Here is a 242,136-nt window from a genome sequence, read left to right as displayed (position 1 = left end):
AAGCTGTCTACTGTGTTTACATTAACACTACAAACAAGACTCCTTTATCAGATTATAAGAGTGGAAAGATTAAGAGTTAGTGTGTGGGTCTTCCAGAAAATGAACTATTTCCTAAGGTCTGACAAGCAGCTTTCTTTTGTAGAGGATACAAAATTACAATATGGTCTCCCTAAAAGTTCAATGATTCTTACGGTTGCAGCATTTTTAATATCCCTTTGGCATCTTTATGGAACAATTTTCTAAAGGGATAATTCTCTACTAAAAAATATTAGACCCTGACCATATTTAACACGCAGAGAAATGCCTTGGACTCGCACACTTGTTAAAAGTTAATAAAGAAATAGTTCATTTTTAAAGCCAGGAGTTTATGGTCTCTGCATCGTCAATTTAATTTAAGCATTGCTGAGACAATCTTTAATCTCCTCCCCATTTGGTAACACCTTATTTATGATGCATTTTCAGTTTTTAATTTGGGGGAAACGTTTGCCCAACAGAGCCAGCAGATGAAAGTGCCGAAAGGAGGTCAAATGGAAACAAAGCCTATTACCCACTGTATTTCAGACAGGACCAGGCACTTAGCCGAAGAGCCACTGGGTTATTAGATTAATTTCAAAAGAGCTTTTACAAGTTGCTTAATTCCGTTTTTTTAAAAACCCATGGACCACAAACTCAAATTTCTCTTCAAATGGGGTTAATTTGACAAATGAGGCATGGACCCAGCGTTGTGGAAAAAGCATTCCACTATAATGAGATCTTGGTCTTTCTTGCAAGACTACACTATTTATGTAAATATGTCTAGAGGCACCTACTATAAGCTTTTAGTTTTCTATGATCTATTAGTTTAGTGTTTATTAAGGAATCCATATGTATAGAATTACTAGGCGTTCAGGAGGAACGCTGTGTAGCAAACGTAAAAATGATCTGTTCGGGAGAAACATAGGAGCGCTTTCAAACCACTGTACTATTCTGTGATTATTTTCCTTGCTTTGAAAGTAAACTGCGTAAGAATAGGATTTATAATAAATGCTACGGGCGTCTTCAGTAGTATCAAGCTAAGGCAATTTGGCAGTCTCCTACCGTGATGTGTGATTTAAAATCCCCCAAATAAAAGCTTTTCGGTATTGATTGTTTTTAATTAAAAATACTCCCAAGTATAAATTGAAGCTGATGCCACCCTCGAAGATTTACCGCCTGGAGTCCTCAGTTCATATGGTTTTCTCGGTGTCGCTCGTGTCTCTGGCAACGAGAACACCTGGTGGAAACAATCGCTGCTCAGCTTTCATCCACGTTTCCAGCTTGGGAGATCTTTCATAACTTCACAGATTACATGAGAAACTTTTCTGTATTAGAAGAACGGGGTTGAGACAATTACCTTTTTAGCTCAGTGTGGCGGGACCATTCGTTGTAGTCAAATGGCAGATACACGCTCCTTGAAACGGCTTCTTTTATTTTTCCTTTATTTTCTTGGAAATATACATTTAAAAAGAATGCAATTTAAAAAGTGATTTCTCACAAAGAGTAAATATGCCTTTTGCAAATCAATTTTTGTAACAAGTTATTTATATGATATTACTTAATAAACTGGTTTTTTTTTCTAACTTGTTTTTTTTTCAATTCTCTCAAACTATTGTTTGTAATCAGAGATCTTTTAAATGTACATACTGATACACTCTTTATCCTTCCAAATCTGCTGTTTTAACCTCTGAGAGAGCTAACTAAAACCAACTTACTGTATGATAATTCGCTTGTAAACAATAGCTTCTCCCAATCAGCGACATGTATCATTGGCACAGTCCTGCAGACGTCTTACTGCTGGGACATCAAGAATTCTACTATTACTTATAAAATTACTGTATTACAAAGAAACTCGTTCACCTTCATGGAAATTGCTTTAGATTAAAAAAGACAGTTCTATGCTTTTGCCCATCCCATATCTCCATCCTTTATTTCACTCATATAAAAACGATTGTATACAGATTTCTGATTTTAAAAAGAAACAGCAAGAGTCACACCAGAGGGGACTAAGAATAAAATCCTTCCAGCATTCTGATACCATGAGTAAATAAAATGTTTTTAGCATATTCAGAAGTATAATATTTTACATGCTTATTCTTTTTTAAGCTGCCTCCTATTTCTACAGAGGCAGTTTCATAATTTTTTAATGGGGAGAATTGAATTCATAGCTTTGCAAAGGAAACTTCCATGTATTCATTCATTTGCTCGATATACAGTAGGCCTGCCACTGTGTGCTATGGAATATTCAACAATAAGCCAAATATATTTTTCCCATCTCTCCAGAAGCTCATGGTCTAGGAGGAAGGGCTGCCATAAATTCATCATTAGGGTACCTACAAGAAGGTGACATGGAGACATCTTCAGAGAGGTATATATGAAAATCTTCATAGGATGGAGAAACTCTTTCTGCCCAGGTAGAGAAGTCAGGGGGAGGTTTAGGAGTTAGTGGGATTGACATCACGGGAGATAAGAAATCAGAAAAAATAACAGGAAAAAGAGAGAAAAGAGAGGGCTGTTTAACCAATGCCATTGATCTCAGCTGAGGTTTCCTGAAGGAAACTGCTGCTGCTGCTAAGTCGCTTCAGTCATGTCCAACTCTGTGTGACCCCATAGACGGCAGCCCACCAGGCTCCTCTGTCCCTGGGATTCTCCAGGCAAGAATACTGGAGTGTGTTGCCATTTCTTTCTCCAGTGCATGCATGCATGCTAAGTTGCTGCAGTCGTGTCCGACTCTGTGTAACGCTATGGACAGCAGCCCACCAGGCTCCTCCGTCCTGGAGTGGGTTGCCATTTCCTTCTCCACCTGAAGAAAACTAGGTTTGGAAAATTCACATGTCACCAGAACACAGAGGATCACAAGTGTCATAGCAGCAGGCTTTTGTTGTTTCTTTACATTTTTGTTTATTGACATTTGGTTTAAAGATGACTTGGTGAGAAACAGAAAACCATGGAAAGGAATGATGCTGTCAGAAATACACTTGTTGAAGGATATGCATGTTGTACAGTAGTCTGCATGGTAGACTAAAGCCAAGCCACCTCCACCCCTCCCCAGCTCTGGGCCAGCCAAAGGCAAGCATAGTCTGCAGTATCTAGGAAAATCTCCTGACCTAACAGTAACATAGGCAGGAAGGGCAATGTGCTTTCTGAAGGAACCAGCTGAGGAAGCAGATTGCTGCAAACATTCAGTGGGACTAAGCCCTAACCCATTGTCTTAGCAAACTACTTCCCATAATGATATTTATAGTAATTTATTCTAGCTGCCACAGTAGACAAACTCCAGCACCTCTAGAAAATGTGTGCCTCACTCTTGTAGCTACATCATCTGGAGCATGCTGCCTCCAAGGTCTAATGTGGTGGGGAAGAGAGCAATCTAGATAATCATATGAGCTGTTCCTAAGGGCGGGGCATACTGTCTTAGACTACTTCTGCTCACGTCTCAATCATATAGCCCCAGACTCACTGGACAGAGGCTGGGAGATGTAGAAAGATGAGCACATGTGAATCTGTCAGCACATTTACATGTATCTGCCACATTTAAAGTCAGTCTCTGTCAAGCTTGCAGTATCTCTCCCAATCTCTGCCCCAGTTATGTTGTTCAGTTCAGTTCAGTTCAGTCGCTCAGTCATGTCCAACTCTTTGCGACCCCATGAATCGCAGCACACCAGCCTCCCCTGTCCATAACCATCTCCCGGAGTTCATTCAAATTCACGTCCATCGAGTAGGTGATGCCATCCCACCATCTCATCCTCTGTCGTCCCCTTCTCCTCCTGTCCCCAATCCCTCCCAGCATCAGTCTTTTCCAATGAGTCAACTCTTCACATGAGGTGGCCAAAGTATTGGAGTTTCAGCTTTAGCATCATTCCTTCCAAAGAACACCCAGGACTGATCTCCTTTAGGATGGACTGGTTGGATCTCCTTGTAGTCGAAGGGACTCTCAAGAGTCTTCTCCAACACCACAGTTCAAAAGCATCAATTCTTTGGCGCTCAGCTTTCTTCACAGTCCAACTCTCGCATCCATACATGACCACTGGAAAAACCATAGCCTTGACGAGACGGACCTTTGTTGGCAAAGTAATGTTGTTATTTAGTCGCAAAGTCATGTCCAACTCTTCCAGACCCCATGGACTGCAGCACACCAGGCTTCCTTGTCCCTCACCATCTCCTGGAGTTTGCCCAAGTTCATATCCATCACATCAGTGATGCCATCCAACCATTTCATCCTCAATCATATCCATAATAATCTTGAGTGTGTTATCAGAAGAGCAGGTAGGAAGTCATTTATAGGGAATTATTTGGCAGTCCAGTGGTTAGGACTCAGTGCTTTCGTTGTCATGGTTCAATCCCTAGTCAGAGAACTAAATCATTTTAAATTCAACCTTCAAGTTGAAAAACCTTGTAAGAGGTGCTTGTCTGCCATCCTTGAGTCTACTGCCCATGGTAGGCATTGATTCATGAATTGATTCATGCATTTCTAGCCTTATGCATCTCTAACAGAAATGCCCCAGCAGCTATCAACAATAGAACAATGTTGACCTATTTGCTATCACAAACCTTAGAAATTAAGCTCTCTAGTAAAAGACTTGCTTTTTTTTTGTTATAGTTCTAAGTTTTTTTTACTACTCACCACTGACATTTAAGAAGAGCTTTCTGGTCTTGAAGTTGTAAAAAATTCAGAAGAATTAAGGAAGCCGAAAGGGCTCAGCTTGTCATTATAATTAGCTCACATCTTTAGTCCATAAATCTGAACAAACAAGCATGTATCTTTTTCAACAATTCAGATGTTAATTTCAGCCTTGTTGATGCATTTCCCTAAAGTGATACTGTGTGCGCATGCTCAGTCATGTCCAACTATTTTGCAACCTCATGGACTGTACCCTGCCAGGCTCCTCTGTCCATGGGATTTTGCAGGCAAGAATACTGGTGTGGGTAGCCATTTCCTTCTCCAGGGGATCTTCCCAACCCAGCAATTGAATCCACATCTCCTGCATTGGCAGGTGGATTCTTTACCAACTGTACCACCTGGGAAGCCTATATAGTGATATTCATGAGCCTTTACATTCATTCTGCAAAAATTATCTGAGACTCTACAATGGGCCAGGCAGGCTTCTCTGGTGGGTCAGATGGTAAAGAATCTGCCTGCAGTGCAGGAGACCTGGGTTTGATCCCTGGGTTGGGAAGACCCCCTGGAGAAGGAAGTGGCTACTCACTCCAGTATTCTTGCCTGGAGAATCCCAGGGACAGGGGAGTCTGGAGGACTACAGCCCATGGGGTCGCAAAGAGTAAGACACAACTGAGCAACTAAGACACAAACACTCACACACAGTGAGCCAGGCATTGATCAAGGTGATAGGAATATAGGAATAAAAAAGACACACACCCTGCTCTGTGCACACCCTTCCTTCAAGGACTGCCATGATTTAATCTCCCATTATTAATCTTGGTTTGCTTGACTAAACATTTCGTATGGAATGACACCTTGATTCTTTAGATCGCTTTTCTGGTCTAATATTCCTGAATTCAACACTTTTCTAAATATGCTATGAATAGATATGGTTCTTTAAAAGAAGTAGATTGTCTCCTACTTCTGTCTATAAAATACTTATTTCTTTTTCAAAATGACTCCCTTGACATATTAGATCATCTTTATTGCTTCCTGAACCATTTAGTCTCAAAAACTTAACTTTTAACAGTGAATGTCTTGTTTGCACATTGGTAAGAAAATGTCTTCTTATAGTCAGTAAAGGATAGGTTTTATTAAAGCTTTTAAGTTTGCCTAGCTGCCTGATAATACTGCCTTACTTTTATGTAGCACTTTAGAAATAACTACTATATATATGACTTAATATAATTCTCACAGAAGCCCTGTACACTAGGCTGTATCATCCCCATTTCACAACAAAGTGGGGCTATTTGTCCTTAGGTCACATCACAGGAATTAGAATTAAACTTAATTCTTTAAACTCAGGCTCTGCAATCACACCACTAAATCATCCATTTCCTCCTTTTTATGGATAGTCCAATCCCATCCATTTGAGATAAATACTTATTGGCAGAAAAGAAAAGGCTTCCTTTTTCCTTTATATAAATTCAGATGAGGCTGGAATTCACTGATGGCTTCAAACTTAGAGACATTCCTCTCTATAACATCAACCCAAATGCTCCACGAAGGAAAAAAGAACTTGAAAAGCAAAATTCTGCCTGCTGACCCAATTACTCAATTGATTCCTACCAAAAAACACCACTGGGTCAGTGTTTCCAAAGAACAATTGTCCCAGTAAATATAAATTCCTCCCAAAGCCGCCAAAACTCTAGTTGTTTATATAAAATCATCTTTACAGTAATGATAATTCACACAATGAAATTGTGGTTAACCTTCTGTAAGGTAGCCATGTCCTTCAGGAGGCGGGAGAGAAGGAAAAGAATTAGGACTTCCTGTTGCAATTCAGATTTCATGAGTTTAGAGGAACAAAGGAGACTTGCTCTATCCAGAAGCATCCATTAAATCCAAGTACCCACCCCAATGGGCTCCCCAGAAGGTGCTACTGGTAAAGAACCTGCCTACCAATATAGGAGACATGAGACATGGGTTTGATCCCTGGGTTAGGAAGATCTCTTGAAGGAGGGCATGACAACCCACTCCAGTATTCTTGCCTAGAGAATCTCATGGACAGAGGAGCCTGATGGACTACAGCCCACGGGGTCCCAAAGAGTCGGACATGACTGAAGTGATTTAGCACACACAGACATACACCCACACCAGTAGCCTGGTGTCTGCTTTATCTCTGGAAAATCCACCTACTCAGTTAGGTGGTATCCATGTACCAGAGTGGTAGCTACAAATCTTTGTTTACAAACTAAAAGTAAAGTACCTTTCATACTTTTCTGTAACTGAACAAGGTAAGACATGACTTAGAGACTAGACAATAACTGAACTTCATCTCTATTTTGAAGATGTTGCTCACTTGATTCCTGTGAGCAACAGAAGCTCAGCTTTTAGTCATTTAGATTTCTTTCCATACTGTAATACTGATACTGCAATAACAGTAATTTTCCATACTGTAATACTGCAGCCAAGTTCTAAGGGGTCAAGGTAACCTTCAAGAGTGGGGGTCAGGAGAAAGATGAGGCATAGTCAAAGCTTAAAGCTCATCTGCTAAGGGAGTTAGGGGGAGTAGATGGATTCCAGAAAAAAATATGATAATTCTCTTAACCCTCCCTGTCTGTTTGCCTACCTATCACAAAATGGGGAAGCTGAAGTTTATTGATCAGAACTGCTTTTTATGTTATTGTCATTTCTTATCCTCAGAAGGTCAGGATCAAAAGCTTAAGAAAGACACCTGATTCTTTCCTGACTTATGGCTTTGGCCAAGGTTCAGAAAGCGCTGAAAGTTACCTCTGAATGTCACTGTGTCAAATTGAATGCTAATTTATAACAGTGTTTTTCCTACGCTTTACTATCACAAGCATTATAAAAAGTATTCATGATAGTATTAAAATATAATAGTATATAAAATTGAGCCAGTCTTCAATGATTTCTGAACATCTCTTATGTGATGAGAACTTTACTACCTGCTTTATTTATAAAATATATTTTTCCTTTATCATAAATCAAGATCATGACTAAGTATTTTCTGATTTGTGAAAACATTATGCAAAAAAATCTTGCAAAGTTACAAAAATCAGATCACAATCAAATAGATGTTTAACAAATAACTTGTATTGAAAAAACAATAACATGATTCAGACTGGTTTCCTTTGGATCCAAAGATCTGTATCTACCTTAAAAGAATTTGGCCAAATGACACCAAGATTCAAATGATATCTCACGTGAGAAAAGGTTGAGGGGCAGATTGATTTTGGCATTAAGACATGAGCTGGGCCCCAGCAGGAATGCTAGAATCTACAACTGTCCCTGGAATTCAGTTGCTCTAAAGTGCAAGTTCACTGGTCCACTCCAGGAATAACCAGAGCTGTTTTATGTACTCCATAGGCTGTAGGCTTTCTGAAGTTTGCATTATATTAAACATTAATGTATACCCACACTAAAAAATTATATTGAGGTATAGTTGATTTACAATGTTATATTAGTTTCAGATGTGTAGCAAAGTAAATCACTTACATGAATTTGAATACATATATCCACTGGGCTTCCCAGATGGCCCAGTGGTAAAGATTCTGCCTGCCAATGCAGGAGACTCCAGAGACGTAGGTTTGGTCCCTGGGTTGAGAAGATCACCTGGAGTAAAAATGGCAACTGCCAGGCTCCCCCGTCCCTGGGATTCTCCAGACAAGAACACTGGAGTGGGTTGCCATTTCCTTCTCCAATGCAGGGAAGTGAAAAGTGAAAGTGAAGTCGCTCAGTCGTGTCCGACTCAGCGACCCCATGGACTGCAGCCTACCAAGCTCCGCTGTCCATGGGATTCTCCAGGTAAGAATACTGGAGTGGACTGCTGTGCCTCCTCCAGGGGATCTTCCCAACCCAGGGATTGAACCCATGTCTCATGTCTCCTGTATTTCCAGTATTCTTGCCTGGAAAATTCCATGGACAGAGGAGCCTGGTGGGCTACAGTCCATGCAGTTGCAGAGTCAGACACAACTTAGTGCCCAGGAGTGTGCACACACACACAATATTCTATTGTATATATTTACCACATCTTCTTTATCCGTTCCTCCTTTGATGGACATTTAATTTCATCCCACACCCTGGGTTTCTCCCATGCCCTAGATATTGCAAATAGACCTGCAATGCAATCCCACTCCTGGGCATATACCCAGGGAAAAATATGGTCCTAAAGGATACATGCAGAGAAGGCAATGGCACCCCACTCCAGTACTCTTGCCTGGAAAATCCCATAGACAGAGGAGCCTGGTAGGCTGCAGTCCATGGGGTCGCTAAGAGTCAGACACGACTGAGCGACTTCACTTTCACTTTTCACTTTCCTGCATTGGAGAAGGAAATGGCAACCCACTCCATTACTCTTGCCTGGAGAATCCCAGGGACAGGGGAGCCTGGTGGGCTGCCGTCTATGGGATCGCACAGAGTCGGACACGACTGAAGCGACTTAGCAGCAGCAGCAAAGGATACATGTACCCCAGTGTTCATTGCAGCACTGTTTGCAATAGCAAAGACATGTAGTTTTGATTTGAATTTCTCTAATAATTAGTAATGTTGAGCATCTTTTCAGGTGTTTCTTGGCCATCTGTATGTCTTCATTGGAGAAATGTCTATTTAGGTTCCTTGCCCATTTTTTTGATTGATTTGTTTGTTTTTAAATTATACCCACACTTAACATTGAAGATGTGACCACCAAGGAAGCCCTTGAAGATGTGAATCAAGTTGCAATTCACTAGTTTACATGACATTGTTATATATACTATTAGACTTTCACTGATTCTATTTTTCCAAATTCCTTCTCTATTTTAAAGCCCCTTTTAACAAAAATTTAGGCTTTTGGGGGCCACAGCTCATCTGAGAGCATAAATAGGCACTGTGTGTACTATGAGTAATGTATTAAAAGATGCCATAGAGAAACTAAAGACAGGACTAGGAATCTGCATTTATAGCAAATTACCCAGTGATTTTTATGCACAGCAGAGTTTGAGACAGAGCAACACTGTTGAGGTAAGAAAAGCAAGGCATGCTCAAGGAACTTTGGGTAAATCTCTTTGACTAGCAGAGTAGGTTCTAAAAAGAGTGAGGATGGATGGAAGTTGTAATAGTTTTGCTCGTGCCTCCCAACTTTCCTTTGCTTATTGACTGCAATGAATGTACTTGTCTAACAAATGATAAAAGGATTAAAACAGGTGTCCTCCCTAGAAAAGTTTGCAAGTTTCCAATTAAAATACCAGAAGTCATTCATACACATTCATTTAAAACCTCAGGTGTAGCTCTTCACTCTTCCATCTTTTTTTTTTTTTTTCAGAACTTTTCTGGCTACTTTCCCTGCATGTGTCAGTCAATAAGTAAATAATTGAAATCCCTATAGAGTCAATTCTCCGGTCTTCCTAAGCATTAGCTTGTATTTCTCTTTTTAAAGTCAGCTGTTATTCTGTGAGCCTCAGCTGGGGAACTCCTCCTCTCCCAGGGCCCAATCCAAGTTCCACTTCAATTAGCTTAATTGGAAGAAGACACAACCAAATTTCCAATTAAAGTTCTAAATGAGCTATTAGAACAGACTATTTTTGTCTTTTCAGAGAAAGCTCTCCTAATAGTCATTTTTTAAAAGGTAAAAATCCTTAACAGAGAAAAGGTGAGCACAGTCAGATCAATTAATGCTGTTAATCATTCTTCCTTGTAAAATGGGGTCTTTTCACTTAGATAATTTGGAAGTAAGCCACTTATTCATCCCTTTATTAATTTTAATTTTAATTTTTATTAAGTCAATATATGTATGTAATCTAGAATGCCTAATATTGATAGTTCTATAAACTTATGGCAAAAACTCCCCACTCAACCCTCCCTCACTTACCCAGAGGTAATACCCTTCAACTCTTTCAGATAGCTGTATTTACTTCCACATTTCTTTGTTGTTGTTGTTCAGTCGCTCAGTTGAGTCTGACTCTTTGCAACCCCATGGACTGCAGCATGCCAGGCTTCCCTGTCCTTCACTATCTCCCAGAGTTTGCTAAAACTCATGTCCACTGAGTCGAAGATGCCATCCAACCATCTCATCCTCTGTCACCGTCTTCTCCTCCTGCCCTCAATCTTACCCAGCATCAGGGTACTTTCCAAAGAGTCAGCTTTTGGCATCAGGTGGCCAAAGTGTTGGAGCTTCACCTTCAGCATCAGTCCTTCCAATTAATATGCAGGGTTGATTTCCTTTAGGATTGACTGGTTGGATCTCCTTGCTGTCCAAGGGACTCTCAAGAGTCTTCTCCAGCACCACAGTTTGAAAACATCAATTTTTGGCACTTAGTTTTCTTTATGGTCCAACTCTCACATCCGTACATGACTATTGGAAAAATCATAGCTTTGATTATACAGACCTTTGTTGGCAAAGTGATGTCTCTGCTTTTTAATATGCTGTCTAGGTTTGTCATAGCCTTTCTTCCAAGGAGCATTTTCTAAACAATGCTTACATTAGGTTGAATCATAACAGCTTCCTATTTTTTAAGGTGAAAAGTGGTTAACATCAGCAATTTCAGATAGTTCAACTTCATACTGCTATTTCTTGGGTTTAAGATTCTGAACATTGTCAATTGGCTTCCCATTTGGAGAGAAAGGATTAGATTTACTACAACACCACCACGTGCACACACATGCAAACACACACACACACACGCTCACTTCTCTCACATCTTTCCCATATAGTTATAGCACAACTAGTGATGAAGAGTTTACCTTATTACTCTACATAAATATTACTCACAGTTGAGCCTGACACTGTACTGTGATTTCACTTCCTTTCTTACTCAACTTTGTTTTTCCCTGAAGTTAGTAATTGCCTCTTTTTAAAATTTGCTTAGCTTTCTATATACCTGTCATAATTCAGCCACAATCTTCCTGATGTGAATTTCAAATTCCTCTCAATCCTGTAAGGTAATCCATCAATTCTCTTTTGCTTAGAGTATCTGTCTAGAAACTGTCGATTTCTCTGATGTCATGAATAGATTTTTTAAAATGTTTTCTTCTATTCCTGATAGTTTATCTCTATTTTTTTTTTCTTTTCTGCTTGCTTCGGTCTTTGTCTTCCACATTAAACATCTTCCTCAAATGTCTATCAATCCTTAGCCATCTGTTCCTAGTTAATAGTGAGGTGCTGAAAAGCTAGTTCAGTGGTAAAATAGCTGCCTGCCAATGGAGGAGATGTGGGTTTGATCCCTGGGTCAGGAAGATCCGTTGGAGAAGGAAATGGTGACCCACTCCAGTATTCTTGCCTGGGAAATCCCAGGGACAGAGAAGCCTGGTGGGCTACAGTCCATGGCCTTGCAAGAGTTGAACACATCTTAGCAACTAAACAACAACTTAAAAGCTGATTAGGTTTAAGTGTCAATTGGTGGTCTTCCCTATTTCATGCTTGAAGGAAACTGATGATTTCACTGGTACACTCAAATGACAGCATTCATGAATATTTGATCTTGAGTCCATCAGTTTCCACTGAGAAGGAGCCTCCAGTTTCTTCCCTGGAAGTCCAGTGCTGGCTGTCAGTATTTAGAAACCTTTCTACAAGGAAGGATCTAGAGGAATTTCAATGTTCAGAATAGAGATTTTCATGTAATTTACCTTTAAGGTACAGCTCTTACCCCTGCCCTCAACTGTACCTCTTGTTCCTGAGCACAGGATCTCTCTGATTAAGCATTTCTAGAGAGTAAACCTCTTACCTTCTGCTGGGATGGAGAAAGAGTAGTGGGGAAAAAAAAAAACAGATGGATGTGCAGAGTAGGAAAGAAGATCTGGAGACTAACTGCTCCTGATGCAGATTTACAGTCAGTCTTCTTCCAGCCACCCCCACCCCTGGCAATCAAGTACCTGGCAGCTCCATGCCTTGACCTTGCCTGAGTGTTGCATTATGAATCAGCTTGCTTCTTATTGCGTTCCCACCCCACGCTAGAAATTAGGCTTCAGTCTCTCCATTCTGCTAAGTAAGTTGCTACTCATTTATCCTCCTTTCACCTTCTAAATTCATCCATCAGTGAATATGAAAAAATATTTATGGTGATAGATGTTTGAGATTACAACTTTAAACATGACAGACACTTGGGGTTTATAGTCTAGCAGAAAAAAAAACACCAAATAATTAAATAAGCTGTTATAATAAAGTGCTATGATAAAAGTATGGAGGGAGGAGGAATGTGGATACAAATCATGTCTTCTGAGAGGAATAAATGGTTATGTTAAACAGTGAAAAATTGTCAGGCATGAGATGAAAGAAAGAACACCCAAACAAAATGAAGAGTCAATGAGAAAACTTAAATGTGGCAGAGACCATAGTCCATTTAGATAACACTAAAAGTTTGGTGTGATTGAAGCATAGTAAAGTGGGATGGGCAGGGGATATGTGTTATTTTTATCCAGTTGCTAAGTCCTTCGCGACCCCATGGAAGGCAGCACACCACATTTCCCTGTCCTTTACTATCTCCCAGAGTTTGCTCAAACTCATGTCCATAGAGTCAGTAATACCGTCCAACTATTTCATCCTTTGTCACCCCTTTCTCCTCCTGCCTTCTATCTTTCCCAGCAAGAGGGTCTTTCTCAGTGAGTTGGCTCTTGGCATCAAGTGGCCAAAGTATTAGAGCTTCAGCTTCAGCATCAGTCCTTCCAATGAATATTCAAGGTTGATTTCCTTCAGATTGACTGGTTTGATCTCCTTGCAGCCCAAGGGACTCTCAAGAATCTTCTTCAGGACCACAGTTGGAAATGACATGGTGAGATATAAAAGAGGAGAGTGTGGACAAGGCGGTGACAAGTTATGTAAGACGTTTTAAAGGGTTGGGGCTTTATTCTAAAATGGAAGCCAGGGACTTCCCTGGTGGTCCAGTGAGTGAGTCTGCCTGCTGATGCAGCATTCATGGGTTCAATCTCTGGTCCAGGAAGATTCCACATGCTGAGGGGCAACTGAGCCCACAAGCCATAATGACTGAAGCCCGTGCACCTAGAGCCCATCTCTGCAACCAGAGAAGCCACTGCAATGGAGAACCTGTGCACTGTAACTAGAGAGTAGCCCCTGCTAACCCCAACTATAGAAAACCCAAGAAGCAACAAAAACCCAGCACTGCTGCTACTGCTAAGTCGCTTCAGTCGTGTCCGACTCTGTGCAACCCCATAGATGGCAGCCCACCCGTCTCCTCTGTCCCTGGGATTCTCCAGGCAAGAACACTGGAGTGGGTTGCCATTTCCTTCTCCAGTGCATGAAAGTGAAAGTGAAGTTGCTCAGTCGTGTCCAACTCTTAGCGACCCCATGGACTGGAGCCTACCAGGCTCCTCCATCCATGGATTTTCCAGGCAAGAGTACTGGAGTGGGGTGCCGTTGCCTTCTCCGAGTCTAATGGTCTCCTTGTTTAATTAATTCTTATCATAGTGAGAACTCTTAGAATTTATTTTTTTGTTTCTTTTTAGTATGTTTGTTTATTCCTTTTTTAATAAAGAGACTTAGAAGCAGAGAGTTGAATAACTTGCACAACATTGTAGAGAGGTGTTTTGAACTCATGTAATTCAACATGGTTTAGAGACTGCGTTTATAAGCAGTATGTTATACTGATGCTCATGCAGGTGAAACTTTCTCAATCTCAGCAAAAACCCAGCACAGCCAAAAATAAATAAAATAAAATGGAAGCCATTGTAAGATTTTAAAAAGGGGGATGACATGATAAGATTTTCTTTTGAAAGATAACTCTGACTCTAACATGGGAAAAGGCTTAGAACAAGATGGAATTACAAGCAAATGAATACAACAGGAGGCTAATTTGGTTACTCAGAAAAAAAAAAAAAAAGGTGAAAATAGCCAGTACTATCACAGTCTGAGCAGTGGTTTTATTTTTATGGCCCCGGATTCATGAGATTTAGAACGATTTTCCCCTTTGACTGGGCCGTGGACCATCCCTACATGTTTCTGGACTGAAGCCTTTATGTAGGTTGATGTGCTATCATAGACAGGGGACAGGAAAAGGAAAGGATTTGAAAGAAAGATAATCTGTTCAGTTTGAGCTTGCTAAATGGGAGGCATTTGTGTGTCACTGAAGAGAAGTCAGGCAGCAGTTGAAATATATGGGTCTGAAGTTTAAGGTGAACAATTTGGGATGTAGATGTAGCTTTGAGAACCAGCAACATATAGATACCAATTTCAGGCATAGGAATGGATGAGATTGTACAGCAAGAGTCTGTAGAGTGTGACGAGGTCAAGACACAACCTACCGGAACACCAGTATTTAAGGAATAAACAAAAATAAAAGCATCTGTGAAGCAGACTGAGAAAGATTTTTCTCAAGAACTAGGAGAAAAGCAGAGGAGTCGTTTCCAATTTAGGGCAAGAGATATAATAAGAATGGAAGGGTTAACAGTACCAAACATTACCCAGAGGTCAACTGAGGTAAGGATTGGAAAGTTTCCAGTGGACACAGAGAAGAGGAAGTAGTGGATCACCTCGACGATAGCAATTTCAGTAGAGATGGGACATTAGCCAAGGTGTAATGGGTAAGAAGGTGAAGTCAGTGAACTTTGCCAACTTTCTGTGGAAGCTAGAAAGTGGTGAGAGAGTATGATGACAAGGATGTGAGGCACTGATAAGATAATAGATTTGGGGTCAGGAGGTTTTGTAGTTTCTGTGGAGAAGCAGGCATAGCTACTTGTGTGAAGAGTAGGAGCGAGATGACTGAAAAGGCTTTCCAGGTATTACAGCACAAAGCTCCAAGTTAGAGCTCAGGACCATGAATTTATAGTAGCTCTAGTCTCTAGCCTGATGTGATTAAAGTTTGAATCATCTCCTTTTCCCCCAAAGCCAGAAAGATGTAATGTGATATAAAGTCATTCACCTTTCCATCACACATTGTAAGATGTGTAGAAAATTTAGGGAAATGATTGTACTGTATTTTATAGAACAGTTCAATGACATATTCAGCAATGTTAAAATTTCAGTCTCTTGATCTAGTTCACAGTTTGGAAGATCATGTTTCTTCATAGAAAAAGCCTTTAAATGATTCTCTTAAACAACTTATTTGATTATTCTTCCTCCCTTAGTTTCAAAGGCTGTTCATCAGATCCTTAGAGAATGAGCAACTTCCTGTTCATGCCAAAAAACAATCCTTCTAATCATGGGATTCTAATGTTGCATCCCATTGACACTTTTTGTTTTAAACTGTATGATTATCTCAGAAAACAGATAACCTCTATAATCAGGTCAGACTCATCTCACTTCACTTGAAATTTTTTTAAGGCCTTGTGCTCATATTATTTATTCTTAATCAAATTTGATCTAGGTCTACTTTCTCCATAGAAAAGTCATTTTAAATTCTTCTTGATTATTGATGAGTAATATATAATGGATCTTTGGAGAGACAAGGTTGTTAAAGGTATGCCTGGTCATGTTACTACTGTACATAAAAACTTTCAACACCATTTACAGTAATCAGTCCTCCTCATTTCTGCTTTGTCGGCAAAGCCCTCTAGGAAATGATATACACATGGTCAATATGGTGTTATACATCCTTGCTATCCATCAATGTATCTGCCACTTTATGTATACAGTAGGCTCCCAATGAATATTTATTGACTACCTGAATGAGTGAGTTTTTATATCATTGAAAAGGAGTTACTCTTTAACATCTATTCTTCAAGAATGTCAAGCTGTGTCTAAAAGCAATCATGTGACAATTGTAATATTTTCCTAAGCTTCTATACCTTAACCTACATGCTTTCACATTCGCTTTCAGATGGCAAGTGCATAAAGCATTTTTTTCATATTTGCAATGATCCCACACAGTCAAGATTCTCAGTGGTGCTATGACACGTTGACCTTGAAATCCACACGTTACAACACTGGATGGTGGCTCAGGAAAATACATCTGTGTGTGTGTGTTGTGTTGTGTTGTTTTAGTGTTGAATATTGTAGCTGGGCTTCTTAATAAGGAGACAAGAGGTTGAATACCTGGGGGACAAATGCTATACATGCACTGAAGGGCTATGCTCATCTCTTCTGAATACTTAATAATGGAGAGGAGACTGGTGCTGAGCAAGCAGGATATTCAGGATATTAGTGTGGACCATGGAAAACTGCTGCACAATCAAAACTGATGGAAAAAGGCTCATTGATCAGCTTTGAAAACATATTTTTTATTTCAAAAACTAGGTAATTTTTCTAAAGATTTGGGATTAAGATTGCTTTCTGAGATTTTGGGCTCCCAGGTGGCTCAGTGGTAAAGAATCTGCCTGCCATTGCAGGAGACGCAGGGTTTGATCCCTGGGTCAGGAAGATCCCCTGGAGTAGAAAATGGCAACCCACTCCAGTATTCTTGCCTGGGAAATCCCATAGACAGAGGAGCCTGGCGGGCTACAGTCCATGGGTTCACAAGGAGTCGACAGGACTTAACCACTAAACAACAATGAGAAAGGAAGCATTGTTTTCTAAATTTGGCTGCTTATGTCTATTGGTCTATTATTGGGGTGAAATGTGACAAAAAGAGATCATTGAAGCAGAGCACCAGAAAGTTTGAGCCAGGGAAAAAAATTTTAATCACTGCTTTAAGACAAAAATGATCATTTCCATGAAACGGATAACCGTTTACATGTAAAAACGATTTTGTTCTGTTTACTCTCGGTATCCCAAACATCGAAGACATTTAATGTGGGTTTTGCTTTAAGCAAACTCTTGTACTAACTTCTTTTTGTTTCAGCATTCCATTTTTCCAATTGTTTCTGAAAGCATTTGTCATGCACCTAGTTCCATGCAAAGTTCTTTGCAAAGTCATGCCAGAGATAAAAAGAGAGCAGGATTCTTATTTATCCTGGAAAAGTTGTTAAATATTTTCATGCTGGGAATGGTTCCGCACTGTTCATTAAAAATGTTTGCATATACCCTCAGCAGTTAGAAGAAAACATTACCTGATTCCTCTAGCTATTTTACCCATAATGGATGCTCTTCTAACTAGTCTGTTATATAGTTTGAGTTGATAAACTCCCAAGGAGAAATTAATAGGCTACATTTCCATTTGCAGAGTTGGATACATTAAAGCATGCTTCTAAGTATTTCAAACTCTTTTACTTTGCACTATCTTGCAAAGAGTGAGAAAAGAAAAAGAAAGGATTACAATAAGCATTTTTCTACTTGTAATAAAATTTAAAATAGTACAAATTCTGAATGTCCTTCATATAAATTAATTTCTTTCAAGAAATCAGAGGGATAATTATTTAAAATTAAGTATGTAAGCATTTTTATTGATGTAAAATAGTATTTGAGGTAGCTAAATGCTTCCCTCATAGCTCTGTTGGTAAAGAATCTGCCTGCAATGCAGGAGACCCTGGTTCTATTCCTGGGTCGGGAAGATCCACTGAGGAAGGGATAGGCTACCCACTCCAGTATTCTTGGGCTTCCATTGTGGCTCAGCTTGTAAAGAATCTGCCTGCAATGCTGGAGACCTGGGTTCAATTCCTGGGTTGGGAAGATACCATGGAGAAGGAAAAGATCTACCCACTCCAGTATTTGGGCCTGGAGAACTCCATGAACTGTATAGAGTTGGACACAACTGAGTGACTTTCACTTTCACTTCAAATGTGTATAATAATCTGATATGTATTTTTTAAATTATTTTCTTGTCTCTATATTTTCTGTGGAGGAAAAATTTGTGTTTCTTTCAGATAATTTTCAAATTTGGAGGAAAAGAGTATACCTTAAGTGTGTTGATAGAGCAGAGTTTTTATTACAACTTTCACATTATTCCATTTGATTAGGCAAAATTAAGTTACAAATGAATCTGCATCAAATATTTTTCTCAAGTACCAAAATAACCTGTAATTAAGGACCATACTTAATTATCAGAGTTCATCGTCCTTTGAGAATGCATGTTATATCTGCAAAAACCAAGTATGATAACAATTCATATGAACAAAAATCCAAGATATAAGACCCTGCATTTAATAATAATGCTAAACCAATATTAGATGGTTTAACATCATTGAATTGCCTATTGGAAGTGAGATATTCACTATAAATAGAAAAAAGATGAAGGACTTTCAAATGTATATAAGCTTGTTGAGAAACAAATGGGTAAACCAATGAGTATTTTGATTGACACCCGTAGAGGCCTGTGACCAGCCTTTAATACCTGAGGATGGTATTCCCACCCCAGCATGATTGGGGTCTCCTGGCCACAGCTGATTAGACAAATTCTTTAGGGCTCCCTGATAGCTTAGTTGGTAAAGAATCTGCCTGCAACGCAGGAGACCCTGGTTCGATTTCTGGGTCGGGAAGATCTGCTGAAGAAGGGATAGGCTACCCACTCCAGTATTCTTGGGCTTCCCTTGTGGCTCAGCTGGTAAAGAATCTGCTTGCAGTGCGGGAGACCTGGGTTTGATCCCTGGGTTGGGAAGATCCCCTGGAGAAGGGAATAGCTACCCACTCCAGTATTCTGGCCTGGAGAATTCCAAAGAGTCAGACAGGACTGAGCAACTTCCACTTCACTTTAGGTAGCTCAAGTTTTGTTTCTATTGCTTATAGAGTTACTTAAATAGTTTGCTTACATTATTTTGCAGAGAGCAAGGAAAGAAAGAATGTTACTTTTGCTTCTGTTAGTCACTCAAACAAAATGTTACTTAGAAAACTATGAAAGTGGTAGTTTGGGGTACAAACAATAGGCAGTGGTCAAACCCCAGAAGACTCTGCTCAAACACCAAGATGCTGGTAGCCCAAGGAAGTCTGTTTTATCATCCCAGCCCCAACACAGAGGAGAAGCTCTGACTTCTGACATGGAGCGGAAGCTGGCTGTGGCTGAGCATCTAAAGCACCGTTAAGTGCAACAAAGACTCTATGCTGCTAGCCACCAAAGCAAAAATAGCTCCATGAGGTTGTTACCTCAGTACAAAGGAAACCAGCCAAGGCCTTTGCACCAAATCTCTTTCCATTCTCTCTGTCAGACACTCAGGGGCAGGTGGAACAAATTCTGGTGCCTGCCACCTCACAATCCATTGCAGTTGTTCAGTCTTTGTGGCCAACTCTTTGTGGCCCCATGGACTGCAGCACGCCAGGCCTCCCCATCCTTCACCATCTCCCGGAACTTGCCCAAGTTCTTGTTCCTTGCATCAGTGATGCCATCCAGCCATCTCATCCTCTGACACTCTCTTCTCCTTCTGCCCTCAATCTTTCCCAGCATCATGGACTTTTCCAGTGAGTCATCTGTTCACATCAGATGACCAAAATACTGGAGCTTCAGCTTCAGCATCAGTCCTTCTGGTGAATATTCAGGATTGATCTCTCTTAAGATTGACTGTTTTGCTCTCCTTGCTGTCCAAGGGACTTTGAGTATTCTTCAGCACCACAGTTCAAAGGATCAATTCTTTGGTGTTCTGCCTCTTTACAGTCCAGCTCTCACAACCATACATGACCACTGGGAAGACCATAGCCTTGACTATATGGACTTCTGTTGGCAGAGTAATGTCTCCGCTTTTCAACATGCTGTCTAGATTTGTCATCACCTTCCTGCCAAGAAGCAATCGTCTGCTGATTTCATGGCTGCGGTCACTGTCCTCAGTGATTCTGGAGCCCATGAAGAGGAAATCTGTCACTACTTTCACCATTTTCCCCTTCTATTTGCCATGCAATAATGGAGCTGGATGCCATGTTCTTAGTTTTTTTAATATTTAGTCTTAAGCCAGCTCTTTCACTCTCCTCCTTCACCCTCATCAAGAGGCTCTTTAGTTCCTCTTTGCTTTCTGCCATTAGAGTGGTATCACAGCCTGCAGATGGCAAATATTTCAGCAGCTGCTGCTGCTGCTGCTGCTAAGTCGCTTCAGTCGTGTCCGACTCTGTGCGACTCCATAGATGGCAGCCCACCAGGCTCCCCCGTCCCTGGGATTCTCCAGGCAAGAGTACTGGAGTGGGGTGCCATTGCCTTCTCCGATTTCAGCAGCAGTGTCAAATAATTGCTTCAGGAAGAAGAACCACTGCTGAAGTGAAAATGCAAGGAATGGCTGTAGCAGCTGACTGCCTTGTCCCATGCTGAGTGCCTGGCTCCATGGCGCTTGTGAGGATATCCTTCAAGGGTAGATGGTCCATTCCATCCATAAAGGTGGGCCATGCCTGGCTGAACTTGAGTTCCTAGCCCTTTCCATCCTCATGGAACCACTTCTCAGGGCAAAAGCAGGCCCCACGTAAACCTGCTCAAGACCATTTCAGCAGCACCCAAAGTCCAGCCTGTCACAGCTCTCTCAGGATTCAGACTAGCACTATGGGAAAAGTCTTGCTGTCCTCCCCTGTCATAGGACATTCATCAGGTCAAGCCTGTAAACCCCAAGGTCTCTACAAACTCAAATTTCAGTAAAAAGAGATAGAAGAGTGATAAGCCCATCTCTCGCAGACAACTCTGAGTTGCCTATGCAAAATGCCTCATTCAGTTCTCGTAAACTAGCCATACCCTAGCTTAAAGATCAAATTACACCTCTGGGCTTAAACTAGACCTTGTCTAATGCAATGCATATCTGCCTGAGCCTGGTCTAAATCCAGAGTCTCTTTACATATTGGGAGAGCAGTAGTCAGAATCTGTCAGTATGAAGGAAAGAAAACCCCTATTAAGGTACCCCATTATCTAATGAACAGGAACCCACAAGAGAAGTGTCTATATCTAACTCACAAAACACCTCCTGGAAAGGGATGAGGAGTTTTAAGGATGAACAGCAATTTTCCAGACAGAATTGGCAGTCGTCTTCAAGCACAAAGTAGTGCAAATATATGCTTCCCTGTAGCAAAGGCAAGCAATTTGGTATGACTAATGCTAATGTGGGAGAAATTTGAGCTAGAAATACTATGCCAGGGAGTCTGGATTTTCTCCTGAAGGCTGTAAGATGTCCTCAAAGGAGTTGAAGAGTGACATAATCAAATTAGGGATTCAGAAACCTCAAAACAAGAGCAATGCAGATAATTGAGTAAAGCCTTAAATTAGGAGGTTGTTGTACTTATCATCAATAAGTAATGAAGGCTAAAAGAGTAGATCTTAAAAGTTCTCATTACATACATACACAAAAACCGATGTGTGAGAATGCGTGGTGATGGATGTTAGCTAGACTTATTGTGATGGTCATTTTGCAAAATACATAAATATCAAATCACTATGTATATAGTTTATGCATCTATATAACATTAGATAGATATATCTCAATAGATAAATTGAGATGGGGAGGCATGGGTAAAAGAGTTAAGACTATATTTTGGTTTAGCCTCTCTTTGCAAAAGCATTGTAATATTGCTTCACTTCTTCCCATTCAGGATTTATCATCCGATTTTTCCCCAGAACATATGAAGTTAGTGACGATGTTCATATATTAGTTTTCCATTGTTGTGGAAAAATTATTACAGACTTAGTGACTTTAAACACCCAATTATTAACTCAGAATTCTATAGTTCAGAAATCTGGCATGGCACACCTACCTTCTCTGCTCAAGGTCTCATAAGGCTGTAATCAGGTGTAAGCTGGGCTGGACTTATATGGAAGCTCTGGTGAAGAACCCACTTCCAAGTTCATTTAGGTTGTTGGCAGAATCTAGTTCCTTGCAGCTGTAGGACTAAAGTCCCCAGTTACTCGCTAGCTGTCAGCCAGGGGCTACTGTCAGCTTCTTGAGAGAGACCACCTGCATTCCTTGCCATATGTTGTTCCTTGCTTAAGGCTCTTTTTTTTTCTTTTTTGGCCATGAGGCATGTATGATCTTAGTTCCCTGACCATGAATCAAACTCTTGCTTCCTACAGTGGAAGCAAGGCATCTAACCACTAGACCACCAGAGAATTCCTGAGTCCTCATTCTTTGAATCTCTGTGACTTTCTCTCCTGCCACTAGCCAGAGAAAACTCGCTTTTAGAGGGTTCATGTAATTAGATCAGGCACACTTAGATACTCTTCCTTTTGCCATATAACATAATATCATGGGAGTGATACAAGAGGACAGTGATCATGAGTACCATCTTAAAATCCTGCTTACAACATCTGAGGATGGAGCTAAAAGAAGTGATTCTCCTCCAAAACCAGGGTAGTATGCAGAGGGATATTAAGATCAGAGTCAAGAGTTGACTATGTGGGAGAAGGCTAGGGTGGAATGATATGAAATAATAGCCTTGAAACATGTATATTACCATATGTAAAATAGATGACCAGTGAAAGTTCGATGTATGAAGCAGGGCACTCAAAGCCGGTGCTCTGGGACAACCCAGAGGGATGGAATGGGGAAGGAGGTGGGAGGGGGATTTCAGGATAGGGGGACGGATGTGCACCCATGGCTGATTCATGTGGATGTATGGCAAAAAACACCACAATATTGTAAAGTAATTACCTTCCAATTAAAATTAATTAATTATTTTTTTTTTAAAAAGAGAGAGTTGAATAAAAAGCCAGGCTCAGACAGCCAAAAGGAGAAGTCCACAGGTCTCCAAAGAGAATGTCCAAAAGCAGAAACTGAAACAATGATATGGACCCAGAGGATTAAGAGCCAGGAATGCAAGAGTTTTATGAATCAAGACAAAATGGAAAAAAGAAACTTTATGTAAAATGGTGACTTGAGCAAAAGTGTATCTAACCTTCTTCCCAGGCCCTTGTTATAGTGACACAATGATTCTGAAAAGAGCAAACAAGCTGTCTCAACATTTGAACTAGGAAAAAATTTCCTCCACAGACATGGCTTCAAAGAGAAAAGATTCAGATGGAACCAGATGAAAATAATAAGAGAAGGTCTTGGGAAATCCCAGCGACATCCTTCGAGTTTGAAGACCGAAGAAAAGAACAAATCCTGGGCCAAGCAGGAAGTGTGTCATAAGAGAACCACAATCATTTAGAAGCAACTGTGCTGTGAGCCCATGAGTGTGCACCAACCTCCCTAGCAGAGAGTTGGATGGTGGTTGGGCTGCATGACAAGATGTGTAGTAAAAACTGGACAGGCACAACTCTATGGCTTGTGCCTAGAGTAAAGGTTGAACCACACGAAAACCAAAATACAGATATTTGGCGCCTGGAAGACAATTAGCAGAGATTCAACATATAGATAAGTGGAATTTCTGAAAAAAACCAGAACAAATGGAACAGAAGCAGGGCTCAAATGGTAGCTAGCATTGGTTGAGAACTTATGATCGTCTGTGTGCTATGCTAAGCAAAGAACATATATTGCCTCTAGTGGTACTCCTTCAGTTGTTCTTGGGAACAATCACAGCCTTGTTGATAACTCATCCAACACTCTGCCTTCACAGTTCTTAACTAGTTCACTTCCCTGAGTTGTCATTACAACTTACCTTGGATGATACCAACATGGCAACCCCTGCTTCCTTTTTGCTCGCATTGGCCTTGATTAGTTGTGGGGTGTTTGGGGCCAGCAAGGGAGAATGGGGGGGTTGCCACATACCTTTAATTTTCAAATGTACTGCGTTACTTTGTTGAGATGTGTCTCTTTTAGACTTCCTCTTGTGGAATTACAGTTTTTAAGCAATGTGAGATACGAGGAGTTCTTTTTGTCTTTCTCGCAACAGATTGTTTACCTCATTTACATTTATTGATCAGATACTATCTTTTGTCTTACTTCTTTATGTATTAAATATTTCCATTGTTTTCTCTATTTTCCTCTGTGATCTGGGGTTCTCTATTTTGTTTTTGTGGGCTTTGTATTTATAATGAATTTTTAGTTTTTAGATTTTTGAATAATTTTATATTTTTGAATAATATATCCAAATAACTTTAAAACTTATTCATCCACCTTAAACAGTATCTACCAACTTCCCCTAAAGAAGATGAGGAAATTATCATACATACCTCTCCTCCCAAATTTACACACCCTCTGCATACATCACTTGGTTATATTGCCATTTTAATTTATTCTGGTGTTATCTTTATGCATTAAAATAACACACTTAAACCTTCATAATTTAAATTACCAACATTTGTTAGAATTTCTTATGCTCCATAAGGAAATAAGCGGAAACAAACACTTCCTCCCATCTCTATTTCCTTCTGACCTCCTGATTATTGTACTGAGATTATTGTTTCTGTGTTGTTGCAATTTATAACCTTTGCATTCTCTTCTAATACCATAATTTCCAGGTGTTTAGTCTTGGTGCTATATCTAAATGGCATCAGTATTCTCATTTTTCTATAATTGAACCCTTTATTTTTAACTCTTATCTTGATTGGCTGGACATCCTAATCAAATAGATTTTTTTTCTCCCCTCCAAAAACTAATGAGTGTCGTGTTGCCTGAGTTCTTCGGTGTGTCAAAATAACCTGTTTGTGTTCTATATGTTTGAATGACATTCAACTAAGTAAAAAAAAAAAAAAATCTCAGAATACACTTTCATTCCCTGAATACATTATAATAATTGCCCCTACAGCTTCTAGCATTTTTACTAAGAAGTTCAATGTTGGCTTGGTTTTCCCTTGGTATAGGGAATTTCTTCATTTTCTGGCTTAGTTTTACTCATTAATTCTATGAGTATCAGTTGAGTGTCTATTATAATAGATACTTTTCTAAATGCTAGGTCCACATCAGGTTCTGTATTCTTGATGTCCAGCAACTTTACCACTATCAGTTGTCCTACGGCAGTGCTTTTTTCCCTTTTACCTTTAAATTATTATGGGGTTCCCATGAATTCAATTCTCTTTTTGTTGAAAAGTGTTTGAAATTTTATTTGCTTCATAATTTAAATCATTTTCTGATGTGTTTTATCCATTTACCCTTTTAAATGTTTTTTTTTTTTCCTCCTGGTCACTCTACTGGCTATTTTTGTTTGTTTGTTTTCTTACTTTTTATATCTTTCAAATATATATACATTAGTCTATGCTAGTTTCTAACTATGATGCATGATTAAATGAGGGCAGTTCCATCTTAGTCAACTCTATGCACGGAGTCTTATCAGCAAGGAATGGGGCAGAGGGAAGGAGAGCCAAAATCACAGAGCCTCGCGGAAGCAGTGTCTTCTTAGAAGACTTTCTCATCAGCTCTGCTGTGCCTTTGCTCCAAGCACACATCTCCTCCCCATCACCTGCATTCCTTCTGGAAGGGAACAGAAAGCCTCGAGGCTTACGGGGAAACCCCATGAGGCTCAAGTTCTCTTGCGGCGACTTGGCATTTATTTTCATTCTCCTTTAGCTGAGCTTGAGCCACTGATCAAAGCTGATTCCATGAACACCATAAAATTCAGGGGTGTGGCAGTTAAGAGGACAGGCTCTCTAACTGACCACTAAAACCAGGATCGTGATTGTACCCTTAGCATAAGGTTACTGTGAGGAGAACCCAACTTGGTGGATATACACCATTTAAAGTAGTGTCTAGAACATTTCCTGCCTGCATGCTAAGTCACTTCACTCATGTCTGACTCTTTGTGACCTTATGTACCAAAGCCCACCAGACTCCTCTGTCCATGGGATTCTCCAGGCAAGAACACTGGAGTGGATTGCCATGTCCTCCTCCAAGGGATCTTCCCAACCCAGGGATCCAACTCGCATCTCTTCTGTCTCCTGCACTGGCAGGCAGGTTCTTTACCACTAGTGCCACCTGGGGAGCCCACCTAGAACACAGTAAGCACTTACACAGCCAGCCATTGCTATTACTGATATTGCTGTCAGTGGTATTGCTGTTTCCATTGTATGCCTCCAGGATGTTTCCTGCAAAGTTAACAGGTTTTTCTCCTTCAAGTCCCACTGGGTCTGCAGTTCCTCAGTGCAGGATGTGGAATGAATGTTTTCTAATAAGGGGTAACTGGTGAAGTGGTTCTGAGCTTTGCCAAGTCTATTGGAAAACTCTACAGTGTGCACGTAGAGTATCAAGTGTGAACCTACTTTTGGCATCCTTCTGGAAATGAGGCCAAATGTCCCTATATTTAGAAGCAATTATTTATGGTTTGGGGTTGTATCTGTCTCCTGGTTTCATTAAAGATGGACTCTTTTTTAGAATTTGTGTTGCTTTCAGTTGATATTAGAGAGTAGAGCTTAACACAATTATCTTTATGCTGCCATCTTCAAGCAGAAGCTCTTAATGTTTTTAAATCCAGGAATATTTTTAAATAAGTGACAGAATGGTTAGCTCCTCTTTTTCTCCACTGAAGCTTAAATATGAAGACATTATAAGAAGGATTTAAGAGTTAATGCAGTTTAAAAGGACAATTTAAACCTTAAAATCAGTTCCTAAGGGAGGTTATTAAATCTTATTCCAATTTTATACTTGTGACTAAATATTTTTTATTTAGAAAATGGCTTTGCATTCCAAATGGGAGTATAGCTATAAAATCTTGGTAAATACATTTCAAGTTGTTATTTAAAGCTTCTGTGAAATTTCATCTGTGTATAAATAGATTTATTTTTACATTTCTGTATAAATATTAATATCTATGTATGTGGCTGTGCATATATATGTGCATATGTATGTATGAATACAGATACTCAAAAGATACATTTCAAATTACATCAATCCAGTTTCAGTCCATTTTACCCAGGACAGAGTTTGGATTTTATGGACTTTACTTCCTTTGAGTCTGTGTCTTACTTCATATATTAAGGAAAGTAAAATAAAGCAGTTGATGGTTCTTCATTATTTTCATGATGGGGATGATGATAATCTCACACTACATTTGTAAATTATCTCATTTCTTTTTCAAACAACCACATGAGAAAAAGCAATCTTTATATCTACTTCACAGATGAGGAAAATTAGGCTTAGGGGACAAGTCACATGCTCTGAATCATCCAACCAGCAAGTTGCAAATTTATCAAGCCAAGCTGGCTCAAAACCTACACTCCTTAATAAATAATGTGTTAGACTACCTCCCCTCTTTCTCCAGTCCTACCTACTTATGTTGCAATACTTACTTTACAAGGGGAAAAAGGTAAATTTCAATTCAGTAATTGTCCAAGGTCACCCAATGCAAAAGAGAAAGAGAAAAGATGCTCCTTTCACTACAGCTCTCAAAAATTGGAAAATTGAGGCTATGTGTCTCAGAATAAAGAGCAATTTATAACATTTTTAAGACCTACTTTCCTATACTAAGGCAGGGCAGGGGGTAAACGCTCTCAAGAATGTTCTTTTCCATCTATGGCCAAATCTTAGAAAAGTATGAATGCATCTCCAAAACAAAGGACCACTAGGCTATTAGACACAAGGGAAAAGAAATTGCTCTGAACAGCAGTGCATATAAACTGAATTTTTGAGGTATAATAAATATGATTCTCCTTGAAGGTGATTTTTTAAAAATTCAGGTTGGTGAAGTAAGTCAAGAGAGACAAATACAGCTCTGCACTTCTATATGCTGAGGTTAATCATAAAATGCATCTTTGCTTTAAAATCCCATGAATGTCACAATAAGAAACCATCCAGAGTCACTTCATAAATGGACCGTTCTGTTTGAAACTTTGACAAATGACTCCTTGGCTTTGCTTCTCTTTGCTGAGGAAGGAAGCAGTGGCCTTCCGGGGCAGCTCCTTAAAGATATTTCTATGAGATTTATGTGGCAAAAAGCACTCTCAAAGGCAAATCGATATATCCAGGTTGAGCATTCTGATATAATCACACTGATCAAGAAAAGTGTTTCATCGCCACAGATCTGTCATTTCTTCCCCTCATTGTGTGGAGAGGCCTAAAGATCACATGTCCCTGAAACAAAGCTCTGAATGACTGTCCTCAGTCATGTAGGATATTAACAGAATTCCATAAAATCAGCCATCACTCCGGCTGCAGAATTTATTTCTCTTGGGAAAACCATTCAAACTCAAACATGGTGGGAGAAGTACATATCAGAGAGCAAAACTAATGAAGAAAGACAGGCCCAAGTTATGGCTGTGAATCTAAATATACATAAAACCATTAACTTTGGATATTTTGCATGTGTCACTTCAGTCACTTCTGACTCTTTGCAACCTTGTGAACTGCAGCCCACCAGGCTCCTCTCCATGGGCTTCTCCAGGCAAGAATACTGCAGTGGGTTGCCATGGCCTCCTCTCCAGGGGATTTTTCCCCACCCAGAGATCAAACCCACATCTCTTACATCCCCTGCATTCACAGGCAGGTTCTTTACCACTAGAGTCACCTGTAAATTCCATAGGATTGTGAAAACGCTGGTCTCATTTCTCCACACTGTTTCTGAGGGGAAGAAGTACAGTCGTCTTGATTACCAGGTGGTCAGGTCCTTACTAGGCTCTGTCTTAAACTCTCTCCAGTTTCCAGAGGCGCACAGTCCAGCAACCCTCCTAATGGGATCCAGTCTCAAGTGTCACTGATCTGCTTTTTCTTTAATGAAACTCAACAGTGCCCTGATTAAAATTTTCCTAGTTCCTGGCATTGAAACAAAAAGAGTGAAGGAAGAGAAAATTTGGTGTAGAATGTCTTTGGGACTTCCCTGGTGGTCCAGTGATTAAGAATCCACCTGCCGATGCAGGGGACAGGGGTTGATCCCTGGTTGGAGACAATTCCGCATGCTGCGGGGCTACTGACTCTGCGTACCACAGCTACTGAAGCTGGGGTCCTGGAGCCTGTGCTCCGCAATGAGAGAAGCCACTGTGATGAGAAACCCATGCAGGGCAACTAGAGAAAGCCCTAGCGCAGCAACTAAGACCCCGCGCAGCCAAAAATAAATAAATAAATATAATTTTTAAAAAGAGAGAGAATTAATTAAGAAAAGAAACAAAAAAGAGAGAGAGAGAGAGAAAAGGAACAGGATAGGGTCTATGGATGAAGTTTGAGAGGATGAATAAACACCCAGTTCTTTCCCTGTTATGGGCTGAATAGTGACCCCTCCTCCTATTCATATGTTGAAGACTTAACCCCAGGACTAAAGAATGTGACTGTATTTGGAGAGAGGGCCTTTAATGAGGGGATTAAGCAAAAACTGGGTCCTTGGAATGGGCCCTAATCTATTATAACTGGGGTGCTCATAGGAAGGAAATTTGGACACAGGCAGCTCTAGAAGGACAATCATGTGAGGACACGGGAAAACAGCCATCTACAAGCCAAGGAGAGAAGCAGAAGAAATTAACCCTGCTGACAACCTGACCTTGGATTATTAGCCTTGAGAACTGTAAGAAAATAAATTTTTATTGGGCAAGCCACCTGGTCATTGATACTTTGTTATAGCAGCACTAGCAAGCTCAAACACTCTCCTCTGGAGCTCTGAACCAACTGATAAATAAGAGATGAGAAACAGAGAGATGGGAGCAAAGGGTCAGCCATATTTTTGATTTGGGAAAGTGACTTTGCATCAGCAGTTAATATAAGATGTGCATTAACAGCAGACCTGGGACTTCCCTGGCTATCCAGTGGTTAAGACTTCCCCTTCCAGTGAGAGGGAGCGGTATGCAAGTTCGATCCCTTGGCAGGGAGCTAAGACCCCACATGCCTCAATGCCAAAAAAAAAAAAAAACCAAAAAACATAAAACAGAAGAAATATTGTAACAAATTCAATAAAGGCTTTAAAAATGGTCCACACCAAAAAAAAAAAAAACAGCAGGCCTTCTCTGGAAACTGTATGTTGGAACCTAGGAGGCACTCTGAGTATAGATAGATCTGAAAGAAAGAGGACCACAGCCAGTCTGGAAGAAAGAGAATGTGAAGGAGTGAGTGATGGGCAGAGAGGTTGGGAGCGTTCTTCCCTAACCTTTCTTCTCTGGGTGCATGCTCAGTCATGTCCCGCTCTTTGTGACCCTACGGACTGTAGCCTCCAGGCTCCTCTGTCCATGGATTCTCCAGGCAAGAATACTAGAGTGGGTTGCCATGTCCTTCTCCAGGGGATCTTCCCAAACCAGGGATCAAACCTGCATCTCTTGTGTCTCCTGCATTGGCAGGCGGATTCTTTACCAGCTGAGCCACCACAGAAGCCCTCTTCTCTGGGTAAGGTCGTGTAATTAATTCCCTCCCTCGATGGAAATGTGAGGAGTGGGAAATGAGCGTCTCCAAGCCCCGACCCCCACCTACCTCATGCTTTATTTTGCCCCGTGCTTCACAAAGCTGAGGGTATCTCTGCTCATCTTCACCTGGAAATGCCACATGCAACTGAAGTGTCCCAAATGAAATCTCACTTCTCACCCTTCAACATGCTCACCTTCCTATAACTCTTTCCTTGAGGAATGACTTCAATGTCTAACCAAGGGCCAGAGCCAGTCTCTGGGGATTATCCAGTTTTCTCTTCTGTCTACTTGTAGCCTCTTGGATTCTTCCTCTTGGTGGTTCACAGACCTGTCTGTCCTGTTCCAGCCCATGGCCTATCCACATGCCATTCTGCACACTGTCATCAGAGTGAATTTTCTAAAACTCCATCTAACCAGAGCACATCAATTCAAATCTTTCAAACTCCTTATGTAAGTGCTAGGAAATCTATCTGATCAGACTACCTCTAGTTTTCTGTCCAAAAGAGCCAGGGGAGCCAGAGTTCAGAGGCCACCAGAAGTCAGGGACCTTGGGTGTTGACAAAGAAGAAAGGGAAGACAGTTCTGCAAGAACTCATGGGGAGCCCCCACTGTCAGTGAAGGACCAGACCCCAGGACTGTCCCCTGTGCCCCACTCACCCGTTCCTCCCCAGGGAAGAGGAAAGACCTACTGGTGAATGAAAGAAACAGATCGGTATGTCCCTCTTCTCTCTGGGACCTGCCTGCCCACAGAGATTGTGCCATTCTCTTAGGACACAGTATAGGTTTTCATTCAGAGGCTCCATCCCTACAGGAGCAATCCTGCCTCTCCCAAATGGATACTAAACCAGTGAGTCTAAATTCTTACTTGGCGGCCATCTAAGGCAGTCAGTCTGAACCTTGCATTAAGTCACTTTCTCCAACGGCTTTATCAGCACTAAAGATACTATTTTGCTTGCCATCCATGTGACTCGAGTTTCAATGCTGAAGCTGCTTAGAGACCCCTATTGTTTGCTCTTGATCCTGCCCCTGGGTAATGGCTCTGTGATGTTAATAGCCACTGAAATGACACAGTTTAAAAAAAAAAAGTCACAGTTAACTATTTAAGCTCATAAAAGAGGTGAATTATAGCAGAGGGGCCCCTTTGCTTCTCAAGCACTTGGGGATCAGTTGCCATGGGGGCACGCAGTCGTTACTGCCCCCTTGTGGAGCTTGCTGCTTTGCAGTACACCTGAGCCTTCGAGGGCTCATCTTCATGAATGATAGTTCCCACTTTCTTACTCATCGCAGTGACATCAGAGCTTCCATCATTACTGCTCCATGTTTAACTCTTTACAATGAATTTATTAGTGGGCTGTGAAGATTCTGGACTTCCCAGGTGGCTCAGTGGTAAATAATCTGCCTGTCAATGTAGGGGATAAAGGAGACTAAAGTCCAATACCTGGGTTGGGAAGATTCCCTGGAGGAGGACATGGCAACTCACTCGAGTATTGTTGCCTGGAGAAACCCATGGACAGAGGAGTCTGGTGGGCTACAGTCCATAGGGTCACAAAGAGTCAGACATGACTGAGCAACTGAGCATGCACACACACGAAGATTCCACCATCTGAAGTCTCTCATGCCCATCATCTCCTTCTACCTCTTAGCTACCAGCTGGCTTCATGACTTTTCTTCTGAACATGACAACAGCCTCCTTACCCATCTCCCTGATTTGTGTCTGTCTGCTGCAATTCTTCCAGCTCATTGAAGACAGATTCATATTTCCAGCAGGCATATTTAGTTACATCCTTCCCCTATTCAAAACCTGTCAATGGCTCCCCATTGGTTTCTAAATTAAATAAGACTCCTGCTGGAATTCAAGGAAAGCCCTTCACAATAAGGCTCCAGTTTTCCTTTTCAGCTCTGTCTCCCAGCATTTTGTGCTGGAGTCGTGCTCCATTCATTAGAGTCCCCGTAAGACAACTCAACAGTTTTCTGCTTCTTGTTTTTACTGCCATGTTCCTACTTCCAAGGATGTCTTTTTGTCCCTCCAAGATCAGCCTTTAAGGATAAGCAGAAATCAGTACACAACTATTCAATGAAATCTTTTCTTATCTCCCCAACTCTGACAGAAGGTTGACCCTTTCTCTTTTTGACACCACAGTATAAGTACTTTGTGCTTTTCTTACTGCATTTATTGTATTTTACTATTGTATTGACTCACCTCTTTCCTTCAACAGGGCTTCCCCAGAGGTGGCTCAGATGTAAAGAATCTGCCTACAATGCGAGAGACCCAGGTTCCATCCCTGGCTCAGGAAGATCCCTTGGAGAAGGGAATGGGCTTCCCACTTCAGTATTATTGCCTGGAGAATTTCATGGACAGAGAAGCCTGGTGAGCTACAGTCCATGGGATCGCAAAGACTTGGACACAACTGAGTGACTAACACTTTCACTTTTTCCTCCAATAGGACACCAATCTTTCTTTGGATGGATGCTCCTTTCCTATTTTCAGCCATGTGATTTGGGTGGAATTTACTCCTCCTTTGTTTTCATAGGAAGAACATAATTCAATCCACTCACTCCATCTCTCCCCCTCCCCCATCCCTGAGTCTTGATATTTTGTTTAGGAATGAAGATATGATCCAGTTAAGACCATGAGGGATAAGAGGTACTTACTGGAGCTTTTACAATAGAAGCTTCCCTTGTCTTCCAAAGACAGTACATTCAAGAAGACATTCTCTCTCAGATGGTGGTTGATGATATGAGGTCTAGAATTACCAAAGCCTTTTTACTCACATGAGGGGAGCCAGCCTGCAGATAAATCTGGCACAAAGAGAGAGGGGACAACTAAAACAATCATGAAGGAAATGTGATATTTGAAACTTCTGTGTGAGACAGCACTTGGAACCAGGCCTAGTTTTAGACTTTTCAGTTAAAGAAGCCCTTTAGGTAATAATGCCACAGTGTATATTTGGGTTGAGTAGATCTTCAAAGTTCTCATCACAAGAAAAAAAATGTTCAATGGATGTTAACTAAACTTACTGTGGTGATCATTTTGCAGTATATATACATATATCAAATCATTTTACATCATATATTTAAAACTAATACAATGTTACATGTCAGTTATATTTCAGTTAAAAATAAAATAAAACAAAACATTCATTCAATCACAAAAAAATGATGACTGCTGATGTCAGCCATTGATGAAGAAAATATATATAAACATAAAAATATTAATCTTGACATGCTATTATGTGTCTATACCACATGTATGAGAATTTAAAAATTCCTAAATTTATTTAAGCCAATCTAAGTTTGGTATTCTGACTCCAGCAACAATTTTTTCTTCTTCATACTAGACATATGGTATCTTCTTTAAAGTTTAAAGTTACTGGAGAGCTCGTAGTAACTTACATTGCAGGCTTATAATAGACATCTTTTAACAAGATTGATTTTTGCAGTGGGAAAAAACGTTCGCATGAATTCACTGAGACAAATTTTTTAAAAGAAAATAGAATAAATATTCATTAAATCATGGCTGAATTGAACGGGATACACTGATACTGACTAAAGGCACATTTTACAAGCAGATTGCTTATGGAAAATAGCTTTCAAAGTCATTTTTTAAATTTCTGGTTGTTTAGGCAAGTAATCAACAGTCTCTTTCTGTTAAACTAGGTACATATACACCTAGTTTTCTCAAAACTCCCAGTATATTAACAACAAAATTATAAGGACTCTGAGGACATATGCTTAACTTCAGAAAAGCCAGTCTTTCATAAAGTTCAAAGTCCCCAAGGGTAATTCCTAAGAGTTCCAAAATTTGTCCTATTCATGGCTCATCTCAGAGGGTGGGCCGAGGTCTCATGCATATGTGGCTCCAAGTAAGAGTTTCACTGTTAACTGAGTCTCGCTCTTATAAAAGCTGGAGTCCCTGTGCCCAGAGTTGGCAAAACTGCAACAGCAGCTCAGGCTGCTGTATCAGTTACTGCCTGCTGTGTAACAAATCACCATCAATGTAGTGTCTTAAAACAACACCACTTTATAAGCCCATAGCTCTATAGTAAGAGGTCTGGCGTGGCATGGTTGTGTTCTGTGCTCAGGTTACCAAAGGCTGACAGCAAAGTGCTGTCTAGGTTGAGTTCTTATCTGGAGACTCTAAGGGAAAATCTGCTCCCAAATCAGGCATATTGTTGCCAGAATTCTGTTCCTTGTGGTTATACATCTTAGGTTCCTGTTTCCTGGTTGGCTGGGACCACTCTCAGCAGCTCAGGGCCACCCATATTCCTTGACATGCAGTCTTCTCCACCCTCCAGCCAACATTTGTGTTTCAAATCCCTCTTGTGCTTTGAATCACTGACTTCCTCTGTCTCTGACCTCTAGACCCAGATTTGAAGGGCTCAGGTGATTAGATCAGGTCAACCCAGGTCACCCTATCCAGTGCCAACTGATTTGAGACCTTAATTACCACTGCAAAAATTCCTCCATAGCAGCATCTAGATGACTGTTTGACTGAATAACTTGAAGAAGGTGTGTGTGCACCAGTAACCAAGAATCTTGGGGTCACCTTGAACTCTGCCTGCCACACCAGTAGAGATAACCAAATGCCAGCCCCTCTTACCAGGATCCATCAGGATCTCTTGGGCAGTAACAACTCCTCTGAACCTCGGGTGTTTCTGCTCATTCTTCACTGGCTTGATCTCTTACTGCCCTTAAACCAGGTTGATATGAAAAATCAAGCTTTACATTCTTTCTCTTCAGATCCTTTCAGTGTCTTAGTCTGCTCAAGCTGCCCTAACAAAACACTGTAAACCGGGAGGTTTGAACAACAGAAATTAATCTTCTCATAGTTCTAGAGGCTGGAAGTCCAAGATCAGGGTACCAGTGTGGGGAGGTTCTGCTGAAACTCTCTTCTTGGCTCTCAGATAGTCACTTCTTGCTGTTTTCTCACATAGTTGAGAGGGAGAGAGAGAGGAAACTTGCTGATGTCTCTTATAAGGACAACAATCACATCATGGGGCTCCACCATCATGACCTCTTCAAAACCTAATTAGCCATCCAGAAACCTCATCTCCAAATGCCACTGCATTGGGGGTTGAGGCTTCAACATGTGAATCTGGGGGCACAACAGTTCAGTTCACAGCAGTACCCCTCCCCCCAAAAAAAAAATGACAGCAAAAATTCCACCCATTACTCAGGGATGATCAGCACTTTAGACACAATGCCATTCCAACTCATAGAGAGCAAAAACAGAAATATCTTCCCACCACTATCACTACCCTATTCCACCACTTCCCATTATTGCCTAGAGACACATTCCCATCTAGGCTGAATGCAGGAAGGTCAGCTTCTCTGGTGGCTCAGTGGTTAAGAATCCACCTGCCAAGCAGGAGACCCAGGTTCAATCCCTGGGTCAGGAAGATCCCCTGGAGAAGGAAATGGCAACCCACTCCAGTATTCTTGCCTGGAGAAGTCCATGGACAGAGGAGCCTGGTGGGCTACAGTTCATGGGGTCGCAGAAGAGTTGGGCACGACTGAGTGAGTGTGTGTGTGTGTGTTAGTCACTCGGTTGTGTTCAACTCTACATGATCTCATGGACTTCCCTGGTGTCTCAGAGGGTAAAGAATCCGCCTGCAATGCAGGAGATTTGGGTTCAATCCCTGGGTTGGGAAGATCCCCTAGAAAATGGCATGGCAGTGCACTCCAGCATTCTTGCCTGGAGAGTCCCCATGGACAGAGGAGCCTGGCTGGCTAAGTTCATGAGATCACAAAGAGTTGGACACGACTGAGTGACTAAGCACTGTGCTCCTTCTACAGGCTCTAGGGGAGAATCCATTTCCCCATTCTCCAGCCTTTTCCAGCTTCTAGAGGCCATCTATGTGATGCTGGTCTAGTGGTCCCTTCCTGTATCACTTTGACCTCTGCTTCCATCATCACATGGCTTCTTTGACCTCCTGGCTCCCTCTTATAAGATCAGATCAGATCAGTCGCTCAGTCGTGTCCAACTCTTTGCGACCCCATGAATCGCAGCATGCCAGGCCCCCCTGTCCATCACCAACTCCCGGAGTTCACTCAGACTGATGTCCGTCGAGTCAGTGATGCCATCCAGCCATCTCATCCTCTGTCGTCCCCTTCTTCTCTTGCCCCCAGTCCCTCCCAGCATCAGAGTCTTTTCCAATGAGTCAACTCTTTGCATGAAGTGGCCAAAGTACTGGAGTTTCAGCTTTAGCATAAGTCCTTCCAAAGAAATCCCAGGGCTGATCTCCTTTAGAATGGACTGGTTGGATCTCCTTGCAGTCCAAGGGACTCTCAAGAGTCTTCTCCAACACCACAGTTCAAAAGCATCAATTCTTTGGCGCTCAGCCTTCTTCACAGTCCAACTCTCACATCCATACATGACCACAGGAAAAACCATAGCCTTGACTAGACGAACCTTTGTTGGCAAAGTAATGTCTCTGCTTTTGAATATGCTATCTAGGTTGGTCATAACTTTCCTTCCAAGGAGCAAGCGTCTTTTAATTTCATGGCTGCAGTCACCATCTGTAGTGATTTTGGAGCCCAGAAAAATAAAGTCTGACACTGTTTCCACTGTTTCCACCGTTTCCCCATCTATTTCCCATGAAGTGATGGGACCGGATGCCATGATCTTTGTTTTCTGAATGTTGAGCTTTAAGCCAACCTTTTCACTCTCCACTTTCACCTTCATCAAGAGGCTTTTTAGTTCCTCTTCACTTTCTGCCATAAGGGTGGTGTCATCTGCATATCTGAGGTTATTGATATTTCTCCCGGCAATCTTGATTCCAGCTTGTGTTTCTTCCAGTCCAGCGTTTCTCATGATGTACTCTGCATATAAGTTAAATAAGCAGGGTGACAATATACAGCCTTGATGTACTCCTTTTCCTATTGCAATTACCCTGGGCCTACCCAGATAATCCAGAATAATCTTCCCATCTCAAGATCCAATCACATCACATCTTCAAAGTCTCTTGTGTCATGTAAAGGTAACATAGTCAAACATTTGGAGGTATAAGACATGGACATCTTTGCGGGGACCATTGTTCTGCCAACCACACTCCATTTCCATTATACAAAAGCATAATGACTTTTGTGTCACAAAGCAGGCTAAATAAATGTGCTATAAGAATTATCCTTTCAGGATAATTATCCTTTCCGGCAAAGACACATCAATTATCAGGCCAACAGTTTCTAGTTAGAGAATATCATCTGCAACCAATTTGAATTGTGTGCGTGTTTGGATGTTTTGCTTTGTGGACCTATACTGAGCAAGAGAAATGAAGAGGTGGTATCGTCTACTAACCTTCAGTCTGTTGTACCTATACTATTTCCATGTCTTTGGAAGCTCTCTCACTTAGCCTTTATTTTTCCCTAAAGGATTTTATCTGTGCTTAAATTTATTTTTTTAAATGCAGTCTGAGTGCCAGATAACCATGAGCCCTAAAATAGTTAAAAATTGATGAAGAAAGTAGTGTAATGTAAATGTGTAATAAGCCTCCATTATATTTCATTTGCAAATTCTATTTATATGTTTTCTAATTGTTTATTAAATGATTGTTTTCATTATCCAATTGATACATTGGTGTCTCTGAGAACATTGTTTGAGAACCTTGACTGAGAACAGAATCCCTCACAACTAATGGAAATATTTTTCATGTGGCAGCTTTTCACTTAACGGCACGAATTTCAGGAAAGAATTCACAGTGATAGAAGAGGGTTAGGTGTATTTCTGTGTAGTTGACTAAACAGCCTAGGGTTGAATTTCAACAAAGGCACCCTCTTGTAGGTATAAAATATGTGTATGTAGTCTGATTTTTTTTACTAAACCTCTTTCTGTATTGTCAGCTGTGAATAAGGCCTCCCCTAGGTGGCCAGACCAATAGCCAGAAAGCCATGGCCAGTTTTCAGGTATTGCATTCTAGGGAAAGCAATCTACCCCCAGTGCTTCCAGAATGCTGTTATTGAGAAAGCAAAATTGCACTGTTAGAGGTCAGAAGCTTCCATTCACCTCTCTGTGGCCACACAAATAGAATTGTTCTTTGATAGATCCATAATATAGTTGTGGAATAGCATGATTATAGCCTTGGTGTCATGGGTCAAAATCAATTTTTTAAAATAAATCTAGTTCATGCTCTGATTTTCAAGAGTTGCTTCAAACAATTTGAGAAATTTTTTCAGGCTTAAAAGCTTGACTAATCCTACTAATTGCTGTTACCAATCAATAAACCAACTTGAATTGATTTGGAATCTAGAACATAGACTTGCCGTGAGAGTGAAGTTGGTAGCATGTTGAAAAGGCTACTTGGTATGCACTGCCTGAAGAATACCTGAACTATTTTTATGTCTTCCGAGGTGCTCTCATGGTTAGTCTCTATTTTTCTCTAAAGACATCTATCTGTACTTGCATTTATTTCTAAACGATCTCTGAGTACAAGATAACTGTAAGTCCTAAAACAGTTGAAAAAGTGGTGAAGAACACAATGTAGGTAGATATTCCTTGGGGGTCCAGTGGTTAGAACTCCACACTTTGACTGCAGGGGGCACAGGTTCCATCTCTGGTCAGGGAACTAGGATCCTGCATGTCACATGGCCAAAAAAGGAACAGTGCAGGGGCAAAGTGTAATTAGCCTCCATTACATTACATTTTATTTGCAAATTCTGTGTTTTACAACTGTTGTTTCATTTTTCAGTCACTCACTCATGTCCAATTCTTTGCGAGCCCATGGACTGCAGGATACCAGGCTTCCCTGTCCTTCAATATCTCCCAGAGTCTGCTCAAACTCATGTCCATTGAATCAATGATGATATCCAACCATCTCATCCTCTGTTGTCCCCTTCTCCTCCGGCCCTCAGTCCTTCCCAGCATCAGGGTCTTTTCCAGTGAGTCGGTTCTTTGTATCTGATGGCCAAAATATTGGAGCTTCAGCTTCAGTATCAGTCCTTCTAATGAATATTCAGGGTTGATTTCCTTTGGGATTGACTGGTTTGAAGCAATTGCTGTTTGTTAACTATTTAATTTTGTTTCCATTATCCAACTGGAATGTTTCTCTCTCTGAGAAAATTGTTTGAGAATGTATTTCTACTCCAGGGTTCCATCAGCCCAAGAGATAATGAAGGTTGTTGGTCACAGTTATTGATACAGAAATCATTCAGACTTAAAAACAAAAAGTGGTCTCAATGTTATTACACAGGGATGATGTGCTAGACAATACTAAAAGGAATTGCAGGCTGTTTCCTAGATCCCTGTCAAGTCATAGCCTTTTGCTCCAGGGACCTTACGTTTTGGCATGGGTCAAATGACCACTGATTTCAGGCATAACCCCCTGTCAGCCCTCTGCCTCTGAGAGGATAAGGGCAAGGTTGGGGGATCAGAGTGTCACAGATTTGCTTGCTTCTGGGGGCTTTAATTGAGCTCTCAAGACCCTAAGGGCTATGTGAGAAGAAGACGATGATTAGTGGCCAAGAGCACAAGCTAAACCCACTCTGTGTGTGTGTGTGTGTGTGTGTGTGTGTGTCTGTGCGCGCGCGTAAGCCTTAAAAGTCATGCCAGTGCATTTCACAAAAAACAATCCAACTGTTACATTCCAATGTTCCACAGCTCCAACTGCTTTGACACCATGTGATCTGTCTCCAAATCACTGTTTGTCCTTCTCTTAGTCTTTTGCCTCTTGAGGGCCATCCTTTTGGTCTGGTGGTTGCTGTATTTGCCCATCATGCTTGCATGCTTAGTCGTTCAGTCGTGTCCAACTCTTTGCAACTCCATGGACTATAGTCCACCAGGCTCTTCTGTCCATGGGATTCTCCAGGCAAGAATACTAGAGTGGGTTGCCATCTCCTCCTCCAGGAGATCTTCCCAACCAGGCATAGAACTTTCGTCTCCTTTGTCTCTTGCATTGGCAGAAGGATTCTTTACCACTGAACCACTTGGGAAGCCCTGTATTTGCCTATTGTTTTTGTTTAGCACTAAGTTGTGGCCGATTCCTTTGGAACTCCATTGACTGTAGCCTGCAAAGCTCCTCTGTCCATGGGATTTCCCAGGTAAGAATATTGGAGTGGGTTGCCATTCACCCATAGAGTCTAGGAATTCCTACAGAATTCTTGCAAAGCCACTTTGCAATGTATGGTAGTCCATATTCTCAGAACACTTGAGTATACTTTCATCTTTACTGTGAATATTCTGTCAGCCTAACATATACTGTGAGTATTATGTTAGCCTACAACATAAAACACAAATGCACTCAGGCTCATAAATAATTTTTTTCTAGTCTATATCACAGTAACACAAGTATGTTGTAAGAAAAAATCAAATAGCAAAGAACAATTTATGATGGAAAGAAAACAGTCTCCTACCTGCCCCTAGTCCCTTTCCGAAGAAAAACCTAACTATTTTTTAATTCTTATATTTGTTACTTTCAAAATACTAAATAACATGAATATGAGATTTGTGGATGTATCAAATTTATATTTAGCCTATTGTCTTCCAGGAATGAAAGATGAGGATTAATTAACTTTTATAACTATGCTCTTTCTTTTTATACTATGTGATGTATTATCATCTTTATTTCTTTGCTTGTTTATCTTTAATTACCTTAAATAATATACTTATGCCTCAATTTCTTATGTAACAGGTTCAATTTTCTAAAGCCATGTTCTTGGTCGTAAAAAGGATTAACTTTATTTTCTCTAACTGAAAGACCCTATTGTGCTAGCTGGCAGAAACTTCAATCATTATTAATTCCATGCAAACTCAGTTATTTTACATTTAAACTCTGTAAGTTCAGATTTAATTCCTCCCTTCCCACTCACAGTTCATGGGAGGGTAGGTCACTTCCGGAGGGTCGCTGTGGAGCTAAAACACTGACAGCAGGTCGGCTTCCACTGGTGATTATAACCTCTGACCTCTTTGGAGAGTCCTTATCTTCGGTCACTGACGTCTGTGCTGGCATCCACTGTACTGATCAAGGCACCACCTGATTTCTGGTTACTAGTCCACACGGTTTGTATCACCCAAGTTTTGATAAAAGCTCCCATCAGATCCACTCACCATCTTTAAAAAAAATTAAAAATATATATATATATATATGTATTTTCCACTTTCTGCTTTAAGGAGAAAGGGGCGGCAGAGGATGAGATGGTTAGATAGCATCCCTGACTCAATGGATGTGAATCTGAGCAAACTCCAGGAAACAGTGAAGGGCTGGGGAGCCTGGCTTGCTGCAGTCCATGGGGTTGCAAAGATTGGACAAGACTCGGTGACTAAACAACAACAATATATTTTTTCAGACATAATTTCTTTCTTTTTTAAAAAATTATTTTTGGCTACACTGGGTCTTCGTTGCGGTGTGCCAGCTCTCTCGAGTTGTGGCACACGGGCTTCTCTTGTTGGGAGCACAGGCTCTAGAACGCATGAGCTCAGCAGTTGTGGTCCATAGGCTTAGTTGCCCCTCAATTGTGGGATCTTAGTTCCCTGACCAGGGATTGAACCCATGTCCTCTGCATTGGAAGGTGAATTCTTAACCACTGAACCACCAGGGAAATCTCTCCACTAGCCATCTTAACCCTGTTGTGGTCCCTTCTCACTCATGGACAGTTTTCTGGTTCTCTTCTATTACTGTGGGTAAAAAGGAAACTCAGCAGTGCTGTCTCGGGCCCCCTCAGCCTTGGCCGGCCCCACTGTAACTCCCAATTTATGGCTAAGGGACCATTCTCTTGAGCATTGAGAGGACTTCTGTAAGGGTAGCTTGCTGCCTCCCAGGAGTTGAATGCAGACAAGCAGGCACTGCTCCCCTCCACTCTTACTTCCTCTTACTCAAACCTGTCTCCTCTCACCCAGGACTGGGGTAGAGGGTGGTGGGCAGAGTACAAGCAACTTCCCAAGTACCTGCTTACTCTCTAAACCTCTAGTCTCCTTCCTCACTTCAGGCACACCCACTTTTAGTCCCTGATACCTTCAGAGATTTTTCCCTTTGTATATGCAAAGGCAATCTTTTAGAATTCAATACTTATTCTTTCTCAAAAATCCCGGCTCTTGCAAGCTGGGTGAAATTTTTGGCTTTCTAGACAGTGAATTTCAAATGCATACTCAGAATCTCAAAAGCCAATAATTTGATTTGTGCATGTGGCTATGTCAGCCATCCACTACTAATAAGTCCAGAACGTCTCAGCCTGATACATGATATTTAATACAGAGAAGAGCTTGGGATTAAAAGCAAAAAATAGTGAGGGTAGGCAGATAATTACCAAATAGTACCATAGACTGGGGTTCCAAAGACAGCATCAGTCAATTTCATTGCACCTAAGGTGAGTCTCGTCAATGGCACCCCACTCCAGTACTCTTGCCTGGAAAATCCCATGGACAGAGGAGCCTGGTAGGCTGCAGTCCGTGGGGTGGACTAAGAGTCGGCACGACTGAGCGACTTCACTTTCACTTTTCACTTTTATACATTGGAGAAGGAAATGGCAACCCACTCCAGTGTTCTTGCCTGGAGAATCCCAGGGACAGGGGAGCCTGGTGGGCTGCTGTCTATGGGGTCACACAGAGTTGGACACGACTGAAGCAACTTAGGAGCAGCAGCAGCTGCAAGGAGAGTCTATTTGCATCTCTGTCTTTCATTTCTGTCTTCCTCTTTCACTCTATTAATCCTTTGCTATTCAGTTTCAAGTGATAAAATACCTGACTTATAATGACTCAAATATACTTGACATAAGTTACTCGAGTACTGACAATTTGAGAGATAGTCAATTCATAAGTGATAAAATTGGATAATAGTGGTATGGAAGACCTAGACTCTGTTCACCCACTGTACCATCCTTAGCATTTGGCTTGTTGTTTCAAGGCTTCAAGATAACTGGTTTCAGGAATCACCTTCATGAACCAGGAGGGAAGAAGTGGAGACAGGAAGAAAGGACTGGGACCAGTTGCATCTGTTTCCTTAATCAATAAAGCAAATGTTTCCCTAGAGTTGGTCTCTCCCTGAACTTCTGTTTATGTCTTATTGGTCAGAGCTATGTCATGTGGCTCCCACAAGCTACGTGGGTGACTGGATAAGTACGTACACTTACAGCCTCTATGGAAAGACAGAGAAGAGTGCAGGAGGTTGGAAATAGAGGTTGTGTAACCCAATTTGTAATGTCCTCCAAAGTCTTCCCTTTGGCTCCTCAACATCCACATACACTAGAGAACACACTCACCGTATCACCAAGGGAAACACCCACAGAATCTCATTCCACTGCTGCACAACCTTGAAGGTCAGAATTTCTGAGTGATGGCTTGTCCTCTGCCGAGTGTAGATGGTTCTCCTTGAAGTCAGGTGGTCTATGCTAAGAAACAATGGAGAAGAAGAAATAGGATAACTGAAAAACAAAAAACAAAACCAGCAAGCTACAAAAATAAAACAGAACAAATACCCACCCATTTGGGAAATGGTAGACTAGGAAGTATAGCGACGTTACTGTTCTACTACACACATCAAACCCCACTTTAGCAAGGTCAGTCTTGGCTCTGCTTTCTATGTGAGTTCTTCTGCCCTTGGTTTTGATCTCTATAAGACTCGCTGCTGACCATTATCTTCAATGGCCTACTAGCGACTGGTCAAGAAGGTGCCCCTCCAGAATGGTTTATGACTTTGCAGGGATGCTGCTAGACAGTCTACAATACACAGAACCACTCCTCACAACCAAAAATTATCTGGTCCAAAATGTCAGTAGTGTGAAAGGTGAGAAACCCTGGCCTAGGCCATTCACAATAGTCTCATTCCCATTTCTAATGATTTTATAGGCATAGGCATGAGACCCAATTTCTGAGATCCAATGTGACTGTAAGGAAGAGCTCCTGGGACATTTATGGGAATGATATTCTCACTAATTATAGTGGCACATGGTAAAAAAAATTTTTTTTAAGCAATCTCCTTCATGTAATACCTACTGCCATCTGTAATCATGAGGAACATACTAAGGATAGTGGACCAAAGATGAAAATCCCAAGTCCTTGATGACAGTGCTGAGCTACTCCATTTAGGAATGCTCCATCTCCAGCCTTTTATTTAGATGAGAAAATATATGTCCTCCTTGTTCAAGTCCATTTTAGCTGGACTTTCTGTTACTTGCAGTTGAATGCATCTCAGCTAATACAGACTATCTCTTGGTCCTTCTTTTCTGTATGGTTGGGTTTTGTCCTATGACTGATGAAGTTCATTCATATTCAAGAGCAGAAACCAGAAAAGCTGGTGTGACCTTCCTCTACTGTTGTGTGTGTGTGTGTGTGTGTGTACTTAGTTGCTCAGTATTGTCCAACTCTTTGTGACCCTATAGACTGTAGCCCACCAGACTCTTCTGTCCATGGAATTTTCCAGGCAAGAATACTGGAGTGGTTGCCATTTCCTACTCCAGGGGATCTTCCTGGCCAACCAACCTGAATCTTCTTTGTCTCCAGTATGAGCAGGCAGATTCACCACTGAGTTACCTGGGAAGCCCCTACTGTTGCGTATGTAGATCTGTATCCCAAAGGCCCTCTCCTTTTTTAAGGGAATTCTGATTGACAAACTTGCTAACATGGATGATGCATGCCAGTTGACTGTTTTAATTTGGAATGGATGAAGGGGCAATCTATGTTAGGCTGTAGGTCTATGACAGGTAGAATAAAGAATGGCCTAATTTAGGCACCAACACAGAGCTGGGACCGTGACTTTTTCTCAAAGTTCATATTTGTTTTAGAAAGCATCCTTCTATTTTTGTTGATTGGTTGATGATTGGTTGGTGGGTAGGTGGACTGGATGATTGGTTGGTTGGTTGGTTGATTGGTAGATTGGTTTGGCTTACAGATAAGTCCTAGGCCTCTTGCTGTTCTGCATACAGAGTCGGGAGACCCAACTGTGCAGTTCTTCCATCAGCTTATCTTTGAGTAGTGCCTTCACGCCTGTTTTATCCCACTGTTTGATGTAGAAAGTGTGAGTCACTCAGTCATGTACAACTCTTTGTGACCCCATGGACTGTAGCCTGCCAAGCTCCTCTGTCCATGGAATTCTCCAGGCAAGAATACTGGAATGGATCCCTTCTCCACCCAGAGATCGAACCCAGATCTCCCACATTGCAGGCAGATTCTTGGCTTCCCTGGTGACTCAGATGGTAAAGAATCTGCCTGTAATGCAGGAGATCAGGGTTCAATCCCTGGATCAAGAAGATCCCCTGGAGAAGGGAATGGCTACCCATTCCAGTATTCTTGCCTGGAGAATTTCATGAACAGAGAAACCTGGTGGACTACAGTCCCTGGGATCACAAAGAGTCAGACACAACTGAGCAACTAACACTTTCATTTGATGTAGAGTCTACAGTCTCTGCAAGGTTGTTGCCTCCCACTGGCACCTCTGTTTTCCACAGCATGTTGTAGCCTTTATTCCCTCGACACACTTTCATTCTTTGTCTGTCTCCCAGAAACTCATTGAAATTTCTGACCCATTGGTGACACACCTTTCCTTGCCCTTATCTTGGTCTTGTCACTATGGGTTAACTACTTCTATATATCTTTTTCCACAATGGTTTTGGAGAAATGTCAAAAGGCAGATGTGTGCTCAATCTTTCTTCTTAAAACTGAAGTGCATACTTGACAATATATCCTGATGCACCCTGCATTGTCTATGTCCAATGATGACTATGATCTTTTAATTTGTTTGAAGTAGTCAGCCTATCAATCCTAGTATTTCATTAATTTTTAATCCAGCTGCATAGTTTGGTGCCTGCCTGTGAAATAATATATGGATCTGCAGAGGAGGAACAGAGTTGAAGTAGTCTATGGAGCTTATAAATCCAGCCCTTGTGACTGGAACAGAGTTTGACAAATGGGTCTCATGGAAACTTTCTCTTTCATTAGCAATGTTACTACGGCAACATGAACATTGGGTCTGATCTTAGGAGAAGCTAATCTCTAAATTTGAATTCCCATGACACTCAGATGATACAGGAGATGTAAGAAATTTTCTGAATAATTATTTTTAAAGTCTCTAGAACTATAATCTTGTTCCAATTTCCAACCTCCATTTCACAAGTTTACCTAAGAAAGAATCTGAAGGTTGGATGATGACCATGGAGCAGAGAGGTCAGAGAATGCCAGAGATAATGTGGCAAAACTCCATGAGAGATCTGAGCAGAGTAACAAAGGGGTGGGATCCAGAATCAAGGTGAATTGTTTTATTTCCTGCTCGAGTGAAGTACTAGTTTGTGCTTCTTCCAGCCCTGCGTTTCTCATGATGTACTCTGCATATAAGTTAAATAAGCAGGGTGACAATAGACAGCCTTGACGTACTCCTTTTCCTATTTGGAACCAGTCTGTTGTTCCATGTCCAGTTCTAACTGTTGCTTCCTGACCTGCATATAGGCTTCTCAAGAGGCAGGTCAGGTGGTCTGGTATGCCCATCTCTTTCAGAATTTTCCACTGTATATTGTGATCCACGCAGTCAAAGGCATTGGCATAGTCAATAAAGCAGAAATAGATGTTTTTCTGGAACTCTCTTGCTTTTTTGATGATCCAGAGAATGTTCGCAATTTGATCTCTGATTCTTCTGCCTTTTCTAAAACCAGCTTGAACATCAGGAAGTTCACGTTTCACATATTGCTGAAGCCTGGCTTGGAGAATTTTGAGCATTACTTTACTAGCATGTGAGATGAGTGCAATTGTGTGGTAGTTTGAGCATTCTTTGGCATTGCCTTTCTTTGGGATTGGAATGAAAACTGACCTTTTCCAGTCCTGTGGCCACTGCTGAGTTTTCCAAATTTGCTGGCATACTGAGTGCAGCACTTTCACAGCATCATCTTTCAGGATTTGAAAGATCTCAACTGGAATTCCTTCACCTCCACTAGCTTTGTTTATAGTGATGCTTTCTAAGGCCCACTTGACTTCATATTCCAGGATGTCTGGCTCTAGGTGAGTGATCACACCATCGCGATTATCTGGGTCGTGAAGATCTTTTTTGTACAGTTCTTCTGTGTATTCTTGCCACCTCTTCTTAATATCTTCTGCTTCTGTTAGGTCCATACCATTTCTGTCCTTTATTGAGCCCATCTTTGCATGAAATGTTCCCTTGGTATCTCTAATTTTCTTGAAGAGATCTCTAGTCTTTCCCATTCTATTGTTTTCCTCTATTTCTTTGCATTGATCGCTGAGGAGGGCTTTCTTATCTCTCCTTGCTATACTTTGGAACTCTGCATGAGAAACACTGGGCTGGAAGAAGCACAAGCTGGAATCAGATTGCCGGGAGAAATATCAATAACCTCAGATATGCAGATGACACCACCCTTATGGCAGAAAGTGAAGAGGAACTAAAAAATCTTTTGATGAAAGTAAAAGAGGAGAGTGAAAAAGTTGGCTTAAAGCTCAACATTCAGAAAACGAAGATCATGGCATCTGGTCCCATCACTTCATGGGAAATAGATGGGGAAACAGTGGAAACAGTGTCAGACTTTATTTTGGGGGGCTCCAAAATCACTGCAGATGGTGATTGCAGCCAGGAAGTTAAAAGACGCTTACTCCTTGGAAGGAAAGTTATGACCAACCTAGATAGCATATTCAAAAGCAGAGACAGTACTTTGCCAACAAAGGTCCATCTAGTCAAGGCTATGGTTTTTCCTGTGGTCATGTATGGATGTGAGAGTTGGACTGTGAAGAAAGCTGAGTGCTGAAGAATTGAAGCTTTTGAAGTGTGGTGTTGGAGAAGACTCTTGAGAGTCCCTTGGACTGCAGGGAAATTCAACCAGTCCATCCTAAAGGAGATCAGTCCTGGGTGTTCATTGGAAGGACTGATGTTGAAGCTGAAACTCCAATACTTCAGCCACCTGATGCAAAGAGCTGACTGGTTCAAAAAGACCCTGATGCTGGGAAAGGTTGAGGTCAGGAGGAGAAGGGGACGACAGAGGATGGATGGTCAGATGGCATCACCAACTCGATGGACATGAGTTTGGGTAAACTCCAGGACTTGGTGATGGACAGAGAGGCCTGGCGTGCTGCGATTCATGGGGTCACAGAGTTGTACACGACTGAGCAATTGAACTGAACTGAGTGAAGTACCAAGCAGCAGCATGGGACGTGGACAGCCCAACCGGTAACCTGCCTTTTTCCTCATACTAAACACTGCTCAATGAGCCACAGATTCATTCCTCCTACACTAAGGGACACGGTCCCCAGTGGGCACTTGAAGTTTTTTCTTCCTGCAATGAAAGCCCAGGAAGTGACTGTTGCCCCTGGTGACAACAGCAGCCAGCTGTTCGTCATAGCACCTGTGCCTTCAACTACTGTTTCCCCAAAGCTCTGAGCTGAGCTGCTAGCCTCCCCACAGAAATCTAGCATTTATAGTCACTTTGTGCTTCATATAGTCACTTTAGGGCTTCCCTTGTAGCTCAGTCGGTGAAGAATCTGCCTGCAGTGCAGGAGACCCGGGTCAATCCCTGGGTCAGGAAGATCCCCTGGAGAAGAAAATGGCAACCCACTCCAGTAGCCTTACCTGAAAAATCCCATGGACAGAGGAGCCTGGTAGGCTGCAGTCCATGGAGTTGCAAAGAGTCAGGCATCACTGAATGACTAACACTTGTGCTTCATACTCTGCATGAAATATGCACAAGGGAAAACCATTTCATGTTCACCTTCTTGCTTCTATAAACACCCACATGTATTCATGGTAAGAAGAGTGTTAATAGAACTCCTATGAGAACTGTATAGATGCAAGACGAAGTGAAGGTCTTTCTTAAAAATATTTCCAGTGTGGACATATTTTAAAGGTCTTCCAGGGGAGAAAGCAACTACTTATTTACAACGTTCTGCTGGGCACTTATTCCCCTATAGTCACTGGATGGCTCCTATTATCTCATTACTCTTTAATGGATAATAAGGCATATTTAGAACAGAAGAGACCACATAGGAGGGAATTCTGCATGAGATTGTCACAGGGCGACCTAGGTGGAAAATAACAGACTATTAGTGAAATGCCAAACTGGAAAATAAGTACCTGAACACAACATCTGCAAGGTAACAAAGATAGAGAACGACACTGAACTGTTTAAGCTCTAATCAATCTAAAAAGAATGCCAAAAATAGCTAAAACAAGGCTGGGGACCTGTTACAGTTTAAAAAGTGTTTGCTTGCAGTTAGTTGGAGTATTTTCCATTCAGCCTTAAATTCTTTTTTTTTTTTTTCATATTCTCACTCTAAGGCTGTTTGTACAATAACCACTAATTATTCTTTTCTTATATAAATTTCAGGTGTCACTTAGTCTCTTAGTTGTGTCCAACTCTTTGCAACCCCAAGGACTGTAGCCCACCAGGCTCCTCTATCCATGGGGATTCTCCAGGCAAGTATGCTGCTGTACATTGCCATTTCCTTCTCCAGGGGATCTTCTGACCCAGGGATTGAACCTGCATCTCCTGCATTGGCAGACCGCTTCTTCACCACTGAGCCACCAGGGCAGCCCTCAAGTTCTCATGCACGCTTGGTTACTTAGTCACGTCCAGCACTTTGTAACCCCATGAACTGTAGCCCTCCAGGCTCCTCTGTCCACAGGGATTCTCCAGGCAAGTATACTGGAGTGGGTTGCCAGTCCCTTCTCCAGGGGATCTTCCCAACACAAGGATCAAACTCAGGTCTCCCACATTGCAGGCAGATTCTTTACTAGCTGAGCTACTAGGGAATGTACAGCACTATAATTTGACATCTGAATACACTACAAAGTAATCACCACCACAAGTTTAGTTACCATCCATCACGATACAGTTGACTCACTTCACCTACTTTATTCACCTCCCAAGTACCTTCCTTCCTGGTAACAGGTAATCTGAGCTCTGTATCTGCTGTTATTGTTTGTTTTGTTTTTAAATTCCACACAGGAGTGAGATCAGGTGGCATTTGTCTTTCTCCATCTGACATTTCAATTAGTATAATACAGTTAAGGTCCATCCATGTTGTTGCAAATGGCAGGATATAATTCTTTTTTATGGCTGAGTAGTATTTCATTACGTATATACACCACACATTTTTTATCCAGTCATCCATTGATGGACACTTAGGTTATTTGCATATCTTGGCTATTATAAAGAATGCAACAATGAACATAGGGGTGCATGTATCTTTTCAAATCATTGTTTTCATGATCTTCAGATATAGTTCCAGAAGTGGAATTGCTGGATCACATGGTAGTTCTATTTTTAATTTTTTGAGGAATATCCATACTCTTTTCCATAGTAGCTATACCAATTTACATTCCCACCAACAGTGTACAAGTGTTCCCATTTGTCCACATCCTCTCCAACATTTGTTATTTCTTGTCTTTTCTACATTAACCATTCTAACATGTGTGAGGTGATGTGGTTTGATTTGCATTCCCTCATAATTAGTGATTTGAGCGTCTTTTCCTGTGCTTGTTGACCATCTGTATGTCTTCTCTGGAAAAATGTCTACTCAGAGACATTTTAAAATTCAAATGCTTAAATTGAATTCAGATTATTTGATTTTGGTTATTGAACCACTATTATTCTTAAACCAATTGTGCGTGTGTGAGTGTGTTCTGCAAAGTAAAAAGTTTGCTGTATGTAGTTCATGGCCCCACTTGCACATGACCAGAATGGCAATAGCACATTCTTGGAAGGTCTCTGCTAACTGTGGCATCAGTTGCTTTTCACACTGGTGATTCAAACTGTTTAGTCAACTAAAATGGATAACAAGTGACCTGGTCTAAATTACAGGAATTTGCAGGACAAGCTCCAGAAAGCACTCAGCCAAATGCCTTTGCAGTTCTATGAGACAACCCACAATTTCTTCTGGTAATGGTCCAGAGGCCCCCTTGACAAGGAGCAATTCTGATTCAGGGCCTCTTTAAGCCCATCTTGAAGTAAACAGAGAGCATTCCTTGAGCAGTGAGTCACTTCCAGAGCTGAGGAGTGGCTGGGTTTTTAATTTATCTATTGAACTTCAGTCATGATGAGTAATAATCCTATAGGAAATATCTCTTCTTCACAGGAATGTCAATACCTGAAGCAGAGTGAGTGATCTGTGCAGTTCCTCACAGGCCTCAGGAACACCAGGTTTTAAATGGCCAATGAAAAATGCCTTTTACAGTTATGATAATACAAGAGAACCCCGAGATCTTGTGCCTGGTTTTTGTCTTGTATTCTTTTCATTTTTTCCACGCACTATAATACAGCTCATAAATATGTTCTTGATTTATAAAAGCTAGGAAAATTGAGTGTTCCTTAATTGCCTTTCTTCTCCCATAATTGCATTTTCACTTGTGGTGATGCTCACAGGAAAGGGAGGGAGCAATTTGAAGTCCTCTAAACACTTAACATTGTCAGGTCATATTCCAGGGCTTCACATATTTTATCTCACTTAACTCATACACCACCCTAGAAGATATGAGGTCTTATTGCTTCATTTTTGCAAAGAATATGAGATTCAGAGAAGCTATTTAGCTCTCCAAGGTCACAACATCAGTAAGTTTTATATAATCTGTCTGACTTTAAAGACCACACTCCTCCTATGACCTTGTTTCCTTGAACCAGCTCAAAGTATTAACTAAAAATGGTGAAACGGTGATTTTTCTTCTTGACCTACCATAAAGATGAAACCCACATTGGTTGTGCTCTTGTAGATTACATTATTATGCTAAGCCGTGACAAAAATCAGAGAAACTCATTGTCTTGTTCTTTTTTTTTTTTTTATCACAGGTGCAGCTTGCTTCTTTGTTTTGTAGATTGAATTCAAGATTCATTCTCCGTCTACTTCCAAGATAACCCAAAGTAATTTACAAGCTGAAGCACAATGTGAAATATGACATTTACATCAGAAATAGAACTGAGCTGGTCAAAAGGAGCTAATCCATTCATTCAGTCGTTCAGCAAGTATACATTAACCAGGTACTTCTCTAGAAGTCATCTTACTAGGAATCTATTACTATAATTAAGTATAGAGTAACGCTCTGTAATAAGAGGGAAAGGGAAGTGCGCTATATTACAAGTCTGCATTTTCTAATAAGTTAAAACTATAAATTTCACACTGGGGACAAAATATTCCTAGAACAAAAATCAAGTAGATAAGTCATCTGGATCTTTATAGACAGGGCACGAGTAACCTAGTGGGGAAAATCAACAGTACCATTTTGCAAAGGACAGGATATGCTGATCAAATGGACAAGTCTTGAATCAATTTTCCATATGCTTACTCTCTACAGGAATGGCAGTCTTAGTCATCAAATAACATGGATCAATACCTGGCTCTGAGGGACTTCCCTGGAGGTTTAGTGGTTAAGAAGTTGCCTTCCAATGCTGGGGACATGGGTTTAATACCTGATTGGAGAACTGAGTTCCCACACGCTGCAGGGCAGCTAAGCCCACATGCCACAGCTGGAGAAGCCTATGTGCCACGACTAAGCCCCAAAGCAGTCACATAATAAAGAAATAGATATTTTAAAAATAACTGGCACTGAGAAGCGTCTCTGAACAATCAGACAATAGTACAAATTTCCAGTTCTCACACTACACAGGGAAAATATCCTCATCCTAGAAAACTTGTTTTTCAACAATGAATTCAGTACGAGATGATACCTATCATCTATATATGCTATGGTAAGCTTTCAAAATAAATATGCAATAGGTCTAAAATATTTACCATAACAAGTGTTAGGTATTGTTTAGTTTTTGTGTTGTGGGATTTGGATGACAACTTCTCAAGATATAGAAAGAGGAAAAGAATGTCTAAGACCTGTCTGAAGAAGCACCATTTGTTTCTTTGTGACTGACCCCAATTCTTCCAGCCTCCTTCCTATCTCCCACCCCATACATTTCCTGATTTGAAGTTGAGAAAAAATTGAACATAGTAAAGAGTCCTTCATGAAAATGCAGGGAGATTGCAAACACAGAGGTAATACAGTGGTAAGATGAGGTCTCCGTTTCATGATCCTTTGATCCTTAAAATATTGTCATCTTTCTTGGACCACTCCCTACTTGATATTCTGCAAGCCTTTGGCATTTCTGACAACCCTGGGGTTTTTTAGATCCTGTCCTCACTGCTTTTAGGATATAAGTGCTCTAGTGATGATCCCGTTTGGATCGCTTCCCACCCTTACCCTCTCTTCTCTCAGCAACATACTGGCTCTGCCATGTCCCACTGCCCCCTTGCAGACAGACACTTGACCCTCTGCTCAGCTCAATCTCCCTCTTCCTGAGGGAAGCTTACTCATGTCTACTGTTGCCACTGACCCCTCAGTTTCTCCATGAATGCTCTCTTCCACAGAGTTGCAGCTTTGACTGTGCCATCTTGCTCCCACTTGCCTGGCAGCTATTTAATGGGTTCTCCCACCAGCACCTCAAACCCAACATGGAAGAAACAAAGCACATTTTCTTATACTCTGTCTCATTCCACACACCGTGCTGTAGGCAAAGGCACCCTCATTCGCCTAGATACACAGAAAATTATTTGCCTATGTTGGTCACTATATATAACCTCAATAGTTTCTAGGAAGGTGATGTTTTAACCGCATATTGGTCATGAGCCACTTTGGGCATCCGATAAAGGTCGTGTGCCCCTGTGGTGGTCATGAGACCAGGGCTCTCAGACCTCCAGTTGCAGGGAGCATCATTGACTGGGCACCCTGATTGCTGTGCTTAAAAGCAGAGCTGCTGCCTTTGCATCCCAGCTGTGCCTCTGACTGGCTGTTCCCAGACAATTACTAAACACAGCAGGAATACTAAGGCACAGCCATTCCTGAGAGACAAGCGACTCCTCTGAGTAATTTGGCTGGAAGATCCCTCTACAGCTTTTTTTGAACCCTCCTTAGATGGAATAGCATTCTAAAAGGATTCTACCAGAACTTCCTTCCTTCCCTCTCTGAAGGTTCTCCCAGCCTCTCCCAGGTCCCTCCCCATTTTCTCCCACAGGAATTTTGCAAAAGAAAATTCTTAAATGTTTAAAAGGATCTTGACATCTGCTTGTTGGGGGATGCAGTCTAAAAGAATCCTCTCCCCAGTTAAATTCACACTTGCATTTCCACAAAATCTGACACACAAATTTGAGATTTGTGCATCCCCTTAGTTCACTCATGGGACTTATAGGAGGAGCCCCTTGGCCACCATGATTGACCAGAGACATATTAATATATCTTTTGTTACCCAAACTTCACTGACCAGAGATGTATCAATACATTTTTAGAGAATTATACAATTGACATTACTATATGAAGTTGTTAGAGCTTAAAACTGACCAAGGATTCATTATACAACTTACAGTTGTCATTATCATTCACATTTTGTTCCATTTGGCTTTTGTTTCAACCTTCTGTATATTATAAACATAAAATTCTCAAAAGTGATACATTACAAGATGTTGAGTGAAGATTTTTTTGGTGAAAATTATGTAGATGCTTTCTCTGATTGTCCAAGTGACATATTTACTAATGTCTCAGAAGATGATAGTTCTTCAGATAGTTCTTCAGAATATAGTTCTGATTCAGACGATGTGAATATTAGACCCACAAAAAGACAAAAAAACCTGGGACTTCCCTGGTGGTCCAGTGGTTAGGATGCTGTGCTTCCAATGCAGGGATGCAGGGGACACAGATTCGATCCCTGGTTGGGGAACTAATATCCCACAGGTCTTGCTGTGCAGGGTTTCCAAAAATAAATGACAAAAAACCCGAGTGATTGATTCTAATACAGAGAGTGAAAATTAAACTCGCAGGGCTGGAGAATGCTCTACAAAAGAGTGGATTGGGGACATCTCACAAAAAATTAGAAGACTTTGCAGGCCTTTCAAGTATGTAGGTCTTCCCGGGTGGTGGTAAAGAACCCACTTGCTGATGCAGGAAACTAGAGACAGGGTTGGATCCTGGGTCCAGAAGATTCCCCTGGAGAAGGGCATGGCAATCCACTCTAGTATTCTTGCCTAGAGAGTCCCATGGAGAGAGGAGCCTGAAGGGCTATGGTCCATAAGGTTGCAAAGAGTCAGACACAACTGAAGTGACTTAGCACACCACACAAGTATAACTATAGAATGCAGTAACCCACAAAGTGTTAGTGAAATAGCACAATTAAGTTTTGGCCAGCCAAAATAAAAATCGCTGGCCACAGTTAGTTTCTGAAAGAATCCTGCAGTCAATAATAAGTTAAGAACTCTGCTGAGAACCTGCCCTTTTCTTTCCACCCCTACTACATTTCCTTTACTTCTGACTCATCTTTCACCTGATACATAAGACAGTCTTATAATTTATACCTCTCCTTCCAAATATCTTTTTGAAATTCATTATTCATGATCCTTTAACTTTTTTCTAAAGAGAAAATCTACTTGCATCATTCACCTGTTCATAAACTTCCATTACTTGGAGGATAGCCCATTGATCAAGGTTATGTCTGCTCCACTCAACCTCCCATATTCATCATCCTGCCTCAGGCACAAGGAAGGTTTAGTCATCCCTTACATGGCTCCCGTATTCTAAAATGGCCTTTCTCTTAGCTTTGCAGGTTAAAAATGATCCTCCACCTTTAAGGCCCAGCGTGACTGCCACTTCCCTCCTGAATACCACTTTATACCTTCATCTCAACACCCATCATAAGTGGTTTTATGAGGAGCTGCCTTCCCCCCTACAGTGTAGATTCCACACAGACTGCTCATGGATGTTTTCCTCCCCACAGAGCAATGCCTTTCCCATAGCAAGTGCTGAGTAAGTATTTGTTGACCTGAACCACACCCAAGCACCTACAGAATAAACTCCATACTTGTCACACGGGCATTTAAGATCTTCCATGATCATGCTCCTTACAGCACTTTCTCCACCATGACAAGGTTGTCCTCAAGAAAACTTACACAAGGATGACTTTTGTGCCAGCAAATTGACCGTCTAGGGTCTGGTAGTCAGCTCTCAGAAACCAAAAGCGTCTTTCTCATTAGCCAGAATCATGATGCAGAAAACCAGAATGCCAGTTTTTTATCTTATGGCAAGAAATTCTTATTATGGAGATTGTGCATGCTTAGTCATTCAGTCATGTCCAGCTCTTTGAGACCTTGTGGGCTGTAGCCCTCCAGGCACCACTGTTCATGGATTTCCAGGCAAGAATACTGAGTGGTTTGCCATTTCCTACTCCAGGGGATCTTCCTGATGCAGGGATCAAACCCACATCTCCTGAGTCACCTGCATTGGTAGGTAGATTCTTTACCACTGAGCCACCTGGAAAGACTAGAATACCTAAAATGTCTACAATCAGTAATTACCTCTCTGCAGGCAAATCTAAAAGGAATGTTAAGTTACAATCAAAAGACTGATTGGTGAGTCAGAAAGAGAAGAAGAATCAGATTAGTTGAATATTTAATAAGATCATTGGTCCATTTATTTATTCATCTAACTGAATATCTACTCAAGCCCTTTGATGCTGGCATTTCCCCATGCTATATTCTTACCTATGAAGCCAAAAGACTATAAATCATTTGGGTAAAACTCCCTTCTTCTTGACAAGAGTTTTATGGGGATGGCCAAATATCAGTTTCTAGGTTTTAAAGACTGACTACCCTCCTTTTTCTGATGGTTTTATGTGTGTTAATTTTACATATTGTATCTGGTTGCAGTGTAATCCCCTAGGTCAGTAATACCGCTAATATTTAAGGTGATTCGGCATAGCTGAACTCTGGCCCATTATGTATTGACAGTCTTCTCTCCTCCGTGTCCTTGGGAGAGTACACTGCGCAGCCTCCTTGCTGTCCTTCAGGCATCTTCCACTTGCCCCCTTTACAGAGGGGCCAGCCCTGGCCTGCCTGCCGTATTTTTCCTGATAACACAGCTCACTCAATGGAAAGCTGCTTCTTACTACTGCTGACCCTGGTACATTCTTCCTATCTGACACACCCATCCCCTGACCTCTTCCTCTCCAAAGCCTGCCCTCTCCTTCAAGATTCAAATCGGATTCCAGTTTCTCCTTGTCCTCTCCTCCAATCTGAACTCTCCCTAATTAGAACTCTCATTCATTCTGGATACCACTTATTGGTCACTTTACCCTGTGCTACTTGAGTTTTTACTTGACCTTCTGTTGAGGGAATATGATGCAGCATCGACTAAATTGTAAACTCCTTGAAAACAAGACTTTTGCTTATAATGTGACAGTTCAGATAACTATAATGCGTTTACAGAGACAGGGAAGACTTTCCTCAATACTGCTCTCTCCAGGACCTTCTGTCATCATGATATTGCATCCTCTAGTACTCTCCTCCTTGTCAATTCTCCCCTCTGGCCTTGATGTTCCTCTCACTTACTATGGACCTTTCTGCTGTAGTCCAGGTTTAAACCCTACTGGCTCCATCCTCGCATCCTGTTCCCCATCTCTGCCTTCCTCTCATCCCCTAACCTTTCCTGCTGCCTTGGCAGAGCCTATGGACTTCCCACCCATCTCGCTCCTTCCTCAAACTAGCTCCAGAGGCACACCCTGGCCTCCAGACTAGGAACCTTAACTCCAAGCTTCTTATCCTCCATCCCATCTGTGCCTCTACTCAAAATAAAACTGCACGTTCTTGCTGAGTGTGCTGCCCTTAGAGCACCTATCCCCTACTCTCCATCCCCAACCCCAGCTGGTGGGTCAGCAGAGGATATGTGGAAGCATAGTTATGATGGCCCCTCCTAAGTAGCAAGTTACTTGCTACAAGTTACTGACTACTACTACAAGTAGTCATTCCATCAGAACAAGGTGTTCTGCTCCATTCCCTTGCATTTGCAGAAGACTTTGTGTTGTGCCACCCACGCAATCAGCACCTTGGCCAGCACCAAAGGAGTCTGGCTTCACACTGTAGCAGAATGGATTCTTCCCAGGCCAAGGCCATGGGGTTAAGACCAAGGATGACCAGGTCAACAGATATGGGTTCTAGGACTGAACAGAGTCATGGTGACCACCAGGCACTCTCCACTATGCAAGGAAAAGGAAGGATCTGGGCAGTATTGATTCTCACATGTGTGTTCATGGTAGGAGCTGGAGACTGGGCATGACTAGGTCTGAAAGCCTGCCTCTTCTGCTGACTGGCAGCAGCATTCAAGATTGTGAACAAGCAGAGGATAGAGAACTCAAATTTGGGAAAGTGGCGGCTCTCTGCTGCTGCTGCTAAGTCGCTTCAGTCGTGTCTGACTCTGTGCGACCCCATAGATGGCAGCCCACCAGGCTCCCCCATCCCTGGGATTTTCCAGGCAAGAATACCGGAGTGGGTTGCCATTTCCTTCTCCAATGCATGAAAGTGAAAGTGAAGTCGCTCAGTTGTGTCCGACTCTTAGCGACCCCATGGACTGCAGCCTACCAGGCTCCTCCGTCCATGGGATTCTCCAGGCAAGAGTACTGGAGTGGGGTGTCATGGCAGCTCTCTAGGTCCCATCATAGAAGACAAGAAACAAAGTAGGAGGCTGTCCACTTCAGCCTCACCCAGGAAGCACTCTCAGCCAAGTCTACCCTCTAAAGAGCTCTACTCTGAGAACCCAGATGTGGCTGAACCAATAGGAATCGATAGGAAATGAACTGGGCCAGTCCCTTGGAGTGTAACTGGTGTACTTCCTGGTCTTTTCTTTGGCAAAACTGAGACTGAAAAAGTGTAAGACTCTGAGACAACAGCCAGAAAGAGAAATGCCCTTTGGAGGGGTTGTTCTCCCATAGGTAAAGAGCTGCTTTGGCAGCCTCTGTAAATTTCAGCAGGCCCGGTGGGGCCCCTACTGTACTCTTTCATGGTGGTTTACCCTCTACCCCTCCTCCCCACTAGTCAGATAGATATCAGAGAGGACATGACATCCACCAAACATGAGACTCCAGAATGAGGGGAGTTGGCAGACAATGGGGTCCCCAGTGGTGCCCCTCAGATGCAACACTGATATTCTCCACCACAATGGTATTCGTGGTTTTAAAATGGCCTGTTTTTCCATTAAAAAAAAAAAAAGGTATTAACAACTTGCTTGGAGTCACACAGCTAGTAAGAAGCAAAGCCAGGACTTGAATTTGCTTTGTCAGACACATAACCACTACATAGAAGTTAACTAAGTAAAGGTCAAAAATATTTTTTCTATTATTTTAAACATAGTTTAACAAAAATCTTTCAGAAATGGAGTGTTCATTTCCATAGATTCAAAAATAGAGAAAAGCAAACATTTCTGCTCCCTAGTCACTGAACAAAAACAGAGACTGTCATGGTACGATCCCGATTTAACTCACACATCTTCAAAAGAATTCCCCTAGGCCTTGCCTATGGGTGAACAAGACGAGAAGACAGAGGAATCCTACTCAACCTGCACTGCTTTCTTTACATGACTTTGTTCCCCCCTCATCCCCCAAACGTATGCAAATGCACATTTCGGGGCTTGTCTCTGTGTACAACTGGTCCCCCACCCCCAGTACACCCTGGGAGCAGCCTGCACTACCCTTGGGCAGTGTCTCTGTGCTGCCGGCTTCTGTGTACAAGTTTCCTTGTGCAGGCTCCTCCTTGCATGAACATACCTTTCCAGGAGTGGCATGTGTGTCTGGAGCTTCCAGTCTTATTGCCTGGTGGTTCCTCCTTGATGGAAACCCTAATGCCGGTGGTTTTTCTCTAAGTCGTGCGTAAAAACACCGCATTGAGCTCCTGTGACCCAGATTTTGTGAGAAGCCAGAGGTTTACTCTCTGTTACGTCCTGTGGAAAGTCGTTGCTGTCAAATCAATGTTTTTCTTCTTTTTTTTTTTTTCTTCCATTTTTCTCTTATTTTTGGTCCACTTTTGGTGCAAACCTGCTTTCCTTCATATGGTAAAATCTACTTCCTACTAGAGTATTATTTAACTGTGAGTTCACCGATATATTTTATGGTCAATTTTAGCACATTATTTAATGCTCTGGAAGAGCATTTTAGCCAGTTCTTCTTGATTCAGAATTGTTATCATGAATATACAGTATTTGATTCTTCTTTTAAAAATAGGGGTATAGTTGTTTGACAATATTGTGTTAGTTTCTGCTGTATGATGAAGTGAATCAGCTCTATGTATACATAGACATATGTATATGTATACTTATGTCTACAGGGGGTATAAGTATACGCCCTCCCTCTTGAATCTCCCTCTACCCACCCACATCCCACCCATCTAGGGTTATCACAGAGCACCGAGCTGAGCTCCCTGAGTTACAGAGCAGGTTCCTGCTAGCTATCTATTTTACAGATGGTAGCGTATGTATGTCAATCCCAATCTCCCGATTCATCCCACCCCCCATCTCCCCACGTCCACACGTCTGCCCTCTACGTCTGCTTCTCTATTCCTGCCCTGCAAATAGGTTCATCTGTACCATTTTTCTAGATTCCACATACATACACTAATAGATGAAATTCATTTTTCTCTTTCTGACTTACCTCACTCTGTATGACAGTCTCTAGGTCCATCCATGTCTCCGCAAATGACGCAATTTCATTCCTTTTGTTGGCTGAGCAATATCCCATTGTGCATATGTACATCTTATTTATCCATTCATCTGTCAATGGACATTTAGGTTGCTTACAGTATTTGACTCTTATATAAAGTATGATTCCATGTCTAGAATTTTCTTTATTATTATTATTATGGCTCTAGACTTAACATTTCACTGGCTCTGACCACATCTGTAGCTCCCATTGAGACATCCTCTTTCTCTTCCTGGCTTGCCGCACTGCTTCTCATCTGAAGAGAAGGAGAAACTAGAGTCAGGTACTCGTTAAGAAGCTTGGTCCAGGAGAGCCGGTAAATCTGAGAAGAACCAGGGAAGTGAATACATGGCTTTGTTTGAATCACAGTTTCACATGTGAGGCTTTTTAAGACTTCCTTCTGAGTCAGGGCTTTACTTTGGAGAGTTGAAGATGTTAGGCAGATAAGTGGGCTATCTTATTCCTTTGGTGACCCCAGAGCATCCCAAAGGACAAAGGTGATCTTTTGTTGATTGACAACAGACTGGATTCCATCATCAACCTGAGGCTAAAGCCTCACATTTGTAGTTGTGCTCATGGTATCTTGGCTGAGCAAAAATGTGTAAAGCAAAAAGACAGAGATACAATGTGCAACCATTACAGCTTTTTTCCCCAAGCTAAATTCTGGCCAACAGAGTGGTTAATATCTTATTTGTGAGGTTCAGATACTTCTGGACTTACTAATATGGCATCCCAATTATTTGGGTAATGTAGGGCCTGGGGAATGTCCCCTCACATTTCTTTTTGTCTTGTTACCTTGTTTTTAAAAATTTTTTTAAATTATAGGGTAATTTCTTAACAATATTGTGAAGGTTTTTGCCATACATCTACATGAATCAGTACTAGGCATACATGTCCCCTCCCCCTGGAATGTCCCTCCCACCTTCCTCCCCCTCCCACCCCTCTAGGTTGTCACAGAGCAGTGGCTTTGGGTTCCCTGTGTCATACAGTGAACTCCCACTGGCCATCTAGTTCACATATGGTAATGGATATGTTCCAATGCTATTCTCTCATATCACCCCACCCTCTCCTTCCCTCACTGTGTCCAAAATGTCTGCGTCTCCTTTGCAGCGCTGCAAGTAGAATCATCAGTACTATCTTTCTAGATTCCATATATATGCATTCCAGTTCCAGTCCAGCCACTCAGTCATGTCCGACTCTTTGAGATCCCATGAATTGCAGCACACCAGGCCCCCCTGTCCATCACTAACTCCCAGATTCACTCAAACTCATGTATATCTAGTCGGTGATGTAATCCAGCCATCTCATCCTCTGTCATCCCCTTCTCCTCTTGCCCCCAATCCCTCCCAGCATCAGGGTCTTTTCCAATGAGTCAACTCTTCACATCAGGTAGCCAAAGTACTTGAGTTTCAGCTTCAGCATCAGTCCTTCCAATGAACACCCAGGACTGATCTCCTTTAGGATGGACTGGTTGGATCTCCTTGCAGTCCAGGGGACTCTCAAGAGTCTTCTCCAACACCACACTTCAAAAGCATCAATTCTTCAGCACTCAGCTTTCTTCACAGTCCAACTCTCACATCCATACATGACTACTGGAAAAACCATAGCCTTGACTAGACGAACCTTTGTTGGCAAAGTAATGTCTCTGCTTTTGAATATGCTATCTAGGTTAGTCATAACTTTCCTTCCAAGGAGTGAGTGTCTTTTAATTTCAGGGCAGCAATCACCATCTGCAGTGATTTGGAGCCCAGAAAAATAAAGTCTGACACTGTTTCCCCATCTATTTCCCATGAAGTGATGGGACCAGATGCCATGATTTTAGTTTTCTGAATGTTGAGCTTTAAGCCAACTTTTTCACTCTCCTCTTTCACTTTTATCAAGAGGGTCTTTAGTTCCTCTTCACTTTCTGCCATAAGGGTGGTGTCATCTGCATATGTGAGGTTATTGATATTTCTCCCAGCAATCTTGATTACAGCTTGTGCTTCTTCCAGCCCAGCGTGTCTCATGATGTACTCTGAATATACGTTAAATAAGCAGGGTGACAATATACCGCCTTGACGTACTCCTTTTCCTATTTGGAACCAGTCTTTTGTTTCATGTCCAGTTCTGACTGTTGCTTCCTGACCTGCATACAGGTTTCTCAAGAGGCAGGTCAGGTGCCATCTCTTTCAGAATATTCCACAGTTTATTGTGATCCACACAGTCAAAGGCTTTGGCATAGTCAATAAAGCAGAAATAGATGTTTTTCTGGAACTCTCTTGCTTTTTCGATGATCCAGCGGATGTTGGCAATTTGATCTCTGTTTCCTCTGCCTTTTCTAAAACCAGCTTGAACATCTGGTAGTTCACAGTTCATGTATTGCTGAAGCCTGGCTTGGAGAATTTTGAGCATTACTTTACTAGCATGTGAGATGAATATAATTGTGTGGTAGTTTGAGCATTCTTTGGCATTGCCTTTCTTTGGGATTGGAATGAAAACTGACCTTTTCCAGTCCTGTGGCCACTGCTGAGTTTTCCAAATTTGCTGGCATATTGAGTACAGCACTTTCACAGCATTTCAGGATTTGAAATAGCTCAACTGGAATTCCATCACCTCTACTAGCTTTGTTCGTAGTGATGCTTTCTAAGGCCCACTTGACTTCACATTCCAGGATGTCTGGCTCTAGGTGAGTGATCACACCATCGTGATTATCTGGGTCGTGAAGATCTTTTTTATACAGTTCTTCTGTGTATTCTTGCCATCTCTTCTTAATATCTTCTGCTTCTGTTAGGTCCATACCATTTCTGTCCTTTATCAAGCCCATCTTTGCATGAAATGTTCCCTTGGTATCTCTAATTTTCTTGAAGAGATCTCTAGTCTTTCCCATTCTGTTGTTTTCCTCTATTTCTTTGCATTGATCGCTGAGAAAGGCTTTCTTATCTCTCCTTGCTATTCTTTGGAACTCTGCATTCAGATGTTTATATCTTTCCTTTTCTCCTTTGCTTTTCACTTCTCTTCTTTTCATAGATATTTTAAGGCCTCCTCAGACAGCCATTTTGCTTTTTTGCATTTCTTTTTCTTGCGTATGGTCTTGTACCCTGTTTCCTATGCAATGTCACGAACCTCCGTCCGTAGTTCATCAGGCACTCTATCTATCAGATCTAGTCCCTTAAATCTATTTCTCACTTACACTGTATAATCATAAGGGATTTGATTTAGGTCATACCTGAATGGTCTAGTGGTTTTCCCTACTTACTTCAACTTAAGTCTGAATTTGGCAATAAGGAGCTCATGATCTGAGGCACAGTCAGCTCCCAGTCTTGTTTTTGCTGTCTGTATAGAGCTTCTCCATCTTTGGCTGCAAAGAATATAATCAATCTGATTTCTGATGGTGTTGACCATATGGTGATGTCCATATGTAGAGTCTTCTCTTGTGTTGTTGGAAGAGGGTGTTTGCTATGACCAGTGCGTTCTCTTGGCAAAACACTATTAGCCTTTGCCCTGCTTCATTCTGTACTCCAAGGCCAAATTTGCCTGTTACTCCAGGTGTTTCTTGACTTCCTACATTTATCTTTCTCTTTCTGACTTACTTCACTCTGTATAATACACTCTAGATTCATCCACCTCATTAGAACTGACTCAAATGTGTTCCTTTTTATAACTGAGTAATATTCCTTTGTGTTTATGTACCACAACTTCCTAATCCATTCATCTGTCGATGGACATTTAGACTGCTTCCATGCCCTAGCTATTGTAAATAGTGCTGCAATGAACACTGGGCTTCAGGGTATATGCCCAGTAGTGGGATTGCTGGGTTGTATGGTAGCTTTATTTCTAGCTTTTTAAGAACTCTCCATACAGTTCTCCCTATTGACTATATTAATTTGCATTCCCAGTGTAAGAATGTAACTTTCTTACAATGTAAGCGGGTTCCCTTTTCTTCACACCCTTTCCAGCGTTTATTGTTTGTAGACTTTTTGATGATGCCATTCTGTTGGTAACCTCTTTTTTTTTTTAATTTATTTTATTTATTTATTTGGCTGCACCAGGTTTAACTGCAGCATGTGGGATCGAGTTCCCCGACCAGGGATTGAACCTGGGCCCCTGCATAGGGAGTCTTAGCTACTGGACCACTAGGTTAGTCCCTGTCATGGTCACCTTTTAACTCTTGTCTTTCTTCCTTGGTCCTGTCTGTGAACGCTTGTCTTTCCAACTAGAGGCAGGGGCCCTGTCCTAAACCCTGCAACACCAGCTCTAAAGCACCATGATTAAAGTTGAATAGTCCTCAAAGCCAGGGATTTATGGTTCAAATTCTCCCAAATTACATTCAATAATAAGCAAACCCTTCTGATCCAGAGGACCTCCAGTTAATTAATTACAGGACCCAACTAAAATCATTTTTGGCAGATGTCATCCAAAACCTAATTGATTCATATCCAATTATCTCATAAAACAGGTACAGTTACTTAGAAACTAAAACAAGTACATCTTTCAGTTAATGCATCCTGGCAGTTTCATCAGAACACTGCTTTGATCAAAACTATGCTATCTGTGGGCACATTATCCAGGTTTTATACAGTCATTGAGGGGAACTGGTAACAAGTGCTTGAATACTTTACAGGCCCCAAACTTCTTTTCATGCTCTACAGTGTAAAATTTTCAGGACTTAATTAATCATTTTCTGAAGTACCAGAAAAGCCCCCAAACTATTTCTGAATGCAATTCTAGTTTTCTGCATCTGGCCTCCATGCAGTGGTAGGATGGCTGTCAATCCAAGTAGATAGCATATTTTTCCTACTCACATTTCATAAAATAGTATCAAATTTCCATCTGTTTATTTTTTATTTCCAAAGGACCCTACTCCATCCCTGATTGACATATTGCTTGCCTTTAATATAAGACAGTGCCGAAAAATACAATGCCGAACTGTCAACTGTCCAGTTCTTATAAAAACCTCAGGTTGAGATTGTTGGACAGTCATTTGAAATATATGACATATATATGACCCAACTCCACACAAAGTCTATCCTTCGATCAAAGTTGACATCAGAAGGTGCAGAACTGAAACAAGTGGCCTTGGCCTCTGCAGAATTGTCTTTCCTGAGCTGTACTTCAGGAGTCATGCCCTTGAATTTGATCTGGAGACACTAGAGGAAAAGTCTTATAAGACTACATGCCACATGTGCTGTAGGAATATGACTTGAAGACATTTACTCTCAGTCAGAGCCCCTTTTATGAACCTACTGTGAAATGCATTTTAGAATCCAAGCTAACATAATCTATAGCCACCCGAGGAGAGATAAACCTTGTTAAAAGCACGAGTGTCACTTACTCTGGGCTGCAATAATGGGTAGGTTCCTCCAGTCTGGATATCAATATGATGGTGCCTGGAGAAGCTCCTTAATTCAGGACCTTATGGATCCGTTAAAAACTCCAGTGGGAACTATATACTTTATACTCTCTTGTAAACTTGAACCTTGCTTAGTTACAATGACAGGAGTTTCCAGACCATGAGGTTGTGGTATCAGCTCCCAGACCTGAATGAAAGGATTGGCTGTTTGGGACTTTGAGAATCATTTTGTTTTCCTTCTCTTGCCTTTCTCCATTCCTGCTCTACCCTGTTCTTGCCCCACCCACCTCTGAGTTGGAATCTTCTTTCTTGTTTCAGAGCATTTTCTGTGACAGTCTGTTGTGCCCTTACTCATGTTTACGTCACAAGAGCCTTTGGCAATTGTGGGCTGACACCTCTGCAAGTGCCCCACGCCAAGTTCATTTCCCAGCCCAAGCAAACTTTCTTTCTATCCTCAATACCTCCACGAAATCTGATACAGCTTGTCTAGCACCAAGGCAACGAGAGGGTGTATGTCTGCTTCTATGTCCCTGGAAAAGTAATTTTCTGTTGAATTGCACATTGAGCAGAAAGTTAGAGCACCAAGACAATCTCTGTCCAACTCTTCTAAGAAGCAGCTTCCCCAGCTGCTGCAGGCAGAAAAACACTGAAGACTTTTACTGCTAGCTGTGGTGGGAGAAACAGGGCTGCGGTACCTTTGGACTTGAATTTGGAGCCTGGCTTTGTCTCCTATTCATAGGAAGTGTGTGATCCCCGGCAAGCTAGGTAATCTCTCTGAGGCAGCTTTATTTACAAATAGTACTTACCTTGGGAAAATTGTATGAAGCCTTGCAAACTCTTGCTTCTCTTGAAGAAAGGACAGGGGAGGGGGAGGTGGGGACAGGAGAGAGCAAGATAGATCTGTACATATTTTTTTCAATGAGAATGAAAATCTACATCTCCCTTTTTTTCCCTTGGACTCTGAGAAAGCTTAAAAGATAAATTGGATATTCAATTTGAACAGTGAAGTAGATAAAATCTTCTGACCTATAATTTCGAATGTTTATTTCTCCTGGATCTTTTTGTTCCCACTTTCACCTATTTCTGGGTCCTCCTTTAAAAATCATATTTATGGTTCATTATTTCATGTGGATTTTTTTATTCATGTGGGTTTTGAGCTCTGCTTGAGATTTGAAGAATGTCTCAAATCTTTTATGGAATGAGATGTGGCTACACATAAATAAGCATATATTGCTTGTTCAGAGACGCTGTGAACATTTTTGTGGCTGTCTGTAATAATACACTGGAGAAAGCCATCTCGCACCCTGTCTTTCTTACTCTTCCCAGTGACCTTATGAAATAGATATTATTAACTCCCATTTCTGAGAGGAGCAGCTCGGGCTCCAGGAGTGTCTTTCCTCAAATTATTTAACCTCTCCCAAGGGTCAGAATTTCACAGGCAACCCAAGCCTTTTGGACCCCAGGCTAATGCTCTTTCTTTCACCATAAAGCTGCATCTCCAGAGAATTATTAGCTGTTTCAGATTTACTGTTGGGCTTAATAAATAATACCCATGGCAATAGCCCAGGCTAAGTTCTGGGCGCTTTTATACGCACTATCTCACTTAGCACTTCCCACAGGCCAACCACGTAGCCACTGTGTTAGCCTCTCTTATAAACCATGAACTACATGAAGGTGGGGGCTTCCCAGGTGGCTCAGTCAATAAAGAATCTGTCTGCAATGCAGTGGAGACTGCTTGCAAAGCAAGAGACCCGGGTTCGATCTCTGGGTTAGGAAGATCCCCTGGCAAAGGAAATGACAACCCATTCCAGTTGGATGATCCCATGAACAGAGAACCCTGGTGGGCCACAGTCCATAGGGCCGCAAATAGTCAGACACAACTTAGCTACTAAACCACCACCACATGAAGGCAGGCTTCCCAAGGTGAAGGTCAGTAAGGGGAGGGCTTAGGATTTGAACCCAGGTTCGTGCAACTTGAGAGTTCTTGCTCTTAACTACTACCCTCCAAGAGCACCAGCTCTGTCACTGAGCGACAGTTCCTGGGAGCCGTATTCAAAGGACTCTGGGCTTGTGTGATGTCGCTGTGCAGCTGTGATAGAAGCAGACAGCAGCAGCAGGCTGGCCCTGCTCCCCTGACCTCTCCCTGGAAGGAAGCTGGCTCTAGGCAGGCTGCGGATGGCTGGGCCACTAACCCACTGCCGCCCATCAAAGTCCCAGGCCTCTGTGATCTCATTCAGGTCTGTGAGGGCCACTATCACTTCCTTTAAGTCCTAATTCACGCTCTCCTTAAGGGTCAACCTGTGAGCTGTGATTTTCTTAGCATTCTCTTTGCTGCCTGCTCTAAGATCTTCACATATATGATAATAACAAAATACGCATTCCAGGTACTGGCCCTTAGAAGTATCCGGGGACTGTTTTTGGAAGTATAATTATTACCTTGATGTCTCTTCTTTTTATCTTTGGGATTTATTCAGCTTTTGGAGGCTTTTACCTTAAGATATGCTTTTGGGTTACAATAAACAAGGCTAAATATTTCTGGAAATATTCAAAGAGGGAGTTCTTTTTCATCTTTTTAGGTGTACCAATTCTTTTCATGTGAGTAGGATTATTTTCTCTGTGGGCGGTTGCCCCTCTTGACCAAAGCTCCAGGTTTGCCTTTTTTGCTCTATCCCCAGCTCCTAGCCACACCTGAGGTCCAACCTCCATCCACCAGGGCATAACTGATTGCAGACAGCTGCACAATTACTTGAAGCCCTGGTTGTGTTTAGGTTCTTTCCAGTCATAAAAGGGTTATAATACCACCCCTTCTACCTCTTGGGGGGGGTTAAGAAGATCTAATGAGATACTGTATGTTAAAGTGCTTTGAAAACCATATGCTGCCATAAAAATGTGAGATCACCACCATGGTCCCTGGTGCGGACTTCTGTTAAAAGGGCACGTGCTTAATGGATCGGCCAGCGTTAATTACCAAAGCACTTGGGCCTGCAGCCTAATTATCTGAAAGAAGAGTTGAAAATTCTACAACTCTGTCATTTTGCCTACCTGTTATGAATCACAGGCATTGATTTGGGAACAGACGCTTTGATGACCAGCATTTTTATCCAGATCATAACAATCAAGTCTGCAGTGACTATGAGAAGAACAGGGCGATGTGAGTGCTGCTTCCGTTACGGCGACACGTTTCACTCTTCCTGGAACGGGGGTTGGCAAATTACAGCCAATGGGCCAAATGCAGCCCACACCTGTTATTTAGACACCCCACACGCTAAGAATGGCTTCCACCCTGTTAAATAATTGAAAAAAGATCAAAAGAAGAATCATATTTTGTGGCATGTGAAAATTATATGGAATTCAAATTTCAGTGTCTATAATGCTTTGACTTTTTTTTACCGGTAAAATCTGTGAAAATGTGTTTTCTCTCCCATTCTATAAATACCTACATAATATTCTCAATTTCGCCTGTCTGCCAGCAAAGTCTCAAATATGTACTATCTGGCCCTTTACACAGAAAGCTTGTTGACCTCTGTCTGGAAGCATTCATTCCGCACTCGCGTCCAAGGCACTCAGAGGTTCTCAGCAATCTGAGTGCTGCCATGCCACCCAGGGACTTAATTTGTGCAGAGATTCTATGGGAGAGATGTTCTATATACAGAAAAGGCTGAGGCTTATGCACCAAAAGGGCAGAAGGATCTGTCTGGGCCTCAGTCAGGATGGGAATGACCCAAACAGAAGAGAGATGTATCGACATAAAGCTAACAGTGGCAGGAAGCAGCTCCCCAGTCCCCTTGGTGATGTGATGTGACCCAGATATGACAAGACCCTGCGTTTGGTCCCAGTTCTCTCCCCACTCGACTCAACACTGTTTATTCCATTGCTGTCTTCCTTTCATTACTGAGCAATAGGTGTTTTACTAAGGCTCTCTTGGGAGACACCGAAGGAGGGAGTTTGCAAGGCTGAACGCACAGCACTTAGTGTCCCCTAACCTCCCCTGGGCTTTTCTCCCTGCCTCATTGTCTGCTGAACATGCCCCAGCTGTCTGTTCAGCAGCCCATCCTCCTCTCCCACCACCTGAGTTGCTCCCAGCCCCTAAGAACCTGCCAGCCCCACCAGTCTCTGCCTCTCGCCTTCTCTCTGGGCCTTTGACTCCCACTAGCTACCCCCACTCCCAAGTCTGGGCCAGCCCTGCATCTCCACACTCACCAGTTAACTCTGCCTTGAGGTTTGCCAGCAAGTTCCCTCCTTACTGGGGGAGGAGGCAAATAACAACTTATGAGCTTTCCCGACCCACAGAACACTGCAGAGTGCGGCCGTGCCATGAGCGCCTCCGTCGGCGGTCTGGAAGTATTGGCCAGGGGCGCCATCTTGGCGGATTTCTTATACACGGGAGGGCAGCGACGTGGCTGAGGTCAACGGAACCAGGCCCGCAGCAGAGATGGAGATCAAAGCCTGAGGAATATTTTCCCCGCGCCTGCCAACACCCGGTGCGTGGAGTTGAGACCTGGAGAAACTGGAAAGGCCAGCTCAGAAGTGACTGGAACTGTGCCAGCCTCGACAAAAACATCTGGAACCGCCTGTGGTTCTGGGGGCTGTCTGCCCACCAGTGTCCAGTCACGTCAGGCTTTATCTAGTCGGCAGTTCACACGCACTCGGTGTGATGTGCGATGTTGCAATGTCAATTAAGCTACTTCACATAGCTTAGCTGATGAGGGATGGACCCAGGAGAACTGAAGAAGGGGAGGACAGTGCACAAACTGCCCAAGCTCCACGCAATTAATGACCTGGGTACATTCACTGACCAGCCCTTTGATTAAGGAGGGGCGCAATCCCGGGGGATCTGGGAAGACAGTTGAGCCACCTGTGAGACCAAGGACAGAATATCACAGAGGACTTCAGGACAAGGGCCCTTTCCTGGGAATGTGCTGTTGTGAGAAAATGAAAGCTTATTTTGCCACCAACTCCTGGAAGCAGAAATGAAGTCTCAGGGAGTAAAATAACCCTGATTAGCATGGCACTACAGAGAAGCCTCCAGGGTCTGATTTCACAGCCCCTCTGGACTCTCTCTTCAGGCAGTTAAGCACTCACAAGAAAATCCCTTCTCTTTATGTGGCTTCTTCAGCCGCATCATTTTGTGAAACAATTTTTGAAAGACGAAACACAATAAACCCCCATGCTTGTGTTTCTCTTATCTGTGATGCTTCTTGAAATTTTCAACTAATCTTTAATATGCTTAATTTCTGCCCCCCCCAAACCTCAACCATTAAAAAAAAAAAAAAAAGGTGGGGGGTGGAAAGCTGACGTCCCTTGTGTTACTCAGCAAGTGTGTGATTTGTAAGATTCTAAAAATCCTTCCAGCCCTGCTTATTTTGACAAAACTACTTAACACCTCAAGCAATGAACTACGGGGCATAAAAGTATAATCTGCAGAGAAAACCTTAATCCTCCATAGTAACCTATTTGAATCTCCTCAAACACATTTCGGTGTGTAGGCCTAGAGAATTAAGTCAATTGTTTGATCTGAGAAGAAAGGCAATTAGGGCACTCTCTTGATCTTTCTGGTTGAATTCTAGTCAGGGGCAGCCACTGTTCTCAACAGCTCCATTTGAGACCCCTATTATTATAATAATAGAGGTGAGCATTAGAATTGCTACATTTAAGGGTCTTGCTGCATTTTCATTATGAGTTGTTTTATCTGAGAGTTTCCAGTGGTGATGGGCTAATATTCAGCATACAAATATTAAGCTGGGCTTTTTGTGTTTTTGTCTTTAAACTTCATTTAAAGCTTTTTCTTTAGTCGGACACATATTTCAGCAGAAATGAAAGAAAACTTTCAGAAGCAGCTATGGGAAGGCCGGACAGATGTGTTCATTCATGGCTGGGTTGTGGACAGAGATCTGATGGGGTCTTCAAAGGGACGTCTCTGGGGCCACTAACAATGCAAGACAGAGATGGAGAAGCCGGTTGGGGTAGTCATGAGGGAAAATGGGAGTTCCACCCTTATTTGCTTACAGCAGTTCCCGAATTTCCACATAGGAGCAACAATGTAATTGGAGGTGCCAACTGCAGCTGTGCTTCGATATACAGTTGTGTGTGTGTGTGTTGGTCACGTCCGATTCTTTCCGACCCCATAGACTGTAGCCCACCAGGCTCTTCTGTCCATGGAATTCTCCAGGCAAGAATACTGGAGCAGGTTGCCATTCCCTTCTCCAGGGTATCTTCCTGACCCAGGGATAGAACCCAGGTCTCCTGTGTTGCAGACAGATTCTTTACCATCTGAGCCACCAAAGAAGCCCTAGATATGGTTATATGGGACTAAATAAAGATCTTCAGTATTTGTCCATAGCAAGGGAGCTGCTGCTGGAGATGATGGGATCAGGTGACTAAAGCCTGTCCCAAGACACCCATTGGTGGCATCACTGATGACCAAGCCTTTCCTCAGGTTTCTGTGGCTTATCTCATCACCTAGAACAAAGCTCCTAGAGCTATTCTTTGTGCACTGATGTGAACTCCAGGCCTCAGAGAGGTCTGAGGGCAGCAGGTTCAGGAAGACGAAGGAGGTCAAGCTCCCCTGCTTCCTGCCAGATCCCACTGGGCTCAGGCTCTCCTCCTCCAGCCCCGAGCTCCCAGCCAAGTCCAGGGGCAGGAGGGCCAGAGTGGCTGCAGATGCTGTGCTCTTCAATGGCACATTCTCTTCACCTCAGACTCAGAGGTCCTGCAGGAGGGTGGCTCAGAGGAAGCTGGAGTTCTGCTCTAGAGTAGTTGAGGCTTGTGAAAGCATGGCAAGGAGAAGTCTGGCTATTTTTATTCAGCCCCCAGTGACAGCAAGCCCACAGAGAGCCCATGGTTCAAAGGTGGATTAGTGATGGTCCAGTCTGCCAAGACCTTGTGGTCTAACAGGCAAAGACGGGTGAGTCAAGAGATGGTAACAACAGTGTGACAAATGTGGCTCAGGCAGGGAGCCCAAGGATATACACTTAACCTACATTTAAGGTCCAAGGGAAGGTCTGCTAGACATTGTTTCTGAGCTGAGGCTCAGAAGATGAGTAAGGAGGTGGCCTGTTTGGGAAGGGGAGAGAAAGGAGCAGGTGTCTATGTATCTGCAATTTGTTCTCTGAGGCTGGAGTGCAGTGTGAGGGGGCGGGGCCAATAGGAGAAGCTGATGTCTGGGTGGGAGAGGATTGAATGCCAAGATAAGAAATTTGGGCTTTATCCTACAGGGAAAGAAGAACCCATGACATATTTTTAAACAGGATAGTAACACGAAATGATTAACCATTTAGAAAGACAAAGGGAAGTGTTCACTTTCCAATACTGCAAAACAAATGACCACAAACTCAGTTGCCTAAAACACCATCCCTCACTTAGCCAAGGTGACACATGAATTAATCATCATGGTCATCTAGTCCCCCAAAGAATTAGAGAACAGGCACTGCTGAATTGATTATTTCAGGGATGAGGGGAAAACCCTGAAATACACATGTGCCGTAGAATTTAAACCTAAGCCTAAACTCGAGCCTGCAGATATAATAGAGAGAATAAAGGATAAATGTGAATGACACCATGAGAAAGCAATGTATCACATGCAGAATGTGAGAAATTCCATGGAACAAGGGGACTGGAGGAAAGTTCCAGATTAAATATCAGCTCAGTTGTGTCTGACTCTTTGCAACCCAATCACCTGCAGCACGCCAGGCTTCCCTGTCCAACACCAGTTCCCGGAGCTTGCTCAAACTCACGTCCATTGAGTTGGTGATGCCATCCAACCATCTCGTCCTCTTTTGTCCCCTTCTCCTCCTGCCTTCAGTCTTGCTTAGCATCAGGGTCTTTTCCAATAAGTTACCTCTTCACATCAGGTGGTCAAAGTATCGGAGTTTCAGCTTCAGCATCAGTTCTCAGTACTGAGAATAAGACCCAGATTCCCCCACAGCCAATCCCTTCCATCAGGAAGCTTTCACAAGGCTCTTATCCTTATTCATCAGAGGGCAGACAGAATGAAAACTACAATCACAGAAAACTAATCAGACTGATGATATGGACCACAGCCTTCTCTAACTCAATGAAACTATGAGCCATGCCATGTAAGGCCACCCAAGATGGACAGGTCATGGTGGAGAGTTCTGACAAAACCTGGTCCACTGGAGAAGGGAATGGCAAACCTCTTCAGTATTCTTCCCTTAAGAACCCCATGAACAGTGTGAAAAAGCCAAAAGATATGACAATGAAAGATGAATTCCCCAGGTTGGTAGGTGCCCAATATGCTACTGGAGGAGAGGGGAGAAATAACTCCAGAAAGATTAAATATAAGAGACATAAAAATGAAGGCAACACATGGGTCCTGTTTGAATCATCACTTGGACACACCAGCTATACGTTTGAGTATGGGCTGGTTATTAGAAGTTATTCAGGAGTTCTTGATAGTTTTTAGGTATCATAATGACACTGTGGTTAAAAATGAAATATGTTTGATCTGAGAAAAGATATTTTGTCATGGGGAGTATGGGATGGTGGAGTCAATAGCTGGGTGGATTTGATGCTGTCAAAATCAAACTAAAGGTGGGTGTCCTCGGACCCACCCTCCCTCTCTCTGATTCCCTACATAACGCCTTATGTGCATGTGTATACAAGCTTCCCCTTCTCAACAGTGAGATTCCTGAGAACAAGGATGCTGCTTTCAGGATTATAGTGGGTGCTACAAATACCAATAAATCTTAGAATGAGCGTTCTCCAAACCCCTAACCCAAATTTAAGAATTTACTTCATTTTGTGACTATTATATTTTATCATTTCTTTCCATATAAAGGAATATTTCTGAACCATATATAAGCATGTTACAATTAAATCAGGAGTGTGACAGCATTGGTTCAATATAGTATCAGTAACCGGTGGGGGATGGAATTGCAGTTGAGCTATTTCAAATCCTAAAAGATGATTCTGTGGAAGTGCTGCTCAACAGTGGCCACAGGACTAGAAAAGTTCTGTTTTCATTCCAATCCCAAAGAAAAGCAATGCCAAAGAATGCTCAAACTACCACACAATTGTACTCATCTCACATGCTAGCAAAGTAATGCTCAAAATTCTCCAAGCCAGGCTTCAACAGTATGTGAACTGTGAACTTCCAGATGTTCAAGCTGTATTTAGAAAAGTCAGAGGAACCAGAGATCAAATTGCCAACACCCGTTGGATCACTGAAAAAGCAAGAGAGTTCCAGAAAAACATCTACCTCTGCTTTATTGACTACGCCAAAGCCTTTGACTGTGTGGATCACAACTAACTGTGGAAAATTCTACAAGAGATGGGAATACCAGACCACCTGACCTGCCTCCTGAGAAATCTGTATGCAGGTCAAGAAGCAACAATTAGAATTGGACATGGGACAACAGACTGGTTCCAAATCAGGAAAGGAGTACATCAAGGCTGTATATTGTCACCCTGCTTATTTAACTTATATGCAGAGTACATCATGAGAAATGCTGGGCTGGATGAAGCACAAGCTGGAATCAAGATTGCCAGGAGAAATGTAAATAACCTCAGATATGCAGATGACACCAACCTTATGGCAGAAAGTGAAGAACTAAAGAGCCTCTTGATGAAAGTGAAAAAGAGAGTGAAAAAGTTGGCTTAAACTCAACATTCAGAAAACGAAGATCATGGCATCTGGTCCCATCACTTCATGGGAAATAGACGGGAAATAATAGAAACAGTGAGAGATTTTATTTTCTTGGGCTCCAAAATCACTGCAGATGGTGACTGCAGCCATGAAATCAAAAGATGCTTGCTTGCTGGAAGAAAAGCTATGACCAACCTAGACAGCATATTAAAAAGCAGAGACATCACTTTGCCAACAAAGGTCCAGCTAGTCAAAGTTATTGTTTTTCCAGCAGTCATGTATGGATGTGAGAGTTGGATTATAAAGAAAACTGAGTGCCAAAGAATTGATGCTTTTGAACTGTGGTGTTGGAGAAGACTCTTTAGAGTCCCTCGGACTGCAAGGAGATCCAACTAGTCCATTCTAAAGGAGATCAGTCCTGGGTTTTCATTGGAAGGACTGTTGCTAAAGCTGAAACTCCAATACTTTGGCCACCTGATGGGAAGAACTGACTCATCGGAAAAGACTCTGATGCTGAGCAAGATTGAAGGCAGGAGGAGAAGGGGACAACAGAGGAGAAGACAGTTGGATGGCATCACCGACTCTATGGACATGAGTTTGAGTAAGCTCCAAGAGTTGGTGATGGACAGGGAAGCCTGGCATGCTGCAGTCCTCGGGGTTGCAGAGTCAGACACGAGTGAGCGACTGAAGTGACTGACTGACTGAACAGATGGGTAAACTTTAAAAAAAAATATGGTTGGGCTGGCAAATATTAAGAGTTTTCCATGGGCTGCCTCAGACAGTCTTGTGTTAGTGAAGGTACCACAAGTGGCTATGACAAATAAATCCCCAAATAGTGGTTTAACACATAGTTTGTTTCTCACTTTAGAGAAGTCCAAGCAGGATTCTCCTATCCTTGGAGGGGAGGTGGGAGTTCCCTGGTGCCATTCATGTTCTTACTGAGGGTGCTTTTCAAGGTCACCCTCCCTGGATGTCAGCATCCAGCCAGCGAACGTGAGTAAGGGGATGGAGAGATGGCAAACATATTTCTGGCGCCACAGTCCAGAAGTTCTTCACATTCAACCAGTGGGACTCTGTCACTTGGCCTCACTTCAACAAAGGTGGAACATGGTCCCCAGTTGGGCATGCTCTTCCTGACAATTTTACAAGAATAAACATGTTTTGTGGCCAATTAAGTGTCTCTTCCACAGGTTGTTCTCTTAAATGTCCTGATATTTGTACAAAAGAAATTATAATGCCTTATTATGCTTTATTTCATCCTTTATAAAATAAATAATGAGGATCTAGGGAAGATTTGAGGACCAGAAGTTAGAGGGAATGGGATTCCCAGGTGGCGCTAGTGGTAAAGAATCCGTCTGCCAGTTCAGGAGATTTAGAAGATGCAGGTTTGATCCCTGAGTCAGGAAGATACCCTGGAGGAGGATGTGGCAACCCACTCCAATATTCTTGCCTGGAGAATCCCATGGACAGAGGAGCCTGGTGGGCTACAGTCTATGGGGCTGCAAAGAGTCAGACATGACTGAGCGACTAACATTCACAGCTATGAAGAACATACCTGCAGGACTTTAGTGTGTTGTTACTCCCTGTTCAGAACAAGTAATTCATAAAGAGTCCTCTTTACTTTGTACAAGTTGATCAGAGGGAAATTTCAAAAAGACTTCACAAACAAGTATGATGACAGAAATAATTCTGAAATAGTCATTTGGTTTAAGACAGCTCATCTAAAGCTGAAATAGTTCAGATGGCAGCCTTTGTAGATGTACAAATACCACTGAGGTTTGTGTTGTTGTTCAGTTGCTCAGTCGTTTTGGAGTCTGTGATCCCATGGACTGCAGCACACCAGCTTCCCTGTCCATCACCAACTCCCGGAGCTTGCTCAAACTCATGTCCATTGAGTCAGTGATGCCATCCAATCATCGCATCCTCTGTCATCCCCTCCTCTTCCCGCCTTCAATCTTTCCCAGCATCAGTGTCTTTTTCAATGAGTCCGTTCTTCACATCAGGTGGCCAAAGTATTGGAGTTTCAGGTTCAGCATCAGTCCTTCCAATGAATATTCAGGACTGATTTCCTTTAGGATTGACTGGTTGGATCTCCTTGCAGTCCAAGGGACTTTCAAGAGTCTTCTCCAACACCGCAGTTCAAAAGCATCAATTCTTCAGCACTCAGCCTTCTTTATGGTCCAGCTCTCACATTCATACATGATTACTGGAAAAATTATAGCTTTGACTATATGGACATTTGTTGGCAAAGTAACGTCTTTTCTTTTTAATATGCTGTCTAGGTTGGTCATAGCTTTTCTTCCAAGGAGACTCGTGAGTCCATTTCTAATCTTGAGCTCAGTTATCTATGTTTGGCTATAAAACCATGTATGCACCTGTTTATTCATCAGCTTCACAGAGACATCCCACAGGCTCTCAAGTTCAGTAAAGCCAACTCAACTCAAGACCCAATTCTGCTTTAGTTTGGATATAGACAGTACAAAAATTATCCTGGTGTTCTTTGCTTCATTTCTCCTTTCTGGTTCTGAGTTAGGGATGATTTTGTCCTCAGGGTACACTTGGTTATGTCTGCAGACATTTTTGGATGTCAGAAGTGGGCAAAGAAATGCTGCTGACATCTAATGAGGAAAGGCTAGGGATGTGGTTAAACATGCTAAAATGCAGAGGACAATCCCCATCTAGCCCAGAACGTCTCTGGCGCTGAGGCTGAGATGCCATGCCCTACTCCATGGCCTGTAGGTCCTAGCTCCCATGTATCTTTCAAATCAGTTCTATCCCAGCAGCTCCATCTCAATGCCTCAGTGCAGGCCTTCACCACATCTCTTGTGGAATACAGTAGGATCCAAACACACTTTCTTACCGCCCAGTCCTGTTGCTTCCTTGGAAGGAAATGTCCTTCTGTTTCTCACAAGCTCCCTCTCAACTTCGTGGTTCAGTTAACTCCTCAAGTATTAACTCCTCTCAGATGCCTTCCCTTTCTGGCCTACTCTGCCCCTTCTTCTCCAGTCCAAGAGGCCCTCTGTAGGTAGCTGCACCATCACACCATCATTGTCTGACTAGAACCTAAATGACTTAGAGAAGGAAGTTTAATAATCAGCCTCCATAAATAATATAACACAGCACAGTTGAATTAATCCGTGATGTGCATTCTCGCTGGTGCTTCTCATGATCACAACTGGAAGGTGAGGAGACTGGATTGGATTGGATCAAAGGCAACGTGGAAACTGTGGCCACAGTGGCCTGCTGAGTTGGTCTGTGTGGCTACTGAGAGTTTGGCCACCGGCCTCATTACTGCTCAGGAGAGCCACCGAAGCTAACCTGCCCTGATGTGCCTTTGATGTGTTCCACTGCAAGAGCTTTTCTACTGTGTTATGGACTTCACTTCTTCAGGCTTCAAGAGCCATCAATATGGAGAGAAAACCTGAAAAAGGTCAGAAAACTACAGAGAGGAAAAGTGCAGGTACAATGGGAAGTCCTGAGCTGGCTTTGGCATTACTTTGATGCCCATGCAAGACTAGTCAAAGTGCTTGTTTAAAAAAGTTCAAATATTTTCCCTTGCTTTTTTGCTCCAACATTTTCAAGGCTACTGATGAATTCAGCATTCTTTCCCTCCTAGTCCTCCTGTGGCAGAGAGGAGCCTCGGGACAACTTTTTCTTATAGGCACCATCTTACATTTTTACGATTAACAAGTTAACAAATTCTAGAGAGGTCCTCTCTCACTCCTCTCTCATGTGTGTATGCACACACATGTGTGGATGTGTTTATGTGTGTATGTGACAGTAGTTTGACAGCAACAAATTATCCACGACCTACATATTTTTTCAATAGATTAGCCAATAAATGTATAATCTGGCACCCAATATCCACATTAATACGCAGCCATGAATATAAATGTGGATTCAACACTGAGAGATGAGTTATTAGTTAATAAAAAAGGATATGGAAATCACATACAGGGTATTCTATTGTGAAGGTGCACTTGAGCACATGTGCATACATGTGTGTATCATAGATGATCTGACAATATGAAAACCTCTGGGTGACAGATTCATACATGACTTATTTTTTCAGCTTATGATTTCTACTTTTCCACAATATTTCCAAAGTAACCTTTGTTTCTTTCTCCTGCTAGTAAAAGAAACACATAACACTTTCTCCAAATTGTCAATGAATGTGTAACATTTCATAGTTACATATTAACACAAGAGAAGACTCTACACATGGACATCACCAGATGGTCAACACCGAAATCAGACTGATTATATTCTTTGCAGCCAAAGATGGAGAAGCTCTGTATAGTCATATACAGTTTTTGCTGTATAGTCAGCAAAAACAAGACCGGGAGCTGACTGTGGCTCAGACCATGAACTCCTTATTGCCAGATTCAGACTTAAACTGAAGAAAGTAGGGAAAACCACTAGACCATTCAGGTATGACCTAAATCAAATCCCTTATGATTATACAGTGGAAGTGAGAAATAGATTTAAGGGACTAGATCTGATAGATAGAGTGCCTGATGAACTATGGAATGAGGTTCGTGACATTGTACAGGAGACAGGGATCAAGACCATCCCCATGGAAAAGAAATGCAAAAAAGCAAAATGGCTGTCTGGGGGAGGCCTTACAAATAGCTGTGAAAAGAAGAGAAGTGAAAAGCAAAGGAGAAAAGGAAAGATATAAGCATCTGAATGCAGAGTTCCAAAGAATATCAAGGAGAGATAAGAAAGCCTTCCTCAGCGATCAATGCAAAGAAATAGAGGAAAACAACAGAATGGGAAAGACTAGAGATCTCTTAAAGAAAATTAGAGATACCAAGGGAACATTTCGTGCAAAGATGGGCTTGATAAAGGACAGAAATGGTATGGACCTAACAGAAGCAGAAGATATTAAGAAGAGGTAACAAGAATACACAAAAGAACTGTACAAAAAGATCTTCACAACCCAGAAAATCACGATGGTGTGATCACTCACCTAGAGCCAGACATCCTGGAATGTGAAGTCAAGTGGGCCTTAGAAAGCATCACTATGAACAAAGCTAGTGGAGGTGATGGAATTCCAGTTGAGCTCTTTCAAATCCTGAAAGATGATGCTGTGAAAGTGTTGCACTCAATATGCCAGCAAATTTGGAAAACTCAGCAGTGGCCACAGGACTGGAAAAGATCAGTTTTCATTCCAATCCCAAAGAAAGGCAATGCCAAAGAATGCTCAAACTACCGCACAATTGCACTCATCTCACATGCTAGTAAAGTAATGCTCAAAATTCTCCAAGCCAGGCTTCAGCAATATGTGAACCGTGAACTTCCAGATGTTCAAGCTGGTTTTAGGAAAGTCAGAGGAACCAGAGATCAAATTGCGAACATCCACTGGATCATTGAAAAAGCAAGAGAGTTCCAGAAAAACATCTATTTCTGCTTTATTGACTATGCCAATGCCTTTGACTGCATGGATCACAATAAACAGTGGAAAATTCTGAAAGAGATGGGCGTACAAGACCACCTGACCTGCCTCTTGAGAAATGTGTATGCAGGTCAGAAAGCAACAATTAGAACTGGACATGAAACAACAGACTGGTTCCAAATAGGGAAAGGAGTATGTCAAGGCTGCATATTGTCACCCTGCTTATTTAACTTATATGCAGAGTACATCATGAGAAACACGGGGCTGGAAGAAGCATAAGCTGGATATCAAGACTGCTGGGAGAAATATCAATAACCTCAGATATGCAGATGACACCACCCTTATGGCAGAAAAGTGAAGAGGAACTAAAAAGCCTCTTGATGAAAGTGAAAGAGGAGAGTGGAAAAAGTTGGCTTAAAGCTCAACATTCAGAAAACTAAGATCATGGCATCTGGTCCCATCACTTCATGGGAAATAGATGGGGAAACAGTGGAAACAGTGTCAGACTTTATTTTCTTGGGCTCCAAAATCACTGCAGATAGTGACTGCAGCCATGAAATTAAAAGATGCTTACTCCTTGGAAGGAAAGTTTTGACCAACCTAGATAGCATATTCAAAAGCAGAGACATTACTTTGCCAACAAAGGTCTGTCTTGTCAAAGCTATGGTTTTTCCAGTAGTCATGTATGGATGTGAGAGTTGGACTGTGAAGAAGGCTGAGTGCCAAAGAATTGATGCTTTTGAACTGTGGTGTTGGAGAAGACTCTTGAGAGTCCCTTGGACTGCAAGGAGATCCAACCAGTCCATTCTAAAGGAGATCAGTCCTGGGTGTTCATTGGAAGGACTGTTGCTAAAGCTGAAACTCCAATACTTTGGCCATCTCATGTGAAGAGTTGACTCATTAGGAAAGGCTCTGATGCTGGGAGGGATTGGGGGCAGGAGGAGAAGGGGACGACAGAGGATGGATGGTTGGATGGCATCACTGACTCAATGACATGAGTTTGAGTAAACTTCAGGAGTTGGTGATGGACAGGGAGGTCTGGCGTGCTGCAATTTATGGGGTCGCAAATTGTTGGACACGACTGAGTGCCTGAACTGAACAGTTATATAAAAAAGAAACCCTCTATCCTTTCTCAGCCTTTTGGCTAAGATCAGGTGTAAAAAGAAACCCTCCAGATAGCTAATGGGTCACTCTCCTTCCCATCTTAATTCATATGATGCCCTTCTGGGCGGCTTCCCCAGCCACCTGATTGAAAATGGCACCATGTTACTCCCTACTTTATTCTGGCCATCATCTACGTCACCTTGTGACATAACACATTTTATTTCCTGTCATTGTGTGTCTTCCTGTACTAGCACGCTCCCCCAAGGGCAGGGAATTTTATTTTTTTCACTGCTATAGCCCCAGGGCCTATAACAGTGCCAGACACAAAGCAGACATTCACTAGATATCCATTAGAGTAATGAAAAAAACATATTTGTTTTAAAAAAGAAGTTTTGTCTTTGTTAATAAGAAGCCAGTGAGGTTCAGTTTAAAATTAACATTAAAAAGATGTTACATCTTTTAATGCAATGTTAGCCCTTTATTACAGGGACCTAATAAAGGAGCTGCTTGGAGCTGCCAAAAGCTATGAACCCTCCTCTTCCTTCTGCCCACTCCCTCCCCAAATCCAAAATAATTTCAAGATATTCTGAGACATTCTTGAAGTCTGTCTATAAATTTCTAAAAGGGTCCACTGACCCCAGGGTAAGAGCACCTGGTTTAAAGTGTCATCTGGCTTGGAATCATGATTTCTCCTGATTCTAGTGATTCAAGGAACATATGTGACTCAAATATCAGTCTTTCCCCCTCCCATTAGCCAGTTAAATGTTAAAGGGATTCCCTCTACAAAGGACTCACTGGTTAGTGAGGGTAAGCATAATGTTTGCAGCTGAGAACCTGATAAACACCAAGATGAAAGCTGAAAATGGAGATTAATCCAGAGATTTCAAACAGTACAGGTATTTATAGAGCATAATCCAAATATGTGGTAAAGTGATTTTTTTTGCTTATCCACTGAAAGTCTGGAGTCACAGTCTCAGAAAGATAGAAAGAATAGGATCTATTCCACACAGAATATACATTTTTAATTTTATTGTTTAAAAAGCAAAATAACTGGGAATAGACACATTTATCCAAGTGAAGTTTTACATTAAATAGAAATCAAACACTTTGTAATAAAGGCCATCCAGCTAAAAACCAAATATGAGATCAGTAAAACGAGAATGATGTGACTTTGTGTTTTATTTCAATGGGCAGCCTTCATTCAGCGTCTCCACAAAAACTAGGCTAGGTCTCAATGGGCAGCAGTCACAGTTATTAGGCAAGTAAATACACCACCACTTCCGTCCGTGCCTTCCTTTATTTCTTTATGTCTTCGGTCTCATCTGGCTCCTTCTCTTGATGCTCTCTTTCCCACCTCATTTCTTTTAACTCTTGTCTGTATTTCCGTTCAATGAACCGTTTCTGATGGGCCATCTGGGGAAAGTTATCTGACACAAGGAGATATATTTTACACTTAATAAAGGAGAGCTACCAGTGCACAGAATGATGCAAACTAAATGCAACACACACGCAAACAAACATGTATTTCACAGGAATATAGAGTTGCACTTTGTAAGGCAAGAGAAAAAAAAATTGCTCATTTTCTTCTAGCATTCAGGAACACAGTGGAAGTCTGCATGGGCACCTGGCTCTGGATTTCAATGTCTGATGTGAACCCGAGCATAAAAGGCACCAGAACACACAGCTGTTAAAACAAGCGTGTGACTTCAGCATGTTTCCAGCTAGGTATTTTAACACGGTTCTCCTAGCAACAAGTGACTTTTAGGGATAGATTAAAGGCTATAGCAAAAATGAGTTGTATATTTTTACAAAGCTTAAACCCAAAACTTCAAACAAATAACAATATTATCACATCATTATTTACCAACAATTTCCCTCTTTCTGAATAGAGGAAAAAGATCAGACGGACAAAAGGAGGAGGCCACATCTTAAGTCACTGTTTCTGATAATTCAATCTGTGAAGTTTCCTCAAGAGACCCAAAGCTTATGAGCAATAGCAACCCAAGTACAGCACCTTCATTTGGTGAAAGGACATGTCGCTCAGTAGCACAGCTGAAGCTATATTTAGTTTGATATTTGACCCCGTTCAAGGGTGTTGACAGGGTGGACATCTTGATTAAGATGTAAAAATTTTACAATTCAGTTGTTATTTGTGATATGTAATGAGTGTAGCAATGGAGTAAGAAACCAAACATGGAACACGAAAGAGTCATCTCATACACTTATTCGACAAACACACACTTCAACAACAAACATCACAGAGAGACGCATGAGCAAATGAGAGGGACACGAGCTGTCTGGTAACTGGGTACAGGTCTGTTCAACTCAAGAGGTACTACTTCATATTTAAAAATAAGGAGGGGACATACGTGTTCCTACGGCTGATTCATGTTGAGTATGGCAGAAACCAACACAATATTGTAAAGCAATTGTCCTCCAACTAAAAACATAAATTTTTAAGAAAAGTAAATTTTAAAAAAGTTAAAGAGAATCAGAGAGCATGGCATATTTGAGAGAGTGCTTGATTTTGTTACGGATGAAGCATTATAAACATATACAGTATATTCCCAAACCCTCCTTCATCTTCGCTCCCAATGAGTGGAAGACAGGGAGCGACAGGGTGGTGGGAAAAGACTGTGAAAGGCAAGAGGCCTAAGGTAAGGGCCTAAGAGTCAGTGATTGATTTTAAGCAAAAGAGAAACATAATGGCATCTGAATTTTAGAAATAAAATAGCAGTAAGATCCTATTGGCTAAGTATATTAAATTGATTCCTTATGTACTGTACGAAACACAGGTTTCAAATACTAAGAGCATAATCCCACCACTCAGATATAACCACAGATAAGCTTTTAGAATATATCCTTATAATGAGCCCTTTTCCTATGAAGTAAATTTATACGTGACACACATATACACAATGTAAATGTGTACATATATGAATTAGACACACAAACACTTAAAATCATTCCCTGAGCCCAACTTACACTGGGAGAGTACAGCTATAAGCACACTTTGATGGATACACTTTTCTCACTTATTCTAGTAGTATAAGCGTTTTCCCGTATCATTACTCTTCAAAAATATTTTGATATTACAACATTTGGACAAAGCTAGGGTTGGTAGACTACTGTCTACGGGACAAATCTAATCCTCTACCCGTTTTGGTAAATACGGTTTGACTGGAACACAGACACTAGCCATCTGTATTCTGCCTGAGTCTATGGGCCACAACATCAGAGCTGTGTAATTGTGATAAGAGTATTTACTATCTGGTCCTTTACAGAAAATGTTTGTCAACCTCTGGGATAATTTATCTGAACATTTCTCTATGTTCAAACACACAGTCTGAAGGACTGATTGATTTTTTTAACTATTATAAGTCAACTTGTCACAATCATCATGGTTATGGAAACATTCACTCATAATGCCAATTGTTTTCTTAGGTTTGACTTCTAGAAAGGAAATCTCTAGATCAAAGGGTACGGACGTCATTCAGGACCTGACCGTACCGTCAAACTGCTTTCCTGCACTTTAAACTTTTATCTCCCACCAGTTCAGATGTGTAGGCCAGTCTTAGAATCAGCCATCTCTCCAAGTACTGTTTTATGGCTGAAAGCAAACAAATGAAAACTCCAAAGATTACCTTTAACAATCTTACAGGTGGAAAAATGGAGTCTCATTTTCATTACAATATATGTGACTGTAATAAAATAAATAATAAAATCCATATATATAATGGATTTTAAAAGCTCCTCAACAGAGTCAACAAAACTCTTAGTGAAATGGGGAACACGTGTACACCCGTGGCGGACGCATGTTGATGTATGGCAAAACCAATACAATATTGTAAAGTTAAAAAAAAAAAAAAAGTGAAGATTCCATGGACTTGGGAGCCTGGGAACGACTCCCCTCCCCTTGGCCCCCAAGCTCTCTCATCTGCAGATTTCCGCATGGCTACTTGGCCCTCCTGCCTTTCTTGGAGATTCTCCCAGCTGAGCATCCAGAGCCTGTTCACTTTCAGCTCTCCACACTTTGCTCTCGCCCATGCTGAGCTGGCAGCTGAAGCCTGATGGAATTGCACTGTCAGGTTCTGCCCACAGGTTTTGCTGGGCGGCACGATATACCTCAGAAGAAAACTTCCTTGTGCTTCAGCCTTCAATTTACAGAAGACTCTGCAGTTCCCTACAGGGTCAATTATGTAATTTAAGTGTCTTCAACCCAGCTATCCTACCCTTGGGAATCCATCCCCCAGAACTAAAAGCACCAATATAGAGACTTTTAGTATCAACAGTGATAAAAAGACAGAAACAGTATCCACCAAAAATTTTAAAAGCTGAATAAAATACAGCATATCCACAGCATGAAATATGATACAGCCTTTAAGAAAGAATGAATTGGAGCTACTATGACCTGGAGGGCTGCCCATGATGTATTATCTAGCAAGAAAAGATGGATGCAGAGAAGTACGTAAATATCCCACTTTAATTAAACAGTGGCCAAACACCAAAAAGAAAAAACCTTCACAGGTTTAAGATTTGAGAACTATAGAGAAATATATAGAATGAAATATACTAAGTCACTCACATGGGTTACGTGTGCTGAGAGTGGGACTCTATGCAAAATAGGAAAATGAAAATCAAAAAGCATTTGGGAATACTTTTTTTAAAATTATAAGCCTATTTTATACATATCTTACATTATACTACACTCTGTGCGGAGAATAATTATGAAAAAAGAAGATCACATTTTATCAGTACTTACCATTTTTCTACTTTCCCATTTTCTATCCATAAAACACTCATTACATTATGAACATATAATTACAGAAAGAGAGATAGGCTTACATTTTTCAAGTGCATCCATTGCTGCTCCCATTTCTGCTTGCTGAATACTATTAAAGAAAATGAAGACAAGGTACACTTTAAAGACTTTTTTTCCCCAAAACACAAAATATGGCTCCAATTTATTCAGGCTAGTTTTCATGTTTGGTGCATACAATTTTATCTGATTATTTCTACTGTCACATACTGAATTGCACAGATAGGAATATACACAAGGGCATGCAGAAATGTCATTTATCTGTACAAAGCCTGTTTAAGTTATTCGTTCCACACTTTCAACACTGCAATAAAACGCCTTCCACTTATATTAGGTCTGAAGTACTTCTTACTTAAATTTGAACATCCTCAGTGTAAAGTTTAAGAGGCAAAGAGTAAAAAAATACACATACAGACAGACTTCAAATCACTTCTCAGTTTAAGATATAAATTGGAAGGTTCAAAGAAAGGTGATAACATATGAAATTCTTTTTACCTGAAGATGTGAGCATTTCCACAAAGCTCAAGTGAATAGTAATAAGAGATCAAGTGTCTAACGGCTGTGTCACGCACGGCATGTTTCATAAAATGCTTGCAGCAGTGAACAGACCTTACCTGTGTGCACACCTGCTAATGTGGTTTTCTCTAGGCAGCCAAAGCCCTTTATGCAATGGCATTCCCACTGCTCAAGGCCAATTCTCAAGTCTGAGGCTGAGTTTGGTGGGGATATTAAGCCTTGAGATTCACTTTGCTACTACCCTTGAACACTCTAAACTCTAAGTTCAAAGCAGGCTGCAGAGTTTGGAAATACCAAGCAGATATGAATACTTCTCGGACACACAGGATGTTCATTTGAAGAAACTTAAAGCATCGTCCTCTCATACCTTGGTCCTTTCCCACAGCCAATTCTTTCTCCCTTGAAGTAGACAGCCACAGTGTAGGTCCTCGCGTGGGATGGCCCCACTGTCTGCAGAGTCCTGAAAGGAAAAGGAAAGAGCAGTAATTATGTAAAGTGCGACTTAACTGTTACTGCTCATACATAACTCCACGAAAAATCATGTGACTTACTGCTGAGAGAGAGGAAGGCAAAAATAACAAGACAATTAAAGGAGTACAGTTTTGATTTGCTAATATGACAAATATAGACAGCTCTGAAGTAGGAAATTTTTCAAATTCTATAGTGAATCTTGTGTATGTGTGTGTACATATATATATATATATCCTCAAACCATTATGAACAGTATCTGAAGGCAAACAGTAAAGTATAAAATATTTTTTAAAAATTTCCAAGTGTTATTCCAAGTATTATAAAATTAAAGTTAGCCATTTCAGTCTGTTCATTGTATTTCAGTGCTAATCACACGGCTAAAATCACAAATATTTGGGTAATACACTGCAAGCCCCGTCTGAATAGCATCACATCCTTTATGGATTCTTTCTAATGAAAAATCAGAGATCATTTCAAGGGTATGTTATAATCGGAGTACACAACACAACTGCCAAAAAACAAAACACCGGGTACGCTCGATATTAATGACAGGGTGCAGATCTCAAGTTGGTAAAACTGATAACTTCATGGAAAAGGGAAATTAAAAGTAGCCGGCAAAGATAATGGGACGAACACAGTAATCTTGGACAAAAACTATGTAAAACAACCCCATCATCTTGATAAAAAAGAACAAGCTCGTCGCAGGCTTTCATGGGGGTACTTATGAGAAGGGGGCAGTCATTTCCTTTGTCTGTACTCACTGGGATGAAAGTATACGGATGGCTTCTTAAAGGTAGCGCTTATTATAGTAATCATGCCTGCACTATGAGAAGTTTATCACCCTCATTTTATTTATCGAACTTTAATTATCACTTTGATGAGGAGATACTTTGAGCCTTTCACGTAACACAGTCTGGATGTTCATTATGCTTATTAGACACATATTAAAGTGCTATTTCTAAACATTTGGGGTTTTTTTCCCAATAAATAAAGGAAACATTGTTCAGCAGTGACAGCTTCTTGGGACAATTTATAGCAGCCTGCTGTGGGGTGACTCAACCTTTTCTTGGCCTCAGTTTTTCTTTTAGTGAAAAAGCCTATAACGTGTTGTGACTATTAAATAAAAACATAAAAAAGGATTTAAAATTCCCGGCTGCCACTCTGGTGTTTTCCCTTGAGTACTGTGAAGTCTGAGAAAGTCCACAGGATGGGGGTGGTGGTGAGGCTTTTATTTCATATGAAACACACAAATGTTTATACTTGTACACATATGTAAACAGAGACGGGGGTAACCCAGTACTAAAGCTAGATATTTAAATATCCTTAAAAACACATATCCAGACCATACCTTGGGAGGCAACCCACTTATTTCGATAATCCCTCCCTTTTATAATTCCTCTTTGAAACCAGCTTCTGAAACCACCTTCTGAGTGTCTCAAGCTAATTACCCAACTTCAGAGTCAAACCTCCTGTTTTCATCAAAACCGGTGTTACGTGTGCAGCAACCTGCATTTCCTTTGAATGACTTTTGGCTACTCCTCAAAGGATAAAGATGTGTCACTAAAGATATTCAAATGTACACAGCAGCTTTTGGTACACATCCTGGAAAGAAAAGTTCCAAATATTTGAATAACACAGCCGCGGTGAAGAACTGCCTGGCTTCCTACGGCGACTGCCTGTCTGCGATCGGGACAGATGCCAGCAGGGCTTGAGAAAGAGAGACACCCAAGTACAGTTACAAATAAACAAGCACAGGCCGCCTGGGCTAGGTGTGCAGGCAGCACGGGCTATAAGAAATAAGAAGACAAACAAGAATGTATATAAGACAATTTAACCCAAATTTCTCTTATCTTGATCTCCTCATCTTTCTCCCAGGGAGCAAGCAGTTCACCGTATTTTAGAGATGGAGAAAGCACAGATAATCGCATGTGACCCACTTACTTAGAGCAAAAAGGCTCAGAGGCCCAGAGAGTTTCAGTGCTGGGCCCAGTCAGAGTCACGAAGTCTCCCCCCAGGGCTCTCATGACCACTGCTGCACGCAGTTAGCTCTTCCTCCTGGCACACGGAGGGTTATTCTAGGCTTCCTGGGTCCCACAGCCTGCGGGCAGCACATACTCACTTGTATAGTGGAATGTCTGGTTCTTTTCCTTCTGTCCTAAGAGTCAGGCAGCACTGCTGAAGCTGGGACTTGGGGTCGTTCCAATCCTGATTCAAAATGAATTCCTGTAGCAAGTCCCCCAAACAGTACTTAGTAAAGGATTCTAGAATCACCAAGCATAGAGCAAACAACTAATTTAAATTTTATATGAGCTTACTTTTAATCGTGGAAAGAAACAAACATTCATGAAAGTATGAACGTATTCCAAGTCTTTATCAATGTATAGTGCTGCAATAAATGCTGAAAAAGAGAAAGGGTAACATAAGCCCCAACGCGCTGCCATTTACTAGAAAGAGTGAGACCGAGCCTTTTAAGAAACATTTTAATAAGGTTTTCACCTTCCAAGCCCTCTTTATTTTTTAGCATTACCATTTCATCTTGCTTCAAACAAGAACTACTCTTTATCACTAATATTAGAAACAACAATAGAGATGTGTGATTAAGATGCAAAAACCACAAAGACCAAAGTACATTTGTCTGAGGGCTAAATGAACAATTAATTAGAACGATACACAAAATGCTGCTGTATATAGCAGGGAAAGAATGACATCAGGGAATGCAACCATGTTTACATCAAATAAATCAAAATAAAACTCAAAGATCAGATACAAGGCCAGAACAAGCACATCCGAAGGCCTGCTATTCTTAACACCAATCTTGAGATCACCCATTGACAGGGTCTGTGTCACATTTCATGAACAGAAATGGGACCATCTATGGATTCAATCTGCCGAAACGGAGGAAAAATAAATACTGGGCTTTATGACAATATAACCAAATTTGCATTAATAAATGGTGACCCCAAAGACAACTTCATTATAAAGGTTATCTTAACCATGTAAACAAATGGTGAGTTTTCAAAGAAGGAGTTAAAAATAAGCTTCTGTTGAGCAAAAACAAAGGCTACTGAGACTGATCACTCTACTTAATTTTTTTGTACTTTTAATGTTAAGTTACTTTTCTTTAATTGAAAAAGAGATTCTTTTAAGTTCCTTAATCAGACTGCCTTTACACTTTGTAAATCAGCTGATTTGCATGGTAGACTTTAATATTTGTGTATAACTGTAGTTGTCAAAAATACCATAATATTAAAATTTTAAAAAAGGTTCCAAGGCCCAGTGAATGGCCCACTTACTTTAAAGTAGTATCAGAAACAATAAAATTGTGCTTATAATCCTTTAATTAGCTTAACAGGATTACTTATAATGCTACTAGACCATATCAGAAACTGTAAAAGATGACAATGTTGTCCATAGAGCTTTGAGTTCATTCACAATAGATAATAATTCTAGTATTTCCTCTATGCCCATATCTAAAGGTTGCTGGTGGCAAAAAAACAGCTATAATTCACTATTATTGGTCTTCACATTCTGCTACTGTTTCACACAAAGAGATTTGATGGCTAAGCATTAAGATGGAGGGGGTGGGGGCAGGGGCACCAGTGAACACAGATGGAACATAAATCCATTATTCACATGTTTTCATTCCAAATCATTCTCTTTCAAACAAGCTTTGGAGAGAAGCATAAATCAAAATTAAAATAGAAAAGAGGTTTCTTTAGTCAGAATATCATAATAATGAGAAGTGGCAAACTTTGAATCTGCAGGTTAAGAGAAAAGCTTTCTCTGTAGGACTCACATTCCAAAAGGTCAGCCAAGGTCTTGGTTCTCAGGGCGACAGGTCTTTTGGTCTTGTCGTTGGTGATGGCGTATTCCTGCATGCCCAGTTCCTCCGCCACCTTGGCCTGAGTTCTGTTATTCACCAAAGAGCTTCGCAACAGCTGGCCAAACAGAATTGAGATACATTTAGAAGCCATTTCACTTCCGGTCTCTCTCTCGTTCCTGTGTTGGGTCCAATCAGCCTAGACCATCTCACTGACAGGGACATCTAGGCAAGTAATGGCTTATGTTTTCAACCACCACCCTCAGGCGGCAGTGACAAACTCGACGCGCTTCCAGCTTCTTAATAACTTCCTCTGCTCCTGAATTTTACCTAACTGACCTTTAAATAGTTCATTTAGTTGTTTAGTAGCAGTGAGCGGTCTTGAGGGAGAGGCGGTACTATAGTAAAGGTCAAAGATTCCATTAAGTTTAATGTTACTAAAAGAAGGAACATTAAAACTAGTAAAAATCAACTTATTGAAGTATAATTTACATCCAACAAAATACACCCATTTTAAGTATAAACGAGTTCTGACAAGCTTCTACATTTCCATCACCCGAACAAGTGCTTTGGCCCCTTGGTGATCAATCAATCCAATCCATCTACCACCAGGCGAACTTGACCTGCTTTCTGTCACTGCATACTAGTTTTAAAGGAGCACTCTTTAAAAGTCAAAAATAAACTTCATGTTGTACGGCACTGATGCTAATTTTGATAATACAGGATTTGTGGAAGTGATGCTTTGGTATTAATTAAAATATTTAAATTATTAATTTACATCGTTACTTTTGTTCTTTTAAAGATTTATACTATATATCGTGACTCACAGTTTTTCAAGCTGAGATCCTTTATTTTTAAACAAATTAATATATAATTTTCATATTTCAACTTCAGGAATGCCAAACAAAAATTTCTACTAGGAATTTCAGTCAGCTAGGAATCCTCTAAGGACTATCTAAGCAGTAGCATTAAACAGTGCGTGAAAACTGTACAACCAGTCCATAGTAGAGGCGCCCATAAAACAAGCATGCCGTAGGAATTTAACAGTCACTGATCACTCACTAGGGGAAGGTAGGGAGTGAGGCCGGGCAAAGTGGATAGACACAGAGATGAGAACTCACCAAACAAAAGCTGAAAGTCATCAACCCCTATCTGCAAGATCTGGGGAAATAATGTGTCTAAAACTTGAAGTTTTTCTTACACAGATAAAACAAACCCGTGGTCTAGTACAGTTCCTGCTAAGGAATCCCTGATGCCAGGCCCAAGGCTCAGGAAGCAGCTGCAAGTGATGCTGGTATTATACCCTCCGCCGTTCCACATCGCACTTTGCTCATTAGATGCAAGTTTTATGCTCTGTGGCTCCATAGTGTCAACTGAGCTTATGAAAATCAAGATTTATTCTCAATGCCTGAGACTGCATCCTTGACAACAGATAAATAAGAAACAATATGTTCTTAATTTGTCTGACAATGATTCATGAAGCAGAAACACAACTTGATCTTCATAAGCCATGCTTGCTGTTGAGTTACAGACTATTATTATTCTTTGCTTGTCTCTGTTCCTTTCCTCCGATCTCCCCCTAACTCTATCTTTTCTTCAACACAGTGTTTCATTAAAATTAATATCCACAGAGAAGTTCAAAATTAAAAAGGCCTAGCATAATAACATTTAAAGAAGACAGGATCAGGGAATTCCCTGGTGGTCCAGCAGTTAAGACTCAGTGCATTCACTGCAGTGGCCCCAAGTTCGATCCCTGGTCAGGGAACTAAGAAATCGCAAGTTGCCCGGTGCGGCCAAAAACAAAAACACAACCAATAGAGTTGTGCGCCCACTAGTCTAAAACCTGAGCTGAAAAGGAGACAGCTTTTTTAGTTTGGATTTATAGTCAGGGAGGTTCACATAGTAGAGGCTGTTGGAGAACAGGAGGGTTATTTTGAGAATAATATTTTGAGAATGCTTAGCGAACTGGGTTCTCAGTATATGCTTTTGGTGAGAGAAGAAAACTCTAATATGGGCTGTGTGTATGGAGATTTCAAGCCTTAGAATCAACAAGCCTGATGTACACACATGTGAGCACACAAACCATAACACATCACTTGGTTACTGGGCCCCAGCCGCTGCCTTCCAGCGTCAGGGCTCCTCATTCAGTGCTGCGCAGTGATGCTGTCAGTGAGGATGGAAACAGAAATGCTACCAGTTAGAAACACTACCAGTTTTATTTAAGATACACCCTGACGGGTCTTAAAGCACCAACCATGGCCAGCAGAAAGTGAGATCTTTCAGTTCTCGCCAAAACGTAAAGCCGGAACCAAAAGTCATGGGTGGGGAGAAGGAAGATATAAATCATCCACACTTTTAGAGTCAGTTTATATTTAGAAGGAGAGATGAAAAGAGGTAAGGTGTTGCTCTGTACTCAAACACAAAAGTCTGAAGAAAGCCAGTTCTTTAAATGACAACCTCCATCCCTGGCCTTTGCTGAACTGTATTTCAGAATAAATCACGCTATTTGCCAATGAGTGAGATCAGGAGGGGATCACAAGGCAAAAAGCTACCAAAATATGGTCGTTCAGAGCAACAGTTGTAGAGGCTGATGCTAGGCTAGGCCCCGCACTGCCAGCTGAAGATCCTGAGATGACCAGCATCCCGTGGCTGCCCTCTGAGAGCTGCTCGTCTCCAAGGGAAGCTGCACACAGGTGGCCAAGGTGACAGCACAGCCCACAGCGCACACATGCACTCCTCTCCAACCAGGTCTTCCAAAGGAGGGGACCTGACCCCAGAGCAGCAACATTTCAGAGGCTTGATGATCTGGCTGTTATATCAGAATCACTAGGTAGTTCTGACACACTGGTACTTAGGCCTCTTTCCAAGAAGCAAGGAATTAGAATTTCAGGACATGTACATTTAAAAAAACTTCAGGTAGGTGGACTCTGATGAATATTAAAGAGTCAGAACTGAAAAGAATGAATCTGCCAGTGGCAGAAGAATGGGTGCTATGGTCTGAATGTTTGAGTTGCCCCAAAATTCAAATGCTGAAATCCTAAAGATGATGGTATCAGGAGGTGATTAAGTCATGAGGGTGGACCCCTCATGAATGGGATCTGTGCCCTTATAAAAGAAGCCCCATACTGATCTCTAGCCCCTTCCACCTTGTGAGGAGGGTACAGTGAGAAGTCTGTGAGCCAGAAGACAGCCCTCACCTGACCATGCTGGCACTCTGACCTCAGACTCTAGATCTCCAGAACTGTGAGCAATAAATTTCCGCTGTTCATAAGCCATCCTGTCTGTGGTACTTTGCTATAGCAGCTGGGATAGACTAAGACAGTATGAAAGGGTTTTCTAGGAAGAGGAAACAGCTCATTCAAGAGCAAGGAGCCCTGATACAGAAAGATGATTACTGGGTAGAACTGGAAGAGAAATCTCAGCCTGGTGGGGAGGAGCTGATGCAGGTGAGTGAGGCTGGCTAGCCTCTGGGCGGGGAGAGCTGGCTGACCTCTGGGCAGAGAGTCTGGTAGGGGAGGTAAAGAAGTCTGTCTTTCCTGTAAGGGAAGAGGAATCACAAAAGGTGTCAAAATGGGAGCAGTGGCAAGGTAGTCTTCTGATTTTAGAAAGACTATTTTGGTAGATGGGTTTGGATGGGGTAAGACACAAGGTTTGCAGATCCTGACGCTATAAACTACCATTTTACAAAGAAGAAAAAAATTTAGTAGAAATCTAGAACACCAACATTAAGCACCCAAGTGAGCATGAGATACTTATTAGAATGTTTTGCAAACAGTGCCTTGAGTTAGATGTACTGGATTGGCCAAAAAACATGTTCAGGTTTTTCTGTAACGGCTTACAGAAAAACACGAATGAACTTTCTGGCCAACCCAATACTTGTAAAAAAGCAAACGACTTGGCGCCAAGCTGCCTAGGTGCAAAGTGTGGCTCCACCGCTTCCTCGCTAAGCGATCCTGTGTAAGTTACTAGATCTCTCTGAGGCTCAGTTTCCACTTCCACTGAATGGAAAAAACAGTCCCTACCTCACGGGGATGTATGGAGAAGTACAGTGAATGTGCATACAATCTAAGCACAATGACTGACACATAACAAACACACTGGAGCACCAGCTGCTGTTGTTTGGCACTGACGTTATCAGCTAAGACATGCTCAACTCTGGTTATGGGGAAAAGGTTATAGAAAGTTCTAGGAACGCCTTTGGATTTGTTTTCAATGCAAATATTCTGGATACCTGTTCATTGTCTTCAAAGCTCTCCATTTTACTAACTCTAACCTGTCCTTAACAACTTTTTTTAAAAACACTGCCTTACTCCCACCCACCAAAAAAAAAAAAAAAAGATAAAATTTAATTTGCAATCACCGGAAAAAACAAGGAAAGCTGTACTAAGGGCTCACTATAAAGCTGAGAGGAAGACTGCTGAGTTCTTGAAGCAATGGCAAGGATCGACAAATTGCAAATTGTGATTTTGAGAATCCAGGGTGCTTAATGTTGGTATATTATCTCAACACAGCAGTCTTTCCAAATTCAAATTTTACTAAGAAAAAGGTTTACTGGTTTAAAATAAGCAAAGAAACACTCTGGCACTCTTCCTTCAACTTCTACTCACTCTTGATTCGAAAGAGAAAAACCACAGCTGTGGGACATGAGCTACCGAAGAGGGCCCCCTAGTGTAAACAGGAGAGTCTGACTAATTATCCTGAAGACTTTAATGTAAGAGCATGGGATGAAAGACAAATGTATTATTAAAAACGACAGTGATGTGCCTCACGGGTCTCTCATACCAAGAGTGGTGACCAGATGGCCTCCATTTCCCGTGAGAACCGAAGAAAAGGTAGGCAAGTGCTAGCAGCCAGAGTGCAGGTCAGGGCCGCACAGCCAGTTTACAACAGTGACGGACAAGTTCTCAAATAGGAGCTGCGGAATCTGCCCTCTCAGAGATCTGTCAGCTCACACACCTGTTCACCTGATTCATGTCTCGTGCTGTCTGGAGGCAGCAGGGAAGGATTAGATCAAGGCTTCCCAAAGTTTATCTGTAACCCTCGCTTTCTCATTGTCCCAGTCATTCCTCTGTTTTGTTTTGTTTTTCTTCTTTTTCTCTCTTTAATCTTTTGGCCACGTCACAAGGCACAGGGGAGAATCTTAGTTCCCCGACCAGGGATCGAACCTGCGCTGCCCTGCACTGGAAGCATGGAGTCCCAACCACTGGACCACCAGGGAAGTCCCCTCCAAATCATTCCTCTAAAAATAAAAATTTCAAGATACAAATGAACTTACCTACAAAACAGAAAACGACTCACAGACTTAGAGAACGAACTTATGAGTGCTGGGGAGCAGGATGGGAGAAGAAATAGGGAGTTTGGGAGGGACAGGTACACATTGCTGTATTTAAAATGGGTAACCGATGGACCTACTGTAAGACCGACTATACAGCACAGGGAACTCTGCTCAATGTTACGTGGCAGCCTGGATGGGAGGGAGTTTGGGGGAAAATGGATACATGTATATGTATGCCTGAGTCCCCTCAGTGTTCACCTGAAATTACCACAACACTGTTAATCAGCTATACCCCAATACAAAATAAAAAGTTAAAAAAAAAAAAAAAAACTTAAAAATAAATAAATAAAAACAAAAATTTCTGCAAGTTCATCTTGCTTGTGGATACCAACACTGGGCACAGGCCACACTGTAGGCATGAGACTGACAAGTATCTTTAGCTCTGTAGTTTGCAGTAAAGGCTAAGACAGAAGAAGGAAATAGACACAAAAACTCAAATGCAAATGTTAAAAAGTTGCAAGTGTGACAAGAAAGGCATTCTTGTCTGAGTAAGTGCTCTTTGAGACCTCCTCACTATTTACCCCCTCACTATTTACCCTGACTCTACTGAGTAGGTTCTACCCTCAAAAGCCAAAAGTTCTATGAAATAGAACCTCCTTCCTCTACATCCCCATTTGAACTCTCATCCCTAGACAACTGCATAAGCCTGACATTCCTTCCCAAACAGGCCTGCTTGAACATCCAACTTACAGAACACTCTGTTTTCCTCCATCAGCATTCAAAACTTGAAAACTGCAATTTCATTTGTTCAACTGTCCTTAGTCTCTATGAAACAAGTGTGCAAGGGAATAGCTCCGGGCTAACTAACGCCTCCCTGCAGTTGTGTGCTCTTTAATCACAATAATGATTTTTAGCCGTCCTTTCCCTGCCTCCCACCCAGCCAAATGCAACTGCAATAAGCAATCCTTCACAAATTTTAAATTACTTTTAACCCTTAGACATTCATAAATTAAGTTTTCGGCTTCTTTCCTTACACATAAAACATGCTATTTCTCTCCAATGCCACTTCCACTTCCCTTTCTATATGAGTTATCCATCCACAAAACTCTCATTCTTCTACTTATCAAATATGTATTGAGAGCTCACATATGCCAGACACTGCCGGGCATACAGTGATAAATAAAAATATGCTCTCACATAACTTTCAGGCTTGTGGGACAGGCAAACTCAAAAAAAAAGTGTCAAGAAGGAGAAGAACATGGAGATTTGACTAGAAGGTTCCCCTTGCATGCAGCAGTCACGCCCGAACTGACATCTCAGGCAGAGGAGGAGCTAGCAGGCAGCTGAGAGGAGGGGCTTGAAGTAGAATGGTCTCCAGGTAGAACAAACCCCACGGCAAGAGGGGGTATAGAGGAATGCGAAGCAGGCCAGGTGAAAAGGTGCAGAGTGAAAGACAGAAATGTGACATGAGGTCAGGCAGGTGGACAGGCTTGTTCTTTAGTCACTCTCCAAAGAGCAAATGAAGAGCGTTAGAGTGGACTATGGTGATCATTCACTCAGCCTATTTGCTGAGCACAGACACGCCAGGACTGTTCAAACACCCAGGGAACCAGGGATGAAGAAGAGAGACAAAATACCTACCCTCGTGGAGTTAACACCCTCATGAGAGAGCACAGACGGTAAACAAGTAAAATATATAGTCTGTACTAAGGAGGAGAAGGAAGGAGAAAATGGGAGGTGAGATTCTAGACAGGAGGAGGGGAGCTAGGGACAAGGATGGGATTTTCCAGGTGAGAGTCCTGGAGTGGATTGCCATTTCCTCCCGACCTAGGAATCAAACCTGGGTCTCCCGCATTGCAGGCAGACGCTTTACCGTCTGAGCCACCAGGGAAGCCCACTATTCAAGCAGAGTGAATGAAAGAAGGCCTCACTAGTGATGACATGTTAACAGAGGAGAGGGATATGGCCATAGCATGTGCAAAGGCCCCAAGGCAAAGGCCGGCTTAGTGTCCTGCAGGAATCTCACAGAGGCTAAAGTGAAGTGTCTAGGAGAAAAAGTTAGAGACGGTAGCAGGAAGGCCGGTCATACAGGGTCTTGTAGGTAACAACACTATCTTTTACCCTTGAGATGAGGTATATTCAAAAAGTTTTGCACAGAGGGGATTGTAATCTGACGTTTCTTTAAAACCAACCCCTCGAGATGATGTGCTGAACACAGACAGAGGGGTGGGGAAAGATGTACCAGTTGGGAGGCTATGGTTGTAATTTAAGGTAAAGATAATCATGGTCCAGACCAAGTTGGTTTAACAGTGAAGCTGGTGCAAAGTAGTCATGTTTGAGACAAACTTTTAAGGTAAAATCAACAAGCTATGCTAATGGGTAGGAGGTGTTAGCATGAGACAGAGAAGAGTTAAGGACAACTCCAAGGTTTCAACCTGCGCAACTAGAACAGAATGGTCCTTACTGATATGGAAAACACCAAGGTTTGGGGGTAGAAATCAGTTTTGTTTTGGCCATGATAGGTTTGAGCTGCCTGACAGAAATTGATCTAGAGATGTCTGTGGATCTATATAACCAAGTACATCTACAGATATGTAGACATATGAATTTGAAGTTAGGGGGACAAGTAAGGGCTCAAGACATGAAACAGGAAGTAATGTATAGGCATACTCAGACTCATGGAGAGGAAGTCAACGGAAAAGAGAAGAGGCCTGAGAATGGGGGCACTCCAATATTGAGAGGTTGGGGAAGTGAAGAGGAACAACCAAAATGGACTAAAGATGAATGGCCACTGTGGACACAATAGATGTATTGTGAAGATGCCACAGGCCGCAGCAGGTAACCTGGCCTGTGTGGAGAAAGAGCTGATTCAGGAAAGTCAGTGTAGGAAGCCATAACCCGTAATGCAGTCCAATAGGCCTGAAACCTGAGACAACATCCCCCATGGGAGAGTACAAAAATGCCCACAGGAATGGCGAGGCCAGCTTTTCCAATAGTAACACACATCTCAGGGAGAAATCTGAACCGGCTGCCTTGCCTACTGCTTTGGATAAGCACAACCCTAAGATTCCTATCCTTTGCAATGTGCAGTAAGTGCCACCGCCTCTAACCGGATCTCTTTGTCAATCATATTCCTATAACTCTGTGTCAGCTGTGCAGAAACTACTGCCATGGTCCAGGTGATGGCAGAAGATCTGGGTGATGAATTGAGGTGGCTACTCCAGCAGTAACATGGTCAAAACTTGTGAATAGTCTATGCTGGAGGGAATGGAGGAAGCAAAGATGATTCCCAGGCTGCTGACTTGCCACACTGGATGGGTGATGGTGCCCTTCAATTACTCAAGAAATAACTGGAAGAGGACCCAGATTTCAAGTTCAGCCTTGGATACACGGAGATGATGAGCAGGCAGCTGACACTGAAGCTCAGAAATGAGATGGGATTAAAGAAATCCATTCAGAAGTCTGCCTACAGCAGGAAACTAATGTCATATTTACAAAGAATGCCTATAAGAGTAAGAAGAGGAAATGCCTAGGAGTGAGCTTTGTGCATCCTGGAATATTCACCAGCTCTACAGAATAGGATGAGCCTGCAAAGGAGGCTGAGAGAGTAGCTCATGAGCTGAGAGAAAAACCAGGAATGTAAAGCATCACAGCATTTAAAATACAGATTTTAAAATCTGTATTTCACTTATTTTAGATAATCTTTGTTTTGCCAGCAGATCTGTTGGTCCTGCTGATTTCTACCAAAGTCTTCTGTGAATACAGTTCCAAAAACCCTTCATATCAGAATTTTGTCATCTGTTAACATCTTTCTAATAAGGTATCCCCAAATTCTCTAATTTCAAGGAAGCAAGGCCAATGATGAACATATTTCGGATCAAATTAGTTACGGCACTGAAGTCACTTTGGAAAGAACACAAAACTGAGTCTCCAGCATAGTCGTGCTTTCACCTTAATCCAGACCTGGGCAGGGCTCATGCCTTTCTGAGTCCTGGTTTCAATATCTGTTCAGTGTTGGGGTTGGGACATGTGTGCAGTGCCAAGAAGGGAAGCAATACATCTGTCAATCCATACCCTCCTCCTCCACAAAATTCTGGAGTTCACTATTGATTGGTGGGAACACAGGGGAAAATTGGAGAAGGCAATGGCACCCCATTCCAGTACTCTTGCCTGGAAAATCCCATGGATGGAGGAGCCAGGTAGGCTGCACTCCATGGGGTCGCTAAGAGTTGGACACGACTGAGCGACTTCACTTTCACTCTTCACTTTCATGCATTGGAGAAGGAAATGGCAACCCATTCCAGTTTTCTTGCCTGGAGAATCCCAGGGACGGTGGAGACTGGTGGGCTGCCATCTATGGGGTCGCACAGAGTCGGACACAACTGAAGCGACTTAGCAGCAGCAGCAGTATAGGGGTAAATGTGTATATTGAAGTCACATATTTTCAGCAGTGGCCTCTATATGCCCATAAAATGAATGACTGCTTCAAGCCATTTGCTTTAATCTGGCCATTTCTCAGACCAACCAGATACTCTGACAGCTATGAAGTCTATTCCCTAATGGCAGATACAGAACCGAGCATTTATTGATTCCTGGATGCAGAGAAAGACACTAGACACTAGTTTATTTCTGGTAAATGCTCATATGTTCTTAAGAATTTAATATTAATTCAAAAGGAATTTCTTGTCAATCCAAAAGCAGTTAATTGTAAATGGTCATTAAACTGCTAATTTTAAACTAATTTTAAAAGTAAGAGTACTCCTGATTTCCCACAAAATGATACATGGGGCTTAGTAGAAACATAATAAATATTCATTCAATGAATGAATGAAAGGACCATATTTCGTTGGGTTTAGAAATTCTGCTGAAAAATTACATCTAAACATAGTCAAATAATCATATTCTCCCTAAATTCAATATCTGTGTCTCTCACATAAACTATTTCCAGGGTTCAGAGTTGCAAAGATAATATCAAATTCTATTCAAAGCAAAACATGCACAGAACGTGTAGAGATGCAAAGTATGAAAGACTTCTTATTTACCTCAAGCATAGTGAAGAATGTCTGTACTCACAAGATGTCTTATGGTGTCTATTATTTTCTTTGCCCAGTAAGGTATTTGCTTTCTCAATGCCCAGTCCTAGAGGGACTTCTCAAAGGTTATTCCTTGTGCCGGGAGATCATCATCACTGACTTCTAGGCAGGTTTTGTTCTCCATTCCAGTTTTATTATTGATTGGTTTCACAGAGTAAAAACCGTATGCAGCAAATAAAAAAACTCGATAAAGTTTTATAAAACGAAACAAAAGTGAGAGGAATGGGAACCATTTCACTTTGTTCATAAATCAAACGTTTTCTCTCAACGTCCCTTTCAACTCCACACGGTCCAGCCAAACTAGGCTTCTGATCTTTCATGCTATGCCCTTGTTTCAGCAGTCCTGATGCACGTAATGTCTTTGCAAAGAAACTTCTTCCCATTAATTCCCAATGGCCAAATCCTACTCATCCTTAAAGGCTCAAACATCATAATAACCATGAAGCCTTCTAGAAACTCCACAGCCAAAAGAAATCTTACTTAACCTAAACAGCACACTTTCCTTGTATAATATTTAATGTAGTTCTCCCTTGTATTTATAGCTACTTATTTATACTTTTTATAGTGTACATGTATCTGTATACACACACACCTTCAACTATACATATATATATAGACACACACACATATACATATGTGTATATATACAGAAAGAGAGAATTTGTAATTGTTAACTTGCATTTTTAATTTCTTCTAGTAGTTTTTAAACTTCTTATGGACAGACTACTACTACTACTACTATAAGTCACTTCAGTCGTGTCCGACTCTGTGCGACCCCATGGACGGCAGCCCACCAGGCTCCCCTGTCCCTGGGATTCTCCAGGCATCAAGTAATATCTGCTCCCCTCATGAAGCCTAACTCAGTGTCTTGCACCAAGTAGGCAATCACTAAATAAAGGAGTATAAAATGAGCTCTCATCATATATTGTTTTTGCATACAGTTTACATAATGAAACAAAACCATATGATATGCTAAAGTCACCAAGAACTAAGTCACCAATTACATAAGTATATATCTGGCTCTTCGAATCTTCACTTTCTATTACACAGCAAACTTGTTGGAGGAAATGGTTTTACACAAACTCACAGTTAAGTGTCCTTCGTGATGATCTGGAAAATGAATGAATAAGTACTCCGTTGCTACCAGCTGCATTATGGAGTCACCAAGGAATTCCATCCTCTGATTGTGGCCTCTGGGGGGAAAAAACATCAATGTAAAGAGATCAATAAGCATTTGTAGATTCAAAAAAATAAAAATAAAAAATTTTAAGATATGATTTTAAAAAGCAATGTGTTCATCTTGCTTAAAGCACAAAACTAAACACAACTCCCCAAAGCCCCTCAACTGAGAAGAGATCTGAGTCAATATAGGTTCAGTTTCAAAGGAGAGTAAAGTGAGTACTACCTAAGGATTAAACAACTGCTGAAAGAAAGACTGGTAAATAGTACCTGGGCAGAAGCTGGGAAGAATCAATAGAAAAATAAAACACAGTTGAATCCTTGAACAACCTGGGGGTTAGGGGCAGCGACCCCCCAGGCAGTCAAAAATCCAGTTTAACTTTACAGTCAGTCCTCTGTACCATGGTTTGCACCTGCAGATTCAACCAAATGACACCATGCAGCACTGTAGCATGTACTTACTGAAAAATATCCACGTGTAAGTGGACCCATGTGGTTCAGACCTATGTGATTTAAGAGTCAACTGTATAGTACAGACAACAACCTTGCACAATCTTTACACAGACAAAATACAGCAAAAAGATCCAAGAATTTTCTATGCTAAATCTTTACCTTTTCATTGAAAAATAGACTCCAGTTTTCAAATCTGAATTCCAGGATAAGGACTAAAAAAATCTATGACAAGATTCTTTGGTTTTTTCAGTGTAAAGACAACTGTGAATATCTAATTTGGGGAAGAAAACCTGATGAGTGTGTGTTAGTTGCTCAGTTGTGTCCTACTCTTTGTGACCCTGTGGACTGTAGCCCGCCAGGTTCCTCTGTCTACAGGATTCTCTAGGCAAGAATACTGGAGTGGACTGTGGGGGAAGAAACCCAAAAACTGAATTAAAAAACATGTAAAAAAAAAAAAAAAAAAAAAACAGTTTTGGTTATTTTATCAGTTATTTCATTAGGTCATGTTCAAATCACTCACTCACAGCAGGGACTGGAGGGCCAAATTCATGCTATGGCCTGTTTCAGTAAATCAGGTTTAACTGGGACACAGCATGTTCATTCATTTATACTTTTCCTGTGGCTGCTTTTATGTTACTTTTGTGTTACTTATGAATCATCATGACTGTGACCACCTGGCCTATCTCTTCATAGGAAAAATTTTTACTTCCTTCACACTTATAATTTATAAAGAAATAAGATTCATGGCAATGAGACCAAAAATACTGGATTACAGCACATGCCCTGGTCTACACCAGTGTCTGGCTGCTCATCCATCTGAAGATGTGACTTCCCTGGAAATATGTTTGAAAACCCAATTCCTTGAAAGGGCACACAGCAAAAGTTTGGGACTGTGTGTCCAAATAGTCATGTTAGAACTACAAGAGTATTTCTAACTCACAGGGTCAGATGGTTAAATCCCACAGTTCTCAATGTGAATGCTCTTGCCAAAAGTCGAACATGTGTAAAAATTACTCCAATTGCATCTTCAAATTCAGTAAGTTTCTGTAGAACTGGAGAAGTCTCAATAAGTTGTCGATCAGTATTTGGCTCTTGAAGCTACAAGAAGGAACAAATAAATATCACAGGCAGTTTTTAGTTACAAATGTAATTATCAATTCTAAGTGTTTTGTAAACTTCTCGTTCCCACAGGCAGAAATTTCTGAAATGCCAATAAAACATGAAAGCTTCTTTCTCATCCCTTAGAATGGCAAACAAACCTAATATTTAAAGAAGGCTCAAATAATATTTTCCAACCTTCTATCAGATTTCAAGGCCAAATACTATACACAGATAGTTCAAAATCCTAAGTATTATACTAGCTCTCCAAGGAAGAGGCAAGCTGAAGAACCACTCTTAGGGAATCTATCTATCTGGTAACTCAGCAGTTCTCAAACTTTCTCAATTATCCTCAATTATCTATCTATCTGGTAACTCAGCAGTTCTCAAACTTTCAGTTCAGTTCAGTCGCTCAGTCATGTCCGACTCTTTGTGACCCCATGAATTGCAGCACGCCAGGCCTCCCTGTCCATCACCATCTCCCGGAGTTCACTCAAACTCACGTCCATCAAGTCAGTGATGCCATCCAGCGATCTCATCCTCTGCCGTCCCCTTCTCCTCCTGCCCCCAATCCCTCCCAGTATCAGAGTCTTTTCCAATGAGTCCTCTTCGCATGAGGTGGCCAAAGTACTGGAGTTTCAGCTTTAGCATCATTCCTTCCAAAGAACACCCAGGGCTGATCTCCTTTAGGATGGACTCAAACTTTAGCACTCATCAAACTCTTGCAGTACTTGTTAAAAGCAGATGGCAAGGCCCTGCACCCAGAGTTTCTCACTCAGTATGACTGGAATAAGGACTAGGAATCTGCCTTTCTGGTAATTCCCAGGTAACACAGATGCTGCAGGTATGGGGATCAGCTTTTGAGAATCACTGCGTTGAATAACTTGACCACTGTGTATCTTTCAAGGGGCTAATCTATTTTGGTAAATGATCATCATTAAACTGAATTCAGCTTACACTGGAGATTATTATATTAATACCACTAGGCAGCTGCTCCACGTAACAATGAGCCTTTAACCACTGCTGTTAAGTCTCTTCAGTCGTGTCCGACTCTGTGCGACCCCATAGATGGCAGCCCACCAGGCTCCCCCATCCCTGGGATTCTCCAGGCAAGAACACTAGAGTGGGTTGCCATTTCCTTCTCCAATGCATGAAAGCGAAAAGTGAAAGTGAAGTCGGTCAGTCGTGTCCGACTCTTAGCGACCCCAAGGACTGCAGCCTACCAGGCTCCTCCATCCATGGGATTTTCCAGGCAAGAGTACTAGAGTACTTTAACCACTAGCAGAGAGCAAGTATAAACCATCTGAAATGAATATTTTAAGGAACTTTGGGCTAGTTCATATTCATAAAATACTTTGAATTAATGTCACTTGTTACTGTGAAGCCTCTCATAAGAGAGTTCAGCCACTAGTGATGATGATTATATATATAATATATATACAAAAATGTATATGTGTGAGTATACATTTACATGTATATATTTATATATGTCTCCAAGGTAAAAGGGTAATAAAAGCAAAGAAGAGTGAGAATTTTTGAAACAACTGGGGGAAAGAGTGTCACCATATATAGATCTTTTAAATTCTAAAATCTTGAATAAAGTCATTATACTCTACTAAAATTTTAATTTACAATGTTTTATGCAACTGAAGTCAAATCTCTGAATTTCTAAGATACAAATTAGGTTACAATTTAGCAATGTTAATTTAGTATTTGTTCTACTTCGTAATAAGCCCAAACCTGCTTTCGTATTACTTTCCCTATAATAGCAGGCATGTAGACACACTGGAGACAACACACTCTGTCTTGAGTATCACTATTCTGGGGAAGAGAGGGGACCAAACCACAGCCAGTCAAGTAGCTCTTCCTGCCTTTCGAGCGATGGCAACTCCCAGTGCTTCGCCCACCTCACCCCAGACCACAAAAACACAATGCATGGCCTCGTTTTAGTATTTGTTCCAAAGTTCTCCAGTCTGATACCCCAGCTTAAAGTCATAATGCCACCGAAGGGAATCAAAGGATAAAAGCAGAAGGGGACAAAAGGCAAAGTGAAGCATCGTGAGTACCTGGAGTTACAAAGCTCACTGCAGACAGGAAGGTCACACTTACCTGGAGTGGGTGGAGAGGATAATTGAGCCAGACTTCGCGCAGGTCCTGGAAAATGGAGTGATGCCTTTAATGCTCAAGGGAGTCATTTAACACACTCTAGAGTACTAAATAAAATGCCATTATGTGAAATACTGAACTATTTCAGATGCTGACTCCACTTACTGCAAATTCGATAGTGCTGGCAAATGAATTTTTTAAAAGTGTTTTCACCACTCCAACTGCCTGTAGTGACTCTAATTAGCCTATTAAGCTGAGGAGGAAAAGAGCCACCCCCGCCCCCAGGAGTCAACAACACCTTTTAAAACTAAGTTACACATTCACTTAACCTAATACAGTGGATTAAGCTGCTGTTTTAATTATATGTTTTAGTTTACCATTCCCCAGAAATGTTCATCGCCTGTGCCTTTTGGAATTAAAACTCATCTCGAATGGTCCTTTACTTGGGCACTAATTCATTATCATTGAGTAACTTTAACATGGGAGTGGAAAACACCCATATCTAGTTCCTAAAGTCTTAGATTTGTGAGATCACACTTTTACTGAGGGTCACTACAAATGTATACTTGAAATAAGAGAATAAATAAAAGCATTAATTTTGTAGAAAATCCTAATACACTATTTTATCCACTGAGTTAAATCCAGAGGCATTTATAATAGACCTTCCTCAGGATTAAAGTGTTTTTCCTTCAGTTTTAGACTCTAGGGAGCCTCTAACTGAATCTCCTTTCAGGCCTTGACAACTGGTTTTTGAGATAAATGACAAAATTTTTTAAGAAAAAAAAAATTTTTTTTTAATTTTTGAAGAGGAAAAGTATAGTAAAATGTATTATGATGTGATACAGATGATGACAAAGGGAAATAAAAATACCTGATAATTTTGTACATCTTGCATATTAAAATATGTCTAGGTTTTGTTTTTGGTATTTTATTTTTGCAAATTTTTTTTTTAAGTTTAAATATCAAACTGTTCTTTTAAAGCTTTTAAAGAACTTCTCTTAACCAATTCAATAACCTTTCCCTGGAATTCTGTGTAGCATAAATTACACTGAATGTCACTCCCTTCCTGTGACTTTCTCAAGTTCTCTCACTGCTTTTCTCCCCCTGCTATACCTGAAACGGACATGCACTCAACTTCCACCAAGAGCCTGACCTACCCACTACCTGTTCCTCTGGAGTGCCCGCCGCCCCCACTGCTTTAGCTGCTGCCTGTTTAAATCATCTGCTCACCTCTGCTGCAGTTCTGACCTCTCATCCAAGCTACACATCCGTAACTCTAAGCGCCTTAATTGGCGTCTTTTACCTCATATCCAAATGACCAAATCATCACTTTTTACCTTCAACTAGGGATCATGGTGTTAGGAAAAGCTGTAGGCTGAGGAGACAGGCTGCCTGATTCAACCCTGATTCCCTGTTGGCCAGTTTCTTCACCTCCCTTAAGCCAACCTTTCCTCAAGCGGTCGACAAAGATAATCACAGTACCTACTTCAGAGTGTTCTCTGATGCCTCGATGAGCAATGTACTCAAAGCACTGAACCCAGTGCGGCACACAGGAAATGCCAATATTAACAACAAGTACATCAACAATGATGATAAACAAGTATCTCTTCGGACCAACTCCAATCTCCAAAGCAGAAGATTCTCAAGGACTTCGAGATTCATCTTTCTCCTTTCTCCTATGTCTTTTTCACTCAAAAACACTGATTTCTCCTTTGATGTCTGCTGCCACCCATGTTGTTGTAATAGCTTTAAAACCTCACAACTAGCCGGTTTCAATGGCATCCATTTCCCTGACTGCACCCTGCACTGAGATACAGCTCTGCCGCACCCTCGTGTCAGAGAAACAGAACACACCTTGCTGGGTTCCCAGCTCTGCTTTGTTAGCCCAGGGACCTTGGAGAAAGCCTCTACCTCCAGTTTGCTCTTCTGGAAAATGTTCATCAACTGTTGGGACATTAGTTCATGCAGCATGTTTTTACTGAACATCTGTTAGGTATCAGCTAAGTAAGACATTGAATAAGACACTAGCTCTGTCCTCAAAGGAGCCTACTGGGGAAGAATAAGGGTTCAGTTCAGTTCAGTCGCTCAGTCGTGTCCGACTTTTGTGACCCCATGAATTGCAGCATGCCAGGCCTCCCTGTCCATCACCAACTCCTGGAGTTCACTCAAACTCACGTCCATTGAGTCAGTGATGCCATCCAGCCATCTCATCCTCTGTTGTCCCCTTCTCCTCCTGCCCCCAATCCCTCCCAGCATCAGAGTCTTTTCCAGTAAGTCAACTCTTCGCATGAGGTGGCCAAAGTACTGGAGTGTCAGCTTTAGCATCATTCCTTCCAAAGAACACCCAGGGCTGATCTCCTTCAGAATGGACTGGTTGGACCTCCTTGCAGTCCAAGAGACTCTCAAGAGTCTTCTCCAACACCACACTTCAAAAGCTTCAATTCTTTGGCGCTCAGCTTTCTTCACAGTCCAACTCACACATCCATACATGACCACAGGGAAAACCATAGCCTTGATTAGACAGACCTTTGTTGGCAAAGTAATGTCTCTGCTTTTAAATATGCTAACAAGGTTGGTCATAACTTTCCTTCCAAGGAGTAAGCGTCTTTTAATTTCATGGCTGCAATCACCATTGCAGTGATTTTGGAGCCCAAAAAAATAAAGTCTGACTCTGTTTCCACTGTTCCTCCATCTATTTGCCATGAAGTGATGGGACCAGATGCCATGATCTTCGTTTTCTGAATATTGAGCTTTAAGCCAACTTTTTCACTCTCCTCTTTCACTTTCATCAAGAGGCTTTTTACCTTCTGCCATAAGGGTGGTGTAAATGAGTACAATTTAATAAACTATAACAAGTTCTATAATGGTGATGTATATGTTCCAAGTGCTGAGAAGACTCTGCCTGGGGTATCAGATCAAGTTTCCAAGAGGAGGGGACTCTTCAGCTAAATTCTGAAGAACACGAGGAATTCCGTACAGCAGAGGGAAATGATCAAAAGCAGGGCATGGTACATACTCAAATAAAAGGTCTCAAAGTGCACACACACAAAAGCGTAGTTCTTAATAAGCAGAACACCGAGAATTTTAGGGCAGCAAAAAACATGACACCATAATAATGGCTATCCGTCATTATATATATACATGTCTGAACCCGCAGCATGTACAAAACCAGAGTAAACCCTCAGGTAAACTATGGACTTGGGGTGATTATGATGTGTCAGTGTAGATTCATCTATTGTACCAAATGTATCACTCTGGTTGGGGCTGTTGATAGTGGAGCAGGCGGGGCATGTGTGCGTGGAGGGAATATATGGGAAATTTCAGGACCTTTCTCTCAATTTTTCCATAAATCTAAAAAAACTTTTTAATTTAAAAAATTTTAAAAAGTGATTTCTAGAATGGCACAAAGAGGGAGTGGAAAGAAAGGAGACTGAAAAAGTAGGTGGGAGTCAGATTATGGGAACTATGAAATGCTCTGTTGTGTAATACAGGCTTTGGCAGGCAATAAAGAAACCAAAGATTTTGAGCTGCAAAGACCCTAATCGAATCTGTGCATGAAAAAGAAGACAACGCTGCATGAATGATGGACTAGAGCAGTGGGGAACGACAACAGTTTAATTATTTCAGGTGAGAGACGAGGAGGACAAATGTTGAAGCAGCAGGATGGCCGAGACTAGGGGCCGAACTGCCAGGGGTCTGTGACTGAATGAAGACGGGGAGAAAAAGCTTAAGGACAAAAGAAGAGCCTGAGGTTTCTGGTTTACATCATAAACTGAGAGAAGTGTATCTGGGGGCTTAGGTGACAAATTCAAACACTAAACCTGTTGCGATGAGGTGTCTGTGGAACACCCACATGAAGCTGCCTGAAACCAGTCTGAAAAGACACTTTTTCCAGTTTCAGGAGCTCTGAAGAAAGGCCACGGTCAGAGAAACTGGAACCCACATGCAAAGACCAAAGAGGGTGTGCGAGGGGCAGTGGAAGACTAGGAAAGTTTATATAGGGATCGCTGTCTTTCTAAGAGGGTCATTGGATAGCTGAATGGAAACAACAGCTCTGAATGTACCAAGTACATTGGGTCACACAGACCTGAAAACACAGAACTGGCAGAATCTGCCTGGGGCTGAAAGAGTAAAAAGCAGTCCAGGCTGATAAAGAAAGATGACACAGAGAAAGCCAGCTTCCAAATCAACAGGACACCGTGCTTCCTCAAGGTCTTACAGAATCGGGAAAACCGTGGACGACCCGCTCTCGGAGGGGGACCGCTTTCCCACCAGGGCTGCCCTCTGACCTGCTTTGCTTTGCTGTGTCTGAGCCCTGTTCAATTTCACAAAAGAAAAGACACACGAAAACTAAGCTGAATGTCAGCTGTCCCACTGATAAGATAATGTTCAGACTCTGCTTTTTCATTTGGTCATTTATTCAATTCATTCCTTTAACAAATATTTATTAAACACTGCCCCTGCCAGCACTGAACCTGGTACTAGAAATGTAAGATAAGCCTGCTAAGTAGACAAGTGGGAGAGAAGCAGTTTAAAGAGAGAAAAGAATCTAAACAAAACTGAGGCTGTTAAGAACACCAGGTGAAAGCTGCGTATACATCAGGAAGGAACAGAGTGGATGGGGGATAGGGGCAGGAGTAGCTGGAGATGGGACAGGCCGAAGGGAGGAGGGGCTCACAGAGGCAAGACTGGAAGAGGAAATAAGGTAACGAGGTTGCTGAAATCGCCCACGAAAGATAAAAGGCCAGAACAAAGTTATTTTAAGATTTGAGAAAAAGACTTAAAATACATCTGTTACAGTTATAAATCAACATGCAGACTTGTTTATAGGTTGTAAGACAAAATGGGGGACATGGAACACTGGTGGATAATGTTCCCGTCAGGAGGAAATTCACACATATAAAATCATCACCTATCTCTATAAAAACAGGTAAAAGAAAATCAAATCCTCAGAAATGAACATCATCCAGGTCCCATTTTTCAAAACCATTGATTCTTTTTTTTTTTCAAACTATCCTAAGGAATATAGTAATAACATCTGACAGCCACTTAAGTTGAAGGTTTCACAAAGGCTTAAAACACTGGCTTGCCATGTTCTTTATTGCTCCGTGAGGGCTATTTCATTCAATTAAAATGACATTTCAATTTGGAATACAGAGTTGCCTCTCTCTTTAAATGTTAAATTGACTTGTTTTGGTACAAAAAGAATCTAGTATGCTCTATTACATGCAGGATTAAAAAGGTAGCCCTGGCAATATTAATAGCTTAATACTTTGTAACAACAGAAACTATTTTAGAATCTATCATTTTTTCTTATACTATAATTTGCTTTTAAAAAAAGTACTTTCATACTCTTATTCATAGCTCTATCAAAAACTCCCTATGAGCTGACTTTCTAAAATAAATATACATTTATCTAGTCTACATAATTACATAAAAACAAATCATAAACAGAAAAGTCAAAAGACTATAGCTTCAACTAAGCCTGCATGGGGTAGGTACCCAATGATTATTAAATATAAAATCATAATTAATTTTATGATACTTTAAAATAAAGCAAGGTCCTACCATATTTGTATTCATATTTAACTTACAAGTGACTATGAGGAAAGATGGGGTTTTGGGTAGAGGATAAAGTCCTAGTGTAAATGTCCACAGATCTTAACCATCTGTGACAGAGTTGAATAGCTATTTTTGAAGTGCTTGAAATCTTACTATCTAGGGCAGATTTGGGGTTTTTGTTTCTCTTACATGCTCTTTAAAATACAAAGACTAATTGATATAAAATCCCCTATAATGATATATAACTGAGAAAAATCAAATGAGTTGAAATAAATACCGGATCATTAAAGAGTAAGCGTCCAAATAACTGCTTGGCTTCCTCCAGGCTTCCCTCCAAGTAAACAGCTCCTAGATAAAAGAAGAGAACGCCGAAAGGAAGGCTGCATTAATATTCAGAGAAAATTACATATCTCTATAAAAAGCAAAAAGGCAAGCCAAAACCCACTCATGGAAAAAATCGACCAGATCAGAAGCAATTGTTTTAAAGGTAGCATTTTCCCTCTTTTAACTGCGCTTTGTATTATAAGTTAGACTGAAATACAAAATTCAATTTACCAAAATATAAACCTAATTTTTTAAGAAAAACAGGCCAACTATTATCTATCATAAAGGATATGGGTATGAACCATTACTGAGGGAACTATACACAAATACTTGACTTTATGAAAATATTGTTTCTTTTCCTATATTTATAGTTTATATTTCAGGCCACAGACAAAATATGAGTACAGATAAATTAAGGCTTCTGCCAATAAAATAGTAGGATAAACTTTACCTTTAATTAAAAATAATTCTTAAAAATTTTTTGAAATAATTAAGCACTGTACACATATTTACCACTAATCATAACCAGTTAGTACTACAGTAACATTTTAACTGGGAATCAAACAACTCTGGAGTAGGGTGGTTCTTAAAATCATATTTTTCATATCTGTCTTCAGAAAGGCTATTTTCCATGTAAAATAGAAACTTAGTCACCTGGGCTTTTGATGACTAAATACATTGATTATTTATCAATAGAGGTAGTAATAATGATAATAATTATAACAGTGATGATGATGATGATATTAGTAAAAGCAGGGGTTTGAGGAACCACTTACGCCCTAGGCCCTATGCAAAGCATTTTCACATTCTTATCTTCACCTTTAAGGACACCTCAGTAAGAAGATATTAGAAAAGACTTATAGGTTTGGGGTCCACAGTAGGTGATCTGGGGAAGGGGTAAAGGAAATGGAACTTTGCCCTGGATTTGCTGCAGTTAGGATCAGATATTAAGGTTGTTACAACTCTGTGAGCTAAGTGATACTATCTCCATGTCATAGATGGGAAAACTGGGGTTCAAAGAGATTCAGTAACCTGGCAAAGACACAGAACTGATTAATGACGCGAGAGGGAACTGAACCACGTGTGCCTGGCTATGGAGCTAACTGTAACATTAACTGTCAAAAATATGATGGGAAAAAAATTACAGAGCAGTCATTCCACATGACAAACCCTCTGAAAATCGACATATTTGTACAAAACAGACATAGCTGTGAAAAGACTGTGGATAATTATTAAACATTCTCTTGCTACCATCATCAGCATAAAACTATAATGGGAAGCTTTTATATTCATTTTCAAAGGAAGAGGGCAAAACTGATAAGGAAGTACAGAGGCCTTTGAAAAATAAAATGTATGAAATCATCTACCTAAAAAAAAAATCAAGGAATTGTCAATCTAACATCTCATGGTAAAGCATCCTTGCAATCACCAGCTAATTAACTCTTCATAACTTTCCTGTACAAACAGCTAATTATATTCTGGTTATAGGAAAAAAGAAACTGAGGAAGTAAAGAGCCTGAGTGTCTGCATTAGCCGTGCTTTAAGTGAATAAACAATAATTGTAGAGACTCAGGCCCTGGGGTTTTTAAATATGCAGTGTCTTCAAGATGTTTAAAGCAGAAAATCCTGTAAAATAGCTTCAAATTTTGTTTAAAAAAAAAGTATTAGGGCCTAACCAGCAACTTATTTATGTATGTGATCCTGAATCAAATCTGGCAAGTAATCTATCCTCATATTAACTCACTTCAATTCAGTTCAGTGTATACTAAGCATGTACATGACATGATACAAGAAATTCAAGAAAAGAAAGCGTGACTGCTGCTCCGGAAGAACCACAATAACTACAATACAAGGAGGCGGGTATCATACTGGGGACTTCACAGTATGATATGAAGCTTTGGGAACAAGTAATTTTGTCCCAAGGCTTCACACTGAATTTTATGTGCTCTCCAGACATTTCAGACATGCAAAAAACTAGACTATAAAAGAGAAATTACCTATTAATGCTTCAAAACAATTAGCCATTGCATGCCGAAGGTCTGATTCTCTACAAAGGTCAGGTCCATGAGCATAAAGCATAAACCGATCCAGTTCAAGTTTCTACAAAATTCAGAATGACAAAAGTTAGAGAATATCAGCAAAATCATAACTGTTATAACTCAGCATCTCCTAGGCGGTACAGTTACAAATTAACAGGCCTTAGGTGAAAGTTTAATCTACCATTCTTTACGAGTCCATACATACAGTTCAGCGCGACCAATTTCACATTTTCCCCAAGCAAGCTTCTATGAACTCTGATGATTCAAGCAGGTTCAGAATGGACCAAATCTGATCTGCCCAACTCCAAGTTCAGAAAAAGCACTAGCCTAAGTTTGGAATAAGACTCTTACAAGGCCGTGCCTTTGAGTTTACCCAATATGTCTAGAGATACAAACTCAACCCAAAGTTAACCTCTTGGATTCCAAAGTTACATGGTACTGATGGTCTTTGTACTGTATGAAAAATCAAGAGATTTTTACGTGGTGGAGTAGATGGGGACTCTCAGAAGACTTAAAAATGCCTTATTTCTCTAAATCTTTTTTTTCATATTTAATAAGGATTTGGATTTGGGGAGCCATATATTTTTGTACTTGTGTCCCTTTGTGAGGTTTCCACACTCATCCTTCTGAAGGCTGAGTAAGAATCTGAGCAATGGGTTGGAACTACCTTAAGGGCTCTGGGAATATTGTTTGTAATGAATTATATTTTCTTTTTCTATTTGGCCTCAGACAAGTTTAGAGACAGATTTATGGTGCAATTCTGGAAATTGTATAGGACTGATGAACATATCTGGGTACAATAACTTTACCTCTGGCTTTATTTTACTATCTTACCCATATTTTCTCTTTGTTTTGACTTCAGTCCCTACTTATTTCTCTTCCTATTGTATCATAAAGGACAAATCAAGTCCTTTTAGAACTAGACACAGTATAAATGGTTTTTACAAAACTCTTGAGATTGAATAAATGGAAATCATAATTTGTTCCATAAAAGGAAAAGGACATAAACATTGCATAAGCACACAATAAATCAGTTTCTATTACCATATAATTCAATTCAATAAATACCTACTAAGCAATAACATGCCACATAATATGGAACAAGTCACAAGTCAATGAACAACCTAGGACAACATGAATCTCATCAGCTCTCAGACAAAAGAGACTCAGATATTGTGTCTTGGTATGTACGTTAAAAATAACCATATTCATTTACATTGAAAAAGAGACAATAAAATAAAAACAGGGCATATATGCTATCAGTATTTTGGATTGGTAGGAATTCATGAGTATATTATAAACTCAAATGAGAGTTTTGACTACCACGAATACAAGAGAAGAAAGCACCTTTTTTCAAAAACTGATCCCCAAGTACAAGAGTTTATGCTAGAATATGTAAATTTTACTTGTTTCACAACTTCACTGGGAAAATCCAATTGCTTGCTATCTCTGGAGCCCTGCTTTGAGAGTAGAATGCAAGCCATTTTTATATTATAAACAACTATTCTGGAATGTTATGAATTTTCTAACTTCTCATAATCCCGGCTCCATATCCTTATTTTTTCATGAAGGCATTAGTGGAAATTTTAAAAAGGAGAGTGATGTTCCACTGTGCATGTGTTAAAATGTTCACTGTCTGGAGTGCTGACCTAGAGCTTTTATTACCTTCTCAGAGTCAGAACTCTTCTTCCATCAAGTCTCTCCTCTCACATGGTTAAGAACCACTGCTCTAGAGAGAAGGGCAAGGTTCACCACTGCCTTCTGCGGGAGCAGATGGGTGTTGAGCACTATGGGTACGTCAGGGTTTGGGGTGGAGGAGGATTACACAGACATCCCTGAAGGGAAGAAATGGCCAGTGGCCACCCCCATTGTAACTCATGGCTCTATACACCACCCACTGTGCTGTATTTTCATTTTCATTTCCCACATTTTGAAAATATCCTCCCTACAATTGTTTGAAAAATAATCATGCAATTCCATTATACCTGAAACTCTAAAGAAAACAATGGCAGGGAGAGGTGGGGGAGAGTGTGCCGACAATCTACTTATTAAAGGTATTTCCAACAGACATTCACGTGAGCTATCAGGAAGCATCTTGACAATTAAGTCAACTAAACACTGAAGCACTCGTGGAATTTCATTCATTGTGAGCCTAAAAACCAAGTTGGTTTTTCCTGAAGGCATCACTATTTATATTCTCAAATGCCACTGAAGCTGGGTCAAAGCCTACCACCACAGTTACGATGAGGATGTTATATAAAATACAGCAGTACACTCTTGCTAACACAAAAACCATGGGATAAAATTAACCGCATATTAAATGTAATTAATGCCTTGGCAAGATCAAATTAAGAAGTCAGTTGCAAAACTAGAATGGGTTTTATCTAGTCTTTTCTACCATATTCCAACATTTATATCAAAAATGAAGAAAAAAATAGAAATTACTTAAAAATCAAGGAAAACTCACAAAAGCTTTTACAACAGATCACTAATGTTCGGGAATTTAATAGCCACCGTTGCCCCTATTACTGAATAAACCCACAGGCCTATAAAATGTAATTGATTGATAAATGTAATTTATAAGTGGCAGCAGCAATAAAAACAACTAACTCCTCCTAATTTATTCATATGTTTATGTAATTACTATGAACAAGCATTGCACCAAGCACTTCATAAACGAATCACTAAAACTCAAATGGTAATCTCCCTAAATTCTCACAACCACCCTATGTGGTAGATGCTAACAGATCTCCATTCTACAGATGAGAAAGCTATGGCTTGGCAAAGAGAATATCAATTTGTCCATGGTCCCCCTGCTGGTATCCTGAATTCCCAAGCAAGTGCCAGGGTCCTATCCGTTAGGATTTATGATAACAAGACACTGCAGAGAGACAGGAAGATCAAATGAGACAACACAAGCAACATGCCTACCACGAATCTAAATCAAGGAAAGGTTCTGTCAGTCAGTCGGCAAAGTCAATGTGGCTGGCTAAACAGCCTAAAACCAAAATCTTAATTAATAGGACTTGTGATCTGGGGGGATTCTCAAAGATCTGTAAAGTATCCCCCATGAATACAAATGGCCTGGAGTATTCTATTCAAAGCTATAATTCTGTCTGTTAAAATAAATTAAAAACAAATGTAATTCAGAAATATTACACAGAGGGAAAATATGAAATCTTTCATTTCTTTTGCTCTGTTCTCATGCTCCTTTTCCCCAAATGTTTAACTCTGTTCATGCACGTCTGTCAATTTTTTCCTCTTCTGTTACCGGGACACCTCACTGCGGAGTTCATTAGCTGCTGGTGAAACTCACTAAGGTAACAGGACTGATAAGGCTGAGTCCTTAAAACCCAAACAGACAAATAAACAAAAAATCCTTCCTCGTCAATAAAATATTAAACCCTTAATATACCCTAAAGAGTTACTGATTCAAATGCAAAGTTATGCACGGACTGAAGAAGAGAATGTAGACTTCACTGCAAATAAAGTGCAAACACTTGACGTACCTTTGCTAGCATGGCAAGGTGCTGGTTCTGAACGATGGCAGTCCGATAGGTTGCTAATCCCCCCTCTTCCAGACTGGGAAACAGATAGTACAAATGGACACTGCCAAAAAAAAACCACATGGATAAGTATGTATCACAATATTCTGTATGTGGTTCTGAGTCTAAAACAACAGCCCTGACACATAATATCTGCGCAGTGCATACCGGCTGGGTTGAACTAAACTGAAAGGTCTCTGAAGGGTTAAACAGTAAACACAGTATATCTGAACGTGCTAAAACCCAAACACCATCCACTCATCTGTTCACACTGACTTCTTTAAAAAGAGCTCTCTGAAATACGATGACAATGAAGACCTGAACAATCATTCATCCTGCTGAGAGCAATCCTATCTAACACTTGAAAAGTGAGCCTGGAGACAGAGAGCTTTGCTTGGGTTGGGTTATAAGGGCCCCTGAGGAGAGCTCTGAGCAGGGCAGCCAGGTGGCACATTTGTCACAAGTACAGATGGGGACAGGAACAGAACCAGGAGTGGCAAACAGAGACCGGACTACTGATCAGGGAAGTCCGGGAATTAGGAAGAAGGCTGATGGAAAACCAGGCCGGACCACAAGGGTAACTGCGCTCTCCTAATTCTCAAACTAGTTTCGAAGACCCACTGTTGATTGGGGCAGCTAAGCTAGTTTGGCCCTATTGTGTCCAGTGAGAACACGCTGAGAAAAATGTTCTTTTGCCTCCCTTTGTCCTTCGTGGGAAAAGAAATGATTGAAAGAGAATAAAAATAGCTTGAGACAGTTCCAAGAGCAACATGTGTCATCTCCCTTTAAGAGAAATTTTATGAGTATTGAGAAACCAGAATGTACTTTCCTACCTCTACCTCCAAACTAAGGACCCAAAAACACTTCTGGGGAGAAAACACACAAACATATAGACACACGTACACTAGACACACCCAAAAAATCTGGTTATTAAAATTCTCGTAAGCTTTCCTTCCCTTGAGTTCAGAAAGAGTGAGAAAGGGATCAAAGACAAATCCCAGAAAATGAAATGACATTTTAAAATATCATCCCTTTCTCTACAAATTGAATATAAGCTCTGAAGCATCTAGACCAAGACAAGCTGATCTCTCGTGGCTGTAGCAACTTGAACATAAACTTGACAGGACAGAGACGCTAGCCTTTCATCTTGTAATCCTGCTCATTACGGCATCAGGGAGTGCAAGTTATCAGGGCAAGAGCCACAGACACGGAGCTTTTAAGCTCTGCAGAAGAGACCAAAACCACTGTGTTTCAAGGCTTTATTGGGCTAATTACAAAGAAGGTAATGTATTAAGTATGTTGCCTGTAAAATGCAATTATTGGGGAACAGCAGAAAAGCCTACTTACCTGGTCAGAAATTCAACGACAGCATCACCCAGGAACTCCAACCGTTCGTTGTGATTAATCCTACAGGAGAATTAAAAAGCTCTCTTGAAATAGCCCACATTTACATTTCCTCCCTCTCTTCTCAAAGGAAAGGATGCTGAGGGTTAGCTCCCTTAGTAATCAAAGCACCCTAACGAACTCCTCATAATCAAGGGCTCTGATGGCCATCCTGCCAGGGGGTGCCTAGGAGGGAAGGGAGGAGGGAGCACTGCCTCCTACCATGGGGTTCAGGCTTCCTACCCTGGTGCCTCCGTCCCCTGGGAATCAGACTTAAGGCAATGAGACATCAGCCTAACAACTGTGAATCTTTCTACACTGCTATCAGGTGGACGAGAAGGGAGAATGCATTCTTAGAGTAAGAACAGTGGAAAATCAGCACTGGCACCATGTTCTAGCTTCCCAAGGTCCAAACTCTGAATTTGACCTCATGTCTAAAGTCTCTTAAAATGGGCCTAACCTACCTTTTCAGTCTGCTATCCTCTTCCACCAATGCCCTGGGGCCTTTTCCAAAACTGCCTGGTCCTCTCTGAAAAGTGCACGTGTGCATGCTAAGTTGCTTCAGTTGTGCCCGACTCTTTGCAACCCTATGGACTGTAGCCTGCCAGGCCCCTCTGTCCATGGGAGTCTCCAGGCAAGAATACTGGAGTGGATTGCTGTGTCCTCGTCCAGGGAATCTTCCCGACCCAGGGATGAATTAGCGTCTCTTAGGTCTCCTGCATTGGCAGGTGGGTTCTCTACCACTGCTATCCTTTCCCACCAATGCACTGGATCCTTTTCCAGCATGCCTGGTCCTCTCTGAAGAGGGCATCCCCTACAATACTCAGTGCCTCTGTGCAGGCCAAGCTCTGTGCTGCCCTGGAGTTTTCAGGTCTCCCCTGTACAGCAAGATTCCCTGAAAACCGACTCATCCCTCGAGGTCTAGCAGAATGTGAGCTCCACACAAATGCCCACCTGAGTCCCTTATCAAAATAAGTACACTCCCTCGGTGCAGAGACTGTATTTTATTTATATCTCAATTATTTTGAGGAAGGTGCATCTTACAAGCTGAGTTTCTCATGTTGGAGAACGAGGCTGAAACGGGCAGGAAGGTGGCTCATGGAAGCCTCCTTCCACCTGCGAGTCTCTCAGTGCAAGCAGGTCACCATCTCTCTGCTTAGCAGAGATGTGACCTGATCTAACTGAGGCTTTTAAAGGCCACTCTGGCTGCCTTTAGCAGAGACTGAGCGCAGGAAAGACAAGTACTGGGGCGGATACTGCTGTGGTCCTGATGTGACATGATGGAGGTGCAGGCTGAAGAGGTAACAGAGGAGGGGCAGAGATGCTGTCAGATTTGGGAGACATTTGAAAGATGGAGCAGAAAAGAGGTGCTGATAGTTGGGACTAGGAAGCTAACCACAAGAAAAGGATGACGGGCAGTGCCAGACTCTGGCTCACATGGCTGGGTGGAAAGTGCTGCCATTTACTGCAATGGGAAGACCAAGAGGGGAACAGGTTTGGGAAGAAGCAAGAGTTGCCTTGTAGATATGCTGACTTTGAAATGTGCATAAAATATCCAAATGGAGAGATCCAGCAAAATGCTAGATATATTAACCTATTGTTCACAGGCAAGAACAAAGTTAGTAATAAATCTACGTGTGTGTCTCTTAGTCATTTCCAACTCTTTGCAACCCCACGGACTGTAGCCTGCCAGGATCCTCTGTCCATGAAATTCTCCAGGCAAGAACACTACAGCAGTTGTCTATACATAGACAGGATTTCAGATGCTGAAACTGGATGGCACTAGTGAGGCAGAGAATGCAGCTAAGCAAGGGGTCCCAGGACTGAGCCTAGGAAAGGGTCACGGCTGTGGCCCAGCAGAAGGGAAGCCAGCACAGGGGAACTGGCAAAGTGGTGGGAGGAAGAAGAGGTCAGTGTTATCCTGTAGCCAAAGAGAAGAGAATGTTTCAGTAAAGAAACAGACTCAGCAAGATGAGAAGAGAGCATTGACTCATACCAGGGAGATGGCTGAAGCCACGGAAGGGCAAGCTCTGTGAAGTGGTGGAGACAAGCCAGACTGTGACCCGAGTAGGCTGGGAACTTGAGTGTTGTCTGAAGCCATGCAAAAGAAGATCCTAAAATAAGTTACTGCCTGAGAGACAATAGGAACTAAGAAGGAATAAATTTTTAAAAAAGAGAGAAATTAACATTATCCTATTCTTTCCCACAAGCCAGTAAAATAAACATGCATTTTCTGTGGTAAAGACTATCATCTTCCCAACAGTTCAAAATACAATACAGGAAAATCTAGTTAAGGTGGAAACCAAGAAACCCTGGCCAGAGTCCAGAGTGAAGAAGAACCATACTTTGGACTGTTTTATGCTTAACTGAAGAATAACAAGACAACCAGTCAAAGAATAATAGCTGCTTTGAGTCATATACTATTTTGAATTAAGTCATATTGGTATAAATTTTATTTAATTTCATTTATAAACTTTCAGGGAGACAGGAACTACATCGAGAATTTTAATAACCTTGAAGGTAGACCATTATTCAGTGTGTTAAAATACAAGGTCACAGTGCTAAACAAGTTTATTCAATAGTAAGTCTGCCATCCATTAAATAATGTGTCCCCTATCCAGCATATGTTTTTTTGTATCCTCACTGTGACTAAACCCTGGCAGTAGGCCACAAATGAAAATGGGGGTTAAATACCACTTTAGTTTAGTATTATATCGGACACTTCCTAACCCAGTGGTTTATCTGGAAAAATGGACAGAGTGAGTTGCTGGTCCTTGCTGTCTACAGGCAAGTCTTTTGTTCCTTCTTCCGTTGTTTATACTTCCTTTAATCACCCCTGTTTAAATACTAGCAAGCTCCAAGATGAGATGTTTACAGAGCAGTAAACATTCCATTTGCTTTTGAGAACTGAATCAACAGAGGCATTATGAAATTTAGATTAACTGTAGCAGTTAGATAGCACATTTGGTCTGTGGAAATCAAAACACTTCATAAAACAGAACAGTCTCCCTGTAATAGTAATTACTGTAAGGTGTCATCTACTCCATAGAAAACCATCTTGGGATGGGCCAAGTCCAAGGGTCACTGCTAGAGGGAGGGGACGAATGACATTTTCTTACCTTTGCATTCCAAGCCTCAAGGGGCAACTGGTAGGGCAGAGCTAGAATGGGCCTTGCAGGTCGACGGAAAGTTCCACCCAGCCCAGGAATTCCTTCTGTCCATTATATCTATTTGTGGCTCAGCTGGTCAAGAATCTGCCTGCAGTGCGGGAGTCCTGGGTTCCTGGGTAGGTAAGATCCCCTGGAGAAGGGAAAGGCTACCCACTCCAGTATTCTGGCCTGCAGAATCCCATGGACTGTATAGACCATGGGGTCGCAAAGAGTCGGACACAACAGAGAGTCGAACATGACTGAGCGATTTTCATACTATGGTAATTATTAAAAAAATATTATAATAGAGACTACAGGCATACCTCATTTGGGGCTTCTCTGATAGCTCAGTTGGTAAAAAATCCACCTGCAATGCAGGAAATCCCAGTTTGATTCCTGGGTCGGGAAGATCCGCTGGAGAAGGGAAAGGCTACAAAATCCAGTATTCTGGCCTGGAGAATTCCATGGTCTGTACAGTCCACGGGGTTGCAAAGAGTTGGACATGACTGAGTGACTTTCACTATTACATCTAACTGAACACTTGGGGGGAGAAGCCTTACTAGATCTCAGATCCAACTGGACCCATGGATCCCAGATTAAGCATCTACTCATATATAGTCAATGCACTGTTACTGGTTTTAATGATAAATAGTAAATGTATAACTGATTGGAGAAGAAAATGGCAACCCACTCCAGTATTCTTGCCTGGAGAATCCCATGGACAGAAATAGTCAGGCAGCTATAGTCCAAAGGGCTGCAAGGAGTAGAACACGACTGAAGCAACTTAGCATGATTGAAAGGGTACTCTGCAACTACCATTTCCTTAAATAGGCCTTAATAAACAGTCTAAACGTGTTTCTCCACTGATCCCATAGATCCTCACACATTATGTCCAGCAATGACTCTACCAAGCAAAACAAAACACAACAAAGGAAAGCTGCTTGAGTTTCCTACTTTTCCATTACAGTCTCCTGGCCCCTCATTCCCAAAGGTCCTACTGATAACATGGATCCCCTGAATGAGACCGAATGCCTAATCCTTCAGAGACCTTCGCTGTGGTAACATTTTGCTGTGATTTGTATTACTTAAATATAACTACACACCTGAGATTTATGTGGTTCAACAGTGACACTTCAAAAAATGACAGGTTAACTTGTAACCATAAAAGTTAATTATTCTGTAGTTTTGATAGGCAGGCAGATTTTTATCTATCAATTTTAAGTCTTTGTGTCTTTTGTAAATGCTGCTGCTGCTGCTGCTGCGTCGCTTCAGTCGTGTCCAACTCTGTGCGACCCCATAGACGGCAGCCCACCAGGCTCCCCGTCCCTAGGATTCTCCAGGCAAGAACACTGGAGTGGGGTGCCATTTCCTTCTCCAATGCATGAAAGTAAAAAGTGAAAGTAAAGTCGCTCAGTCGTGTCTGACTCTTAGCGACCCCATGAACTGCAGCCTACCAGGCTCCTCTGTCCATGGGATTTTCCAGGCAACAGTACTTTGTAAATGCTGCTGCTGCTAAGTCACATCAGTCGTGTCCAACTCTATGCGACCCCATAGACAGCAGCCCACCAGGCTCCCGTCCCTGGGATTCTCCAGGCAACAATACTGGAGTGGGTTGCCATTTTCTTCTCCAGTGCATGAAAGTGAAAAGTGAAAGTGAAGTCGCTCAGTTGAGTCCAATTCTTCGCGACCCCATGGACTGTAGCCTACCAGGCTCCTCTGTCCATGGGATTTCCCAGGCAAGAGTACTGGAGTGAGCTGATCCGAAATCAGATTACGAGATTCACCAGCCGTTAAACTTTTGAAGGCTCTGACCATGACCTTTCCTAATGCTCCCATTTCCCTGTTTCTAGTCAACAAGTAAAAAACCTGCAATAAAAGTAATATCATGAATTGCCTTCTTTCCTTTAAGACTTATTTACTGAGCCCCTGCTTTTTGAAAGGCACTAATTAGAAAAGAAAAAGAATTTGAAAGAAAGAAAAGAGAGAGTAGGATCAAAGACCTTCCAAATGCTCACAGTATTAAAAAAAAAAAAAAAAAAACAACTATGACACAAAATATTAATAATACCTGGGAGAACTGAAACTTGCACCAGAAAAGAAATGCTGGCAGAATGTGAGCACAGCTACAATGACTGCCGGCCTTCAGGGAAGGGAGAGGGTATGCTCGAGTGCACAGGAAGCAGTTCAGTCTTACTGGTGTGCAGAAGGCCACAGGGAAGACAGCAATGTGCCTGGAAGAGTGGCCTGGGTCACCAGGTGCTGGGATTGTCAGGTGAGGAGGTTCAGACGAATTCAGCAGGTGACATGATATCGCAAAAAGCCTTCAAGCAGTTTACAGCTACAAACTAGAATGGAGGCTCTAGAAATAGCAAGATGATGCCTGGAGAGGCCGTCTGGAGGGAGACCCAGCAGAACGCGGCACTACTGCATGGCAGGATGGGCAGGGGTGGGAGGAGTGGCTTTCGGTAGGGCTGGGAAGAACTCCACCCAGCTCCCCAACCTGCCCTGTTCCTCCATCTGCAGCGCCAGACACAGATGCCCAAACAACCTACTAGCCTACTGGCTGTCTTGTTCCTTTCTCAAGTCTAAAGTCCTGAGCAGGCTTGCTTGGGAGGAAATATACCCACTGATGCTTGAAACTGCATAGTGTTCGTTTCAAACATGTACAAATACTTTCAAGAAGCAGACTACCACATCCCACTTTATAACAGCAAACTAAGAAACAAACAGGGAAGAGGGCACGTTGTTTCAAGTGAATTCAATTATTCAAGCACATGGTATATAACTGACCCATAACCCCTGAACCACCACCAGAGCTCTCCTTGGCCCCACAGTAGTCTGGTATGGCTGTTGTGTTTTTGACCCTCACTGAAGCGCATAGCAGAGTCTTCCTTATATTATGCATGTTTATGGAACTCTTACCCCACCCCAGGTAGTCACACCTCCTGGTGAATGGGGGCTATGTCTTACTTGCCTTTGAAAGAAGTGAAAACATCAGTTGCACAGTTGTGTCCAACTCTTTGCGACCCCATGGACTGTAGCACACTAGACTCCTCTGTCCATGGAATTCTCTAGGCAAGAATACTGAAGTGGGTTGCCATTCCCGTCTCTGGGGGATCTTCCTGGCCCAGGGATCAAACCCAGGTCTCCTGCATTGCAGGCAGATTCTTTACCATCTGAGCCACGATCACTAAGGGTATGGTCGTGCTGAGGAGGTTGGTAGGTGGCAGGCAGAGAAGAAGAACGAAGGCTTCCCTGACCAGGAACTGAACCCGGGCCCAGCAGTGATGGCGCCAAATCCTAACCGAAATACCTGTGAACTGCCTCAAACTCAAAAGGCACTGGACAAATGTCTGTTGGATTAAATCTGTCTGTGTTTCTTCAGTACAGCTCCCAGGGCTGTGCACAGGGGGATACTACACAGCCATAGCCAAGCAGCCGCCGGACTGGCTGCCGAGGCAAGGAGGCTCTTTCTGAATAGAAAGCTGGGGTCAATTCTGCATCAGCAAAAAGATCAGACAGAAGGCAGGAGACTCTCAGCACAAGAGCCACAAAGGCCAGAACAGAAGTCAAAGGACAAGAGAGAGCATGTCTATTCTCTATCAGTGGCATCATTTTCAAAATGTAAATTCAGGAAGAACACAGTCTCTCAGCCATCATTCCCTTTGCCAGGGTAAGAAAACATAAACCACGAGGTTTAAACAGTGCTATCAAAAAGACATAATTTATATGCCAACAGCTGTGGGTGGGGTGGATGAGACAAAGATCACTTAAACCTGTGCTTTCATCACTGAAAAAGAATGGGTCGGTGGCATGTGTAGCCCTGCTGAAGGGGGCTGCAGGGGACCCAGGGTTCTACTTATTAAAATACAGAACTGGCCATCTGAAGACTTCACAGTATAGCAGGGTATAGGGAAACCAGGACCACGCTATCCCTGAGGGTGTGATTAAGGCTCCTCTAATTAGACAGTTCTTTTCTGATCTTCGACTCGCACGGAACACAGTAGTGAGACGTGTGATCATCTTCAAACTGGAATTTTAAAGTTTCGGCCTGCCTTTCTTTTTACCTCTTGATTGAAGAGGAAGAGACGGTTTGGTTCATGATAACCTCAAAAGAGAGCACCCTCAAGGCAAGCCTATTTGAAAAGAAAAGGGATACATGAAGAAAAAGGTAGGGGAGGAAGCTGTGCCAGCTGGACTGGGCATGCACCTGGCTGAAGAGGCCATTACCAGCTGCAGCAGTGTCTCATGTCTAACCCTGCTCTCCCCACCTTTCATCCATCTAAGTCTGCTTCCTAAGAGGGACAGGCTTGACTGTTCAACTTTTCAGTGCCCCGGGTTAAAAAGCAAGCCTCTCTCAGTCTCCTGTACTGGCTTTCAAAATAGAACCTGCTGTGCTTCACACACAAAGATAAGCCTCCTGAGAGCAATATTAGAGCCTCAGCAGCCATCAGGCATTTGTTTCCATTCCATTTTCCAGGATGTTAATGAGTTTATTTGGACCCCGCCTACTTCCTTCCCAGATTCTTCAGGGGCTCAAGGCCACACAAAAGTGAAAATATTAATGTATGAAGGTAGCTTTTAAAATCAAGAAGTAAGATAGGGGAAGTTAACACATAAAGCTTTCCAACCCATTATATGAGGCCAGTATTATCCTAATAATGAAATCAGACAAAAACATCAAAGGAAAGGAAAACTACAGGCCCGAAATCCTCGGCACGATACCAGCAGACTAAATTCTACCTAAACACACCGTATAAGGACTATACACCATGACCAAGTGTAATGTATCCCAGGAAGGCAAGGTTGGTTTAACACCCCCAAATCAATTAATATAACACACAACGTGAATAAAATAAAATTTTAAAAAGCATGGTTATCTTAATAGATGCAGAAAAAGCATTTGACAAAATTCAACACACCCTCACGACAAAAATATTACGCAAAGTAGGAACAGAAGGGAACTTCCTCAATATGATAAAAGGCACCTATGAAAAACCCATACAAAATGGTAAAAGAATGTTTTCCTTTTAAGATTAAGAAGACAGCAAGGAGCCTCTCTCACTACTTCTACAGGATATTGTACTAGAGACGCTAGCTAGGGCAATCAGGTTAAGAAAATGAGATAAAAGGCATCCAGTCTGAAAAGGATGGATGTGAGAGTTGGCTGGATGGATGTGAAAAGGATGTGAGAAGGATGGATGTGAGACCATAAAGAAAGCTGAGTGCCGAAGAATTGATGCTTTTGAACTGTGGTGCTGGAGAAGACTCTTGAGACTCCCTTGGACTGCAAGGAGATCAAACCAGTCAATTCTAAAGGAAATCAGTCCTGAATATTCATTGGAAGGACTGATGCTGAAGCTACAACACTTTGGCCACCGGATGCGAAGAACTGACTCACTGGAAAAGACTCTGATGCTGCGAAAGATTGAAAGCAGAAGGAGAAGGGGACAACAGAGGATGAGATGGTTGGATAGTGCCACTGACTCAATGGACATGAGTTTGAACAAGCTTTGGGAGTTAGTGATGGACAGGGAAGCCTGATGTATTGTGGTCCATGGGGTTGCAAAGAGTCCGACATGACTGAGCGACTGAACTGAACTGAACTGAGTCTGAAAAGGAAAAAGTAAAATTATCTCTATTTACAGGTGAAATGATCATCTACATAGAAAATCTTAAAGTGAAGTGAAAGTCGCCCAGTCGTTCTGACTCTTTGTGACCCCATGGACTGTACAGTCCATGGAGTTCTCCAGGCCAAAATATTGGAGTGGGCAGCCTTTCCCTTCTCCAGGGGATTTTCCCAACCCAGGGATCAAACCCGTCTCTCGCATTGCAGACAGATTCTTTACCAACTGAGCTATCAGGGAATCCCAGAAAATCTTAAGGAATCAACTAAAAAACTATTGGAGCTAACAAATGAGCTCGACAAGGTTGCAAGATACAAGATCAAAATAAAAAATCAACTGCATTCCTATATGCTTGCAATGAACAATCTCAAAATAAAAATTATAAAAATAATTTCATTTAGAATAGCACTGTAAAGAATAAAATACTTAAGAATAAATTCAACAAAAGACATACAAAATGTGTACTCTGGAACCTAAAAAACATTACTAAGAAATTAAACACATGTTCAGGGAACAGAAGTATTAAGCAGGAGACTTAATATTAAGATGGTAATCATTCACGAATTCACCCACAGATTCACCACAATCCCTATCAAAATTCCAGCTAGCTTCTTTGCAAAAGTTTAGCTAATTAAAAAATTCATGTGGAAAGGTAATAGGCCTAGAATAGCCAAAACAATCTTAAAAAAAAAAAGAAAGCTAGAAAAGGGACCTTGTATTTCTAGGCTGCAAAACTTATTACAAAGCTACAGTAATCAAGACAAACTGGTACTGGCTTAAGGTCAGGCATACAGATCAATGGAATGAACTAAGAAGCAAAAATACACCCTCATATATACCATCAATTGATTTTCAACGAGGGTGATTTCAACCAAGCTGATTTAGTGGGGAAAGATTAGCCTTTTCAAGAATGGTGGTGCTAGGATAAGTGGATATCCACAAGCCAAAGAAAGCAGCTAGACCTCTGTGTCATACCAGTTCTAACTGAAACAGACCAAAGATCTAAATGTGAGAGAAAAAGCCATAAAGCTCTTAGAAGAAACAGATGTAAATCTCTGTGACTTTAGATTAGGCAATGGTTTCTTAGACATGTCACCAAAAGCAAAAGGAACCAAAGTAACACAATTTATCTATTATTTAGAATTAATCAAAACTTCTGTGCTTCATTAAAACAGTAAAAAGATGATCCACAGAATGAGAAAAATTTTTTTTACAAATCATGTATCTGATAAGGGATTTGTATCTGGAATACATTTAAAAAATGATTGTAACTCAATAACAAAAAGTAACTTGATTAAAAAATATAAAAAGGATCTAAATAGATATTTCTCCAGTGGAGATATATGAATGGCCCAAAAGCACATGAAGAGATGCTCAACATCATTAGTTATCAGAGAAATACAACAAAACCACAATGAGATAATATTTCATATCCACTAGGAAGCCCAGGTTCAAAAAGACAGATAATAACAAGGGCTGGGAAAGATGCAAAGAAACCAGAACCTTTAAATACTGCTACTAGGAATATAAAATGGTACAGACTCTTTGGAAACAGTCTGGCAGTTCCTTAAGGGAAAGGTGAAACAGAGTTACTATATCATCCAGAAATTCAACTTCAGTTATATACCCAAGAAAAATCAAACATGTCCATACAAAAACCTGCACACAAATATTCATAGCAACATCATGCAAAATAACCAAAAAGGAAAAAGAACAAATGACCATCAATCTGATGACCAGATAAACAAAACGTGGCCTACCTATACCATGGAATATTATTTGGCAATAAAAAGAAATGAAGAACTAATATGTATTACAACATGGATAACCCTTCTAAGCATTACATAAAGTAAAATAAACCAGTCACAAAAGACCACATATTGTATGATACCATTTATACAAAATGTTCAGAATAGGCAAATTCATAAAAATTAAAAGTAGATTAAAAGAAGATTGCTGGTTGCCTAGGGCTGGGCAACCTGAGGGAAATATGGAGTATGGGGTTTCCTTTGGGCATGACGAAAATGCTCTAAAATTAGACGGTGATCACAGGTACACCATTTTGTGAAGATACCACTGAATTGTATGCACTTTAAATGGATGAATTGTATGGTATGTGAATTCTATCTCAACAAAACTAATATTAAAAAAATCTACTTTACCTTGAGGGAGTTGGGTCATCTTGGCCAAGGCGTGACATAATATTTATTAAGGTGTTAATTCCTATTTTTTAAAAACAATCAAAAGTCAATATTGTTAGAAGCATTCTAGAACCATCATATGACATCCAGAAAGAAAATTATTTATCTCACTCCAATCTGACTTGCATGTGGACAAGTTTGATCAACTTAGTTACTTTAAACACTATTTGATAGGAGAAATTAAATCTTCTCAAAAATGCATTCACTCTTATTATAATGCTGTGCTCAAAGTAAATGTCATTACATATGAGTCAAGAAGCAGTAAACACTGACATAATGAAACAGTTACCAGGGAACCATTCCTGGTGGGGATTTAATTTACAACAGGGGGCACAGAACAAAATAGGAGACTGCAATCCAAACGGACCTTTTTTCCGCATGTGCATGTGATGAACTTTTCTATCTCCATATTTGGGCTGCCGAATTCCACAGTTAGACAAAGAATTCCTGGCATGATCAGGATTCATTCCAAAATTTAAGTGATGACTTGGGTGGGTCATGGCCAGCTAAAATTCCAAAGACATAAGTTCAGTTTTAAAAACTCAGCATTAAAAAAATTCAATAAAAACCAAACAAACAAACAAAAAAAAGCATAGAAGCACCATCACAAATGAAACAGGAAAGAGACTTGTTTATCCAATTAAATTTTAAGCCCCAAACTTTCCATTTTCTCCAGTGTCAAATTTCCAGAGCTATGGTCCAAGCCCTCTTCTGCAAACAAATCTAAAAATCCACATCTTTCAGAGAAGAATTAGAATACACAGCACCTGGAAAGAAGAGTCACAAAAGAGGAAAAGATGAAAGAAGAGGTTTGGGTTTGACAGGCAAATCTGGAAGCTTTGGTCTATTTCTTTAGGGACAGTCTAAAAAAAAAAGTGAGAAAAGGGGTTTGAAAGTGGCAATCAGAGTAGAGTAATGGAGAACACTATGTTTTAGACATCCTCATCCTCTCCAGAATAGAGATTCTCCATATTCCACTTGTAACCTGCAAGATGAATTACTCCTATCTTGTTATTATATAAATGTACAGGAGAGTAACTCTCACCTGTAACAGACAACGATCTTGGAAAGTATATCCTATCAACTTGTCCAGATGCATTAGGCACTGGTGGTAGCGAATATGATGGGTCAGAACTGGCAGCATCATGGCATGCTAGGAAAAAGCACATTTCAATATGTTTAATTCTCTAAAAGTGTATTAAAAACATTTCATTCATTTTGCAGCAAACAAAAAATATTTTTACATCCCAAATCCCATCCGCCAAAGTCTTAAAACAGTGTACTGGCAGCATGGCACCCTGGCATACCCTCTGTGAGGGGCAGTGGAGTAAGTTGTTAGAGATACAGTCTCTGGAACCAGAGTGCCTGGGTCCAAATGCTGCTCTGTCACTCACCCATCCTGGGACTTACGGTAAATTACTTAACCTCTCTGTTCCTGTTTCTTCGCCTGTCAACTGAGGACAACTGGTGTAGCTACCTTCAAGGACAATTAAAAGGATCAAATGAGTAAATACAACAGGCTGCTTAGAAGAGGGCATGTGTGGCCCTCACTAAAGTAGGAAGAGCCCTGGTTCATCAGCAGCCAGCAGTGTAGCCTTGAGGAAGCCACAAAAATTTCTGTACCTCCTTGTTTCTTTAATTCTAAGGGAATGGATTAGGACTCACAAATTCTGAAACTTTGTCAGGGTCAAGGCACTTCTGAGATCTAAGGAAAATGAGTCTTTCCCCAGAAAAAGGCCTGTGTGCACAAACACGCAAAAATTTTATGGAATTTTAATGAGTTCACAGATCTCTAAAGCCCATCATTAGCCTCTGGGTAAGAACTTCTCAGCCAGATGATCTCGAAGGGCCATTCCAGGTTTAACACTCAATCTAACATTATGAGGATAACTTTTATAAAAACCATCAATACAGTTAAATCACCTGAGGACACAGAACTTTTATTTCAATCACTTTTCATTTGGCTATAGATTCCTTATTGGGAGACAATTTCATGGAGAGTGTATCTTTTTCCTTTTTTTAATAACGTTTCCCTAGAAATCAAGAGAATGAAGAAGTCATTCTTATTCATCAGAACCTGGAGGATGGGCACAGCCCACAGAATGACTGACATGTGCTTTCTATCATTTTAGTCTTTGAAGTATTTTAAGCTGACATTATTTAAAAATACATGGTAATGGATTTGCTTGAAATTACAGAAATCAGTTCCCTGTATTAACTTATAAAGAAAGATTAGTTCTCCCAAAAAAGGATCTTTAATCAACAGAAGTCTTTCTTTCCAGTTTAATTCAGTAAATATGTATTGAGCACCTCCACATGCAAGGCTTATAATAGCTGTGGAAAAGAAAAAAGATGAAGACTCTCTTTTCGACCCTGGGGGCTTCCCAGAGATATGCTATTCTGATTCGAAATACTGGCATTTTGTCCACTATGTTTTGATCCATGCTGTATTAAAAAACACAATAATAAGCAAACAAAGTATGTGGCCAAAATATAATACAGTTTCCCAGGCATTTCAACTGCATGGGACTCATGGGTATTGAGGCTAAGCACTCAAGGAGGATGGGTCATGAAGACTACGCAGTGTAACTATTTTTCTAAAGTATGAATTCAAACTGGTGAGTTGTTTTCATACCTCCAGCGAGGAAGAATCATTAACTGTTAAGAAAATAACTATCTTCAGAGTATGCTGATTATTAGAAAATAGTCTATCCCTCTGATCTACCCCAGAAAAGAAAATACATTTAATGGCAAAGTTCCCACATCTTCTCTTCACCAAACTAAGTCTTACTTACTTTACCCTTTACTCACATGAAACAGCTGTGAGTCCCTTCATCACTTCCTCTAAACTTGCTCCAAATAGAGCCAGGTTCTCTTTCCAAGTAAGTATGGTTCTTGTGAACACCACGGAAAGGTAGGGATGACCAAGGTCCATTTTGGATCCCTGACAGATAAGTCTCGAGGTTCTCTATAAGACTCTGGCTCAGTTTGTTAAATGATCAATCTTTGCAATGTTGAGACCACACACAATCATTAAGCATCTCCCCTCATTGTATTCATTTCTAGAAACTGCTTTCACTTTATTTACTTGTTTTATTTATTTTTATGTGGCTGTGCTGGGTCTCAGCTGTGGCACGTGGGATCTTTGATCTTCAGTGTGACATGTGGCATCGTTTTTCTGGTTGCAGCAGGTAGGATCTAGTTTCCTGACCAGGGATCAAGCCCAGGGCTCCCTGCTGATCCTGCATGCACACACTGTGAAGTTTCTCCATCTCCTCCATCACTTGTCCAGGCTCATTCCCTATTACCGTCGACAGCATTGGCAGCAGCAGAACATCATCACATGTTCCATCACCTTGTCCTTGTGCTTTAGAACCGTGCTGCTGGCTGAATGATTCATGTTGTAAGAAAGAGTGACGTCTACCACCTTCTCGCCTCACTCCACTCTCTCAGTTATTTTCACTTTTGTCTCCATCATTATTGCATGGCGCTTCTTAGCAGTACCAGCTACATCGCTGCTGCTTTTATGCTGCTCCCAGATATCCTGGGCTTGAAATAAAGATACTATACCACTGTACTCTATACAGTACTATATAGTAAAGTACACAGAAGCACAACTACCCATAGAGGATGCACACACGTGACAATGTACACCAGACACATGAACTAACTTACCTGGCTGAACATTCAAACACAAGTTTGCATCTTTGAAAGTTCACAACTTGAAGGTTTGTATGTAGTGGACTCACTGTAGCCCAAACACAACTCTGTCTACTCAGCACTCACCACCACTCTGTTCTTCTTTTCAATTTTCTTCAGGCACCCTGCCTTCTAGTTTTCTCCAGTTTCACATGGGCCTAATACTGGTTATATGTTAAACTGACATAGTTTCTTTGCTCCTTTTTTGACGTCTCTGTGTGTCACATTTATCCATCCTCCATTCTCAGGATTCAGTTTATTGATTTCCATGGACCTCCCGCTTGGTGGCACAGGGCACAGGTACCTAGTCTTCTAAGTCACCAAGTCAACTCTGGTGTGCAAAACCCTGTTCTTAAAGTACAGACACCATAGAGAGATGATACTTTTCCTCTTCTGAGTCATAATGCTGAATTTCTCAGCCTCAGTATCAGGTTTTGATTCCTGCTTTTTCTTCTGTATTACCCGGAATTCATTCTAACAAGCGGTTACACTGAGAAAATCTTTCAACAGTTTCTCTCTAAACATGGTTCAAGTTTGCGCTTAGCTGACATGTAATTCCAGGTTACAGGACCTCCTCTACGTTTTCATTCCTCCTAACACTGGTTGGAGCATATCAGGTAGAATTTTCTAATCTCGTAACAACCCTCGGTAACCGCTCTGGTTGGGAAATTATGCTTCCAGAATGAGAAGCTGGGACTCAGGTTGCTCTGCCTTAGTTTCAACACAATAGTTTTATTGCCAGTGGCAGCCAGACAGCATCACAAGGCTTTTGCCAGCAACCCACCAGCAATTATTATTACCCCACCCGGCCCCCACCCCAGGATTTCAGAGACGCACTCAGCCATTTTCTCTTAAAACTAAGTATGAGTTCATTTTTCCACAGGTTTCAGGGTTACTCAGAGTATTCCATGTATACACTTCATTTAACTGCTATTTCTCAGTCAGATTCTTATTCTTCATTACCAAAAATACTAACCACATTTACTTCGTATTACATGCCACCTGAGCAAACCCCAGGAGATGGTGAAGGACAGGAAAGCATGGTGTGCTGCAGTCCACAGGGTCGCAAAAAGAGTTGGACACAACTGAGCAACTGAACAACAACACGTCTCCTGCCATCTTATTTGATGAAAACACATGAAAATGAAAACATGTATTCTGAGATAAGAAACTATAGTTAAGAGGCAATATAACTTGCAAAAAAATAGGACTGGAGGGTAGAAGCCTGGAAACAGCAGGAGTCCTCCACGTGGAGGAACCATCATTACACAAGAAGTATTCACCTTTGACGAAGTCCTACTCAGGAACCTTGTCTCCAACCAGTCAAACACAGGAACTGATTGTTTTTGGCTATGCGCATGCTCAGTCACTCAGTCATGTCCAGTTCTTTGAGACCCCATGGACTGCAGCCCACCAGGCTCCTCTGTCCATGGGATTTTCCTATCAACCTCAAAATAGAATGTAAATGTAATATATGCAGAGATAGAGAGACGATAACCTAGTCATCCAGCTGCTTCCAATCCAGCTGGGAAGCCAGAGTCAGGTTCTTGTGACACAGCTGAAGGACATAAAACTACAGGGTTCATTCAGGACCCCTATTTGTTTTACCAAAAGAAAGGGTAGAAAGAGCTCAATGTTTTTTAAAAAAAATTGTGTTCAGTGGAACTAAACTTATCTAGGAACTGCTGCACAGACAACGGGACACTCCCTCCACACCCACTAGTCACCAATCAATCAGTTGGTTTGTTTGTTTTTTTTTTATCTTTTTACAAATTAGGGTTTCACAGGGTTGTGTTTAATAAAAAAAACTTCACAGTTAAATCAAAAACATAAGTTTAAAAACCACTGAACTAGAAGAACTCTAAGATCCTTTCCAGTTCTCAAAGTTCCATAATTTCAGGATCTCTTAAACAATCAACTTTGACATCACTGAGATCAGCAGATGGTTGGACATTCCAGTCACTGTTACTACAATGTCTTAAGCAGCTATGTTGGGGTTACAGTGCTATGTTGGTTTTGGAGAAACACTAGCAAGCTGAAAAAATGGGTATTATTACAGCTCCAAGTGGCCCTAAGAAACAATCAATGGAAGTAAGATATCCACTTCTGAAAGCATTTACAGTTAAAAAAAATTGGTCAATGGGTAATATAACTGAAGACTTTTTAGACAGACTGGCATCCACTACAGATGATTATTTTCAAACTACTTAGCAATACTGCATCAATAGCAGTTCATCTCAGCAAAAAAACATTTAGCTTCACATGGTAAATGAATTACATAGCAATTCCTTTAATGATAGGATTAAATTCCACTGTTCAATACAATAATTAAATGCCAGCATTGATTTAAAAAAAAAAAAAAAAACTCATTACAATGAAATGAATACCTAAGAGTGTCTGGACTCATTACAACTCTTACTACCATCACAAGAGACAAGTGGCAGCTTGGAATATTCTTCCAAAAGGCTAAACACAGCGAACTGCACTGACCCCAGTCTGCGTAATCATTTCCTTTACTTAATTACCATGGACTGCAACCAATATCAATCATAACAAAAGAATCAAGTGAAGAGTCAAAGAATATGCTGGATTTGAGGGATGTCTCATTTGGTAAAAATTCACATTTAAGGAAAAAAATACCTCTTAGTGAGCCAGTTATATATTGCTGAAATGTTCCTCTATTAAGTCTACCCCTCCATCCCCGTAAAAATGGGCTGGGCTTCCTTGGTGGCTCAGTTGGTAAAGAATCTGCTTGCAGTGCAGGAGACTCAGGTTCAATCCCTGGGTCAGGAAGATCCCCTGGAGAAGGGAATGGCAACTCACTCCAGCATTCTTGTCCGGAGAATTCCATGGATGGAGGAATCACTGAGACAGAGCAGACTGTAGACTGGCGAGCTACAGTCCATGAGATCACCGAGTCAGACACAACCGAGCGACTAACACGTCACAAAGAAAAAATACTATCCTTTGGCTCAAATATGTATACTGTTTCTGCTCATTTAATACTTTCAGCTCTCTGCACTGTAAGTCTGGGTTCTCAGTCTGGAATGTTTATACACACCACCTTCAGGAATCTGCCTGTAGAGCTGCCGGAGTATCTCTTTTGACAGGCACTTACCCACATGCTCAAAACAGGCAGACACATTTGAAGAACAGACCTGCCTTCCCTCAATGTGCGGAGACAGAATTGAGCATTACTAAGTCAGCGCCTCCCACGCCCCCGCCATGCACACGCGCGTGCACCACACACAGCTAAACAAGACAACGTGAAAACTGACACAGAAACAGAACCCAAATGATAGAAAACAGTGTACTGTTGATGTTCCATTTAGCTACAAGGTAATACATTCTGCAGAAACTTCTCAGAATTAGGAAGACTTCAGTGCCAGATGCCTTTTAAAGGAAGAGACGTTTGGGTATAATTGTGTTCTCAGAAGCGTCATCACCTGACAGACATCAGAACGGATGCCAGTTTTCCAGAAGCCTTGGCTACTCAGCTCCACCGTTACTTCTCGCCTCATGGTATTCTTCTGTCGTATTTTTTGGAGCGCTTCCTAGAAAAGAACTCATTGTGATGAGTAACCTGACAGCTCTAAAGCAGTATTAAGCCAAACATCAAGCATTAGTAAATTAGCTGGATTCGTTCACCCTTACATTCAGGTAGTCAAAATTCTTCATGCCAAATTAGATTTTTAAAAAATAGAGAAAGGCCTTGGGAATAAGCCAGCTTTTCCTGATAAATGGAGAAGGAAAAACTAACCTAAAGAAGCTACTCTGGCAAGTTCAAATGAAAAATGTCCTTTTGGGGACTTTTTGGTGGTCCAGTAGCCTCCCAATCTGAGGGGTTCAGGTTCAATCCCTGGATGGGGAGCCAGGACTCCACATGCCTCATGGCCAAAAAACCAAAACGTAAAACAGAAGAAAAATTGTAACAAATTCAATAAAGACTTTAAAAATGATCCTTGTCAAAAAAAAGAAAAATCGTGAAAAAAAAATGCCCTTTAACTGAAAAAGAAACAAAATGTGGTGTTTGGAATCTGAAATCTGCATGTAAAAATTATATTTAAATCAAGCCTTATGTTAAGCATTTACATATAAGAAAGACAATCAGTAAATTAACCAGAAACCCATGTAATTCTCAAAGACGCCTTCTAATTTGCAAACCCTGCAGCAAGGGTATATTTTATTAAAACAAGACAATGATTCAAAACTGCTACAATACGTAAACAGGAATTGACTCTTCCCTTTTACCGCCACCCTTCAAATAATTAATGATAAAAAATAATTTTATACTTGTATGTTTATTCAATTTAAAAAAATCTCATAGAATTCATAACAACAACAGGAACCACCACCACCTCCATCACTGATTAAGTTACTAATACAGGCCGGGTAGCTCATACAGTAACAAATCTGCCTGCAATGCAGGAGACCTGGGTCCTATCCGTGGGTTGGGAAGATCCCCTGGAGAAAAGAATGACAACCCACTCCAGTATTCTTGCCTGGAGAATTCCATGAACAAAGGAGCCTGGCAGGTTACAGTCCATGGGGTCGCAAAGAGTCTGATATGACTGAATGACTAACACTTTAACAGGCCAAACACTACTGGAGGAAAGTTAAATGGAATGTCTCCAAGTCCACACCATCACCCTTTTCCCTGAGTGCACTGACAGTCTCTTTTGGCCTTGGTTCCATCTTTTATAATGAAGCTGACTGGCTCAAGTCACAAAAAGCGACAATGTCAGAATTTAAACACTTTTCTCAGCTTCAAAACCTTGCTTTTACACAATGCAGCAGAATAAACCCTTATTGAGACAAAATCTATATTGATACTAAATCCATTTATTTTTTATTCTTAAATATAAAACACAAGTGACCCTGGAATATAGATAATACTACCCATTAGTAAAGAAATACGGAATTTGGGATATAAAGTCTCACAAAATCAGTTCACCATACTAAACTAACAGATATATAGAAGATAATCTTTCACAACCTAAGACCAAGAAACTTGAAAATGTGGTCCTATGGGAAGTTTTAAAATTAACTTCTTAGAGAAGCTATATTCATTCCCAACATCTATTAAAAAACTGGCCTTTTTAAGGAGAAAATATGGTCCCTTAGCTACTAAAAGATGAAAAAAAATCAATCAGTATACTAACATAAGGAGGGGAGTGAAGTGTGATTTTTTTTTTTAAGTATCTTTCCATCTTATTCTAAAAGTGTGGTGTAACAACAATCTCAGATAAACTGGAAGTACATCATCATTAGCCATAGGTGAAGAGGGTCCAATACCAACCTCCCTCTGTGCCAGCTTCTGCTTGTCAGTCTGTTTGACTTTTGGACTATTTGCTAGGAGGTGGCGAAGCTTAACATAACTCTTCCACAGTTTCTGGTACCTGAGGAAAAGGACAGACAGACATCTCAGACGAAAAGAAGGCAAATCTAAAGTGCCGTAAAGCCAGGTGTTCTCAGAGGCCTGCTTGATCATAAATGCATTCCTGTGAACATCCTTAATGGCTTCAGACCTTCATTCTAAGGAAGGACGTGGTCTGGAGGAATGGAGCAGCTGGATGACCAAGAGTCATCCGGAATCTATGAATAAGCTGATCATTGCCTACGTGGGTTGAAAATGAGGTGTCACTATACGGATGAATCTCTCTGGAGGCAATTTCAAGAGAGATGCACAAAAACCGAAAGAAACATGTACGGTTTCTCACTGTTACCTCTTTGAAAGTAACACACTTAAATACATGCTTTCTGATGTTTGTTGAAAGAAAGGCCCCTTACTCAGCAGACACTGTCAGTATCTGAAACGCTTTCACTGAAAGTAAAAGTTGGAGAAAATGAGAAAAGAGAACCCTCCTCATGATAATACCCAAGATACACAGATACTTAGATCCATTTTTCCACTGGCAAGGGAAAGACAAATGATGTATAGCAATTTGTATATACCATGACAAAAATAACCATCTTTGAAGCCAAACATGTTATAACCTGGATCAGCCTAACGAGTAAGTTAAAGTATCCTGAGAAGGAAGAGAATATACAGTTTTTTACCAATTCACACTCCTGCCAGCTGAGAGTCCACATGAGCCTAATCACATTCTACTCACACTTTTCTGGCAAGAAGGGACTTTCCAAAGATTTTCTGTTATATTGAAACTGCTCCTTTCTTGGCCTTTGCTGGGTCTCTCCTTTCTGATAACATTTTTTATAGACAATGGAGGAAAGAAAGAAGTACTTACACAGTGCCTGGCTCATTGCTTCATACTTTTATCCAATGGGAGGGGAAAAAAAGAACAAAACCCTTTAGCCTCTTCTAATATATCAGCCAGAATTGGATTTATGAATTGAAAATCTCCCATGCCCTTTTCTCCCATTATGAAACCTTTAAAAAAATTAAATCAGGAAATGGTTTGTTTGACAAAGTAGGGAATCTAAACACTCCTGAAGACTCTAATGGTGCTATTTCCCTTCCCACACATCCTCATTTTCTCCCAGCAAAACACTAATGTGCCAGTTGGAAAGTAACATCAATTCTAAGAGCCAAAAGTCATGGCTTCTCCTTCCAATACAACCCTTGACTTTGCATGGGATGTTGAGCTCTTACTAAGATGTCTCCCCAAAATCAGAACTCTACATCAATACAGCAGTGCTAGGAACCAACATGGTGCTACTTTCCTCTAGAGAGCACTGAAAAAAATAAATAAAAATAGTAAGTTCTACAATGATGGATAAAGGAAAATTCCTTAAAGGTTAAAAACATACAGGACTCATATTGACCAAGACTGCTAAGGATAATCTATCGAATAATATGTAGAGAAAATAATTCTTCAAGAGCTACCATAACTTGTTTCATTTGGTAACCTAATCTTGGAAACATGGCTCATTTCAGATCTTAATTTTTAAAAAGAAAAAACTCCACTAAAGGGGATTCCCTGCTAATTTCAGCTGTTAGTAGAAGATGAAATTGGCTAAGACAAACACCGAGAAATATCTTACTGTGGGTCTCCAGCATAACTCAACTGTGCAGGGCGTATCCCAAAGTGAACGATAATCGGAAAAGTAATCACATCAGGGTTGAACTGTTCACGATCCAGTTGATCGATGCGGACAGAGCTTGGTTTCTAGAGAGAGAGAAATCAAAGCCATTTATTCCCTTAAGAAGTCTTTAAGTATTGACTTTAATCTAAGTAGGGAAGAAATTAATCGGATTTTTCCCTAGGAAAGCCTCATCCCCAAAGGGAAAAAAATGTCATTAAAAACCTTTAATCATAGCAACTACACTATATAAAAACTATAATGTCATCCCCGTAAATGAGTCTGTGCCATTCAGCATAATGAACAATGATTCTGTCCTTTTCTGCCATCCACATAGAAACCTTTAAAAATTAAACTTTTGAAAGGACACCTAGTCAGATATAACTTTTCCTTAACCTCTCCAGAGGCACAGAGGGAGTATTCCACACGACCAAAAGAGACACACTGGCTTATTCTGCTTTAACTGCACATTTCAAATGGAAAGCTTATTTCTATTCAGCAGGCACAGACAGATGCCTCTATATACTTTTTTTCCCATTAGTTCTCTGTGTATGTTGTGTATTCCTTTAATTCTATACCTTTAAATGAAAAGGTATGGTGGTACAAAGACCAAATAGTTAAGCTGCTCTTATTATGTCCATGGAGGCCATTCTTAAATTTTAATAGAGAAGACTCAATTTTCATAAGTTTCTTTTCCAAGTCTAATTTAAAAAAAAAAAAGAAGTGAACAGCTTGGTTCCTTCTTAAGTTACTAAAGTATGAGGATCCATTTGTAAAACAGCTTTCATCCTGAATACTCAAGTTTGTGAAAAGATAGTAAAATTGTGGAGAATATGTTTTAGCACCTCCTTGCTTATACTGAACACTCGGGGCATTCCCTAATTAGAAGCTAAATTCTGACTAGAAGATCGGTGGGGGTGTTTGGCCCAGTTGCTTCAGAGCTCGAGGCTATAGACTTGATCCCCATGGAGGCTAATAAGCTTCACTGTATTGCCCAGTAATGCCCACCAACTATGACTTAACAGTCCTGCCTGGTTTGTCCAAGACACAGGGGTTTCAATGTTAAAACTGGGAAAGCCCTCAGCAACTGGGACTAGCTGGTCACTCTACCCACAACTGTAGTCCAAATAGGTGACCAACTATTCAATAAAAAGATTTGTGCAAATTCATCCACATTAGTGAAAAAAAAAAAACAAAAAACCTTAGACTTCAAAGAATATTTCAATGTCATTTAACAATCAAAATTTTACTAGCATCTTGAAAAGTTGACCTTTGCTCTCAAAATTAATAACTAGGTCAAAAAGGCCAGGTTCTCTCCTCTAAGTCAAAACCCTTTGATGTTCTTTCATGCTCTTCTGCCTACCAGGACCACAATTAAAGTCCCTTCCTGCCTCTGCAGTCACCACAGACCAGATTATGCTGGGCTTCTCTTTGGCTCCATGCTATAGTATCAGGGTTTCCCAGGTGGCACTAGCGGTAAAGAACTCTCCTGTTAATGCAGGAGATACAGGTTTGATCCCTGTGTCGGGAAAATTCCCTGAAGGAAGGCACAGCAATTCACGCCAGTACTCTTGCCTGGAGAATCTCATGGACAGAGGAGACTGGTGGGCTGCAGTTCAGAGGGTCACAAGAGTGGGACACAACTGAAATGACTTAGCACACATAGTATCAACAGAGGAAATAGTGATTTAAAATATTTGTGTGTATGTGTGTGTGTGTGTGTGTGTGTGCATGCGTGCACGCACTCAGTCACTCAGTCATGTCCAATTCTTTCCAACCTCATGGGCTGTAGCCCGCTAGGCTCCTCTGTCCATGGAATTCTCCAGGAAAGAATACTGGAGTGGGTAGCCATTCCCTTCTCCAGGGGATCCTCCCAACCCTGGGATCTGCATTGCAGGAAGATTCTTAACCATCTGAGTCACCAGGGAAGCCCTTTAAAATATCTGTACTATTTCTTATTTATAGGGGGAAATGGGATGAAATGAGTTCTAGACTTGGCCACACCCTACAGTATCCATCATACTATTTTTATATTAGAATAAAATACATTCTCACCAATGACCAAAGTGTTCCCTAGCAGAGGCAAAGTACCTGGGGAGGGAGATTAATTTTAAATTCTGCAGCAATAAAGTACTTAATGGGACCATAATGATTTGAAATTTTTAATAAATTCCCCAATATCCTTATCACTGGGCAATCTTGCAAAGCAAGCACTTCATAGGACAAAATATAGTGCTATGTCTATTCTGTCCTATTCTCAACAGGATATAATGAAAGAATGTTTCATGATACTAAGTTTTCAGGACACTTTTCTCCCCTGCACTAAGACTAAATAGCAAATACTAAAAAAAAAAAAAAAACTATCTTAAACATGTACCAAAGCTTGGCACCCAAACCTAACTTTCTTATTTCCAATTACTTTCCAGCTTAAACCTTTCATCCTGACTAACCTGTGTTTTCCTCATTATCTTCAAAACTGGCCACACACCAACTCAGTGTTCATTCAAAGGTGCCAATGATTTATACAATTCCTTGATTCTTTAAAGACCACAGTAATGTTCATGAAGCATCCCTGGGAGCCTGGCCCAGTGATCTCACCAAACACTACAAGCTTTCCTGACTGGCTTTTTCAGAGATTGGTCCATTGATTCAATAATTCATCACAGACTCCTTTCATATGGATATGCTGTAAGTCTGCAGCTGGACAAGCATCATATATAATCTATATACTTCAGTAGCACCTGGCTCACGTAGTGGTTCCTCAACAACTGAGTTGAATGATGATCATGGCAATGGAGTAAATATTCTCTATGCCACTGGCTCAAAAACGAGCAAGAAGCGAACCAGAAGCAACCGGGGAATTTTTTTGACTACAGGTCATTGAGCCCCGTTACCTGGAGTACATGGGATGGGGTCCATCAGGGCATTCTTGTATTTTCAAAAGCTCTCCAACTGATCCTAGGAGTTCAGGAAATTTTAACCATGCCATAGAAGGGAGTCCCAGGGTAAAAGTGCTTCCACAGTAAATCATGAGATTCTTCAAGGGGACCCACCAAGGTAAAAAGGATGTCTCCCACCACCATCACCCCCACTCAGTCCTCTGACCCAACTATAAAACGAACAGAGAAATGTAAATTCATGCAACTGTTTAAAAGAAGAAAGAGTAAATCCACAGCCACACTCTCATAGTGCTATGATTTTGTATATTTCTTTTACTCTAACAATTATCTGCGTGGCTTAGCAATATAATAGTAGAAATTGTATAACTTTTTTAGTGTTAAACAAGTTTCATGTTTAAAGACATTTTTATTAAACACTTTCACTTTCTAGATTTGTTTAATATAATCAGCATTAGCTGGAATGTCTGATTTGCAAATAGCAACATTTTGTTTGTGCAGATGCTACTGTCATGCTACAAAAAGTTGATTTAGAGTTTTTATTTTTATGAATCAAGGCTATTAAGCAATTTGGCAGCCTTTCTAAAACAACAGCTTTGTTTACTTAGATTACTCTGTTTCCTTATATAGTAGTATTTTAATTCTCCACTTTTGTAAAACTTTATACAGATAAGATACCAATATATAACTACTTTATGAAACAATAACATATTTTAGAGGAAAATAATTTAATAATAAAACAGCGTGCTCTTTATCAGAAAAAAAGCTATCTATTAATTATTTGCTTTTGATTTTTATGTTTTAACTTTAAAAATGGACATTAGAAGCAAAATTTAAAGAAATAAATTTAAAAAACATTAATAAAAATTAGACAAAGGATGTCGATAAACCAATATCAGAAGAAAAACCTTAAAGATCAACATTTAAAATATCAAGTTTTGCTAGAAACCAAAATAAAAAGAAATCTGAGCTAAATAGTATCTATTTTTTCCCTACCAAATTGACAACGTTTTTTGTTAAACTAGTACAAGCAGTATGAAGAAATGGTCAGAGTGTGAATTTTACAATTCTCTGGAAGGTAATTTATAAAGTATCCAAAGCCTTAAAAATGTACATACTTCAAGGAATTAAATGGACACATTCAAACAGAAATACATACATATGGAAAACATGTTTCATCACACGTATACAAATTCAGCATTATTTGCTATAGCAAAAATCTGGAAGCAACTTAGGTGCCTGGTAATAGGGGGTTAATTAAGTAACAGTGGCTTTTTTTTTAATTACATGCCTAAAGAAATGTAAAACGAAGGAAAAATAATAACTTTGTGCTTGTTGTTCCTGGAGGAAGATAAGAAGAAAAAGTCTGAATATTAATATTTAATAGTATGATGCCAATTTTTTTTCAAAACAATATGAAATATGTCTTACTAGAAAAGTGAATAGTATCATCTCTGAAGAAAGGAATTATGGGCGATTTTTCTCTTCTTTGGGCTGTTTTTCTCTTTTTCTAATTGTAGAGAAGATCTATTACTTTTATACTCAGAATAAAATTAGAGCTGAGCATAATCTAAAAACTTCAAAATTCTCCATAATAAGCAGAATAAATCTACTAAGCAGATGAATGGGGCTTCCTTGGTGGCTCAGAGGTTAAAGCGTCTGCCTATAATGCGGGAGACCTGGGTTTGATCCCTGGGTCGGGAAGATCCCCTGAAGAAGGAAATGGCAACCCACTCCAGTATTCTTGCCTGGAGAATCCCATGGATGGAGGAGCCTGGTGGGCTACAGTCTGTGGGGTCGCAAAGAGTCAGACACGAATGAGCGACTTCACTTTCACTTTCATGCCTTCAGTTCAGTTCAGTTGCTCAGTCATGTCTGACTCTTTGAGACCCAATGGACTGCAGCACGCCAGGCTTCCTTGTCCATCACCAACTCTTATGGCTACATATATGCCTACAGATACGCCTATATTATAATATTTTTCTTATGTACTAAATATTTAAAGGAAAAAAATTACTCAAAGGACAAGAAGCAATGAGTACTTAAATCTTTAAAAACATTCTGTTAGCATTTTTACGAAACACTCAAACCTGAAAGGAAGGTGACTCAGTCTCTGACCGTCAACACCAGCACATACCGCTCCAGGGTTGGTGACAATCATGCCTTTGCATTCTTCCGCGTATTTCTGCCACTCAAGTTCTTCCCACTGAAGCATATTGGCAATCTCCTCTTCGGGAACAAGGGCTTTGCTACACCGTAGTAAGTAGAGGAGGATCTGGTGCATAGACAGTACTTCTTTCCCTCCATCTCAGGTGACAGTGGAGAGAGAGGGAAAATAAGCGTACTCAATTAACAGCCAGTCCTCTACCCAATCAGGAAGAACAAGACAGCGAGAGAAGAGCCCCTGTAAAAAGGTAGCTTAGAATTTACATTGTTAAACCATTGTTTAACCAGGTGCCAAATAATAGGCAAGCCGTTTGTTTCACTGATGAACAGAGCCCATAAACCATCTCATTTACGAAAATGGCAACAACAACATTATAAATGATAAAAGGCTCCATTTCTGAGGTAGGAATATAAAAAAGGTGCCTACCTAAATAAATTTAAAACCACCTAGTGTAAAGAACCACAGTTTATAACATACAGAACCGTGTTATGTTTTAAATATTTTGTCAGTCTTTATAGGGTAACAGATGAAAGTGACATTACTGATTTAAGGAAATTCTAAGCTTTTATGAGATACTTACGGATGTTTTCAATAAACTATTGTTGCACTATGGCCTAATTTTTTGGTGCTAATGTGCTGCACCCGCCATGAGTAACAGAAATAAAGAGTTTATACCAATATCATGAAGATCATTATGGAGTTGGTACATGGAAAAAATACCAAGTATTCTGAGACTTAAAGAAGCATATATTACCAAGTACAGAGGCTAAAAACAACAAAGAACATAAATAAAGTACCTTGGAAAAACTCAATTAATCTGGTACTTCGTGAAGCAAAGCCATTCATCTAATATGCACATTAATTTCAGTTTCACAGGCTTCTGCCTTCTCTTTAGGTTTAGCTTTTTTTTTTTTTTTTTTGGCCACAGTGCATAACACACGGGTTCTTAGTTCCCCGACCAGGGACTGAACTCACGCCCTCCTCATTGGTATCACAGAGTTTTAACTACTGGACTGCCACGGAAGTCCCTGGGTTTATTAGCTTCTTGACCAGTACGTACAACCAACTTTTCTCTGCCTAGTCCCACCCAAAAGAAGGACAAGAGCCCTGATGGTGTAGAGAACAATAACAACTCTCCCCAAGGTCATAAGACACGCTAGAAACAGTAGTACAGGGCCAAACACTTCGTGGAGAAACAAGGGGACCAAGATGCTGGAGACAGGCAGGCATAAATGAGGGGGTCCTATTTGTGCTAGAAGAGTTTATGACACCCAAGGAATCTAGGATACTAGAAAATGGAAGAAGATAAAAGATTTTAATTTGAGTTGCTATGGGCTAAGATCTTAGGCCTACACTTCTAAGACAGAAGACAGTAAGGATCAAAATTTCTTTTTGATTTGTGTTTTTCTATCTCAGATGCTGCCCTGGAATTAAATGGCATTGCCGCTATATGGCTACTATATATGTAGGAATGCATTCATTTATTAATCTAAATACACATTCATTCATTCAATAATTACTAGCACCTATTACGTAGCTGGCCCAGGAAACACAGTGCTAAACAGGTGAAACTCTTATGTTCCAGAGGAGAGAAAGAGACAATAAAAAACAACTACTTAATAATAGATCAGGGATGAGGGCTCTGAAAATGGATCAAACTGGGCAACTATACATAAAAGGGTGGTCAGGAAAGATGTCTTTGAAAAGCTGCCATCTGACAGATTTGAAAGAAGCAGAGGAGCTCCACGTGGCTACCTGGGAGAGGGGTGTCTCTGGTAGAAAAAATAGCCAAAGCCCGAAGGTGGGACTGATGTGTTCCAGGAACTGCAAAGAGGCCAGCATGGATAGAGCAAATTGAGGAGGAGAATGTAAGAGAGGCAGCAGGGAAATCAGATCTTGCCAAGCTTTACAGAGCACAGTAAGATCTCCGGAAGTGACTCTCAGATGGGAGCACGTTTTTCACCATTATGTGCCTGGCACTATGAATGGTCCCATGTAACAATTATGGAAAAAAACAAACAAAAACATAAGCTCCGGGACTTTAAGAAGCAAGTTGACTAATGATGATTAATCACAACAGTTCCTAGAGGAATCTTTGCAGGTAACATTCTGAAAAGAGGTAAAGACACCGAGTCTCTTTAAAAAAAAAAAAGAAGTAACTAAAGTAGAAAATACAATCAACCTACATGAGGACATGTTCTGTCTATTCTTCTTACTATTATTCACAGCAGTAAAAAAAAAATAAAATGGTATGCCTCATTACAAAACATCTGCCTTAAAACTACAAGTCACCTTTGATTAACAAACTTCCATGGTTAAGGACATATTTCTTAGACTCTGTCTCAACAGACATTTTAATCTGCCTGCATGTGACATGACTTTCTCAATCAATGATGTTTTCCCCTTTGCTAAGGAGCCCAGCAAATCATAATGCCCCTCAGTCAGTCTGAGTCCATGCTAATCTCTGCTTCTGGGGGGAGCCTGAAGTGAGCAGGTGGACAAGAGACCTCTAAAGCCAGAGCAAGTTGACTTACACTTGCATGTGTTAACATAAGCAGCAGCAGGGATAAAGCAAACCTAGCCCTCAGAAGAACTGCCATACTGAGGAAATTCTAGGAACCAAGGAAGGGTAAAACACAGTAAGATTACTAAAGAGCACTGTGTGCTTATAAGGATACATCAGAGGAGCAGAGTGTTGTTTTGCTATAAGGATTAGAGAAGAACATTCAGACTTTATTTGGGAAGGTTGGAAGGAGAAAAGACATGCAACTCTAGCTATACACATTGGTGCTGAAAGCCACCCCACGGTTACAAGTGGCCAACTTTAGGACACTTCAAATAAATGGGAAAAGGACTAAGGGCACTGAATTTAAAGGGAAAAGAATAAAAAAAATCAAAGAGCTACTGAGAGGGAGGAACACTTAAACCTGCAAACCAAGGGCACTGCCCAATTGAGGAGAAGAGTACCTGCGAGATAAAGAAGGAAGGCCGCCAAGTGCCCTGAGAACACTTCTGCCTAGTTTGGGTGCAAAGGTGCTGATGAGGGAGGAGAGATTTATAGCTGCATGGAACTAGAAAGAATTTTTTTTTAAAACATACACATATTAGGCGTGAGGTAATGCTAAAGGAGAAACTATAAACCCATGCCGAAAACTGCTAAATTATTTTAAAAACAGCTAAAATCTAAAAAGATAGATATTTACTGGTGTGAAAAAGTAGAAACTCAGGACAGATAACATGAGGTGAAACCCTTACAGGAATATAAGGAAAGGCAGACAGAACTAGAGAGTCCCACGGAGCCCACAGGGCAAGAGCTCCATCCCTCACACCCAGCCTGGCAAAAAGGACATTGCAGAAATATTTGTGGGATGACTTTCTGAAGCAGATAAATAATGTGGCCACTTGCTCGCAGACTGCCATGAATCTACTAATGCTAATGAATTGGCTCTTTTGGTTTGTCTGCTATGCTACATGTTTATGTTGGGGATTTATGGAACTATGTCACTGAGGGCTAGGAAGTAATCTTTATCTCGTTGGCTGAGATAAATAGGACCCGATACAAATGAGAAATTAGAGCGGGTAAGCTAAGGTTAGCAGGAATTCTGCCAGCGCTGGGACTGGAACCATGACAACGGCTCATTATTCGGGAAGAACTGGAGTTTGTGTTTCAGGGAATGAATCTGGACAGTCATTAATGAACTGACAGACTTTATAAACTGTTTCTTAGAGACTTAATTCTCACAGTTTATATCACTTGATGATTTATATGGTTATTGGGAGGAGGGGCAATTTGCGAGGGAATTTGTATTAAGAATATACTGGTTAAATAAGTAGTTCTCAAGAGTATAATACTCAGTTTTAAGAAACATACAATACTGTCGTTCCCTACACTGAGAATAACTATATAACTGCATTACCTATATGCAGACATAGAATTATGTCTCCCAAATATTCCTACAGGACACCTTTATATAATCTTAAATTTTGAAAACTTTTATTAATAGCACAGAACTTTCTCAACTCTCCACAAACAAAGCTACATTAAGACACTGTATCAATTTATGTCTTTTTCCAAACTACATTTCCCTCCTGGGAATTCTGATATACTCTCTTCCTCTTTGGCCCTCTGTGAGCCATAACTAAAGAACTGCTTCTCCAAAATGAGACAATTTCCAAAAATCCATCTGCTAGATAGTTGATTTGCAAAACTGATTTGGGATTCTCAAAGCTTTACTACAGCAATGATACAAGCAATCAACAGGCTTTCCTGTAAGTGCAGCCTTTCTATCTTGAATTATGCCCTGCCCTAGCCCTGGCTACAATCAAGATAAAACCTTAAACTGGCTCTGATATGATATGAGTTCATATCAACTGTCTAACTACTAAAGGTGGAGGCAGGGATAAGGAAAGAAACAAAAATTTGAGAAAACTCTTATGATATCAATAAATTGGTTGTTCTGTAATTTGACTTCTGGTAAACTGACCTGCACTGAAGAATCCTTGGTTTAATCTATTAGCTAAACTTTGGATAAATTTGTATAAAGCAACTGAGACAGCTGACTTCAAAGCAGGTCCACTGAGGAACTAGAGAAAAAGATAATGACTGATAAACTTTCAATCTATGTATTATAATAACTGTTACGAACAAAAAGCCGATGAGAGTAAGAGGACCACTAAATACTTGAAACACTATAAAAAAGTTGTTCATTCTCACAGGAGTTCAAGTAAGAGGCAAATATTAATAATAACAATGAGATAACTTTTTATGTATCAGATGCTAGTAAAACCCAGTGTTGGCAGATGTATCGGAAAAGGGTGGTGTCAAAAATGCTGGTTAGAACTACAAAACTATGTCCTTTCTAGAAAAAACTTGGCCAGCTCTTTCCAAATTTAAAATGTGCATACTGTCTTAACAAATAATTACTTCTAGAACTCCACCTTATAAAAACACACAAATGCAAAAGAATAGATGCATAAGACTATACCTAAAGTATTTACATGTAATGGTGCGGAGCGGGGGTGGAGGGGTTGCAGAATAGAGACTTCCAAAATACTCCTGACTAAAGGAACTGTAAAAAAACAAACCCGAAAAAAAAAAAAAAAAACAAACCCGATGTCTATTCATCTATAGAATGCCACACAGGTGTTAAAAATTAAGGCAATGTATTTGTGTGTGTGTGTGTGTGTGTGTGTGCATGTGTGTTAGTCAGGAAGTCGTGTCCAACTCTCTGTGACCCCATGGACTGCAACCTGCCGGGCTCGTCTGTCCATGGAATTCTCCAGACAAGAATACTGGAGTGGGTTGCCATTTCCTTCTCCAATGTGAATTTTAGTAGTAGTAGTTTAGCCGCTAAGTCGTGTCCAACTCTTGTGACCCCACAGACTGTAGCCTGTCAGGTTCTTCTGTCCATGGGATTCTACAGGTAAGAATACTGGAATGGGCGGGTTGCTATTTCCTTCTCCAACGTGTTTATATAGAGGATGTCTGAAACAGCTGGGTAAAAAAGTCAAGTTGTGTAACATGTTTAGTGTTATCTCACTTAAAGAAAAAAGTATAATTCTCTCTTTATAGGTGAAAACAAATACAAATCAAACCACTTATAGCAACTACTTATCCTCACATGTCTAGAAGTTGGTGTTCACTTTTTTACTTCATACACTTTTGTACTGTTTATATGTGCGCGCGCGCACACACACACACACACACAGACTGGACACAAATAAGGGCAAAGGTAACACTTCAATTTTGTGAAGAAAGAATGGTCTTTTCAATAAATGGTGCTAGTCAACTGAATGTCATATTGAAAACAATGAATCTTGACCCATATCTTATGTTATTTACAAAAACAAATCTGAGACAGATTATAGGACTAAATTTGTAGAAAACATAGAGAGTATCTTGATGATCTAGAGGTAGGCAAAGTTTTCACAAACAAGATACAAAAAGCTCTAAGCAAAAAGGAAAAATAAGAATTAAAATTAAGAATTTCTGTTCATCAAAAAAAAAAAATCACCATTAAGATGGTGAAAAAGCAATCACAGAGAAGGTATTGGCAATACACATATTGGCCAAAAGACTCATATAATAAGTATATATAAAAAATACCTACAAATAAACAAGAAAAAGGCAAATAAAGCAACAGAAAAATGAACTAAAGGTTTGAATGCTAAGTCACTTCAGTCGTGTTTGACTCTGTGTGACCCCATAGACGGCAGCCCACCAGGCTCCCCCGTCCCTGGGATTCTCCAGGTAAGAACACTGGAGTGGGTTGCCATTTCCTTCTCCAATGCAGGAAAGTGAAAAGTGAAAGGGAAGTTGCTCAGTTGTGTCTGACTCTTAGCAACCCCACGGACTGCAGCCCACCAGGCTCCTCCATCCATGGGATTTTCCAGGCAAGAGTGCTGGAGTGGGGTGCCATTGCCTTCGCCTTGAATAGGCACTTCAAAAGTCAACAAGGAAAAAACAAAAGTCAACAGGGAAATGGTCTATGTATGAAATGGTGTTCCATTTCATTAGTCTTTAGGGAAATGAAAATTAAAACCATACTGCGATACCTCTGATGCTCATCAGACTAGCTAACTTGAAAAAGAAAGAAAAACGCCAAGTGTTGGTGCAAATGTGGAATAACTTGAACTCTTATCTATACTGCACATGGGACAGTGAAAAGGTACCATCATTTTGGAAAACTGTTTGAAAATATCTACAAAGCAAAACTTAAAAGCATCCAGAATATCCACTCCTAGGTAGATATCCACTACAGGAAAGCATAAATATGCACATCAAAAGGCATGTACAAGAGTTTGATGAACATATGCGTGCTATCTGAAAGAGTCAAAAACTAAAAATATCAGATCAGATCAGATCAGTCGCTCAGTCGTGTCCAACTCTTTGCGACCCCATGAATCGCAACACGCCAGGCCTCCCTGTCCATCACCAACTCCCGGAGTTCACTGAGACTCATGTCCATCGAGTCAGTGATGCCATTCAGCCTTCTCATCCTCTGTCGTCCCCTTCTCCTCTTGCCCCCAATCCCTCCCAGCATCAGAGTCTTTTCCAATGAGTCAACTCTTCGCATGAGGTGGCCAAAGCACTGGAGTTTCAGCTTTAGCATCAGTCCTTCCAAAGAAATCCCAGGGCTGATCTCCTTCAGAATGGACTGGTTGGATCTCCTTGCAATCCAAGGGACTCTCAAGAGTCTTCTCCAACACCACACTTCAAAAGCATCAATTCTTCAGCGCTCAGCCTTCTTCACAGTCCAACTCTCACATCCATACACGACCACAGGAAAAACCATAGCCTTGACTAGACGGACCTTTGCTGGCAAAGTAATGTCTCTGCTTTTCAATATGCTATCTAGGTTGGCATAACTTTCCTTCCAAGGAGTAAGCGTCTTCTAATTTCATGGCTGCAGTCACCATCTGCAGTGATTTTGGAGCGCAGGAAAATAAAGTCTGACACTGTTTCCACTGTTTCGCCATCTACTTCCCATGAAGTGGTGGGACCGGATGCCATGATCTTCGTTTTCTGAATGTTGAGCTTTAAGCCAACTTTTTCACTCTCCTCTTTCACTTTCATCAAGAGGCTTTTGAGTTCCTCTTCACTTTTCTGCCATAAGGGTGGCGTCATCTGCGTATCTGAGGTTATTGGTATTTCTCCCGGCAATCTTGATTACAGCTTGTGTTTCTTCCAGTCCAGCGTTTCTCATGATGTACTCTGCATAGAAGTTAAATAAAAAAAGTGACAATATACAGCCTTAACGAACTCCTTTTCCTATTTGGAACCAGTCTGCTGTTCCATGTCCAGTTCTAACTGTTGCTTCCTGACCTGCATACAAATTTCTCAAGAGGCAGATCAGGTGGTCTGGTATTCCCATCTCTTGAAGAATTTTCCACAGTTGATTGTGATCCACACAGTCAAAGGCTTTGGCATAGTCAATAAAGCAGGAATAGATGCTTTTCTGGAACTCTCTTGCTTTTTCCATGATCCAGAGGATGTTGGCAATTTGATCTCTGGTTCCTCTGCCTTTTCTAAAACCAGCTTGAACATCAGGAAGTTCACGGTTCACATATTGCTGAAGCCTGGCTTGGAGAATTTTAAGCATTACTTTACTAGCAGGTGAGATGAGTGCAATTGTGTGGTACTTTAAGCATTCTTTGTCATTGCCTTTCTTTGGGATTGGAATGAAAACTGCCCTTTTCCAGTCCTGTGGCCACTGCTGAGTTTTCCAAATTTGCTGGTATATTGAGTGCAGCACTTTCACAGCATCATCTTTCAGGATTTGGAACAGCTCAACTGGAATTCCATCACCTCCACTGGCTTTGTTCGTAGTGATGCTTTCTAAGGCCCACTTGACTTCACATTTCAGGATGTCTGGCTCTAGGTCAGTGATCACACCATCATAATTATCTGGGTCGTGAAGATCTTTTTTGTACAGTTCTTCTGTGTATTCTTGCCATCTCTTCTTAATATCTTCTGCTTCTGTTAGGTCCATACCATTTCTGTCCTTTATCGAGCCCATCTTTGCATGAAATGTTCCTTTGGTATCTCTGATTTTCTTGAAGAGATCCCTAGTCTTTCCCATTCTGTTGTTTTCCTCTATTTCTTTGCACTGATCGCTGAAGAAGGCTTTCTTATCTCTTCTTGCTATTCTTTGGAACTCTGCATTCAGATGCTTATATCTTTCCTTTTCTCCTTTGCTTTTCACTTCTCTTCTTTTCACAGCTATTTGTAAGGCCTCCCCAGACAGCCATTTTGCTTTTTTGCATTTCTTTTCTATGGGAATGGTCTTGATCCCTGTCTCCTGTACAATGTCACGAACCTCATTCCATAGTTCATCAGGGACTCTATCTGTCAGATCTAGGCCCTTAAATCTATTTCTCACTTCCACTGTATAATCATAAGGGATTTGATTTAGGTCATACCTGAATGGTCTAGTGGTTTTTCCTACTTTCTTCAATTTAAGTCTGAATTTGGCAATAAGGAGTTCATGGTCTGAGCCACAGTCAGCTCCTGGTCTTGTTTTTGCTGACTGTATAGAGCTTCTCCAAAATGTCCATTAATCACAGACAGGTTAAATACATTTTAATTTAGTCACACTGTATAATACCATACAGCAACGAGAATGTGCCAACTACAGTTAACTATAACAGGTATTTCTAAAACAAAATAAAGAAGAAGATAGAAACAAAAAATATATACAATTCTAACTTTTATAATTCAAAAACAGGTAAAACTAATACATGGTACTTTCAAGACAGAATAGAGGTTGCCTTAAGGAGTCAGGTGGTGACTAGAAAGGGGCTCTTCAATGCTGGTAATCTTGAGTGGGGGGCTGAGTACACAGTTATATTCACTTGGTGAAAATTCACTGAGTCTTATGACAAGTGCACATTCAATATTTGTGTTCTACTTCAATCAAAGGTTTATTTTTCAAAAATGAGAGACAATACCAAAGAATGAGTGAAAACCACATTCACTCTCATTAATAACAAAATACATGAATATTTAACTAAGGCACTCTTATGACAGATTGTTTAAAGTCTGTAAACGAGTATTTACTGAGCCCCTGCAATGTGCCAAGGAATATGTTAGTACTGATACAAGACAGACTGTTAACGCCTCAGCCTCATGGAGCTACAGTTGGAAGGAAGGAAGCAAAGAAACAAAGTCCAAAATGTGAAGAAGACTAATAATTCATTTTTTACAGCAGCATAAACTGATGGGATTCTTTTGATAAGAAATTTGGTACTACATATCATGATCTTTAACAAATATCCATCTACTGGATGAATTACTAAAAATTAGGATGCAAAACATGTATCAGTATGACGACTAGCATGTAAAAAAGGCAAGAAGGGAAAAAAATGAAAATATAATGGACACACCATTTTGAACTCACCATTTTCTAAAGATTTTTAGTGAAGTCATATTTTGAAAAATGAATCAAGCATAATTTGCCATCCAATAACAAACTGCATTTTATACAGAAAAAGGCATTTTTCTGTATCCTTCTGAGATTTTTTTTAAGTAAGTATATTTTCAAAGAAAGTCTAATGAAAAAGTCAATTCTGTTTAAAAATAAGCCAAGAGATCTTTTTCTTTACAACAACCTGAGTGTCATCCCTGCATAGTTACGAGAAACATTTTGTGAGAGTTGAAATCCCATAAAGTAAACACCTGACACAGGATTTTTCTTTAAGATGATTTTAAAATAAGTGTCCACATTCTCTTAGAGATTTGTTTGTTCATAAAATTCCTAGAGGCAGATAGACACAGAAAGGAAAGGCTTTTCAACAAACTCACTCTAATACCATTTTCTCATAAGTTTACCATTAAAGCTCCATTACAAAATCATAGGTTCATTCACTTGAAAAGAAAAAGAAAAAAAGGACCTCTCAATAAAATGAAACCAGGGGACTTCCCTGGCAGTCCAGTAGTTAAGACTCCATACTTCCACTGCAAGGGGTTGGGGGAGTGGTGATGGTAAGGGGGCCACAGGTTCCATTCCTGGTCAGGGAACTAGGATCCCACATGCTTTGCGGCACGGCCAAAACACAAAATAAAAAAATAAAGACAAAAAGAAATAAAATATGCAGATATACAAAAGAAAATGCTTTGAATACATTTTCCAAACAAAATAAACATTAACAATAAGCCACCTTGACTGAGTAGACTGAGGAGAGGGTACCAAGGACAAAAGCTGGAGGAAAATCTACACCAGAATGAATAGATAAGATAAAAACCACAAAAGACGAATCAGAGAGCCAGAGGCAAGTAAGGAGCGCGCAGCAGGCGCAACACACTAAAAGCCCAGGTATCATATCAGGGAGGAGATGCAACTGAAGCGTGTCCACTGGATTCAGTCTGACATCAGCAGCTACAGCGGGGTGAGGGCATGTAAGGGGGAGTGGAATGCCACAGCAAAGCCAGGCTGTGAACAGCCCAGAATCCAACAGGCTCCTGGACGGCTCTGAGGCATGGGGGAGGCAAGTGCTCCCCAACGTTCATGAGGAGGGGAGCATGAGCATGACGCTGAACTCGTGAACTGCTGATGTGTAAATGTGGGCAGAGAGCTGACACGCTGAAAAGCTCCCCAGCTGAAATGATAAACCACAGATTTACTGCAGCAGTCATTTTTTTTTTCCTCCTGTATCACCAAGAGGCCCAAATTATCAGAGAAGAAAAGGCAAATGGTTGAACTGACATTTCCACAGAAGGTGGTGGTTATTAGCACAAGGGGCTGAGGCCACTAGAGCTGAGAGACAAAAGTCAGAGGAGAGGACTGAAGCAGGAAAGCAAAGAAAGGTGGCTGTACACATTGAGAAAAAAGAAGATTCAGGCAGAAGCAAAGGGAACAAGGAAACGAGGACCTGGAAGTATAAGTGGATGTCACCAGAAAGTGAGACATGAGAATGAGATTCCAAGGAAGAATTCACTTAGGATGGTGAAGATTTTACAAACAAAAAGGCGTCCAAATATCTCATTAAAAGCCCAACCATTTTTTAAAAAATTCTAAATACAATGCCGTATCTCACAGCTAGCCTCTTGACAAAAATTTTTAAAAGTTAAAATGTTGCTTTGAAAAACATAGCAGTCATATATTTACTTATATATATGTAATATAAATATTATATGTAATTAAATATATATTTAATTTCATGAGAATAAATTGTTCTTCACTATAAAATGAATAAAAGTATATGTCAAAAAAGAAAAAAAACTCCCATAAAACCACTATCTTACTACAACTATTACTCCAGTTATTTTTAGCATAGTTATAATCATAGTTTATAAAATTTCATAAATTGTTTTCTAATTAAATATATACATTTTTTAAAGCCACACACATTTTTCCACTTTAATACTTGCATGATATTTTATCAAGTAGACTCTCAAATTTTTGAAATCAATTCTCCCACTGCTTATCTAATTTGGGGCTATCATAAATTATGCAGGGGTATAAATCAGCATGTATAATATTACATTTTCATGCCTCACCTGAGAAGTAGATAATTAAGTATCTGAGGTGGGAAAGTTGTCCCTAAAGATTAAAAGGAGAATGGCTCATTTTCAGATGTACTATCTCACCAGGTCACTGACAAGCCAAAAGATTTACCTGGAAGAAATCTTACAAAACGTGGCATAAAATGAAATCTTGGACAGCAGGGAGGACTGTCTTCAAACAAAGGACCTAAAGCAAACAAGTGAAAAGGAAAGAAAAAATAAATAAAACTGCCTTGAGAAACAAACACTGAAACTTAATTCCCAAGATTCATGATAACGAAACAAAAACACCACCACCAACAGAAGTAGGGACATAACAAACACTGCCCCCACTTCTACTCAACAGCTGAATCAATCATGTGGCAACTGCCTCAAACATCCCATGAAGAGTGAGGAGACCCTCCCCGCCAAGAAAGGGAAGAATGAAAGCCCCAAGGATATATACAGTATATAGCATATACAGTAAAGCTAGTTTTAGAAATTCAAAGATATAAAGATTTTTGTTATAACTGAACTACTGCATGATAAATATGCCTGTGTTTTCGCTGTGTCCCATTTTAATCAATACAACTGGGGGGAAAAACAGAGAAATACTATTCAAAATTTGGTTTGAAAAGCTGTTCATCAACACACTGCTTTAAAAATAAATAAATAAATGTCTGATGGAACAGACGCATTTCCAAGAGTAAATCATCATCCAAGAACCAAGTATCAAGTTTTGAACCGATGTAGCATACGGTGTGTGTGTGTTTTAAGAGTTAACTAAAGTTCTGTTTTAATGAACTGTCATTTTGGAAGAAGTTTATTACAGTAAAGTCCAACAGACTTAAGATATTAACTAATGAGATTTCCCCAACGCAGATAAATCAAGGTAGTTACTCAACATAACTGATACCATCTTCCTAGGTACCAGTTACTTAACAATTAATGATAATCCTTCATAAAGGACATGGTCCATCTGTAGTTAAATGAGACCCATAACAACTCATTTATGTCAAATGATAAGAAGCATGCCTATGAATAATAAACTTTTCCCTGCAGTTCAAAAGTGAGAGGAATTTCAACTATGTACCCCCACTTTTTTATAAGAGTTTTCACATAAACCACAACATTCTCCCACAAGCGCTACACTTTTGTTAAATCCTATTTACCTTTGAGATTCCAGTCATACAATTCCAAAATATCTCTGAATAGGAATAATGAAAAGAGTTCAAGTCCTTTCACACAAAAATTCTGAAAAATAAACCAGAAACCCCAAATTACTGTAGTACTGCAACTATATATTAACTGATGCTTCAGCTTGTTTTAGTCAAGTGTTTTAAAAAGTGTCTAATGCAACTGTACTAAAACAGTTTAATTTCCTAAAAAACTTGGCCACTGTCCTATAGTAGCTCAGTGTCTTAAAACATTAATGAAGTAAGCAATAATGTCATTAGAATTCCTAAGAAAATGTGGGCTTGGCTCTTCTCAATGTACAAATAAAGTGATGTGAAATTTAGAAATCAAAGTCTCTTTCATGTCATATTTTTCTAACCCAATTACAAAACATACCAGAATCTCTTAGGGACTTTCTGTTAATTCAAATAACACACTGAGCAGCCAGCTCTGATAGATCTGTCCCCAGCACCACCCTCCCCTCCCACCTCTGCTCACCTCCACCCTTCAAACACACCCACAATCACTATTGCCAAGTTACCATAAATTAGAGGTCTCCGTGCCAAAAAAGTTCCAGCTCTTAATGAAGGCAAATAAAGGGCTACGAAAAACGACAGAACTTTGTACCAAAATTTCTGCTGTAAACAAGCTTAACAGATGATATATCTGCGAGTGAGACTTGTCTCATAATTCTTCCTCCTACTTGTTTTGCTCGGGGTTCATAAATCACCCTGCGTGAGATCACGCCAGAAGTCGTCAACTTTTACAATAGCAAATGAAGGCTTATGACCTTAAAAATCAAAAGGAAGCAAAAAAGCCCTTCCAAGCTGAAGAATGAAGGGGCGGCCCTTTCTCCTTAATTCTTTTTGAAAGACAGGTAGAATTAACAGGACTTGCCCAGAATGAAATAGGTGCAAACTAAGCATGCGTGTCATGCTCATCAATCCCTGTGGGTGCTCCGCTGCCCTCGACAGAGCCACACTGTTAAACAAGGTTTGCAAGAGGAGCCAGGGGCTCAGGAAATCGACCCCGACTCCAACACAATGTTAAGTGCACAAGCTTGTTTGCTGTCTGGTTGTTATTTCTTGGTGTGATTTGTTGACACCACTAAAGTCAAGATCAGGCAATGAATCATTCTGAGATTCACATTAATCTTGCTTTGGAATTTTAAACCTCTTGCATGTATTTAGATAAATCTGCTGCTGAGCATCCGCAGTGAAAAACAATTAGGAAAAATATGTAAATATATGGGAAGAAAAATGAACCAAGCATTGATCTTGTCACTGGAGATAATGAATAAGATTATTCCCACAGTTATCAGATTCAGTTTCACTTTTCTAATTTCCTCTCTGATAACGACCAGTAACCAAAAGCTGTCCCTTGTCCAAAACAAACTAGAAACAGATGTAATGTTACCATCACATAACTTTCAGTAGCTGCAACACAGAGGAGAAACGGGTTCAAAAATAGGTCAAAAAGTTGGAAAATGACCTGAATTTTAACCTCCTTCCTAAAGCTACATCTGACTACAGTTACGTCTGACTGGTCTTTTTCAACAGTGAACACAATACTTTAAGAGTATCCTTATGGCAAAAAGCCAGCGCTGGTCAAGTTCAATGCTTTAAAAATATATAACTATGGAATAAACAAAAGAGCAAACTGCATCAAGCTGTTAAATAATCTTCTCTCTTACCTCAGGCATCATCTCTTCTATGAAATGAATCGTGTAGTCTATGTTGAATCTAATTACTTTACACAGTGGAATCTGTAATAAGAAGAAGGAGAGGGTCAGTTTCAAAATGCCTTCCTGTGCTCACCACTGTACACGTGTTGGCTACCTGACCCAGAAGGCCATGAACCAAATGAGAAAGTTTCACCTTAATCTAAGCTGCTAACAATACTGCACATGAAGCTTGACCACAACTGCTGGATTTTAATGCAAGAACCCAGCTGACCTGGTCTCTACAGGAAACCTGCATAATGTTGGTGTTTAATTAACTGTATTAGCAGCAGCAACACAAACATGACAAGAACTCATTAAATCCAAATATATTGCCTCTGAAGAATTAATAAAACCACGAATACTTCTTTCTCTCGGGTTTTTAAAACCTTTCAGAATCTTCAGCTCTTCAGGCAGATCCGGGATAGCAGGCTGACAATTCATCAGTTACAGATTCATAAGTCACTGAAGTACACACAACTCATGCTGCCTTTCTGGCTCTGGAGCAAAAGCAAGCATGGCAATAAAAATAATAATAGCTAACACTTACTAGCTAGGTAGGCCCTGTTCTACTGTTTCATATACTGTCACTCATGTAGCCATCCTGTGAGATAGGTACAATTATTCTCCCTAGTGTACAGTGGAAGAAACAAAAAACAGAGAATCAGATACTTTGCCTAAGGTAGTGTGTGTGTGTGTGTGTGTGTGTGTGTGTTAGTCGCTCAGTCGTGTCTGACTTTTGCGACCCTATGGACCATAGCCCACCAGGCTCCTCTGTCCATGGGATTCTCCAGGCAAGAGTACTGGAGTGGGGTCCTCCAGGGGATCTTCCTGACCCAGGGGTAAAACACGTGTCTCTTACATCTCCTGCATTGATAGGTCGGTTCTTTACCACTAGTGCCACCTGATAACAGGGATCTGGTGAATTAGAAACCCTTGCTCCTGACCCCAGTTCTAAGCCACTAGGGTATCCATCTCTCATTACCTAACACTGTCCTAATAATATCTGTCCTAATGCTCAGAGTATGTGTGAAGATGAAGGAAAGCTCAGATGAAATAAATCCACATCTGTCTTGCTTTACAAATGTATCATTAGATACCAGCCTAGTGCCCACATTTAAGAGGTTTTCTCTAGGCCTATTTTTGAATGAACGGAGGACTGAAAAAGGGAGGGGTGTGAGGTTAGAGCAGTGGTTTGGCTGAGTAGCTGGAGAAAATAATAGACTCAGAAGCCCTAGAGATGTGTTAAGTAGGCTTTTCTGGCCACTCGATCTGTCCATAAGACGATTTTATATAAATGTCATCGTTTTTACAAACCACAGCAATTAGAAAGAAACAAATTTTAATTCCACCAGCAAAAGGAATGGCAAGAAAAACAGTCTTACAATGCCATCTACTGGAAGTCTTTTTCTCAGAAATGAAGTTTAGCTCTTAGGTGCTTTTATTTTTTTGAAGGGTAGTGGCTAATTTAAGTGAAATTCATAATTAACTTTAATAAGAGATCCATTTTCAACTTTCTCGTGGTAATGGGTTCTAAACCAGCTGAAGCGACATGCTAAGGTCACTACCATTTTGAAGTTCTTTCTTCCTACAAGCATTTAAAAATATTTGAGCATAGTTTATGAATAATTTGTGCAATTATTCACAGTTTTAAAATACATTACTAACAACCGATAGATTCACAGATACTCTAAAATAGGCCACACCCTCTATCTTTTAAAAAGGCAGAGATCTAAGAGAAAAGCATGAAAACAAGCATAAATAGAGTGTGATACAGTGTAACCTGTCAGAGTGCCATTAAAAAAACAAACAAAATGTTGAATAGTATAAAGTACAAAAGAATCAAAGAGGAGGTAACATTTGAGTTGAGTCTTTAAAGATGAGAAGGAATTTTCCAGGTCATTCAGAAAATTAACTGGGAAAGAAAAAGGTGTTTGTTTATTCTTTTAAATTAATTTTTATTGGAGTAAAGTTGCTTTATAACGTTGTGTTAGTTTCTACCGTACAGCAAAGTCAATCAGTCACAGATATACATGTATCTCCTCCCTTTTTTATTTCCTTCCCATTCAGGTCACCACAGTGCATTAAAGAACAGGAATTTAGTTTCTAGCAAGGCAGAGAAAAAGAAGCTGGAGCCAAAATAGGTCATTTAGCTCTTCAGGAGTGAAATGAATGAAGACAGAGACACAAGGAAATTCTAGAAAGTATGAACTATATTCTGCAGATCTTATAAACCAGGTTAAGGATTCAGAGCTATCCTTATGGCAGCAAGAAGTCATTCAAGTGCTATAAGTGAGAGACCAACACAGTTTCACATGGTCGCTGTGTAAACAGGGTGGGAAGGGCGTACAGAGGAGCAAGGCAAGAGACCAGGAGCCTAATGGAACAGCCCAGGAGCCAAATGAAGAGAAGTCCAAAAGAGGAAGGGGAAGACTTTTAGACATAGGAGATGGGACGGAAATCCACAGCGACCATTCTGACCTGGAAATGAAAGACAGAGAACAGAGGATGATTTCCAGGTTTCTAGCCTAAGGGAATAGCTAGGTCAGGATGACATCAAAACAAGGAAATTCACAGGGTGTAACCCTAAGTCCCTTAAACTCAGTATGTAGAGAAGATGACCAGCTCAGTTTCACACAAGTTGAGGGTGAGGTACCTGAGGGGACATCAAGGTGGGTGTGTCCAATGCGCAATCTGAAATGTGAGTGTGAAGCACAGAGCCATGTGTCACAGCTATAAATATTGATGTCAGAACATGCATGAGAGGAAAAAACATGGGTGACATTGCATTACGTGGGGAGTGCATTCAGGAGAGAAAAGGACCAGAGCCCTTGGGAAGAGTCAAGAGGCAGAGAAAGCGCAGAAGTGTAAACTTTACTCCTTCCGCTCTGTGCAACAGCAGCTCTGCTGATGATTAATGCAACTACAGTTCCTTCCTCAATGACTTCACCTAAAATCACTTTGGGGGACTCCTTTAACCTCTCCTCTTACACATGCTGTATTTCCCTTGGGGCAGTCACCCATACCACTAGAACCCTTCTCAGACACACAAATTTGGGAAGGCAGAATCTCCCTTTCTATTCAAACTTGCATCTCTAAGACTCAAAGAGAACTTGTCCTTTTCCTATATATTGGGAACTCAGTTGATCAAGAGCTCAGTCGGCCAATCAAACAATATAAACACCTTTGATCTTTTCTTAAAACATGTTTGAGTAGTGACTAACACTAACTCCCATCTCATCCTACCAGAAACAAATCAAAAAACCATTCCTAAACTTCTATATTCTAACTCTACTATTTCCAGGCACTAAATGACTACAATCCAGGACAGAGAGGCCATTGGAAATGGAAAGCCAATTAAGGCAGCAGGGAAAGGATCATGGCGTTTCTTTGTGCTTTTGAGGGCAGGATAAAATATTATGTATGTACAACACAAATCTAGGTAACCATAGTTATGTTATCGAAGTCCTTAAAAGCACCAGGTATTATAAGTAATAACAAATGTACTACATAAATAGATAAAATTCTCCTGGAATGTTCTATACTTAGCCAACAAGGCTTTCAATCCACTTTAATTCAAGAAGACCTTAAGAGAACCTGTCAAAACTAAACTGGGTTGAAATTCTAACATTACCATCATTTACATGCCCTTCATGCTGATGTGTTCTCTCTGGCAAGAAAATGAATCAGAACAGTAAAGCGATTTAATAATTCTTTTTCTTGGGAGGCTATTTCAAATTCAAGAGGCCTTTGATGGATCTAATTCCTATGAACTGTACAACACTTAGCTTAAAACTCGATTTATTTTATCAACATCTCTAACATAAATGATGGGGCTTATCTTCTCATTACTGAGTTAAGTTCTCAAGTTCTGAGAGCTTGAATATTTATAAATATATATATATATATATATATATATATATATATATATATGCTGAAGCCAGGAATTTTTCAGTCCTATCTTTTATTTTATAGCAACAGTAACAACTGCAATTAATTTCACACTAGCAGCCTCTCAGTGCCAAAACCTTGTGTTGAGAAACTTTAATAAAGCTCAAAGAATCACTTCCATGTCACATACGTACCAATAATCAGTTTAAAAAAAAAATAAGAATTAGAAGAAAAACTCAAATGTCTGTCTGACATCTTATCCAAAATAATAAGTGCCAAATGTACTGTGTATTAAACATCATGATAAACACTTTTCATGTGTCATCTCATTTATTTTTTTATAAAAGCCAGTAAGAGTACCATAACTAATAACCTCTATTTTACAGATGAGAAAAGTCAAGGCTTATAAAAATTGAAATGTCAAATCATACAGCTAGTAAATAGAATCATTAAGGTTTAAACCCTCTCTGAAGCCATACAGCTTCCTTCTTTAAAGTGACCCTAAAAGTTAAAATGAGATCTATATTACTTAAAGGGAATTAAGAGATAAGATAGATAATTTTCAAGTATTTTCATGGTAACTAACTATTGTATTTGCAAGTCCTCTGAGGGAAAAAAGAGAGAAAAGTATAACGTAGGGGCTCAGTTCAGTTCAGTTCAGTTCAGTCGCTCAGTCGTGTCCAACTCTTTGCGACCCCATGATTCGAAGCACACCAGGCCTCCATGTCCATCACAAACTCCCGGAGTTCACTCAAACTCATGTCCATCGAGTCGGTGATCCCATCCAGCCATCTCATCCTCTGTCGTTCCCTTCTCCTGCCCCCAATCCCTCCCAGCATCAGAGTCTTTTCCAATGAGTCAACTCTTTGCATGAGGTGGCGCAATGTAGGGGCAAGTTGGACTAAATGACTTCTAAAGGCCTTTGCAACTCTAAGACTGAGATTTAGTGTAACAAAGGGTTTGAGGGCCTAATTGAGACATTTAAAAAGTAATAAAATAAGAAACCTCCAAATTTAAAAACATCCTAGTGCCTTTTCATAAAAACCGTTTAAAAATTGTCTAAACAACCTAAACATCCATTGACAGATGAATGGATAAAGAAGATATGGTATGTATATACAATGGAATACTACTCAGCTATAAGAAAGAACAAAGTGGGGAGGGAGGTTTAGGAGGGAGGGGACATATGTATACCTATGGCTGATTCATGTTGATATTTGACAGAAAACAACGAAAAAGCAATTCTTCTTCAATTAAAAAAGTAATTAATTAAAAAAGACCGAAATGTCATCTGAAGCAACAAGGATGCAATTAGAGATTATCGTACTAAGTGAAGTAAGTCAGAAAGAGAAAGACAAATGCCATACTGTGTCACTTACATGTGGAATCTAAAATATAGCACAAATTAACCTATTTACAAAACAGAAACAAATACACAAACAGAGAGAGTAGATTTGTGGTTGCCAAGGGAGAGGGGAAGAAGAGGGATATACTAAGAGATTGCAAACTATTACACTTAGAATGGATAAAACAACAAGATCCTACTGTGTAGCACAGGGAACTGTATCCTGGGATAAACCATAATGGAAAAGAATATAAAAAAGAATGTATATGTGTGGATAACTGAGTCACTTTGCTGTACAGCAGAGATTAGCACACCATATAAATCAACTTTACTTCAATTAAAAAAAAATAGTCCAATTTAAAAGTTTGTAAGTATGGATGATGATAGATGTTAATTAGACTTATCATGGTGATCACTTCACAATATATACAAATACTGAATCATTATGCTATATATCTGAAACTAGTAACATTATATGTCAATTATACCTCAATAAAAAATATAGTTCAATATTACATGATTTTCTATATTATGGTTCACCCTAGAGATATGTGATATGTATTATCAAGTGATTTTATTTTTACACTTACAGTGTAATCATCTTCTCAAAAAAAATTCTCTGAGATAAAATATACTGTGGCATAAAGAAAATCTCATTAAGAAACAATTTGTTTTAAATTAGTATCACTACTATGGAATCATGTCTACTAAAAAAAAATAGAAAGTGGAAAGATTAGACAAAGGTTTTATTCTTTACTCTTCAATGGAACAGAATTTCACATTTCAAATAAACTAAAATAACTTTTCAAACTGCAGATATAATTTCTTTTATGTAAACCGGAAAGAATTAACGAACATTCTACTTCAATGTACATATACCGTAGCTATAAATTCAGTAAGTTCTATAGCAGTGTCTTGACTAACTCATGGATACCTCTACACTCCCTTCCTGAGTCACCAGTGAATTCCACTCTACATCCAACTAGAGTACACAGTAAGTAAGACAACCCCTAAGACAGCTAGCTTTGAAACAGAAAGATTTTGACTTACAGGACTTCCATCTGAACCGATTACCAACAGATCAGCCTTAATACCTGAGAATATCATGATCTGTATGTCAAAGTCTCTTAAAGAGGACGTCTTCCTGGGATGCAAAAGCAGAAAACTATGAAGTTAACTCAGGCCCTGAACAAGCTCCATTTCTTTACCTGTGACTCACAGACTAAGTACTAGCTTCTCCTTAAAACTTTCCAGCTCTCTTTTGAAGGACACCCACCCCAAAATAGCTTTGACACATTACTCCACAGTTTATCCTTCTTTTTCAATCTTTCACACTCTCAAAATGTTATTCTGATACATGTTTACTTACACCATCTAATGTGGACCAAACCTGTGACTCATTAGCACAGATGTCACACTCCCACCTGACACACACTGCCGCTGACTTCCTGTAGCTTAGGCAAAGGGATGTAAAGTAGTTGTTACTTAGAAGTCAGAGGAAAAGAAATTTCCTTTGACTTTTAGAAAGAAAGGGGGCACAGGGAAGGAGAAAGCCGGCCAATTAGCACATACTTACATTGGTCAGGGGGGCGTGTGCAAACATAGAAAATCCTTCAAAGATATACTCGTGATCATCATATTCAATAACAGTTGGCCTGTCAGTCTAAAAGCAAACAGAAACATGAAGCATGAACAAATGATATGACTTTTACATGCACAGTATCTATCAGGACAAAAGCAACCAACCAAAGCGAGCAAGTACAGACTCCTGCTCACGTTCTCCCAGACACCAGGGAGAAACTTTACAAAGAAGTTTAACTCTAGCTTGGTAGGATTCTCTGACTTCAGTTATATACTAGACAATCAAGGAGGTTTATTATGGCTGCCATAAAGGAAAAAAGGCTACATGACTTCATTTTCTAGGAACTTGTTTTATTTAATCTCATAATACTACCAGTCCTGTTCTTACTAAACTGTATTTCTGTACTAACAGAAGTCCTAACAAGAAAAAGATAATCACACAGCCAAATCAAAGCTCAAAGTAGAGAAGACTAAGCATCACAACAGTGAAGACAAGCAGCAGCCTGGAAGGCTCTGAAGGCCCTAGGGTGCCAGCGGCTCCTCCCCTCACAGCTCCATCCCCAGATCCCCCGAGGAAAAGCCCAGCCAGCAAACACTGTAACAAACCAAGTCTTGCATAATGTCAAAGATCTTAATTACCTGAAAATAGAACCTAATCAAAATATACAAATGCTAATCTAAGCATAAGAGACTCTGTTCATTATGCCATTCTTATGGTCTGCCATTTTTAATCCTAAACGCTAACCATGGAGCAAATGATCAAGATTAGAAACCTAAAAGACATGTTTTTTCTACATAGATATTGAACATTATTCTTTTAAACATTTACATATCTATAAACATTTATGCATATACCCCCACACACATATATATATGAAAAGCTTAGGTGGGTAGGGGAAATTAAAGAATATCCTAATGCACATTTGTTTTTCTAATATTACTGTTACTTCCCATCTGAATAACTCAACAAAGTTGTCCTAAATTAAATATAATGAGAGAACTTCAAACGAAATAATAATGGTAAAGCCATCTTGGAAAATAGTTTGGTAGTTCCTCAAAATACTAAACACAGATTTACCACACAGTCCAGCAACTCTAGTCCTAGAGTTATACTCAAAGGAAGGAAAACATACATCCACACAAAAACTTGTAAATAAACGTTCACAGCAGCATTATTCATAATAGCCCAACCGTGGATACCACCCAAATGTTCTCTGACAGATGAATGGATAAATCAAATATAGTATATCCATACAGCAGTAAAACGGAATGAAGTTACATATTATACCATGGATGAATCTTGAAAACATTTTGCTAAGCAGAAGAAACCAAAATGATCATACATTGTATGTTTCTATTCATAAGAAATACTAGACTAGGCAAATGATAAAGACAAAATACGTTAGTAGTTGCTGAAGGCTGGGCAGCAGGAAAGAACTGACTGCCAATAAGTACAGGGTTTCTTTGGGAAATGATGAAAATGTTCTAAAATTAGATTGTAGTGTTAGTTTCACAATTCTTAATATCATAAAATATATATTTTAGATGGGTAAGTTATGGTATATTAATCATATTCAGTAAAGTTGTTAAAATAAATAATTATTAATAATCTAATTCTGAAGGACTTCCCTGTGGTCCAACAGCTAAGACTCTGAGCTCCCCAACGCAGGGGACCAGGCTTCAATCCCTGGTTGGGGAACTGGATCCCTCATGCCGCAACTAAGAGTTGGTATGCTGCAGTGAAAGATCCTGAGCACCCAAATAAGTCCTGGAACAACCAAACAGTGTGTCCAGTCATGTCCAACTCTTTGCAACCCCATCGACTGTAGCCCGCCAGGTTCTGCTGTCCATGGGATTTCCCAGGCAAGAATACTGGAGCAGGTTGCCATTTCCTTCTCCAGGGGATCTTTCCAACCAAGGGATAGAACCTGGGCCTCTTGTATCTCATGCACTGGCAGAAGGATTCTTTACCACTGTGCCACCTGGGAAGCCCTGATACTATGCCTGATCTTAGTCAAAAAGCTGAGAAGTGATCAAAATAAATAAATAATAAATACACATTTAATATTCCTTCAAACAGGAAAGTAACTTTTATGTAGAAAAACATCAAAAAAAAATCTAATTTTGACATTGAAATCTCTTAATAAAAAATGTAACAAGAATTAATTAATCATACTGCTGTCAACAGCAGTATAGCACAGTAAAATAGCATACAGCCGTGTACTACAGAGTCAGTCTGCCCAGGTTCAAGTCCCCACTGTGCCACATGTTACCTGAATAGTCTTCAGCAAGTTACTTAACCTTATTTGTAGAAACATGGACAACTGTCCCATCTGCATACTGGGGAAAATAATACCTACTCCATCAACTTTCTGTGAGAAATAAGTTAATACATTTCAAACACAGAATGGTGCCTGGTACCACAGTCAACAAATATTAGGCATTTACTGTCATAAATGCAATAGTTATGGGTCACTAGATAATATATAAGTTATTTGCCAATTTTTAAGAGATACACAAGTGTTCTATGCATTCTTCCAACTCCATAGTTCACTGGGTCTTATGAGGTACCAACAATATAAAAGAAAAACGACACAGAAATTAGTATAATGAGAGGAAGCCAAATTAAAGTCATTATGATAAGGGCCAGTTTTATCAGCATAAAAATAAAATATTTTTTTAAGAACTGAGTCCACACTTAGCCTATTCACATTTCAACCTATTAACACACATAGATCCTATTTATATTTTTTAACCAATGAAATAGATTTTGGTAGGAACTTACTAAAAAGTTTGTGGGAGGTGAGACTGTAATTCGATAGTGGAAAAGCCTGCCAGCATTGTTGGTCATAGGACGACAGGGCTTGATGGCCTGAGGGGAAAAACAAAAGTAAGTTTAAGAGTAAAGTGGCAAAATATTGTTGCTCAAAACTAGACTGTATTTTCTACATTCACATCTGACAAAAGAGGTTTTATGTGTGTTCCTTCACAAACTGGTAGGAAAAGAACAGTATTCACTTTACCACTAACTGAATGGATAAACATGGGCTGGCTGGTCACTGGTATTCAACCTGCCTATTCACATACAATACAAGGGGTTTGAACAACATAGAGATCTTTCTAGAACTAAATTTCCATGACTATCTTCCTTTTCATTTGTAAAATAACACAATACTTGACCTTGCTAACCTCCCAATAAACCAAAAAGCAAAAAGAACAATCTCAGAAGTAATAGCAGTAGGCTATAACAGGAAGGGGAACAAAGTGATATGGTTAAATATGCTGAGTAAAAATAGAAGGAAACAGAAATGTAGGAACCACAAGAATTGGTGGAACAGAACATGCATGGAGCTTAGGCCAAGAAAAGGAAAGCAGGATCAGCAGAATCACTGGGTACTCTGACAGACACAGCGATGTGTGACCCAGACCACCCTTCAGGGAAGGACTTGTTGCCCTTAAACAGTGCTGACAGCAGTCTCTAGCTGCCGGCTCCTTCAGGATCTGCGTCACGAGCAGAGCCCCCTCACCTGATGTCAGGTGTATACTGAGCGAGACAGAGGTACAAAGGCCCAGCCACTGCAGCCCACCTTGAATGGACAATACTCATTCCTTGGGTCATCACCAGGTTGACTGGGGCTTTGTTGGGGCTGACTCACAGTTCGGCCAATCCCTCTGTCCAATCCTGCTTATACCCTCTTCTGCTCACAGGTGAAGATCCCTGAGAAACATCATGCGCCCCAGACTTCACCTTCACATCTGCTTCCAGAGAATCCAGGGTGTGACAGTAGGTACCAGAGATGATCCAAGAAAGCAGGAGGTAAGATGAGGTTTTGGAGCTGAATCACCTGCCATCCGACTGGCAATAAAGAACCCATCACAGTGCCTGGTGGCACACACAGCCCCTGGCACCAGATAACTCGCCAGCTGAAACTTTCAAAGATGCTCAGTGGGAGACTGTACCAGCGGAAGCAGGTGCGATGCAGCAGGTGTTGAAGACTTGGAGTGACCAGAAGCTGTACGGATAGTGGGATAGATGACTACTACCGAGCACCACTGATGCTCTACCTTGTTCCTCAAACTTTAGGGTGATCTCAGACTGCTTGCTCCTCGTGCCCGGAAGTTTCTGATTCAGCAGCTGAGGCAGGCTTGAGAATCTGCACATCTAATAAGGTCTGAGGTGCTGCTGATACTAGTCAGAAGGCCTAAGAGAACCACTGCTCTGCAGAAATGTAGCCGGAGAGGAGGAGGAGGAAAGGCAGCTGGAAGCCAGACATGAAAGCAGAGGACCTGCTGATGGCCCACTAAGAGGCTCCCATCACCAGCAGCGCGAGGTCAGGCTGCACGCCAGGACTACGCCTGGGGCTCACCTGTCAGAGTCGGTGGGCCTTAAAGACTAATTAACAACCATCCACCGTAGGTCTGTTACTCCAAGGTCAGGGCTATGGAACCTGCGATGCGGACGTACAGGTTTTGACACCTTGTTGTCATTTAGTCACTCAGTCGTGTCTGACTCTTTGTGACCTCATGGACTGTAGTCCGCCAGGCTCCTCTGTCCATTGCATTTCACAGGGAAGATTTCCCACTGAGTGGGTTACCATTTCCTTTTCCAGTTTGCCTCCTTAGACTCCTCTAAACCTTCTGAATCTTCAGAGGCAACCTAGCCTTGTCTATGAAGAGCAAGCACTCCTCTGTCTGAAGACAAGGAAAGCCCCTGAAGGTGACATTGTCCTCACCTCCCCTACCCCATCAAATCTCCCTACCTGACAAGAGACCTATAATTAGGGTCATACCACAGCATAACTGCCAGGTTGGATGAAGAACAAGCTGGAATCAACACTGCCGGGAGAAATATCAATAACCTCAGATATGCAGATGACACCATCCTTATGGCAGAAAGTGAAGAGGAATTTAAAAGCCTCTTGATGAAAGTGAAAAAGGAGAGTGAAAAAGCTGGCTTAAAACCCAACATTCAAAAAAATGAAGATCATGGGGCATCCAGTCCCATCACTTCATGGCAAATAGATGGGGAAACAATGGAAACAGTGACAGATTTTATTTTCTTGGGCTCCAAAATCACTGCAGATGGTGACTGCAGCCATGAAATTAAAAGACACTTGCTCCTTGGAACAAAAGCTATGAAAAACTTGAGAGCATATTAAAAAGCAGAGACATTACGTTGCTGACAAAGGTCTGTCTAGTCAAAGCTATGTTTTTTCCAGTAATCATGTATGGATGTGAAAGTTGGAAAGCTGAGTGCCAAAGAATTGATGCTTTTGAACTGTGGTGTTGGAAAAGACTCTTGAAAGTCCCTTGGACTTCAAGGAGATCAAACCAGTCAAACCTAAAGGGAATCAGTCCTGAATATTCATTGGAAGGACTGATGCTGGAACTGAAGTTCCAATACTTTGGCCACCTGATGGGAAGAACTGACTCATTGGAAAAGACTCTGATGGTGGGAAAGACTGAAGACAGGAGGAGAAGGGGACAACAGAGGATGAGATGGTTGGATGGCATCACCAACTCGATGGACATGAGTTTGAGTAGGCTCTCGGGGTTGATGATGGACAGGGAAGGCTGGCATGCTGCAGTCCATGGGGTCGCAGAGTTGGACGTGACTAAGCGACTGAACTGAATAGCATCACTGGTTTCACATTTCACAGCTGGAAAGTACTAAGAGGAAACATAATATCCCACAGGAACTATAAGAACTAGCCAGCGCCAGCACATGCCAGCAGCAGGAACTCACACAGGACTGGCAGTGCATGATCAAGAGGACCAGGAAACAGTTGGTTAGGGAACAGCTGACGGAGTTAGGAGCATTCAGGATCCAAGGCCATCAGGAGATGCTGGGAACTCCCTACTAAGATGTCTCGAAGTCGTGTCTGAGTCTTTGTGACCCCATGCACTGTAGCCCACCAAGCTCCTCAGTCCATGGGATTCTCCAGGTAAGAATACTGGAGTGGGTTGCCATTCTTTTCTACAGGGGATCTTCCTGACCCAGGGATTGAATCAGGGTCTCCTGCATTGAAGGCAGGTTCTTCACTGTCTGAGCCACCAGGGAAGTTCCACTCAGATGTCTTGCTGCTGCTGCTGCTAAGTCGCTTCAGTCATATCCGACTCTGTGTGACCCCACAGACGGCAGCCCAATAGGCTCCCCCGTCCCTGGGATTCTCCAGGCAAAAACACTGGAGTGGGTTGCCATTTCCTTCCCCAAGGCATGAAAGTGAAAAGTGAAAGTGAAGTCGCTCAGTCGTGTCCAACTCTTCGAGACCCCATGGATTGCAGCCTACCAGGCTCCTCCATCCATGGGATTTTCCAGGCAAGAGTACTGGAGTGGGGTGCCATTGCCTTCTCTGTCAGATGTCTTAGTAGCATGAAAAAGCAATGGTCCATGCTGACTAAAGTGAAAATACCAAAACTGCAGGACAGACAGAAAAAGAAGGAATTCAAAGATTCAAGGAAATGGGCACACTGGGATGGATATAATATCTATGCCTGAAAAAATACCAGATAATCATCTTTCATGGCCCAGAAGACATGCCACTGACCAAGGCCAAAAGGAACATGCTGGCACAGGGGCACCAGCATCAGTAGGATGATCAGTGGTGGCATCCTCTGCAGGCCAGGACTGAGCATAAGAGGGGCTGACACAGTACACAGCTTGCTGACCACATCAAGGATGACAAGACTCTGAAACCAGAGGTAAGACGATGGAGCTCATTATAAGAAGCCAGGTTACACAATTATCATCATGACCGGTAGGACCAAAGTGGCAGCCAAGGGGATCTGACCCAAAAGGGTCACAGAAGAGGCTTTCACAGCCTGGTGTCCTTGGGTACAAAATAAATGGGTAGCTGACAAGCATACCACCTTAGTTTGTGCCAACGGAAGAAATCAAGACTGGACAAACAAGAGGCTTAAGGTAGGTTGCTCCCATACACAGTCATAATCCCTTGCCCAGTTCCAGACCCGACCAAGTTAGTGTACTGAAATCCACTGACTGAAAAGGCTGCCCAAGAGGCCAGAGGCCAGGCCCTGTGACACAATCACAAGCAAAAATAGTCATGACAACCCTGTCCTTCCCCAAAGGGGCCTATGCCCATTGTGCTCAAGGAACTGTACGCTGGGGAAGGAGGAAGTCACACAGTGTAAGGAGTGCTGGACACACCATCTGAATCAAGTGATACTCAAAGACTGGATGTATCACCCTGCTACCCCCGTCAGAGTAGGGCAGATGAGGCCAAGGCAGTATAGATCTTGGTCACAGTCTGGCTTATAGGAGGTCCACTGAGTCTACAGATCCACCCAGTGGTCATTTCCTTGGTCCCTAGACGTACCACTGGAATTGACAAAATGGGCAGATGGTGACACCTCCCCCTGGGTCCCTGATCTGTGGAGTAAGAGCCACCATAGTGGGAAAGGTCAAGCAGAACCCAACCTGGACATCAAAAACAGTGTGACTCCGGGGAATGGTGGAGATTGTGCCACCCTTAAGGATCCAAATGACACAAGGGTGACTGCCCCTATCACGGTCTGTTTAATGCACCAGTCTGGGCCCTGAAGAAATCAAGTGGATCCCGGCAGATGACCATAGACCACAAGAAGCTCAGCCAAGTAGCTCCGACTGCACCTGCCGTGCCAGGTGTTATAGCACAGTTTCAGCAGATGAACGGGATCTCAGGCACGAAGTATGCGGCAACTGACCTGCTGAATGTATTCTTTCCTATCCCAACAGAATGAGGACCAGCTCTGATGAGAACAGGTTCACATTCTCATGGAATAGACAACACTAACGGTTTTGCCACCAGCCTGTGTGAATTCTTCTACTCACTGTCATCATACAGTCCAAGGCGCTCCTGACCTAGAATACTGCAGCATGTCATACTGCTCCATTGTATCTTTGACAATATGTCGACCGAGCGAAAAGTCTTGGTAAACTGTACATGCTCCAAAGGGTGGGAAAGAAACCCTACCAAGATTCAGGGCCTCCCACAGCCACTCCATTTTTAGGAGTCAGTGGTTCCAAGACAGCCATCCAAAGTAAAACACAAAACTACTGCCTCTTCCATTCCTACAGTGAAGAAGGAAACAGAATACCAGGTGGGCTTCTTCGAGTTCAGGAGGCAACGCCATCCTCAGAGAGGATATTACTACAGCCCATTTATAAAATGGCACAAAAGGCCACCAGCTATGAGAGTGACTCAAGTGAGAAAGGCCTGCTCAAGTGAGAAAGGCCTCGGCAGTTTCAAACCACAGCTCAAGTTGCCCTGCAATGGGAGCCACGTGATTCAGCAAATCCCAGACTGCTGGTAGGAAAAGATGCTGAGAGGGGCTTACGGACACACTGGGAGAATCACCATGCTGGCCTCTGAGGTTCTGAAGCCAAGCCGTGCTGTCTATCATGAAAAATTATGTGCCTTTGCAAAGCAATTTCGAGTATGCTGCTGGGCCCTGGCAGACATGGAAGGCACGGCCAAGGGACAGCAAACAGATGTGGGGCTGGAACTGCCCGACGAGAGCTGGGTTCTGCCAGTCCCCTCTGGGCACACGTTTGGGTGGGGCCATCATAAGAAGGAGGGTGCCTATAACCAGAACCACAGAACCTGGCACACACAGAGTAGGGGGCATGAACAAACTGGGCACCCACCACTGTCGCATCAGCACACTCCCTCAGCTGATGACTAAAGTCAGGGGTACTGAAAGCAGAAGGAAAAGTCCAAGCTCAGTTTGCAAATGGGTCAGCCAAAAAGGAAGTACAGGGACTTCTCTGGTGGCCCTGGGGTGAGGACTCTAAGCTTCCAAAGCAGGGGGCCTGGGTTCAATCCCTGGTCAGGGAATTAGACCCTGCATGCCATAACTAAGATTCCCACATGCCACAACTAAGGATCCTGCACGTCGTAACTAAGACCTGGTACAGCCAAATAAATAAGACAGCGTTCTTTAAAAAACAAAGAAAAGAAAGGAGGTGCAAGCCAAAAACAGACTGTGCTGCAGCCTTCTTCATGGATGGCTCTGAAGACAGGGACGAGGGAGACCACCCAGTGGGCGGGGTTCCAGGTGGTATACCTGGTCATCTACTTTGTGTGGAAAGAGAAGTAGCCTGAGGTTAGAATAAAGATGGACTCATGGCAGAAACGGAGAAGGCAATGGCAACCCACTCCAGTACTCTTGCCTGGAAAATCCCATGGATGGAGGAGCCTGGTGGGCTGCAATCCATGGGGTCGAGAAGAGTCGGACACGACTAAGCGACTTCACTTTCACTTTTCACTTTCATGCATTGGAGAAGGAAATGGCAACCCACTCCAGTGTTCTTGCCTGGAGAATCCCAGGGACAGGGGAGCCTGGTGGGCTGCCATCTATGGGGTCGCACAGAGTCGGACACGACTGAAGCGACTTAGTAGCAGCAGCAGCAGCAGCATGGCAGAAAGCAAGTGGCCGGCCAGCTGGTCAGAGGCCTAGAAGGAAAAACCTGGGATGATCAGGGATAAGACAGTCTTGGGGTGCCCCCAGGGCAGGGGACACCCACCCAACTTAGCTAAGTTGCTAAGCTGACTGCCATACCAGCCACCTATAATGACCACCGCTGGGACCCCAATATGGCACCATCCCTGAGGGCCAACTGGCCCCTTGACAGAATGTGGACCATGTAGGCCCCATCCATGGTGAAAGGGCCAAGTATACTCTAAGAATGGGTTTGACTGCCTCAGCCAGCACCACTGCCCACCCGAATCTCCCTTCACAGAGGGCTCTGCTGCCCAGCCGTGCGAAAAACAGTCAGCACACAGCCTGCAGCCATCAGCTCCTTTCAGGTCCCCCTCCACTACAAGAAGCCCCCTCCACCATGCCCTTTCTCAGGCAGCTTTCTCGGCACAGACGGAGATGCGCGTATGAAAACCATCCTGGCCCCACGTGAGACAACTTCGACAAGCCCAGCTCTAAAGGTCCACCCCAGGTGGACATCCCCCTCTGCTCAGTCCCGAGCCCACACTCCTCTTGACCATGGAAGGTCTCCACAGCAGCCCCACCTGCAGAGACCGCGGCCTGAGGCATGCACACGGACACTCACAGGGCGCAGGCCTTGTCCCACACGCCCTCACTATACTCTGTTGTTATTGTTGTTGTTTAGTCCAAGTGGTATCCAGCTCTTTGCGACCCCATGGGCTGTAGCCTGCCAGGCTCCTCTGTCTATGGGATTTCCCAGGCAAGAACACTGCAGCTGGTTGCCATTCCCTTTGCCAGGGAATCTTCCCGACCCAGGGATCAAACCAGGATCTCCTGCGCCTCCTGCGATGGCAGGGAGATTCTTTACCACTAAGTCACCAGGGAAGCCCTAAATACAGTGTGCTGAAGCATAAAGTGACAATCCTGGGATTAACGAGAATACCTTGCAGAGAAGTAAAACGTAATGGGGAAAAAAACGAAGGAAAATAATTGATCGGGAGTAGTTACGTATAACTCTTCAATGTAAAAGTGTTCAACTCATCATGCAAACACCTTTGGAGTGTTCCTGACGACCCAGGGGTAGGGTGTGACACAGGTCAAACAAGTCCGTGTGACGCTCACAGCTGAGTGGAGACAACAGACAAAGACGAACAAAGGCAAGGGCATACACGCACATCCCCAAGGGAAGAGGACATGTGCCATACAGCACCTCGATAAGAGCATTTCTCCAGAGATTCACCACCGTTTACAACAAAAACATGAAAAACAATTACAATTACGGACCATTTTAGGATACTGAAAATGATAAAAAAAAAAAAAAAAAGGGCACTTCAAATTCACTTTGCCTACTTTAAATGATGAACCTCCCGAAGTGTCCTTGATAACATTCCCATTCCACCCCCAAAACCCAAGTATGTCTCTTCTCCAGTGATTAGTAACAGAGACTATCAGGGAACCTGAGAAGACTATTTCCAGGGTATTACTTCATTTATGGGGAGCAGAATAGCAGCAGCATCTGTCTACTTCTGGCTGCTCAGCACTGACAAATATAATAACCCAAACCAGTTACCTCTTCTCCGGGATAAATGCTGTGCCTGATGCCCGTGCGTCTCGCTTTTGCGCTGCATTTGCAGAGTGGGCCATCATTCATCTGTCAGAAACAGAATGTAATTCGTTTTTATTGGGGGGAAAATCCACTCCATGCACGACGATGCCGCGGAAACTGTGTGGGTTTTAATGTCATGAGTACCGAAGCTCTGAAAGGCTGTCAAGGTTTGAAGATTAAACGGATGTTCCAAAACCAATAAAGCTGCAAACTGTCTATATTGTCTGATAAAGGGAAACGCTATGACAACGCTGGATTCCCGACTTATTTGTGCAGCCGAGCAGAAAATATCACTGTCAGCGCCCTGTTTGCCCCCATCTTCTCCTACTGCTTTCCAGTATGTTCCCGCTATTTCTTATTTCAGGAAAAATGACTCTTTCACAAAAGAAAAGCCTAGTTTATATTCTGAAGGAACATGTAGAACGCTTTGAAGGTGACCTGCAGATTAAATGTTTTCAAAAAAGAGACCAAAAGGTATCTCAAGCAGAAGGAAGAAAATGACTCCTAGAACCAGAAAAACTTCTAGCACTAATCAGGGGACTCTGTGTCTGTTTTTTCACCTTAATTCATTTTCTGGCCATGAACTCCACTCACATGATTCGATAAGTGAATAATCCTGGGTGCTTCTTGGATAGAAAGCTGCTGGTTAAGCACTACAGGGGGGATAGGTGGGTGATACCTAGCTCAGGGTCCACATGATTAAGGAACCCTTATTTTAAGTTTAGTGTATGTACTGCTGAAGCAAGCACTAAGAATATTTACATGGGAGAAATAACACACACATGATATGCTTAGTAATTTCAAAATAAAGGAAAAAACAGGCTTCAAGAAGCCAAAATGTGAAAAGAAGATGGCTATTCTACACGACGAACCAGGAAAAGAGAAAAAAGAGAAAGAAGGAATCCAACGTTATGCTCCAAGAACATGAAAGTGAAAAGCAAAGCGTTAGTTGCTCAGTCGTGTCTGACTCTCTGCAACCCCATGGACTGTAGCCCACCAGGCTCCTCTGTCCACGGGATTCTCCAGGTAGGAATACTGAAGTGGGGAGCCATTCCCTTCTCCAGGAGATCTTCGCCACCCAGAGATTAAACCCAAGTCTCTCATGTTGCAGGCAGGTTCTTTACTGTCTGAACCCAGGAACATGAGACCCATCTAAATGGAATGGATCACATAAGTGAGTGACAAGACCAAAAAGGCAGCTGCTGCTGCTGCTAAGTCGCTTCAGTCGTGTCCAACTCTGTGTGACCCCAGAGACGGCAGCCCACCAGGCTTCCCCGTCCCTGGGATTCTCCAGGCAAGAACACTGGAGTGGGTTGCCATTTCTTTCTCCAATGCATGAAAGTGAAAAGTGAAAGTGAAGTCGCTCAGTCGTGTCCGACTCTAGTGACCCCACGGACGATAGCCCACCAGGGTCCTCCGTCCATGGGATTTTCCAGGCAAAAGTACTGGAGTGGGATGCCATTGCCTTCTCCGCCAAAAAGGCAGAACTGAGGTCAAAACCTTAAAGGGCCTTAACCCGTTCGTGAGTTTATTCAATATAAATGGTTAATATGGAATCAAAAAGGAGATCAGAGCATCAGTCTGGAGAATGGAGAAGTGGAGTTCCATTTCTCACTTTTTTGGTATTAATTAAAACATAGATATTTATATATACGATATTATTATGAGACATATATATTCTATATACATATACATATTTCTTTAGAGTTCTAGGGATTTATAACTCATTTTGTCAAAAATAGCTCAATAAAACTTTGAAAAGAAATATTAAAAAAACTATAAGTCTCTTTATCCCTTTGAGAAATCTAAAGCTCCAGGTGGTACAAGAGAGGAATAATATGGCTACCTAAAAAAAAAAAAATCACATTAAGATATTATCCAAAATAACAGCTGGCAAACAGAGATGTGATTGAATTCCCATCAAAGTCACAACACATTCCTAATGCAGGACACAACTTGTGATGAAAAATGCGGAAAAATCATTTAGTGCTCACTTATTTCCAGGGAAGCAAATAGACATCTTACATGCCCATCTTTTACCAGGGTCTGGTCTCCAATACAGATCAGCCCTTTATAAGGCTCACCTGTACAGGGGATACAAAACCAAATACAGTCAACACAACACTGAGACTATTTGTTTCTTGATATGAGAACAAAGTCCATTAAAAGACCACACACCAGGTAAGGGGAGTGACTAATGGAGAAAGGATTTTTCTTGGGGGACAAACAAATGTTCTAAAATTAAATTGTGATGACTGTACAATTCTGTGAATATACAAAAAAAAAATGAACTGTACACTTTAATTGTGTAAATTGTATGGTATGTGAATTATAACTTGCTAAAGCTGTTTAAAAAGATCATATACATGATTAATGTACCAAAGTAAAGATTCCAAAATGTATTAACAATTTGTAAACATTTCTGCTCAATTCTCAGAGAGCAAAAAGGACCACAAGGTACATTTCTGTCAGGCATTCTAACTACATTAATTCTACATTAAAAAAAAAAAAGATAATGTAATCTAATATGAACCAGGAGAACAATATCAAAATAATGTAGAATGGTATGAATTTATTTACAAAATATAAATTTTAAATGATCTTTTTCTAGGGATATGTTTAATTATGCTTGATAAGTTGACATGTATTAAAGATACTACTTTTGTATGTATTATACATTTGTAAAAATACAATTATTTTAAAAAGATACTGTTTTGCACTATGTATTATTGTGTGTGCATGCTCAGTTGCTCAACAGTGTCTTACTCTTTGTGACCCCATGGACTAGAGCCTCCCAGGCTCCTCTGTCCATGGAATTTTCCAGGCAAGACCACTGGAGTGGGGTGCCACTTTCTACTCCAGTGGTATCCCTCCAACCCTGGGATTGAACTCGCATCTCCTGCATCTCCTGCATTGGCAGGCAGATTCTTTACCACTGTTCCACCAGTATAACTTCATAATAAAACAGAAAGTGAAAATAAAAAATAATTATGTCCACCTATGACGTCACTGGCTTCCCAGGTGACGCAATGGTAAAGAATCCACCTGCCAACACAGGGACACAACAGATGCGGGTTCGATCCCTGGGTTGGGAAGATCCCCTGGAGAAGGGCATGACAACCCACTCCAGTATTCTTCCCTGGAGAATCCCACGGACAAAGGAGCCTGATGAGCTACATACAGTCCATGGGGTCGCAAAGAGTCAGACACGACTGAGCAACTGAGCACAAACACACACGATGTCATTAGCTCAAACACGCTTAATAACAAGAAGTTACAAGGAATTGTGACTTCTACCAACTGGCAAATACGAAGTCTCATAGGGCCTGGGACACTGTTTACTGTATGGTTACAAGATAACTTCTAGATGAACTGCTTTTAAAAAGAGCTACAAGAGCTCTCTCCCTCATCCTACCATTCGTCTCCTTCCGTTTACTGCAAGTTTAATGAGGCAGCACCACCATCCTGCTCCCTCACACAGGATTTACAAACATCGTCAAATATGATTCAAGGAACACTTGCTCTGGTGCTTACGCTTTGGAGCTGAAGCTGAAAAGAAATAAGCTGTGAAGGATGACGCCCAGCCCTGAGAGTAAAATTCAGTTTCAATACCAGCTACCATACATCTTCTGAGCCAGCAGTCATAAATGTGATGTGTGGGTGTGCAACCTTCACAGCAAGAGCATAAAAGCCTGCGCACCTGGCCTGGGTCGTTGTACCAAAGTTCATCATGAAGTCGGTCAGGATGGGCCTTTTTACGTTTGATTTCTGCAATGACGTCGAAAACTTCAGAGTCTGAGCTGCTAGAGCAGGTGCTGTCCTCATCGGACTCGCATTCGGATTCACTGGAACTCTCTATAGCGGTGAGGGGAAAAAGATGGAGAGAAGCTGAAGCAGTCTGCAAGCTGATTTTACATGAAGGTTTTACATGAAGATTTACATTTTACATGAAAGTTTTACATGAAGATTTACTTCCAAATGACTGAAACGTAAGGACCTACGTTTAGAAATGTAAGGACAGCTGATCATTTTCCAGCAAACACTCCAGTGCCTACTCCACACTAGAACTCTGCTAAGCAACCCATGAAATCTAATAGAGCCCATGATGCTAAGTCACAATCTAGAGGGGGAAACAAAGGATCAAAGATTTTTAGAGAAAGACTTGGTGAACAAGACCAGAGAAAATGCAAACCGCCAGAGCTGTCTGAGGTTTCACCTCCTAAAAGGTGCAGTGAATCCACCCTGATCCACCGGGGTTTCCTAGAAGGGGCGCACGTGACCCAGGCACACGGATGGGGGCGGGGTTGGGCTGATGAGAAGGAAAGGAACACAGAAGGGGCGCTGCAGGCAAAAGCATAGAGCAAGACAATGGGTGGACTCTGGCTGCAGCAAAGGCCTCACAGGAAAAAATCCAGAAGTGAGGGGATAAAAGGTCATGAATGCCAGGCTCTGAAGATCAGACTGAATCAGATTCTAAATTTTTTTCTCTCAATAGTAACAATAGGAGACTCTAGTCCTTCAAAAATGACTAGATAAAAACAGACCAAGAATTATTGTAACGAAACAATCCAGTCACAAAAGACAAATATGGTATGACTCTACTTATATGAGGTACCTAGACTAGTCAGATTCATAGAGACAGAAAGTAGAAGGACGGTTGCCAGAGGCAAAGGGAGACAGGAATGGGGAGTTGGTCTTTAATCTTGATAGAGTTTTCAGTTTAGCAAGATGAAAAGAGTTCCAAAGATTGTTTACACAATATGAATGCATGTAACACGCTACAGAGCCATACGTCCAAAAACGGCTAAGTAGTATATCTTACGTGTATTACGTACATGTTCTTTGTATTTTACTACAATCAAAAAAGAAAAAAAGAAGACCTAGAACTTGGAGTGATCCTACAAGAGATTACTGCAGTACAGCGTAGTAAGAAGGAGCCCTGACACTGCTGGATTTTCGAGCGTACTACGTGAGATGGGTACTGTCATTCCTCTTTTAAGACGAGAAAATCGAGACACAGAGAATCACATCACTTGCCCGAGACCACATTTCAAGTGGTGGAACCAGGATTCAAACCCGGGCCAGCTGGTTCTGTCGTGCTTTTCCCCACCACGCACACTGCCTCTGAGTGAGGGAGAAATAACAAAGGTGGGCAGACGAGCGCCAGATAACACGCAGGAAAAGGCACACTGAACGTCTCCTCTGCGTACAGCGTTGCGTTAGGGGCTAAGGACACGACGTGGTGAGAAGCAGTGATCTCAGCATCTCCTTGGAGTCTCAGGATACGTACGTGAAAATATGTAAGAAAGTGATGGAAACTTTGTGAATAAAGAGAGCGCTTCAAACAGAGCTGGACTCTGGCTGGAGTTTCCACACCCTGGCAGTGGAGAGAGCCACAGGAGATGCCTGCCCATCAGAGCTCGAGGCATGGGAACAGGCTCCTGCTTTTGACAGGAGGCTGGACTGTGGTCCCTTCTGATTTTAAGACAGAAGGAGTCTTGGGGGACACAGTGGCCAGCATGCCTTGCAAATGAGATCTCTTATGTATTCTACTGAATATAACTAAGAGAAAAGAAAATCGAAAAGAAGAAAGTTACATTGCTATGTATTTGCTGACTGGAATTAAAATAAAATGGACATTAGGAAATTTTACTATGGGACTCTCAAGGACACATCCCAAAAGTCTGGTATTAAACAATAAAAAAAAAAGCACAGGATCTCGGTCTAGTAACTTCTGACTCACCTAAATCTTCATCTAGCTTCGTCTTGGGAGGCTCCCATGGGGGTCTAGCAGCTTTGGCCTTCTCTTGCCTGCTCCCCAACTCTTCCTCAAATTTGTCATATAAGTCACGGAGCCTACTTGTTCCAACTACAGTAGAATCTCCCTTTGAAAAATAAAGGATCAATATTAGGAACTATATTAATAATAGTCATACCAAAGAGACTTAAGAACTCACCAATAACCAAAGATTTTAACAGCAAGATATCATTTTTCAACCCTCAATTTAACAAACATTTTAAATACAAAATGCCCAGAGTGCTGGCAATGATGCTCTCAGGTAAATGCACTTTGCCAACCCTTAGAAATGTTAGAAATCTTCATCTATGCCCTTCTGATACAGCAACCAAAAAATCATAAACCCCTCAGAATTCATGACACCTGATACCCTCCTAGAGAACATATACACCTCCCCTACTGAAATTCACTGGTGGTGTATATTCCCCATTAACCCAGTGACCCACAAACCACACATGCACCCCATAAACACACGGACACACACACACACACTCTTTACAAACACAGGGTTCTGCAATACATTCCTGGAGGAAGTTGCTCACTTTCCCTTACTCTCCTCCCAGGTTGAAAATCACTTTAAACACCCACCTAAAATGTACATTTGACATTTGCAAAAGGCACCTTTCCAACATAAAATGAATATTCAATCATGAAATCTGCAGTTATTCCCAAGAGAGGGTGCCTGCTTTCCTCAGCCCCACCTCATTACTGACACTGGTGATGCCGGAGTGGCTCTGACACTTAGGCTCTCTCTGCAGCAGCAGTGCACAAACAGAAGCCAATGTTGGCCTTCTGGTTTATCAGCCTTCCTTCTACCCTGGAGTTTTAACACACCCACAAAAAAGGTGAGGAAAAGCAAAAGCTCTGCTGTTCAAATGCTCTGAACCTCAGTGCCTTCAACATTATTTCAAGAATAATGATACCCACGGGGAGCCATTCTCCCCTTCCCCCTTGCTCACAGAACTGGGATTCCCTTCAGATTTGGGGCGGAGAACCCGGGATCTCAGAAGCCAGTCCCCCTACGCCACAGATGTCTCTGTCCTAATCCCTGGAAAGTGAACATGCCACCTTTCAGTGCAGAAAGAACTCTGCAGAAGCGATTAAGGCTACAGAATTTGAGGTGGGGTTATCTGGGTGGACACAACTGAACACAGGTCTTTAAAAGTGGAGAGGCTCTCACAACAGCAGTCACAGGTGCAACAGAAGAAGAGGCAAGAGATCTTTAAAGCACAAGAGGGACTCGACCCACACTGCTGGCTCTGAAGATGAAGGAAGGGGTCCATGGGCCAAGGAATGCACACGGGCTCCAGAAGCTGGGAACAGCCCACACCTGCCAGACAGCAAGGAGACAAGGGCCTCCATCCCACAGCCATAAGGAACTGAACTCTGCCAACAACCTGAATGAGCAAGAAAACAGTTTGTCTCCAGAAAGGAGAGCAGTCCTGCCAGTACCTCGATTTAGCCAGGGAGACCCAAGTTTGACTTCCGATCTACAGAACTGGGAGTTAATAAATGTGTGGTATTTTAAGCCATGAATGAAGTCTGTGGAGATGGGTTATGGCAGAGATGGAAAATTAATCCATTAAACACAATTCTGGACGAAGGGATGAAAGAAGAGATCCCTGGGCACCCTGGGCTCCACCCAGTACTGCCCTCTGCATCTGTATCTGGGCAGAGGTGTGTACGGACATAATGCCTGGGGCTCCTGTGGGCATCCTGCAACTGTGATGGACCCTCTGAAAGATAGCGATACCCACCTACGGCCCTGCCATCACTAAGGCACTAAATACACACCAGCCACCACCTCCCTCCAGATGGCTTGTCGAGGAAAACAAACCCAGCAAGCTTAAACCACGATCAGTTAAGTACTCTCATTTACAACAACATTCTGAAGTAACAGATGCCTTCTTTCCAGAGATGTTTTAAGAATTCAGGGAGGTAATCTGAGACACGTGGGGCAGTTTCACAAATAGGGCTCCACATGTGAGCTTCTCCTTGCCTGTGTCACCTGAACCAGGACTTAAAACCCTGCTTTTCTTTATCAAGTAAAATATCATGCCACCAAGAGAGACCTCTCAAACCTTTTTGTCAAGAGACAACAGTCTCCTCTCAAGCTCACCATAGGTAAGGGCCCAGTCCAAGTCGAAGATGTTTTTACAAAATTCCAAACAACAGAATGCTCTCTTATCTATCCCACCCACTAAATCTAACATCTCCAGGCTCTTCTGTCCTAAATCTGTAGGTATCCCTTCCTTCACTCATTCATTTCATCAGTGAACATGACTGTGTGTCCATTCTGTGGCAAATACACCTAACTTAATGGGGATGGAGGCATAGTGCCTGTTAGGGGAGAGAGAAAAAAAAAAGAAAGGGAGAGTGACGGAAAATAAAATGGAGATGGAAGGAGGAGGAGAAGCAAGCACACAGAGGTCATGGGGCCCCCAAGGCAATGAGGCACAGCTGCTGAGCCCCAGGAGCCCCATCGTGAACAGCACGTGTGCTGACTCTCCTGAGAGTGGGGCCCCCAAGGCAATGAGGCACAGCTGCTGAGCCCCAGGAGCCCCATCGTGAACAGCACATGTGCTGACTCTCCTGAGAGCCCATCCAAGGTGACGACGCTGCGACTCCACAAAACCAGCAACCAGCACAGGAAACCTGCCATGGGTACCTCTGGTCACGGGCAGACTTGCAAGAGACAAACTCAATTTTCCCTTGTTTCTCGTTTCGAGGGAAACACACACACACGCATGCAGATGTATACCACAGGATGTATAACATAGCTGTGAGTGAGAGCTTACAAGACCACCAGCATCAAGGCTAGCAGTGGCATCAAAAATCAGAATGAAGAGATCCTTCCATACACCTGCAGCACTCTTGCCTTTTGTAAAGCAGCTTTTGTCTACAGCAGTGGTTCTCAACCAGGGGGAGGGGCGTTCTCTCACCCACCAGGATGAGACACTGGGCAACGTCAGAAGACAGCCTCGGTTATCACAGCCATGAGGGTGCTACTGGCATCCAGCGCACAGAGCCCAGAGATGCTGCTCGACATCCAACCAGGCACCGGGCAGGCCCCGCCACAGGGAACTATCCAGCCCCAGACGCCAACAGCGCCGAGCTTGAGGAGCTCTGGTCCGTAGCTTCTCTCCTACCACAGACCTACCACCTGATCCATGGGGTCACTGGAGTAGTAGTTTTCTGAGTGGGTGCAGCGAATCCACACAGGCTTAAGGAGTTCTTCTTCCTCCTCCTCGTTTTTGTCAGGTAGCGCCTCCTCTGGCTCCTTTTCCTTGACTGAGGTATAATTCTTCTCTTTGCCAGAGCCCGGGATGTCACTCCATCTGTCTTTTTCTTCCTCCCAGCGAGCTCTCTTCTTCTCCCTGCTTGGGGAGCGACTTCAAAAGGGGGCAGAGGGAGGCTATTAAGAATGTTCTTTCCTTGTAAAACTTTTCTATTTTACCTGTTTAGTTCATTTGTCACCTAAAAGAAAAACGTCATGCCAAACCACCATATTCGTTTGTATGAAAAACCAGTGATCCCATGACACCAGTCTGCTGACATCAGAATCACCTGAAGTTATTTGTTTAAAAACACAAATTCCCAGGCCCTACCCCAGATCTACTTACTGATTCACAGTCTCCGGGGGTGGGGCCCAAGATTCTGTATTTTTAATAATCTCCCCAGGTGATTCTGGTGTGCATCCGGCAGGTTCAGGGGCAACCGGCAAACCATAACTCCTAGAATAGAAAGATCTCTAGGAAATACATGGACATCTCCATCTATAGACAATCTCAGCACTGAGCACACTAATTTTGAATTCTCCACATCTTGCTTTGCCAAGACAAAAAAAAAAAAGTCTTCACAAAACATGATCTCCACTTAGCCATAAATTTAGCCTGAGGACCAAAATCCAAGAGTGAACCAGTTATACCATCCCTCACCATTTCTCTGGAAGCCCCTACTTGGGTATTACTGCTTAATGAACCATCAGTTCGCCTAACTCTGATCCCCACAAATACTAATAGTAACTCAATTAAAAAGGAAAAAAGCAATTCTATCTCCTTGAATCGCTGGAGCATGAAATTTGCAAAGGCTCAGCGTATGGACGTGCTTGGAGGGAAAAATCCAGAGGGTAGATTTTTAAATTAAGCCCAGGACATTTCAGTGGAACTGTACAGACTTGGAGAATCCAGCCAAGGAGAGAGACTGCTTTATTAGCGATGTGCTGCCAGCTCGGCAGCTCTACTAACAAAGTCACTCTTACCCAAGAAAGTTTACATCTGGGTCAAAGTCACCGGTAAGTTTCTCCATCAACTCTATCACTCATTTCTAATTTTATAGCAGGGAAAACCTAAGTGTAGGTGTGTATACATCAGGGGGGAAATAGTGGGTGATTAGAAGGATTATATATATTACTTATTGATGCAACTTCTAAATATTGCAGTGTACATCAAGAGGTTTGTTACCAGAAAAAAATATTTACTGTGATGTAAAATGTATATATGTTCACTGTAGAAAAATAAAACAAAAATCACCTGTAACACCACTCAGAGATAACAATTATATTTCACAAATATGTTAGAAGATATAGATATATAAACACAAGTTTCTAAAAACAGGAACTCTGTAGCCTGTTTTCCTCAACAAAGTGGTAAATCAGGAACATCATTCTACTTCAATACATCTACATCTGAACCATTTTTAATAATGCATATCATTCTTTTATATGTACATACCATAATCTGACAAATCTGATCATTGTCATTTAGGAGATTACCTTTCTTCCCCCACTGTAAACAATGCTACTGTAAATACACTTGTGTTCTTTGCAGACTTGTCATATTATTTCACACACAAAGAGAGTGTACTTTTCTAAAGGCTTCTCTACAGATAAGAATTACCAGTTTAGATTACCATCAAAACCGTATGTGATTTCCCATTTCCCCACATCCTGTCAACATGATTGTTTTTCATCTTTTCTATCCTTATAAAGAGAGCATCTCATTTAATTTGTCACTACTGAAATAACACGTTTCACATTCACTTCTTTTATTAATATGAACATGAATCAATACACCATGCCAATATTTTTAAAATTAGGATTACAGTCTTTTGACAAATTTTTATTTAAATTATCACCCATCTTCTGTCATATGTAATGTAACCTTTTTCAGTTTATTTTCCTTTTAATTCTATTTATAGCTACATCAGAGAAGGCAATGGCAACCCACTCCAGTACTCTTGGCCTGGAAAATCCCATGGACGGAGGAGCTTGGTAGGCTGCAGTCCATGGAGTCGAGAAGAGTCGGACATGACTGAAGCGACTTAGCAGCAGCAGCAGCAAAGCTACATACAATCTTTATATGGCCAAATGCAAAGATTGTTTTTGTTTCTATTTCCAGTCTTAGTGTTATGGCTGTAATCCTTTCCCATCGCATGGTTAAATAAATATATTTTTCAGTTACTTTTAACATTAATTTTTTTTACTCTATCTGTCCAAGATCTAAGGCAGAAATCTGAACCAATTTCTTTTCCATACAGTTTGCATTGTTTCCACATCAGTTTCTCCTCTGATTTGAAAAAACAACTTCATGATAGATGTAAACCTTTATATATACTTGAATGTTGTTCCAGATTGGTCTCATTGACCTATTTATATCCATACCAAACTGTGCATTATTTTTCTTCATTACACTCACTTCTATTCCCAAGAAAAATTTGAGTCCTAGTAAAGTTCTAAAAACAGTACCTCAACTGAACTTACATTAAAATTATAGATTTTTTGGAAGGCAGATATATTCACCACTATACCACCAACACTGCTAAAAACTACAAATATTTTGGAAGAACACTGGTATGTTTTTTAACCCTATCTTCCACTCCCACTACAGGAATTTAACATGCCCTCCATTCATTTACATCACCTTCCTCGTCATCTACTACACTTAATATCTTCCTATTGATCAATATATTTTTAAGTTTATTAAGAAATTTAACTTTTATTCATTTAAATTTTCTATTTATATTTTCTATTAGTAAGTAGGTATTCCTGGTATTCAGGGAAGGCTCTTAATTATGATATGTTTATTGTATAATTGTCAACTTCAGTGAGTTAATTCTAACATTTCTTGACTGATTCTCTTGAACTGTCCTGGTAATATCATTAGCTAATAATGGCAAATCCTGGCTCCCTGTGGGTGTGGTTTTATGTTTTTGTTTGTGGTCCTTCCTGAGAGCCTGACACTCTTATAAGCACTCTGATATACTTAGTCCTGACAAGATTCCTGAGGCAGATATAAACATCCCCTAGACAGGAAACAGAATTAGAAATTCTGTTTCTCTCACACAGCTAGCAAGTAATAGTTAAATGTTAATATGATTATTTGACACAGACATTTTGACATGTACTAAAAATCCCACCAAATGTTTTATTATTACCATTGAGAAACACAGGCAGAAGACAACCTTACTCCATCCACTTTAGGCTGGTGTCATAAATAATGGATGATCAGAGTTGTCTATTGTGAAAAACAATTAGTATTCTTTTTTTCTTCTTTCCTTTTTTTTAACACTTTGAGAGGGACATTTCAAAATAGGAGTAAAACATCATTTTAGGTGTCTCAGGCGTTTCAAATTTCAAAATCCAAACTCAAAAATTTTGTTTAATAATATGCTATATTATGAACTATGATAACTTTTCCTGTTTTACAGTATTTATATCTATAACTTTTATTTTCTCATCTACTGCATTAGTTAGAACTCAAAGAATCCAAGTCTCTGCCTTCTCCACAAGTTACTGGGTACTGGAGAAGAAACAACTAAACCAAGAGGTTTCCAGCACTGAACATTAAAAACCAACCTCGGGTGGGCCCTCAACAAGTTCCACAAACACAGTATCTTAGCTTTTTTCCTATCCTTATCTCCAACTCTTCTGCAGGCGCTTTCTCACTGAACAGACTCTTCCTAGTTGACCTCCTCTAATTCATGGCATTTAGCATTTCTAGCTAAGATCTCTTTTCTGAACCTTATACTTTTGTGTCCCACTAGGTACCACACAATTCCACCGAGCTGTCTAACAGATTTTCAAATTCTACTTGCCCAAAATTGAACTCATTCTTTTGCCTGTTTCTTAGTGTTTCCAGCCCTCCAAGGGGAACATCACATCTCAGGTGACGACCAAGTCCTACTGACTCTCCCACATCGACCTCTCTCAATTACCTCCAAATTTCCCCATCGTCACTGCCACAATGGGTTGGTCTAGCCACAATCATTTCTTTCCTGGATTGCTAACAAAAGCCTAAACTCCTTTCCCAACCTCCAGGTTTGACCCTCTGAGACCACTTCTCCAATGCAGCCTTCACACCTGCTCTTTCTCTCCCCCTACCATTTGCCTTCCCTTAGGCATTCCTTGGAGAAGGCAATGGCATCCCACTCCAGTACTCTTGCCAGGAAAATCCCATGGACGGAGGAGCCTGGTAGGCTGTCTATGGGTCGCTAAGAGTCAGACACGACTGAGCGACTTCACTTTCACTTTTCACTTTCATGCATTGAAGAAGAAAATGGCAACCCACTCCAGTGTTCTTGCCTGGAGAATCCCAGGGACGGGGGAGCCTGGTGGGCTGCTGTCTATGGGGTCGCACAGAGTCAGACACGACTGAAGCGACTTAGCAGCAGCAGCAGGCGTTCCTACCCATACTCCAGGGAATCAGTACATTGTCAACTTCTCTATGACCACCCGAAACTGAGTTACTAACTACTGTGTTCCAGAAGCAGTATGTATTTGCTCTATCAAAGGCACGTCTCACAGCACTTAACTTTCTTATTCCTGGAAAGCAGGGACTCTTGTTAAAGACTATCATCGTACCATACAATACCTGGGACACACAAGAATACAATGTTTGTCATCTGCTTGTTAAGACATACATCAGGTGACAGTGGTAGGAAATGGGGTCTCCTTGTCTTTTTTTCTAATATGTATGGGAAGGCCTATAAGGTTTCAACATTAAATTTGGCTCTTCTCAAATGGTATCAATCATGTTCATCACGAGATAATGTTCTCTATCAAGTTACAGAAGTCTGCTTATACTCCTACTTTACCAGTTTCTACTCATAATTGAATGCAACTTTAAACAGCTAATAGGCAAGTACTGAGATAACTCTAGAGATTCTGACACAAAGAATTACAGTTATAGATCTCCTAAGACTAACCTATCTACCCATGCAACCTTGGAATAAACCCTCAACTATTATAACACACAACTGAAAACAACCTGCTCATATACTAATCAGTATTTTCATATCCATAGTCATAAAAGAAATTGTTTTGTGGTTTTCTTTTTATTGATGGTTTTGCCATTTGGATTTTCCTGATATCACAGCATGAGCTGAGCTTTCCTTCCATTTTCTTCAGTGTTCTAAAAACAGTTTCAAACTTTTTTGGAAGAGACACAAAGTCAACTTTTTCCCATAGTTATTGGCCTATTAACATTTTCTGCTCTAAGTGTAAGGTTTATAATTTTTGTTTTCATAGAAACAACCCATCACATCCAAGTTTTTAAATTTCTCAAATAAAACATCAGTACTTGTACCAACACACTATAATTTTTAAATCCCCTTCATTCCTATAATAATACATTCTTATACCTAATGGATATGTGCTTTTCTTTTCTTGATTTGCCACTTTTAAAATTGTACGGCCTTTCAAAGAAATCTTGCATTTATTTACAAATATTATTATGGCGTTATAGTTCTTTTTCTAGTTTATTAATTTATTTTACCTTCAATACCTTTTTCTGCTTTTTTAGAGTCAATAATTAGATAATAATTATATATATAGTTACCATTTATTTGGCACTACTGGGCCAAGTCCTAAGTGTTTTATGTGTGTTATGACCCCTTGTCACTCAATAAGGCAAATATAACTGTCCTTATTTTAGACAAAGACACTGAGGCTTAAAAAAGTTCCTTTGCCCAATAATAAAATTGGGAAAATGAATAACTGACCCAAAATCTGTCAGATTATTGACAGTACTATTCTTAATTACCATTTATTAAGGCATGAATTTTTAGCTCTTGATATAGAATTGGTTACATCCTGTAAATTTTTATTTGCAACAATTTCAATGTCATATTTCCAAATAAGGTATTACTGTAGTTTTTCTTTTTTTTTTTTTTCTGAAACAAGTAAACTTAAGAGCATAATTATGAATTTTCAAGGTCTTCAAAAAAAAAAAAACAAACCTTGAACTACTAATATAGTGTTTTACAGCAACTGAGGTCACAAAGTGGCCTAATTTGGGGGACTTTTTAAAATTTTCCTTGTGCATCCTATATACATCTTGAAATAAAAGGTTTTTCAATAACTGGCTACTTTAGCTTTTCACAGTGTTCTTTGGACAGACGCTCAGGCTATTCTGAAGACCTGGCTGACACCCTGCAAGAGCACAAAATCTGAATTTCAGGAGATAATCCTATGACTTCTTCCAGTGTCAACTCCTTGCTTACCTTCCAGATCTCTTATACTCTTTTTTGTAGGACCTTTCCAGAGATGGTGATCTTCGGCTGTCCCGGTGCCTGTGTCTCTCCCGTTCCCGCTCTCTTAAAGGAATTAATACACAGAGCTGTTTTCAACAGAAAGACTCAAAAACACCACCTCTTTTCACTGAATTCATCTAAATAAATGGACCTCACCTCACCTAAGTATTCTGCAGCACTATTCACTATGGGACATGTTTACTCACCCTTCATTTATTAGAGGTTAAAGGAGCATTTCACTTTACGCAAGTTAACTACCTTAGACATTTCTTGCTGTTTTCTTTAAAAAAAAAAAGAAGAAGAAGTCATACTTAATACTAAGCAGTGAAGGGAATTTTATCATAATCTTCTCTTGAGACCTTCCAACCAGCCAAACGTTCTACAGGGAAAACTTCAAAGGATTCAACTGCCTATTGATTTCTGAAACACTCTTAATTTCATCCAACAAATAAATGCACATAGTAAAGATGAGGACAAAGGTCTATAATAAAAAGCTCTAAACTCATAGGTTATACACCTGAGGTATAGTTCTTAGTCATCACTAACTACCATGAGACTCTAGGTCACTTTAAGTGCTGTTTTCATCAGGGGAAAAAAAAAAACTCTAAATAGAGACACTGAGTTTACTCAGTGTAAAACTAGAATTCAGGATTTTAAACCTTCCAATATAAAGCTGGAATTTAGTAATAATGATAGTAATAACTTATGAGCCTAATCAATATGCACAATGAGATCTGAAACAAAAATTGGAATCCCAGTGTGTTTACATTAGAACTAAATCTAAAGGAAATAAATACTAGGTATTAGATTGGGGCAAAAAAATACTGTATTAGCCTGAGTCCAGCAAGAAGATTACAAAAATGTCTAAACTCAAAAATAGCCACGCCCCCGCTTCCCGCCACCACTTCCACTGCGGGGGCACAGATTCGATCCCCAGTAGGGGAACTAAAATCCTATATGCCTGTCACATGGCGTGGACAAAAAAGAAATAATAATCCCCCACCTATAACCAAATAGAAGAAATGTAAATTCACTGAAATCAAAACTTACAAAATTAATAACAGATCTTAGATATTAACACAAAAATTGTTTTTCCACTTAAAAACCACCCCTTCCTCAAGAAAGACTCCTTTGAATAACACTTTTAACATATACTTAAGGCTCAGGTACACAACAGCTGTCCAAAGTAAAGTAGCCAGTGCTTGGCATTCCACATTCTTTATCTGATACACTTCTAAAATGACAGCTTACTTTTAGACAGCAAATCCCACCTAGTGAGTGGTATCACATGACAACAATATAATGTAATTTGTGATGGCATGGCAGCTAAAAAAAAACTGCCTCTATTTCCAAATAAAAACTCTATTTAAAGGATATTCCTAATTTTTCATTTGTTTTTGTAACATCTAGGGGATAGGATTTTGCATTCAAGAGTGGCACCTCTCATTATGACTGCTACCTCTGAGTGGCTATGAACTGAAAGACCAGTATAAATCACTGTAATACTATATGATGAACCCATTTAAAGCAAGAAAAACAATGCTTCAGTTATTTTTCCAAAAATTCTTCCCGGTTTTGGGACCATGAAGATATTCCTTAGATACATAATAGCTCTCCAATGGCTCAACACGGTACTCAACAGGACAGGTATGGGGTTACAGTGCTGTAACACCGCTCAAGTGTGGGAAGCCACTGCCCTGCTCCTTACTGGCTGCCCCTGCAGCTCTTCCTTTTCCTAATCCCTGGAGGAACTTGGATCTTTCATGACAGCAAATGCATCCATCTACGTCTTCACAAACCTTCTCTGGAAATAGTCTGCCCTGAAATAATCTTGTAATCACTATTCACCCAGATTTCGGAGGAGGAGAAGAAGAAAAGGAAAAATGAAATTTGAAAAAGTGTGGATGCACTTACCCCAAGAAGCCAGGGCAGAAGCAGCCAGAGGACAGACTGAAGAATTTGCATAAACTTCATCTAATCAAACGCACAACTTTGTGACCGTCTGGTTTTCTCCAGTGTACTTTTAGAAGTTATATACTAGCACTTCACAGGCTCCATGTTTGGTTCACAGAAGCATTCTATATAAGACAGGACTGACAGTCTACTAAGACCCCTAGAGGGAACTGATTTTACTGCGGCTGTGACATTAAGGCCACTCCAGAGCAAACACCCCCAAGTACAACATCATAAAACAACTCCAGGGTAAATAAAGGCCATGTAGAAAGATGAGCTAACTGCCTAAGATCCCCCACAGTAAAGGGGTTGTGGTTTAGGCTCATGGGGATTAAGGGTCATTTTTTCAGCATTTGATTTCACTTAGTGACAGGGATCCTCAGTTTATAGGACATTTGTGTTTCTTTAAGCTTAAGCCTGGATGGGAGAATTCAGGAATTTACAGCAGAACCCTAAAAACCACAGTACTCTCAAACAGAAAAAAAAAAAAAAAAGTCATCTAGAATGTTTAAGTTTGCAGCAAAATGTTTCCCCAAAGACAGGTTTATTAACAATCACTTTAAGTCTGAAGAAAACTATCAAACTCTTTCGAGTTTAGATTTTCACTGTAAAGTTGTAAAATAAACCCTCACAGGCCTCTGCCAACTAATCCATCACAAAGTTAAGAACAAAACTGACAAGGAACAGTAAGTCATGCTGAAAAGACTTTTCAAAATCTACCGACTCTAGTCAGCTTTAGCCCATCAGAATCAGTCACCCCTGCAGGAAACATGTCACTTCTTCTGCCTTCGACTAGGCATCAGAGAGAAGCAATAGTGTATTTTCCCCCCAAACCTTCCAAGGCCTGGAGGGCTTCCTTCTAAACCTTTAGGACTGAGAATGACTGTTACCATTTACTGGCAAAATGTTCGGTCAGAATCAAGCACACAGCCATGAGAACAACATGGAAACCAAGAAGCACATTAATTCCATAGGAGTCAAGACTTACTCTCTGAAAATCCAAGTAACAAGGTTACCTGGTTTGGGGACCTCAAACTTTTCAGCACAGAAGTTCCACAAGACAATGAAAGTGAGTGAACACACCACAGCAGCCAGAAAGAGAAGCACCATTACCAGCTTGACAAGTGGAAAACCAAAAATCTTCATTGATACAAACAGTTCACTGAAGGTACAAATAAATATTAGTAGAATGGATATGTGCACATTTTTATTTTTTCATCTAAACCAATGATTCTTAGATTTAGGGTAACAGACTCATACAATCTCTTAAGAATCTGCTGTAAGCCACTGATTTACTTATAGAAAAAAATATATAGACATAAAATTTTACATTTAACTTCAGAGAATTTCTAGACACCCATTAATGAATGTCTGCTAGAAACCTTATTTCCTTGTAAATATAGATTTTTGGCCTTTTGGGTGGGGAAAAAAAAGATTTAATCTGGAGTGGATTAGTATGTTCTAAATGCAATTTTATTTAGTATGCATACATTTCAATGCAACAAAATCAAAAGCTATTTTGAAAATTGTAACTTTGATAATGTATACCTAATATTATTTCATTTTATAAAGAAAGAGAACAAGAAAGCAAAAACATAAGATAAACTTCCATTTATCCTAAAAATCAGGAAGTAAGTTCAGCTTGTTAAGTAGTTGGATTCCTGACTGATAACAGCGGCCTGCAGACCACCAATTCCAAAAGAACCCACAGTGCAATAACCTGACAAGATGGTCTTACTGAACATAATTAAATACAACATCCACACAAACAACTACAAGATCTTTTATTGATCATCATTAAAATGCCAGCTGTACTCCTATAGTAATTGGCTTACATTTATTGAAATGAACCCATGTTGCTAATTTGGGGATGCTTTTCAAAGTGGCTTTCTCCTGAGGTCAACTTCCTTCCTCATCAGTTGTCTCTCTCTCTTTAATAAAACAGCCCTTTCCTTTTATAAACCGAAATGCACGGCTGGACCTTTTTGGTCTGGTTTGCTGAGCCGCCTGTGTCAGGATCTCTGCAACTTCTCTAAAAAACCACAGGTGCGCTTTACCTGCTCCGCTCGTAGCTCCGGTGGCGGGAGGGCGTGCGCCCCCGCTCGTGATCGGACCTGTAGCGGCTGTCCTGCCTTCTCCGGTCGGGACTCCGGCCTCGCTCCCGCCGCTCCAGGGACCGATGCCGTTCGCCCCTCCCGTGACTGTGGTCCCGGTGCCTGTGGTCGTCGTAGTGCTTTAGCCTTTCTGGGGACCGCCTCTCACTGGGAGCCTTGGGGAGCGGGTACGGAGGGAGGTGCCTGAAGTGAGGACTACTGCTGTTACTAGCACTGGGCGGGAAGGAACTGGGGCTGTTCTGGAAGCTATTGAAGTTGGGAGGTGGGAAACTGTGGTGCGAGTACCCGGGTGGGTACTGGTAATTGACCTGCTGCGGAACGACGGGAGGCGGCGGCGGATGCGGCAGGGATGGCGGCGGCATCATGAAGGGGAAGGCGCCTTGGCCAGGAGGCGCTCCGGGGACTGGGGGGTTATTGGGACAGGGTAGCGGAGGCGGCATGGGAGGGAAACAGGGGGGCACGGGGAAGGGGGGCCTCATCTGGTGGTTGGGGAACGGGGGCCTGATCGGGCAGGGGGGTAGGGGGCCTTGCGCTGAAGGAGGCATGGGCGGAGGGAAGGGTACAAAGTCTGGTCTTGGAGGCAGAAAATTGGGGGCCGGAGAGTTGGAGAACGTGGTGGAAGGGGCGCTGGGAGGTTCGTATTGGTATTGCACAGGAGGCTGCTGAGGGTGAAGCAGTCTCAGATTTTGGGGCCTGAAGGCTGGTGCGGAGGAGGGTCTGGCTCCATGTCCCCCTCGCCCTCGGGGACACCTGGGTCCTCCTGGGTGGAACGACATTCTGTGACTTTGGTGGAGGAAAGAAAAAGAGAAGAGAAAAACTCAGTGTGTAAACAGCTTTCACCAATACCTGACCACCCCTTAGGCTGCTGGAATATTCCACCCATCTAATACTGAGTTCTCTGTACTATATGAAACTCCTCAGGGCCAATAAACTCCTCTTCCCAGGTCTCAGCCACTCAACCAAAGCCATGGTCAGTCCCTGGACCCTGTGGCTTCCCAAAGAGGCTCCACTTCCAGCATGACGAGGTCACATCCCAGTGTTCAACCATCTGCTGTGGTGTACTTTTTCAAGTTCCCCCCAACCTATGTCATCCTGTCCACACACAGCATGTTTCTACACATACACTTAGTATCATCCTGCCACATGTTCCTCCCCACTCAGCAGACTCACAAATTCAACTCAACATGTCCTAAAATGAGTCAATAACCTTGCCCTCCAAGAGAATACCACCTGCTCCTTTTTTAGTGTTTCCCATCTCAATGCACGCATGCATGCTAAGTCCCTTGAGTCGTGTCAAACCCTTTGTGACCCTCTGGACTGTAGCCCACCAGGCTCCTCTGTCTGTGGGATTTTTCCAGGCAAGAATACTATGGTGGGTTTCCATGCCCTCCTTCAGGAGATCATCCCAACCCAAGGATTGAGCCCGTGTTTCTCATGTCTCCTGCACTGGCAGGCGGGTTCTTTACCACTTGCGCCACTTGAGAAGTCCCTTCCTGTCTCAAAAGATGAGACCATTCATCGGTCTTCAAGTCATACACCAGGGAATTACCTGACAACTTCTCCTCCCTTAACCCTTCTAGTTAAAAATTTATGCTCAAACACCTGTATCATTTCAGCCTCATAGATACTTGAGTCCATCCATTCCACACCATCCTCTCCTGCCTCGCTACTACAGTAATACCCTGGCAGGCCTTTCTACAACCAATGTCACCACCCTTAAGGTACCCTGCTCTCACACGCTCTGTGGTTCTTTTTGGCAGGTCCTACAATGATTCCAGGTCACCAGCTCATTACCTCATTTCATCTTTGATGTCCACCTGACCTCAGAATTGCCAGTGCCATCAGAGCAGGAATCCAGGATGGCTCTTTAAATGCTCTGGTCTGGGTTCCCAGCTATGGATACGGCCTATGTTAACACACGCCCTCCACCTCACAGATCTAAACCCTCCCCACCCCAGATGGCCAGTGTTTGCTCCTCCCTGGTCACCCAAAATGATTGCCATTACTATCAGACCACTCACCATGCACTGCCTTGCATCGTGACGTACTATTTGAATATGTCACATTTTCCACAGAGAATATAAACTCTAGAGAACAGAGAGAACAAATAGATATAACAATGTTTCCCAAACTTCTCATGCTAGAAAATATTTCTGTGATTATCTTAACATTGATTTTGCATGCTCCTATGCAGTTAGCATACTAATAAAAATAAGAGCATGCTGAACTGAATTAATGTTCACAACTAATTTTTAAGATGTCCTAAGTACTTTGCCAACAAAGGTCCGTCTAGTCAAAGCTGTGGTTTTTCCAGTAGTCATGTAGGGATGTGAGAGCTGGACTACAAAGAAAGCTGAGCACCAAAGAATTGATGCTTTTGAACTGTGGTGTTGGAGAAGACTCGAGAATCCCTTGGACTGCAAGGAGATCCAACTAGTCAATCCTAAAGGAAATCAGTCCTGAATATTCATTGGAAGGACTGATGCTGAAGCCAAAACTCCAATACTTTGGACACCTGATGTGAAGAACTAACTCATGGGAAAATGCCCTGATACTGGGAAAGATTGAAGATGGGAGGAGAAGGGATGACAGAGGATGAGATGGTTGGATGGCGACATCGACTCGATGGACATGAGTCTGAGCAAGCTCCAAGAGTTGGTGATGGACAAAGAAGCCTGGTGTGTTACAGTCCATGGGGTCGCAAAGAGTCGGACACAACTGAGCAACTGAACTGAACTGAAGTACTTGTCTCTCTGATTCAAACAATCAGTAGCTTAAAAGACTGGAAACTTAGGCATATTCCACCTCTAATCAGCTAAAAGATCAGGGAGGGAAAAATCATTTCTGCTCTCCCACTCCACATTCTTTCTCCCTCAGTGAGACTAGCATTTAGATTCAAACTTTACTATAATCTGGTCAACATAACAGTTTTCTTTGATTCTCATTCTCAGTCCTCCCCATTGAACAATGTTATGAAGAGGAACAGCTTTCCAAATATGAGGCTTCAGCAAAATGTTTTAAAAACCCAAACAAACATTAACTGCAGAAAGTTTTCCATTTAGAAGCATCTTCCTAAAGTCTTTCTAACCAAAAGTTTTACCAACAGGCTTAAGGCAGATTTTCAAATGGCTCATGAAAATAGTTTCAGATTATTTAGCTTTATCAATCACTATATTTAATAGAAAGTATACACCAAATAATATCTCATTAATGATTACCAAGGGAACATTTCATGCAAAGATGGGCACAATAAAGGACAGAAATGGTTATGTACCTAACAGAAGCAGAAGAGATTAAGAAGAGGTGGCAAGAATACACAGAAGAACTATACAAAAAAGATCTTCATGACCCATATAACCATGATGGTGTGATCACTCACCTAGAGCCAGACATCCTGGAATATGAAGTCAAATGGGCCTTAGGAAGCATCACTATGAACAAAGCTAGTGGAGGTGATGGAATTCCAGCTGAGCTATTTCAAATCCTGAAAGATGATGTTGTGAAATTGCTGCACTAAATATGCCAGCAAATTTGGAAAACTCACCAGTGGCCATAAGGCTGGAAAAGGTCAGTTTTCATTCCAATCCCAAAGAAAGGCAATGCCTAAGAATGTTCAAACTACCACACAATTGCACTCTTCTCACACGCTAGCAAAGTAATGCTCAAAATTCTCCAAGGCAGGCTTCAACAGTATGTGAACCGAGAACTTCCAAATGTTCAAACTGGATTTAGAAAAGGCAGAAGAACCAGAGATCAAATTTCCAGCATCCGCTGGATCATAGAAAAAGCAAGAGAATTCCAGAAAAACATCTACTTCTGCTTTACTGACTTGCCAAAGCCTTTGACTGTGTGGATCACAACAAACTATGGAAAATTCTTCAAGAGGGAATATCAGACCAACTGACTTGCCTCCTGAGAAATCTGTAGGCAGGTCAAGAAGCAACAGTCAGAACCAGACATGGAACAACAGACTGGTTCCAAATTGTGAAAGGAGCACATCAAGGCTGTATATTGTCACCCTGCTTATTTAACTTCTATGCAGAGTAAATCATGCAAAATGCCAGGCTGGATGAAGCACAAGCTGGAATCAAGACTGCCAGGAGAAATATCAATAACCTCAAATATGCAGATGACACCACCCTTATGGCAGAAAGCAGAGAGGAACTAAAGAGCCTCTTGATGAAAGTGAAAGAGGAGAGTGAAAAAGCTGGCTTAAAACTCAACATTCAAAAAACTAAGATCATGGCATCCGGTCCCATCACTTCATGGCAAATAGATGGGGAAACAGTGGAAACAGTGAGACTTTACTTTTTGGGGCTCCAAAATCACTTCAGATGGTGACTGCAGCCATGAAAATCAAAAGACACTTGCTCCCTGGAAGAAAAGCTATGATCAACCTAGACAACATATTAAAAAGCAGAGACATTACTTTGCTGACAAAAGTCTATCTAGTCAAAGCTACAGTTTTTCCAGTAGTCATATATGGATGTGAGAGTTGGACCATAAAGCTGAGTACCGAAGAACTGATGCTTTTGAACTGTGGTGTTGGAGAAGACTCTTGAGAGTCCCTTGGACTGCAAGGAGATCCAGCCAGTCCATCCTAAAGGAAATACGTCCTGAATGTTCATTGGAAGGACTGATGCTGAAGCTGAAACTCCCAATACTTTGGCCACTTGATGGGAAGAACTGACTCACTGGAAGAGACCCTGATGCTGGGAAAGACTGAAGGTGGGAGAAGAAGGGGACGATAGAGGATGAGGTGGTTGGATGGCATCACACACTCGATGGACATGAGATTTTGAGCAAGCTCTGGGAATTGGTGATGGACAGAGAAGCCTGGCGTATTGAAGTCCATGGAGTGGCAAAGAGTTATACACAACTGAGCGACTGAACTGAATGATTGTCATTCAGTTCAAGACCCTCATGATAAACCTGGGGCCTACACAGCCCATCCTGTCACCACAAGCTACTCAGGGCCAAAAGAATCAAGCTCAAACTCCATGCTTGGCATTTAAGGCCCTCTGCAATCTGGACCCAGCTTCTTCCAGGCTAATCCTCCATTAACTTCCCCATGAAGGGCCTATCATCCTGCATGTGTGCTAAGTCATTTCAGTCATATCCACTCTTTGAGACCCTATGGATTGTGGCCCACCAGGCTCCCCTGTCCATGGGATTCTCCAGGCAAGAACACTGGAGTGGGTTGCCAGGCCCTCCTCCAGGGGACCTTCCCAACCCAGAAATCGAACCCTCCTCTCATTATGTCTCCTGCACTGGCAGGCAAGTTCTTTACCACTAGGGCCACCTGGGAGGCTCTCCTATCACCTTGCTGCTGCTGCTGCTAAGTCGCTTCAGTCGTGACCGACTCTGTGCGACCCCATAGACGGCAGCCCACCAGGCTCTCCCGTCCCTGGGATTCTCCAGGCAAGAACACTGGAGTGGGTTGCCATTTCCTTCTCCAATGCGTGAAAGTGAAAAGTGAAAGTGAAGTCGCTCAGTCGTGTCTAACTCTTAGTGACCCCATGGGTGCTCCCAGTTCCTAACATATGAAGTACTATCATCCAGCTTATTGTTTACTCCTGGTCTTCTAAAACCCCTCCCTTTGACTTTGCCCATTGAAGTTTTAACCCATCTACTCATGTCAAATGCCACATCTTCTGTGCTGCCTTTCTTGGTTCCCTTTAGGAAGTAATCCCATTCCCTCAAGACTTCCGTTGCTCTTAGTCTGTACTTACTTCTTTTACAGCACTTACCAGAGACTGCCTCATATAATAATCATGTGTGTATATGTCTTAACTTCTCCACTAGGTTATTAGTTCCTTGATGAATTGGGTTGGCTCATAATCATTTCTGTATCCTTCACAGCCCCTGGCAGAACATCCTGCACAGAGTAGGTGATCAGTAAGTGTTTACTGGCTCACCAGTGATGTATGTTTCTATGTTGCTACTGGACATTTCCCTACTGAATATATCCACAACAGGTTTGCATTACCAAAACCAGATAAAAAGCAGGCCTTTTCACTGATTCATGCAACATTTAATAAGCCTAGACAGGTGGGGCATGGTCACAGGCCCTGATCAAAGGTGATAAGGCACATAGTAAGCAGGGCTCCTGAAGCCCAGAATCCATATGCAGATACGGATTTTTTTTTTAATTACATAATGTGATAAACACAAGAAAAGAGGTATGCACAGAGTCCAGGGGAAACACAAAAGGAGTGTACTGAATCTAGAGGTGGACAAGAGTCAGGATCACCAATACTCCTGTATCGTGTGTTCACTGTTGTTGAACATTCACTATTAGATCCTCATGGATATTTCTAGAAATAGAATATCTGAAAACACTGATTATGAAACTGACCTATTAAAGGCACAGTCAGGCTGTATTGTGGATGTGAACTTCAATTCAAAAGACAAGGAACTCACTGCAACTGGAAAAGTAATTATTTTCGGCGTCTGCCTCCTCCTAAGTTGCTGTTTGGAAGCAGGGAAACTGAGGGAGTCGTTTTGCACGGCTAACATGTGCAGGAACATCAGTCTTTGTAGAACGAGTTGCAAAGTGTGACTACATTTCTATTAACGCGTTCTTCCACCACCTGAATTCCCAGCCCGGTCACTTATGTCTGGCTGATCCGTAATTGCGTGCTTCCCTGTTTACGTCTCCCACCAGATAGTGAGCCCCACGATGTAAACTTACAGTCTCACTACCCGCCCGAGATCCCGGCGGCCCCAGGCCTGGACCACGACACGCGCGCCACAATGAATGAACGGTCTCATTTTTCACTACTATTTATTTACAGGGCCCGGGCCTAGGGTCCCTTTTCTTTGCCCTTCGCTGCAGATCTGAAGAGGAGCTGCCGGCTCCTAACTCCCAGGCGCCTCTCACCCCAGCCCCAGACGCCAGCCCCGTTGAAATTCGGATACTTGGAAACACTCCCTCTTCCAACACCCACAAGCTGACCCTTTTACCTAGAAAAAGCTCTCGGGCTGCGAGGTCGCCGTTAGAGTAAAGCCAGACTTATAGAGTAGCCTCCAAGACCGTAGCACCGCCCGCGGCTCCGGAACAGGAAAGCAAGGGAATTAAAAAGCAAACCTGGGAAAGCCGGACCTGCAAGAGAAAAGCGCTCGGGCTCTCGGCAGCGCCTTGTGCGCGGTGATTGGTGCTTCAATAAGAACGATGGACATCTAAGCCAATCGGTTTTCTGGAGTCTCTGGCGCCCGCCTCCTGCCCCTTACCTCCTCCAATCCGAAACCACAACCGGGTGAGCGCGCGATTACTCCCGGGGGAGGAGGCGGGCCGCAGCTCAGGCTCTTGAGGGAACCTCGGCTCCGAATTTTTGGGACTCACGCGCGCGAAACCATGAGTGAATCCGGGGGACAGCGCGCCCGGCTCCGGCGCTATTCAGAGCTCCCGGTGTGGGTGGTGGAGGATCATCAGGAGGTGAGCGGGCGGCTGACGGGTGCTGGGGCAGGGTCGCGCGAGGACTGAGGCGGCGGCGGAGCCTGGAGGCCAGAGAGAGATCCGAGCGAGTTGCATTGTTGTGGGGAAAACACCAGGACAGCGACCTTGGAAGAATAGGCTTCGACGTTAATGCGGCGCTTACTACGAGTCCGGCAACTCACTGAACCTTCGCGGTTTGCCCAAAATCCCACGGCCAACGAGTGGCTTCGGGATTCGAACGCGGGCAGTCGGAACTGCAGTAACTCGAGTCCTTAACCTGCTCAAAACTAAGGCTTCCTGCTGTCTCCCGGCCTCCCCTTCACAATTCTGTGGTGTCGGTGGGAGGCTTCTGTTGAGAATATGCACTGTCATCTGTGAAATGGGTACAGAGTAGCTCTCAGAGCCGTTAGTATTATTGTGTGAGTAGTGTGGGCTGCAGTCTATGGGTCCGTCTATGGTCAGTCGGAGACGACTGACGCGACTTAGCAGCACAGCAGCAGCAGCAGGGTGTGCATGAATCTTTTAACACGACGCTATAAAGATATTTTTCTGTTTTTGTAGTAGTGCTACTTTAGAATAGCTAAAATGGTGCCCACATCTAGATTTCTGAAAGCCTGCGAGAGTGCCGTGATCGAAGACTCTCTGTTTTTGATAGCTTTAATAATCCTTAGGAATTCTGTGGATGTTAAAGAGGAAGAGGCCGATTCCAGATGTGCGGATGAATAAAGATAATAGGAAGGAAATTTGGTTTCTCAGGACCTAGAGATAGTGTGCATGAGTCTGAGAGCAAGCATGGGGTAGGTGGTGCTTTCAGATTCAATCTTAACTTAGAACTCTAGAGACTGTAACGGAACAAAGAGCCATACAGAGGACCTAGCCCAGCAACCAGCATCCGAAAGGTGTGAGAAAGACGCAGAGACCCAGGGTAGCTTGAACACATCTTTTATACCAGAGTGTGTATTAACAAGCAATTGTTTCTTCTTTTCTTTCCTTGAGTACCAGAGCTTGTCTGTTTCCTCACATTGTTCTTGAGTTTATGATGGGGGCAACATGCCAACAAGAGATGCCCATTGGAAGTTTTGAGGAAAAAAATAAAGCTTGAGCTGATTGTCTAAATCATCTGCAATGACATTTCATATTTTCCTACTTCTTCACAACTTCAGTTCAGTTCAGTCACTCAGTCTTCTTCGACTCTTTGCAACCCCATGGACTGAAGTGCACCAGTCTTCCCTGTCCATCACCAACTCCCGGAGCTTACCCAAACTCATGTCCATCGAATCGGTGATGCCATCCAGCCATCTCATCCTCTGTCGTCCCCTTCTCCTCTTGCCCCCAATCCCTCCCAGCATCGGGGCCTTTTCCAATGAGTCAACTCTTCCCATGAGGTGGCCAAAGTATTGGAGTTTCAGCTTCAGCATCAGTCCTTCCAGTGAATACCCAGGACTCATCTCCTTTAGGATGGACTGGTTGGATCTCCTTGCAGTCCAGGGGACTCTCAAGAGTCTTGTCCAACACCACACTTCAAAAGCATCAATTCTTCGGCACTCAACTTTCTTCACAGTCCAACTCTCACATCCATACATGACCACTGGAAAAACCATAGCCTTGACTAGATGGACCTTTGTTGGCAAAGTAATGTCTCTGCTTTTTAAAATGCTGTCTAGGTTGGTCATAACTTTCCTTCCAAGGAGTAAGCGTCTTTTAATTTCATGGCTGCAGTCACCATCTGCAGTGATTTTGGAGCCCAGAAAAATAAAGTCTGACACTGTTTCCCCATCTATTTCCCATGAAATGGTGGGACCAGATGCCATGGTCTTAGTTTTCTGAATGTTGAGCTCTAAGCCAACTTTTTCACTCTCCTCTTTCACTTTTATCAAGAGGCTTTTTAGTTCCTCTTCACTTTCTGCCATAAGGGTGATGTCGTCTGCATATCTGAGGTTATTGATATTTCTCCTGGCAATCTTGATTCCAGCTTGTACTTCTTCCAGCCAATCTTGATTCCAGCTTGTACTTCTTCCAGCCCACCGTTTCTCATGATGTACTCTGCATAGAAGTTAAATAAGCAGTGTGACAGTATACAGCCTTGACATACTCCTTTTCCTATTTGAAACCAGTCTGTTGTTCCATGTCCAGTTCTAACTGTTGTTTCCTGACCTGCATATAGGTTTCTCAAGAGGCAGGTCAGGTGGTCTGGTAGTCCCATCTCTTTCAGAATTTTCCACAGTTGATTGTGATCCACACAGTCAAAGGCTTTGGCATAGTCAATAAAGCAGAAATAGATGTTTTTCTGGAACTCTCTTGCTTTTTCGATGATCCAGTGGATGTTGGCAATTTGATCTGTGGTTCCTCTGCCTTTTCTAAAACCAGCTTGAACATCTGGAAGTTCACAGTTCACATATTGCTGAAGCCTGGCTTGGAGAATTTTGAGCATTACTTTACTAGTGTGTGAGATGAGTGCAATTGTGCAGTAGTTTGAGCATTCTTTGGCATTGCCTTTCTTTGGGATTAGCTTCTTGACCTGCCTACAGATTTCTCAGGAGGCAGGTAAGGTGGTCTGGTATTCCCATCTCTTGAAGAATTTTCCACAGTTTATTGTGATCCACACAGTCAAAGGCTTTGGCGTAGTCAATAAAGCAGAAGTTATTTTTCTGGAACTCTCTTGCTTTTTTTATTCACAACTTGATGTGCTTCAAATTTTTTGAAGTTATGTTTAGCCTTGTTTTTCAGCCTGCAGTTGAGTATATACTCATGATTTCAGTGCCAATTCTGAATGTGTACATTATCTTTTACAGGTTCTGCCCTTTATATATCGGGCCATTGGCTCAAAGCATCTTCCTGCAAGTAATATAAGTTTTGTGCATTTCGATTCACATCCAGACCTCCTTATTCCTGTGGATATGCCAGCTGACACTGTATTTGATAAGGAAACACTTTTCGGGTAATACGTGATTTTGTTAATGACCTTTTTATGTGTCTGAAATACACTTTGCAATAGAATGATAAGCAGTTAAGAGAAATAGTTTTTGCTAAGCTTGTGAGTTTTGCTTTTGCTTTGTTTACCTTTTTTATCTTATTTAGAACAAGTATGGACAAACTTTCTCAACAATCCAGATAGTAAATATTTTTTAATTTTTTTTTAATTGAAGGATAATTGCTTTACAGAATTTTGTTGGTTTCTGCCAAACATCAGCATGAATCTGCCATAGGTATGCATATGTCCCCTCCCTCTTAAACCTCTGTCCCATCTCCCTCCCCATCCCACCCATCTAGATTATCACAGAGCTGCTGTTTGAGTTCCGTGAGTCATACAGCAAATTTCTATTGGCTCTCTATTTTATGTATGGTAATCTAAGTTTCCATGCTACTGTCTCTATACATTTCACCCTTTCCTTGCTCCCCAGATAGTAAATATTTTAGGCTTGCTGACCATATGGTGTCTGTTGCAGCTAACTGTAAACACTGTGTAAACAAGTGTCAGTGGCTGTGTTCCAATAAAACTTTATTTGGAAAAACAGGTGCCCCAACCACTGTTTGCCAATCTTTGCTTTAGAATATAGAATTTTAAAAGTAGAAGACTTTAGAAATTATCTGGGCTAATTCTCTCTTCTCCCCTTTAAAAGTCTGATATGGAGGCCTAGGAAAATGTGTCTTGAACTCATAGTTCAATAATCGTATATGCAACGCATCTTAAATTTGTGTATCCTTTCTTCCAGTATTGAATCCCTCCAACCTCCCAATTTATTTTATTTTCAGGTCACAAATCTATTGACTTTCGGTTATATAAAACCATAGTCACTGAATGGTGACTTACTAAGCACTCTTCAATGATAAAGTTCCCTGAAATCCTGTCATTGTCTTTTTACTGATGTGTTTATTACAGTGTAGCCTACTCCTACAAAATAAAAAATTACATAGCAGTTATTCTCTTGTTATAATATAAAACTAAAATATAGATGCTTGTGTGAATTAATTTTAACCTACTACATTTCTTTTAGTTGACTCTAAAACTGGCTCAGAACATTCATCTCTAAAGAAATGTGGTAGCCCTACCATTGTCCTTACTCTCTTCTATATTTAGAGGTTTTATATTTTATAAATTGAAAAAAATTATGAAGCAGTTATGATGACCATACAGTTAGTCATAGAATAGTAGTTTTAAAACCTTTAATGTCAGGATTTCTGTATACCCTTAAAAATTCTTGAGTTTTTTTTATGTGGGGTATATTTAGTGATATTTACCATATTGAAATTCAAACTGAGACATCTAAAATATTTATTCCATGGGACTTCCCTGTGATCCAGTGGCTAAGACTCTGAACTCCCAATGCAGGAGGCCAAGTTTGATCCTTAGTCAGGGAGCTGGATCCTACATGCTGCAACTAAATAAATAATAAATAAATAAATAAAAATATTTTTTTAATGTTAATTCATTTCAAAATAATAGACCTTTATATGTTAGCATAAATATTTTTATGAAAGACAAACATATTTTCTAAAGCAAAAGCGATCAGGGTAACTAAATTTTTGCAAATCTTTTTTTTAATAATTTTTAAAATTTATTTATTTTTTAATTGAAGGATAATTGCTTTATAGAATTTTGTTGTTTTCTGTCACACTTCAACATTAATCAGCCATAGTTTGCAGATCTTTTTAATACTTGCCTTTATAGAAAACAGCTAAATACTCAAGATTCTGCATTCAGTCTGTTACCATATATTGTTTTGGTGGAAGTGTATTAAGAAAATTCACAAGTATTTTGATAGCCTTTCCAGCTGTTGTGTGTGTTTAGTTGCTCAGGCGTGTCCGACTCTTTGCAACCCCATGGACTGTAGCCTGCCAAGCTCTCTGTCCATGGGGATTCTCCAGGCAAGAATACTGGAGTGGGCTGCCATGCCCTCCTCCAGGGGATCTTCCCAACCCAGGGATCGAACCCAGGTCTCCCGAATTGCAGGCAGATTCTTTACCATCTGAGCCACCAGGGAAGCCCAGCTAATTGTGAATATTCTTTAATACTGTACCAAAACTTCACAAATGTTCATTCCTTAAAGCTTAGTTCAAGTGTAGAATCCAGCAATTCACATTCAAGCCTGATCAACTGTGGTTTATCAATCAGTCTTCCTTGCAAGAAAAGTGTTCAGCTTGCAATTCACTTACAAGTGCTTTCCCTTGAGACAACCATGGTACTTCAAAGTATATTGCAGAAGTGCTTTCAGTGTTCTTCCTGTTTTGGCACACAGATTACTTTAAAATGTATGCTCAGGATCAAGATTTAATAAAATCATGAAAGACATGCTCATGCAAAACTGGATGGGAATGTGGGGCACTGGTGCTTGGTATTGATGAGTACAGTGACAGCTAGTAGAGTTTGGTGCCTTTGCCTTGATTAATCTTAGAACATCAACCACCATTGTTTTGTACTGTCAGCATATATGTCAATACAGTGAAAAAGAGAAGTAATGCCTTGGTGTTATTAGGAAAATAGTTTGGTCTAGTGGTCACACTGAAAAGGTCCGGGAAACCCTGCAAGGGCCCTTGGACCACGCTTTGAAACCTGCTATCTTAAAATATTCTTATGAATGAAGTTACATTTGGAAAAACCCACTCACTAATAGTTTTTATGCTTCCTCTCTGTTTCTTTTCCAGAGAATTAAGTATTGAGAATTGGATTATGCCTGCAGTTTATGCTGGCCATTTTTCTCATGTAGTATGGCTTCATCCCACATGGGCTCAGCAAATCAGAGAGGGCAGGCATCACTTTTTAGTAGGCAAAGACACTTCTACTACAACAATCAGGTAATTTCCTCATATTCATGTGTATGAAAGGGAGTGGATACTTCTATCTCGTTTTGGAATCCCTGTAATAACTTATAAGCATCTCTACAAACAATTGGGGTCAGATTAGCCCACAACTTTTCCAAAAAGAGTTCTCGAAACACCAGGAACAAGTTTTCCAGTCTCTTTTTCACACACCGTTCATATTTTGTTGCTGGTCAAGTTGATTTTTGAATAAAATGATCTTCATCCTCTGGAACCCTGGCTCTGTTGATAACTAACTCCATTAAATCACTGGTGTACCTTATAGAAATGTATTTAATAATACATTTTATTAGTTCCTTCCAATGTACATGTTGTTGGCTGAATTTAACAATTAGCATTGAAAAAGCAAAATTAATCTCACTTTGATTTCTTACATTCAATGGCTTAAAAGTCGATTCAGCATTTTAATTTTATCAATATGATTAGCTTTCGATAATTATTTAATCTAAATTAAATAACAGCATCCTTTGACTTGAGTTATATGCACAACTATTTCTGTTGTGTAAGCTGTTCAACCAGTGTTTTGTGTTTCTTGTGATACTGTAATATCTTTAGAAATACCAGAATGTTCTTGGCTTTCTAAATTCTCTTGTTATGGAGTGAATGTTTTAAGCAGTGGAATCATAACTTCTAGAACCTAGAGGATAGTAGGAGGAAATGGTAATACATTGAAAATGAAATGCAGGCTTTCTCAATGAAAATGATACTTTTTATTTGATTTATTTATCTGATTTATTCTTAGTGATATTGATAATAAAAGTTATATATAATACTGGCTTATATGAAATAGTGTTAGGGTTTTTATTGAGTACTTCAGTAAGTAGGCCTTATTTAACCTGTAACAGGTTTCTGCAAAGTCAAATCTCAGCAATCTGAAACAGACATTTGAAATTCAATGTGTAACAATAATATTAGGATGATGTTGATTATCATGATTTTAGTTAATCCTGCAAGTAAAAATGTATGGAAGAGACACACATACAGGTATGCAGCCTGAGATGTATGTGTGTGATGAGCAAAGTAAGATATTCCTTATTAAAGAAAAATACCCATTTAGGTTGGTGGATACAGCATTGGTCTTTCTTAGGGTGGTGCATGTGTGCTAAATCACCTTGGTCGTGTCCAACTCTTTGCAGCCCTATGGACTGTAGCCCACCAGGCTCCTCTGTCCAAGGGATTCTCCAGATAAGAATACTGAAGTGGGTTGCCATGCCCTTCTCTAGGGGATCCTTCCAACTCAGGGATCGAACCCATGTGTCTTATGGCTCCTGCATTGGCAGGCGTGTTCTTTTCCTGCTAGTGCCACCTGGGAATCTTAGGGCGGTACAGTTATTAATAAGCTTGAATATTGGTTTTATTATGTCGTTATTTTTTTTTTTAGGAAGTTATATCTTTTTAAATATAAGGCAGTATATGCTGAAGAGGGGTGGATGAGAAATAAATATTAATACCATCATTCTAAATTGGATAGGTCCTATCCCTGAAGAACCATTTGGTGTCACTGTTCAAAGTACTTACGAAGGCATAGTACAGTTGAAAAGCTAAGAACATGCTGTTATGTCTAAAATCAACAATCTGTAACTTGTAAAATGCTGCACAAGATTTTTTTAAGTTGCTTTACATATTAAAATATTACAGTTATTTGAAATTTAATAAAGCTTTGAAATATGTCAGAGGGAGTTTCTACCAAAAGATATTATTCCCAGGTATAATTTTTCTCTCAAGTGATTTTTTTGGATGCAGTTCCAGCTGGTATGACAGAGATCTAAAGCACTGGCTAAACAGGATCTTTCATTTCTTTTCTCCAGTTAGAGTTTACCATATGCAGTCCAGGGCCACTACGGCAGCCCTTCAGTTAAACCCCAAATAATTTCTGTCTTTTTGCTCCACCTTCTGTAGAGTGTGGCCTCTGAACTCAAAGTCCAGGTGGGGTTTGCTGCCACCGTGTTCACGTGGCAATGCTCTCCACGCTTCTCTTCCACTCACGACTTTCAAGCAGAACTGAGTCAGCTGGCCACACCTAGCTGAACAATGGTGTGAGTGCATGCTCAGTCGCCTCAGTTGTGCCCAACTCTTTGCGACCCCATGGACTATACTGTCGTGGAGTTTTCCAAGCAAGAATACTGGAGTGGGTTGGCGTTTCCTAATCCAGGGGATCAAACCCTGACCCAGGGATCAAACCCGGGTCTCCCACATTGCAGGCAGATTCTTTACCATCTGAGCCATCTAGCTGCACAATAGGCTACAAAATACGGTCTTTGGGCAGTTGTGTGCCTAGCTAGAAATTTGAGAACCCTGTTCCCAGAAATTACAAATATTAGAGACAGCTGTCAGTTTTTGTCAAGTATGTCCTTTTTTGTATTTCTGAAAGTCTATATGTTGCCAGCTAATTTGTCCATTTGTCTTGAAAGTAATTTTTTTCCTTTAATCCAGGGTTACAAGTACAGATCATTACTTCCTAAGTGATGGTCTTTATGTAACTGAAGACCTGCTGGAGAACCCAAAACCTTTACAATTGGATGTAATTATGGTAAAACCTTATAAACTCTGTCACAGTCAAGGAGAGAATGATGCAGTGTCTTCTGCTAAGAAGCCAAAGCTAGCCCTGGAGGACTCAGAGAACACTGCCTCTGCTAATGGTGACTCTTGTTCAGAAGGACTGGGAAAGGACACAGTGACACAGACAAGGGACCACACTTGCCCACAACCATCATGTTCATGTTCTTCTGAAAGCCACGAATGCCAGACTGCAGTTAGCACCGGAGAGATTCTGGAAATTTTAGAGAAAAGGGATGCATTTGTTTTAGATATTGACTTAGATTTTTTTTCAGTCAAGAATCCCTTCAAAGAAATGTTCACTCAGGTAAATGTGGTGTTTTAAAAATGTGCAATCAAAATCCAGATATAACTTTTGACTTCCCCCAAATATAACTGATAGCTTGCCAATGATCAGAGCCTTATTGATAATGTAAACAGTAAATTAACACATATTTTGTATATTATATGTATCATATACTGTATTCTTAAGGTAGAGAAAAGGTTGAGAAAATCATAAGGAAAATACATTTATAGTACTGTACTGTATTTATCAGTACTATACATCTATGTCGTGTTTAAAAATGAACCTATATCAGTGTCTTATATGATATGAAACACTGCTACATATATTACTAACACCAGATGTCAAAGATGAAAAGATGTGATGAAGTCATTTATTTACAGTTACAGTGATTCATGCATTGATAACAAGGAAGCAGCAATGTGATTGTTTTATGTAGCCTAATATAATCAATACAATTACTTCATGGTAGCCTAGTCTGTACACTAATGAATGAATCATTATAAAAATTTTACAGCATATTATAGTCATATTCATAATACAGTATTAGAAATGTTGTTATATAGTTTTCAATACCACTTACCTGTGATAAGTCGATATGCAGTTTCTCCAGTTAGAGAGGCATGTATTCCTTAAAATGTAATTCTTTGAAAGCCAAGTTATAAAGCGATAGGAAAACTAACATATTAGTAATTTTATATTAAATATCATTCATCTTATGCCTATGTAAGGATAGGTTAGTATCTACATACATTTTATTCATTCATGACATACCTAACTTTTTCTTAATTTTTGCAATATTTCTAGGCTGTACAGTTGATCTGCAGATTTTTTTTCAAATCGTTGTGAAGCTCAAAAATCTTTTCCTCTATACTGAAAAATATCCATGTATAAATGGTCCTGTGTGTTTCAAACCCATGTTGTTCAGAGGGCAACTGTAGTGTAACCTGGAGCAAGAGTAGGGGGACCTTGAGTGCCCTCCCAACTTGCAAATAAGAGAGAAAAATTGCCCTCTGTTTCTTTCCTGCTATTGTGAATGTACCAGTAACTATAACTTCCAGCGTTCAGAATTATAAAATGACTTTAGAGATGTTTAGAAAACATGAGAATGGGCATACCTGGAAGCTAAAAAACCTGACTTTATGAATTTATCCTACAAGTATACGCACCAAATATTTGTAATGGGAATTTCTAAAAGGTTACATAAGTGACTTAATGGCAGTTACTTCTTTTCCAGGGCTATAAGGAAACCTGGGAAAGTGGGAATTTTGTGTCCTTTACACCCTTTGGTGCTTTTCAACTTTTTGAAGAGCATGTATTATACTTACAATAGCTATTTTTTTAAAGAACATGTTTGGTAGTCAGAAAGATCTAAGTTCTGTTTGTTACTTGTACTGCTTATTAGCTGCATGACCTTGGAAAAGTTACTTAACCTTTCGGATCCATGGTTTCTTCAAGTATAAAATCAAAATAATAATCATACCCAGTCACAGAATTGTTATATGAGGATCGTGCACAGCACTGTGCTTAAGGAATTTTAGATCTTGCCTATAGACCCTTCCTGACAATGCTCCTAAATGGGGCCAGGTAGACCTGCCTCTAATGGGGCTGCCTGGATGTGCTAAATGAGGACAGACATTCTCCTGCGAAATCCTCCCATTGTATCTGTTTGTACTCTAGCCTTCTCTCCTGTGGCTAGGGAATGGACCGCAAAGTGAATGTGGAGAGTTTTGTTTTGTTGTTACAAAGATACATATATTTCCTGTACACTTGATCTTAGCCAAAAGGCTGAGAAATGATTGTATTTCCTATACATAGCTAAAATCTGTTTAGATGTTAAGATGTATCCATTTATAGAGTAGAACAGTATTAGAAACATTTTCATTCATTACCTATTGGCCATTAAGTCTTCCATAATTAATATTTATACATTGTTATCATGCCCAGATGAATAGTTACCCTAAAGAAGGGATAATATTTACAATGAAATAATGAATTACATTATTCCCTGATTTCCCAGACTTACCTTTAAATGATTATCTAAGATATTCTTGTATCAGTGTCATTTTTTACTTAAAGTATATCATTGAAAAATTAATCTTTTTTCTTCTATATGGATTCTTTGTTTTGGTTTCCAGGAGGAGTACAAAATCTTACAAGAACTGTACCAATTTAAAAAGCCTGGAAGCAACCTGACAGAGGTATCCTTCGTTTCTTTTGGGCTTGTCTAAAGGGCTTCCCTTTAGCGGTAAAGAATCTGCCTGCCAATGCAGGAGACACAGGTTTGATCCCTGGGTCCACAAGATCCCCTGGAGAAGGGAACGGCAACCCACTCCAGTATTCTTGCCTGGGAAATCCCATGGACAGAGGAACCTGGCTGGCTACAGTCCAGGGCGTGACAAAAGAGCTGGATGCAACTTGGTGACTAAACAACAACAATCTATCACATAGCTAATAATATCTTAGATGATATTAGAGTACTCTCAAACAACGGCCCCAAATCTTGATATGTGTTTCTTGGGGAAACCCATGGTTACTACTTGAAAATCATGTGTTAACTGATTGAATTGAAATTTTCATTGTAATGGGATTTCACTTATTTTTTGAAAGTAACTATATAATCTCAGCTTTTCAATGTGCTTAAAGGAAGATTTGGTAGATTGTGTTGATAATCGAATTCATCAATTAGAAGATTTAGAAGCTGCTTTTGCTGATTTGTGTGATGGCGATGATGAAGAAACTGTACAGAAATGGGCTTCAAACCCTGGGTAAGACTCTCAAATATTTTTTTTCTTCAACTCTACTGTATTTTAGTCCTAGATATATTGCTAAATTTGCTAGATAAATTGCTTTTTAAAAATTCGTATCTTTCGCTATGTGTATTACCTATTCAAAATATTCAGTGCAGTTTTCACTTTAAAATAAAGTGTTCAGAAACATCCCTGAAATATAAATATCATAGAACTTTATTGTCATTAAGGAAAGCAGTGGTATAGAAGAATAAACCATCATAATATTAATCCTATCAGTAACTACTAATTAGGCACTTTAACATAAGTTAGTTTTTTCTCTTTAGTAGAGGGAACTAGATCTAAAAATGATTCCCCCTCTTTGAAATTATGTTGGAAGAGGGAGAGATAGAAATAAGTCTCAGAACATGATTCTCCCCAGAAATACTTTGTGTACCTACTATTTTGTGATTTTGTGAAGTCTCAAGCCAAACTTAAGCTTAAATCAAACAAAATAGACAACTTTAGAATCCTGAATCTAGCCCACAGATGGAGCCACCTTCCACTGAAACCCACCCATCTGCTGAGCACGCTTAGCTCTTCACCACCTGCAGGCAGTTCTGTTACAGACCTGAAGAAAAAAACAAAGGAAAAGTAAGATAGCAAGAAAAGTCTCCCCAAACTTAGCATGCCCCCAAAAGGGTCATACCCTCAGCATGAACAAGTCTTCACTGTTCCTAAGGAAGTAGAAGAGGTGGGTGACTAGGGTCCAGAACCCCAGAAAGTGTCGTTAATAAGAAGGAAGAAGTAACAGGATCAGTGGGTAGACAGGCCTCCATACCTCCATTTTTGTTTACTTTTTCCCTCCCAACAGATGAGTGGGTATTGGTAGAGGAGGCGTTAAAATACTCGAAACATTAATTAATCAAGGCTTCCAAAGAGTTCCACCTATATTAAATAACTTAAAAGCACCATTGTTATTATATCAAATGGTATAGAACTTTACCAGTTATAATTGTATATGTGAATAAATATGTCCTGCATTTTTTTCTCAGTTTTTGGGAAACTATCTTCATCATGGTATGCTAAACACTTACTGCTGATCAAAATAATTAAGTCATGGTAGAGTTTTCGTTCTTAAAGAGGAAAATCTCAAGTTTCTTGAGTGTTAATTTTCAATCTTTATTACAGTCTGTAATCTTTTAAGTAAGAAAACAGCAGGGAACATTTATTTCTTAATATTTTAAGATGATATTTGAACAACTCTTATCTTTCATTTCCAAAACATCATATAAAACTTATTGTTAATGGTAAATTTTAAGGGTAATGTATCATTTGCTACTGTCATTTTAGTTTTGAGGTGGTGTAATGTTTAATTGAGGGATTCTTTTTTCCAGAATGGAATTACTAGTTCCACTTGTACAGAGTTTGAAAAAACGGATGGAAGCACCGGACTATGAAATGGTAAATGTTTATATTGAAGTATAAAATTTACCCTTTAAGAAAGGTACTTTTGTGGCTAGAAAAATGTGCCCTCTGTTAAAGTGATTCACTTTTATTTGTATTCCTGGAAAGTATGAATGGACATTTTTTTTGTGGAAAAAATATATACTTTTTAGAAGTCAGAATACTGGAAAAGCTTTCCAGGAAAAACATGCTTTTGCTAATTTTATATACGAAGTAAAAGTGCTGTTGACTTTTTACACTTGATCTTAGCCAAAAGGCTGAGAAGTGATGCTATGGACTTTTTAATTTTGTCTATGATCAGATATCCCTTTGCCAGAGAAAAGAAAGTATACAGTTTCTAAATTTGCTCATTCTTTATTTGTTCATTTTTATGCTCCTTTCACATTTCTTTCTTTCCTCTCTGAAAACTTTTCTGGTTAAAAAACCAAACAGACAAAAGAAGGCATTGTGGCCAGCACATCTTAACTATATTAGCTGTATAACTTTGTTTGCACAGCAAATCTGAATACTATTTTAAAAGAAGATGCCCTTAATGATAATTTCTTTATTTTTATATCATTTTGCAATATCTGAGTATAAATTTTCCCATTTGAAATTCAGGTCCCCTTTTCTCAAATTTTGTGCCAGAGCTGAGACCACCAGTTCTGCTTCTTTTACTTGTAGTGTTTATTTAATAAATTGTGGTTTTACTTTAGTGTTTTATTTAGTTGTGGTATATAATCAAACCACCTTATTTGAACTGAAGTTTATGTATTGATTTAATGCTAGTTTTGTAGGAATAGAAAATACCAGCAAAAGACTATTTGGTTAAATCAGAGCTAACTCAAAGCTCGCCCTTATTTTTTAATGGCAGACTTTAAAAATGATAGAAGACTCAGGGTTTAAAAGTGCTTTGAGCTCATATGATATTATTGAAAGTATCTTCATGCAGGTCTACTTTAGTCATTACTTTGCATCTGAATTTTCTGGTGAGGGGGCAAGAGTTTTGTACACTGTTCGTTGAGAAAAAGGATGGCATAGGCCTGGTAGCAGATTATGTAGCCAGATGCGATATACCCATAGCTGCAGGATTAGAACACTAAGTATTTTGATCATTTTAGTAGAAAAGAACATGCAAAGTCTCTCTTTTTAGTGTATTGACCAATCATTGCCAGTTAAATCTTTGATGTGTATCCAGAGCCTCCAGTAATATAGTAAATTAGTGGGGTTTTCCTATGCTTTGCACTTATGTACCCTAGACAAAACTATAATACATTTGAATTCCACTTTTTAAAAGTTTAAAGCAGGGGCTGCAAAATGTCAGCCTGTGGGCCATTTCTTGCTTTCAGGCATATTTAATTTAGTGCTAAGACTGAAACACCAGTCATTTACATTTAAAACACATGTATATCAGTGTATATGGTTATACATAAAGCATAGAAACTCGAAACAATAGGTTCAGTAAGGTAGGAGAAAGACTTTCATCTTGTATCCTCTTGAAGCTTTAAATGTAGTACTTGTTGGATGTATTTAAAAAGTAAAATAATTTCTTGAAAGAAAGGAAATGTGAGAATACTATGTATAGACTTTTTAAAATCTAAGTAAAATGAATAACTTGATAGAAAATGTAAATTGTCAAAATAGACTCAAGTAAAGACAGAAACAGAGTGAATCTACAATTATAAAATAAATTTTAAAATTGTTCCTAGAAAAGGCATCAGGCCCAAACAGGTGTACAGGCCAGTTCTTCTAAAACATCAGAGAACAGATAGCTTCTGTGGCATGGAAATTGTTAAGGAAAAAGCAATCCTAATCCACAAAAATATTAAAAATTTAGTCATCAAGGCCATTAATGGTTAACGAGTCTTCTAAAGACAACAACATTACCATGTAATTTTTAATTGTCTTATTTTCAGGTTCACCAGGCTGGTCTAACCTGTGATTATTCAGAACTCCCTCACCATATTAGCACAGAACAAGAAATTGAACATCTTATTCAGTCTTTGCATACTGTTCTAAAAAATTTCCCAAAACCTACTCTAGTGACAATTGCAAGGTAAGTGCAGTAGCTTGAATAATGGCCCACCAAATATGTCCACGTCCTAATCTCCAGCACTTATGAATATGATGCCTTATATGGCAAAAGGGACTTTACAGATATGATTAACTTAAGGATCTTGAAAATGAAATGATTATCCTGGATTATCTGGGTGAGCCTAGTGTAATCACAAAGGTCTGAATAGGAGGAAGACAGGAAGGTCAGAATGAGAGAATGGAGGATGCTAGACTGTGGACTTTGAAGATGGGATTTGAACTGAAGAGTGCAGGAAGCCTCTGGAAGCTGGAGAGGCAGGCAAGCAGATTCTTTCCCTAGAGCCTAGAGAAGAAATACAGCCCTGCCAGCACCTTTGTTTTAGGACATCTGACCTCCAACAGATGATGAATTTGTTTTACTTTAAGTCACTAAGTTTGTAGTGATTTGTTACAGTGGCAGTAGGAAATTTAAGTCTCCATAGATGAATCTAATGATTACTAATACAATAGTTCTTACCAACTTTTTACCTACTCAGCTCAAAATTCAGGTGTTATATTTTCTTTTTCCTATTGGTGGTGGCTGGCAAACAGCATACAATTCCTGTTATCTTGTCTTTGAAGTTGGTGATGTTATTCAGTTGAACATAAGAAATTCCAATATCTGTGTGCTACAGATAAATAGCTGCTGCCATGTTTTACATTTGAATGTATAAATGTGCTGAATAGTTATAGCAGTTTAATAAAAATTTCTGTATTAATCTTTGGCCTCATTCTTCATGGAACTGTTTCTAAAATAATACTTTAAATGTTCAGGCAAGTTATAGTTACTTATTTTATGACAACTTTTTTGTGACTCTCTTTACCATTCGTAATGAATTCATAAATAATCTAATCTACATACACATAGGGCTTCCCTCATAGCTCAGTTGGTAAAGAATCTGCCTTCAATGCAGGAGTTTGATTCGTGGGTCAGGAAGATCTGCTGGAGAAGGGATAGGCTACCCACTCCAGTATTCTTGGGCTTCCCTTGTGGCTCAGCTGGTAAAGAATCCACCTGCAATGCCAGAGACCTGGGTATAATCCCTAGATTGGGAAGATCCCCTGGAGAAGGGAAAGGCTACTCCAGTATTGTGGCCTAGAGAATTCCATGTACCATACAGTCTATGGGGTTGCAAAGAGTCGGACACAACTGAGCGACTTACACTTTCTTTCTTTAACATACACATATAACTTAAATATATTTAGATAGCATGTACAATGTGTGGATGATGTAATTGTCTTAGTCCGTTCCGGCTGCAATAACAAAAATACCTTAGACCAAATAGCTTATAAACAACGGATATTTCTCACAGTCCTGTAGACTAGGAAGTCCAAGATGAGAGTACCAGCAGAATCACTGTCTGGTGAGGACCTGCTTCCTGATTCATAGACAGCCATCTTCTCTCTGTAACCTCACATAGAAGGAAGGGGTGAAGATGCTCCCTGGAGTCTCTTTAATAAAGGTATTAATCTCATTCATGAGGACTCCACCCTCTGACTTGATCACTTCCAAAGACCCCCCCCACCTCCAAATATCATCACATTGGAATTAGATTTCAACACAGGAATTTTGGGGGCACATAAACATTTTAGTTTATAGCAATAACCTACCTACACATATAATTTAAATATACATTAAATATATACACACACCAAAAAAATAATAGCACAAAGGAGAAAGGAGAGTAATTGATGATAAAATAATACATATTAAAATGCCATGCCAAACTGGAATCTTTACAAAGAGTCACTAAATGTAACAGTTAAAAATGCAGACAGATCCAGCCAGTTGTGTTGCCCACATACCGTGAATAGCACTACTATAGGAACATGGTTATTCTAGTCATAGCAAGCTCTTGATAAAGTTCTGAACTTAAAGTCTAATCTTCCCTCAGTTCACAGAGTATCTGCATTCCTGGAAAATTTAGTTTAATCCATTTCAAAAATACAGAAGACTATTTGTAGAAAACTATTAAAAATAGGCTCAAAAAATTAAAACCAAATTTTTCACTTATTTAAATGCTCCATGGACTTTGGAAACTGCAGGACACAGGAAAATTCATATTCATATTGCAGTAGTATCCTACATATTGCAAACACTCACAATATGCAGACCCTCTCTCCTAATTGTTACTGTGACAAAAATGTACCTGCAGATTTCCAAAACTCCTTCCTGGGGGTTGCTCCCATCAGGAGCTACTCTAATACTGTTTTCAAGAAGCCAGAAATCTGTGTGAAAGCATCAAAGTGTCCCTGTTTGTTAAGGCTAATAAGTTAAGCTTTTATATATCATGCTTTCTTCAAGGTCTTTATCCATATGTATATGTTAGACATTATTTAATTTAAAATTGCTCTGTGTCATTTATCATGTGTTACATGTTTACGTCAAGCCTCAGATATAGCCTAATCACCATAGAATGAAATGAGCTCATCAGAAGTCTTACAGATTATTTCTTTAGGTCTAAAATACTTGAATAAGGAGTAGGCTAGATAACTAATTTCATTTCCTTCTATAAACATTCCCATGCCATTTTCCAATCTAGTGGAATTTCCAATGGCTTTCCTCACCCTAGTCTAGAACCAGGAGGCACTATGAAATCATTTTAGATACTAACTCAACTAAAATTGTCAACAGCATTGTTACTGGCTGGTGCCACCCAAATTGTAGTCAGTGATTCTAGAAAGACTCAAAATACAGATTCCTGCCCCATACCTCTTTGCGCTTTCCTCCTTAATACTACCTAGGAGACTAATCCCAACACCAGCACATCCGCACATTTCATTTTGGATGATCTTGTACACTTGTGTGGTGAGCAGATTATTTATAGAGGCAGAACCCTTTTATCATTTGGAAAGCCTCTACCCTCATAATTTCTTTCCTGTTTGTAGACATAATAAAAGAACGTGAAACATGATGCCCAGTCACTAACATAATTAGCACCAGTGTTCCCAAGCAACGTCTCCCTCACATGGAAACAAGGGCCTCGTATTAAGCACTGGGGCTTTGGAAATGTGCTTTATGGTGTTGAATCCCATCACCAGCACATACAGTATGTGACCCATGCAGGTTAATCCTTCTCTGTTTGACTCCTTTAAAGGGATGGTAAAGATATCTATTTCATAGAGTTGCTGAGAAGGTTAAAGAACATAAAACATGTAATGCACCTGACATATAGTAAAGATTTAGTAGCTTTCAACTATTATTATTCCAGAATTGAATACAGCTTCATTTTTACTTTACATTGAATTCAATACACACAGGCTTTTCCTCACTGCCCAGTATGATCTCATTCTACTTATGTATATTTTTCTTTTCTTTCCTTTCTCTTTCTTTTCTCGGTTCCAGGTCAAGTCTGGATGATTACTGTCCTTCTGAGCAAGTTGAAACCATTCAAGAAAAAGTCCTCAGTGTGCTGCGCTCCCTCTACGGGGCTCTAGACATTCACCTGATGTATTCAGCAGAGTCTACTGCACCTTGAAGCATCACAGCACTAGGCTCCTGTTACAGCTTGATGGAGTAACAGGGTTTTAATTAACTGATTTTCAAATGAGTCTTCCAGAGAATACCTTAATAGTATTGAATAACTTTCCATTTAAAATTTTTCAGGTATTTTGAATCTCCAAACAGATATCACCAGTTGTTGAATGATGGCAAATTTTTTTGGCATCAAGCTTACCCCCAAGTGATGGATCTGATGCTCATCTTTCTTCCTATCCATCACTGTCATCTTCACTTTTGTGATGGGTTTTTCCTCTTTTCCCCTCTTCTCCTTAGGTCGGTTGGACTATATGAGATTCATTCATTCATTTATTCATTCATTCATTCAGCCAACGGACATTTTTTGAACTCATACATGTACTGGTCATAATTTAGTGCTGATTATATGGTTACAAATAGAATAGACAAGGCCCCTGCCCTCCTGGTGGACAGCTAAGAAACATATTAAGGATTGTGAGACATGTTATGAAAGAAAGGAGAACCACAAACATGTTTAAGTGTACTATTAGTACTCAGGGCATCCTGGCCTTACAGGAAGGTAACATTCTCAAGCTACTACCGAAAAAAAGTAAATAGATAAACTTGACAGTCTGTGAGTGTTTCCAGGATCTGGCCCAGCTTTTACAGAATGCTTTCAACATTGTTGGTATTAAGGAGGTCTATTTGAGTAAATTCAGTTAAACAAAAAGTAACTTTTCTTTGCTAATCAATAAAATCCCCCAGGGTTATTATTCCTCCAGATGGTGAGTATGGGAGTCAAATATCCTTATAGTTCCTAAATGCCACTTCATTGGCAGTCTTGGTTGATAATTTTTTCAAATAAACCAGCTTTTTATGTAAATAGTAGGGAAAAACTTGAGTCCTTGATTCTGATATCATAAATACCCAAGGATGTAACTGCCTTCCACCTGCCTCTCCATAAGTAAGAGAGCCTACCTAAGGTACTCTTGATCATGAAACTTTTTGTTTACATAATTTGCCAATGTCTTCCTCTCTTCAGTATTCCTCATGTTCAGTAATCATTTTTAAACTGCCTTCTTGGTTTCCTTTAAAAAGTAGGATGTCATTTAAAGAAAAAAAACCCATTCAGTCCTCACTTTTTTAGCACAGCAGTCGTTTTAATTTTTGCACGTATCTTTCAGGACTTGCACAGGTGTTTCTTTTGGGTTGCATGTAGCTGAAATTAGTGTTTCCTGACTTAATACCCAAGGTCATGTTGCCATTGCCAGTCAGTAGATGGCACCAGATCCCCTTTTTCCAATGATTGTATTTTACAGCAAACCTTTCTTGTCCCTAAGTTGATTTCCCAAGACTGATAAGTATAAGTGCTTATTTCTGTGTGAAAAGCAAAGCAAAGTGATTTAGCCTTCCATTTTGATAGAACATTGTATGCCAGAAAGTGTAATTTCCCTGTAAAATCAGAATTGCAAAAAGTGCTATTTATTTTTCAGTGTTGAAAAAATTTTATTACAGTTCTGTAAGTGAGGTTGCTTTTATAAGTAAATTATTTTGCCTGCTAAAATAAATTAAAAAGTATGTTAAGATTTTAAAGATTTAAAACCAAACTATAGAACTAATTAATCGTATTTGGTCTTGGGGTGTTCCTACCATTGATCTTGTAAGTCTGGTTTAATAGTCATTTATTATGGGTCCTATGAACTCAGATGAAGTTCGTCATTGTTTTTAATTCAGGTAGAATGAAAGGGCATCAGTTTCCTTTTTAAGAACATTCACATTGTTCTCATGCTCTGTAATTCTCTTTGAAGAATAAAATTCAGTTCCTACTTGTTAAGTGGAACCAACTTAGTAAATTATGTCTCTGCACATTTCAAATAGGAAGGTACTTAGTTTATCAAGACATCCATCATTTCTATTCTAAGTACCAATGAGGAATACCACAGTACAGTGCTTTGAATTATGTACAAATATCACTCAAGCATGGGATTTTGAGCAGCTTTTTGAAAAATGTGACTTAAATATTAGATTAGGCCATAACTTTGGTAACTGACAAGTATATATTTCTCAGTATCTAGGGGGAAATTTTTTTTAATCTAGAAATTTTTTTGTAGACATCTTATCTTTGTCTTCTAGGTTCCCGGGAAACTCTTAGTCAAAGGCCTTCACTTGTTATATGATCTTCTCTCCAAATCTTCATTTTAGTAGTAGTGGCCCCAGATTGCTGACAGTATATGCATCACACTGAAAATAGTTTATAGTATATTTCTTAGTATAAGATTTCTCATTTACTGAACTTAATAGAAAGCATTTTCATAAAACAGGAAATTTTTGTTAGACATCTTTCAGAAATGCTCAAGATACCTGAGGATCATGTGTGAAAATACTAACTATGGGACTGTACTGTACCACCTGGTCGTCCTGCATTGCAGCACTCTCTTGAAATGCTTGTTTGTGAACTAACTGGTCCTGGACCACCTCTGTGGTTTTGTAGATCTAGCTGCCCTCATGGAATTCCAAACATCAGTGCCTTCTTTTCCTTTATTCTCATTTGAGTTCAACAAATGAAGTTAGAGTGACTACAAAGGTTTCTGTGGACTGTAATTCTTAGGAGAGAGTTCTCTGAACGGTGAACACTCTGGGCAGTCACTGGAAGGGTGTAGCTTATCATTACAGAGTAGTAAGCTGGCATTCTGTACATTGGTATCTTGTGAGTTCAGTTCCTATGATTCAGAAGCAAGAGCACGTTTCAAAGGCTGAGGCTATACAGTTTCACTTCTGTCAAAGACTTTCCTTTTTGACTAGGCAGCCAGCCTCCAGCTCCAGCATTCCTACCATGTCTGTAACTTCAGACAGCCTTCACCAGCAAGCAGATCTCTGAAGCTGACTGATCAGGCATCAGCACTGTTTAGAAGCCTTACCACCCTAGTTGATGTGAATCATGCCAAGGTCAAGACAAGAAGTGTCATGACTGAAACAGAGCATCGTGGTAGGAGTGTGAGCTTCTGAGGGTGTCTGCCTGGCTCCAGTGCCCCCTTCTTCCAGCTGTATGACCCCAGCCTCAGCTTCCCCTTTACAGTGATATTGTGAGAAATAACACATATAAAGCCCTTAGCACAAGAGCCATTCAGCAAACATTGGCTTTTATTTGCAAATCCAGTCCTATTTAGAGTATTCTGTGAGAGCAGTTCCAGGTCTCAACTGCTCTTCTCATGCCTCCTAAACCCTGGTCTATTTAAACCCCACGTTAGCTTCCGCTGTATTCCTGTGAATAGTGGAATTTCACTTTCTTTATTCAAAGAAGGCAGGTCCTTGCCCATAAGGAAAAAAGTAACAGAGGGCTTTAAGCAGAAATACTTAAAACTGTTGTCTTGAATTGGTACAAGCATCCTTTTATTCACAATTGTAAAACTTGTGCACTTAAGAGGGTCTGGGATATAAAAGCCTGCTGCAGTCTCCCTCTACCCTACCCCTCCTGCTGCTGGTAGATAAAGCTAGAATCTGGAGAGAAAACTGTGATGGAGACAATGTTTGGAAGTTGCTACCCCCCACCACTTATAAGTTACCTTCATAGGGCCACTTTTGACATTGCTGGTTTGTTTATTTATAAGGGGCTTCCCTGGTAGCTAAGATGGTAAAGATTCTGCCTGCAACGCAGGAGACCTGGGTTCGATCCTTAGGTCAGGAAGATCCCCTGGAGAAGGAAATGGCAACCCACTCCAGTATTCTTGCCTGGAGAATTCCAAAACCCCTCATGAACCACCCAGGGCATGACAGGGAGGTGGGAGTAGAGTATCTCCAAGCAGTTCACTGTCGTTTCTAAACCATCCACAAACATTCCCTTCCTCTGGGCCTCAGCCTTTTGAACGAGCAGCCTCCACTTGTGGGAGGTTAAGGGAAGTGGAATCATTAGAGAAAGGGGGAATGCCTCTTATCAGGTTGTAAGCATGCCGTCTTTGAGAGCAAATTGAACAAAACAGGTATTGATACAGGAACAAACATTTACCAAGGATTGGGTGTGTTAAATACCTGAGCCCAAAAGAACTACAAGATAATACCTGTAGTCTATAATGATTGTGTCCATAGAATAACTTAGTTATAAACAAAGGAAAGGCAGTTATGTCAGTTTTCTAGTTTCTCTGTGATCTGTTCTCTTCTAGATAAACCTGATAACCATGTTCCACAATGCTGGTGTCAACATCACATAAAAATCCATGTAGTTTGTTACAGGTCAATATCACTGATGAACATAGATGCAAAAATCCTCAACAAAATCCTGGCAAACAGAATTGAACAACACAATAAAAAGCTCATACACCATATTCAAGTCAGGTTTATTCCAGGGAGGCAAGGATTCTTCAATATACACAAATCAATCAGCATGATACACCATATTAATAAATTGAAAGATAAAAACCATATGCCCATCTCAATAGATGCAGAAAAAGCCTTCAACAAAGTTCAGCATCCATTTATGATAAAAACACTTCAAAATGGGCATAGAAAGAATCTACCTCAACTAGTAAAGGCCACATATAAGAAGCCCACAGCAAACATTATTCTCAATGGTGAAAAAACTGAAAGAATTCCCTCTAAAATCAGGAACAAGACAAGGGTGTCTGCTCTCACCACTATTATTTAACGTAGTTTTGGAAGTCCTAGCTCCAGCCATTAGAGAAGAAAAAAGGAATCCAGATGGGAAAAAAAGTAAACTCTCACTGTTTACAGATGACATGATACTATACATAGAAAACCCAAAAGAAACTTAACAAAATTACTAGAGCTAATCAGTGAATTCAGAAGTCACAGGATACAAGGTCAATACTCAGAAATCACTTGCATTCCTATATATTAACAATGAAAAATCAGAAAAATTAAGGAATCAATACCATTCACCACTGCAACAAAAGGAATAAAATATCTAGGAAAAAGCTTACCTAAGGAGACAAAAGACCTGTATACAGAAAATTATAAGACACTGATAAGAAAGATGATATAAATGGAGAGATATTCCATGTTCCTGGGTAGGAAGAATCAATAATGTGAAAATGATTATACTACCAGATTCAATGTGATCCCTATCAATTAGCAATGGCATTTTTCACAGAACTAGAACAAAGAATTTCATAATTCATATGGAAACACAAAAGACCCTGAATAGCCAAAGAATTCTTTGAAAAAGAATGGAGCTGGAGAAATCAACCTTCCTGACTTCAGACTACACTACAAAGCTACAGTCATCAAGACAGAATGGTATTGGCACAAAAACAGAAATATAGACCAGTGGAATAAGATAGAGAAACCAGAGATGAACCCATGCACCTATGGGTACCTTATTTTTGACAAAGGAGGCAAGAATATACAATGGGGCAAAGATGGCCTCTTCAATAAGTGGTGCTGGGAAAACTGGACAGCTATGTGCAAAAGAATGAAATTAGAATACTACCTTATGTCATACACAAAGATTAACTCAAAATGGATTAAAGACCTAAATGTAAGACCATTCATTGTAGCTCTGGGATGTTTGTAGTCAAACTCTGAGGCTAATATTCAGCAGAGCCTGCCCTCCTGCTGCAAGAGGTAAGCATCTAATTAAAATCCACCATGAAAGCCTTCTGGCTCTCATGATATGCCCCGAGTTGAGAGCTGGCTGCCCTGGTATGTCAAGATCTTTCTTCAGAGCTTCCAGGAGAGTTAACGACATCAGCCACCTCTACAATCTTTATAAAACCATTGCCCCATAACTTTCAAGAGCTACTCAGTACTCCCGAGCCTGGTCCCTTCTAACTGTTTCTTCCTGAACAATCAGAGGTGTTAGCATGCTCCATGGCTCCAGCATGCTGTGGGTTATCACTGTCCCTCCTCAGGCCTGGAAGGAAAGTTATGACCAACCTAGACAGCATATTAAAAAGCAGAGACATTACTTTGTCAACAAAGGTCCATCTAGTCAAGGCTATCTATGGTTTTTCCAGTAGTCATGTATGGATGTGAGAGTTGGACTATAAAGAAAGCTGAGCGCCAAAGAATTGATGCTTTTGAACTATCGTGCTGGAGAAGACTCTTGAGAGTCCCTTGGACAGCAAGGAGATCCAACCAGTCCATCCTAAAGGAAATCAGTCCTGAATATTCATTGGAAGGACTGATGCTGAAGCTGAAACTCCAATACTTTGGCCACCTGATGCAAAAGGCTGACTCATTTTAAAAGACCCTGATGCTGGGAAAGATTGAGGGCAGGAGGAGAAGAGGATGACAGAGGATGAGATGGTTCAATGGCATCACCGACTCAGTGGACATGGGTTTGGGTAGATTCCGACAGTTGGTGATGGACAAGGAGGCCTGGCGTGCTGCAGCTCATGGCATTGCAAAGAGTCGGACACGACTGAGCAACTGAACTGAACTGAACTGAGCTGAACTCCTCAGGCCAGCAGTGAGGCTCTCGAGGCCTCCTAGCATCAAGAAGGAGCAAATTCTCTAGTCCCATTCTCGAGGGTCAACATTCCATAGCCATCTCTTTCAGTTCAGGTTCCCATAAAAGCAGAACTGGAAGCAAGGATTACAGGGTATGTAGTTTATTGGGGAGGTGATGTCAGGAAGAGAGGGCATGGGGAAAATGAGATAGAGAAAGAAGAAAAGTCAGTAAAAAATACATCAAAGAGAGAATTACTGCTACAATGAACAAGAGCTGAATTCACTCTAAGGTGCTGCCAAGAATTGTCCACTGAGAGATGGAGAAGCTTACGTATTTCTCCACTGATTTCCTCTTCTTTATTGGCTGGAGATTGCCTCTGAGAGCCTGACATGCTGCTTCTTCCCAGCCACACTTGGAAGCCCCACCCTTGCAGAGTGGAGCATGTGCTATGGATGACCACTGGATGACTCAGGAGGAGAAGCAGAAAGATCTAGACGTAGTTGGATGCTGTCAGAGTGCACAGGAAGTGTATCTTATGACTGCAGGCAAAGTTACTGGTTAGACACCAACAGCATCTGCTATAGCAAGAATAAGGTACCGATTCTGTCTATATACCTTTCAAGCAATTTTAAACAGCATCTGCTGTGTTGCCGAAGGTGTGGGGAAACAGCACATTGATATATGGTTGTTCAGAATGTGTGTTGATACAGCTTCTATGAAGGGCAATTGGATGGTAGCTGTCCATGTTGAAGATATGTATTATTTTTCATCCAGGTTTAGAACTTTCACTGCTAGGAATTGATCCTGCAGATATTGGTGCAAAGTCTTCCATACAAGTATTTTCATTGTACTTGTAGAGGACTGGGCAGAGGGGTCCTCCACAGGACACTGGGTAAATTATTGTACATTCATACATTAAGTTTAAGTGGCACCCTTAAACAGAATGGGATCCCCTCTTGAACACTTACTGGGAGGTAGCAGAAAATATAAAATGATTAGCAGTGTATTCAATATACTATGGTATGAATAAGTGCTAAAAGAAAGTGTTTGTATGTCTACAAACCATCTCTAGGAGATTTCTACATGCTAGGGATTTTATTCTTCTTGTAACTTTTCTGTTATACCTAGGGATTCAGGATAAGAGGTGGTGGCTCCAGGGTAATATTAGTCTACCAAATGATAGACTGTGGAAACATGTATGATGACAACGGAAAAATAATAACAGAGTACAGCAAAGTGATAGATAGCAAGTAGTCATTCACAATTGGTAGTTTTCCTATTCACTGGTAATAGATAAAAAATGTATTTGAAAGGAATTTCCAACAGAAACCTAAGTATAAAACACCTGAGAATAAACATAACAATAAATATCTAAGGTCTTTACAAGGGAAAAAATAAACTATAGGACATAGATGAAGACCTAAAAAAATAGAGTATTAATTGTCTCAATATTTTATGATGCCAGTGCTCTCCAAATTGTTCCATAAAGACGATGTAATCCCCTAAAATCCTAATACCATTTGGTATATGGTTTAACAAGCTTATTCAAGAATTCATAAGGAAGGCTATTAGTAGCTTAGACAATTACGGAGGAGGGGGAAATTAAATGATCAGTAAACATAAAAATCAATATTATTCTTCCTAGTTATTACAGACATGTAAATTAAATAAGATGTAACTTTTCACCACTTAATTGGCTAAAAAAAGAAATCAAAAATGTTGACACTACCAATCAAGAGTGTGAGGAAATGGTATTCTCTCACTTGGCTGATAGAAATTATTTATTTCTATTTAAGTTTCTCTGAAAAGCAACTTTGCAGTAACTATGAAAATGGTAATTATTCATTCCTGATGGCCCAGCAATTCCATTTCTCAATATCTATCCTATATGCATCAATCATACATTTTAAGTGGCATGCACAAAGATATTCTTATCTATAGTTCACAGTTGCAAAGAAAAGAAAGAAAGGACAACAACCTAAATACCCATCGATACATACATGAATGGCTACACAAGCCATGGTAAATCCCTACTGTGAAATATTATGTAGTAATTTAAAAGGATGATGTAAATCAATATCTACTGACATGAAAAGAATAAAAAGCAAGGTTTAGAATACTGAATTCAATATCATCCCCCCACTTATGAAAAATATGAACCACAAAACAATGTAAAACTCTTGTACAGGTACAAACGTGTGGTTATACATTAATTTTTAAAAGATATTCACTGCCCAGGAGAGTCATCACAAGCCACATGGGACTATGTAAAGTTACATTTAAGTTAATGTAAAATTAATTTTAAAATTCAGTTTTTCGGTCTCACCAGCCACAATTCAAGTGCTCAGTAGCCATGCATAGCCTGTGGCTACTGAACTGTGGGCGTAGGGTAGGTACAGAGCACCTCAGTTATTGCAGAGGACTCTACCAAACGCTGCCGAGAGTCTTAATATCTGTTATACAATGGTCCTTTTCAAGGAGGGGTCCCTAAACCAGCATCTGCAGGTAGGAGCTTGTGAGAAATGCAGAATCCTGGATTTCTACCCCCCATGACTTACCAAACCAAAATCTACATTTCAACAAAGTCCTTGGATAATTGTATGATCAGTAAGATTTAAAAGCTCTGCTCCAGTCTGCAGTGATATTAGCACCATCATCACCAACATTGAGAAGTCACTTCAGCTGTTCTTCCTTCAGTGCCTGGTAAAAGACTTTCCATTCATAAAAGCTGGGCCATTACCCACTGGTTTTCAAGCAGTAGCATTTTGGTTTGAATTTCCTTAATTAAATGAGTTTTTAAATTTTGGGGTGCTTATAGGATGGAACCTATTTTTTTAAGGAGGTAAAGAAATATACACATTTACTAATTATTCCTAAAGGATGCTTCACAGTTGCAAGATATCATTATCAACAAGAGATTTGAAAAGAAATACGGTAAGTGGTTCTGCAGATAACAAACAGTATATGGGTGCTTGGCTCAGAATAAAATTTGCTGTAACAGCATCACTTACAAAATCAAAATTGCACTTTCTTGAGAATATAGATAGAATTGAAGATGATGTCCTCTTGAAATGTGTTAGAAGACTCAAAAAGCAATGATGAATCCATTGATACAGGCATTTCTGCTACTGAACAATTTTTTGAAAAAGCCATATTCTCTTCTGAAAACTTGCACACTAAAAATAGCAGCACTTACAGACCAGGAGGTTGCTTTGGAGGGGAGTGTTGAAGCAGACCACTCAAAGAAAATGCACTATGTAACAAGAGAACTTAAAAAATCCTTTGTTTTTATTGAAGTCTAGTTGATTTATGATGTTTCAGGAGTACAGCAAAGTGTTTCATATATATGAATGCACACATGGATAGATTCTTTTTCAGATTCTTTTCCATTATAGGTTATTTTAGGATATTGAATATAGTTCCTTGTGCTATAGAGTAGTTTGTTACTGTTGTTTTTTTTATATATATAGTAGCCTGTAACTCCAATACTTTGGCCACCTGATGCAAAGAACTGACTCATTGGAAAAGACCCTGTACTGGGAAAGATTGAAGGCGGGAGGAGAAGGGGACGACAGAGGATGAGATGGTTGGATGGCATCACCGACTCTATGAACATGAGTTTGAGTAAGCTCCAGGAGATAGTGAAAGACAGGGAAGCCTGGCATGCTGCAGTCCATGGGGTTGCAAAGAGTAGGACACAACTGAGCAACTGAACTGACTGATCTGTTAATCCCAAATTCCAAATTTATCCCTCCCCCTACTTTCCCCTTTAGTAACCATAAGTTCATTATCGATGTCTGTGAGTCTGTTTCTGTTTTGCATAAGTTCATTTGTATCACTTTTTAAATTCCAAATATAAGTGATATCATATGATATTTGTCTTTCTCTGACATGCTTTACTTATGTGATTATCTCTAGGTTCATCCATGTTGCTGCAAATGGCATTATTTCATTCTTTTTATAGCTGAGTAATATTCCATGGTATATATATATATATACTATATCTTCTTTATCCCTTCATCTGCTGATGGACATTTAGGTTGCTTCCATGTCTTGGCTAGTGTAAATACTGCTGCTATGAACACTGTGGTGCGTGTACCTTTTCCAGTTGGAGTTTTCTCTGGGTATTTGCCCAAGAGTGGGATTGCTGGATCATAAGGTACTCTATTTTTAGTTTTTTAAGGAACCTCAATACTGTTCTCCATAGTGACTGTGTACCACCAACTGTGTAAGAGGGTTCACTTTTCTCCATACCCTCTCCAGCATTTATTATTTCTAGACTTTTTGATGATAGCCATTCTGACTAGTGTGAGGATACCTCATTGTAATTTTGATTTGCATTTCTCTGATAATTAGTGACACTGAGACTCTTTTCATGTGCCTGTTGGCTACCTGTATGTCTTCTTTGGAGAAAGGCCTATTTAGGTCTTCTGCCATTTTTTTCATTTTTTTTTTTTTAATTGAGCTGTATGAGCTGTTTGTATACTTTGGAAATTAATCCCTTGTGATTCACATCATTTGCAAATATTTTATTTATCTACTGAGATGATCATATGGTTTTTATCCTTCAATTTGCTAATTGGTTTATCACATTGATTGATTTGCAGATAATGAAAAATCCTTTCATCCCAGGGATAAATCCCACTTGATCATCATGCATGATCCTTTTAATGTATTGTTAGCGTTGGTTGTCTAGTATTTTGTTGAGGGTTTTTGCATGAATGTTCATCAGTGATACTGGCCAGTAATTTTCTTTTTTTCTGATATCTTTGTCTGCTTTTTGCATCAGGATTATGGTGGCTAGAATGAGTTTAGAAGTGTTCCCTTGTCTGCAATGTTTTGAAATAGTTTCAGAAGGATGAATGTTAACTCTTTAAATGTTTGGTAGAATTCACCTATAAAGCCATCTTGTTCTGGACTTTGTTGGGAGTTTTTAGGTTATTGATTTAATCAGTACTGGGAATTGATCTCTTATATTTTCTGTTTCTTCTAGGTTCAGTTTTGGGTGATCCTCCATTTGTTCTAGCTCACCTGTTTTAGTGGTTCCTATGATCCTTTGTATTTCTGTGGCATAGTTTATAACTTCTTTTTCATTTCTGACTTTATTGATTTGGGTCATTTCCCTTTTCATCTTGATGAGTCTGGTTAAGGTTTATCAGTTTTGTTTATCTTTTCAAAGAACCAGGTTTTGGTTTCATTGATACTTTCTATTGTTTATTTCAATCTCTGTTTCACTTGTTTCTGCTCTGATCTTTATGATTTCTTTCCTTCCATTAACTTTGAATTTTGTTTGTTTTTCTCTCTCTAGTTGCATTAGGTGAAAGTTTAGGTTATTTATTTGCAGTTTTTCTTGTTTCCTAAGGTAAGCTTGTATCACCATAAACTTGCTGCTGTGCTGTGTCCAGTAGGCTTTGGATTGTCGTGTTCTCGTTTTCTTTTGTCTCTAGGTATTTTTCTATTTCCTCTTTGATTTCTTCAGTCATCTACTGCTTGTTTAATAGCATATTTTTTAGTCTCTACATGTGTGTGGTTTTTGCAGTTTATTTTCTTGTCATTGATTTCTAGTCTCATACCGTTGTGGCCAGAGAATTTTTCTTAAAAGAAGTATCCAGTGAGAAATGCTGGTATAGTAACAAGTGACAAGTTAAACTCTTAATAAAGAAATACTACAGTAAGATTAGAGTCTTACCCTTTAAGAAAAAAAAAAAAAGGCTGAAAGTAGCTTGATGAAAGGAGGTACAAAAAATATTTGGGGCTTTTGGGGTACCTGCCTGCTGCCTGCTAAGTCACTTCAGTCAATCAAAATGCACAAAGATGGTGAAAACCAAGTACTCTGCTCTTCCAAGACAAAACATGTAACCAAACTGAGCCAAAAGAAGTAGGAAGTGGGGGAGATGGAGATGGGTGGAGGAGAAACAAAGTACAAAAGAGTATCTAAAGAGTCTATGGTATGTTACTCTTCACATAGCAAGAAGGAGATACAAGAAGATACATATGTATCATCTTTGTGAAAGATATACAGATTTCCTGTGATTTATAATGGCGTTGCTGCTGCTGCTAAGTCGCTTCAGTTGTGTCCAACTCTGTGTGACCCCATAGATGGCAGCCCACCAGGCTCCCCGTCCCTGGGATTCTCCAGGCAAGAACACTGGAGTGGGTTGCCACTTCCTTCTCCAATGCATGAAAGTGAGAAGTGAAAGTGAAGTCGCTCAGTCATGTCCAACTCTTAGCGACCCCATGGACTGCAGCCCACCAGGCTCCTCCATCCATGGGATTTTCCAGGCAAGAGTACTGGAGTGGGGTGCCATTGCCTTCTCTGTTCCTTCTCCTAGCCTACCTTAAATGTATTCAGAATACTAACATTAGCCTACAGCTGAACAAAATCATCTAACACAAAACCAACTTTATAAGAAAGTGTTGAGTATCTCATGGAGTATTGAATACTATTCTATACTAAAAGTGAAAGACTGGGTACAGAATAGTTGTGAGTCTATTGGTTGTTTACTCTTGGGATCATGTGTCAGATGGAGTGGCAGCTTGCTGTTCCCACCCAGCATCCCAAGGGTATCTACCACACATTGCTAGCCTGGAAAAGATTGAAGTACTAATGCGTATAACTTTTATACCATCATAATGTCAGGAAGTCATAATTCAAAAAATCTTAAAGTGGGGATCATCAGTACAGGAAAGATAAAGGAGAAACTAAAGAGGTGGGTTACCTACAGGATATGGATAACAAAGGTGTGAAAAGATGGGGAAACTAGAAGTTAGTGACAGGGGTGAGGAGGGAATGATGCTCTTCTAAGTACAGCTTCTGTACTTTGAAAACCTTACTGCTGCTGCTGCTAAGTCAGTTCAGTCGTGTCCAACTCTGTGCGACCCCATAGATGGCAGCCCACCAGGCTCCCCAATCCCTGGGATTCTCCAGGTAAGAACACTGGAGTGGGTTGCCATTTCCTTCTCCAGTGCATGAAAGTGAAAAGTGAACGTGAAGTCGCTCAGTCATGTCCGACCCTTAGCGACCCCATGGACTGCAGCCTACCAGGCTCCTCTGTCCATGGGATTTGCCAGGCAAGAGTACTGGAGTGGGATGCCATTGTCTTCTCCGTGAAACCTTACTAATGTCACATATAACCAAAAAATGAATTATTAAAATCAACCAGGGTGGGAGATGAACTGGCAAGTAGAATATAAATAGTTACAAATTAGCAAGTTAAATATGTTGCAAATGATTAACCCAACCATACTGAAGGAGATGAGGAAGAAAAAAACTAACCAAACCAACTTTGGAAAACAGTATATTAACTGGATACTGAAAGCCTAGAGAAAAAGAGCAGTTTATATTACTATACCCTAGCTAGTAAGTTTGTTTCTCATAGGAGTATAGATTGGCAATTCAGTATCTACGTTGCGTGTATACTAGTACTGAACAAGTAAGTGAATACACTGTACATGAGGGCCAGGATTCTTAGTCTCAGAGAAATGTTACAAGAATGGAGGAGGTCATGGCTAGAAGGAACCCTGGTGATTAATTGGAATCAGAGGTATCAGCAATGAAATCATTATTTTTAATACATATCTAATATGCACAGCATACACACACAACACACACCGATCCATACATTTAGATGACTGTGTATTATGTGTGGGTTTGATCCTTGGGTCAGGAAGATCCCCTGGAGAAGGAAATGGAAACCCACTCCAACATTCTTTACTGCAGAATTCCATGGACAGAGGAGCCTGGAGGGCTACAGTCCATGGGTTCTCAAAGACTTGGACACGACTTAGCAACTAAAACACAACAATGTGTGGGTTAGTACACATACCTATATCTCCTAGCTCCATCTGCTACGAGGGCTAAGAAGCAATGGTACTCTCGTGACAATAAACATACGAAACACCATTCCTCAATGAAAGGAACGAGACCTTTGGAAAATACAAGATAAGCATGGAATGGCCTGTTGTACCAGAAAATAAGGAGGTATTAAGGTACTTGAAAAAAAGATGGGAATATGTCAAAAAGACACAGGAACCAATGTGAAGAAGTTCCCAGTGGACAAAGTTGAAACAGTTTGAGCAACAAAATTAAAAATAATAGTATTGGATTCGAGCTCAGAATAAAATAAATTTTTATGAATCCATACCAATATAAAGAAAGGAATAAATACATGAATGGGGGAAACTGTATCTCTTCTTACAACAATGTTCTAATAGACACAGAAGAAATGAGAGAAATTAAAAAATTACCACCAGGCAGATACCACCATAATAAGTATTGTAGGCCTGGTCAGTTTGATGGATGTTAAAATCAGCTATGAGTGTTTGGGAAGAAATAAGATATTTCATAGCCTCAGATTATTTCTCTGAGATATTTGTCAATTACATAGGGAAAACACTAACTTTACTGTGGAGAAGCTCTGTAGACACCTTAGCTAAGTGATCACCAGCAATAAATCACATAGAAATGAATGTCCCATTATGAATGAGAGGGACACAATATCACTTCTGAAAGTTCAGTTCAGTCGCTCAATCATGTCCGACTCTTTGCAACCCTATGGACTGCAGCACGCCAGGCCTCCCTGTCCATCACCAACTCCCGGAGCTTACTCAAATTCACGTCCACTGAGTTGGTGATGCCATCCAAACATCTCGTCCTCTGTCATCCCCTTCTCCTTCTGCCTTCAATCTTTCCCAGCATCAGGATCTTTTCTAATGAGTCAGTTCTTCACATCAGGTGGCCAAAGTATTGGAGTTTCAGCTTCAGCATCAGTCCTTCCAATGAATATTCAGGACTGATTTCCTTTAGGATGGACTAGTTGGATCTCCTTGCAGTCCAAGGGACTCTCAAGAGTCTTTTCCAACACCACAGTTCAAAAGCATCAATTCTTCAGTGCTCAGCTTTCTTTATAGTCCAACTCTCACATCCATACACGACTACTGGAAAAACCATAGCTTTGGCTAGACGGACCTTTGTTGACAAAATAATGTCTCTGCTTTTTAATATGCTGTCTAGGTTGGTCATAGCTTTTCTTCGAAGGAGCAAGCGTCTTTTGATTTCTTAGCTGCAGTCACCATCTGCAGTGATTTTGGAGCCCCAAAAAAATAAACTTTCTCACTGTTTCCATTGTTTCCCCATCTATTTGACATGAAGTGATGGGACCAGATGCCATGATCTTAGTTTCCTGAATGTTGAGCTTTAAACCAGCTTTTTCACTCTCCTCTTTCACTTTCATCAAGGGGCTCTTTAGTTCTTCTTCGCTTTCTGCCATAAGTGGAGTGTCATCTGCATTATTGATATTTCTCCTGGCAATCTTAAAAATACAACACCTAATCTAATCACAAGAAAACATCAGACAAACCCAAGTTAAAAGACATTCTGAAAATTATCAAGGTCATGAGAGACAAGGAAAGGCTGAAAAACCATCACAGATTGCAAGAAACCAAAGGGAGTGCAATTTGGATCCTGGATTGGATCCTGAAGCAGAAAAAGAACATTAATGGGAAAATGAGTGAAATTTAAATAAAATCTGTGTTTGGTTAGCAGTATTTACCAGTGCTATTTTTCTGGTTTGGTATTAATAACTGTATAATGGTTATGGAATTGTAAAAATCATGGGAAGCTGGGAGAAAAGCATATGTGAACTATTTGTGCTATTTTTACAACTTTCCTCCAAGTGGAAAATTATTTCAAAAGAATAAGAATATAAAGAGCATTGTGCTCAATACTCTACTCCTTTGTAGTTGCTGTATTCAGCCCTGCCAATGCTCTTACATCTCCCTGCTCTACTTGATGGCAGAAAATATTACATGCTGGGAAGTTTTGCAGATGAACCAGTATAGTTTCCATGGCATACTGCCCTCATTTCCCTAGTCTCCAATCTAATATGAGTGAATTCACTTTAAAGAATTATAGCAGAATAGACTATATTGACTCTCTGCTATTCCTTGGACTGTGTAGCCCACCAGACTCCTCAGTCCATGGAATTCTCCAGGCAAGAATACTGGAGTGGGTTGCCATCCCCTTCTCAAGGGGATCTTCCTGACCCAGCGAATGAACCCAGGTCTCCTGCAATGCAGACAGATTCTTTACCATCTGAGCTACTAGGGAAGCCCCAGATTATACTGAAGTTGCATGTGAAACCTTTGATTACAGTGGAATCATGAAGTATAAGAGGGGGTGAAAATCAGTATTTAAAAATCAATACAAGCTTGCAATAGCCAAAACAATGTTTCTGATTTCAAAACTTATCATATACCTTCAGTTATCTAAACAGTGTGATACTGGCATAAGGACAGGCATATGGATCAAAGGAATAGATTGGAGAACCCCCAAATAAACTCAAAGAGTTGGACATGACTGAGCAACTTCACTTTCACTTTCAAATAAAGCCAAGCACATCTAGTCAATTTATTTTTCAATAGGAGTGCCAAGACCATGGGGAAAGAACAAATTTTTAACAAGTGATAGTGAGAAAACCGAATGCTGCTGCTGCTGCTGCTGCGTTGCTTCAGTCATGTCTGACTCTGTGCGACCCCATAGACAGCAGCCCCATCCCTGGGATTCTCCAGGCAAGAACACTGGAGTGGGTTGCCATTTCCTTCTCCAATGCATGAAAGTGAAAAGTGAACGTGAAGTCGCTCAGTTGTGTCCAACTCTTAGTGACCCCATGGACTGCAGCCCACCAGGCTCCTCCATCCATGGGATTTTCCAGGCAAGAGTACTGGAGTGGGGTGCCAATGCCTTCTCCAGAGAAAACTGAATATTCACATGCAAAAGAGTGAAGAGGGATCTTTACCTTATACCATATACAAAAACTAGCCCCAAATAGGTCAAAGGCCTAAGCTTAAGAGCTGAAAGCATAGAACTCTGAAATGAAAACGGAGAGGAAAATCTTTTCTGGTTATCATACCAAAAGCATAGCCAACAAAGGAAAAGCAGAAGAACTGGACTTGATTAAAATCAGAGACATTTGGGACTTCACTGG

The 242,136-nt window shown here is 40.8% G+C and overlaps 2 protein-coding genes and 1 pseudogene across 5 annotated transcripts; 1 reads left to right on the top strand and 2 right to left on the bottom strand.

Annotated features, from left to right (window-relative positions):
* Window positions 1–83,355: 83,355 nt before the first annotated feature.
* DROSHA (drosha ribonuclease III) lies at window positions 83,356–206,095 on the bottom strand. 3 transcript variants are annotated; one of them, XM_061393807.1, is made up of 34 exons: window positions 205,913–206,094; window positions 204,697–204,824; window positions 200,968–201,033; window positions 198,890–199,729; window positions 194,850–194,942; window positions 188,509–188,740; window positions 185,295–185,436; window positions 183,252–183,406; window positions 179,516–179,596; window positions 171,290–171,376; window positions 168,500–168,586; window positions 161,661–161,732; window positions 159,964–160,045; window positions 158,925–158,999; window positions 146,779–146,948; window positions 141,706–141,830; window positions 140,000–140,099; window positions 138,147–138,254; window positions 132,047–132,154; window positions 131,369–131,507; window positions 130,963–131,023; window positions 119,989–120,048; window positions 118,606–118,705; window positions 115,055–115,157; window positions 113,011–113,081; window positions 107,175–107,219; window positions 104,908–105,065; window positions 103,423–103,528; window positions 91,944–92,085; window positions 90,463–90,545; window positions 90,267–90,370; window positions 88,044–88,136; window positions 87,187–87,233; window positions 83,356–83,768 (listed from the first exon to the last, which is right to left on the bottom strand). In XM_061393807.1, exons 3-34 carry the CDS (start codon window positions 200,982–200,984, stop codon window positions 83,638–83,640), a joined length of 4,017 nt encoding a protein of 1,338 aa, XP_061249791.1. In that variant the 5' UTR covers window positions 200,985–201,033; window positions 204,697–204,824; window positions 205,913–206,094; the 3' UTR covers window positions 83,356–83,637. The 3 variants fall into 3 exon arrangements, with proteins under 3 accessions (XP_061249791.1, XP_061249793.1, XP_061249792.1); XM_061393809.1 differs by lacking the exon at window positions 204,697–204,824 and having other exon boundaries at window positions 141,730–141,830; window positions 205,913–206,095; XM_061393808.1 differs by lacking the exon at window positions 204,697–204,824.
* Window positions 206,096–206,197: 102 nt separating this feature from the next.
* Window positions 206,198–226,598, top strand: C20H5orf22 (chromosome 20 C5orf22 homolog). 2 transcript variants are annotated; one of them, XM_061393810.1, is made up of 9 exons: window positions 206,198–206,384; window positions 209,177–209,322; window positions 212,028–212,177; window positions 214,635–215,064; window positions 217,179–217,241; window positions 217,687–217,808; window positions 219,167–219,233; window positions 221,132–221,271; window positions 224,635–226,598. In XM_061393810.1, exons 1-9 carry the CDS (start codon window positions 206,304–206,306, stop codon window positions 224,765–224,767), a joined length of 1,332 nt encoding a protein of 443 aa, XP_061249794.1. In that variant the 5' UTR covers window positions 206,198–206,303; the 3' UTR covers window positions 224,768–226,598. The 2 variants fall into 2 exon arrangements, with proteins under 2 accessions (XP_061249794.1, XP_061249795.1); XM_061393811.1 differs by lacking the exon at window positions 206,198–206,384 and adding an exon at window positions 209,531–209,590 and having other exon boundaries at window positions 209,255–209,322.
* Window positions 219,370–219,505, bottom strand: LOC133233830 (U2 spliceosomal RNA; annotated as a pseudogene).
* Window positions 226,599–242,136: the final 15,538 nt, after the last annotated feature.

This window comes from Bos javanicus, chromosome 20 (genome assembly GCF_032452875.1).
Source record: "Bos javanicus breed banteng chromosome 20, ARS-OSU_banteng_1.0, whole genome shotgun sequence".
Lineage (NCBI taxonomy): Eukaryota > Metazoa > Chordata > Mammalia > Artiodactyla > Bovidae > Bos > Bos javanicus.
This window is presented reverse-complemented; position numbering and strand designations above follow the sequence as displayed.

What these genes read in the sequence shown, in the direction of transcription:
- DROSHA (XM_061393807.1), bottom strand. An exon ending in GAAGCTAGATGAAGATTTAG is followed by an intron (nt 183,407 to 185,294) that starts GTGAGTCAGAAG and finishes TCACCGCTATAG; the next exon opens with AGAGTTCCAGTGAATCCGAA. An exon ending in GGCTGTGGGAAAGGACCAAG is followed by an intron (nt 87,234 to 88,043) that starts GTATGAGAGGAC and finishes TTTCTTTAATAG; the next exon opens with TATTCAGCAAGCAGAAATGG.
- C20H5orf22 (XM_061393810.1), top strand. Translation starts at nt 206,304, where the DNA reads ATGAGTGAATCCGGGGGACAGCGCGCCCGGCTCCGGCGCTATTCAGAG. An exon ending in TGGTGGAGGATCATCAGGAG is followed by an intron (nt 206,385 to 209,176) that starts GTGAGCGGGCGG and finishes TATCTTTTACAG; the next exon opens with GTTCTGCCCTTTATATATCG. An exon ending in TCAAAGAAATGTTCACTCAG is followed by an intron (nt 215,065 to 217,178) that starts GTAAATGTGGTG and finishes TTTGGTTTCCAG; the next exon opens with GAGGAGTACAAAATCTTACA.